The sequence below is a fragment of the Ursus arctos genome, unplaced genomic scaffold (assembly GCF_023065955.2).
Source record: "Ursus arctos isolate Adak ecotype North America unplaced genomic scaffold, UrsArc2.0 scaffold_12, whole genome shotgun sequence".
NCBI lineage: Eukaryota > Metazoa > Chordata > Mammalia > Carnivora > Ursidae > Ursus > Ursus arctos.
The window spans coordinates 30,707,288-30,987,475 of record NW_026622786.1 but is presented as its reverse complement, the minus strand read 5'-3'; the positions used below and the strand labels follow the sequence as shown (position 1 = coordinate 30,987,475).

At 39.4% G+C, this 280,188-nt stretch overlaps 1 protein-coding gene, 1 long non-coding RNA gene and 1 pseudogene across 4 annotated transcripts; 1 reads left to right on the top strand and 2 right to left on the bottom strand.

Annotated features, from left to right (window-relative positions):
- Positions 1 to 119,699: 119,699 nt before the first annotated feature.
- LOC113254310 (peptidyl-prolyl cis-trans isomerase G-like) lies at positions 119,700 to 140,667 on the top strand (annotated as a pseudogene).
- A 4,725-nt stretch (positions 140,668 to 145,392) lies between these two features.
- Positions 145,393 to 247,359, bottom strand: HFM1 (helicase for meiosis 1). Of its 2 annotated transcripts, XM_057310475.1 has the most exons (39): positions 247,282 to 247,359; positions 244,401 to 244,498; positions 240,041 to 240,153; positions 238,506 to 238,818; positions 232,288 to 232,553; positions 231,859 to 231,906; positions 223,601 to 223,671; positions 223,006 to 223,138; positions 221,985 to 222,136; positions 221,339 to 221,416; positions 220,967 to 221,125; positions 217,664 to 217,864; positions 217,495 to 217,583; positions 213,919 to 213,962; positions 213,710 to 213,811; positions 213,168 to 213,313; positions 212,151 to 212,245; positions 211,383 to 211,516; positions 210,536 to 210,583; positions 207,302 to 207,382; positions 200,026 to 200,117; positions 198,327 to 198,433; positions 198,180 to 198,227; positions 190,296 to 190,393; positions 190,082 to 190,213; positions 187,474 to 187,559; positions 187,160 to 187,243; positions 186,877 to 187,034; positions 185,323 to 185,426; positions 184,708 to 184,854; positions 164,372 to 164,452; positions 163,957 to 164,072; positions 161,039 to 161,118; positions 159,942 to 160,045; positions 153,708 to 153,953; positions 152,005 to 152,095; positions 147,299 to 147,401; positions 147,042 to 147,196; positions 145,393 to 145,945 (listed from the first exon to the last, which is right to left on the bottom strand). In XM_057310475.1, the coding sequence occupies exons 2-39, from the start codon at positions 244,469 to 244,471 to the stop codon at positions 145,876 to 145,878; spliced, it is 4,446 nt and encodes a 1,481-aa protein (XP_057166458.1). In that variant the 5' UTR covers positions 244,472 to 244,498; positions 247,282 to 247,359; the 3' UTR covers positions 145,393 to 145,875. The 2 variants fall into 2 exon arrangements, with proteins under 2 accessions (XP_057166458.1, XP_057166459.1); XM_057310476.1 differs by lacking the exon at positions 207,302 to 207,382.
- A 3,414-nt stretch (positions 247,360 to 250,773) lies between these two features.
- Positions 250,774 to 264,228, bottom strand: LOC130543399 (uncharacterized). 2 transcript variants are annotated; one of them, XR_008958713.1, is made up of 7 exons: positions 263,592 to 264,228; positions 263,092 to 263,210; positions 262,446 to 262,553; positions 258,983 to 259,061; positions 256,552 to 256,666; positions 252,063 to 252,195; positions 250,774 to 251,065 (listed from the first exon to the last, which is right to left on the bottom strand). It is a non-coding gene; the product is annotated as an uncharacterized LOC130543399 (long non-coding RNA). The 2 variants fall into 2 exon arrangements; XR_008958714.1 differs by having other exon boundaries at positions 252,063 to 252,142.
- Between the last annotated feature and the right edge of the window lie 15,960 nt (positions 264,229 to 280,188).

Below are 280,188 nucleotides of genomic sequence, written 5' to 3'. Positions count from 1 at the left end.
ATGTGGCAACTCAATTAGCAGAGCAGCCTACCCTAAAAGGTGCCCAGGGTTTGGCCCAATTTGATTTCTTTCAAATTTCAAGTGCAGGGAGGATATTCTCTCCCTGCATTACTCAATATGCCAGGAGTCTCCAAATTAAGGTTATATAAGAAACACTTGAGATACCGGTTAACCCTTCAATGAATCGGTAGGTCCCAAGAGAGTTCTGGAAAGCTCCCTTTTTAAGAAGCATCCACCCCAAGAGTCTGAGGACAGAGTTTCACACACTGTACTTTGAGAAACACTGACTTGGGCTGTTCTCTTTGCTTTTGAACTGAGCAAACAAGAAGTTGCTAATACGTTTGACATGAACCAAAAGCTGCCAAGAAATCTACAAGTCCTGTCTTAATAAATTCTTCAGCTTTTCTGAATCTCTGTTTTCAATTTAAAAGGAAAAAAAGTTTCATTAGTTTAGCAACTATTATAAACTGTGCTCCTCCAAACCCTCATGATGTTATTGGTATTCAGAGAAACACAGTGTAATTGTGCTTATTTGACAAGAATGAGGAACATTCTCTATCCTGTACTATATGACTATCAACAGCAGGAAATATAGATCCCCCAAAACAGATATTTACACTTGCTGCATTAGTTAATAATAATAGCTAACACTTTTTTTTAATAGCTAATGCTTTTGAGCGCTTACTAGGTACCAAATATTGTTCTAACTCAATGAATTTCATTACAACCTAGTAAGGCGAACGGAGGTTAGGTAATTTTCTCAAAGTCACACAGCTCTTTAGACTCTTTAAAATGTGAATTTTCCTTCCTTATTTACACAAATGGGTAAATAATAAAATGTAAATGTGTATATTTTTCTAGCCAATTGAGGGGGGATCCCTTTGGGTCATCTCATCTGCAGAATCATTAAAATTGGACGTTCTCCATTTACTACTGGACTTACAATTAATAAAAATACTTTGTACTATGAAAATTCTCCCGACATTGTATCACTACAAAAGCAGTTACCAATACATAAATAAATAAATAAATAAATAAATAAATAAACCCCACCCTCTGTTGTGAATATACATTACTGACTGACTTATGTGCAGACAAATCCTACAACAAGCAAATGGAACCACTTAGAACTCAACCATGATCTGGAACTTGTCTTAGTAATGAAGCTGTTTGTTTTATACTAGAATCAGGCAACTAAAATCTAGTACTATAGATATAGTAGTACAAGAAATAGTAGTAATTACATAGTAAAAGTAGTAATAGTTGATGAAACTACAAACAAAACAGATGTCAAAAAACTTAATAAGGGTAGGAAGCTTGAAAAAGGTAATACAAAAAGAAAAATACACGTAGGCAACTGGAAAAATCCAAGGACCAGTTATGTGGTACAATGCCAAAATATTTAAAGACATTAAAAGGAAATGGCAGTTGAGAATAAACATCAAGATGTAGAAAACAGTTTGACCCTGGGAGAAAATTCACAAAGCACATCTACTCACCATAATAAAATAATGCTCTAATAAATGCATCTGATCAAGAATCTTTTAAAAGAAAGAGAGAGAAGAAAGTTATTCCAGTGAATGGAATTACCCAATAAAAGATACAAAGTAAACTGTGGTCTCAAATGACCTAATCGAAAAGAAAATGCAATTTGATATTGAATAAAAGCAGGTAAGCCTCCACATTCTAATACTTCTTAATTCCAAGCAAAAAGAAAAAATAAAACCTGATTAATCTACTATCCTGGTAATAAAGTCAAGTTTTGGATTTATCTTAGGGCCTCACTAGTTCTAGACCCACCTCTGAGTACCAAGACTGTAAAGCAGCCTCATTTGTGGAACTGCAAATATTATAATGTTTGTCAATTGGGGTGGGGGTAGGAGGATGTTTGGCATGGAAAAAGATGAAGTTAATAGAAATCAAGTCTTATCTTTATTTTTGTCTCACGTTAACTCCAGCACAGAGCCTTAAACATAGCAAGTATGCAATAAACAATTTTGTTCAATTCAACCAATGTTCACCAATTGCTTACTCTATGCAAAGTGCTATACTAGGCACTGCAGCAAAAAGAAGAATAAGAGAGTTTGTTGTACATATTTCATAAATCATAGTTGAATGCATGAGGAGCTTTTACAGTCCAATAAAAGAACTAGACAAAAAATATAATCAACTCTCAATTTACCAGGGAATGGGGAAGATAAGGAAATAGATAATAAAGATTTCAAAATCATGGTTAAACAAAATCATGGTTAAAACAGAGCCTCATAGGGCTGCCTGGGTGGCTCAGTCAGCTAAGTGTCTGGCTCTTGATCTCAGGGTCCTGAGTTCAAGCCCTGTTTTGAGCTCCATACTGGGCATGGAGACTACTTAAAAATAAATAAATAAATAAATGAAAGCTTTTAAAAACAAAATCTTGTAAAACATGGTATAAAATAGGTTAAGTACATATATACTTTTTAATATTTAGTAAGAATTATGTTTAATATTTAGAAACACATTTCCTACTTTAACTCATCAGCATATCAGAAGTAGACCTTGAGAGTCTGTGAGAGTATGTAAGTTTGTTCACAGAATACATGTAGAGAAAGAAAACAGTGGGCCATGGAAACTTAAAAAAATATTTAAGAAATAAGTGGAGAAGTCCAAGAAAACAAGAAATGGAAGGACAGATCCAAAAAAGTAGATTCAGGCATGAGAATAACCCCACAGAAGCCAAAGAGGTATTGGTAACAGCTGACTACCATAACAAATAACCTCAATGGCTTCACATAGTCAAGTTTCATTCTTATTCAGGTCACACTCCACTGCAGTCAAGGAGAGGGGAGGCCCCAAAGCACGGAAGGTCCTTCCACCATTTGACTTGGCATCCCCTAAGATCTTAGAGTCTTCTATGAGATCCTCTGCAAAGAGACAGAAGGTATACATGGAGAAACGAGTGCAGTAAGTTGAAGTGGCCAAGCCCAGAAGTGGCACAAATCACTTCTCACTTTCACTTTTTACAAGCAGTTTAGTCACATGGTCCTTCCTAACGGCAGGCGGAGCCTAGGAAATGTAGTTAGGCAGTGTGCCCTGGAGGAAAAGGAAATGGGACTGGTGAACACAAAGCAGGGGCTCTGCACATCCTGAGTAAATGTAGCAAAAAGGTTATGAAAGATAAGTGGTGTCCACTGGGTATACAAGATCATTGGTGACCTTGGTAAGAGCAAGGTCAGTGGAGTGACTCAGCCGACTGCAGTGGGTTCAGGAGTGAAAGAAAAGGAACGAAGAGGAAATAGCAACTGAGCCACTGGACTCACAAGGCTGAGAGACTAATCTCAGGCTCTAGGTAAACGCACTGCTCAAGGATTCTTGGCAACTAACCAGCCAGCTTTCTCTTGGTTAGAAAAAAGCCCTCGCTAGGCCTTCATCAAATTTCCACACACATTAAATTTGAGAAATGCCTTTATTGTTTATTTTTTCTGCAGTGAAAGATTCCAGATGTTCCGGGATATTTGGTTGAGATCCATCCAAGGAAAAAGGGCATCTGCAATTTCAACCATTTCATGTGCTTTACTATAGAAAAATGAACATAAAATAGTAAGCCAATATATTCCATTATATGTATTGATATCCCTTGTAATCAATAATTAGGAGTTATAACTGTACAAATGTATTCCTTTAACTACATTCTAATAAGTAGAAACTAGACTTTGATATCTCCAATTTAATTGTAAATGAAATTAAATATCTTCAAAATGAAACTTAAAATTTTCTCTATCATACACTTAAGTTTTCTAAATATGTTGAAGAAGGAAAAGAACAGTAGTTACAACCTTTAAAAAACAGATTTAGGAAACATTTAGTCTGAAGTAAAAATACATTTCTAAAAATATGATACAATAATGTCACCTTTATTTTTCTTATCCATTTCTCTTTTTGTTCCAGGACATTAAATTTTTTCTTACAAACTCTGTCAGATTCATTCCTGATTGCCATACTTCACCCTTAACATAGAATGGCTTTGGTCTCCGGGTAGCTGATGAATTTAATCCTTTTCTACCTAGCCCTGAATGGTACACTGAAAATATAGAGTCATTCTCTTTTTTAATATTCATATGGTGCCTATAATACTCCAGGCATTGTACTGGGCCTCTTGGAAGATGTGAAGGTAAATAGAACACTCTTGACTCTCAAATGTCTTATGGTCAAATAGATTAAAAGTCACACGCTCAAAGTGCTGTTTGCATTTTAAAGTTGACAAAGAAAGAGGTCAGCTCATTGTTCAACTAGTGCCTCGTGTGGTAATGATAATGCCAAGAAGTCATTTTCCTCTAGGGTTTGGCTCTTAGCTTTGCAGTTTGAGACTCGATTAGACCAGAATTGATCAAGCTCAGAAGCATGAAATATAAAAGAGAAAGTGTATAAATCACATGTTAATATATTAATTTACAGGAAAATTTTGACTGCCAACCATAATAGAATACTCAGACAGATTGATCAACACATTCCCTCCCCTGTAGAGAAGGGTGCCAGGAACGCCAGATTACTTGCTCAATGAGCATGGAATGATATGAAAATGATCTTAACAGATGGTGTCATGAAACTTTGATAGCAAACTGCACTCTGCCATGAAGATGTACCTGTCAAGGGAACTTAAACTGTTAGTCTGTTCTCACCAGGAAAATAACTCTTTTTTTCCTTAAAAACATATAACAATATGTTAAAACAAAACAAAAGATGGAGGGGGTGCCTGGCTGGCTCAGTCAGTGGAACATGAAACTCTTGATCTCGGGGTTGTAAGTTCAAGCCCCATGTTGGGTGTAGAGATTACTTAAAAATAAAATCTTCAAAAAAGAAAAAGATGAGGTATTTTGTAATCCAAGTTTCATCAGTTCTATAACGCTTTCTCTTAATTATTGTAACATCTCTGAGATCAAAGTGTGTTTTACAAATCCTAGTTTGTAACTGGCATTTTTTTATTTCATAGGGGTTCATAAAATAATGGCATAATCTTAGAATAACTGACATTTTTAGAAACTCCTCCAATTCTGTTTTAGTAAGTTGACTTTCATAAACTTAGTTGCCCTAATATCATTACTGATTGCCTACGTTCAAAAACTATGTCAAGCTTTTGTCTTCCCAATTCATATTTGATCAGGCAGTTATAAATGAAGCTATATTCCCAAAAGATATAGAACATTGGAGGATAGTTCATACATAAGTTCTTTCTTTGCTACTAAAGTAAACCAGAAATAACCTTCAGGGGTTTTGTTACCACTGTTTACTGCAGGACCCTTAAACCCCTGCAAAGTTCCTTCAGGCATTCTCATGTGTACTCAAGAACAGGTCCTACCAACTATCCCATTCCCTGATATGACGAGCTATCTTCAGTGGCTACAGTGAGCCTTCCGCTGGAAATGACTGCCTCTCACATGGCACCACCATTTTTCACCAGACACCTCCATAGGCATAGCTGACAATCTGGAATACACGTGTTACTAAGGCAGCGCTGGGATTCTTAGTCTAAGCTTTCATTTCTATGGACGATTTTTTAAATATTTACCTAGTCTGTGTCAGGCCCTTTACTAGTCACTGCAGAGACTGTAGTGAAAACTCCACCAGCTCACTATGTACAGCTCTGGGGATTGTGTGCTGCACAGAGGAGACACTCAGCCAAGCAGTGAATGGAGGCTGAAATCCAGCCTGTTCTCCACTCACCAAATCATGTCCCTAGTACAGAGGCTGAATCTTTCTTCAGGAAAGGATGCCATTTTTCTTCCCACAAAACTGCCTTTTCGTGTGGAGCAATCCTTATGCCTGCGGGCCTGCATTGCCTATTTTTAATTCTTCCGCACAGAGCATCACCTTTTTAATTCCTCTGCCCAGAGAGTCCTTGTTCCTACTTCACACAAAGGGAATTGATAGGCTACTCGGTTCTACATACCCAGTCCCGGCTCTCAAGGAGCTTCCAGTCTACCGGAGGGAGATAAACAAAGAAAAAGACCATTGTGGTATGTGCAATAAATGTAAGACAGGAGTAAGCAGCCAGGAGGGGCTTGAAACAAGAAGGAGGAGGGCTTCCGCTAGTCTGGGGGATCAGAGAAGGCTCTGAGGCACCATCCTTCAGTTTCAGTTGAATATCCCTGTCTCAGAGAGGCTTTGCCCCATCCCCTTACTTCACCCACCTAGCACTCTTTGTTTTCCCTTTGTTATACTTGTCTTCCGCATTCAGTAAACCCCACCATGATGGAACAAATAGGGCCCCAAAATTCTATTTCATTAATTAGTAGTTCATATTATTATGAGATTAATGAAATGGCTGGAGTGAGCCTACATAGTTTGCAGGCAAGAGTTCCAGAGCTCTGGCTGCATGATTAAAATCCATCCTCATCTAGGCTAGAGTTTGGACCAATCTGCTGGTACTTGACTTCTCCAGCTTAAATATACTAGGAATGATTCTAGGTCCTATGACTAGCTGGGAATTCCAGAATCACAGTGCTGATTCCAGGAATCTCTCAGTTACTTGGCATCCATTTCACTTGCCTAATCCAGGAAGATTGGGTTGGGAGAATATCGGGAATGCAGAATCCCACTTCCTCCATTTCACCTTGCCTCTCTCCACCCCAATTTAAGAAATTTAGCCTACCTCATTTGAAATTGGGAACTGGGCAGAGGACAGGATTTATGCCCAGATGTGTTATACTTGGTTTTGCACTGTCAGGGAACATGTTTTTAACTCATAGTAGTAGCTTAATAAATATTTGCTGAACTGAACTGATGTTATATCTAACATGAGACCTACGAGACTTTTAAAAGCTAGCTTGGGGAAAAGAGTTGGAGGGAAAATATTCTATGCAGAAGGAGCATATGAAAAAAGCCTAAGAAGAGCAAGAGTGTGGTATGTTGGGGAATGACAAGTAATTCACATGGCTAGAATATAGCATATAAGTGGAGAATGGGGAATGCTAAGAATTGAAACTGGAAGGGAAAGCAGAAGTTCGTCGCAAAGGTCAAGAAACTTGGACTTTACCCTAAAGGCAATTAGGAAACCATTGATGAAGTTTGAAAGGAAATTATATGATCAGATTTGCATTTTAGAAATGTCTTTATTGAAGGGAGTATAAAACTTGAGGCAGAGGAAGAGTGGGATATTTTCAGGATAGAATCTGGTGCCTACGTATAACCATAGCACATGTTAAGGAAACTGCCCTGCCCTCAGCCCACATGGATAGTCCTCTGCAATTCTCCTTTGTACTTTGCAAGCCTGCTCCCTCTAACACTTGGCTGCAGTGACTGCACCATGGATGGGAAACTGATCCAAGGAAAACCAATTCATAGGCTGGCAAGTGACCTATGACATAGCGGCATAGAAAGTAGTAATCAAGATAGTGTGGCATTATGATAGACAAATAGATCAATGGAAGAGAATAGAGGGTCCAGGTATAGATCCACAAATACATGGTCAATTATTTTCAGCAAAGGAGACAAGGCAATGCAGTAGATAAAGAAGAGTCTTTTCAATAAATGATGCTGGAAAAAATGAGTATCTAATATGAAAAAAATTGAACTTTGATCCATATATAATGTTAATTATATATTTGAGTTAATATAAAAACTAACTCAAAACAAATTATAGACCTCATATAAAACCTAAACCGAAAAGCTAGGAAAAAAATCTTTGGGAGCTCTAATTAGGCAAAGATTTCTGAAATATGACACCAAAAACACTATTCATAAAAGAAAAAAAGATAAAGTGAATGTCATCAAAATTAACAATTTTTGCTCTTCAAAAGACTGTTAAGAGAATGAAAAGACAACCCACAGATGAAGAGAAATTTTTTGCAAGTTGCGTAATTGATAAAGGACTTATATTCATAATATATAAAGAATTCTCAAAACTCAGTAAGTAAATAAATAACCCAATAAGAAATGGAGAAAAGAGTTAACAGGTATTTCACCAAAAAAAGATACATTGATGTCAAATAAGCACAGGAAAAATGTTCATTAATCATTAGGGAAATGCAAATTAAAACCACAAATGAGATATCACTATACATCTGTGAGATGGCTAAAATGAACAAGACTGACCATGCTTAGTGTTGTCCAGAATGTATAGCAAGTAATGCTACGACACTGCTTGTGGAAATGTAAAATGGTACAACAGTCTTTAATAAACCTTGGTGGTTTCTTTAAGAAATAAAATATATGGGGTGTCTGGGTGTCTCAGTCAGCTAAGCGACAGATTCTTGGTTTCACCTCAGGTCCTGATCTCATGGGTTGTGGGACAGAGCCCCAAGTAGGGCTCTGCACTCAGCCGGGAGTCTGCTTAGGGATTCTCTCTCTTTCTCCCTCCCCGCATTTGTGCTTTCGCTCAAATAAATAAATAAATCTTAAAAAGAAAATGGAAGAAATATACATCTGCACAAAGACTTGTACAAGAATGTTCCTACCAGCTTTTTTTGTAAGAGCCTGAAACAGGAAACATGTATGAAGCTAGCCTCCAAATGCATAAAGCTAGCCTCCAAAAAGAATACTTAATGTATAATCCTCTTTATTTAAACTCTAGAAAATGTGAACTAATTTATAGTGACAGAAAGTGGATCTGTGGTTGCCTGTCGTGGAGGAGGAAAAAGAGACAAGAGTGGGGATAAGGGGTTACAAAGGGACACAAGGATATATCTGGAGGTGATGGTTATGTTCATTCTCTTGATTGTAGTGATGGCTTCAGAGGTGTAGTCAGATGTCAAGGCTTACCAAATTGTACAATTTAAATATGTTCAGTTTATTGCTTCCATAAAAGAGTTCCAATAAAGAGCCTTAATAAAGCTCTAATTTTCTAAGACAGAGATAATGGAATGAGTGAGTTCCTTGAAGGAATGGAATAGAAGTTTAAGATTAGACTTGGAGAGGGAGAGATAACACTCCCATTTGACACATTTCTACATGAGGTGTCAGGCAGATGAAATTATTTCTTTGACTAGATGTTGTCCAATTTCTCTGTAAAATTGGCAGCAAGCCTCTCTGTACTAAGTGACCTGAAGGAGGCAGGCAGAGGGCTTGAGGACAGTGGAACAGGTCTGAAACAGCTGCCACGGAGAGTGCGTGAGCCCAGACCTTAGCATTTGGACAGCATTGGGGTTTCCGCTGATATTAGAGAATAAGAATCTGCAGTGACCCCACTTCTGTATCATTATATAATTTTCTCTAGCACAAGGCAGCAGTACAAGTGAGGGAACAGTTCTCTCACTTCTCTGAACACATCTTTCAGAAACTTCTTTAATCTTTTGAGCACTCAGATTTCTATGGCAGCTGCTCCACTATTTTGCCAGGGATATCAAGACATTTTTCATTCATTCATTCACTCATCCAGTAAACATATATTGAGCCCTTTTTTTTAAAGATTTTATTTATTTATTTGACAGAGAGAGACAGCGAGAGAGGCAACACAAGCAAGGGGAGTGTGAGCGGGAGAAGCAGGCTTCCTGCAGAGCAGGAAGCCCAATGCGGGGCTTGATCCCAGGACCCTGAGATCATGACCTGAGCTGAAGGCAGACACTTAATGGCTGAGCCACCCAGGCGCCCCTATATTGAGCCTTTTGACTCAGGCATGAGGTGTCTAATAGCACTGAAGATACAGCAGTCTAAATATACATGGTCCCTGCTTTCAGGCTTCCGTCATCCTCCTCCCCCAGGCTCTACTCCTACCCCTTGCAGACCGCAGGGGACCAGACACTACCCAGGTATAGGCCACGATGGGACTCATATCAGCTACAGATCACTTGACCATCTGTAATCAGGGTGGCTCCATTGCACGTCCCCATTTTTAAACTGCACCCAATCATGTTCCTTCTTTCTAGGGTGAGTATTGTGAGCTGGGAGAAGTATGTGGCCAATATTGAATTGCTAGGCCCTATAACTAGAGAACACAAAGGTAAAAGGAAATGTACACTGATATCTAGTACACTGTCAGGAACAGCTTTAGGTATTTTCTTCACTTGTAATTCAATAAACCTTCACAATGACCTTCCATTAAAGATGAACGCCAACCTGCTATCTCACTTACTTTGGATAACAGATTATTACAAAATCTTTACATATTAAATAATGTGGCTCTACTGCATAAAATGAAAGTGAGACAGTAAATTAGTTCTTTACCTTCTTAACAGAGAAATATCAGGTACATAGTAGTCAAATACATGCAAGTGTGTATTTATTTACTGTGTATTTATACATATTGAACATTGAGTTAGGAATCCCTTTACAATGATTTGAGGGAAGATAGAGAAGTAAGAGCTGCTTTCTACTTTTGTAAATCTGTTTTGAGTAGAGCAAGAAACCTTATATGAGGCTATGATTTGGGGCCAGAATCCAGTGTATGGTGGTCACCTAGCTGACTGTCAATACTCTGTCTGTGAGACACTAAGAAGAGATAGCTGAACAGTAAAAGAAAAAAAGGTATAAAAAGATATATGCATGTTTTTCCTCTACTGCTGTGATCCAAAAAAATTAAAACTATGCACAGATGCATAAGGGATGTTTCTTTTAGTGAAAAGGGGAAAAATGAATCCCTAAGGGTTGGGAATAGAAATTGATGAATTTGGCAGTAGGCTTTGGAAAAGAACAGTGATAGCCAACCTGACTAATAAGAAAAAAATGTTGCAAAGAAGCACTAGGACCAAAAAAGCAACATTTTTTTTTAATTGTACAGGAAAACAAAACAGTCTTGTAATTGTCCCTCAGGGAGGCTTTCTTGTGACAATGAAATTTTCCAAAGGAACAAAATGGAAAAAGGGGACTCTGCCTACAACATCCCTAAAGAGATCAAATTAATCTCTCTTTATCCCTACGGTAATAATGAACTTTTTTTTATAGGAAAAGTAATCATGTCTCAGATATTTTCCTAAATCAGGTCAATGCACAGATTTTCCGTGTAGCCAACCATGATAAGGAATCTGGAGTAGATTCCAGGATGATCACCATTCATAATTAAGTGTAAAAGTCACAGCTAGCCAACTAGTAATATTTTGCCTGCAAATATACTTGGCAGAAGAAATTGCTGAAATGGTAACAGAAAATAAGAGATGATCCATGAGTTTACTGTGATTTGATCATCAACCCCCCCACACACCCACACCAAATGAAGAAGACGAGTGCTGGATTCATAATTTCCCTCAGCTTTTCAGAACCTTAACTATTGAGATAGGGAATTCTTAGAAGTTAATTGTTATAAGTATATTCTCAGTATTTTTGTTTAGATAAATAATCAGAGAACACTTACATAAATAACTCTAAATCATTCTTAAGACAGATTACTTTGTGAATTATTTATGGTGACTTGTGAAGAATTTCCCCTTCTCCCAAAGACAATTGGATCTGTCCCTCCTCACTTATTTATTGGTTTGCATCTAGAAGGACTGACCTGCAGCTTTTAGGCAACCTTCATGAAAATGGTTTTACTCAGCTGAGCTTTTGATAGGTACTTGGCACCCATGAATTTATGATTTTATTCTCTGTAAAGTGCCAGAGCATAGCATGTCTATGTTGCTGTGATAGTTAAGTTTGGGGCTGCATCACCATCAGACTGATTCAGTCAACAATTACCCATCATGTGCTACTGGATGCTGGGAATCACCCTGTTCCTGATACTGGGCATAATTCTATAAACAAGATCAATAAGGTCCCTGCCCTCATGAAGCTTTCATTCTAGTTTGTTGACTATAGCTCAACATAAGGAGTGGATCTGTAATAAATCACTCTGGGCCCTTCAAGCAAAGTATTCATCAGTAATCCTATGAATAAAATGGGATAAGAACTGTTAGGAAAGGAAAAAATGAAATTAGAGTATTAATCCCAAGACAGACCCCTGGCTTGGGAAGCCAAGGTTTGCTGAGGCAGACAGGCTCAGGGGAGGGAATGAAGGAAAACCTGTTGTTTCACAGGAATGGTGGGCAACTCAGTTGGGGCTCATTCAGATCCAGAATAAAACATACTTGGAGTGAGAGCAGGCTGTTGCTTATGTGCTATGATTTGAGATGAATTGGGAAAGCTGCCAGTTCAAAAATGTCTCTTCCACAGATGTCTGGAAAATGTGAATGTTTACTTCTCTTGGGAGAGGTGGTGGTTAAAAGCATGGACTTTGGAATCAGGCAGATTTATTTGTGAATTGCAGCTGTGCAACTTACTAATTATGTAACTTTGGAGAACTTTTCTCTTAGCCTCAGTTTTTTCATCTATAAGGTGGGCATAATCATGCCCCATCATGGAGTTTTTATAAGGCTTAAAAAAGTAATTACAAATCAAGCACCAGCACAGGTGCCCAGGAACAGGAAATATTCAATAAATGATAGATATTCTTAATATTATCCACTCATTCGATTCACTCATTCATTTGGTTAACATTTGTCGAACTCCCACTGTGTACCAGGTATTGTGCTGGTCATGAGGTAACAGGAAAGATAGTCATGAAAGCAACAGACCATAGTAAAATGTGAAAGGTTTCCTAAGAGACAGTAATACATTGAAACTTTTTTTCTCTTTCCCAAAGCACAGAAGGGAGGGAGGATATTTCAGGGAAATGGAACATAAAAGGTTCAGTAAATGAAAAATGTTTTAGATCATTTCTTCCTAGAAACAGATGTAGATGGTAGAAATTGGACCGTCAATATAAGAAGATACTTGCTCCTAAAAACACTGTGTTCCCTAGGCTTCTGTGGTACTTTGTTCCCCTGGTTTTTGGGCAATCCCACTCATGGGTCGGTCTCAGTCTCCTTTGTGGCACCTTTCTCCTCTACCATTATATTTTGGAGCTCCTTAAGATTGCCTGAGATGTTCTCTCACTCTGTATACTCCCCGTAGGCATCTCATCCATTACCAATAATATCCTAGGGATTTCAATTACCATCCAAATGATAACTCCCAAACTTTTATATTCATGTCAGATCTCTCTTATAAACTCCTTCTATTTCTGACTCATATTTCCAGTTATTTAGTGAATATCTTCACTTGGTTGTCTTAAGAACACCTCGAAATTAGAATACTCAGAACTAACTTACCTCTTTCCCAAAGTCCCTTCTGGCGTTCCCTATCTCAGTAAGTACACCGCTATCTACTCAAGTACTGTCAAACTTAAAAACTTGGCAGTCACTTCTGACTCCACCCTCTCCTTCAATCATCACATTTAATCAGTCATCAGGTCTATTCCTTCTGCCATCTTCAGTGTGGGTGTCTCAAGTCTATTTCACTATGTTCATTACAACCACCATAGTCTACCTAGACCTTCAGATTATCTTCCCACATTTAGCCTCCTCCATCCCCACCCAATCCAGTCTCTACACAGCAGCCAGAAAATGCAAATATATCTGTCATACCTTGCTTAAACACTTCAAAGTCTTCTCATTGCCCTTAGGATAAATTCCAAACTCTTAACCAAGCTCCAGTCATTCTGCAACTTTCATTTCTTGGGACACACTATCCAAGCTGTTGCTTTCCTCATAGGTTTTTCCCACTTGTTCCCTCTGCCTGGGATGCTTTGCTGTCCTCCTCTTTCACCTAATTGGTCTTAGTCATCCTCCATGTCTCACCTAATGGTCACTTCCTCCCTGAAACCTCTTAACCCCTCATTCTAAGTCTACCTCCCCCCTCACTCTGGTGTTTCAATATTATGGACACTCAGCAAGAACCTACTATGGGCCAGGTACTGGGTCTGGAGGCCAGGACATACATTAGTGAGGAAAAAGAGACATAATACCTTCCTCACAGAGCTCAGAGCCTTATGGGAGAGACAGAGATTACCAAACAATCACACATGTAAATATAAAACTGTACCTATGAAAAGGGCTATGAAACAGAAGTACATGATGCTATGAAAGGACTTGATGGGACAGGAAAACATTCCCAAGGAAGTGATTATTGATCAAGATGTGAAGGTTGAGGAGGAGTTGATAGTGAGCTGGAAGAAGGAAGTGAATTGCCTTCTGGAGGACGGCATACAATAGGCCCTGAGGCAGGAAGGATTTAGATGCATCTAAAATCAGAAAGAAGGCTACTGTAACTGGACAGCAAAGAGCAAAGGGATACCTATAAAATGACCTGAAGCAGAAGATGGGAACAGACTTTGCAAGGTGCCCAGGGCTATGCAAAGGATTTGGGTTCTTATTTATTTTTTATTTTTTTAAATATTTTTTTATTTATTTGAAAGAAAGAGAGAAAACAAGTGGGGGGGGAGTGGGAGGGGTAGAGGGAGAGAGAGAGAGAGAGAGAAGCAGAGTCCCTGCTGAGCAGAGAGCCCAACATGGGGCTCAATCCCAGGCCTGGGAGTTCATGAGCTGAGCCAAAGGCAGATGCTTAACTGACTGAGCCACCTATGCACCCTGGATTTGGGTTTTTAATGCTAAGAGCTAAGGGTAAGGGGGAAAGTTGAAGGGATGGGAAGAAAAATTATGATCCAATTTGCATTGTGAAAATATCACCGGGGATAATGTGTGGAGAACAAATAGGAAATAGGTGAGAATGGATGTTTCCAATAGTTAAATGGTGAGAAGGCTATTGCAGAGGTCTAGGTAAAAGATAATGTTAGCTTGGGTGAGGGAAGTAGAAATAGAAATGAAAAGAAATTAATGTCAGTTATTTTGGACATGAAATCAATAAGCTTTGGTATTGCATTATATTAGGAGGGGGATGCCTCCATACTCTTCTGGTTACCATGAAGAGGGATTTCCCTTAAAATTTCCTGGCTTCTTGACTCATCTCATATTCCTTCCACACAATGGATGAGTTTGGGAGAGTATGTTTGCAAGGCTCAGCCCTTCCTGCCTTCTCTTTAGGACTGGCCTATCTACAGGGAGCATGGGCTCTTGGTCTGCATAGGGTCAAGTTTTTTGATAAAGAGATTGTCCTTCTGAGAAGAGGGCTCCAGTGGTCTGGTGCTACCTGGGACAGGGTAGATAAATCTTCCTAAAGCTTGGATTCAGAGTTAAGAAACTCATTTTTGCCATGTACCTAAGTAACATTCTTCAACCTGGCCTTCATCAGTAGTAAAGCTGATCTCTGTCTTCATGACTCTTGACCTACTCTTTAATTTATTCAGATCTCAGATGGGGTTTGGGGGAGGGAGGAGACAATGAACAATGATGACTTCTCAATTTCTAGCTTATATGACTGCATAATTTATGTAATTTTCTTTCCTTCCGCCTTCCTTCCTTCTTTCCTCCCTCCCTCCCACCCTCCCTTCCTTCCCTCCCTCCCTCCCTCCTCTTTCCTTCCCTCCTCCATTTCTTTTTTTCAGATGGGATAGTCAGAACTCACAAATTCAAATTGTGGGGCATGTTGCATCTGAGATAACTTTAAAATGTGATGTGGAAAAGTCAAGTAAGCAATTATATACACAGGTCTGGGGTTTAAGGATGCAGCCTGGACTGAAGATCTGGGAGCTGTCAGCACACAGATCATGATCATGGGCATGGATGAGCTCACCTGGGGAGAGATTACAGAGAAGGGAAGGAAGTTAGGCCTGAGCTTCAATGAACTAAATAGTAAATATCCAGCTTGAGGTAGATGAGTCTGGGAATGTAGGCCAGTTTGTTGATACTGGAACAGCTCCAGAGGCCAGAGAGGAAGAATTTAGAAGATGAGCAATGGGGAAAGGGCAGAACAAAGGGCAAGAAAACACAGTGCCTTATGAAGATGATAATGCATAGAGATAGAAGACCAAAGGTGAGCTTATAGTTTGGGCATTGAACATAGGGCTCAGATTTAGTCTCAGAGCTTGTAACAATTTAATTATTTATCATGATTTGTATAATGCCTGGCTTCTCCTCCAGATAAAGGCTAAGAAAAGCTCTCATTTCTTGGTCGCTGCTGAACCCTCAGCCATATCCAACAGCACAATTCCTAGAAAAAAGTAGGGACTCAATATCCTTTGACTTTCTACCTCTATATTTATTGATAAAAAGACCTGAGAAAGAGAAGCCATCATGACAGCACTTCTTAGGGTAAGCACTAATTACAGGCACAAAGAGAGAGGGGGTGGTGAGAAGAAATACATGTTTTACTCACTGCATTCCATACTGACTAAATGTACATTCTTAACCATTATTAGCCAGAACTATCCTCCTTTGGTGTTATAATTATTTGATTGCATGGAATCCCTCATCAAATAATTTGAAAAAATCTTCAGGCTCCCCCAAATAGATCTGGCTCACAAAATCACACTTTCAACTATGTCAAAATATATACTAACACAGACTGGGAGGAAATGCAGTAACATGTTCGTGGTAGTATGAGAGTGATTTCTCCCCTGTAGATCTAAGTTCTAAATATCCTCGTTATTCTATTTGTTGTTGTTTTAAAGGAGTTTTTATATTTTGTGGATATTAATCCTTTGTTGATTGTATATTATAAATATTTTCTCACAGTTACTCCTTTAACTGTGTTTGTCCTTTAGTTTTTAACAGCTTTATGGAGGTATAATTTACATACCATAAAATTTACCCATGTTAAAAGTATACAATTGAATGGGTTTTAGTAAATTTATATAACTTTGCAAACATTACTGCATTCAAGTTTTATAACACTTTTCTTACTCTGGAAACTTACATTGTCTCCATTTATATCAACTTCTCTCACTCTCAGCCCCAGGAAACCACTGATCTACATTTTGAAATTTTTCCCTCTCCAAATTTTCATATACATGGTATCATACAACATACAGTCTTTTAAAAGTACATGGCTTCTTTCCTTTAGCACGGTGTTTGTGAGATTTACCCATGTTGTTAGATATATAAGTAACTGGTTCCTTTTTACTGCCAAGTTTTTACTTATCCATCGTGTGGATATACCATGGTTTGCTTATGCATTTACAGATTGATGGACATTTGAGTTATCCCCAATTTGTGACTATTATGAATAATGCTATTATGAAAAAAGTTTGGTGGAGACCTATGCTTTAATTTCTTTGGGGTAAATAGAGAGAAGTGGACTTTCTGGTTTATGTGGTAACTTTTCCTTTTCAAAGATTTATTTATTTATTTGAGAGAGAGAGAGCGCAAGCAGGAGGGGCAGAGGGAGAGGGAGAGCGAATCCCAGGCAGACACCGCGCTTAGCGTGGAGCCTGATACAGGGCTCAATCTCATCACCCTGTGATCACAACCTGAGTGGAAATCAAGAAGAGTGGGATGCTTAACTGGCTGCACCACCTAGAAGCCCCTATGCAGTAACTTTTAAAGAAACTGCTAAATTGTTCCTAAGTGGATCTAACAACAGGTGAGGGGTTCAGTTTCTTCAAATCCTTGCCATCACTTGCTATTGTCAGTCTGAGATTTTAGCCACTCTTTGAGCGTGTAATGAAATCTCACTGTAATTTTCATTTGCACTTACCTAATGACTAGTGATGCTGGGCATCCTTTCATGTGTTTATTGTCATCTGTACATCTTTTTGAATGAAGTGACTAAACAAATCTCTTACCCATGTCTTTTAATGGGTTGTTTGTCTTTATTGTTGGGTTGTAAGAGTATTTTAAATATATTCCAAATACAACTCCTTTATGAATACATGTCTTGCAAACATTTCCTCTCAGTATCTTTTAATTTTTAAAATGATATTCTTAGAACAAGCATATTTAATTTTGATAAAGTTAAACTTATCAATTTAAAATTTTTATTATTTGTGTTTTGTGTCATATCTAAGAAATCTTTGCTTACTCAAGATTACGAAGATATTTCTCATGTTTTCTAAAAGTTCCAGAGCTTTAGCTCTTACATTTAGATATATTATGTATTGCAAACCATTCTACTTTGAGCTTTTTTTTTTTTTTAAAGATTTTATTTATTTATTTGGCAGAGAGAGAGAGACAGCCAGCGAGAGAGGAACACAGCAGGGGGAGTGGGAGAGGGAGAAGCAGGCTCATAGCAGAGGAGCCCGATGTGGGACTCGATCCCTCAGCGCCGGGATCACGCCCTGAGCCGAAGGCAGACGCCCAACCGCTGTGCCACCCAGGCGCCCCCAAACCATTCTACTTTGAATTAAGTTTTGTGTATAAGTGAGGTAAGAGCAAAGGTTTTGTTTTGTTAATATAAAGATGTCCAATTATACTAGTACCAGTATTTGAAAAAAAAAATCCTTTCCCATTGACTTACCTTGGCACCTTGTCAAAAAAAAAAAAAATCAATTACCCTTATATCTATGTCTGGATTTTCTATCTTATTTCCTTGATCTATATGTCTATCCTTATGCCCAAACCATATTGTTTTGGTTACTATAGGTTTAAGGTATTTTCTGAAATAAGGTGTAAAAATCCTCCAACATGTTTCTTTTTCAAAATTTTGTGGCTATTCTAGGTTCTTTGCATTTTCAACATAAGATTTATTTTTTAATTTTTAAAAAGATTTATTTATTTTGAGAGACAGAGAGAAAATGAGTGAGGGGGAGGGGCACAGGGAGAGGGAGAAACAGACTCCCCGTTAAGCAGGGAGCCTATATGGGGCTCCATCCCAGGACCCTGGGATCATGACGTGAGCCGAAAGTAGATGCTTAACCGACAGAACCACCCAGGTGCCCCGCAACATAAGTTTTTTAAATTTTTTAAAAATATTTTATTTATTTATCTGAGAGACAGAGACAGTGAGAGAGGGAACCCAAGCAGGGGGGAATGGGAGAGGGAGAAGCAGGCTTCCTGCTGAGCAGGGAGCCCCACTTGGGGCTCGATTCCAGGACCCTGGGATCGTGACCTGAGTGGAAGGCAGACACTTAAAGACTGAGCCACCCACGTGCCCCTCAACATAAATTTCAGAATCAATTTCAATTTCTACAAAAACACACACACAAAACAAACACCTGCAGAGTTTTTGTTAAGTATTGCATTGAATCTGTAGATCAGTCCAGGAAGGATTGCCATCTTAACAATATTTAGTGTTCTAATTCTTGAACATAGTGTAGCTCTCCATCTATTTAGGTATCTATGTGCGTTATTTTTGTTAGCAGACAAAAATCAACGCACTTCTCCCCCTTCCCTCAAATAGCGTTCTTTTGTTCGTACCATATATTCTTAAATGAGAATTGATTTCTCCTAGAGCAACTAGTTACAGGTGAAGGTAACTGTCACAGGTGGGGGAGGGGCTGCTCTCAGAGAAGTACTCTAAGCTATTCAGAACATTGCTGACACTGGTAATTTACTACAGAAGAAAGAAGGATGAAAGTATGGTGAGTGGGCTGCAGAAATCAATCTGTCAAAATCATGCTCTGCTCTGCTTCTTTTCCACTTGTTTAAAATACTTATAAGAAAGGGTCACTTAATTTGTCCATCTTTGTCAATACTAAATACGCAATCTTATAGAAAATACTCAAATACTTAATAGTTTTTAGTTATTGAATAATCATTAGAAAATTCTGGAAGAATTGTTCATGATAGCATTTTCAATACATAAAGAATAATAGGTGAAAACATTGCTGGTTTTTAGAGATCATTAAGACTTTTCTTGTTGCATTTTATTGATAAATTACCTTGAAATGCATATTCTTATCTAAACCAATTTATGTACATTAAGGAATGTCACTCAAATATCAGTCCCAATATAAGCAAATTATAAATATAGTAAACATACTGAAAGACTTTTTAAATACTGATATCTGTTAATATATTTAAAATACTAGATGCATAGGGGCGCCTGGGTGGCACAGCGGTTAAGCGTCTGCCTTCGGCTCAGGGCGTGATCCCGGCGTTATGGGATCGAGCCCCACATCAGGCTCTTCCGCTAGGAGCCTGCTTCTTCCTCTCCCACTCCCCCTGCTTGTGTTCCCTCTCTCGCTGGCTGCCTCTATCTCTGTCAAATAAATAAATAAAATCTTTAAAAAAATACTAGATGTATAAAGTACTTTAATAAATGAAAAGGCAACAACAGCAAATCTTCCTTTATATGGAGTGAGAAAATATTTTTCTTTACTATTTTTCTATTTGAGGAAGCAAAACACATTTGCACTAAGATAGAATAAACTAAAAAAAAAAGAGCAAGCAGTAGCCTGCAGAAAATAAAATGTAACACTTGGTAGCTCCAATTACAGAACTGTAGAATAAGAAAGAAATAAATGAGATGCAACAAATATAAACACTTTATATCTCTTATATTCAATGCTTCATGTTATCAGCCTCAATTACAAAGAAAACATAAAAAGACTCTGCAGTAAAAAAAGGTAAAAGACGTAAAGCTAATCCAAATGCATTCTTAAATCTGTAAAATTTCCTCAAATATAAAAAAGGATATTTCTAGGTTTCTGGGTGGCTCAGCCATTTGAGTGTCCGATGCTTGGTTTCCACTTCGGTCAAGGTCTCTGGGGGTCGTGGGGTCCAGCCCTGTGTGGGGCTTCACACTCACCCTGGAGTCCGCTTAAGTTCTTTCCCTCTGCCCCTCCCCCTGCTTTCTCCCTCTCTCTCTCTTTCTCTCTCGCTCTCTCTCTCTCTCATAGATAAATAAATAAAATCTTTTAAAAAAAAGACACATTTCGGGGCGCCTGGGTGGCACAGCGGTTAAGCGTCTGCCTTTGGCTCAGGGCGTGATCCTGGCGTCGTGGGATCGAGCCCCACATCAGGCTCTTCCGCTATGAGCCTGTTTCTTCCTCTCCCACTCCCCCTGCTTGTGTTCCCTCTCTCGCTGGCTGTCTCTATCTCTGTCGAATGAATAAATAAAATCTTTAAAAAAAAAATTAAAAAAGACACATTTCTAAACAATCGACTATGATAATGCTACTTAGAGTAGAACATATTAGGATTCAAATATTCCTGCATATTTAATAATTTATTCAACATTAAAAGGTTTCATTAATGGCCCAGTGGTAACTAACAATTACAGGTCAAAAAGAAATGTTATACATAGAAAGGAGATAGACGATAGATATAGATAGATATAAACACACATAACACTTCAGCTAGAGATATTTTTTTCACTGTATTTTGTTTTTCTGAAGGGAACTACAGATCATTTTGCAGGCCTTTAATAATGTTTCTGAATGCATGAAAGAATTTATCTGTCCATTATTCATTTTGTAGATGACAGACTGGTGGTCCAGAAAAGTTAAATGACTGGCACTCATTCATTCATGCCTGCATGCATTTACTGAACAAATGATTTTTGAGCACCTACTATGTGCCAAGCCCTGAACTAAGAACTGGGAATTCAAGGGTAAACCGAAACCCACGAGGTACTTAATCTATGGAACTTATTATCTAGTGGGAGAAGATACAGTAATTACACAAATAAATTACAACTGTGGATAAGTGCCCCAAAAGATATATTTGTGGAGCTATGCATAGGTAGAAGAAAATGATGTCATCAGGTAGATCAAGGAAGATCCCCAAGGTGAAGTCCTATGAAATACTAGTTTGGAAGTCCCCTTTGCTCCATGAGTTTCAGAGTGAGGCCCTGGGGCTCCATGGAAAGAGCATGGTGTTTAGAACAAGACAGTTTAGGCTTTGAAGGCTCTCTACTACTTACCAGCTATGGGATTTAGAACAACTTATGTAACTTACCTTAGACTTAGTTTCCTCTTCTGCAACATGGGATTAATAAAATCCCTACTTTTCTGGCTTATTATAAAGATTAAGGGAGATGTTTGTTAAGAGTAAATGTTCAGTAAAATGTTGCTATTCTTAAAAACAAACACATAAACCTGTGTTAGAGCTTACATCCTAACTTCCCAAATAAGTGTCATTTCCATATCGAGCTTCCAATCCTTTCCTGGATTTGTCTTGCTTTTTCTTGAAATACAGCGACCAGCTTTAAGTATGTTCTGATAAATCAGCGATTGCGTAATGCAAACCTGTCATGACCCTCGAAGACCAGGACAAAGATCACGCGCTGTGCCTTTTCCTCTTGTATTACCTATGGTGCCCTTCAGTTATTTCTGTCCTATTGCAATTTTTTGTCCTCTTAAATAGAGGACAGAAATAAAGCATTATATAACACCATTTACAAATATCTAGAAAAATTTTTTTTACACACTTTGCAAAGAAAAACTTAGGGTTGTCAGCACATGAAATGTTAAATGTTGGAAAGGAGTGAATAAATACTGTTAATCGTGTTTTAAAATAATTTTTTCTTAATATGTCAAGAATCCCCATAAGGGATACTATGTTGAAAATTATCAACATGGTCATTTGAGTAATTTGCTAATCTAAACGATGCATCAGAAAAATGCAAGAGTATCTTCAATGCCTCAGAAAATCTATCATCATCCCCTTAACCCCATCCCACCAAATGGCACTACAGAGAGCAATTTCTGAGTCCTTCTGGCCACAACCCCTACATCTAATCAGTTACCAAAGCCTGGAGATAAAATCTATTAAATATTCCTTAGATTCAGCCCTTCTTATTTTTTTATTTATTTTTTATTTTTTTAGTTCTTCATCATCATTGAGCTGGAATAGCCACTTGATTACTAGTCTTACCCCATTCTATTCTAGTGAGATTACCTCACACAGCCTCCTGAGGAATTCAGCAAAACAATGTGATCACAAAATGTGGAGGTAGAGTGCTCCCCCCCAACTCTGAAAAGTGCCCTAATCCCTGAAACCTCTGAATGTCACACTACATGGCAGAGCAATGAACATTTTCAACCTCATGACAGGGAGTTTGTCCTGGAGTATCCATGTGGGCTCAATCCTATCACATCAGCCCTCAAAAATAGAGAACTTTCTCCAACTGGAGTCAGAGAGATATCGATTGGAAGAGAAAGAAGAGAGATATGGCCAAAGGGGAAGCCAGAGAGATATCAAGCAAGAGAAGGATTTGACATGCTGTTAATGGCTCTGAGAGTAGGCACCCAAGCCTCTAGGGGCTAAGGGTGCCCCCCTCCCCCATAACAACAGCAAGGAAATGGAGATCTTAGTCCCTTAACCATAAAGGGCTAAATTCTGGCCCATAACCTGAATGAGCTTGAGAACAGATTCTTCCCTGGAACCTCCAAGAAGAAACACAGCCCTGATGGCACCTTTATTTTAGCTCAATGAGACCTATGTTGGACTTCAAACTTTCAGGTGTCATTTTAAATTACGGTAATTTGCTGTGGTATCAATAGAGAACTAATGCACAAAAATTCACTGTTCAAGCTAACTAGTGGCTCCAGTCATACAAAGGGTAAAATCTAAGCTCCTTAGCATAGTGTAAAGATGTCAGCATTCTCTGTTCCCAACCTACCCATCACACACGTCCTGACCAGAAGCTACCTTCTCTGTGAAAACCTCATTGACACCCCTGGGCAGTTTATCTTTTATTCACTCAATAAATATTTATTTAGCACCTACTATGTGCCCTGTCCTAGGTGCTGTGAACAAGACATTAAAAGGCCAGGCACCTGACTGGCTCAGTTGGTAGAGCATGTGACACTTGATCTCGGAATTGTAAGTTCGAGCCCCACGTTAGGTGTAGAGATTACTTTAAAAAAGTAAAATCTTAAAAAAACAATAAAGCTTAAAAAAAAAGAAATAAAAGTTCAAGTTTTCATGGAGCTTCCACTCTAGTTGAGAGGAGGAGGGAAGAACATAGATAAGCAAACACATAATTAGTTCACGTTGTGATAAATGCTCTGAGGAAAATGAATAGATTGACATGATACAGTGTGTTTTGATGCTGAAACAACAACTTCAGACAGCCTGACCAGAAAAAGCTTTGAGGGCAGATCTGTAGGATGAGAATGAGCTGGCCATAGGGATGAGCTATGGGAGGGTAGTCCAGTCAGAGGAACCTCAGGTGAAAAGGTCCTGGAATTTAGCCTGTTCCAGGAAATAAAACAATGCCAGTGTAGTAGGAGAGCCTCGTTGGGGAGAACTGTGGACCAAGATGAGGCAGCTGATGGAGTGTAGACTGTAGAAGCATATGCAGAAAGGCAGGAAGAGCCATGTCAGCAGTCCAGTGGGAGAAGGAGGAGGCCTGGCTGAGAATGGAAGCCATGGAGAAGGAGTAAAGCAGACAGACTGGAAAGACATCCTGAAAGTGAGATCAAGAGCATTGCTGATAGATTAACTTGGAGGTTAAAATCAATCAAATATTCCTTAGATCCAGCCTTTCTTCTTAATTTCTTGATTCCTTGACTCCTTTCCCAGAGCCTCCTCCAAGTTTTTGGCTTAGATGGTTGGTGGTACCATCCACTAAGACAAGGAAGCCAGGGGGAGGAACAGGTTTGGGGCAAAAAAAAAAAAATCAATAGTTCTGTTTATACCAGTTAAATTTATGCCTGTGAGACATTAAAGAGGAAATATCAAATAGATTTTTGTATATGCCTGGAGCAAGGGAGAGGTCAAGGTTAGAAATGTGAAACTTGAAGTCATTGGCATGTGGATGGTATTTAGACTTAAGCACTCTTTTCCATGCTCTAATTGAACTTTGTAGAGACCTCTCTTTCAACAGTTATCATACCATCTTGTAATTGTCTTTGCATGAGTGTCTTCTCAAAGGGCTGTAAGCTTTGAGACAAGGAATTGTGTTGTGTGTCTGTATTCTCCTTTGTTATATGATAGTTCCCTCAATTGATAGATAGAAAAATAGATGATAGATAAATAGATTTTCTTGATTTTACAGAAAAGGATACTAGGATACAGGGAGGCAAGTAACTTGCCCAAGATCACATAGATAATAAGTGATAGAGGAGGGTTCCAAACTTAGCACACCAGCTCCTGGGACCCCAACTATTAACCAGTCAAGTATAACTGCTTCTCTAGGAATGTGGCATTGTTCAATAATGTTCAAAGCACAATGTAATCTGTTAGAACAAAATTATGAAAACACATCATTGCAATTTTATAATTCTCACAAATGGAACTCTATGCTCAGACCTATACTCAAAGGGCCCTGTGATGTGCAACTCCAAATATACTCCTCTTCATAGAAGAAAATGTGTGTGGTGTATTTCCCAGAATTGTGCCAAGTGATAGACCCCATAGTCTGTTAATTAACTATCCCTATACAGGTTTGGGTTTGAATAATCATTCAAAAGAACTTCATTTAGGGTCAAGATTCTTGGTATTTACCTGGCTTGGTTAAAGTTTTATATTCAAACTTGGCATTTTGTCATCATGTAAAAAAAATGGGCAATTTTTGGAACATATGTATTGGATATTCCTCAAATCCATGAGTGCACAGGAAAGGGAGAAATCAAGTAAAAGCAGAGGAGCACGCAGCACTAGTAAGCACTGTTTACTGTTTATTGAGCACTAAGTATGGATCAAGCACAGTGCTAAACATAGTTAGGCAAAAAATGGGAAGTAACTCACCCCAGGTTCACAGTTGTAACTATTAGACAGGATAACCCAGACCCATTATCTCTCCAGTATATCTCTAGTCAGTTGGTTAAAAGCACTTAGTACTAACCTTAAAGGATATCTCAGAAAGCAAAACACAAACTTAAATTCAGAAACTATTAGTATGTCTTCCTATAATATGAGTAAATTAGGCATACATATACAAACCTTTAAAAAGCACTTAATTCTTAAAAATCAAATAAATGGACTGTAAATGGTACTAGGTAAATTGATCATTCTTTTGGAAGAAGTAGATGTTCGCTTTGCCTATCATGAAAAAATCAATTCCATTTGACTTAATGATCAAAGTATATCTTTACGAAAGTAAAAAGTAGAAAAGATATGGGGGCACCCAACTGGCTCAGTCTTTAGGCCATGCAACTCTTGATCTCGGAGTCATGAGTCTGAGACCCACATTGTGTGTAGAGATTACATAATAACAGAAAAAAAGTAGAAAAGATAATTTTTAAAAACTATTAGAGATAATATGACCTTAAAGAAGAAGTAAAAGACATCATAAAAGAAAAGATTTACAAGACCAATTACATAAAATTAAATACTTAAACATTTGGAGAAAATTCTCTCTCTCTCTTCTATCTATCTATCTATCTATCTATCTATCTATCTATCTATCTATCATCTCCACACAACATGCACAGACACATACACCATACAATTATATCTATAGTATATAAAGAGCTCTGGAAAATCAATAAATAGGGTGCCTGGGGAGGAGGGGCTCAGTCGGTTAAGCAACTGCCTTTGGCTCAGGTCATGATCCCAGGGTCCTGGGATTGAGCCCCGCTTTAGGCTTCCTGCTCAGCAGGGAGGAGGTTCTGCTTCTTCTTCTGTTCCTCCTCCCTGCTCATGCTCTCTCTCTCTCTCTCTCTTTTTTCTCTCTCTCTCAAATAAAGAAAATCTTTAAAAAAAAAAGAAAATCAATAAAATAAAAACAAACAACCCAACTGAAAAATGGGTAGAGGACATGTGGCAGGAAGACTCTAAAATGGTCTCCAATAACCTTTATCTCCTGATATTTATATCCCTTGTGTGAACTCCTGAGTGTGGGCAGACCTCTGACTTGCTCTTAACCAGTAAAATACAGCAATGGTGATGAGATGTCACTTTTGTGATTAGGTTACATATGACTGTGACTTCCATCTTGCTAGCTGATGCCCTATATTGCTGCTTAGATTATACGCTTTGATGAGTCAGGCTGCCATGTTGGAGAGACCCACATGATAAGGAATTGAGAATGGCTTCTGGCCAATAGCCAACAGAACTGAGGCTCTCAGTCCAGCAGCCTTCAAGAAACTGAAATCCACCAACAACCTCATGAGCTTAGAAGTGGATCCTTCCTCAGATAAACCTTCAAATGAAACCATAGCCTGTGAGAAACCTTGAAAGATAGGACTCAGCTAAGACATGTCCAGATCCACAGAAACTGGAAGATGATAAATGTGTGGGTTCTAAGCCATTAAATTTGTGCTAATTTGTTATAAAGCAATAGATAACTCATATAGGATATAAACAGGCAATTTATAAAGGAAAAAATACAGATGATTCTTAAAATGCTTAATCTCACTAGTGATTAGGAAAACAATACAGAAAAATTACAAAGAGATATCAGGTTATGCCTATTAGGTTAGCAAAAATGTTAAAGACTGGTAATCTCCAATAAAAGCAAGAACAGGGGAAAAGAGCTCTCTCTTTTTTTTATATAATTTTTATTTTGTTATATTAGTCACCATACAGTGCATCCCCAGTTTTTGATGCAATGTTCCATGATTCATTATTTGGGAAAAGAGCTCTCTTATACAGTGTTGGAAGCGGTGTGAATTGGTACAATGTCCTTTTTGGAGAGCAAGTTGGCAGCACCTCTGAAAGGTTTAAATATATAGACTATTGACTTGGTTAAATCCATCTCTTGGAATCTATGCCACAGAAAGAATTGAGTTATATATGTCAATGTTCATTGCAACGTTTGATGTTATAGTAAAATATTGGAAATTATCTAAATCTCCATCAATGGGGTGGGTGATTGAATAAATTATGCCATACTCATACAATGGTAGTCAACAAAAATGGATCTGTGTGTAGTAACCTGGAAATGTATTCATGATTTATTAGTGGGTTAAAAATCAAGTTGCATAATAATCTGTTTAGTATGATCCCTTTTCTATGATACTGACATACACATATATATGTTCATATATACACATATATGTATGTGTATAGGAAAAGGTCTCGAAGGATACACACCAACTATTATCAGTGGTTACCCCTAGGAAGTAGGAACAAGGCAGATGAGAGAGGTGCTTTCACTTTGTACTTCCTTACTGTTTAGATTTTTTCAGGGAGCAGTTCATCCTTTTCATATAATATTTGTAATTCTTAAACCAGTGAAAATAAATAAAAGGAAATAAAAAACAAAATTAAAGCATTCTTTTCTTGTTGAAGGAGGAGAACTTTGATATTCTACTTTGTCATGTAACAAAAGAAGACTGAAAACAGAACCAGATGTCCCTCATTCAAGCATAGAAAAGGAAGCAAAAATAAGAGAACTGTTTAAGGAAGAAAGGCTTTAAAACAAAAGTAATCTCTTAGAATTTAATCTATACAACCGCATATGGCTTACATTTAAAAAAATCATTTTATAAATGTAAAGGAGAAACAGAAATAACTTGTTCATTTTACCACTAAGAACAAAAAATACATTTGATAGCCATGAACACTTTACCAAATAGAAAGTGTCCAAGAAAAGACAGATAAAACAAACAAAACAATGGAAAGTATTTCTCCAAGAGACCAAGATTATATGTGATTAAATGAGGAAACTTTTAGGTTGAACAATATGAAATTGCCATTTTTGTAAGTCAAAAATAGTAGACAATCAGTAGTTTTATATTGTTCAACCAAATACATAGGAGAGTTTTTGCATTAAACAAGTCTTTAGGAAAATAGCAAAAATAAAGAAAATTTTAAATCTCAGGGTTTTTTTTGCTATCACTTTTTATATACCGTAAAACTTTGTGGGACAAACCTGAGACCTCACTTTGTTTTCTAGACAGGGCAACTCACTTTTTTTATACCAAGTTATAAGCATAAATGTTAATATTTGAGGGGATCATTCAGATGTCCTTTGCGCCTAATGACTGTTTAAAGAAGAAAAAGAGGGGCACCTTGGTGGCTCAGTCCTTAAGCGTCTGCCTTCGGCTCAGGGCATGATCCTGGCGTTCTGGGATCAAGTCCCACATCAGGCTCCTCCGCTGGGGGCCTGCTTCTTCCTCTCCCACTCCCCCTACTTATGTTCCCTCTCTCGCTGGCTGTCTCTCTCTCTATCAAATAAATAAATAAAATCTTTAAAAATAAAGAAAGAAAGAAAGAAAGAAAGAAAGAAAGAAAGAAAGAAAGAAAGAAAGAAAGAAGAAAAAGAAAAAAAATTAAAAAGTTACTTTCCAAAAAAACCCCAAAACAACAACAAACAAACAAAAAGTTATTTTTCATGAAACTCTGGTCGTCAGAATGAAAAGACAAAGTGTAGACAAAGCTTTGCCACTGACAGCTAAACTTTGAAACAATCTCTAGATAGAAAGCAACAAAATTCAGATTGTTCCAAATCTAAATTAATTTTTTTTTAAGCAAAGGAAAATAAAACCCACTTAGCTATAGACAAATTGTTTCAACAGCTTATCCTGTAGATAATTTGTTCAGTGTAAACAACAGGGTATCAGAAGATAAAAGAAAAATAAAAGCAGGGAAAAGAGTTGAGTGGAGACCTGGCCTGGGCCCTGGGAACATAGGGATGAAATGACACAGTCCATGTCCTCTGCAAGCTTACAGTGACATAGGGATCTAGGCCATGTAAACGAATAAGAGCTACAAGTGTGGGGTGTCTACACTGCAGAAGAAGGAAGCTGTGACCAGACCATGGGCTGGGGTGGGGGTATCAGAAAAGTCCCAATCTTTGAATCGAGTCTTAAAGGAAGTGTAGACTTTAGTCAGGGGAACAAGGGAGAAGAAGGATGCCCTAGGATCAGGACGCACTGTGGCAGGGCACGTGGTAGGGTTGTTACTGGCCAATAAAGAGGCATTGGCTATATATGTGGCTATTGATCCCTTTTATCACAAGAACTGGGTCATGAAACCTTTCAAACACAAAAAAAGTTGAAAGAATGTTATAGTGAACACCCATGTACTGCCCCCAGATCCTACCATTAATATTTCTATGCTATTTTATCATATATCTATCCATAGGAATTTCTAAATGCTAAGAAAAAACAGTATGTGCTAATAAGGATATTTTTAGGCTATAATAAATGACCATTTTTTTCTGTAGTTCTTTCCAAAGTTGAACTTCTATTGGAATCAGAGGTTATAGGAATATAAATTTTTTGAGAAGACCTCAAATAAAGAAATTAAGGGTATATTTGTGGTATTAAATAACAAAGAAAAGTGCTATTATAGAAAAATATAATCCATATACTCTATAATGCTTTCATCTACCAAGAAAGTGCCTTTGTGTTATTTTTGCTTTTACGTATTTTTGTTGCAACTGTATAAGGGCTTATGCTGATTAGGAATACTAGGTTTGTGATTTAAATTACAGTTGGTGGTCTAAATTCCCCATTCAACTGATAATTGGATTTCCAGTTCCTAGATTTTTATGAAGGTTATGCCGTCAAGCATTTTTAGGATTTTTAAAGTTTTATACACTCTTTATGGTAATTTAAGTATGTTAGTAAGAATCTGTTATGAATATGTATTATAAATATGAAGAAAATGAGAAGATGTACTGAGAAATAATCTCTCTCTTATAAATGAATGCTTGGCTAATGCATATTCCAGGCGGGAAGGCTATAGGAAAGAGGCATTTCTGGGAATGTATGAGATCTAATTTGGAACCATGCCTTAATTCAATCGTTCTGAACTTCAGTGCACATTAAGAATTACCTGCAGAGCTTATAAAAATGCAGATCTGATTCGATCCCCCCAGTTCTAATCAGGAGGCCTAGGACAGGGTCCAGAATCTGCATTTCTGGCAAAGGATGCAGACAGTGCAAGAGCACACTTTCAGAGACTCTGTTGAACAAGTCCCAGGTGTGTGGCACTCGGGCTTGACCAAGCATATCTTAGTAGATCTGGTCCTCAACCATTTGGACAAAGTATAGTGACCATTTTTTTTTTTGAGCACTTATTATATGTTATTATTACTAATAGGAGGACAGGTTATTTGAACTAAGCCTCCTGCTAAAATCAACTAAAAATGCTGGATGAAATATGTTTTAAAATATCTTCTTAAAAGCATCTTAGCATTAGATAAGACGTCGTTGGGCCAAAATCTGGGTGAAGGTAGGAATCCCGGGTGTAGCTGAGAAACGAAGCTCCTTTTACTCTGAGAGTGTTTGCTGAAAAGGGAAAAAACTGAGGGGCGGTTTTCATCGTTTTGGCTTACGGGACACCCAAGCTAGGGAGTCTAATGGGAAGCCCTGCCCCAATAAAGGTGAGACTCTAGGCTAAGCTAGACTCTAGGGTAGGATAACCCAGAAGCACCTCCCTCACGCTCATGGCTAGAGTAAATAAGGAAAATTGCCCTGTTCTGAGGGGTTGGGAGAAGAAGAGGACCCTTCTGTGAAAACTTGTAGCCACAATCTGGTGTTTGCGCTGTTTTTTGGTTTTGGTTTTTAAAGATTTTATTTATTTATTGGTCAGAGAGAGCACAAGGAGGGGGAGAGGCAGGCAGAGGGAGAAGCATGCTTCCTGCTGAGCAAGGAGCCTGATGTGGGACTTGATCCAAGGTCCCAGGGATCATAACCTGAGCTAAAGGCAGGCACTTAACCCACTGAGCCACCCAGGCACCCGATCCCTACCCTCCTTTCTATTAGCAAGATGTTAGAGCAATTGCCCCAACAAGAAAGATAATCAATGTAACTCACCTGACTCTGATTTCTTGCTCAATTTCTTGCTCAGTAACCTGCTGATTAAAAAATTTATTTCCCATAAAGAGGGAAGCCTGGGTGTCTCAGGTTAAGTGTCTGACTCTTGATTTCGGTTCAGGTCATGATCTCAGAGTTGTGAGATTGAGCCCCCCTGTCGGGCTCTGTGCTGGGTATGGAACGTGTTTAAGATTATTTCTCTCTCCCTCTGCTCCTTCCCCCACTCTCTTTCCCTCTCTAAAAAGAAAAAAAAAATTCTCATAGAGCTATTTCCGTAGGCTCGTATTAGTAAATGAAGACAAAAATGTTGATAGTTATATAAATTGGCTTTCTTCTTTATATACCAGTCTTTTGAGTTCAGCGGTATGAGGCTGTCCCCGACACTGTTCCAGGGTGCATGGGCAAGAATGGAGTCTCTCAACCTGCAGGGCTGAAAACCATAACCTGCCTGTGGAGTCCTTTGTGAGTTATTGCTGTGCTGGCAAGTCTTGCCAGGAGGCCATCCAATCAAGCCCCCAACCCATTGCTTCCAAACAACTATAGGACATTTCTCCCCAAAGTTAGCACACTCAAAAGAAGCATTTAATTGTTTTCCACATAACCCCTGTAAGCCAAGAGCAGATCTGATTGGGTATGCCATTTCCAGAAAGAGCACTGTCCTAGGAGTCAGAAGTGGGTTTAAATTTCATGCCTGCTACTTACTAGCTTGTGAGCTATTTAAACAATTTCATCGTCTGTAAAATGGGATTGATAATATTTGCCTTGCAGTATAATCATGAAGATTAAATAGAATAATATATGAATATGTATAACGTTTACCATAATGCCTCGCATTTAATAATAAATATCAATAAATGTTAGCTTCCTTCCTTGCTTCCACTACATTCTTTCTTTTTTTTTGTTAAGTTTGTTTATTTATTTATTTATGTATGTATGTATGTATGTATGTATGTATGTAAGTAATCTCTACACTCAACGTGGGGCTTGAACTCATGCCCCTGAAACCAAGAGTCACACGCTTTTCTGACTGAGGCAGCCAGGGGCCCCAACTACTTACTTTCTTTCCTTCTTTGTGTGTGTGTAAGTTTACTTACTTATTTATTTATTTGTTTGTTTGTTTGTTTTTAGTAATCTTTACACCCAACGTGGGGCTTGAACTCACAACCCTGAGATCAAGAGTCGCATGCTCTTCCAACTGAGCTGCCAGGCTCCCCAACCTCTTTCTAATAAAATAAACACATTTGAGAATTTTTTTCCCCCTTGTCCTATCAAGTTTATATCTGGAAGGGCTGGTGGCTGGCCTGCTGCTGCTGATAATCACAGTAAGGAGAAGAGTAATGCGGAGAAATCAGTGCCAGCTTTAATCAAGGAAATTTGATTTTCTGGGAAAACGAAAGGAGGAAAGGAAACGCACAGAAGACTGAGAAGGAGTGGCTCTAGAAGTAGGAAGAAAAGCAGTGGAGAGTGATGTTCTGGAGACCAAAGGAAGAGGGAATTTCAAAAACAGAGTGATCAAGAGGTGGTAGAGATTAAAATAAAGACCGAGAACTTTCCATCTGACTTTGTAACTTGGAGGATCCTGCTGGCCTTAGTAACAGCCTTTCAGTGGAACTCAGAGGGAAACCAGTTTCCAACAGGTTGAGCAGAGAGAGGGAGAAAAGGAAGTGGAAGAGTTTGGACAAATGTTTCCAAGTTTAGCTATGAAGGAAAGGAAAGAAGGAAGGCAGTAGCTAAAGGAGGACATGGAATTGAGAAGGATTTTTGCTTAGATAGAGAGAGCTGCGGAAGTTAAAATATCGGATGGAGAGGAGACCACAGAGAGGGAAGGTACCAGATGCAGAGGGGGGGAACATAGTAGAGAAAGGGAAGTTTCTGGAGAGGCAGAAGAGACTGGGACCAGGGCTCAAGGGGAAAGAAGGTCTCCTATTTCATTGTAACAGAAAAGGAACGGTGCAGACACAGGTTCAATCATAGATTCGGAGCCAGGAAGTTGAGGGAGCACTCCTTGGATGGCTTCTGTTTTTTTCTGTGAATTAGGAATTTAAGTTGTCTCCAGAGAAGAAGGAGGAAGGGGGGGTGGGGGTTAGATGTTGAAGGGAAGTGGAGAAGGTAAGGAAAAAACCCTTTTGGAGTATGGAGGAGAAAACTGACTGGGGAAACAAAGCAAGACGGCAGAGCAGAGCTGAGGACCCATCTGAAATCGATTACTCTGAATTTACACCAACACCAATATGTAGGGCACTGTGGAGGGAATAACTGGCTTTTCCTGTCATGTTGCACAACAAGGTGCTTTAGGGTTGTGATGGGAAGAACCCTGATTTGTGGCAGTAGTGTAAATAATCCCACTATGACTGACTTCAAGCTATCAATGTGGTGTTACTGAACTCAGGCTTGGGAAGAGTTGCTTAGTGGCACACTCTTATCTATTATTCCCACCATACAGATACAATAGACGTATATAACCATAGGCACACAGAAAAGAGTAAAATGTAGTAGAATAATTAAAAAGTGACAAGTTTTGGGGCACCTGGGTGGCTCAGTCGTTAAGCGTCTGCCTTCAGCTCAGGGCGTGATCCCGGTGTTCCGGGATCAAGCCCCACATCAGGCTCCTCCGCTGGGGGCCTGCTTCTTCCTCTCCCGCTCCCCCTGCTTGTGTTACCTCTCTCGCTGGCTGTCTCTATCTCTGTCAAATAGATAAACAAAATCTTTTTTTAAAAAAAGTGACAAGTTTTGATTATTTAGTACCTTTGTTTTTATATAATTTTCTGTAAGTTTATGTAACTTGATTTTTTTTAAACTAGTTTTATTTTATTTATTTATTTTTTAAGATTTTATTTATTTATTCGACAGAGATAGAGACAGCCAGCGAGAGAGGGAACACAAGCAGGGGGAGTGGGAGAGGAAGAAGCAGGCTCATAGCGGAGGAGCCTGATGTGGGGCTCGATCCCATAACGCCGGGATCACGCCCTGAGCTGAAGGCAGACGCTTAACTGCTGTGCCACCCAGGCGCCCCGTAACTTGATTTTTAATAATAACTATTTTAACATCTGGCTTGCAAAATTCCTGAAAAAGTTACAATCAGCTCTTTAAGACAGCATGAGCTGCTTGGGCATAACACTGGTTGTAGAAAACCAAGTAGAAATGGACTGCACTAAGGGACTGGGTGGGGTTGGGGGAAGGAGGGAGCTGAGACGTAAGTGACAAGATTGTTTTCTTGGGCAAAGGAACTCTCCCCTTGGCCTAGCAGAGGAAGTCTGAGTTCACTGGGTAAAGGAGCTGGAAATGACTATAAAAAGCTTGACCCTGGGGAAGGGGTAATAGGTGTTAGATGGGACATGAATCAGGGTCAAACAATTCTATATTGGGGGTAGTTACCAAGTTTGTAACTATTTTGTGGCCATTTTCTCTCATTCTACTATAAATACTCAGGAAGGTCTGATGGAGTAGGTTGCCACAGAATGGGGGAGGGGCGCTGCTGGAGAAGAGGAGAGAGAGTGGCTGTGAGTCCAGGGGCAGGAAACCCGGGCCCCCTGGATCATGTCAGAAGAAAGTCACCTCTGCAAAGGCAAAACCAGCTGGGAGTCTTGTTGTTACAGGCAGTTTCCCTGAGCTGTGCTTTATAATAGGTTGGCAGGAAGAAACTTGGGGATGGAAGCTCTTTTTGGTTCTAAAATTACACTATCACAATGAATGCCCATACCTAAGTTTCTTCTTTCAAGTAGCTTATTAAATAAACTTAGATAGAAATCCTTTTTTTTTTTTTTGTCATTCTTTAAAGTTCTTTGCTTAAGATATGAGAATAAATCCGCTTCATTTCTGTCAGTACACTTCTCTGGCATGGCACACTCACTTTCCACAAAAGAGCTAACACATTAATGGCATCAGTTTGGCTTTTATAATCGTGACTGGGTATAATTCCGAATCATGTTTGGTGTGAGATACCTCAGGAGGCAGCATTTTCACTCTTTTCAGAGAAAATATTTTAGAGAGTGGCTGTATTGTCAACATCTCCCTGTTTGCAAAAATCCCACCTGCTCCGGCTGCAGTCACAATTACAGAGACATTCAGAGATTTAATATTATATTTGATCAGATTTCAGAAGCAGTAACAAGAACGGGAGGATCTAGGAGAAAAATAGGCAGATGTATTAACACTATAAAAAAAAAAAACAAAAGCCATGTGTTAGGGCAGCAGTTTCCAGAGCAGCAAAATTATGGGGGTGAGGGGTGGGGTGGGAGGAGGGAATAAGAAGTGGGAGGAAGGGCAAACATAGAGTTGCCAAGTCATGACATTAAAAAGAAATTACCAGTTGCTGCCATTATCATTTCTTAAAAGAAAGATATTTTAATACTAGATAAACAGTAAGAAAAGAAACTTTGAATAAAGAGAACACATTTAGTTTATGGAAAACTCAGCAAATTGTTTTTATTTTTTCTCAGTTAGGGCTTAGCAGTGAAAGTATCTCCATGAGCCATGGTAGGATACTCATATTCGAGGGTTTTTAAGAATTTAGTGATTCTCTCTTCCTTTTCATAAATCTTTTTCATAAGCTTTAATATTTTGTTACAAAAGGAAAGGAAGGAAAGAAAAGTACAAGAAATAAAGGGGCAGTGTGATGTTGGCAGTTTAAAAAGGCAGTTTTCTTTGAAAAGTAAAAAGAGCTATAGGCGTTTCCCATGGCTTGGATAGAAAGAAGAAGGGGGTGATTGGGAGGAAAGTTATGATTATATATAGTCTGGCATAATGGAGAGAACATGGTTTTCAGAACTGGGACAGGCCTAAACAAGGAAACATCTGAAAAAGAAATAAGGAAAACAATCCCATTCACGAAAGCATCAAAAACAATAAAATACTTAGGAATAAATTTAACCAAGGAAGTGAAAGACCTGTACACTGAAGAGTATAAGACTTTGACGAAAGAAATAGAAGACACAAATGGAAAGATATCTCGTGATCATAAATCAGAAGAATTAATATTGTTAAAATGCCTAGTTTACCCAAAGCTGTTTATAAATTCAATACAAGCCCTATCAAAATTCCATGTCAGTTTCACAGAAATAGAAAAGCAATTCTAAGATTTTTATGGAACCACAAAAGACCCCAAATAGCCAAAGCAATCTTGAGAAAGATGGAGGTATTGTATTTCCTGATTGCAAACTATGCTATAAAACTATAGTAATTAAAATGGTATAATACTGTCACAAAAATAGACACACTGACCAATGGAACATAATAGAGAGCCCAGAAATAAATTCCTACATATATGGTTCTAACATTTGACAAGAGAGCCAAGAATACTCAGTGGAAAAAGAATAGTCTCTTAACATAAATGGAAAAATCAGATAACCACATGTAGAAAAATGAAATTGGATCCCTATCTTATACCACTCACAAAAATTAACAGAATTGATTAAAAACTGAAGCATAAGATCTGATACTGTAAAACTTCTAGAAGACAACATCAGGAAGAAGCTCCTTGATATTAGTCTTGGCAATGATCTTTGGATATGACACCAAATCACAAGCAACAAATGCAAAAAAACAAGCGGGACTACATCAAACTAAAAAGCTTCTGCATAGCAGAGGAAACCATCAACAAAATAAAAAAGCAACCTATGGAATGGGAGAAAATATTTGCAAGCCATATATTGGGTAAGGGGTTAATATCCAAAATATATAAAGAACTCATTCAACTCAATAACAAAAAACAGATTTTTTAGATGGGCAGAGGAACCGAACAGACATTTTTCTGAAGAAGACATTCAAATGGCCAACAGCTACATGAAAAGGTGCTTAACATCATTAACTATCAAGGAAATGCAAATCAAAACCACAGTGAGATATTACTTCACACCCATTAGAATGGCTCTCATCAAGAAGACAAGAGATAACAAGTGTTCCTGAGGATGTAGAGATAAGGGATTCCTTGTGCACTGTTGGTGGGAATGAATTGGTTCAGCCACTATGGGAAATAGTATGGAGGTTCCTCAAAAAATTAAAAATACAACTACCGTATGATCCAGCAATCTTACTTCTGGGTATACATATCCAAAGGAAATAAAAACATGGTATTGAAAAGAAAAGATATCTGTGCTCTTATGTTTATTGAAGTATTATTCACAATTGCCAAGACATGGAAACAACCTAAGTGTCTATCAATAAATGAATGGACAAAGAAGAAATGGTTTATGAATATCTAATGGAATAGTATCCAGCCATGAGAGAGAAGGAAATCCTGCCATTTGCAACAACATGGATAGACCTTAGGATAAGTGAGGTAAATCAGACTGAGAAAGATAGATTCCACATTATGTCACTTATATATGGAATCTAAGCCAAACTCAGAATTAGGGAGTAGAATGGTGGTTACCAGGGGCTGGGGGTGGGGGATTGAGAAGATGTTATTCAAGGGTACAAACTTGCAACCTGTAGGTAAGTTCTGGAGATGTAATGCACAGCATAGTGATTACAGTCAAGAATACTGTTTTCGGGGGGCGCCTGGGTGGCACAGCAGTTAAGCGTCTGCCTTCAGCTCAGGGCGTGATCCCGGCGTTATGGGATCGAGCCCCACATCAGGCTCCTCCGCTATGAGCCTGCTTCTTCCTCTCCCACTCCCCCTGCCTATGTTCCTTCTCTCGCTTCTGTCTCTGTCTCTGTCGAATAAATAAATAAAATCTTAAAAAAAAAAAAAAGAATACTGTTTTGGTTGCTGTTACTAGTTGGATTTGTGAATGTTGTTTTAAGACATTTGTGTCTATGTTCCAGAGAAATGTGTGGTCTGTAAATTTTTTTCTTATATCTTTGTCCAGTTTTTGTATCAAGGATATGCTGGCTTCATAATGTATGTAGTATTCTCTCCTCTTATGTTTTCTGAGTTTGTATAAGATTCGTATTATTTCTTAAATGTTTGATAGCATTTCCAACAAAAATAAATTTTTGTTTTGACCTGTTGTAACTCTCTTACTGAGTTTTTTGTGTTTATTTAATGATTTTCTTGCTGTGACCTCTAATAGAAATGATTATCAGGATAATTCAGTTGACAAATTATAACGTATTTAATTATAAGACAAAAAATATTGTATGATAAGCTTCAAAGTTGCTAAGAGATTAGATCTTAATTGTTTTTTTTTTTTTAAAGATTTTATTTATTTATTTGACAGAGACAGCCAGCGAGAGAGGGAACACAAGCAGGGGGAGTGGGAGAGGAAGAAGCAGGCTCCCAGAGGAGGAGCCTGATGTGGGGCTCGATCCCATAACGCTGGGATCACGCCCTGAACCGAAGGCAGACGCTTAACCGCTGTGCCACCCAGGCGCCCCCTAGATCTTAATTGTTCTACCCACAAAAAAGAAATGATAATGTGTGTGATGTGATAGAGGCGTTAGCTGATGCTGCGGTGGCAACCAAATTGCAATATATGTGTATCGAACCAACATGTTCTATACCTTTAACTTAACACAGTTTATATGTCAGTTCTATTTTTAAAAATAATAATAATAAAGAACTGAGGTCTAGGTTCAAATCCCAGCCCTGCCACTTACAACCCAGGGACATGGGCAAATTACTGAACCTCTCCCAACCTCAGGTTTCTTCTTCTCAAAAGGAGAATAATGATACAGGTACATCCCAAGTGGTCATGCTGATTTGATGAAATAAAATATAAACGTAAAATATGACTCAGAAGATTGCCTAATGTTCAGTAATTGTTTGCTCTTTACTTCTATCAGCTTCCTATCTTTCCGCTTAAAAATAATGACAGAAACTGGTAACAATTTCTTTTTAATGTCTTGAACTTGACGTTATGGTGGTACCCTCACCTTTAGAAACACAAACATATACCCTTCCTCACTGACACCAATTTTTCTGGTCTGGGAACTTAAACAAGAATAGGTTGCACATAGTAAGTCCCCACGAAAAATTAGCTATTACAGTTTTTTATACCTTACTCTTTTCTTTTTTTGTTTTAAAATGGATTTCTCATGCTTGTAAATTGCTCTCGCACTCTCATTAATACTTGGCACTTTGCAAATCTGATCAGCATGAACCGCTCTGAGCCTCTGAGCATGCTCACAGTAACCAAGCAGGAGAGCACCCAGAAGCCAGGGCCCTCTCCTCGAGGCACCAGTTGCTTATCTAATGCTTTCCATCCCCATGGTGTTCAAGCTTGCCCCTGGCTACTTTGTGTTTCCATACCTCTACTGTTTTATTGCATTTTATTGCATTACGCAATGAATATAAGGTTGACTGTCAGTGAAGTCGAATGTAACACAGCAAAGTGGAGCATCTGTAGTTCATTTGTTTTATTAAGATTGTCAACAGAAATGTATTGTCTGGGTTGGATGCTGGAGTTATGTTAAAATACAAAAACAAGAAAGCCAGCTTCTGCCTTGGGGAAACTGTCCGTTTGGGGGAGGGGTGACAGCCACATGAACAATTAGACATTTAGAGCAGAGTGCTGTTGGGGGTCTTCATGGAAATGTGTTTGCTCCTGCTGCTAGAGAACAGGCGTGGGCGGGGGGAGATTGGAGAGCCAAGGTGGAGTATAGATGAGCCCCCCGGTGAGAGCTTAGGTCTGCCTCAGCCCCAGAGGCAGATGGAGCGGAAGGTGAGTATTCAAAGTGCAGGGACAGCACAAAAACACCATGGAAGCTAGAAGTGGCTTGTTACGTGTGAGTGTATATGTGTGAAGACATACAAGCAGGAGGAGAAAGAGTGTGTCTGGGTCACCGGCAGAGCCTGGAAGCCTGTGGGGGGTCCTGCGACAGCAACAGGGAGCCCTGGCGGAGGACCACAGCCGGGTCTGATTTGCCATCTCGGTGCTCTGTGCTCGGGCAGTTCCCAACTGCTGAAATGCCAGCTTACTCAGACCTAAGGATGTGGCCCCTGCCAGCTCAAGCCACCATCTCCTCTGACTCTCTCAGGCCACAGCAATTCCTGCTTCCTTAAAACTCTTGCAACATCCAGTGTATGAGCCTCATGGAAGTGAATACTCACGTGACCCTACCCTGTGGATTATTTCTATATGAAAATATTTCCTGACTCTCCTGCAAGATAGTGAGTTCCCTGAGCACAGGACCTACGTCTACCTCTTTCTGTCCTCCACAGAGGCCACAGGAGAGCTTTCCAACACTAATTGCCGTGTTTGTTGTTCAGCTGCTGCATCCCTGGCTTTGTGGAGCAGGACCAGGGTCAGATCCCCAAGTCCGATGCAGACGTGCTATATTTAGGGGAACTTCCGGCCTTCTAGGCCACAGGCAGGGAAACAGGATAATATTCTTGAATTTTTTTTTTCTAGGTTTGCAAGTTATCACATTCTCCTGTTTTCTTCCCAACTCTCTTGACTGTTCCTTCTCCATCCCCTTTGTCAGCCTCTCCTTAAGGATAGATGTTGGAAAGCCTCCTTCCTTTCTTTGAAATTCTGTCTCCTCAGAAGATTTCAATTCACTCCTGAAGCTTCAAGTTGTCATTTTTATACCCACAGCTCTCAGGTCAGAATTCAGGGCCAGCCCTTCTCTCTGACCCTGGCCACCACCAAGCCCCTCCCAGCTCCCCATGACTCCTCAACCAATCTCTGCTTGGGTGTCTCACAGACACCTCAAATCCAGGGTGCTTGAAACTGAACTCATGTTCATAGCTCCTACCCTGCAAACTAAACAAACAACAACAAAACAGACGAAAAGCCTGCCACTCCTCCAGTGTCCACTGCTTCATAAACGGCCCCAGGTACGCGGTTGCTCACGTCGAAAACCTGGGAGCTCTTCTGGCCTCCTTCGCCCCCAACTCCCACATCAAGTCAATCACCCATTGCCAGATCTTCCCTTACTTCTCCCTACTCCCACTTGTGGAAACCTAGCCTCTGCCTGGATTATTGCAAAGGGCTCCCTGGATACACTCCTGACCTGCGTACAATCTATTCTCTGTCCCACAGCTAGAAAAAACACTTAATATCATGGAGATCTGATTATGTGACTTCCTTACTTAATGCTCCTCAGGGGCTTCCCACTGCGCTTAGAGTGAGGCGAAACCCCTTGCAGACTTGCCCTCGTCTCCATATGCTGCCCTGCTCCTTACTCTTCTCCTCTCAGTCTGTATTCCCAGCTCTCCCGGACTTATTTCTGTGAGCATTCCATGCCCTCTCTCATCTCTAGGTCTCTGTGTCTGCTGGTCTCTCTTCTGGACCAGACCACCCGCTCACTCTCGCCCTGGCAAACAAATAAATTATGAGTCACTTGCTGCTGCTCTGCTTGGAGACGTGAATAAGGCAAGGAGGTGGTAGGATCTAGCGTACTGAATGGCCAGGTCTCAGCCTAGTCAAATTTCGTGTCTTCTATGTATTAAAGTTATCACTCTTGTCCTGCATTCCAGTGTACACAGACTTACTGGGTCTGTGATCGAGTGGGATAACTGAAGGGTATGTGCTAAGCCATCTTCTAGGTATAGTCTGGGGACCTATGTTGTACACCTATGTTGTACCTTTCTTTAGTGTGTGGATATTTTAACATATGAAATGATCACAAATGTTCCATTTGTTCTAGAGTATGTATCCCCGAGATGAGCTACAATGACAGGGAATTCATGGCCCAAGAAAATAAATATCACATGATTCATGTTTTTAAAAATGAGGGTTGCTCCTTAGGTCTATGCCATGTTGAAATGATTACCCCAAGATACTCATTAAGCCCGGGTGTCGATTTACTGGGCAGCAACTGTACTTCAATAACAATTGAACTGGAGTCCTGGAAGGCCATTAAAATGAAATGAATAGCCTAATCTCCTTTGCAAAATCAGCACAGGATTCTAATTTATGCTTATCAAAAAAAAATCATTTCTACCCAAATTAACCAATCAGTAATATAATGTTAAGGCAATTATATTAGACAGTGTTTCCAAGAGATTGAATTACATCAAATTAATTCCACGTTGGCTTAGATCTCCAAGCCAGGTATTTTCCGGAGGCCATGTGTTATGAATATTTGTGCCACATCTGGGTTTCTCTGGGCCAAAAGGGGTCCGTATAATCATAACATGCATTAAACATGTTTACATGAGCTGCAGTATAATGAACAATAGTAAACTATTTTAGAGTCATCAATTAGGAGAGGTTAAAGCAGCTAATCCCAGAGTCGGGAAAGGAAGAAATTCGACTGCCAGCAGTGAAACATGAAAAAAAACATTGCTAGGACAAGTGGTCAAGTATAAATGAATTAACGAATGAATATATGCAGCAGTCAACAATGTGTCCAGAATGCTTTTAAAAACCACACGCTTTCCTAGATCAGTAGCAGGGTCTCTTCACCGACATCACACCTCATGCACACACAGAAATCCAAATCAAAAATGATTTTTTTCTCAAGAGGCACAATTCCACATATTTGAGAATAATAATTTGGCCGCTTGATAGAAACAGGGAGAAGCTACCTCTGCCTTAAAAGGGGGGCAGTGAAGAACTGCGTGCCACCTTTCTCTTTTTGAGACAGAAGTTGCTGCTTTAACCATTTCATGCCAGATGTGTCCGTGGGCGATCCAGACTCTCTTTGGGTATTGGTGTCCTGAGGTCTGGCCCAATGTAATCCCTTCCCAGAAAGGAAAGAAGTTCATTACGTCAGTGCTTAACATGAGCTTGCTTCTTAGCTGGATGCTATCTAATTTAATCTCCCTCCAACAGCTTTATTGGTGGAGAGATATTCGAATCCCAATTTTGTCAGAGAGGAAACAGACCTGGAGAACCGAAAGGATTTGCCTAAAGTTTCACGGCTAATTTCAGCAGAGAACTCAGGCTCCTCAGGCCGTCCCAGCACAGGTTATGTCCCCGAGCTGCCTCTCCCGGCACAAAACCCATGCTGTAAGACACTCCTGTAGCAGACAATTCCATTGACAGAAGACCACGCCTAAATTAGCAGGCCATGGTCACAGCTTGGAGGGGCCACAACACGAGCTGCCAATCCCAACAAAGAAACTTCCCTTTCAAGGAAGATCGGGACTTGATTCCAGCAGACACTTACCGAGTACCTTCTATGACCAGATCCTGTGCTCTGTACTCGCACACACCTCTCAACTGTCACAACAAATCATTTTCCTGAGATGCATGAAGGTAACAGAAGCTTCATATTTAAAAAGAACCAAGTGTACCCTGTGGATAAAGAGGGGCACTTTTAGAATTTTCTGTGTATCTCCCATTCTTGGGAACAGGTGTGATTACTGTCTTAAAAGCAAGCTCTTTTGAATACCCAAATATCGGTTCATAGACATTTATTTTGTTCTTCCCTTTAATTAAGCTGGGTGTTTTTTAATCTTTAGTGTAACTAAGGATTAGGGTTCTATACCCATTTTAGAGATTTTTCAAGGATGATTTTGAGATGTGTGATGTTTTAGCCTCAGGCTGATGTCAGAACCTAGTCCCTGTTCCAGATATGACCCTGTGGTAGACTAGGACTGGGGAAGGTGCCGACAATTCTCCCGGTGTCCATGTTGATATCTCCCCGTTCTCTGGGGGCACCATGCCTCCTCTCTGCACTCTAACCCAATGGTCTAAATGGGAGTCACCCTGGCCCCAGTGATTGGTTCCAGGAATTGGACACATGATCTATATGATCCAAGCTGGAACATCACAGCTACTTCCCAGGACTTTTCAGTGAGGAGCTGTAGAGATTCACACATACTTTCTCCTTCCTGGTTGTGGCCCCCTGAGGGTGTGAGCTGGGAACTGCCAGTGCCTCCCGTGAAGAGACGGAGATCCAGTCTTCCCTCAGGCCAGCTTAGTCCTGCCTGTGCCATGATTTAGCTCTGTGAGTCAAGAGATTAATCCATTTTCTCAGACACCAATTGGGGTTTTGTCTCATGCAAACAGAGTTCCCACTGAAGACATCAGTGAAGTATTTTTTGTTTGTATATTTACCTAAAAGGTAGTATGCTGTAATAGAAGGCATGCTGGTTTTGAAATAACATTAGAAAGAATTTTGAATATTAGGAGGTATCGGGCACCTATCATTGACACGTGGTGTTGGGGTGGAGTGTGAGAGAGAATTGGCCCAGGACCAAACAGCTCATTTAGCTCAACTCAGGGACTGGTCAGCCTGCCACTCAGGCCCAGATGCAAGAATTCTCTTCACAACCAAGTGAAGTTGAACTGCTTCACACTGCCCATTCCCCTTTAAGTTGTGGGGACCCATCTTCCGTAAACCTTAGGCCCACAGACATGGCAGAGCCCTTGTCCTTCCAGGTAGTGAGCTGACCGTGAGCACAAGCATGGTGAGTGCCAGTCCTGAACACTGGCAGCAGTAAAGATAGAATTGCTCATAGGAAATAGTCCACTATCAACCCACAGGGGCAGGGATAAAGAGTAGGGACATTTAGAGCCCACAGAACTAGGTTTTAATTTAACTGTGCTGCTTACCAACTGAATTCTCGGAGTGCTGGGTTTTTATCTATAAAGTGAGAATAATCATACTTTAACCTTCAGTGCTTTTATGAGAATTAAATAAAAGAACTATGGAAAGCACATAGTTGATACTTAATATATGGTACTTGTACAGAGGATGATGATGGTAGGTGATGACAATAATAGTAACATTTTCACTAGAAAGTAGTCTCATGCTCTTTTTTCCCATAGACAAATACATCATGAGAAAGTGGTCCTTTTTCCTCACGGTCATATGATGAGTGGCTAACAAAGACAGGATTCAAATAACCAACTCATTTTAGGGATTTTCACATTTTTAAAAAAGATTTATTCATTTATTTGGGAGAGAGCTGGGGGAGGGTGGGGCAGAGGGAGAGGAAAAACTCAAGCAGACTCCCAGCTGAGTGTGGTCTGACATGGGGCTCCATCTCACCACCCTGAGATCAGACCCAAGTCGAAACCAAGGGTCAGACACTTTAACTGGCTGTGCCACCCAGGTTCCCCGGATTTGTACATTCTTATGAGCCAAAAAGTGTTTAAATGCTGAAAGTGCCTAGTTAGTTTGTGAATAAAGTGTGAATCACTATTATTTTGCTTTTTAAAAAAAAAATTCCGTTTACAAAATAAAATTTGATGGAAGTATGCTTTTACTATGTCCTAGACCCTCAATTTGGGGTGGGTCTTATTCTTAGATTATACTGGAAACAGACTTCTAAATTCTTCCTTCTTGATTTTGATTTTTTCAAAATGTTAAAGTTTTCTTCACATTTTTCAAAGGTGAAGCACTGTTTCCTATTTTAATGAAAAGAAAATGAAACTACTGCATTTCCCCAAAGAGAGGTCTTGAGGAAACACAGATCCCTGAGAGGATATTGTTAACTGCCTGCTTCATATAATTGAGGCCTCTTCTCAAACAGCTCTGCTGTTTAATTTCAGCTCTCACCAATAACCCTTTCCTCTTTTCGATCAAGTGTTTAATTTCCTTGAAAGATTTTCTCAGATTTCAACTATTATTGAGAGGATTTTCATTTCACCCTAACCCTTTAATGGCTAAATCTTGCATATCCATTACTTCAAAAAAGAGTATTTCTGTTCATCTAAGTAAATAGTTCATGGATTTGATCTTCTTTTCTTGCCTATTATTGCTGAAATGAGGAATTATTTGGAAACTTCTTTTGCTAAATGATTATCTTGTAAAAATCAAGTAAAATTTAGCATTTACAAAAACCAATCTTGGGCAACTCTCAATTATCTACAGCAATATAGACTAAGGCATAGATTACTAAAAACAGATAAACTTCCACACTTGATTTTGGCCATTCTGTTACGTTCTTCCAAGTAAAATGTGTGTTTAACCTTCAGTTCAGCTTTTTTTACAACCCTTAAAAACTTTCTAATTTTAGGAAAACATTAAATATTCATAAGGAGGTAACAGGAAGAAAGAAGAAAAGGGTGGCCAAGATAACACAGAAGTCTAGGGGTAAGAATTATTGCTATTAATATTTAAACATAAAGAAAATGATTCTTTTTAAAAACACATAAAAATAATAGTAACAAATCAATCCAGTGTGGCTTCTGCCAGATTCTTCCAAGGACTTTAATTGATCTCAACCCTAATCATAAACCATAGCTGGCTTTCAAATGTGCGTTAGGTCCTGTGTACTAAGGAATTTGGCTTTATCCAAAGAAAAGTTCCGATCTTTGCTCTCAGCTTTTGGGACGCACTCCATCATAGCTGGTAGGAGTGTCTTTGTTCAGGGCAGGGACTGTCTACACAAGAAAGACCAACAATGTACTTAGGGTCAGGGCTTTGGGTCATGTCGTGTCATTGGACCTGGAGACTGAGTTCACTCTTGCAGCAATCAATCAGCCATGCCAGCCATGCCTATGTAATGAAGCCCCGATGAAAACTGGTCACTGAAGCTCAGGGGAGCCTCCCAGGTTGGCAATTCCCTGTGAGCACTGTCATTCCCTGATGCTGCGAGAGTAACCCATCCTGACTCTCTGGGAAGGGGCATGGAGGCTTCAAATTTGAAGCCCTTTCAGACTCTGCCCTATATGTCTCTTCTTTTACTTGAGTTTTATCTGTATCCTGTCCCTGTAATTAAACTATGACCACTTTCTGTGAGTTCTGAGTCCTTAGAGCCAATTAAAGAACCTGACGGTGATTTGGGGACTCCCCAAACATGGAGTTGATGAAGGCAGTGTTGGGGACTATGCTTTCTTTCTTTTTTTTTTTTTAAAGATTTTATTTATTTATTTGACAGAGATAGAGACAGCCAGCGAGAGAGGGAACACAAGCAGGGGGAGTGGGAGAGGAAGAAGCAGGCTCACAGCGGAGGAGCCTGATGTGGGGCTCGATCCCATAACGCCGGGATCACGCCCTGAGCCGAAGGCAGACGCTTAACTGCTATGCCACCCAGGTGCCCCGGGGACTATGCTTTCAACCTTGAAAGTTTGTCTGACTGTGCGGTGTACCGCTTCAGTCCTCCCACAGCATGCTGTCACTGCTTCTATTATAGCATCCAATACCTTGTTTTTTGTTTGCTTTTTAAAAAAATATTCAATTATATAATGGCAATAAAAATGCTTACAAAGTAGAAAGGTGTGGTTGTTTTATTAGTAGCAGTAGTAGTGTAGTGATAATGGAGAAACTGAGGTTCAGTATAATGGAGAAACTGAGGTTCAGTATGATGAAGCAACTTGCCTAAAGTCACATAGTAAGTCGTAGAGCAGGGACTCACCAGAGGCGAGTCATTGTGGCTCCAGAGTCCAAGCCAGTCACCAGCACAACATTCTGCCGCAGCGTTTGTTGCAAAGAACAGAAACACGACACAGACCTGAAGTTTAAATCCTATCTCCTACAACAAACAAACAAACAAACAAGGAAATCATTAGTAGAAGTTCTCCTTCTCTCTCTCCTTTTACTTCTCTCTTTCTCCCCCACTCTGCCTCTGCTTTTGTCTGTGCCAGACATGGAAACAATAGGCGTACAGTATGGGGAAAATGTGGTAATAAATGGAGGAGAGACTTCAAAGGGAAAATCCGCTGGGCCTATAGCTAACTGGATTTGGAAGATAAAGAAGAAGGAAAGGTCCACAAAATCTTCAGAGTTTGGGAGGATGGTTAACTTGGAGGATGTTATTATCCATGATGGAGAGAGGCAATTTCAAGGGAAGATAATAAGGTAACTTTTTTTTTTTTACCTTATTAAGGTACAATTTACTTAGAAGAAAATTTACACATGTGAAGCACACAAATGGACTTTTGACAAGTGTATATCAAGATATCAAACACTTGTGGTTCCCCCCAAATTCCCATGTGCCCCTTCCTTTCCTCGTCATGCCTCACAACCACTATTTTGATTTCTGTTACTATAGATTGATTTTACCTGTTCCAGAATTTCACTTAAACAGAATTATACTTCTTCCTATGTTCTTTGTATCTGGTTTCTTTTGCTCAGTGGAATGGCTGTGGGACTCGTCCATGTTGTTGCGTGTATCAGCAACTTGTAGAGGTGGGGGATGGGGCAAATAGTATTCTATTGTATGAATATACCATCATTTGTTTATTCCTTTATCAGTTGATGAACATTTGCTTAGGTTTCTAATTTTGAGTAATTATAAATGAAGCTGCCATAAACATCTAGTATATGCTGTTGGAGAACAAGAATTTCCTGTTTCCTTCAAAGTCCTTCCGGCTGAACTGAGAATCAAATGGACATGAGACAGATTCACAGGAGAAAATCAAATTTAATAGCATACCTATGGAGAATCCGCACAGACATGGAAATTCCAAAGGCAGGCAAAGTGAGGTATGTATGTTATCCTGAACTAAGGAGAAAGGGGTAGGGGTCTGGGACTTCAAAGGGAAGGAATACAATTGACAGGAAGATGAAAAAGAGTAAATATTTGGTAAACAAATGTTTCTGAGTGGACCACTCAGAAATAATGGGATTTGAAGCACTTTGATTAGACAGGCCTTCCTAGGTTCCTCCCACCTCCAGTTACCTACTTCTTAGTATATACTTGGTTATATACTTCTTAGTAAAATGTACTTATCTATGGTAATAGCTCTCTTCCTGGAGCAGTTCCTCTATCTAAATTCTTTTTAGGCAATTGTAGGAGAGGTAAAGAGCTTTTCTTGAATCTGTTGGGTTTTGATGGCTTTTTAACTCAAAGTAATCTTCATGCCAAAGTGACCATCTTGGGACGGCCTGCCCTTGTCCCCTTTTATAGACAGATATTTTCATTTCTTATGGGTAAACACCTAAGCAGCAGAATTCCTGGCTCGGAGGTTTGGTGTGTGTTAGCTTTTCAAGACACTGCTGAGTGGTTTTTCTAAGTGGTTGCACCATTTTACACTTCACCCCGTGGTGCGTGAGTGTTGCTCTCTGTCCTGGCCAATCCACACGGGGGCCGGTCTTCTCGATTTTGTTTTGGTGAGTGTGAAATAGCATCTTACTGTGTGTGTTAAGTAGCTATTGAAGTATAACTTACATACCATAAAAATTCACCTATTGTAAGTGTACATACAGTTTAATCGTTTTTAGTAAATGTAGATACTTGTGTAAATATTACCACAAACCAGTTTAAGAATGTTTCTATTATCTAAAAAGTTTCCACACGTTCACTTGCAGTCAGTCTGCTCACATTCCTGGCCCAAGGGCATCAGTGATCTACTTTCTGTCTCTATAATTTACCTCTTCTGGCTATTTCATGTGAATGGAATCCTACGATAGGTAGTCTTTTGTATCTGGCTTCTTTCACTTACAACATTTTTGAGATTCATCAAAGTTGTAGTTTGTATGCCAAGAACTATGGTAGGTCTTGGGGTGCTTGGGTGGCCTGACTCCACTCAGGTCATGATCTCAGGGTCCTGGGATCGAGCCCCGGGTAGGGTTCCCTGCTCAGTGGGGAGTCCGCTTGTCTCTCTCCCTCTGCCGCCCCCCCACTCGAGCTCTCTCTCTCTAATAAATAAATAAAATCTTAAAAAAAAAAAAAAGAAAGAAAGAAAAGGAACCATGGAAGGTCTGAAACTTTACCCTGATTGCAAGCTAACAAGTTAGCCTGCCTCAATTTCATGACTGAAGACATGAGACTCCTGGATAAGGGAGAAAAGACTTCATTTCTTGCGGCCCAGCAGGCAGCATGGGCTTCACGATTGTGCTGATTCCCTCTGCCCTCCAAGTCCCACAGGTATGCTGCAAGTGGGGCCACATGGATGCACATGCAGTGGGTTTATATCAAAGATGAGGAATTCTAAGCTTAGGAAACCCCAACTTTTTGTAATGGGCTGCAAGCAAACCCACTCAACATTTGCCCGGAGAAAGACATCTTGATTAAACTGGACGTCAAACAAATTATCCCTCTGCTCCACAGTGAGGCACTAATCTCAATCTTCCACACCTGCTTGCTTAATAATCATCCGTGAAAAAATGGTCTGGAATGAAGACAATCAGTGCCTTAGACAGTGGAGAATTTTCTCTAAACAGTATTTCAGTAGTTTCTTTATTGTGAAATAATATTTCATTTAAGTGAAAGATTATACATGTAGAAAAAAGGAAAATTCTTTTGTATAGTACGACACCTTTTGTTTATCTCTTCCTCAGTTGTTAGATATCTAGATCATTTCCAGTTTGGGGCTATGATTCGCAAACATGCCTTTGTGTCACTATATGTTTTCATTTCTCTAGATTCTTAGGAGTGGAATTGCTGTATTGTATGGTAACTTAATGTTAAACTTTTTAAGAAACTGCCAAACTGTTTTCCAAATTGGCTGTGTCATTTTTATATTTCCATCAGCAAAGTATGAGTGTTCCGATTTCTGTACATCTTTCCCAACACTGAACATTCTTTGTCTTTTTGATAGAAGCCCTCCTATGGGATATGAAGTGTGTTGACTTTATCCCATTGTAGTTTTAATTTGCATTTCCCTAATAACTAATGCTGTTGAGCATTTTTTTCACGTGCTTATTACACATCTGCATATTTTTCTTAGTGAAATGTCTACTTAAATCTTTTTCTCATTTTATAATTGGATCATTTGTCTTATTATTGAGTTATAAATGTTCTTCATATATTCTGGCTGCAAGCTCTTGTCCATATATGTGATTTGCAAGTATCTTTTCCCAGTCTGTGTCTTGTCTTTCTTTTTCTTAATGGTGTCTTTTATTGTTGTTATTTGTTTTTTAAGTTTTATTGAGATATAATTTATATATCGTAAAGTTCACCTCTTTAAAGTGTACAATTCAATGGCCTTTAGTAATTTACAGGGTTGTGCGATATCACCATATTCTTATTTTAGAACATTTTCATCATCCTCAAAGGCAACATTATACTCATTAGCAGTTATTCTCCATTCTGTCCTCCCTGTAGCCTCTGGTAATCATGAATCTTTCTGTCTCTGAAGACTTGCCTACTCCGGTCATTTCCTGTAAAAGGGATTATACAATATGTGGTCTTTTGTGACTGGCTGCATTCACTTAGCATAATGGTTTGGAAGTTCACCTGTGTTGTAACATATATCAGTACTTCATTCTTTTTTATTAATGGTAATGTTGCATTGCATGGATAGATCACATTTTGTTTAGCCATTCATCCAGTTGATGGACATTTGGGTTGTTTCTTTTTGGCCATTATGAATAATGCTACTATGCACATCCATGTGCAGGTTTTAGTGTGGGCACATATTTTCATTTATCTTGGGTAGATATCTTAAACTAGAATTGCTGGGTCAGAAGACACTCTATGTTTGACATTTTGAAGAACTGCTGAACTGTTTTCCAAAGTGACTACACCATTTTACACTCCCACCAGCATTGTGTGAGGGTTCCAACTGTTCCACTGCCTTACCAATTCTTGCTATTATTTCTCTTTTTTAAATCATCGTCATTCTAGCAGATGTAAATTGGTATCTTACTGTGGCATTAATTTGCATTTTCCTAATGACTACTGATGCTGAGCCACTCTTCATGTGGGTATTCACCATTTGTGTATCTTTGGAGAAATGTCCATTCAAATGTCATGCTCATTTTCTAATTTCATTAATTTTTTATTGTTGAGTTATAAGAGTTGTTTCATATTCTAGATATAAGTGCTTTACCAGATTAATGGTGTTTTTTGAAGTGGCAAAGTTTTTCATTTTGGTGATTTTGCTTTTGGCATTGTATCTGAGAAAACTTTGCCTCATCCAAACTCAAAAGATTGTCTCCTATATTTTCTTCTAGAAGTTTTATAATTTTAACTATTAAACTTAGGTTTATGATCCTATATTGAGGTCTTTAAAATAATCTTTGTGTATTTGTAAAGTTCATTTTTCTATATATGGATATCCAATTGTAGGGAGGGGTATCCTGCATATGGATATCCAATTCCAGCAGTACGTATAGGAAGGGTTACAGTTTGCTCATTGAATTGTTGAAATTCAATTCACCACAAATGTGAGATTTATTTCTGGACTCTCAATTCTGTTCCATTGATCTCTATGCCTATCCTTGAGCCAATACTACCCTGTCTTGACTACTTAGACTACTGTGGCATTTCCATATAAACTTTAGGATCAATTTGACAATATATACAAAAAAGGCTGGGATTTTGATAGGGATGTATTGAATTTATAAATCAATTTGGGGAAAATTGTCACCTTAACAATATTGAGTCTTCCAATGCATGGACCTGAGGTGTCTTTCCATCTGTTTAGATCTTCTTTAATGTGTCTCATCTATGTATTGTCATTTTTAGCGTATGTCTTCCACGTTTAAATTACATTTATTGCTAGATATATTTTTATGTTGTTGTGAAGTTGTTTTCTTAATTTTATTTTTGGATTGCTTGATGCTCATACATAGAAATATAATTGGCTTTTGTGTATAGCTCTTGTATCTTGGGACCTAACTCAACCTGTTTATTAGTTCTAGTAGTTTGTTGTAGATTCTTTGGGATTTTCTACATACAACATTGTGTCATGTGAATGAAGACAGTTTTACCTATTTCTTTCCAACCTGAATGCATTCATTTATTTGCTTTACAGAGAGGTTAAGAGAAAACATCCTTGCCTAGTTCCTGATCTTAGAGGGAAAGTATTTCATCTTTCACTAAAAGTATAATGTTAGTTGTACGCAATTGCTCTTCAAGAACTTTCAGAAACACAGCAAAGTAGAGTCCTTGATGACAGAGTGCTTTGTGCCTCTGATTGGCTCGGCTGAAAGAAGAGACAGAGATAGGGATAGAGACAGAGACAGAGATGGGCTAGAGATGGAGATAGAGATAGAGATGATGGAGATATAGAATAGTAAAGGTGTGAACGATTCATCTGAATGACATCAGCCAAGCTGATTCTATCAATGGGTTGTAACCAAGAAGGCACAGAGGGCCAGGACAAGAAATGATAAAAATCAAGACAATGCCCTTGGCTTTCTGTCATCACAAAAATCCTTATCTCAAGACAAGAGTAAGTGCTATCTTAAACTGAGAGCTGGGAAAAAGAGGCTCCCTGAACTGGCATTATCTGTGTGGAAAATGCTGTTGGGAGGACTGGGACAGGATGTAGACATGCATTAAGGGAGGGCAAATCCCTTCAGTATGAAAGCAGAGCTTGAAATATTACATTAGCCAAGTGTACTGGCTGCCCTGTCCGTTAAATATTCATGCTAAAATCCCTGTCAATCAACAGGAACAACCTTGTCCCACTCAGACCTACTAAAGAGAAGCTGTGTAGGTTATTCAACAAATTATAAGGGAAAAGGGACTTGGCTTTTGTTGTCCACAATTTTGCCAAAGATGCTTTGGTATTGAAGATCAAAATGCTTCCTTTCTTACCTGTCTTTTGACAGACATGGTTGCATGACCTTGGAAGCGTAACCTAACCCGTCAGGGCCTCAATTTTCTCACCTGAAGGATGGAGATAATAATAGAGCTTAAGTCCTCAGGGAGCTATAGTGAGAACTGAATGAGATAATGTGGGTAAAGTATGCATATGAAACACTCAAGAAATGGTAGCTATTGTTGTCTCGAATTCAGGCAGAAATATATTCATTATTCAACTCATAACGTCTGTCAGTGCATCATCAGGAACTTTAGACCCCACCATGCCACATAACCCTAGTATAAATTGGAATGTAACAAAGAGTTAAATGTCCCCAAAGGGCTTTGGCTTGGCGAGAGGCTGACATAGGAAGCCACGCTTCCCACTGAGAGGTGGTTGCCTAACCGATGGGGCCAGGGTCCGGTGGTCTCTCAGCCAAGTCTCCTTTACAAAACTCCGCCCCCAGGGGTCTGTGTGACCTGAGTCTTTCCTTACTTTGCTTCTGTGGTGAAGGGCCCGCAGGGAATGTTAGCGGCTCCGGAAGCTGTGCTGTGTGAAGGAAGGCACACTGACCCAATTTCCTGTCCTGCCTTTCCCTCTTGTAAGCTGAGAGACTTTGCACATGTCAGGTCATTTCTGTCAATGTTAGTTTCCTGCTCTCCCCAAATAAGGGCAGATCAGATATTTATATGCAGATATGTGCCTTAGCATTTCAACATACAGTTTCCCTTTTGATTCCTGCAAGACTGTGGATCTCCCAAAGCAGGAATTCACTATCGATTCCCTGTGAGGAAACTGAGCCTAAAAAGTTTGAAGGACTTGTTCAAAATCATAGAGCTCCAGCCGGAGTCCTCCAGAGTGTTCCATCACCATGCCCTGGCTGCCTCGCTCACAGGGCAGCTCAGAGGGGGAAAGAAAATTACGGATATGAAAGTGCTTGGCACACTTTGGGGCTTGAAAGCCCCATGCCACATCCTCATCAGCCAGACCAGAACAGAAAGGTGGGAGTCTATTTATAGAGAGCTATGGTTTGGCTCTGGCCTGCTGTTCCGCCTGTATTTCAGAGAGAGGAATATCAACGTCACAAATGCTTAGTACACTGAGATTTCTTCACCGTATTGCATGGGAAAAGTATGCTTTCATTATCCCATCATCATCTTCATTATCATTAACAACACTGTTAATAACATTAAGCAGGCGCGCTGTGTCCCAGGGCCCTGTATAGTGCTTTCCATATAACATCCATTTATTCCCACCAGTGTCAAGTAAGGATTTAAAAAATCCTGAGGAGAGGGGCGCCTGGGTGGCGCAGTCGTTAAGTGTCTGCCTTAGGCTCAGGGCCTGATCCCAGAGTGCTGGGATCGAGCCCCACATCAGGCTCCTCTGCTGGGAGCCTGCTTCTTCCTCTCCCACTCCCCCTGCCTGTGTTCCCTCTCTCACTGGCTGTCTTTCTCTCTGTCAAATAAATAAATAAAATCTTTAAAAAACAAAACAAACAAACAAAAATCCTGAGGAGAAAGGTGCTATTATTATATACCCATTATGTAGAAGAAGAATGTGAGGAACAGAGTTTGAATATTTGACTATAATTCATGTATAGTAAATATGAATGGAGTTATATTTGAGTACTTGAATTTTGCAAGCATTTAAACATGTATTAATTTTTCATTTCCTTTTTTACAGCCAGTTTTTTTTTTTTAAAGTGTGAGACCTTTTTATACGTCCTTAGGAATTGTGCCTCTAATGCCTTGTTAATGTCCCTGTGGAAAGAAAACAAAATGAGGAGAGACATGGCTTTACATAACAATGAGAGCAGGAGAGGAGCTGGGGCAGATGGTTCTGCTGGCTCACTGTCATGCAAAACAGGACACCGCTAATGGAGGAGCTCCCAAATGGAATCCGTGGGGAAGCTTTAAAAAAATACAGATTCTTAGGCCAAGTTTCTCTGTGTGCTCAAGGCCTCATTCCCTGCCCCACCTCCCTCCTACTGGTCTGGCTCCTTTTGTGGAGTCTTCATCTTGTCCCTTTGTGTCCAGGGGAAGAAAGCTCAGGAGGAGAAGCTTCAGCCACTCTCCTTCCTTAAACTCCTTCATTCCTTCGCTCATCATCTTTGTTAGGTCTAATACAAACCCCCGCCCCATTTGGATACTGCCAAATGACAAAACAGAAACAGTTCAGTAATGAATTTGATGTTCTTCATTTAAGGGAAAACACCTCACAAACAGTGGAGCATTCTTTCAGAGAGATTTTGGGGCAAGAGGCAACCAGGAAACAGCATGATTGGCTAGGAGACAGAATTTCCTTATAAGGCTAGCAGGTTCTGTTTTCTAGGGTATGGTGAGCTAGCTAAAGTGGAGCTGGCTCTCTGATTGGAGTATGTTATGTTTCCTTGGCAGTGAGGTGTATCCTATAAATGGAGGCTGACTTAGGTTTAGATTTGTGACCTGGGCCAGACCACTGGGATGGCCTCCATTTTGTGGGATTCAATGTAGGAATTAGCTTTATCATTACCGAGTGCTATGCAAACGTAGCTTCAAATCACCCTTCTATCAAGATTGCTGCCCTCAGATCCCCGGACCAGAATTCCCGGGCCTTTAGAGTCTCTCCCCTCCTCTGACTTCACTCTGTCTCTAAAGTCAACGTGTCGTCGTCCCGTCCCCCCCCCCCCCCCCAGCTCACCCCTTGGCCTGGATTTCTCCCCGACTCAACTCCCCCGCCTCCCCATTGCCTCATCTGCTGCTCTCTCTTGACTGGCTCTCTACCTCTGACTACATTCTCGCTGGGGACCCGCCTTCTCTTGTTTCCAGCTGGACCTGGACCAAAACTGTGAGGCAGTGTCTCCGGTGGCGAAATCCTTCATATCAGGTGCAAATTATGGTCACCACCTGGAACAGCTGCCGTCAGAGCTTGCAGGCCTTACCAATATGTCTGTTAAGGGAATTCCTCAATGTTAGCAGATTTTGTCAAATTATCCCCCTCTGACATTATGAAATAAGTCCCTGAGGCATATAGGCACAGCAGCAGTGAGAAGTTTTGGTTGGACTGAGGAGTTTGGGGGTAGGTGGGAGGAAGGCAGAGGGAGCAGGAAAATGAAAGTAATATTTACTGCGCATTTAAATATCGAAGGAAACAGATTTCAATGTATTATGTCATGCATACTCATAACAAGTCTGTGAGAGAAATGTTGTTATTCCTGTTACATAAATAAAGATACTGTGACTTAAAGAATTTAACGACTTTGTCTCAAGTCAAACTATAAATAAGTAACTGAACCAGGACTAGAATCCACACTTTGGAATTGGCTCCAAAGCCCACTGCTCTGAGATCGTAATTCCTGAGACTCCTAGACTACTACTTCCTTCTAACTTTCTCAGATGATCCCATATGTCTAGAATCCCCCCCACTGAACTTTAAGGAGGCTAAACATTCCCTCTGCTGGGCTTTGCTTTAGAATTTCCTTGCTTTCTGGCTCCAGGAAGCCCAAGGAAAGACTTCTCTTTTTGAAGTACAGTTTCTCCATCAGGTGATTGTAATATTTGAGGCAAGGCAAAAGCATTTGCCTGGTTCATAAGGCACGAGTCCCTGAGAAGCCGCAGAGATCACGCGGTGCAAGGGAAAAGCTGGCGTGTGCCCACAGACGCCTGGGCTAGAGCTCATGTTCTGCCACCAACCGGCTCTGCTCAGCTTCAGCCCCTCTGAGCTTTAGGCCCCTGCAGTTGGCTGCAAAAGTCTTGGTTCGATCTACTTTGTAATGCTTCTAATTGGGCTTTTCGATTTTGTAAAGGTTGCATTTGACAGCAAAACCCATTTTTGTTCTCTAGGGAAGGCTCGTTGTGCAGAGCCTTTCATTTATCAGAAAAACTTCTTTTACACTCCAGAGTTGTCTGCCTTTAACCAAATGAAACTCATGGAGGAGACAGAAGATTTTAAATGAGAGGAAACGAAGGGTGAGTCAAACAGCAACACTAGACTGGGCTCTTGCTTTTAGCAGATAATCCCCAATAATCCACATAAAGCAAGAATAAAATGCCACAGTTATTAAATGCCCTGAAGTTCTTGCTTTAATCCCTCTTTCCTTAAAAAGTTATCTGCTCCATATGTACAAGCCACTTCCTACCACCCCCCCTCCCTCCACACCACCCCCACCCCAGAGCTGAGAGATTCATTTATTCAAGGATTTATTTAGTGTCAATCCACAGCCCATCTGCCTTGCACCAAAAAAAAAAAAAGAAAAAAAATTTAAAAAGCAAAATATGGTCCCTTTCTGTTCTTTCAACACAGGAATGAACACCCTTCCCCCACACTCCTCACTGACATGCCTCCTTTTTCAATTATTTTGTGTGTAAAGCAAAGAACATCTTTCTTCACCTATCCTTCCTAAGCTTACGAGGCTTTGTTCCTAGGCCCCTAAAATTCACTCCTCCAGAAACTCAAGTTTTTGAAGAGTGAGGTTGGACCCAAGTTGGCATTTTGTAAATCAAACTCTTTGAGAGCTTTTTACACCTGTAAAGTCCTTTCAAAAGTCTTTATGATTCTGGAGAAACACCTGGATGCAGGCTGCCAGAGGGGGGCCCAGGAAAGCTTATTTTCCCTTTCTTTTGGGGTATTTGCATGAATATTGGTCAGGAGTTTTGCAAAAAGATGATTAAAATCTGACAGCAACACTAAGTGGTGACTAAAACAAGAAAATGGATAAACGTTACAATGTGCTGAAGGTGAAGTGAATGCAGTTAGTGATTTTGAGAAAACAAGAGTCGGTTTCCACATTAGCTTCTCTCTCTGCTTTTTCTAAATCGACCAGAGGTAGCTTCTTGAAGCCACATGTTCTTTCCCGTGGCATCTGGAAACCTGGGGTACTGAATTCAGATAGTTGATCACGCACAAAGTGCTAAGCACCTGCTCTAAGAAACAGAACATGCTTCTCACACAGCATCCGTGGGGCGGAGGAAAAGCACTTCCCTCTCGCCGGACGTGGGTTAGAAGCAGTGATGGGGGAGGTTGAGGGCCTGCTGCTTTGTCAGGACCTAGAGATGCTCACAATACTTGTGCATTTTAAATAGGCTGCCCAAACTGAAATAAGACGTCGCTTTGATTCAGGGGAACTTACCCACCTAGGACCATTAGGGACTTTTCATTACTAAGGTTCCAAGAGAAAAAGTATTACGGACGCCTGAGAGTTGCTCTTATGTGAAAGCAGACGCAGTATCAGGACGGAGGCTGGGAAAGATGGAGGCTTGGGGCGGGTGAGCCTTTGGATATACAGGAGAGCACAGAATGGTCAGTATTTGGCCGGCTGGCCCAAGCGCCACCAACATCAGCAATTCCGAGGAGGCTGGTCTAAAATGCAGATGCCTCAGAGGGACTGACTCAGAGTCTCTGTGGGTGGGCCCAGGACTCCAGAGTTCCACTAACTTTTCAGGCATTTCTGATGCAGTTTGAAAGTCATTGCTTTAAAACCAGTGGAGGGGGTGCCTGGCTGGCTCAGTCACTAGAGCATGCAACTAACTCTGATCTCAGGGTGGTGGGTTTGAGCTCCACACGGGGTGTATAGAGATAACTTAAAAAACAATTTTTTAAATTATTAAACATTTTTAAAAAAATAATAAAACCAGTGGAGGCAATCTTACCCACTACAACTTGGAATTAGATAGAGATTATCACTCCTTGATTCTAATAAATGAATGTACTCTTAACTGTGGACTGTTTTATGTGGGTCCCTAGTTAGCACATAGACAAGATCATTGGGGCCCCCATTCAACCAGCAGAAAGTGGCCACATGGGGATCGCAGATTCTGACTAACCCTCTTCCATCCCTCTTTCCCCATCTCCTCTCACCCCTCTTCTCTCGTTTGTACACTATCAAGTAGTTCCTAGACTTTTTGGTTTTTGCCTATCAGTAAAATAGCAAAACAAACAAACAGAATGAGAAACATTCTGGTGATTAATATAGGGCTGTTTACTTTTTCTTTTGCCAAATAAAGACATTGAAACAGGGGTGCCTGGGTGGCTCAGTCATTAAGCGTCTACCTTCGGCTCAGGGCTTGATCCCAGAGTCTGGGATCGAGCCCCGCATCAGGCTCCCTGCTCCACTGGGAAGCCTGCTTCTTCCTCTCCCACTCCCCCTGCTTGTGTTCCCTCTCTTGCTGGCTGTCTCCACTCTGTCAAATAAATAAATAAAATCTTAAAAAAAAAAAAGACATTGAAACATAGCAACTATCATTGATTATCCCCATGCTTACATAAAATAAAGAGTATTTTAGCACTACTTTAGAAGAGGAGACATAGTATGTGATTTGGTTTATGAAAATCACTGTCATCATTATTTTTTTCTATGTTGCCATTTTCCAAGAACTGTGGAATGCTGACTTTAAGGCCATGCAACTTGACTCACTGGAATGGATTAAATGAAGGGACACTTGGCTGAGGAGAGAACTACCTTCTCGGCTTGGTAACAGGAAACGACATTTGAACAGGTGGGTTCTAGCTGGATCTTGAGTGTTAGGCATGCTTTTAACATTTCAGGGGCAGTTTCTAGAACTGAGATAGTAGAAGCCTAGGCATGGGAGTGTGGGATGCACTGGAAGACAGAAAATCCTCTGGGTCTCTCAGACTTAGATTGGAGAAGATGAGCTGAATACAGAAAGGATCTTACCAATTATCTTCACTGATCACCATATGCTGGGCACCATACTTTTATGTACCATCTAATTTTCATAAGCAATCCTTTAAGATGGAGTTCTACCTTACAAATATATAAACTGAAGCATAAAGAGACTGCAATCACATGGATCTGAACTATTTCCAGGTCTGACTCCAAAGTCCATGCTCTTTGCTTGTACCAACTTTCTCTCTTGACCTTGAGTGACAGGATAATTATGGTTGGCACTCACACCCAGTAAGTCCTATGTGCCAGGAACTGTACAAAGCACTTTACATCCATCAGCTCATTTACTCTTTACAATAAACTTATGAGGTGAGTACTCTTGTTACCATTTACAGATAAGGAACGGAAGCCCAGAGAATTTTAGCAAATAAGAGTCAGGTTTTAACCTAGGACTCTAACTTTGGAGCCCAGGCTCTTAATCACTCCGTGGGATTGCTTCGGTTGTGAAGTTTCTGAGCTGGGGTCACAGAATCCAGGTACCACATATACTAATATTTTTCCTGGGTGAAGCCAACAACAGATCAGAGAATTCTCCTTTCTTCCCTCAAGTCCTCAGTCTTTCCCTGGCTCCTCCCCTGCCCCAAAGGCACAACTGTGCTGCATTTGCACAATATACATTGGAACTCCTTGAGCTCGAGAAACTAGCTGTCTCCCCTACCGGAGTAGTGTCCTTGGCAATGACAAGGGCCCCCTAAGTTAGCTGGTGTAGATGGGTGGAACTGGTACGGGTGGGGCCAAAGGGAAGAAGATGAAAGCAAGTTCCATTGACAGGGACAAAAGATAGTTCTTGCAGTCCTAATGCCTGGGAAGATGCCCAGCTACATAACCTCTCGTCAACTGTTACGTTTTTAAAAAGCACCTCATATTGTTCTATGCACAAATGGGAAAACATTCAGTACACATTCACAGTTTTTAGTACAAATTCAACTAAACATTTATTGAGTACTTATTACATATCAAGCACAAGGAATATTGAAGGCCTGGGGGATTTTTTCCACACACAGTGACCAACCTGATCCAGTTTGTTTGGGATTGTCTTGGTTTTATAACCGAAGTCCTATGTCCCAGAAAACCCTCAATCCTGGGAAAACCAGGATGGTTGGTCACTCTAACTAATGACCTACACAGAGTCTCCGTCTTCAAAGAGCTCACCGTCCAGAGATGAGGTAAGAAAATACATAAAGCAATCATGATGATCCAAAGATTTAGGTGCAGTGTTTCATTCAGGAGGAAATGGCAGTTGGATATATTTACTGTGCCCATTAATTCTGTAATACAGAAGTAATTTTGGGGTGCTTGGCTGGCTCAGTGGAGCATGTGAATCTTGGATCTCTGGGTTGTGAGTTTGAGCCCCACGTTGGGTGTAGAAATTACTTAAAAATAAAATCTTAAAAAAAAAGAATTTCCATTCGTTATAAACTCTGAGCATTAGCTTATTAATAGATTGCACTGTGAAATGAAAATTATAACAAAATAATTCAAGTGAAGTTTTGTTTTTGTCTAAAATAAACTATCTTTTCTCCTGGAATGAATTCCCCTTTCACTCTGTTAGCGATCCAGTCTTCATGATTTTTTGCTTCCATAGTCTACTGAAAGGGGTGCCTGGCTGGCTCAGTTGGCAGACATGTGACTCTGGGTCTCAGGGTTGTGAGTTCAAACCCCATGTTGGGTGTGGAGATTACTTCAAAAATAAATAAAAATGAAAATAGTCTACTGAGTGTGTATAGGCATTGTCTCCACTAGTGCTGTCCAACAGAAATATAATACAAACCATGTATGTAATAGAAAATTTTCCAGTAGCCACATTAAAAGAAAGTAAAAAGAAACAGGTGAAATTAACCTTAATAATATAACATATTTAACCAACATATTAAAATATCCCTATTTTAATATGTGATCGACGTTTAAATTATTGAGGTTTTTTTTGTTTTTGTTTTTGTTTTTTTACTAAGTCTTCAAAATTCAGTCTAGCCATATCTCAGGGGCTTAGTAGCTAGAAGTGACTAGTAGTTATAGCAGTTAACAGCTTTGGGTGCCACAGGTCTACACAAAGCCAAGTACAGAAGAGACACAATTAGTTTGCTAATTCAAGTCAAAATTCTTTGCCTAAATTAATGGACAATTGGGAAGGAAAGTAGTTACTTCTGCATACATTTTTGACCCCTCCATAATTTGGACTCTTCTGCCACTTGTCCCTCTGTTCCAGCTGAGCTGAACACAACTACTGAGCACAGGAGCAGAAGCACATGTAAAGAAGAAGGCTGCAAGGGAGCTGTGCATTCTTTCTTCACCGTGGGAGCCCCCCTGAGCACACTGGGAAATGGCCATTGTCAGGCCTGGTTTCACAACATCCCCAGGTGTTTCCAGTTATCTCCAAGGGGTATCATGAAGTTTGCAAAACAAAATAGAATTTAAGTTCTTGGATATATAAAAAGCAATTATTGTATGTGCCTCATGGTATGTGCTTGATGGGAAGGGAGAATTGTGAAACCCAGCAATCAGTGAGCCGATGTTGTAATTCCCCAAAGGCTGCAAAACACAAACAAAAATAATGTGACAGAGATGATAAAGGCAGTAGGAAAAAGCGTGGAGCTGGGGTTTAGAAAGCCCGGTTCGCCCTCAGCATGCTTTGCCAAATGACTTATCTGTTCAATAATGCTGAATGAACAGTCCCCCTTTTTCTCTGTTGAAACTTTTTTACTCCCCCTGGCCTTTTGTTTGCTATAAGCATTTCTGCTATTTTGGCTCATTGACTCTCAAAATGACCGCACCCATACTCTTTTTTTTTCCCCCATTATTCGTTCATTTTGCAAACATTTACTAGGTCTTCCTATGTTTCAAGCATTGAGTTAAGCACTGGAGTTAGGGAAGGAATCACAAAAAATGCTCACGGTCTAGCGGGTGAGCTGGAGAAACAAACAGAATTGTGTGGAGTGATCATTTCTGGAAGTGAGTTCTGTACAAAGAGTGAAGGGAACCCAGCTACAGAGCTGCGAAGTCAGTTCCGTTCTGGGTCTGGCTAGGTCTGGATTAGCCCGAGTGGGGATGGCCTTTTACAGTGGTATTCCTTGACCGGGTTGGAAGGGAAGGGCAGAGATAGAGGAAGCCTCCTAAAGCAAACAGGCTGGGACAGGGAGCAAGTGCAAATGCATTGAACTTTTATGAATTAACAATGTCATTGTCAGTTAATAGCTCATCAGTTTGTGGTCAGACTGGGATTGCACTGGGAATTGGAAAGGCATCAGAAGCAGGCAGGGCAGGAATGACCCTGGAGAAAAAGAAACTCTTATTGCCTTTAACACATTTTTCTCCTGAGTTGGCCTTGACCTGCTGTTCAAAGTAATCTCAATGGTGCCCTTCACACCATTTCTTTCTTCCTTCAATTTATTCACCAAATAATGTTGAACGCCTACTCGATTTCAGGTGTAGGCTGGTGCTAACACTAGGAAAATGAATATGATGCAATCCCTTACCCTGGGGTGCAGGCGAGGGAATCACTCATAGGCACGTGTGTTAGGATTTGGTGCCTGCAGTGGCAAAGACAAACTTAGAAAATGGGGAAAGTCCCCTAACCAGTGCCTTTGAGTTCAGAAGCTAGAGAGCTGACAAAGGGAACATCACCCCACTGCTCCCCTGCATTCTCAGAAATATTCAAGAGGGCTTTTGACTTCCACAGGTCATGGGAATTGGGGAAGTGTATATGGCAGACACTATACAATTTTACCTGAATTTTGAGGGCCGAGGAGAGCCCCAGCTGACATCTGATCCTGGGAGGGAAGACATGACTGGAAGCAAGTGATCTCAATGTCCTCACTTTGGGGGCAATCGTGTCTGTGTGTATATGTGTGTGGGTGAGTGTGTGGGTATGTGCCCACACACACAGGTATGTGAGAGCTGGCTAAGCACTCTCAGAGTGACAAGGACCCACATAGTACAGCCTATTCCCTGACTCCTGAATCAGAGCTTCTGTTGGAACCAGATGGTCCTTAGACAACCATTTTTCTTTTTTCAAAATCCTTCCTTTAATGACTGAAAAGTCTGAAACATAGAGCAGTGCAATGTGTCCTCAAATGTTGTGATTGGACCCCACATTTCCTGACACCCTGTGTCCCTCTTTCCCTCATGCTGCCTTTCTGCCCAACTCTGTGAACAATGAGGGCAGCACAGCCACAGACATAGGAAGACTTTACCCAAGCCCACTTCGAGTAAATGTGGACAACACCGGCCCAAGCCCTCTGCTGGTCACTATGCCCTGAGCAATTACTTACAGCCCCACTTCTTTCTGGCTAGAGAGCCTAGTCTCTCTTCTTCGGGGCTGTGTCCCAGCACCTGGCAGTTAGGGGCTGCTCTATCACTCTTGATTGATTGAATGGATGGATGGGATGCAACTCCATCTAGTTCCAGTCATATAAACCCACACTAAAGCCTCAAGAAACTCTGGGGTCCTTCCCACCCTCAGCAGCCGCTGAAATAGTGGCGATGATGCCATGTACTCAGATGGCCCTCTGCTCTTTCCAAGCCCATTCACCTGCTTGGCCACATTCAATCTCAAGTATCCCTTCAGGGTGAGCATCTGCCTGGAGTAAAGGAAGCCCAAAAAATTGTGAACTTTTTCTTTGGTACCTCCATTCAGGCCCACAAAGCCTGAAAAACCAACAAATTGCTATATGTTACATAAACTCTGGGGGAATTGCATAATTTACCACAGATTAAGGTTGATTCTTCAATATATGGCATTAAGGGGGCTGCCCCTCCCACAGTTGTCTGTAGAACTGTAATTTATCCAGTTGGAATTTTCCTGGATACATTTAGCCCAAACTTAGGGGGGACTTGATGAGCACAAATGCAGGTTTCTTATAAGCTTTTTGGTCTGAAGGCAAAGAAATTTCAGGTCAACACAGGCTTGAGTTCATGCCATCCTCACATCTCACTAGAAGTCCCCAGAGGAGAAGGACCATGTCTATAACCAATTCTGCAATCCCAGGTCCTAGCATTTTCAGTGGATGGATGGATGGATGGATGGATGGATGGATAGATGGAAGGAAGGATGGGTGAAACTTTACAGAATCTTCCCACTTTAGAAAAGGTTTGAGTCCTCCCTTTTTTGCCATTCCAGTTGATTTCTTCACATGAAATCTTTGTAATGGGCAGACGAAAAGGAGTGCATTAGTTGACACAGAGAGTACTTCAAAAAGCCAGGCAGCATTGAATTCCCCCATAGGGAATTTCTCCACAGAGAGAAAGAACCTAGAGGAAAAGTAACGTTAAAAATATGCATTTTTGACTCTCGATCTCAGGGTCATGAGTTGGAGCCCCATGTTGGGTGTAGATTACTAAAACAAACAAACAAACTTTAAAAAAATCCGCGTCTATATTTTTGAGCAACAGGCACCTCATCTTACAATATTCTCACAAAAACACCGTGACAGAAAGAGCAACAATTTAGTGACTATTGCCCTATCTTGGTTATCTTGCTGAGGACTCTCCATGCATCATCTCATTTAAATTCACAACTTAATCAGGCCAATACTATTATTAGCTCCATTTTACGGTTGAGGAAGCGGAGGCTGAGACGTGAGACAGCAGGGGTGTGACAGTGGCAGGAAGTGAACTAACTCCAAAGCCTATGCTCTTAACTACTATGATTCACGGGAAGGCAGGTAATTTGATTTTGTTTCAGAGGGAGGAGAAACTGAGCTTAGAGAACGTGAGTCCCACTCAAGCCAGTAAGGGGAAGAGCCAGGACTGCAACAGAGGTTGGCCTGACTTTAAATCCTGTCCTCTTCTCAACGCTAAAAACTCCCTTCTCCTTGACATGTTCAGTGGCTCCAAGGCAGACCACCAAAAGCGGCTTTAGACGGACACAAAAGAACAATTTTTTTAAAAAAGATTTTACTTATTTATTTGAGAGAGAGAGAACGGGAGCAGGGTGGATTGGCAGAGGGAGAGGGAGAAGCAGACTCCCCACTGAGCAGGGAGCCAGACGCAGGGCTCAGTCCCAGGACCCGGGGATCATGACCTGAGCTGAAGGCAAATACTTAACCGACTGAGCTACCCAGGTGGCCCAGAAAGAACATTTTTTTCAAAAAGATTTATTTACTTATTTGAGAGACAGAGAGAGAGGGGGAGAGGACACGTGAGGAAAAGGGCAAAGAGAGAGAGAGAATCTCAAGCAGACTCCCCACAGGGAGGAGCCCCACACAGGGCTTGATCTCACACCCCTGAGATCACCACCTGAGCTGAAATCAAGAGTCGGAGGCTTAACCAGCTGAGCCACCAGGTGCCCCAAGAAAGAACGATTTTAACTAGAAATTTGGCAATGGTGTCTGATACACATTAAAAGAAATTTTAAAAAAAGAGAGAAAGAGAGATTTCTGTAAGTGTTGGACAGCACTGAGTTGCCCAACAGAAGAAAAGAATTAGGCCCCGGTGGCATGATTTTAAGAGTCACTCTTTTTTAAAAAAAGAAACTTATTTTATTGAACAAGCATTTCATGCTGTCTTGGTGTAACATTCAAATAGTACAAAAGGGGGTATAGTGAAAACCGAGTCTTCTCTCCCCTATCCCTCAATTACCTTGTTTCCCTTCCCAAGAGCTACTCACTGCTCCAGTGCTAGTGGTCTGTGTGTGAGGGATAAACTTGGCCTGTCCCCACCACCCAATCCCCCCATACACGGGAGAATAGGAGGATGGAGAAATTTCCACAGGGAAGGGAGAGAGAGGAAGAAGAGGATGGAGGCCATGGAATGAATGGCATCTGCCCCTCCTGGGCCCCTCTGGAAACAGGAAGTTAGAGGCCAAAGTGATACAACTAACCTTAAAAAAAAAAAAGTTAGACAGGAATAGTTAGACAGGAAGTTAGAGGCCAAAGTGATAAAACTAGTGAAACCCAGGAGCCCCGCCCCCTCCTCTGCTGCAGTAAAGCCCACCCAGCCTTGTTCTGTGACTGGGACTGGGAGCTTTGGGAACATCCAGAGTCCACTCCCCACTGGCGCTCTTCTGATTGGCTATGTGTCACCCCTATGGGACACAAGAGGGGGAAGAGGACCTCAGTCCACACTTTTATTATTATTTTATTTTATTTTTTAAGATTTTTGTTTATTTGACAGAGAGAGAGAACAGGAACACAAGCAGCAGGGCTGGGAGAGGGAGAAGCAGGCTCCCAGTCCAGCAGATCTCAGGACCCTGGGATCATGACCTGAGCCAAAGGCAGATGCTTAATGACTGAGCCACCCAGGCGTCCCTCAGTCCACACTTTGAAATGAAGAAAGCTGATTGAGCAATGGACATAAGTCTATGGCAATTTGACTACTGAGTGCTTGCTGTAGCATACGGTGCACATGGAGCTGCATGAACTACATTTCAGCCACACCTGAGAACTCCTCAAAGGGAAAGAGCTTTGGCTGGCCCAGTATTTGTCTTGAGGTGAATGGCTGGGTACAGGAAAAACGATGAAGAAGTCTTGCTCGGTGCCCAAATTGTATGTAGCTTAAAGGGGAGAAATGCCTGACCCCTATGGCTAGGGGCAGAAAATGTCCTATGAATGTCCTTGGTTACTGTTGTTTTTTTATCAACCTGGAGCAAGACCTCAAGATCATTCTATTCAAATCTCTGCCATTCATAGATGAAGAGGCTGCAGCTCGGCTGAGGGTGTAGTGACATGCCCAAGGTCACACAGTCAGTAACCATGTCACCTGCCTGGAGACCCACCCGGTTGGCAGGTGGAGGATCCATCCCACTTGGTCACAGCCTGGCCAGAGCCGTTCCCCACAACCTTGTTAGCGCTTGTCAGCATGGTCATTGTCTCTGAGTTCTAGGGCAGGAAAATCAGGTTTTTCAAGTCTAAAAACCCCACAACCTATTCTTCATTTCCCCAACAGTGCCTCAGAGGCCTCAGGAAATAGGCCTATGATAACCAAACTCTGCTGCGGTTGATTTGTAATCAAGAAGCTAATAATTTACAAAGGGGACTCAATTTACAAGGGGGACACAATCTATTCCAGAATTTCTTTACCTGGTAGTAGGCTTGCTTGTGAAATCAAAAACACAACAGGATAGGAGAGTTACATAGCAGGAAGAATAAACTTAGTAAAATTGATTCAATATCAGGGCTGGGAAAACGTTACTCCTTTTTTTGTACAGAGTTGCATCTTGGGTTTGAATTTTAGCTCTGACATTATTAGCTGTGTGACTTTGAACAAGTGGTTTAACCCTTCTGAGATTTCATCTCTCTGTAAGTCCAATGGGGATAACTACCAAGTATAGTCTCTTTCTCTTGGATGGTGTGGGAGGCACTGAGCTTTGGCTTCTCGAGTGCTGTTAGGTGGACTGTAATTCTTCACCAGTCTTTTGCTGGGTGAAAAAGGACAATGTAATGGGTTTTCATTGTGCTGAACTCATTGAAATATTTAATGTTAAAATGTCCTATATTTCATCAAATGATGGTGATGAGAGATCATCTCTTTAAAGAATGCTTTTTCTGAGCTATATAAGAAGTCAGTCTATTAATCTAGTTATTTGGGATTTGTGCCCGCATGGGCAGGAATGTTTGGATGAAGCAACTCCAGCGAAATAAAGAGGTATACCCTCTTTTGCATTCAGATCTTCTGTTTAGTTAGTGGTTTCAGTTAATTTAGGAATAAAAATGGAAATTTCCAAAATAGAAAATTGCATGTCCATGCTTCAGTCTCATACTTGTAATTTGTCTCAAGAGAGAATGTTAGCATTTGGTGGCATCCAGGTTTTTGTGGCATTTTCTTGCCCATCTGTCTACCACATCAACCTTGGCTGCCTTTCTTTGAATCCTTCAGAGCCCGGTGATTGGCTTATGTAAAACCTTTCATGGGAATGCAGATATTATGGCTGAATCAGGCTGAATCAGGAATTCTAGCTCCCGGTGGGAGGTTTATCCAGCAGGTAGAGATAGGAGGAGGGAACCTCAGAGCCAGGGCAATAGTGTCACTCTGCTTAAGGGCCAGTAACTTCTAGAACAAGCAGGAAGGATGGGTGAGGCTGCTGAGGAAGACTTCAGTCTGTGGCTTTATATGAAGAGAAAAAAAAAAGAGGAAAGAGAAAGTGAGAGGGAGGAAGGAGGGAAGGAAGGAAGGAAGGAAGGAAGGAAGGAAGGAAGGAAGGAAGGATGCAGGGAGGGAGGAAGGAAGGAATGATAAGCCAGGAAAGAGGGAGGGAGGTGAGGGAGGGAGATTTGGAGATTATTATCTGAGGCAGGCAAGCTCTTCAAATAAAAAAATCCATATGGCCCTCTGGAGAAAAAAAAAAAAAAAGCCAGCCAGACTTTGGGAGCTAGACTGTGAGGGACACCTGTTGTGTTGAGAGGCAGAGCTGCATCAATAGCAGCCCCGCAGGTGCCACTTCTGGTACACACAAGCTCTTTTTTGCTCTGAAAACAGATAGAGGGGAAGGGAGAAGGAAAAGGACCTGGGTGAACTAACTAAAGCCAAGGTTGGGTGAGATGAGGGGCACATCTGGCTTCTGCTTTAAGCCTCAGGTAACTGTAACTGGGGTGGGGACCCTCACCCCATCCCTCGTCCTGGTTAGACAGTGATCTGGTTCCGTTCTAAGCCAGCCAGCCAATGGTTTTCATCCCGTTCACAAACGTGCAATTTTTTTTTTTGTAACCTATAGTTGTAGACCGTAATTATTTTGATTCTTGTGAATCTTTCCATGTAAATCCAGGGAGGCTGAAAACCCAAGTAGGGCCTTTCTGGAAGCTTTCTGGGCTGCCCCCTCCTTGGAACAGTTGGGGAGGAATGTTATGCCAGAATAGCTGAGGGTGTTTGCAAACATGGCTCTGGGAAGATGAGCTAAAGGAGGAGGAGATATTTCTTTGCTGATTCTTCAAGGATCGAGGCCCATACTTTCATTCTGGAGGCAAGACTGTGGATGAACTCGAGAGAGACAGCTACATCCCTCACCCTCACGTGTCACAGCAACAGTCAGAAATTCTTGGTGATATTTGATGGTGGTGGTGATTGTGTTTGGGGTGGAGTAGGGGGTTTCAGCACTGACATATGGAGGATGCTGGCTTAGCTCCAGCTGTGTGCTCCAAGGACAGGAAAGGTCAGCCTATCATCATCTTTTTTTCTAGACTAGACTCCTAACTTGCCTTACTGCCTCGGTGTCACTGAGCCCAACTCTGCAGGCTCACAAGAGTTGATCGTGCGTGTCTCCTCCTGACTCTGCATCCAGTGGCATCGATTGGTAAGTTTGAAATTGGCCATGGTAGAAGATTTACACAACATGAATTGTCAACGGCCACAAATCAAGGCTTTTGTTTCTCCCCAACAGTCCCATCCATCAGCCCAGCAGAGCTGCTTTCACTTCCTGGTCCCTTCATTTCCTTCCCTCCACAGCTACGGTGGGCCATCGATAGATACAGCTGATGGCCGTCACCATCCAATGGTCCAATGTCTTCCATTGCTCTGAGAAAGACCACAACCTTATGATGCCAGTCTATGCCATTTGGCCCCCATAGGTCTCCCCTGCCTTTTCTCACATCATGCTTCATCTCTCCACATGTGCCCCATCATTCTTTCCAATGAAGCTTCAGTTTCTTACCAGAAGTTCTTGGTTCCATTGTGCCTGGAGCCCTTTGCTGACCACCAAGTATTCACAAACTTTCTCACATTTCCCAGCCCACTGGCAGTTGGGTGAAGCCCTGTGACCAGTTCTGCTGAGTGAGCTGTGAGTGGACATGACACCCAGCAGAAGAGTTAGGAGCCGAGGTGCCATCTTCCAGCTTTCTCTTCCAGAACTTCCATGGTGGAGGCCATATGTTGAGACAGCAGAACCACAAGCTGGAGTAACCTGGTTGCTGAGTCAGCACATGGAGGACAGCTGTCTTTGGAGAGCTGCCTGATTGTCTGTGCATGAGAGGGAAATAAACATTTTTCTGTGTAGCCACTGAGATTCAAGACAATTTTGTTACTGCAAAATAATCTAGTCAAACAGTTTCCAACCATTTGGGTCTCAGGACCCCTGTAAACTCTTAAAAATGACTGATGAACCCAGAGAGCTTTTGTTTATGTGGATTATATCTAGCAATATTTCCATATTAGAGGTTAAAACTGAGAAATTTTTAAAGTGTGCATATATTAATTCATTTTAAAATAACAATGGTGTAACTATTACATTAATATAAATAACATATTTTTATGAAAAACAGCTAGCTTCCAAAACAAACTAGTGAGAATGACAGTGTTTCACATTTTTGCAAATTTCTAGATTAATTGAAGACAGCTGGATTCTCATCTCTGCTCCTGCATTTAATCAGTTGCAATCCGCTTTGTTACTGTTGTTGAGGTACACGAAGAAACTCTGGCCTCAAGCAGATACCGTAGCTAAGAGAGGTGTATTTTAATGGCCTTTTCTGATGATTACAGATATTCTTTTTTGGATAATACATCAAAACTTGACAAGTAGTAGTTTCTTAAAAGTTAGTTACGATATGGAATCTGAAACTATATCAGTGAACTTTCCATACTCTGTTACATTAAATCCATTTGGCTATCTTGCACTTTGAATGGATCCTTTTCCCATGTATGACTTGGTAACCTTGTGCATTGGTCATTTGGAAAAGATTGGTTCACTGAGTTAAACAGATCTTCCAAATGTTGATGTATTTCATTATATGAAATGTATTAAAAATCACATTAATTGGTATCACCAACAATCTCATTGGAGTCTTTAAATAATAGGAAACTCTTAAGCTCATGGTAGTAGCTACAAGTTGCCTAAAATTCTAATTTTTGTTTGAAAGCTTGAATTTTATCTTTGGCAACAAAGACTGTCAGTTATTTTCCTTGAAGTGACAGGCTGGCTTTATTCATTCTCAAAAAAAGAGAAAAAAAAAAAAAAAGAGTTGCCAAGAACTCGTTTGAATAACCACAAACAATGGTTTCTGGTGTATGGTCACTAGGTTTTGTTTGTTTTGTTTTTTTCAGCAAAAACTGCATTTCATGATAAAAGCAGCTAGTTTCATTTACAATTCAAAAAAATCAAACATGCTTTTTCTCAAGGCAACCACCGCACCTCTATAACGTAAAAGTGCTTTATGCATACTTCCCATTTGTCACCCAGAATATTACAAAGATGTGCACTCAAGGGTAGTGATTTAATTAAAAAGGTAACTTTTACTGCTTAATCAAAGGCATTGCTAAGTGAAACTGGCTTCCCCTCCCCCACGAAGTGCAGGGAAAAAGAATACGGTGGTTGCAAGTAGAGTTGAGTGCCACTGCCTTGTTTAGGGCTGAGGCCCCAGAACTTTCACCCACCAGTGCTTTTAGATCATTGGTGCAAATGTCAATCCAGTGCAAAGGAGCAATGACATCCTGGTATAATTATGAACATAATTTTGACCTCATAGAACCTCTGAAAGGATCTCTGGTACCCACAGCAGCCTGAAGACCACATTTTGAGAGCCACCAATCTAGTCCACCCTCATTGATTCAATCATACGTTTCCTTCTGGCTGGGATGGAACCGCATCGCTACCTCTTTACTTGGCCATCACATCGTAGATGGGATTTTCAGGGTCATGACCAAGTTCTGGGGGTCCTTCCTTGATTTCCTGGATCTGTTCCCATTTTAACAATATCACAAACCTCATGTATATCTTCACTTAAAACAATACTAATTATACATTGACATTATCTTCCTCACTAGGTATTAAGCACCAGTAGAGTAGGGGGGATGGTGTCAGGGGCTCACGATTTCATTTTCAGTGTCTAGCATGGTGTCTACAAAACAGGGCTCAAATCCTAGTTGACTAAATGAATGTGGGGGGTCTGAAGCAGCCACGTGCAAAGGTCCATTGAGCTTAGATGGGGTCTCCTGTTCCTTAGAAGGATTCTGGGGCCTTGATTAAACTTTAGTTCACCCAGGTTTTCCTACAAACAAGTACCATATAAAAAAAGATAGCACGCTTGTGGCTGGTATCTAAATTATCTATGTTTAGTTCTTTCCTATTTCTGAAGATGTTGTGTGTATGTGTGTGTGTGTGTATGCATGAGAGAGAGAGAATGGGAACGGGTTTGGGTGAAAAGACATTAAAATTCTTTATTACCTCTATAATGGGGAAAAGCACCAATAATTTTGAAAATGTTATGCAAGCCTACTTTTTGTCTCATTCCAGGGAACCCTTACTAAGAGCTCTTAATAAGTAGGAGATTGATTTCCATACTATTATATTTGCTTCTCTGGTGAATGTTGTTAGCTCTTTGGGGGATAAGGACCGGGTCTTTTTCTCCTTCTCTTTCTCTCCATATTGCCCAGCCCAGCACCTGACATACAGGAAATATTTCATAAATGCTCATTAAATTGTCATGTGGTAAGAAGGCATTGTGGCAGGGAGAAGGAAAGGCAGGGAACTTGAGTTGGGAGTTGACCACCTAGGATTATACAGTTCTACCATCTTCCCTGTGCAATAGAGGCTTAGGCATAGCTGGCCCACCCAACAGGTACCAGCTCTGAGGCCCTCTCCTTTCTATTTTCTGTATCGAAGATTTCTAGGACCAAACTACTCAACCCAGCTGGAGACAGGTGGAGGCCACTCCCATGGTTCTCAACTCTGCACATTAACTCCTCCCAGGGAGCTTGTAAAATATACCATCTCTCTGGGAAGGGCAGCAGGCCTCAGTATTATAAAGAGCTCCCCGGGTGATTCTGATACTCAGGACACAGAACCACAGTGCTAGATAAGGAATGGGGGACATGGAACCTCGGTGCTAGACAAGGAGTGGGGAACACAGAACCACAGGGCTAGACAAGGAGTGGGGGACACGGAACCACAGGGCTAGACAAGGAGTGGGGGACACGGAACCACAGGGCTAGACAAGAAGTGGGGGACACAGAACCACTGTGCTAGACAAGGAGTTGGGGACTTGGGACTTGGGTGCTCTTGGGACTCCCCTACCACCATGGGAATCACTTGAAAACCAGGTAATGAGTCCCTAAGAAATGAACATAGATAGCTGCCAGTTGCCACGATAGCTGTCAGTGCTGGAGAAGAATGTACAGGACTGTAACCAGCTCCATGCCTGATTCCTGAGCCATGGGACCATCTCTGTGGTCCAGCCTTGTGCTGCTTGAGTGCTCCCTACAGAGTGCTGCAGCATGATCTCAAAATCTGTTGTTCACACCTTTCAGTGACTTGAACCAGAGGCAAGTGGAGTGGTATGGTGCCCTGGAAAGACAGGTGTGTGATTAAACTCTGCTTACAATGAAACTCCCGAAGGGGGTCACAGGCTGAGTACTGGGAACAGTGCTTAAGGCCTTGTTTATTGTTCAATTAGAGTTCAATAGCTCCACAAGCCCCTTCTCTCCCTTCTGCTCCCCGCCCTTCCACCCAATGGTTTCCTTCTAATAAGGTTCTTTAAGCTACTCTCTAATGGTGGGGTGGACACGCAACCCCGGTCCAGTTATGCCTCTAATGGTGTTTACACAAAGTAGCTCAGCTTGTTAGACCATTGAGCCGCAAAGACAGGCAGAGCATCTGCTTGGGGCTCTGTTAAATTAACCTTTAGTCAGTTTGCCCTCATTGATCCCGTGCTTCACTCCCAGGGTGTTCTAAGTATTTAAAAGCATGTAATGAAAGATCTGACTAGCCTGTAACCATAGTGGATGAAGAGAACTGTTGCAGTATTCCTTTTGAACTATCCCATTGAATTAAATATTTTTAGGAGATACTGGGCTGAGCACAAATTAATTCATTTGGGGTGAAATTAGCCTCTAAAACGTGGGCCAAAAATGTATAAACATGAAAGAACTTGTTTTATACTCAAGGAAGAGTTGCTGCGAGTCTGGCACCCCTTCACATGGGGAGAATGTTCGTAGGAGCCTCCATCAATGGGGCACATGGTGACCCCAAGGTCAACAAATGGAATTCACATAGCAGAGATGCGTAGACTTTAGAGAGCTGTCCCAGGCTGGGACTGGGCTCTAGCTCCGGCCAGAAGCTTGCCAGCCACAGGCCAGTGGAGTGGAAGAGGCCCAGGTTAACACCTCAGCTCTCCTACCTACTGGCTCTGTGACTTTGGTCAGTCTTAGAACCTCCTTAAGCTTCCATGTTCATATTTGCAAAATGGGGATGATGATAACACTCACCTTCCGGTTACGAGGATTAACAACGATAACACATGTCAAGTGCTTAGTATAGCACTTAGCCTGTAGTAACTATATAATAAATGTTAACAAAACAAAAAACAAAGCAAAACAAAACAAAATTCAATCAACCAAACAACAAAAACAGAACAAGAAACCCTGAAGAGTCATGTAAAAAGTTTTAGCTGCTTAAAACCACCATGGCCCTCTCCTTTCCACCCCTGCTTACAAGCATGCTAACTGCAGTGACCTCAGAGAAAACCATGTTTCAATAAATATATTATAAGGACCTAAAGTTCAAATGCCCATAGCAAATTCAGGACAAAACTACAAAGTCAAAACAGGCCCCACTCACGAGTGTCCATGAGTGCTCTTCTTCCTGAGCAAGGACTACATTTCCCAGCCTCCCTTGCAGTTAGATGTGGCCAGCTGATTGAATTCTGGACAGTGGAAGTGAGGTGGGCCACTTCCAGGCCTGGCCTGTTAAACCCTCCCAGGTACCATCTTTGCTCTGATTTTTCATTTTCATTTGTTGACCGAACGAAGAGGACACCAAGGACACCAAGAACTCAGAGGGAGAGGGAAGGTCCACCTGCTCCTACATTGTACTGTGACAGGAACAATAAATTCTCACTGTGCTAAGCTACTAATCCTTGTGGTAGTGGTTGAAGCAGTTGGACTGTTCTGATGAGTACGATGAGATTTTCAATGTTTTGCTGGTGTCTGCAGGGTGGGTGAGGTACCAGATAGGCAGTCAGCAGAGCCAGTCCTGGTCTGGGTTCTACCCCTCACTTCCTGATGGACCTAAATGGTCTCAGAGATCTGAGAGTCTAAGAAGAAGGTCAGTAATTTCTTCTTCTGTGATGATGACACAGCTGCCCTCTTTGCCTATGCAGAGACTTGGCTGGGAAAGAGGCTCTGCTAAGCCCTTGGAGGAAGATGCTAGCTGCCTTTCCCCTCCTTTTCCTGAAGGCTGACTCACGTGTAGGCTCCGCAGTTCAGCGCACTGCAAAGATTATTTGGTTCAGTCACTTAAACTAGTTCAATGCCTTTGGCCCAGTTAACTACCTTGTGCTTCAGTTTCCTCATCCATACAATAGGAATAATGATTCACCTACGAGAGAGTTCTGGTAAGAATTAGAAATAATTTTTAGGGGCACCTGGCTGGCTCAGTCAGTGGAGCATGAGACTCTTGATCTCGGGGTTGTGGGTTTGAGCCCCACATTGGGTATAGAGATTACTTAAAAATTTAAAAAATCTTTAAAAAGAAAAAAAGACCTAATTTTTATAAAACATTGCTCACAGTGACTGACACTAGTAGTCACACAATAAAAAACTATTGTTATTAAACTAGTGTGCTTAAATGTGGTGCATTCCGCACCCATTTGCAGAGTACTTGCTATGGCCAGTATCCCCTTGCTGGGGATGCAAAAGCAAATGGATGGATAAATCTCTGCCCTCAATGCATTTATGCCCTAGTCCTGGCATCCTCCAACCCCCTCTATGTCTCCTCCTCACCCCAAACACTCACAGGTAGGCATGGCAGTATGAAGTAGAAAACAAAGAAATGCACTTTCTGAGGGACAAATTCAAAGGGGTAGCTGGGCCAGACTGGTTTGTTCTCAGGTCGTTACATGGAGTCAAGTGTTCTTTCCTTAAGGAATGTTTCCTTCTGTTGGAAAAATTCCCTGCTTAGAGCCTGGGCAGAAGGAGTCACGTCTCAGAGGGCTCACTAGAAAAACCAGATTTTCAGCAGCAGTATAAGCCTGACTCCTTTGCCCTGAAGGAGACTGGGGAGAAGGGAGAGGTCAGAGTTTAGAATCATTGCTTTGTTCCTCTGGAATGGGGGTGAGGGAAACTGGAAGCTGTGCAAAATGTTAAGACAGGAGACAGATAATTCTATGTCCATGCATTGCTATTCTGAAGGTAAAATTTCCAATAGTCATTCCACACGCAATGTAACAAAGCCTTTAAGGACAGGCTTAAGAAGGATTAATTTACAAAGACCCAAGAGCCAGAAATCTAAAATAATCGTAAATGGAAAAAATGATGCTCAAAATCACAGAGTTTAAAAGCCAGAGAGAACTTCAAAGTTTCATCTAACTTAGATCGCCAGATGCTGATCCATGACGAAACCGTTACCGGTCTGTGATGAAATGAAAACAATTAGGACAATTTATTGTCTTTCCATACAATAAATGGTATTCTTTGTAAATGACTTCTCCTTTATTTTAAGATTATAGTCTTCCTAGTTTTTTTGGTTGTAATATTCTTTCTTTTACAGAATGATGATAGTATCTTAGATTGTAGTTTGTTTTTGTTTTTTTCTTTTGTCCACGGGTTTTAGAAAAACCTGAGCCATAAACATGAAATGGTAATTCTATGTTGGTCCCTAAGTTTTTAAAAAATTTTGTCGTTCCCCCCCAATCCAGTCTAGAAACCAGTCGTTAAACTCAACCACCACACGTGATACATGAGGAAACTGGTGCCTAAAAAGTGATGTAATTGCTCCAGGTTTTGAGAATACGTCTGAATACGGAAGCCTGTTTTGACAGATAGGACAAAAAAACAACTCTCTCAAAGCAAAATGAATCTGAAGATAGCATTTCTGTGGATGCTAATACAATTAGCCTAAAAAATATTACCGTAAAGTGGAGTAGTGAGAGAAACACTGAAATGAAAGCAGGGTCTTGAGTTCTAGTCCTTCTTGTGCCCCTCACAAGGTTTACATGTTAGGAAAGCCCCTTCCTTTGCCTCAGCCTCTGTTTCCCATCCATAGAATGAGGAGGTAGAGGCAAGACGATTTCCAAGACCATTTCCTGCATCAACATTCACTACTCTAATTGGAGACAGCATGGTTCAGTGGCAGAAGATTCAGACTCTAGAAGAGACTGTATGATTGATTTGCATCCTGACTGATACTCACTGACTGAGGGACCCTGGGTAAATTATTTAATCTTTCTGTGCCTTAGTTTCCTCATAAGTGGGGTGATGACAGTACTTAACTTCATAAGGGATAAATTAGATAACTATTGCAAAGCACTAAATGTAGGGTCTGATATCAATAAATACTAAATATTACTAGCAATAATCTGTGCTTTTTCTACATGAAATGCTTCAGCTTCCTCCCTTGGGAATATAATCGCTCTGCATAAATTGGACTACACCACAGGGCAGATCCCACTCTGAAAGGAAGAACAACTCAGGAGGCTGCCAAGAGGATTACAAATACTAAGATGTAATAATTAAGGGCAGGTGCCATTCAAAGCACTTCACATAGATTACCTCACTGAGTCCTAAAAACAAATCTCTGAGGTAAGTAGAACATGTTGGTTTCTCAGCCATAGTCCAACCCAAACCTCATTAAAAGCAATGCTCCATTTTGCCCTAAATTTTGAATCTCTTCCCTTCAGGGTCGAGGGGAAGGGCTGGAGTGGAGGGTGGGTAGAAGAGGGGGGGTTTGCTGGCGAATCATGGCTGGGAGAGAGGTACCTCTTATCCCAAGCAGCACGTGCTTAGCCAGAGCAGAGTGGGTCATGGGAAGGAGGAGGATTTCTTGGGGAGGGCGGTGGGAGCTGGAGAATGAGGCCAAGGGATTATAGAGGCCACATGGGAGGTAAGGGTGGGTGGAGAGCTGATAATGGAACGTACAGTGCTTCCTGTGTAAGTGGATAAGCCTCATTTAAAGGCTGGGGATGGAGTGGACACTGGGCAGAATTTATTGTTCTAGGAACAGATAAAACAAAATTTCAAAAGTCTCTCTCTGATACCACCCCAGGACATTATATTGTGTGGATGATCTCATGTTGCTTGCAGGATGACTCTAAATCTTCTCCTTTACAACGTATGAAACAAATGAGAACTATGATCCTACCTCTTCTATCCACAAAAGTAATACTATTAGGTCCAAATTTAGCAACTTGGTGTATGCCCATCTTGCCCTTTCTCCCTTTATAAGGGCAACTGCCCTCCCACAGTCCCCTCCTGCAGGAGTTAGGGCCTCAGGTGGGGGTTGAAACATGGGATGGCCTGGACTGGACCAAGGTGGGACGGCCACCGAAGGCAGCCAATCCAGGGGATGGATACACATCTGTGAAGTGGTCTCATCTGCGAAGCTCTGCCCAGGAAACCACTTCATGTAAGTTTGAAAGGGGAGGCACAGAGAGAGGCAGTTATGGGTGCAAGAGCTGGGGAGGAAAATGGAGAAAGGAGCTGACACATAAAGATACACAGGGCCAGCAAGAGTGGGAGTCACCCCAGCAACAGAGAAGGAGAATGGAGACCTTTGGCTCTTGTAACTGAAGAAGGGACAAAACCACTTGGATCCGAGGCCTGTCTTAGATCTTGAGCAGGAGCTGCTCTGTGGTTTCCATGAGCTTCTTTACCTAGTACCCCCATGTAATAGACATGTGAGTAACAACTCCCCAATTACTGGAAGTACCTTGAATTTCTATTCCTTACAACCAAAAGAACCTAACAAAGTATGAATCTTGGTCTTATGAACTGAAGCTGTGGATGTGTGTCGGGGGAGGATCTGATTGGATAACTAAAATTTACTAGGTTGCATGGGGCGGGGAGACTTTTCTAGGGGGTGCAGATAATCCAGGTATAGAGGCATGGAAGGTCAAGGTGGAAGGTGGGAAGATGGATGGGATGAGAGAGAAAGATGGGGGAGGATGGCAGTCCTTGGGGTTAGAATAGTAGGGTCCAGATTGTCAGCAGTCTGTCTGTCATGCTGTGGTTTGGAGAAGATCGTTAAGCAGGGTGGAGAATGGGGACATAATCAGATTCACTTCTCTGTTAGTTTCCTCCAGGTCATAAATGCAGTTAATACTGGTGAAGAAATACTGAGAAAAAGGAGGCCAAGAAAACATCACATCGGCTACACATTCTGGCTTCCCAGAGAAGTAGAATGTCAGTCAGGACAGTCATAGCTCTAGGGAAATTGAGGCCTTTAAAAAGATTATTTTGAATTCTAGATGATGCCATTTTGCTTTTCACAACACAATATTCCAGTCACAGAATTATCCCCTGGAACATTCTCCTACTTGAAGTTTCCACGGCTCGAATGAGAGACGTGTAAGAAATACTTTCCTATTGTCTGTCACACTTAAGTTCAAATGCTCATGTTTAATGAAGCACAGGCCCCTGCTCTAAAGCAGAGATCATTAATTGTGCAAGGACGAGAGTGACGTCGGCGTTAGTGTGATGATGGGAATCCCTTTGACTACACTATTTAAGTGATGGGACGTTGGTCCTTCACAAAGCATGGCATGAAAGACTTGAGGAGTATGTTGTAATCAAAATAATAATAAATTGGTATAAACTTTCTGGAAGACTATTTGACAATCTGTATCAGAAGCCTTATAAATACATACTTGGAAATCCCACCTCTAGGAAAAGCATCCTAATCAGATATGTTTCAAGAGGGATATCCAAGGATGTTTATCACAGCATTATTTATACTAGATTCAAACTAAAAACTTCTGAAAGTTCCAATTATAAGGAAGTTGTCAAGTAAATTATGGGAGAGCCATATGATAAATTATTAAGAAGTCATATGTGGTTTTCAAAGAATATTTAATGTCATGGAAAATTACTCATAGCCTTATTTGAGAAAAGAAATTATACACACACGCACACACATACACACACACATATACACAGACACGGATATATATACATATATTTATATATGAAGTTTTTTGTATGTATTTATATGTTCTTTTTAAATGCTTTAAAAGAAAACCTGGAAGAAAATACTCCAAATTGAAATATGCAATGATCAAAATGTTAATAGAATTTATCTTTTGGTAGTAGAATTATAAGTGCTTTAATATTTTCTTTTTCTATTAATTTTTTAAATTTTCATCACTGCACATGCATTATTAATATAATCAGGAAAGGTTTTACTTCAACCACACACACAAAATTATCATTTGAGCTAGCCATTTCTAGAGGGGATGATTACAGTCAGAAAACAAAGAATAGACACCAAAGCTTTCAGTACCCTAAACTTATTGACACAGTTACAGGGAAAAAGCACATGACCTGATTTGGGTCTCCATTATTTTTTCAGCTCACTCCTTGGGGGAACTGATAAAGGCAAACCAGATTCACTGACATCTTCCAGACTTAACATCATCCTCATATCATCATCATCATCATCACCACCACCGCTACCACCACTAAGTTATTGAGCATGTATCACGTACCAGGCACTGTTGGAAGGGTTTCCCCAATATTGTCAATTACCCTTCATTACAACTCTTAGAAATATGCACTGTTATTGCTCCTATTTTACTGATGAAGAAACCAAGCAACAGAGAAACTTGTTCAAGATCACACCATTCGGGGGCGCCTGGGTAGTGCAGTCGTTAAAGCGTCTGCCTTCGGCTCAGGGCGTGATCCTGGCGATCCGGGATCGAGTCCCACATCAGGCTCTTCCGCTATGAGCCTGCTTCTTCCTCTCCCACTCCCCCTGCTGTGTTCCCTCTCTCGCTGGCTTGTCTCTCTGTCACATAAATAAATAAAATCTTTAAAAAAAAAAAAAAAAAAAAAGATCACACCATTCGTAGGGGTGGAGATGGATTCAAACTCCAGGCAGTCTGATGTGCTGTAATGTAATGTCTTATGCCATATTGCTTCTCAGAAATCAACAAAGAATATTGGAATTTGGGGAACTGGAGGAGATCACAGAGCTTTTTTTTTTTTAAACAAAGGAACATTTTTTCAAATCTAACTCTATGTGTAATTCCGAAATCTAAAACAGATTTTTTTTTTAAAGTTTTTAGTTTTGCATTTGAGAGAGAGAGAACACGAGCAGCGGGGGAGAAGCAGAGGGAGAAGCAGACTACCTGCTGAGCTGGGAGCCCAACGTGGGGCTCAATCCCAGGACCCCGAGATCATGACCTAAGCCGAAGGCAGACACTTAATCGACTGAGCCACCCACGCGCCCTAAAACAGATTTTTAAAATGAAGAGTTACTCCTGGTATAGTTGAAAGAGAGCCTAGGGTCGCTTCTGTGTCTCTCCCTCATTTCCCATTGAGGTCACTATTGTTCCTCATCTTTGTAGGACTCTTCTGAGAAACTACTGCCCTAATCTAACTACTTCTACTAACAGATGAGAAGTCTGGGCCCAGAGCTTTTCAAAGACCTGCCAGTTACTATGTGTGTAAGCCAGTGCTTCTCTACTATCAACACCGAGTACACACTTACGTTATTTAGGACTCCTCTTGCTACAACTTTAATTTGCTTAGACAGAAAAGGGAATTTATTAGTTCAAATAATCAGGCAGTCCAAGAAGATTCTGGCTTCAGGTGTAGCTAGATCCAGGAGTCCAATATGACACAAGAGGCTCTGTCCCTTCCTGCATTTCTAGCTCTGCATCCCTGTGAATTGACTTCATCCTCAGGGGGCTCTCCACATTATATACCTATACCCTTACAGCTCTAGATGTGCAGGACCCCTGCATGATAAACTAGATAATCACTATCATCTGTGCATCTTTCTAGTCAAAACTTTGTTGAGCTTTATTTCTGTTGGTCAAAGAATGGTATGATAATTAGGCCTTTCATTCCCGATTTAAAAAACAGAAGAGAAATGAACACACAGTAACTGTGGTCCATAGCATGTACCATCACCCCCTGTCGGCTTGGTGGGAATGAGTTCCTTGTAGCCAGACAATCTGTCCCATTGATCTCTAGGTCAATCTTTTCACCAATACCACAACATGTTGACTAGCATAGCTTCATAGCACGTCTTGCACTCAGGTAGCGTAAGTCTCCTATTCGGTGGTGGCAGTCATCCTCCCCCCCCCTTCCTCTTCCTCCTTCTTCTATCAGATTTATTGACGTATAATTTACATATAGTAGAACTCGCCAAGTTGGGTGATTTGGTAACTTCTCACAAATATAGCTGTGTAATGACTACAATCATGGGATAGAAAAATTTCATCACCCCATCCATTCCATTATCCCCTTTTCTTCTTTTCTGTCTTCCTTTGAATTAATCAAGCATTTTTAATAATCTTATCTCCACTGCTGATTTATTTAGCCATACCTCTTTGAGTTTGTGTGTGTATATGTGCAATTACTATACAATTTATAATATCTGTTTTCAACTTACACAATATCACACTTTCAACTTATGTAGTTTATAATACATATTCATTTTCAACTAATTACAGTCTACCTTTGACTAACACACTACTTTACATATGGTGTGCGATTCTTACAAGAGTATATTTCTCTTTTCTTCTTCCCATCCTTTATACTACTTCTGTCATAGATAGTACTTCTATAAATATTAGTCATTTACGCTACTTTAAATAGGTGGTTGTCTTTTAAAGAGATTTTAAATTTAAGAAAAATGTTTTTTGTTTACTCACGTATTTGTCGTCCTTAATTCCTTTGTACAGATCCAAATTTCTATCTGGTATCACTTTCCTTTTGCCTGAAGGACTACTTTTAATATTCTTGTCCCCAGTGATGTGCTGGTCAAGTTGCTCTCTGCAAAATCAAAAAGAGCCCTGATGTAGTGTTTGCTCATTTCCACGACATAAATTCTCCTGTCGTTACCAATTTTAAGCTACCAACATTTTAACAATCAATATGCAAAAGTTCTACATCTTTAGCCATCAGTTTGTGTGAACTGGTGTGAACTGGCTTACGTTTGTGATGCTAATCTGCTGGTAGTGTGGCTTCCTAGGCCTTATTTTTCTGAAAAAAGTCTTTTTTCCCTTTCATTTTTGAAAAATGAATACACCCTTTCTGGGTGTATAATACTCGGTTGATGGTTTCTTGTTCCAGTACTTTATATTTATTTTTATGTTATTTATTTATTTTTTAAGGAAGCTCTAGGCCCAACGTAGGGCTTGAACTCCCAGCCTGAGATCAAAAGTCATGTGCTCCACCAACAGCCAGGCACCCCTTTGTCTCAGCACTTTACAGTTGTTGCTCCATTGTCTTCTGGCTTGCACTGCTTCTGATGAGACGTGTGCTGTAATTTTTATTTTCGTTCCTCTATGTCTAGTTTGTTTCTCCACCCTTCCTCCCACTCGACATCCCTGGCTGCTTTTAACATTTTATCACGGGTATTCAGCAATTTGATTATAATGTGTTTTGGTATAGTTTTCTTCCTGTTTCTATTGCTTGACCCTAACAGGGCCCTTAGACAAATAACATGGAGCTGGTGTGCTGGAATTGGCTGCCCTTCAGATCTCCGATACATCCTAGTGGCCAGGGCCCAATCAGGTCTGTGGCTGGAGGACCAGTCTTTGAATATTACTTGAATGTAATTTCTAGAGTTCCTCATTATTACTAATGATATTTTATATTTCTATAACAGTTTAAAATTGTAAAGATTTATGTATTTATTTATTTGAAAGAGAAAGGATGGGGGGAGGAGCAAAGGGAGAGAGAAACCCAAGCAGACTCCATGCTGAGCCCAGAGCCCGACGCAGGGCTCGATTTCAGGACCCTGAGATCATGACCTGAGCCGAAACCAAGAATCAGAAGCTCAACCAACTGTGCCCCCCAGGTGCCCTCAGCAGTTTAAAATTTTTAGAGAATTTAACCTACATTTTTTTAGCGTGTGGATTATTTCAAAGGCAGTAGTGTATCAGAAACACCTGAAGATCTTTCTAGTATAGAATCCTGGGTACCACCCAGGACTTTTAAAACACAATCTTTGGGAGAAGACACATTTTTAAAAAACTTTGAAAAACCACAACATGACCTGATTTATATTTCTTGTAAAAGTTCTGTGGTAGAGGTTTGGTTATTTTCTTATATATGCAGAATCTGAGGTTACCGAGACCAATGACTTACTTAAGGTTTCAGAGCCTATCAGCGGGGCTAGAATGTGGACCTGGATTTTTGGACTCTTGTCTTGGGGCTTCTTTGCATAACACCAGTTACCCCAATATTTTGAGGCACTAGGACCTCATTTTAACATAAAAATATTTTTAAGACTACGTAGCCCTACCACTCTATTTGTTGAGCTACAAAGAATATCTATGGGTTTGCACTTTACTAATCACAGCAGGGTCTACAAACACTTAAGTCATACATATGTGTGCAATAGGTATTAAGTATTTAGGCCACAAATTATGCTTAACACACATCATCTCTTTGATGATCTCTTGTAATAGCTCCAAATACCCTAGGGGTCTGCAACCCTGGGACAGAGGCCCACCGTATAATAGCCATTGAGTGGGTTATGGTTACAGTGGTTTAGGGTACTTGTAGGCAATCACTAGATTGCTATTGTTTTTAAATTAGTTGTTATTAGATTGTTGTTAGATTTAACAACAAAGGAAGTACCATTTATTTGTGTAATTTATGATAGGCATCATGATTTTTTAAAAATGTTAGTTTATTTAAGTGCAGTCAATGAACATATAGTGTATTATTAGTGTCAGAGGTAGAGTTCAGTGATTCATCAGTTGTACATAGTATCATGATTTTTTTTAACATCTAGGATTCTAAGAATTAGAGAATAAACAATTGCATCCAAAAGTAAATCAGGGACACTAGAATAAAATAATTGAAAGGATAAAGCTTATTTTAGCAGAAAGTCTCCATATCAAATTAGCTCTCGATAAATAATCTGGAAAAATGGATAAATCTCATTTCAGGGCTGGGAATGAGGCTGGCCCATGCCTCAGTTTTGCCTGTGCTCAGGAAGATGGAAGGAATTCCAGCAGGGCGCTCAGGGGTGTCCACTGTGCACCTCTGCTGCTGAGATGAGATGCAGAGTGTGGCCTCAATGGGGGTTCTCTTGATTTGTTTCTCTTGGCCCGTCTTCAGGCCAACAGTGATGATGCTGACTTCCCTGTTGAGAGTGTATGTGAGGAGAAGAGACAACAATGTTGATTAAAAGTAGCAATGGTTTAAGGAAACAAGGAGTCTGGAACTTTGCTACAGGAGAGCATCCTGGAGAAGCCTGGTGGGAGCAGGTTAGAGGCCAACTTGCAGTCCTCGCCCAGATGTGACAGGCGCTGGTCTCTGTGCACCTTGTCGGTCTGGAGAGTCTTCTTCCTAAGTTAATTATTCTACCTTTGTAGCAGGAAAAGCTTTTATCTTCTGTCTAAATTCACGTCTTTATCTGCCTCACAGAAGCTTTGCCTTCCCTAGGCCTTTGGCTCAGAGGTGTTGGCTGCCCTGTCTGCCTCTCTGTTAGATCTTCTTCTGACTCTTTTCAGGGCATTTTAATCAGTTGTGACTTTGAAATGGAGAGAGACATCACTGTGGTCACGCTCAGAGAACAATATGTAAATGAGTGGACTGGTTTTCTTGAGAGACAGGCACTTCTTCTGTGCCCACCTGCCTGGGTTTCCCTAGAAGCAGAACCTGAGCCAAAGGCTTCCATGCAGGTAGTTTATTTGGGGATGTGGTCCGAGGGCACAGGAACAGAGCAACAGGGAAGGAAGGAAAGCCAAATTAAGGATGTGCATTTGAGTTGGCCATGGCCTGGACAATAGGGCTTGATCCTGTGGAACTTTCTAAGGATGCATATGAAATGTGTCTCAGAATGTCCACGGATGATGAAGGAAGGAAACATTTATCAGTTCTCATCTGCCTCTGGTCAAGAATGGCCCCAGGGTGTGAACTCCCCTGCATTTTGAGCCATACACATGGGATTCTGTGTTATGGTGGGACATCAGAGAAGCCACAGGACAGGAAGTGAGAGGATGAGACCCAGCCTGAAGCAAGACACCGCCAGGCTGCTTGTGGATGAAGCTGATTAAAGCCCACATAGAACGAGCTGCTTCTTTAGTGGCTAGAGGAAGAGGCAGAGCTGCAGGGATTTGGAGTGGTATCCCAGTTATGTCCAACACACCAACCAACTTCAGCGATATAGCTCTGAGATTCCAGATGACTTCCACAGTCTCTTTGTTTCTAATTCATCGTAAGGGACAAATTGTCAGGAACTTTGATTTTGGACTCTTTTAGTCCTGAATTTGAGTCCTGGCTCTATCACTTGTAAGTTTTGTTCTCTTGAGCAAACCACTTGACTTCTTTGAGCCTTAGTTTATGAGCTGTAAAATCAAGACAGCGTATCTGCCTCATTCTCTCGTTGTGAAAATGTGCCGAGATAATGTGTGTTCTCAGGACACAACCTGGCCATGGCAAGAGCTCCAGAGATGGTAGCTCTTATTATTGATTATGATTTTGACATCATAACAGGAGTAGTTGTGAGGCATAAGGCAACATGATAAGAGTTATTAGGGGCCAGGACTGGTGACAGGATGAATCAGGCAGACCCCCAGCAGCATTGTGGGCTGGGGGTGGTGCATCTGTTTTTTAACAAGTCAGGGTACAGGCCCTGGGAGGGGGTGGGCTAAAGTCGGACAAGGCATCAGGACTTCCATTAAAGCAGCTGAGGTCCCAGAGGGAAACTAGAGTGTTACAGAGAGAAGAGAGGAGTTACACAATTTCAGGAACTGGGGGATTGCAGAAGGTTTCAGAGAAAGATTAGATGGTCTAGGGGGCACAGAGAGGCTTCCAGTCTGTCCCCATCCTCCTCCCCAGGCTTATAACAGCCAGACTAACCTCATGCCAACCTGGGACCTTCTGAGCTTACTGTTTGCCTGTATATGTGGTGGGGTTCAGGGGTTCAGAATGTGGGAAGGCTAGGCCTACAAGTTGAGGGTATTAGTGCCATCAGCTGGCCATGAGGGTGACTCTCAGTTCAGCTGCTGCTGAGCGGGAGGCCTCCGCCATAGAGGTACTGGCACATAACCCCTGACCCTGGCCTCAATCTGCCATTGCGGCCAGCTGATCCTTAGACCCAAGGTTAGCAAGGCTTCCTTGCTTTGGCCGCCTGACTATCCTGTCACTAACACGGAATCCTTCAAGGCTCAGACCCACCTCTCAGCCAGGACTAACGGCTCAGTGACCCTGGAGGGCGTAAACAAACCAGATATCTTAAACTTTAACTTCCAGTTTCTCTGTTAACTTCACTTTTGAGGAAAGAGCCATATCTTATTATAATGGACCAGGATTTTTGTCGAATCCCATGTCAGCAAATCCATTTCTACAAAAGTTCCATTTTAATCTATTTAATAATAACACCTTCCTTTATGTTGTTCAAAGAATTATCTCCGTTTCTCCAGGTTTTCATGAAGAAAACACACTGAATTGATGTTTCTGATCGAAATGAAGATGTCAGAAGCAAATTTAAATTAGACGTGGTTTTACATGTAGTTGTTACGTGTAACAACTGATGGGTAAGCATCCCTTTATTTTTCTTCAAAAGAAAAAAATCTGATAGAATGGTGCTTTGAAAATAGTTAACTGGCAGCGTGAGGGACTTGTGTAGAAAGTTGACGTGACAACTGAAAGTCAAGACTACACATGTTGTTTTCTAGGGAAAATAAAATCTCCAATTTAAAGAGACTGGGGTGCTGCTACTATTTCTTCAGATAAGATACATAATGACAGAAAAGATGGCTTTTCTTAGGGAGACATTAGACGTTAAGTTGGAGAACAATAAGTAGAAAAAGTTACTTTTTTTCCTTTCTCAAAAATTTTTCATCTTATTTCTTCATAATTTTATTATGCAGCAATTGATGTTGACCTTTTTTTACTTTTTTTAGGCAGAGAGAGAGAGAGGGCGCTTGTGAGTGCAAATGGGGGTGGGACGGGTTGTGGGATCAAGGCTGATGCGGGACTCGATCCTACGACCCTGAAATCATGACCTGAGCCCAAATTAAGTGTCCAACACTTAACTGCCGGAGCCACCCAGGCACCCCCTGTTGACATCTTTAACTATACGCTTGAGCATACGCATGGGGACGTTACCATGGTGTGTCCTCAGGAAACAGAAGACTTGCACCTCCCCATGGGCTTTTCACACGTGGCCCACTGCCATTTCCCTATTTGGCCCCCTGTCTCTGAGACTGGTCCTCAGTGTCCTGTATTCTGTCCTTGGCTCGATCCCTGTGCTATCCTCCCGCTCACTGTCCTTCTTTCCCTTCTCAATTTCCCAGATTTCTACCTGTTTACTATCTTTCAAAATTAATCACAGATTACAGAGTTAATGAGTAGCCTCAACTCCTAAAATGGGTTGCCCATGGATCAAGGTGGAAAACTGAGACAACCAGATCTCTGACATCAAGTGAATTTTGTACAGTTACAAGCTCTGGTCTAGCAGCTTTAGCTCTGGAACATTGTAATCAAAATGAGAAGCAAGAAAAAGTGTTCTAAGCAATGAGTAAAATAGCTGTCAGAGTCCACATAACTGTATTCCTTGGATTACATTTAACAAACTGTTATTATTTTCTATCTGCCAGACGCTGTCCTGGGTGGTAGGAATAGTGAGATGAATAATTTATCTCTCTCTCACCTTGCTCCAGAAAGGATCTGAGGTGGCTTGTAGCAGAAACATATAAAATAAAATGGCCAAATACAGGTTTCAAAACTCAGGGCAAGGGAAATATAAATTAAAATAGGTCAAGTCTAGAGGGTAAACGGGACACAGATATACAGCCAATGGCAGCCTTCATAATTGCTACACTTGAGCTGTGAATTTGACTCTAAGCACATGAGGTGGCCAAGGGGAAAGGGAAACATGGTCAGTTACACATTTCCCATTGTAGAAACAAAGAAATCGCACACTCAGGGGGAAAAAAATGACTAAGACATGCTTCCTAATGGCAAGGAATTTATAATCCAGCAGGACAGACAGATCTGTAGCAAACATCTGTAAAACAGGGCTGTATTATGAGGTCTGCATAAAGCGCTAAGGGAATAGAGAGAGGGGAGCAATTTGTTTGGCTTATGAGAGGGAGAAGATGCTACCTGAACAATGCCCCAAAAGAAGAAATGGACAAGGAGGAGGAGGGCACCTGAGACAGAGGGAAGGAGTACAATGACTGGTGATCAGCAGCCTCCAGCTAGGTTTGCATACAAATTGTTTTGAGTGCTTGTTAAAAGACTCAGAGTCAGTAGGACTGGGATCTTTCACAAGCACCCCAGAATGCTAATTCTGGTGCTCAGGGACCATACTTTGAGAAATACTAGAATTGATTCTTGAATGTGTAGGGTGGTGAAAGATGATGTTGGAAAAGCTGACTGGACCCACCTGGTGTGGGCTTCATACATCACAGTCAGAAACTCGAACTTTATGGGTAATGGGGAGCCTCTGGATGCCTTCAAGCCTAAGCAGGTGAATGACACTATCAGATTTGTGTGTGTGTATGTGTTTGTGTTTTCCTTTTCTTTTTCCCTATTTCAAATGCAGCAGCCAGAGGATGAAAGGCAGGAAGGAAGAGATTGAAAACAGGTAACCAGCAAGGAGTGTTGCATGGTCCAAATGGAAGAGGACAAGAATGTGTTTAGGCGTTGGCAGGGGAAATGGAGCAATGTGAGTGCTTTCTACAGTGAGCACGAACCTGTTATTTTACTATTAGTCACAGATTTACTTTTCTGGTTAATCTATGTCATTTTTCATGTCCCGCTGATTATTATTTTACTTTATTTTCTGCTCTCTGGCATCTGGCCTAAACCAACAAGAGGCCCAGTGAACTGGGGCGCAGGTCCTCGCTGAGCTCTGCCTGGTCGATGTGTGAGCAGGGGTGAGGGTGTGAAGGGCTGTGAGGGATATTCTTGGCATAGTGTAGGGAAGGCAACTTCTCTGATGGTGAAATCACACTGGAGGGTGACGGAGTGCATATGGATTTTTGTTTCTTTTAATTTACATACTTTTAAAAAGTTCTTATTTTATGGGGCACCTGGGTGGCTTAGTTGGTTAAGCACCCAACTTGTGATTTCAGCTCAGGTCCTGATTTCATGGGTCATAGGATCAAGCCCTACATCAGGCTCCACATTGGGTGGGGAGTCTGCTTGAGACTCTCTCCCTCTGTCCTCTTCCCACTCGTGCTCTCTCTCTCTCTTACATAAATAAATAAATCTTAAAAAAGAAACTTATTTTATAAAGACAAAATAGGGAAGACAGTACTGAATCCCTATAACCAATTACTGAAATTCTGCAATTTAAGATTTTGACAACATTTTTTCAGCTTTGTTGAGGTATAATAATTGACAAATAAAATTACACATATTTAAAGCGTACAACGTAATTTGACATACGTAGACTTTGTGACATGATTACCACAATCCAATTAATTACCACATTCATCCCTTACATAGTTACCTGTTCTATACGTGTGCTGAGAACACTTAAGGTCTATTGGCAACTTTCAAGTACACAACAGGGTGTCATTAATTATTATCACCATACTATACTTACACCCCCAGAGCTTGTACAGCTTGTAACTGAAGGCTTATACTCTGACCAGCATCTCTCGTCTCCTCCAACCACCAGCCGCAGCCCCTGGTAACCACCAATCTATTCTCTCTAGGAGTTCAATGTTTTTTTTCTCTCTCTCTTTTTTTTTTTAGATTCTACATGTAAGTGAGACCATATTGTATTTGTCTATTTTCATCTGGCTGATTTCACTTTGCATAAAGTCTTCTATTTTTATCCATGTTGTTGCAAATAGTAGGATTTCCTTCTTTCTCATGACTGACTAGTATTCCATTCTATATATAGACCACATCTTCTTTATAACTCATCTGTTGAAGGACACTTAGGTTGTTTCCACATCTTGGCTATTGTGAATAATGCTGCAGTAAACATGGGAATACGGATATCTCTTTGAGGTACTGATTTCATTTTCTTCAGATACATACCCAGAAGTGAGATTGCTGGATCATGTAGTAGTTCATTCTAGTTTGAATTACTATGATCTACTCCGGTAGATAATGTGGCAATTTCTGAGGAACCTCCATATTGTAATTCCTCCAGCTTTGTTCTTTCTCAGGATTGCTTTGGCTATTCAGGGGTCTCTTGTGGATATGAATATAAAATTTAGCATTTTTTCTCTATCTGTGAAAAATGTTAATGGAATTTTGATAAAGATTGCACCGAATCTGTAGATCACTTTAGGAAGTATGGACATTTAACAATATCAATTCTTCCAATTCATGAGCATTGGATATCTTTCCATTTGCTTGTGTCTTCCTCTATCTCTTTCATCAAATGTCATAGTTTTCAGTGTACAGGTCTTTCACCTCCTTGGTTAAACTTATTCCTGTGTTATTGTTTTGATACCATTGTAAATAGCATTGTTTTCTTCATTTCCTTGAATTTTCGTATTCCTTGAAGTCTTGCATTGCTGTCTTCACATCTGAAGAAATAGTTACCTTCTCTAGTCTTTATTGAATGGCTTTGGGGAAGAAATATCTTCTGTCAGTTCTACTAAGGGGCTGAGGCTTTCTCAGACCTTTTCTATGGATACACATGCTCCCTATTTCTTATTCCCTCTTAGGGGGATTTCTTAAGATTGTATGTTTCTCTTGCTTTCCCTAAAGTGGTGCTAAATGCTCAAGTTAGTGTTCTTTCTCCCAATCTTGCAGCATCAGGGCCAGCTTTTCTGCCTGTGCTCACTAGCTGTCTACAAAGGCTCATACTCACTGCTCTTGGAGTGAGAGAGCCAGCCACAGGGTGGGGTGTATGTGGGTGAGGCAAATGGAGTATTCAGGTACCCATGGGCCATCTGGGGGGGGGATCCTCAAGTGAAACATCCCCCAGCAGCTTGTGGGCAGACTTCCTGATGGATTCCACAAAGTGGTTAGTAAGATCCATGTCTTTCTGATGCCCTCTGAGAACCCCATCTGCTGTTCTCCCAGCCCCTCTCTGCTCCTGAGTTGTGCAGCATACCCCAGTATTCTGGATAGGGTGAAAAAAGAAGTGGGCCTTTTTGGCAGCATTCCACACAGCTGGGAAGCCAGATGCTCCTTCACACACTCTCAGATCCCCCTGTGAATGAAGCCACAGAATTAGAAGGTCTCCCTTGGCATTGGGCTGTATCTGTGCCTTGGGAGAGTGGTGACATGGATAAAGTGAAACCGTTTCTCTCATCCTCTCCTATGCATCCAACCTGATTGTTGTTTGCTCCAACAGTTTGCTGGAACTTCTCTGCTGGACTCTTGGACAGCCACAAACTCATTCTCATCTGTGGGTGATTGTCAAACTCGCTGTTTTGTGGGGAAAATATAGTAGAAAACTCCTATTCCACATTTTGCTGATGTCATTCCCATGTTTTTATTTGCTCTAAGAAAAAAGCTAATAACCTCCAGTTCAGTAGATTCTGCAAACACAATGTCTGCCCTTCAAAAATGGCAATAAATACCAGCACCTTGCATTGAGGGCTACAAAAACCAGTGTGCCTGAGGCTGGACAATGTTCCTGTGCAAAGACTTATTGTTTTGGAGTCTGCTCTCATGCATGCGTGGTGTTTGTGAGCAACAAGCCTATGGTCCAATCCATTATTTCATTCACGGTACAGGAACTACTGAGCACGGTCCCAGGACAAAGTGAAGTAAAGAACACTTGGCTAGGATCCACTGTTTAAACCTGTGGTAAGTGGAATAATGGCCTTCCCTAAGAGGTGCATGTCCTAATCCCCAGAACCAGTGACTATGAGATATCTTTTGCTAAGGTCACCACAACAAAGCACCACGAATTGGGTGGCTTGAACAGAAATTCATTCTTTCATAGTTCCAAAAGCCAGAAGTGCAAAATCAAGGTGTCAACAAGTTGGTTTCTTCTAAAGGCTGTGAGGGAGAGATCTGTTCCAGGCCTTTCTCCTTGGCTTGTAGGTGACTGACTCCTCCCTGTGTCTCTCCTTCTGTGGTGTCTGTGTCCAAATTTCCCCCTTTCGATACAGACACCAGTCATATTGAATTAAGGCCCACCCTAATGATCTAATCTTTTTTTTTTTTTTAAGATTTTATTTATTCATTCGACAGAGAGAGAGACAGCCAGCGAGAGAGGGAACACAAGCAGGGGGAGTGGGAGAGGAAGAAGCAGGCTCATAGCGGAAGAGCCTGATGTGGGGCTCGATCCCACAACGCCGGGATCACGCCCTGAGCTGAAGGCAGACGCTTAACCGCTGTGCCACCCAGGCGCCCCCCTAATGATCTAATCTTAACTGAATACATTTGCGATGACCCTATTTCCAAGTTAAGTTCACATTCTGGGGTTTACGACTTCAAAATATGAATTTGGACACAATTCAACCCATAACAAAAGACTTTGTGGATATGATTAAAGTTAAGGACTTTGAGATGAGGAGGGTATTCTGAATCATTCAGGTGGGCTCAACTTAATCACAAGTCCTTAAATGTGAAGAGACTTTCCCTCCTGTGGTCAGTGAGAAAGAGTCGTGATAAGCGTGCCCGGGTGGCTCAGTTGGTTGAGCGTCGGACTCTTGATTTCAGCTCAGGTTGTGATCTCAGGGTGGTGAGAGATCGAGCCCTGTGTCCGGCTCTGAGCTGAGTGTGGAGCCTGCTTAAGATTCTCTCACTCCCTCTGCCCCCCTCTCCCATGCTCTCTCGCTCTCCTCTGTAAAGTAAATAAATAAATCTTTAGAAAGAAAGCGTTCCGGTAACAGAAAAGAGGTCAGAGAGAGGCAACGCTGCTGGCTTGTCAAGAATGGTGGAAGATACTACAAGTCAAGAGATGCGGGTGGTCTCAGAAGCCAGAAAAGGCAAAGCAGTAGAGTCTTCCCTCCAGCCCCAGAAAGGAATTTGGCCCTGTGCGCACCTTGATCTTAGCCCAGTGAGACCAGTTGTCAGACTTCTTACCCGCAGAACTGTAAGACAGCACATTTGTGTTGTTTGTGGTGATTTGTTAAAACTAAGACAATTTCCTCCCAGCCGCAGCCCCTCAATTCACCAGGCCATGTCCCATCCCCCATATAGAATACTTCTCTCTGGGAGGCGCTCTCCACACAACTTCCCGCACCGCGACTACAGCCACTAATGAAAGCCCAGTCAGGCAAAGCGAGGGCTTCCCCACAGGGCACCTGGCCAGCCCGTGACCCACACTCCGTCGCACCCTCCCCAGCTTCTGAATGTGCCTTGACAACCACGTTCACGTGAGACCCTCCTACCTGGACCGAGCTGACTGGAGCGGATGGACGTGTGAGCCAAGCTGGGGCAGTCTCTCCCTGGATTTTGAGCCAAGAGACCCCAAGACCAAGGGTCTGGAGAGAAGGGCCGTGGATTCGCGCTGCGGAGGTTCCGGAAGGCTATGCTGTTTCACGTTAACCAGTCTGCAGGGGGTTCGTACGATTTGCCAAAGAGCCGGAGCGCTTACATTTGCTGATTCAGGAAATGCGCCCCGGAGAGGGGAAGGGGAGCGAGGAGCAGAAAAGGCCAGAGCAGGGGGTGGCTGAGAGCCCTGGCGTGGAGATGGCTGCCGCTCCTGGCGGAAAGGAGTCTCACAGGGCGCCTGGGTGGCTCAGTCAGCTAAGCCTCTCACACTTGATTTCGGCTCAGGTCCGCATCTCAGGGTGGTGAGTTGGAGCCCTGCGTCAGGCTCCGAGCTCGCCATGGGGTCCGCTGGAGAGCGTCTCGCCCTCTGCCCCTCCCCCCGTCGCACGTGCACGCTCCTCTCAAAAAAATAAAACGAGGCTCACAGAAGTTTCTGGGTTCATTGTTACAAGGAAGTGTTGTGAAATGGCTTCATGTTCTCTACAAAACCAGTAGCCAATTTCCGGAAGCCTTGTTTTCTTCTAGAAGAGCCAAGCGACACATCTCTTATTGTAGGTAGTTCTTGTACCACCTACATGTTCTCTCTTCACAGAAATGATTGCAAAACGTGCAACTGCCTCTCTGTGCTTTTGTTTTGTATTGTTTTGTTTGAACGTGTTTGATTTCCGAAAGCTGTTAAGACCTAGACTGGAAGCTTTCAGATGATCAGATCCTCTTGGTGTCACGATGCAAACGCGACTCTGTGCTTAAACAAGGCTCTAGTCTTCTCTTTGCATCTCTTCCATCAGGAACGGCTGCAGATAAAAGCAAATGTCTTAGAAGAGCAAGTGTGACATCTGGTTCGCTATCAGGAATAAATCTCTACCTGCCAAGCAAGACTGTAAGGCAATCTGGAACCAGTTACTACATAAACTTGTTTTATTTCAAAACCGTATCACCTGACTTACCTTCTATTTATTGCCTGCCTTGAATTCTTCCTCACTATCAAGGTGCTTCTAATAAAACACAGTTGGCCTGAGTTTTGAGGTGACTGGTGAGATGGAGTTTGTAAAAGGGACTTAAAGGGGAAGAGCACTCATTTCCTCCAGCTGGTGAGGTTGAAAAGTCACCGCAGAAACCAAGCCCCAGCTCTGAAGGGAAAGGAAGGGAGGAGAAGGGAAATCGGTGGTGCCCTGAGGCCAAACCCCTGTCCGAGGAGCTGCTTTCAGATGTGGCAAATACCCCGTGAATTTCTGCTGTGGCGTGTCAGGTGGAGTCACACGCCTGTGGGGCCACTGTGCGGTGTGGTGAAGGGCTCTCACATGGCAGATGCAGGAGAGCGGGCCTGTCCCCGAGGGACTTGCTCTCAACTGTGTCACACCCAGGCAGGGACTTTGCGAAAGCCCTCAGGTGACTGACGGGTGCTGACCAGAGAGCACCCTAGCTTTCACAGATGCTGGTGTCTTCCCAGGTGAGTACGTGGTACACAAAAACCCGGGTATGCCACCTGGCAGGATTCCAGACATCCTCCGTGCAAACGCAAAAGGACGCCCGTGATGTGGGGCGAATGCTTGTGTCATAGCCTTGACGTCGTGCGACACACCGTCACATGCTGGATCTCAGAGTGCCCTTCGCAGACGCCTGAAGAGCCTTCAGCATCGTGCAGAAGAGGATGTGAGGCTCCGTGTGCTGACTGAGCTCCTGGCAAGGGGAGGGGTGGGTCGCCAGCCCCGTCTCTCGACTCTCACGCAGGGCTCTCAAACCCGCACGGCCACGGGACCAGGGCAGGAACCGGAAACGGGAGGAGCTGGAGAGCACACGCCCCGCAGGGGCAGCTGCTGCTCAGCGGAAGCTGGGAGCCACCTCGCAGCAGCCCAGGCCCCCCGTTGCCAGAGCCTCCAGTTTTTGCTCCACAATATGATTTTTGTGTGTGAGATTCCAACCTATTCGAAACCTCTCGCTAAAAACTAAACGAAACAAAACAAAACAAAAAACCCCAAAAACTTGTCTCAAAGTCCTGTCTGGTTTCCCTGCCAGAGTGCCACTTCTGACGGCGGCTCACTTTACATTTATTGAGCACCTATTGTGTCAAGGAATTGTACGGAGGGCTGGGGGCAGGCACAGTCCCTATTTGAACAAAGCCAACCTGCTGGAGGAAGGTTTCTGTATTCACATGCTCTGAGTGTCTGCAGACTCAGCTTCTGTTCCTGTTCAAGGGCAGGCTGTGAGGGATTTAAAAATACCACACGGTTGCCCAACAATGTGCACGTACTTAATGCCCCTGATTGTGCATTACAGATGGTTAAGATGGTGAATTTTATGTATTGGTTACCACAATAAAAAAGTCATGCTGTTACATATATATGTAATGTTTATGCTTCACAAAGATAGTCTAAATGAGAGAATTTAAAGCCATCAAATCCTTCAACAAACACTTGAGCCCCTGCGGTGTATCAAACACCATCCTAAGTGCAGGCAATAGAAAGTTGAGGAAAACTCGCTCTTGTCTCCAAATGTAGCTTCTACCGAGAAATGACAGTGACACAGGGAGCAGCCTGGGTTTATGCAGTTAATAATAGCTGCTCTTTCTGGAACGCTAATTCCGTGCCAGGCTCTTGAGTGAGAGCTTGAGAAGCCCCGTCTACCTCATCTGAGCCTCCCTCTGCCTTGGGGGGCAGATACTACTATGACCTCATTTTACAGAAGAGGCAGCAGAGGCTCAGAGAGGTTCCGTTGCTTGCCCTAGGTCACACAGTGATAGCGATTAGAGAAATCGGTACACTTTACTCCAGACCTCCTAGCACAGAGATACCACAAGCCCTGGTGCAAGCAGCAGGCAGAGATTAGTGGGGGGCTCAGGACACGGGAGCGCTGAGGAGGCTGGGCCGAGGAGCTCTGGCCGCGGGAAGGCGCTGCAGCCCCGGTACAGGTAAGTGCACCGGTGTCCCCACACCAGAGGCTGGGGCAGCTTCACCGAGGTCATTCTCATAGTCCGTCCGAGCGGCTGTGGCAAAACACCACAGGCTGGTTGGCTTGTACCCAGCAGAATTGCACTGCTCGCATTTTGAAGGCTGGAAGTCTCAGACCAGCGTGCTCGCGCGGTGGAGGGGGCAGGGGGCTCCTCGGGACAGAGCTTGGAGGGTGCTAGATCCTGCAGAACACTAATCTTTTATAAGAGTATTAACCCCATTCGAGAAGGCTCCACCCTCATGGCTGAACCACCTCCCAAAGGCCCCTCCTGCTAATACCATCACCTTGAGGGTCAGGATTTGAACATATGATTTTGGGGGTGGGGGATACAAACATTCAGACCACTGCCATCATTAGTGCTGATTCCTAAAGGATGAGAGATGGACAAAAATGGAAGGACATTCTGGAGAAGGTTAAGGGCCGGGGAGAGGGGCCTGTCCATGTCCCTGAGCCCTCAATGCCCAGAGCTGTGACACAGTGAAGGACAACATCACACAACATAGGTGGACCTCTGAGGGGGCTGGACGCTGTGGCGGCTTGTGGGCCTCAGCAACCTCAGCAGCAGATGCCCCACCTGGAACTGGATGGGGGAAAATGTCAGGCACCCCCTGCAGCCGGGTGGGCTAAAGTTGGAGACTTGAAATTGTGGGCAAGCTGGCTTCTGAGGGCCACTGGGGGTTCTACCAAGCAGGGGGTGGAGACTAAGAAACATAAATGGATGCAGGTGCTGTGGTAGTGTCTTATGCAGATTCAGTCAACTGTAGGTTCAGGGGATGCGACACTCCAGCAGGGTGGCCCTGGGACACACTTCATTAAGAAACACTGAGTCCCCACTAATGCCAGGCTCTGTTGTAGATGTTGGGGATACAGCACAGAACAGGACAAGGCAAGGTACTCAACCTCATGGAGCTTATATTCCAGGTAGTGTTTGTTATCTGACTAGATACGCACAAGTAAATAAAAAGTATATAAGACAATTCCAGAGGGTGACAAGTATATAAAGAAAAGAGGGGAGGAGCATAAGGTGTGATGGCAGTTGATAGTCCAGATAGAGTAGTCAAGGAAGGCTTCTCTGAGCTAACACCTGAATGGGAAGATAGGGGTGGGCACCAGTGGGAGTGCAGAAGGCAGAGGGAAGGGTAGTGCAAAGTCCTGAGGCAGGTGCGAGCTTGGTTTCCTGCAGCTTTGAACACATGTGCTTACGGAAAGGAGGAATGTCAGTGCAGGGGGTGGGAAAGGCTGGGGAAAGAAGTAAGAGATGTGACTGGAGCGAGGCCAGATCATAGGGGACATTGCAAGCTCGGGACTATAAATACACATGTGTTGGGAATATGCGGGGGTTGCGGGGGGGGGGGCGGGGAGCAGCTTCAACACTGGTTCAAGAGAGGAAAAGGCTTCTGGACCAGCTGGGAAGGGGCCAGGGAAAACTCGCTTGGCTACAGGGTAAACTCCTATGAGGCTAGGTACAGTCCACGGTGCCATGGCCTAAGGCACCTGGGAAATTCAAGCTTGGTACAGTGTGGTCCTGTAAAGTGTTTTGTTTTGTTTTTTTTTAATTTAAAGATTTTATTTATTTATTTGACAGAGAGAGAAACAGCCAGTGAGAGAGGGAACACAGGCAGGGAGAGTGGGAGAGGAAGAAGCAGGCTCCCAGCGGAGGAACCTGATGTGGGACTCGATTCCAGGACTCTGGGATCCTGCCCTGAGCCGAAGGCAGACGCTTAATGACTGAGCCACCCAGGTGCCCCCATGTAAAGTGTTCTGATGCAGAGCAGAATATGGCTGTGGAAGTCCATGAGGACGTGTCCAGCCAAATCAGTCCCAACCAGCGGTGGAGGGGTTGGGGCTGGGGCAACACAGGAAAAGATGGCAGGCTGAAGGAAGGCTGTAGAGGCGGATGGTTTGCAGGGAAGATGGTGGAAGGCACCCGCACCAAGCGCCGCCCTAGGTGGAGCCCGGGAGGTAAGGCTGATTGGGGTGCCACCTGCTGGTAGTCTGACGTTACTGCTAGTCTCCTGGTCCAGGTTGGGTCAGCCTCAAACGGAGGCCAGGATTTTGTAACAGCATTTAGGATGGGATTCTTATTATTTAAGGTTTGACTGAGGCAGGAATACAATAGACGCTGAAGGAGCCACTGTGCAGAAATCTCAAAGTAGTATCACGAACAGGGCAAACAACTCTTAAATTCTTTAACCATAGTAGAAGACAAAGAATTTGCAGAGAATATTCAGAGTTGCCCTCAAATCCCATCCCTCCTAGGGTTGGTGAGAGGGGGTCTGTGGCTGCTCCTTGCGTCAAGCCTCGAGGGCCACTCTAAGGAGAGTACTTAGAGAGCTTGATACGTGTTTCCTGAATAGAGAGAGATACTGGACTGGGGTCGGCCCGTTGCCTAGAAGATCCAACAGGCTAGCGATGCGCTGGCTGGAAGCAGGAGTGAAGTGGCACATGAAGAAGTAATGGGTGTGGAGCGCGTGTGTGTGCCTGTGTGTGCACGTGCATGTGTGTTTCCAGAAGTGCAAAGAGAACGAGAGGGTTTTTGTTGTGGTGTGGTTGTTGTAGCTACTGCTTTCCAAGGAAACCACAGGTATCGATGAAACAGCTAGGTATGATGAACAAACATCACAAGATATGAAATACTATATTTCCCAATTTAAACATCTCGATTTTTATCTGATTATAAAAATAACACATACTAACCAAAACTCAAACAGTTCAGAAATATACACTAGGAGAGAATGAATTTCCCTTTCTATTTCCCACGCTGATCTTTAAGACCTTTTCCAGCATTAAAGCTTCTCGGGCTTTCTGGGGCAGGTTCTGTTTTGTGACCAGCAGGTGGCAGTGCACCACTGCTTTGGGGGGGGGGACTCAGAAAGAAGTGGATTTGAGATGCAAGTCCCACGTAGCAGAGAGCTTGGCAAAATGGTTTTAATCTGAAACAATCTTTAAGTGTTCTAAAATGATGTCAGAAAAAATTCCTAGTGATTTTTCTTTACATGTTTAGAGTGGCTCAGTTTGGGCCGTGGTGCCCTAGATGATTGCTCCTGGGCTCTGAGGTTTTGAAAGCGAGGAAAAAAGTTTATGAAACAAAAAGAATTTATTGGCTCATGTAATTGAAAAGCCCAGAGATTTGTTCTGAGGAGAGGGATATGTACTTCAGGTCCAGTTTGATCTGGTTTCACCCCATCATTAGGGCCTTGGGTCTGTTTTTCTGATCTTTTCTGTTATTCTTGGCCGCTTTGTCTTGGGGTTGCCTTCCCTCAAATTAGAAAACAGCCACAGTGGTTCCAGGCCTCATAGCTGCACATTTCACCTTCTGGAGCCTCCCTGAAATTGTTGCCTGGGTCTCAGTGGCCTGAGCTGAATCACTTGCTCAGTCTTAGAGCAAACACTGACCAGGGCATAGAGTTGAGTCGTTACTTTCCCCTAAGCTTCATACACGGGCTGTGTTGGGTGAGGGGCTTACCTGGATGATTAACAACTGTTAACATGGTGGCAGGGGCCAGGTGGTGGTGTTGGTGGATGTTTGCTGGCCACATGTGGAATGGCAGTGTGACTCTGGTGCCCTCGCTCTCTGGAAAGTCCTACTGCTCACCAAGTAACCAGGGAAAGGCTCAGGACTAAGCCTCCAGGTAGCTAACTGGACAATGTCCTCAATGCCTGCCCACCCCAATTCACTTCCCACCCAGCCAACCCCTGGATGGCTTCTCCAGATTACACACCTGATTGCACAGCTCCTCTGCTGAAAACTTTGCCGACGGCTCCCATTCTCCAAGCTCAGCTCCTTAACATGGCGCCCAAAGGCCCGCACTCCCTGGCCTCCGGTCTCTCCAGCCTCATCTGCCTCCACTATCTCTGGCACCTTAGCCTCTGCTTATTCATTCTTGTCACTATGATGGGCCCTTTTCATCTCCCTGAATTTACTCCTCTTACTTCTTCCGAAGTTAGCTGAATCACCAACTTCTTCAAAGCACCTTGTGCAGATAACCCCCGGCTGGTGTGGTGCTCTTGCCCTCGGCCACAGCACCCCGTGGCTACTCATGACGTGGCTCTCACTATATTGTACTGCAATGATCTTTGCCATGTGCCTCCCTCTACTACTCTGTGAGATTCTGGATGGCTTGGGGCTGTGGTAGGTGTTCAACAAGCAATTACAGAACTGCTGGGATTGCTATCAATCCTCCCTTCAGATGCACAGGAGGCCCACTTTCTGCTCTGCCTTTGGTCCTGGGAGGCAGATAGTGGTTTTTCCCCTGAAGAACAGAACTTCCTCAGTCAACTGTCTTTCTCCCCAGAAAACCCCACCATCCCATTGGCCTGAGTGATCTTCGAGGGTCCATTCCAGTCTTAAAGTATATGATTCTTCACTGGAGGAGCATGGGAGGAACAGAAGAGAGCTGGTCCCACTGCTCCAAAATGGTGGAGGCTCCAGCTTCCCTCTGTGGGAGGTCAGCTTGGATCACTAGGGACAGCCCCAGTTTGGGCTCTGAGTGAGTCATACAAGCTACCCATGGTCTGCAATCACCCCCTCTTCTCTCTCCTTGGAAAGATATTTTCACGTCTGCAGAAATTTCTGATGTTTTTTCTTCCCAGCTTCCTGGCTGGCCTGCCAGACTAGAGAGGTCCCAGTGTTCCTTAAATAAAGGGGGTCAACAAAGTTGGGCTATTTGGAATGATATTACCGTGACTGATAAGGGCAGCTCACATTCTTTCAGCCCTCATTTTGTTAGCTATCATTTTAAGTATAACATAGGGAATAAACCATTCATACAATATCCTATGAGGTAAGCACCACTATTGTCCCCATTTACAGACAAGGAAACTGAGGTATGGAAAAGTTAAGTATCTTGCCTAAGGTCATAAAGCCACCCAGTAACAGAGATAGTGTTCAAATGCAGGCGGTCTGGTCCCCCATACTCTCAACCACCACCCTATACTGCCAGTCTCAGCCATGCTGCGGAGGAAGGATGAGGGAGAGAGGCCGGTTTGGAAAGGGGCCCTGGAGCCAGTGGGACTCTCTCCATTGCTGCCACGACTGCTGGCCTCTAAAGACCAAACCTGGCTCAGTTCTACCACCCAGGAGTCTTTAAACCATCATAAATACTGATTATTATCAGTAAAATGCCTGCTATTAATCTATCACATTGCAGCTATCAGAACATCATAAGCCTTATTTCATTAGAGACTGACAATGGCTCTGGGGGGGGAGGTGTATTAACTCCATTCCACAGGAGGAGGGGGTGAGTCAGCACGGCTTAGTGACCACCCAAAGACCCAAACAGGTAGACAGAGAGCCGGGACCTGCTCCTGAGTCACCTGTCTGTGGACCCAGGGCCAACATCACAGAATCTCTTTCCTTATGGATGAGGGCCTCTCCATTTTGGGAAGAGTCTCCAATGAAAATGACTCTAGGGAGGCTTGTCCTTGTTCTCCATCCCCTAGTGCCCCCAGATAACACCCAGATATGTTGCCTCCCCAGTTCACAGCCCCCTGCTTAGAGGGCCAGACAAATCCTTGTCTAGGACAACTTTCCACCTCTGTCCACTCCCTGCCCACTGTCCTCCCTTTCTTCCAAATGGCACCTTTTCCTTTTGCCTAGAAGCTTTTGAGGTTTAATTGTTTCTGCCTCTGAGGTTGCTAACTAACCTCGGCTGGTGGCGAGGGCTTTTCTCCATGCTTCCCACGGGGTGAATCTTGTTGTTTCATAGTCATCATTCTCCCCTTCCCTTCAGAATCCTTGTTGGGCCTGTGGACTTTTAAGGACATTAGAGCCTGAAGTGCTGGCCCAGGCCAGATCCAGCCTCTGTCACCCTTTCCAAGGTCATCCAAGGACCCCTTAGGGACAGTGTTGAGGGGAAGTGTGAAGGTTGTGTTTTTGATCTTTTCATCAAGCAGATGTTGACTAAGTCCTACTATTCTGTCATTCAAACAGCCAAGACCCATGGCTGGCCCACTCCAGAAAAAAAAATTCCCATCTTTTTAGCAGAATCCCTGGGAGTCCCAGCAAATCAGCCTTCCAAGTGAATTCAATCATGCTCACTTGCTCACTTGGAGGAGAACCCTGGGTTGTTGCAGGAAGTCAAGGGAGTTGGGCCATGTGGAATGACATTATCATGACTGATAAGGACAGCTCACATTTTGTAAGAGCTCATTTAGCTAAGATATATTGATTGCAAGATATCATTTTAAGTATAATATGTGTACATATCCTTCAATAGTCACATCCTATGAGACAGGCATCATCATCATTCCCATTTTATAGACAAGGAAATTGAGGTATAGGAAGGTTCAGTATCTTGCCTAAGGCCATGTAACCAGTGTGAATAAGAGAAGGCAGGAGTTAAGGTCAATCCCTGCTCTATCCCCAGGCTCCCCAAGCAGGTGGACACATTCATCGGTTTGAATGTGCCTCTAAGTTCAGGGCATACCAGGAAAATAAGGCCTAGGCCTTGGCCTCTGTAAGTTCAACACCAATGGTAAAGACAGACATGTAAGTTATAGGACAAGGAAACAGGTGCCGAGAGAGGGGTCGGTAGGAAGCACGTGGGAGCAGAATGGGGAATTCACTGAGACAGAGGATATCATGGGCGGGAGGAGTCACTAGCGTGAGTTCAGAGCCATAGCACATCCTTCCCAGGGCACTGCACTATGACTCACAGCCCTGCTGGACCTCCTTTTGGCAGGGAGGTTGGCACATTCCCCCCACCCCCAAACAACTGGATTACTCCCGAGATTCCTAGTCTCTGGCCAAATACCCACTCGGTCCTTTTTGCAAAGAGTCAGGGGTGGGTGATGGGAAGACTGGTGAATTACCAGGGATGTCTCATGATAGCGTGAGTCCTGCTTTCTGGCTCTTTTAAAATGCATGCTGTGGTTTTCTGATATTTTCCATATGTCACAAAATTTACGAGTCTGATCTCACAGAGCAGCCAGAAAGCTCAGAGGCAATTGGTGATATATGTGGGCCGTCTGGCTCCTCTGAGAAAAAATTCAATTGTGTCTCTTAAAGTGATTTAATCCTAAATCTTAAGCTGGAATGAATAGAAAATGCAAATCTGTCTTCCTTATTTAAGGATTTTGCATTTTTGATAGTTTCAAAACAATCATGCAGAGGAAAAAAACATATTTTAGCAAATATATCTTGTTGGAAAGTGTAGATGCTTTGACAAATTAGAAAGTCAACCAAGTCACACAGTTCCTTGTCAACTCTTGCTTCCAGCTGGCAAGCATTTAAAATAATATTCCAAGGAGGTTTAACATTCATGATTACATTGTTTGATTATTGCACTTTCTAGATAATGGTTTTTCAAAATTGTATCTTGCAGCTAAAAATTAAATAGCGACTTCTGGGTATGCACGACATTCTTTAATAAAATGAGACCCAGTATAATATTCTCAGAGGCTGAGCAGTAATATAGGAGAGATTTACTGTAGTCCAAATGAGTGAGATCATTGATCCTATAGGATTCTTATTATTTTCTCAAGCTAAACTCCAGAGAATGCTGGGAACGGAGCCACAGCTCTATTCACATCTGCCAGGATCCTAGGTGGCCTTTTTTTCCCCACATGGATAGCTGAAGAATTCTTGGGGTCTTTTGGCTGCATGCTGGGAAAATGCCTCAGAAGAGAAAGCTGTGGACAAAGCTGTTTGTGTCCACTGTGAAAATGTACCTCTGATTTTGGGGCAGTGAAACTATTCTGTTTGATACTATAACGGTGGATAGATGTCATCATACATTTGCCCAAAGCTACAGAATGTACAACACCGAGGGTGAACTATAATATAAGCTATGGGTTTTGAGTGATGATAACGTCACGTAGGTTCATCAGTTATAACAAGTGTATCTCCCTGGTAGGGGATGTTGACAATGGGGAAGGCTAGCACATGTGGGGCAGGAGATATATCAGAACTGTCCAGACTTTCTAATTTTGCTGTGAACCTCGACTTGGGCTTAAAAAAAAAAAAGAACTCTGGGCAGCTCAATACACCATGCAGATCTTCCTGACAACACAGGCAGCCATGGCTCAGCCAGCTCTCCATTCTCAGACCCCTCCTTCCTGTTCCTGCCCCTAACCCTTGACATGGTTTCTTGACTGCACCTCAGGGTCTCGCTGTTCAGTCAATGGTTGTGGAGATTTCAATATGTACTAGGCACTGGCTTACACTTGGGATCAGGCCTTGATCGGGTTGCTCCTCAAGGACGCTGGCTCGGACCCAGCCTTAAAGTAGAGTCCACTTTGAATAGGCCCCAGGTAAGTCTGAATACAATATTGGGTCTGATGGGCCTTTCCATCTGGAATATCTATTTAATAAGAAAATCATTTACAGATATGCTACAAAATAGGGAGCTGGCTGGATTTCCAGGGGAAGAATGTCCTGGGTGATGGGTGCGTCCTGCATTCATATATCAGAACAAAGAGGATAGATGTGCCTAAGGATGAGATCCATGGCGTGTTGGTAACATGTTACTCACTGGGTTTGCCTACTTCTGACAGTCAGGCTGGGCTAGGTGAAGTGTGGTAACAGACTACTGTAAAATCTCAGTGGCTTAACACAATGAAATAATACAAGCTATTCATTCACACCAAGTCCAACGTGAATGTCACTGGTTCGGTGACTTGAAGTCATGAGTTGAGAGTTCCAGCTCCTGACATTGTGTGTTGCTCTGACATATCAGAGTCCTTTGTTCCAGGCACAGAGATGGGCAAGCGAGGGGCCATGAAAGACCTTGCTGGGCATTTTAGGGGCCAGGCCCCAAAGTGGCATACACACCTGGGGCCTGAGTGAACACCAACTGTCTCTGCCACACACAGTAAGGGAGCCATTCCATTGGGGACCATTTTAAAACTAAATAGTCGTTTTCCATTCATTCTAGGACTTTTCTATTCCATCTACCAGGCTTTTTTTTTTCTTTCTTATGTCTCCATAGTCATTAAACCAGAGACCCTTTGACATGGGTGTTCTAAATTGCCCATCTCCTACCCTGAGCTACAGGACAGCCCCATGTGTTAGAACAGGGAGCACATGGGGGACAGCTCTTTGCTTGTCAAGAAATGGATCTAATAATACAAGAAATGTAATGACATATGCAGCAAGAATCCTGTAAAGGGAACTAGTAAGAGAGACAAATTCACCCTCTTATTCTCGGGATTCATAAATAAGCCCAGAATATGTGGCTTATCCTGAATTGTAGGTCAGTCTTAAGCTTTAAAAACATCATTCTCTTCCTGACTCGAGATATATGGTTAGATCTAAAGCACTTGATAGTTTTCTGATCATTATCTGCAGATATTTGTCACTGAACATCTGTTGTCCAAACTCATCCTAGACAAAGTTACAATAATAAATTCCATTAAGCTTAGAGAAAATGCAAATTTCCCCCTTTGTTACTTTAGGTAATCACATCTTCATTCAAAAGGGTTTTCCCATTAGAGGATCTCAAAGCAGAGACTACAGTGTGTGTTTTCACACACGTGCATTCTGGCATCTGCCAAAATCAAAATCCTGTTCATTTTGGTAGTGTGAAGTGTGCTACAATGATAGAGCTTCTGTATTTATACTTGGGGCTTCAAGATGGTACTCCCTGCAACCTCACCCACTTCCCCCAAAACCAGGAAATAAGGTTGTTCTTTGAGAGCCAAACAATATGATCGACATCAGAGAGAAGTGAAGCCACTTGAAGGAGGGCCCCCACTAGCAATGCAGGCAAGTGCGACACAGACAAAGGAGTACTACGTCCATTAGAAGAGCAGCTAGTCAACCCTGGAAGCCTAGAGAAAGGAGAGAGTCAAGGGCATATGCTGATGGCAGAAGCTAAGGGGCTTGAATGCCAGTGCAGAGGGATTGGGACAGGATCCCAAAGTGACGAAGTAGGTGCATTTGTCTTCAGTGCCTTTTTTATTTTACCCTTTTAACCAATTCAACTACTTTTAGGGCCCCTTTTCCCTCACTTTCTCCAGACAGCAAATATTATACTCATGTCTTCTAAAAACCAATATTTTCAGAGGCAGTAGGAAGTCATGGAAAGGAATCTTACCCTATAGAGGTCGTGGTTCTGGAACATTCTTAATTATTGATTCTTAACTTTATTGTATATATCAGATATGTTCAAACATAAGATGAAGTGTTATTGTTTTCTCCCCCCCCGACACACTATTCCGTGGTAAAGAGGAAGCAGCCTTATATTTAAATTCTCAAAAAGGCTCTTGTGAGGCTGCTCTCTCAATTACTTTCTTGTGCATAGCAAAGTGCTATTTGGGAAAGATTCATCCAGGTTAAAGGGGGTCTAACTCATTAAACTGAGTGACTGGGCCCCATTTACAAAGGCAAGTGTGATGTGAAGATGAACGCAGAGAGTTGAGGCCAGTTGAGTTCTAATCTTCAAGCCCCAACTAGTTCTAGATCCATTGGTCAGATGGAAGCATCAGTCTATATTCATTTGATTTCATATTCAAGTCATTTAGCCCTTCTTGCTCTGATTCCTTTACCTTTCTTCTACTCCCAAGCAATTCTGATCATGACTTAGAGTGTACCTTCAGGAAAAGAACATATTAGTCATGGAGGCTTTTGGACATTTGGGTGCTGATGATGGTCACTTGGCATTGCTGATTAGGGCCCTGGCAAAGTGCCTTTACTCTTCAGTCTCACTACTTGGCCAATGAGTCTCTACCCCCACCCCCAAAATGGATCTGTTCTTGGTGGGTTGTTAATGTTCTGAGTCTGCACGGCTGAAGTCCAGAACAGCCCTTGGACAATCCACAAAGGTAGTGATGGGCACAATCCACAAAGCCTTCCTGGCAGATGGACTGCTGACTTTGTTTCTCAAGAAAACTTGTTGAGTTGGGTGGGTGAAAGAGAGCCCTTGATTTGGTCAGATGATGAGCATTTTCCATGTCAGATGGCAAGCTTTCAATCCTCATCCCTGAACAGCCCTAGGGTGCTTCTCTTTTGTGTGATGAGAAGGAATTTTGCGAGTAATACCCACAATTTCTATGTTACTGGCAATTTTGGAGGCAACAAACTCCTCAGTTCCTATTCGCAATTCGCAAACAAGAAGTCACAGTATACTCAACACAAAGTGTAAGAGCTGAACCAATGTGAGCTGTGTCCTCAAGATATGAAAACGAAGACTGGGGCCAGTAGGTTGGCAACCAGTACTTTGTCTTTTTTGGTGGAAAGCCCCCTTCCCTAGCTCCTTAGGGCATCTGTGTGTTGGCAAGCCCACCTGTATGTAAGCATGCACACGTGAGCACACTGCTATGAAATGAAGCTTTGGTGGGCATTTGAGTCTGTTGCCATTTTTTTTCTCTAACAATTCTATTCTAGACATGGTAAGTTAGCTTTTTCTAACTGAGGGAGACTTGTTTAGAACATGGATTTTATTTTACTATTTATTTATTTATTTATTTATTTATTTATTTATTTAGAGATGGGGGAAGGGCACAGTGAGAAAGAGAGTCCTAAGCAGGCTCCATGCTCAGCACAGGCCTCGATCTCATGACCCTGAGATCATGACCTGAGCCAAAATCAAGAGTTGGATGCTTAACTGACTGAGCCACCCAGGCGCTCCTAGAACATGGATTTTTAAAAACTGAAAACATCAGGAGCCACCGCCTACATAGAACTTGGGGAATGAGAAAGCTTCCCTGGCAGTTTTGCATGGTAGGAAAGCAGAGGTCTGACCATTTGTCATAGAAAAACTAAGTGGATAATTCTGAATGGACTGCTTCTAATTCCCTAAGACATGCTCACATGGCACCCTGTCCTTTCTTTTATATCTTTTTACCATAGTTGCAATTAATCAATTATGGAATTATTGGGTTGATGTCTACATTTTTGCCACATCTCAAGTTCCAGGAAGACAGGGACAGTGTCTGGCTTTTTTCCCTCTGAAAACTCAGCCCCTACTACAGTGTCTTGCACATGGAAGAGGGTTAGTAAATATTAGATGAATAGATAATACACCATCCAATGGACTGTGTCTTTCATCTTTGAACCATGAATGCCTGGCAGAGTGGCTGGCATAGCAAGAACTCAGGCATCAGTTGTGGAAGGAGAAACGGAAGGAAGGAGAGAAGGAAGGAAGAAGAGGTCATCTCCATCCCATGAACTCAGTGCAATTGGACTTGAGGTTTCCTGATTAATATCATCAACGGGAAAATCCCCTTCTGTTAGCAAAAGATATGAAAAATAAACAGAATGCCATCTAATTTAATTTGAGCTGCAAAGAAAGTGACTAACGAGGCATTTCTGTATTTGGGTAGGAGGAAGACACTCTAAGTGCTACCTGGAAATGGCTTTAGTTACTTTGGTGACTGTTATAGTCTTGTGAGAATAATCTCTTCTTAATAAGGACAATTACTTAGATTTATTACTCCTCTGTGGTCTTGTTAAAGATCTAAGAAGAATCCTATTTAAATGGAAAGAACAATAGGAGCTTTTTAACAGGGAGCAAGTTTTAATTAAAGCCCAAGCATCAGATTGGTGTCTCTGTGGCTGGGTGGAAAAAGTGGGTTAAAAAAAAAAAAGAAGAAGAAGAAGAAATAAACAATGGCATCTACTCTACCTACTTTTGAAGAAAAAAGTCAATTTTGAATGAAAAGCCTCAAAAGGGTATGTGTTTTCAAATTACACAAAACTTCCCTTTTTTGAGGATGGCCTCTTGGAATCACGTCCTCTTCTTTCACTTAATGGAATATCCTTTAGAGTTGAGATAATGAGCTCGATTACATGCTGGGTGCCCAATCCAAGAAGCAGAGCTGGGATGACTGATGGCCATCACTGCAATAATACACAGTGGTATTTAAAAAGTACTTTAGAATGTTCCTAGGGAGGAACGGGACCCAGAGTGCTCCCAAAGAAATGCGTTGTTGCAGAGAGTCCCATCCCACAAGTAGAGAAGCTCAGGGTTCTTCCTGTTTAAGAATAACAAGAGCTGTTTGGAAACCCCAAAAACTCTGGCCCTCAGGAAATGTCGTTAAAAAGAACAAATATTCTATTAGTTAACAAAAACGAATAGAATGAAGCAAAAAAAAAAGTCTGATAACCCATCAGATGGGTAGTCTGATAAGCCAACGGGTGTATGCTGAGCAGACAGACAGTTTTTGTCTGATGTGGCTAATGTTTCCATGTTGGAGGAGTGCATATAAATGCAGCTGTCTGCTGTTTGGAGCGTTATTCTGCTTTAAATAGATAACCAACAGCAGTCATTTAGATGCATTTTGGGTGACGACGGCACCTGGGAACTCACGTCATCTAACCTAAGCCAGAAGTATTTCCACATTAAATTATATTATTGAAAACAATGAAGGAGTAAGCATGGGGTGGGGTGGGGGTAGGGAGGCTCTTTCTCTGCTTGTGGGGTATGTTCTGATTTTATGTCACCCTAGTGGTCAACAAATGTCATACCAAGAACAGATGAGCACTAAATGAATCTCTTCTTGTGATGATTATAACAAGACTGTAAAATGGAAAACAGTAAATATAACTCATCCTTATTAAGACTCTCTAGTATTTGTTTCCAGCTAGAGCTCCTAACAAGAGAGTAAACAATACTTGGTCTCTTGTGATTGCTAATTAAAATGCAATAAATTATGGAATCAATTTAAATTCTGGATCAGCTCTACGGTGGGTTCAACAAACCTCCTAAATTTTATTTTCCCCTTGGGGTCTCTTTTCCAGAACCTTGAGGTAGGGGCGTGTGTGTGCATGGTCTCTCTTTTGTTTGATTTTTAATTGCTCTTGTGGCTCTTTCAGGGAAAGATGCCCAATAGCAGGACAGATTCCAGGATCTTGGCATGTTTTCCCTGCTTCTGAGTTACATCCTTGCTTTTGGCTTACTGCGTGGTTAATGATAAGACTTGGGCTACTGCCAGAGTTGTTTAGTAGCAGTGGCCTTGGCAAGATACCTGGAATATCCAAACAGCTCTGGTTCCCCACGGTCTTGTCCGGGCCAAGAACAATGGGGTCTAGGTGGTATCCTTATGTAGCTAATGCACGAAGGCCAAGTGTCAGCAAGACCCAGCAGGAGAGGAGGCTGGTGTCTCCTGAGAGAGGAATATATAGATATAGATATAGATACATAGATACAGTTCTATAGATACAGTATCGTGAGAAATATTTCCACATTAATTTATATTATTGGATACAATAAAGGAGTAAGAATATACAGATATACTTATATCATACAACTATACCCTTTCTATATATTCCTCTCTTTGTATCTATAGTTATACAGATATATAGTATATATAAAGTATATTATATATTATAACTACATATTATAAATAACTATATATTATGGATAGTTAATCATTTTGAATTATTAGCAATAATTACTAATAACATATAACATACATTATCTATATATCTACCTACACCTATATCTCCATATACAGATATATAGTTTCATTTTGAGGCTCTTTTAAATTTAGTGGACTCTGCAAAAAAGCAAAATATTCTAAGGAAGATTCCCTCTGAAAAGCAAAGTTACTTTGGCCAGACGTGGCAGTAGCTCTTTTAAACAGTCAGAGAGAAGACAGGAACAACTTGCTGTGACTTATAATTCTAATCCCAGACACTGGCAGGGTTGCCCAAAGGGAGACCCTTGGAAGTCTTTGTTGACTGCTCGTGATTTGCATCAGCAGGGCGGGGGCAGGGACAGTGTGAAGAGGAGCATATGTGTCTGTCCCAGCCAGAATACAGTTCAACCGGAGCTGCCCTCTGAGCCGAGCCCAAGACACAGAGCACCTGCTCTTCCCCTTTGTAGATGTGCTAGTTCTTCTCTGCGTCCTTCAGACTAACAGCACTAGCAGTTTCATCTTCTGCCTCCGGAGAAGCAAGTCTGACATAGTGAGAGACGTGCCACCTACGGACTGTTCCTCAACTGTAACTCCAGAGAATTAATTTCTATCCGATTTGAATATGTGAAGTGCTCACACCCCCTCCTTCCAGCAGTACTTCACAAACTCTCATTGGTTATTTACAAGGCAAAGGACATTTTCACCTTATACATAGACCGTATGATCTCTTTGAAAGTCAACATGATGTAGGGGAATAAACATGGACTGTAAAGTAAGACAAAGCTGGGTTCAAACCTGTTCGTCTCTTGTTAACTGCATATTCTTCAGCAAGCTATTCTGCCTCATATATAAAATAGGGTTAGTAATGCCTGCCTTGGAGGCACCTGGCTGGCTCAGTTGGTAGAGCATGCAGCTCTTATTCTCAGGGTTGTGAGTTCAAGACCCACAATGAGCATGGAGCCTATTTAAAATTCAAAAAACGAAAAAATTAAAATAAGTGAATAAATAATGCCTACCTAACCAGGGCTATTATAGAAGTTAAGCAAGTTCTTACATATAAAATGCCTGTAATAGCTAGTAGACACTCAATATGTGTTAATTAAAACAATTAAAAAATTTTTTTTCTATTCTGTTAGCTTTATTTTTTTTTATGATTTATTTATTTATTTTAGAGAGAGAAAGAGTGCATGGTGGGGAGGTGCAAAGGGAGAGGCAGAGAGAGTCTTAAGCAGACTCTGAACTGAGCATGGAGCCTGACACAGGGCTTGATCTTACTACCCTGAGATCATGATCTGAACCGAAACCAAGAGTCGGACACTTAATGGACTGAGCCACCCAGGTACCCCTATTCTGCTAGCTTTATATCCATTTATCATTTCATATATTTTAAAACCCCTAAATATAACCTGCTCATGCCTACTGCCCCAGGTTATTTTCTTAAATGAATACATGACAAGATACTTTAAACAGCAAAAGGATGTTTTGCTTTTTTTCTGGGAGAACACACATACATATGTACACAGAGTACACACACACACACATACACAGACACACACAGCACATGCACACACAGATGCAGAGGCAGATAGATGACTTTCCAAAGTACTTCAGATTTTGGGTTCTCATCATAATTAAGAAGGAAACATGTCCAAGGTGAGAAAACACACTGAAGCAGTTAATGCACAATGCATCATGGGAGACATATTCTTCCCTGATCTTTAAAAAAATATGTTCTGAAGAGCCCAGCAGAAGCAGGGTACAGGCCCAGCTGCCTGCTGGTCAGTATGACCATATTCTGTGCACTTGTGTTGGAAGAAAATTTAAAAACCAGAACCCAGCCATCACTAGCTCTGATCCAACTATGTGGTAGCTGTTAATGAACATATAACAGTGATTAGTTTCATTCAGCCCTGGAATGTCTCACAGGAGTACTATTGGCAGAGGTCAAACAATAACTAAATAGACTGCATCTTTAGAAAGAATACCCAGCCACAAAAGAGGTTTTTTCTCTCTCCTAGGTATAGCAACCAGAGAAGAAAAAGAAATAGAGGGCATTTAAATTGTTAGGAACAAGTAAAACTGTCACTATTTGCAGATAACATGAGAAAACCCTAAAGACTCCCTAAAGACTCCACCAAAAAATTATTAGAACTAATAAGTGAATTCAGAAAAGTTGCAGGACACAAAATTAATATACAGAACTTGGTTGTGATTCTATACACTAATAACAAACTAGCAGAAAGAGAAATTAAGAAAACAATCCCATTAGATGCAATCCAATTGCATCCAAAAAAAAAAGATATCTAGGAATAAATTTAACCTAGGAAGTGGAAGAGTTGTATTCTGAAAACTGTGACACCAATGAGAGAAATTGAAGATGACACAAATAAATGGGAAGATATACTATGCTCAAGAATTAGAAGAATTAATATTGTTTAAATGTCCATACCATCCAAAACTATCTATAGACTCAGTGCAATCCTTATCAAAATACCTATTGCCCATCTTCATAGAACTAGAATAAATAATCGTAAAACTTGTATGGAACCACAAAAGACCTCAAATAGCCAAAGCAATCCTGAGAAAGAAGAACAAAGCCAGAGGTATCATAATCCGAGATTTCAAGATACATTACAAAGCTATAGTCATCAAAATAGTGTGGTACTGGTGCAAAAATAGACACACAGATCAATGGAACAGAATAGAGAGCCCAGAAAGAAACCCATGTTTATATGGACAATTATTCTACAACAAAGGAGGCAAGAATATACAATGGGGGGAAAGACAGCCTCTTCAATAAATGGTGCTGGAAAACCTGGACAGCTACATGTAAAAGAATGAAACTTAGACCCGTTTCTTACAAAAATAAACTCAAAACGGATCAAAGACTTGACTATAAGACCTGAAACCATAAAATTCCTTAAAAAAAAAAAAAAACATAGACAGTAGTCTCTTTGATATTAGCCTCAGCAATATTTTTTTAGATCTGTCTCCTCAGGCAAATGCAATAAAAGCAAAAATAAATGCCTGGGACGACATCAAACTAAAAAGCTTTTGCACAATGAAGGAAACAATCAACAAACAAAAAGGCAACTTACTGAATGGAGGAAAATATTTGCAAATAATATATCCAATAAGGGATTAATTTATATAAAACATATAAAGAATTCATACAATTCAACACCAACAAAACTCAAAGAATGTGATTTCAAAATGGGCGGAGGATTTGAATAAGACATTTTTCTGAAGAAGACATGCGGGTGGCCCTCAGTCACACAAAAAGATACTCGACATCACTAACCGTCAGGGAAATGGAAATCAGAACCACAAGGAGTTGCCACCTCACACCTGTCAAAGTGGCTATTATCAAAAACACAAGAAATAACAAATATTGGCTAGGATACGGAGAAAAGGAAACCATTATACACTACTGGTGGGAATATAAACGGGTGTAACCACTATGGAAAGCAGTATGGAGGTTCCTCAAAAAATTAAAAATAGAACTACCATGTGATCTACTAATTCCACTATTAGATATTTACTGAGAGAAAACAAAAACATGAATTGGAAAAGATATATGCACTCCCGTGTTACCCGTAGTATCATTTACATAACCAAGATACAGAAACAACCCAAGTGTCCATCAATAGATAAATGGGTAAAGTAAATGTGGTACACACACGCAGAATATTACTCAGCCATCAAAAAGAATGAAATCTTGCCATTTGCAACAACATGGATGGACCTAGAAGACAGATCAAAGATATTATGCTAAGTGAAATAGAGAAAGACAAATACCATATGATTTCACTCATATGTGGAATCTAAAAAAGAAAAAACAAAACAAAAACAGGCTCATAAATACAGAGAATAAACTGGTGGTTGGCCGAAGGGAAGTGGGTAAGGGGACTAAGAAGTACAAACTTCCAGTTATAAAATAATAGGTCATGGGGAAGAAAAGCATGGCATAGAGAATACAGTCAATAACACTGCAATAATATGTTTGCTGACAGATCACGACTACCCTTATCGTGGGCGGCATTTTCTAATGTATATAAACGGCGAATCACTGCGTTATATACCTAAAACTAATATATTGCATGTCTACCACACTCCAATTAAAAATGCCTATGTACATACATACATACATACAGGGGTTTCTTTGCTCTTTTTTGGAGAGAGGTCTCTCAGATTCTTTGGGTCCTTTCTTTCTCTTACAGCTCATAATCTGTAAACAAACCCTGTTGCCTCTGCCTTAAAAATACATCCTGGATTTGACCGCTTCCCACCATCTCCATCATCACGCAGGGGTCCAGGCCTCCTCCGCCTCGCCAGCATTCTGCAGTAGCCACCTCCTCGCTTGCTCTCCTGCAGGCCACTCCTCGCACAGCTGCCTGCGCGACCCCTAAAACCAGGACGCGCCACGTCACTCCTTGGCTCAAAACCCTCCAGGGACTTCCACCGCAGGCACAGTAGAGCCCTGTCCCGGCAGAGGCCCGCCCGCCCGGCCTGATCCGCTTCCCAGCGCGCCCCCTCTGACCTCCTCTCCTGCTTCCCGCCCCGCGCTCCCCCAGCCCGGCCTCCCCGCTCTCCTCCGGGTGCCAGCCTCGAGCTGCCCCCCTCAGCCTGCGGCACTTCGCCTTTCCTTCCTCCGCTCAGACCTCCAAGAGGCCCTGCCCCGGCGGGCCCCTCTCAGCGCCACCCAGACTCCTGTTCTTGCTTGCTTTCTCTTTCTTACTGCCTCACATACGCATCTTCCACGTACTGTAGCTCTGTTTTATTTTATCCTGCTTGTTGTCTGTCTCCTCCCACTTCCGTTCACTCCTGAGTCCCCACTGCCCCAAACAGAGCCTGGTGCACAGTCATTTCATAAGTGAACACTGCAGGCTCTGCGACTGGGTCCTCGGGAGAGCACGGAAGAGTGAGGCAGGACTGGAAAGCACGCATCATGGAACTGGGCTTCGGAGGAAGAGAAGACACGGGAGCCTAACAGACCAAACAGGCTGTTCGGGGCCATCACAACAGCACACAGCCAGGCGCCCTGCGGCCACTTGGGAATATTACTGAATTAATGAACACACTTGCTTCAAACCGGAGAAATCTGAGAAAGGATGGGGGCGAAAGCAGTCAGAATCCGCCCATCACCCGAGGTTACCCAGAAGCCTGTCACCTGGAGGCCCCCTTGCTAGGTCACCTTTTCTTTACTATTTAAATGAAAACACTTAAGTCTTGTGGGGCAAATGCTCTGGGAAGTCTAGGGTCCTCCCCAAAGGATCTGGGTAAATCGCTGGGGCCTGCATTCTCTGAGTTACCCTCTCACTGACTCCGTCTGACATATGCCAGAGTCCAACTTGGGCTTCTCTCCCCCCTCATCCTGTGGAGACCACAACCCTATAAACCCTGATAATACAATGTATACAGCAGACTCATCCTAAGACTAGGTATTATGCAACAATACAACACATTAAACAATTAATTTGAAAATTAGTTATCTCAGTTCCTAAAAGTTCCTCAGCTCCCCACCGCCCCAGGATTTCTCACTGGCCTGCTTTTCTCCTCAGGCCACACAGATGCAGGCAGGATGAGCTTGGCCCATCAAGGTAACTCTCCCCTTTGGGTCTGGCAGAAAATTCCCTGGAATACCTTCACCTGCGAAGTCAGGGTCACTGAGACTAGGTCTCAGAAAGCTGTTTTCCATTTCAATTAAGTATGTGTGATTTGAATTTTAGAATAGGAACATGGTTTGGAGTCATCTCAACTGAATGTTTTATGAACACAATTTCCGGCTCGCAAATAGTTAGAAAACTGACTCCTTTTCACCCAAGTGTGGGGTGGGAAATTAAGAACCATTTAAATGGGTCTCACCTTCCCCAATTGCTAATAATTCAGACCACAAGCCCCACTCACACCCCACGTTAATCAGCCACTGTGGATTTAGGGGAGGAAATAAGAGAAGGACAGGCGCAGGGGTGGGAGTGCTTCAGCTATGTGTATTTAGTAGGCAGTGGCATGTAGGAAGGAATTAAGACAGCAAAAAAATCTGCTTTACCCTTCACTTCAGTCAAACTTTTTAGGAATCAAGTTACAAATCACCACTTACCCCGGAGGAGAGCAGAGGGCGGGCTTTACTTCAGTAGAATTAGCTGGCCTCCCAGCCTGCCTCTGGACAATCATCAGCCTAGGACTGGCACGGGGGCACCGGGTGCCGCTGGCTGATTGCAAATCAACAACACCTACTCGACTTTGGATTCCCTGCGGCAGTGGTTCTCAGAGTGTGATCCCTAGACCGGCAACATCAGCATGAGCTTTACCTGGGAACTGATCAGATGTAAATTCTCAAGTCACACCCCAGATCCACTGACTCAGAAACTTTGGGAGTGGGGCTCAGGAATGTGTTTTCATAGGCCCTCCACTAGTGATACTGATGGACGCTGCAGGCTGAGAACCACTGACCTGATGACCCCCTGCCCCCAGGTCTTCCTGAAGTTAATGTTGGGCATTCTGTATCGTTTCTATGCAATGTCAGACCTCCAAATCTGGAGAGATCTGCTCAAGCATTTCCATGTAATGGGAAAACAGTTAAAAAGAAACTTAATTTTATTTATACAGATAGGCAAGCAGGAAAGGCACAGAGAGAAGGCTGGATGGTGCTGCTTTAAATCAGTAGGCTCAGGGACGCCTGGGTGTCTCAGTCGGTTAAGCATCTGCCTTCAGCTCAGGTCATGATCCCAGGGGCCTGGGATCAAGCCCCACATTGGGCTCCTTGCTCATCGGGGAGCCTGTTTCTCCCTCTACCTGCCATTCCCTGGCTTGTGCCCCCTCTCTCTGACAAATAAATAAAATCCTTAAATTACTAGGGACAGCCATGGCCTGGATATCTGTGTCTTCAGGGGTGAGATGCTGGAAAGTTCAGCTGTCTCCTAGCCAGCAGCCGACACACAAGTAAGTAAAGAAGGCCCCTGAACAGTGTACTGAGCTGTCGCAAGGACCCTGGGGTCCTCTCAGCGCTGACTCACTCTGCCATGTACTCTGTGCAAGCCTGACAGTTGTGCCTCAGTCCCGGATTCTGTGCTAACAGCCCTTCATTTCACAACAACCCTATAGTGGGTATTTATTTTCCATTTTATGAACAAGGAAACAGAGGATCATTGTCAAGTTCACACAGGTAGTAAGTGGTGGAGCTGAAATTCACTCCAGAATGTGGGACTCCAAAACCCCTGCCCTCACCTGCAAAACCCCACCTCCTCTGCTGAGAAGTGATGAGTGGGATTTACAGGTAAGCTCACAGTGAGCGGGAGCAGGAAATGCTAAGGCCAGGGAGGAGCCCGAAAGTCACAGCCAGACCGCCCTGTGTAGCTCAGCAGCCCCTGTAGCCGCTACTGGGTGGTACCTAGGAGCAATAATTCACTTACACAAAGGAAAGGTTGGTATATATGTTCACTCAAATCCAAATGGTAGGGAGGTAAGCAGTTATTTTATAAAGGCTGAATTGCAATGAGGTTGCACAGAATGGGTTAAAATAAAAATATCACTTAATTATTTTGGAAGACTTACCTTTGCAGAAAAGCCCGTAATTTACTGATGGCGTTTGCTAGATAAATGAAATATTACCGCAATATACTTTCGTTCAAATGCATGGTGAGTTTTTTGAAGAATGGTTTAGTTTTGAACTCTGGACAGGCGAGGAGTGTAGCCATTCCTTGTGTCTCACCTTATGAACTCGAGCGATGATGCAGGCAGCCCAGAGCATTTCTTCTGCGGTTTGGGCAGTCAGCACCCTCCCAGGAATGCACTTTAAACTAGAAAGTTTGACCAAAGCCAAGCAAGCGTAAGCACTTTGTTATTACTATTATTGTTTCAATAACCATCTTTGGCAAATTTACCCGTCTTGTCTTCTTGAAAAAAAGAATGTAATTCTTTTTCCCTGGTAACAGGAGTAACTTTTGAAAATAATGCCTTACAATACACAGAATGATGCTACAGATAGGCAATGCTCAAACTGGCAATTAATTAGTACCTGCACCCCCCCCCCCCCGCCTGTTTCTCATAAGTGTATTAGCTCTGCCCTTGCAAGGAGGGGTAGTGGCATTCACATGAAACACTGGGGAAGTCAAAGCTTTCCTATTCTGAGGATGGAAAGAACATTAATTATTACTTTGAATCCTATTGGGTGAAGTGGAGTTTTTTTTTTTTCTTTCCTTCCCCAAACACAACAGGAGAATTATTTCCTAATAAAACTTCCACTAGGCCAGACAGTGTTGATGGAACATAATTTTTAATATGCAGTGGCCTGGAATCTGACAGATACTGGCAGAGTGGGTGCCCCTGTTTTAAAAAGCTGAATGTGGCTGACAGTAATATCACTGCTTCCTTATGTCTATTATAGTCAGTGCAAGGTTAGACAAATACATTCCCACCAGCACAAAATAGCAACCTTCCAAAATGTATGTCAGTGGTGTATTTACAGCCAAATCCAGAAGGAGCTTGTACTTCTTATGCTGTTCCCATTAATGAGACAAATGTCAGCATCCATAAGCTATTTTTTTGTTCCTGCTTATCAAATCTTTCAAAAAATTGATAACTAGTCTTTATAGATTGTGAAAGTCAGATATAACTCTGAATGTATTACTTTACTGGACCCCTTGGGGTAAACTTATCACCTGGAAACCATTTTACATGGACGATTTGACTTTCATGTGGCGTGTCATAATGCACCCTAGATGGAAATCTAAAATAAAATATCTGGACTACAACCTTCCTCTTGGTAGAATTTATGATTCCCTCAGTACAATAATTTTGAAAATTGTATCCCTTAAGCTACAAGGCTTGATATATTATTAACTGCTTGAATTGAAGAAGCTTTCCAATAGGCTTACGTGCTATCTAGAGGCACGGATTAATTTCTATGGAACTGCAAGCTTATCTCAAACTGTTTTTCAGCAGTCTAAACTGCCAGCTTCATCTTCTTCCTAGGACAGAACAGAGTGTCCGTCTCATCTCTGGCGTCTCCAGGATGTGCTGCTTTTAGAAGAGCTCCTCCAGAAGATGGGGACCATGGACCCACCAGAGAATTGGTTGTGTTCAGTCAATCTCTCCCCAGGGATACTGACATCCACTTGGGGCTCTTATCTTTCTCTTTCTCGGGGCATTTTCTGGTTTTAATTCTAGTCTGGCCAAACTGAACTGGTGAACAGAGAATGCTGGTAGGAGGGAGTCTGGAGGGCACTGTGTTCATGGATTTAGAGAACAGCTTTTCTTCTTTAACTTGAAGGGGCTTGTGTTGATGGAGGAGACTGTTCAACTGTCCTCTGCTTGGCTTTACTGCTTGACTTCTCTTTCCCCAGTCTCTTCAATGCTGGGCCTTGAAAGGCAGCAATGACCACGAGAACCACTAGACTGTCCGAGGGCAGAGAGGGCCAGGAATCTTTCTGCAGGGCTCATTCTAATAAGACTCATTGTCCCTTCAGCCATGCCAAAGTTGAGTTGGGAATGTATTTAATGTATGTTTTACAGTCAACTCTGTATATTGTGAAGATATGACTAATTGTCCTGATATAAGGACATCTTCCACAGACACTATTTCCAGGAACACCAAAGTGTAGGGCTGGAGAGCACATTGCCATAGAAACCAATGTGGCCTGTGGCTGTAGGTACTAGGAAAACATGGAAGTGTTTAGGATCAGTCATTCCACAAGAAGACTCGAAATTCCCTGAAATTTTACAGCTCATGTGTGAAAGAAACAGATTGAGGTTTTCCCCAATTTGACAACAATCCCAAAACCTTACATGACATTACCTGTAGCAAGCTGCAGAAATGAAATAAACTTAAAAAAACTATCATTAATAAAAAAACCACATTTTATCACCCATATTAGAGGATAGACTAAAGAGGTAGTCAGTTGTAGAGGGAAAATGTGGAGGTGTGTAGTCAGCAAATCGATCCAAGTATGTTAGTTTTGTGGCTTTTGTGATTTTGTAATTTGTTGTGATTTTTTTTTAAGTTTATAATTTTGTTGTGATTTTTTTTCTCAACCTAAATAAATGTCAGTAATTTTGTATTTTTTTAAAGAGGGCCCTCCAAATTGTATAAGCTTCAGGCCTCATGATACCTGGATCCACCCCCAGGGTGGTTTAATCACACTTCTCTGATAACCCAATGCCAAACTTTGGATAATACAATCATCTTCTGTGTGTATAATTTGATCAATTACCTAGGACTAAGCATTTAGAATTTAGAGTTCTAAAATCTTTCTTAAAACTAAAGCATCATATATATTTCCACAAATCATTTTAAGAGAATATATTGAATACATCAGCAAATTGACATTGGAATTCTTTTTTCAAGTTAGTGTAATAGAGTTCTCTGAAGGCTCTAAAGTTCTCTATGAAACACAAATATTTATGGCGACTTTCTAAATTTCCTTTTTTCCTTGCTAGCTATTCAATTATTTATTAGTCATCTTTAATCATCTCTGTTAGATAGTGTGTATATACCAAGGATTTTATTCAGCTAGTAAATGTTCATGTGTTGGGTTTAAAACTACATTGAGAATTTGCCACCTGGGCGCCTGGGTGGCTCAGTCGGTTAAGCATCTGCCTTTGGCTCAGGTCATGATCTCAGGGTCCGGGGATTGAGTCCCACATCGGGCTCCCTGCTCAGTGAGGAGTCTGCTTCTCCCTCTACCCCTCCCTCTGCTGCTTGTGCTCTCTCTCTCAAATAAATAAAATCTTAAAAAAAAAAAAGTGACCTGACTTATTGAATAAGTAACTCAATGATCAGATACTCGATCAGTAGGAATCAAGTCTGTTACTTAAAGATACTATTTTTTATGAGAAGATCTAAAGTTATCACTTCAGTGATCATCATTTACAGGAAAATGTTCTCGAGAGAGAGCTGTGGGCTGGTTGGCAAGGTGAAGGTAGTGTGTGTATGTCTATGGCCTTCCTGGCAGCCAATATACAGCAGCAGTTTCTAAACAAGCTCTGTGTTGCAGGTGGGAAAGGAGCCAACAAGCACCCTGATTGATGCAGGGCCAAAATTGGCGATATTTGAGAGAAACCCATCGACTTCCTCCAGGCAGCGTGGGGGACACTTGCCTGGGAACAGTGCAGATGAATCCAGGATGTGTCTCTTGCCAGCCTTGAACTCCAAGCCACAGGCCAGGGGGCCAGGAACAACGGTGGGCACTTGGGAAATTTGTGGGACTTTCTGGGCTATGGGAATTTCCCCACTCATCTTTCAGGCAGGCTGTTAGAAAGCTTCTTCAAATATAAAAACCGGAGCCTCCTTTGGCCCTTCAAAAAAAGGTCGACCCTGTGGCGGACGATGAAAATTAGAGAAAGTGCCACACAGTCTCTTGGCTGGGAGACTCCTGGGCACACATCCCTCTTCGTTAGCCGTAAGGAACACTCAAGTTTGCAGTTGGTAACTTTGCCTGTCACGGAGCCTTTGCATTTGTAGAGCATTTAGCTTATTGACCTAGATGTTCTCATGTTTAGGAATAAAGAAAGTAGTTTAATTAATTCACAATAAAAATCATCCATTTCATAGAAGATAAAACTCATATAACCCAAACAGAATTGAATGTGTGATATGATGCAGTCATCAGCATGCAGCAGCCTTAAAAATTACAATATCTGACCTTAATATGTGTGAATCTATCAGGATTCCATTGTCGACATGTATATTTTTCAATATTCTTCTCTGAGCTGAAATCATGTCATTTATATGCAAATGACCACATCTTCAGCAGCTGCTGCTTCTCCGTTGAAGCCGAGGGACTTATTTGCACTTAATAAAGCCTCATAAATAGGTTTTGCCTCTAAAAGGGTGGGGGAGCAGGAAACCCATCGTAGCCTTTTACAGTTACAAGCTTCTTTTCGATTTGAAAGCTAGCGGCCACCCCTAACAGGATGGTTCTCAGTTGCCAAAGAAACACGGGATCCTCGCCCAGCCACTTCTCCCCCTTCCCTCCTTAGAAAACAAGAGTTCCTGTCCTTCACGGGGCCTTCTTCAGTTGAAGCTGGAGGCAACGTCCCATCTCCAGCAGGGGTTGGGATTTAATCCAAACTCAGTGCAAGGAGGGCTGCCCTGTGAGCAGAACCTCTGGCCAAGTGGTAGGAGCAGGTTCCCAGCTCTGGGAAGAACCCCTCAGGCCCTTCAGGCTGTTTTGTCTGAGGGGAGGAGGAGCTGGGGAACTTCTGGGCAAGCAGAGAGGAATTTTTCCTTTTATGAGTTACCAGTTTCCCTTTTAAAACACTCCACATAGGGGCACCTGCGTGGTTCAGTATGTTAAGCATCCGACTCTTAGCTCAGCTCAGGCCTTGATCTCAGAGTTGTGAGTTCAAGTCCCACAATGGAGTGCCCAGTGTGGAGCCTACTTGAAAATAAACCCCAAAAAACAAAAACCACTCTACATAGAGAAGGGGCAACATTGAGGATTGTTTGTACACTCTGATGGCCCAATCAAATAGCATTAAGACAGCATTAAACACACCTTCATTCGTGTGAGTAGTCCACAGCCTCTCCCCCCTCCCCCCATCTTCCTAGCTGGCCATTCTTTTTCAACAGAATTGGATGACAAAGGAAGACGGTATGAATCTACCCATTTTCTTTTAATGCCTCTATAAAACCACCCAGGCTACTATTTTGGGGTCAACAGAAACATTTCATTTACCGCTGAAGACCATTTAAGACATACCAAAAAAAAAGAAGAAGAATATTATAGGGTAATTGTCTCCTGCTGTTAGATGCTAAGACAAACCTGAGGCCCTTATGAAAAATAAATAATGATAGGAAGCAGGGTCATTTATTTTTAAAGCACTGTGTTGCTGATTTGGTAATAATGACCTATTATCCTTGTCAGAGTAATAAACTGTTCCTGGAGCTTCATTTCTGGTGTGTGAGCAACTGGCATAGTAGAGATGATTACACTGTCTGATAAATGTGTATAATCATCAAAGACACTGGTTGACAATACTATCATTACATTGTCACCAGCTTGGCAGAGAGACAAACATCCCTACCACATCAACTTATCAGAGATGTTTATAACTGCAACAACATCCAAGCGTGGTATTAGTGCAGATAACTGAAATCACACACCCTCAAAACCTAGCCACTGGGAGCAACGTGTGGCCAGGGAGGAGTTGGAAGGGGGGATATTTGGCCCTTGAATCAGGAGTCCTGGGCTCCCCTCTCTAAACCTCAGTGTATTTTATTTTATTTATTTTATTTTATTTTATTTTATTTTATTTTATTTTATTTTATTTGACAGAGAGAGACAGCGAGAGAGGGAACACAGCAAGGGGAGTGGGAGAGGGAGAAGCAGGCTTCCCACCAAGCAGGGAGCCCGATGCGGGCTCAATCCCAGGACCCTGGGATCATGACCTGAGCCAAAGGCAGACGCTTAACGGCTGAGCCACCGAGGCGCCCAGTGTCTTTTATTTTAAAAATAGATATATCTGTCCTCTCCCTCTCACAATTATACTGAGTATCAACATTTTAAAAGATATAAATTACAAAGTAATAATGACAGATTTCATCTTTTTTGTACAAGGTTGCTCTTGATATATTTAAGATTTTATATTGGTTTACTTTTTAAAAAAATATGATGAAATACATTTAATATAATTAAATTATATACAATAATATATAATAATTATATAATAAATATATTTAATATTACCATCTTAACCTTTTTTTTTAAAAGAGAAAGATATAGAATGGTGGTAGGGAGTGCCAAGAGAGAGGGAGAGAGAAAATGTTCAGCAGGCTCCATGCCCAGCACAGAGCAAAATTAGATGTTTAACCAACTTAACTAACTAGGCCATCCAGTGGCCCCCATCTAAATAATTTTTACTTATTTTATTTTTATTATTTATTTATTTATTTATTTATTTATTTATTTATTTATAAAAAATGGGTTTGGTCCCCAAAGTGAGAAACAGGAAGACATTTTGTCTCCAAGAGGAAAACTTTCTATTTTATTTAATTTATTTTAATTTATTTTATTTTATTTTAAGATTTTATTTATTTGACAGAGAAAGACACAGCAAGAGAGGGAACACAAGCAGGGGGAGTGGGAGAGGGAGAAGCAGGCTTCCCGCTGAGCAGGGAGCCTGATGCGGGGCTCAACCTCAAGACCCTGGGATCATGACCTGAGCCGAAGGCAGACGCTGAACGACTGAGCCACTCAGATGCCCCTAAACCATTTTTAAGAAAAAAACATCAGGGATGCCTGGGTGGCCAAGTCACTTAAATGTCTGACTTTGGTTCAGATCATGGTCTCAGGGTCCTGGGAGTGAGCCCTGCCTCAGGCTCCCTGCTCAGCAAGGAGTCCACTTGTCCCTCTCCCTCTGTCCCTTCTTATCCATACCCCCCCATCTTGTGCTTCCTCTCTTTCTCTCTCAAACAAATAGATAAATAATATATATATATATTTTAAAAAGAGTACAATTCACTGTTAGGTATATTTATATTGCTGTGCAGCCATCACCACCATCCACCTCTAGAACTCTTTTCATCTTGCAAACCCGAAACTTTGTACCCATTAGATAATAACTCCCCATTCCCCTTTATCCCTTCGGACCCTGGAAATAATCATTCTACTTTTTGTGTCTATGAATTTGACTACTCTGGGTACCTCATGTGTGGAGTCACACAGTGTTTGTCCTTTTGTGTCTGGCTTATTTCACCTACCATAATGTCCTCAACGTTCATCCACACTGCAGCATGTATCAGAATTTCCTTCCTTTTTAAGGCTGAATAATGTTCCATTGTATGTATATATCACATTTTAACCCATTCATCCACTGATAGATACCTGGGTTCCTTCTATTTTTGGCTATTGTGAATAATACTGCTACGAACATGGATAAACAAGTATCTCCTTGAAATTCTGCTTTAATTTTTTAAAGATTTTATTTATTTATTTGACACACACACACACACACAGAGAGAGAGAGAGAGAGCAAGCACAAGCAGGGGAAGCAGGAGAGGGAGAAGCAGATTCCCTGCTGAGCAGGGAGCCCAATGTGGGGCTTCATCCCAGGACCCTGGGATCATGACCCGAGCCAAAGGCAAACGCTTAACCAATTGAGCCACCCAGGTCCCCCAAACCTTTACATACATTTTTTAAGGTTTTATTTTTAAGTAATTTCTACATCCAGTGTGGGGCTCGAACTCACAACCCCAAGATCAAGAGTTGCATACTCTACCAACTGAGCCAGCCAAGCACCCCATGAATAAAACCTTTAAAAAAATAATATGGGCTGCTTAAACATGTACCCTATACACTGCTTACAGAGTTTGATATTAGACTAAAGTAAAAGACTAGAATTTTGTGGATAAATTCCATATTGTTCCATATTTAGTCTGTTGTTTGGGCATATGAGAATCATTTGAATCCTAATCTTTTGAATCCTAGCATTCTTACACTAAACAGCATGCTGCAGATGTTAGCATAAAAGTCATTAGTGAAAATGTTGAACAATTTAAGACTGAGGGGCCAACCTCTAAGTTATTCCTCCTGGAAACATTCCTCTGGAGTTATGACATTTCTTAAGTAGCACTGTTAGGATTATTCAACAAGTTAAAATCTTCCTACCTGGAACAGCCAGCGCACAGTTCTTTCATAGGGGTATCATGAGATCCCTGGTGAGGCTGAAACCCCAATACTCTTCGTCTATAAAACTCCCCTGGTTTCCAGGATATACATACCCCTTTAGAAAGAGGAAAATGCATTTAGGTTGGCATGACCTTACCAAACTTCAACTATTCCTAGAGATCACTAAAAAAATTATACTGGAAACTGGTAAAAAGCATCTTTAATATAATTAGTCCTAGGTTTATTGGCTACTTATTCACAATATTTATTCTTTCTTCACAATTTCTTAAAGACTTCTGATGTAATTTCAGTTATTTAGTCTATAAAAACAATAATGATACAGCAAATAGCCACTGTGCATCAAGTATCTATTATGTGCCAGGTACTGGTTAAAGTGCTTTATGTTGAATTGTTCCCCTGCCCTATGAAGTAGACTATTATCCCAATTTTACAGGGGAAGAAACTGAAATTTGGAGCTGTTAAGTAACTTGCTAGGAGAATAAAGTAGATGCTAAGTGTATCTGACTTCGAAGCCTATTTTCTCAATCTATTATATTACCTTTCCTTGGGATGCAATGGTTCAGATGTGGAATCTTGGACAAGCTGGGGCTGCAATCCTTTTTCCTAACATTTGTTCCATCCTTTCCAGTCAATCTTCCAGTTTTCTTACCCAGAAAAAAAACAAAGGTAGTAAAGTAGGAGTGGAGAAGTTCTTTTCCCCTCTGCGGCTATATGCTAACTTAGCATCTTTGTTTTCAAGCCGGGGCTTTTCCCGGACCAGAACTCCTCTTGCTCTAGATTTTAAATTTTCTTTAGCATTTAGTCTTCCTCGAAGACTTGAGCTACTCCAAGACCTTGGGTATGTGTCATCCTGTTCACTGTTCACCCACGTCCATCAGAAAACTTGGTACCCAACCAAAAGCTTGCTACCTCGCTGGATTCCTCCTGCTTTTCTTCCTCGCTGGAACGATTGCAATGGTCAGAATCAAAATGTGCACTTACTCATTTTCACGTTTGCCTTTCTTCTAATAGAGTCACTATCATGTCATCAGTTAACAGGCCTTTCCATTGGCCCCATCAGAACTGTGCACATAGAGAAAGGCACGCTTGCAACACACAACCTGCCCATGCTCTGACTGCATCTGGCAGTAACGCTTTGCTACGTGTTGTATGTGATACACATGTTTCCTCTCGCAAACTCTCCCCACATCCTCAAGAATTTGCTGGGGTGGCACACTCTGAACATCAAGAAAAAAACAAATCTGACGTGACTCTGTCATATAGAAAACTTTCCAAGTGACAGCCAAGGAAGTTCTGACGTGGAGAAGGGACTTGGAGTAAGCCTGCCATGCGCAACAGTGGGGATGCTGCCATTTCTTCAGCTTTACCTTCCTCAGTTAAAAGTAGGGAGAGTAAGCGTGGGATAATAGGATAATGCTCCTTAATGGATGTAAGTGCTCCTTGGCACAGTGGCGGTTCATAGTATCATTTTAAAATTTCTCTGCCCCATGTAAGATTTTGATCAGCTGCTCAAATCTCCTTCCCATTCTACCCTATTAGCCCAAGGGCATATCCAGTCTGGTGACTCCCAGTGAAGACACTTAACCACTTTCTAAAGGCTTTGTGAACATTTTCCTCATCCTCTAAGCGGTTCATGCCGATTTAATTTTGAGTACAGAACAGAGACCACGTTGATTAAAAGACATTGTTTATAGTTGAAAATATCTTTTTTTTTTAAAAAAAAGATTTTATTTATTTATGTGACAGAGAGACAGCCAGTGAGAGAGGGAACACAGCAGGGGAGTGGAAGAGGAAGAAGCAGGATCCTAGCGGAGGAGCCCGATGTGGGACTCGATCCGGCAACGCCAGGATCACGCCCTGAGCCGAAGGCAGACGCTTAATGACTGCGCTACCCAGGTGCCCCATATAGTTGAAAATATCTTTTTAGAAAATATCTTTGGGGTTTAAAATCCTAGGAGAGGGGAATTAACTCATGACAGAACTGATTTCTTCCCACATTTAGGAAGCCCCTCACTAACTCTCCATCTCTCTAAAGGCCTCAGGGTAAATAGGAGCAAAGTGAACTTGTGATGAATAAAAGGCAAAGTGAGAGCTGCTGCGGTGGTGCTTCCCTGGTTTATGTCATAGCTCTGTCTTGGGTTATAGGTACGGTTTGGGAAAGTCATTTCAATCCAACTAAAATGACATCAGTGTAGCTCGGTGCCATGAGCCCAAAGGTGGCATATTATTTTCTCTTGACGCTATAACAAATTACCACAAACTCTGGCTTAAAACAACACAAAGTTATTACTTACATGTCTGGAGGTCAGAAGTCCAAAAATCAGTGTCATTGGGCTAAAATCAAGGTTTCTTGATTTTTAAATGCAGGGCTACATCTCTTCTGGAGGCTGTAGGGGAGAATCCATTTTCTTGACTTTTCCAGAAGCTGCCTGCATTCCTTGACTTGAGGCCCTTTTCTCCAACATTGAAGCTAGCAGTGTCACGTCTTCAAATCTGTCTCCCTTTCTCTCTGTCTCTCTGGCCTTTGCTTCCATCCTTTCATCTCCTTCTCTGACTCTCTTGCTTACTTCTTTCATTTACAACAACACCTATGAGTACACTGGGCCCATCTGGATGATCCAGGATACTCTCCCCATCCCAAGATCCTTAACTTCATATGTTCAAGGTCCCTTTTGCCATGTAATTTGACATATTCACAAATACGGGAGATTAAAACATGAATACCTTTGGGGGCCTTATTTTGCCTACCACAGGTGTACATTATGCATTCTCTCCTCAGTCGTAGGGCCCAGATATTATCAGTCCCAGTCTATATCTGGCAGTCAGTACTCCAAATGGAACAAGCCAGCATATTCAAGGAAGCTGAAGTTAATCAAATAAAAAGCAGGTATCAGCATGCACTTTATCACATCACCCAGAGAATCAAAACAGTAGGATAGTAAATTTGACTTCTTGTCATGTTGAATTCTTCTTTCAGTGCTACGTTATCAGAAAGAGGCAGTATTGTTATAATGTAATTTATATAGTGCCTTCCCCTGAGTGATGAACAGAATATTCTTCAGGATCCTCAGAGAATTAGTCTATCTCTTTTTATATTATTTTTATAATATGCAGCAATATTATGTCTGTGTGCAAGAAATAAATCAGACTCACTAAATTTAAGGATGTTCACTTAAAGAAATTCCTTTTGGAGTTCCTTTTTTTCCCCCTTTCATTTGAAAACCTTCTTTGGGTAGTACAGAGCCATCGACCCACATTAGATTAATTAGGTCAATTAGCCTTTATGTAGTAATTGCCACTCAGATGGCTTTGAATAATTCCCTTTTAATAAAGATATGCCTTGAAAAGAGATTATAACTTAAATTCCTGCCACACAGTAGAATTAAGAAAACATGCATTTATCAATTCTTTCTGCAATATGGCTTTGGGTATAGCAATGATATTGGGTAGAAAAAGCTTAAGGACTTTACCTTGATGAGTTGATTATTCACATTCACACATTGTTAAAAGCCACATGTGTATTTTCCATTTGGACAGGCTGTTGGTAACCCTGAATGCTGAGCCTAATTCAGGGCAACTCCGTCTCTTCTTCCAAACTGTCAATATTAATTTCCACATTTTCAAACTCACACTGGCCCTAGCATGTAATGTTGGACTCTGACTGGCGATCTGGACTATCTGAAATTTTTTGCTCTTTGCTTCTCTCCTTCAACATCATCCTCATATCTTATCTTAATATGACAATAGCTACCACTTAGTATTTTCTAGGTACCAGACATTTCACGTTCATTATTGCTACTTGTTACTTAGAGTTAACTAACAAATATTTGTTGAAATATTTGCTCTAGATCCTGGAGATACAGCCCGGTGGATAGCCTTATCTCTGTGTAATACTTAGGAAACAGAGACAAAAAAGTTTAGTGACTAGCCTAAGGCCCTGCAGCACAGGCGTTTGGACAAGGCCCCCAGTCAGTCTGGCTCCACAGCCCAGCTCTGCCCACTCCACCAGGCTGGAATTGCTGTCTGATTTGGAGGCCATGTTTGAAAACAAATTCGACTGTTGCCAATGAGGTCAGAACACTCAAAAACATAATAAAAGGCACTTTAAGAATGAGGTTGAAAAAATAGACAACTCACAATACTTAGAACATAGATCCAGCTGTCAGTAATTAAAGGCTTTAATTCTTTTAACTTCACGATTCTGATGCCTGTACAAGGGCAAATAAGCTGATGTACTCCATAAGTGAATCTGTGTAAATGGAACGAGGAGTCGTTCTAGTTGCATTCTTTCTGCGTTCTCTTGGTGTAGTTCACTCAGTCTCCGATACATAGGTCGGACCAAGTCAGTGCTAAGTCATTGACTGTGTAATGACATTAACATGGTTTGTCGTCTCTCATCTCCCACTGAATGGAAAGGACTCTGTGAGTAAATTAATTCTATTGATGAGATCTGGACATTTGGATGGCCTGGAATATGGAGAGATACTTTTGTTCCTGTTTGGTTTTTGTTTTCTTTCTTTCTTTTTTTTTTTTTTAAGATTTTATTTATTTGACAGAGAGAGACACAGCCAGCTAGAGAGGGAACACAAGCAGGGGAAGCGGGAGAGGAAGACGCAGACTCCCAGCAGAGGAGCCTGATGTGGGGCTCGATCCCAGAACGCTGGGATCATACCCTGAGCTGAAGGCAGACGCTTAATGACTGAGCCACCCAGGCGCCCCCGGTTTTTGTTTTAAGATTCATTTATTCATTTGAGAGGGACAGGGGGAAAGAGCACGGAGGAGCAGAGGGAGAGGGAGAAAGAAACTCCAAGCCGACTCCACGCTGAGCCCAGAGCCCCGAGCGGTGCTACAGCTCACGTCCCTGAGATGGTGACTTGAGCTGAAACCAAGAGTCCGAGGTTTAACCGACTTCACCACCCAGGCGCCCCTGCTGGTTTGTTTTACAAGTGTTTTAAGCTTTAAAACCTTGTGAGAATCAGACAGTTTCATATTAGTAATGTAAATATGGCATTTCTGGAAGGCAATTTGACAATTTGTTTCAATAATTTAAACGTGCATTTCTCATGAAAGTCAAATAGATAAAGATATATGTATAAGAATGCTAATTGCAACATTAGTCATTAAAAAAACTGGAAAAAATCTAAATATACATCAGTAGGGTAGTCATTAAATAAGTTGTGCAGATCCATGCACATACTACATTAAAAATGATTTATATCAACCAATTTATATTGTACTGTTAAATGAAAATAAGATTAAAAAGCAGATTATAATCCTGAAAGTGTGTGTGTGTGTGTGTGTGTGTGTGTGTGTTATCTGGATGGCTATACTCCAAAATACGCACTGTGATTATTACTAAGTAGTGGGATTGAGGGTGATTTTAAATTCTTTGTACTTCTGTATTATGTGAAATGTCTTCTTTTACCCCCATTTCCTACTTAGAACACTCAAACCGCCCCCCACTGACAGCTATGCTAATGCATTTGATGTAAATCTTTAGTTTGTAGTCCTACAAAAATTTTTTTTGTTTTTTTATACAGATATTTTAAATTTACTTAGATGGTATCACATTCTGTTTCTTACATTTTCTACCTAATACTATGTGTTTTAAATCTACGTTGCTACATGTACAAGTCTACTGCATGTAACTGCTGAGTTATTGTTATAACATAGCTATTGTAAATAAGCACATGCTTTCATAATCAGAAAAAATCTAGTAAAGCTCTTTTTATTGTGAAGAAAGAAAGAAAGAAAACAATCTTTCTTCTAAAATAAAAGTGTAAAGCCATAAATTGTTTTACATAATTTTGCCACAGAAATATCCCAATGTAGAAATATTTATTACACTGGCGATTCTATTTTACTAAACACCTCTACTTTATAAAAGTGCTTGGACACATGGAACTCTTTTAAAATACAGAAAATTTAAAGAGAAAAGAGAATATTTCTTTCTATGAAGTCTCTGAAATGCTTGACTTATTTTAGGAGGCAAAAATTTCAAAAGACAAAGTTATTTTGAAACTGAAAAGTAGTGAAATGAACTCATTACAGTGTGTTCTCACTATATATTAAAAATGAAATTAAAATCATTTAAAATAAAAGAAATATGACATTGTAATGCAAACAGAAATTGAGGAAAATCCCAAAAGGATAGGAAATAGTTGGTTGATGGACAGCACAGGAAAATGAAAAGACAATCAGAAGAAGTAATAAAGCCTATTGGGAAAAACCTGAAATTTATATATTGAAAGTTCATAATTTTTAACATAAAAATCTAATAATAACTGCTAATCCCTTTTCTTTCTTTAAACTTTAATTTAAGTATAAAAATAGAACTTCAAGGGTAACTTTATTCAGTCATATTTTTTATAAGAGATATCAAATACTCTCAATAAAGGTTTGTGTTTAACTTTCAAACTTTTCTTCAAAACAATATATTCCTAGATGAGAGGTTTGAAAAAAATCACATATAACTATATATTACGGGGAAAAAATACCAAGATGAGAGTCATATTCCAAGCAGATATGACTGAAGTACTGTGATCCCAGAAAAGGTCACAAAACACTTTTCTTTCTTATTTAGGCTAGTTTTAACTGATAGCAACAGAGAAGCTTTATAACACAGCACTGACAGACAACTCCAAGTTGCCCTTAATAAGAGGATTTTGTTAAAAGCAGTCCTCCTTTTTTTCCTCTCTCTCTTTCCAAAATATTGGGTTTTGGAATGAAGTCATTGATCTAGGAAAGATAAATAGCCTTTAGGGGAGGCAGGTCAGAAAAGCAGATTAAAGTACAAAAGCTTAAGTGTGAAAACTAAAAATAATGACCTGAAGTTTCAGAGCCAAACAGGAAGAAAAGATGTCTGCTCATGTTGGTAGGTGACCTGCACAGGGGAAGGGCCTCACCCAATGATCAGATAATCTGTGGAAAAGGTCATAGTAGTCTTGCTTCTCTGGAAACTATAGTTAAACTGGAGACAGACACCAGAGGATGTGTCTTGGCTAAGAGCCCTCTTGAATTTGCCTTAAATTCTCCAAAAGAAAAACTCTAAAGGTTAGGGGAAAACATAGATTTTGATTATTTGATGTAACTTTAAAGATGTAGTATTTCAGTATTTCATTCTAGACAGAATGGCATAATGATTATGCAAAGGGTTCTCCAATCACATAAAGTTCAAGCTTTGCAACCTTTGTCAATATATTTACATCCTCATGTATAAAATATATATACATAATGGGAGTATTTACCTTATAGGACTAATGAAAGGATTAACTATGCCATCCCTAAGGCTTAGGGCAAGGTCCAGCATATAGTACATATTCAATAATGTTAGCTAGTACTAGTGTTAGGTATGATAGGAATTTTTTTTTTTTTAAAAAGTATGTTTACCATTTGAGCATTTATCTGATGACTGAGATCCAGATCTGAGTTTCTACACTAATTGATGTTAGTATGTTTTATGGTTTTTGATAGACCATTGAATCTGAAGATGTTAGTTCATACTGATAATATTAGGAAAGGAGACTTCTTTCACAAACTATCACTATTGATAACATAATGGGTCCAAATTTTAGTTTATAAGCTCAAGTATGCAAGAAATGTTTTAATTTCTATTTCAAGTCCCCACTCCACTAGATGTTGGAAAAACAATCTCAGTCAATGCAGTTTCCGCTCTCGTTATATTGGGATTGCATGTATGTTCTGAGGGACTATCACCTGTTGTCAGTTGTCATCGTTTCTATGCTACTGTCCCGTGAGACACACCTCCTGGTCCTGAATGGCAGTCCACAAAGTTTATAGCTGTGTCCTCCTTGTGTTGGACACTAGTTTCTGTGACTTTTGGGAGGCTGAGAAAAAGAATGGGGCACCAAAATGCCCTGCCTTGTGACTGTAGTAGCCTCTGATGCATGGGAAATGCTTCTGCTGCTCTGCATGCTCTCCTGGGGCACAGAGGCTACCTCAGTCTCCCTTTTTAGCTCTAACTTACCACACCACCCTCTTGACCCTATTGCTCCTGTGTCATTGGCATGGGGGAGTGAGGGAGAATTCTGGAATGTTGCCACCTTATCAAAGTATAATGGAAAAGTGACATTCCTTCTGCTCTTGCATTTCTTAAATTATGCAGAGAGGAGTGTTCTCTTTTCCCCTAAACCTTACAACACCTGACTTAACAATAAATCCAAGAGAGAGCTGAGCCCAAGTTTTTTCTCAGGTACCCAGCATCTGAGTTCTCTTCTTTTCCTCTGACTTCTCTCCTTTTCCCTAAGTCTAGAGAATCTTGTCTTGAGGACAGGAAAAATCAGGTATTTTTCCAATTCTTTTGTCTCAGGTCTGGACCTTAGATTTGAGATGTTAAAAATCGAGGATTTGATAACACTTCCTTGAGGAACACTTACTTTATAGTCTAGCTGTCTCAATGAAGGAGGCAACAGGAAAAAAAAGAAAAACAACAAAATAAAAACAACCAACAACATCGGTTAATACCTCAAAATACACCAAAGTAGGGAGGGATGTATGTTTTATCATTTCCATCTAAAACGACATTTTAAATACTTCAACTTTCCATAATGAATAAAAAAGTCTTCCACCTAAAATATTTTTCTTAGTTACAAACATGGGTTACTTTATATGCTGCTAAGTGCTTGATTTTGTAATTCCTTTCAGCCCAAATTGTAACATTAATGACATACCTTATATGCATGTAAATGATCCTAACTCCAGTCGGCTAGATGCGGATGATTCAGTTTGTTAGTCCCTTTATCCCCTTGTTTTCTCCTTCCAGAATCTGTCAGTCTGTCCCCTCCGTGATCTTTTGCTCCTCTCCAAATTTACTCCATCCTCTAACTTCACTTTTTCAATAATCCACTATCCAAAAGAATGTGTAGCTTTCCTTTTCATAAATTTGACTATGTCTGCATGTTACCTCCTTAAGAAGTCCAAACACTATAAATCTTATGTGGAGTCTAGAAATACTTGCTGATAATAAAATTTGATGGTGATGATTTTAACTTTTAAAAACCTTGGGGTACTGGTGTGGCTCAGTCAGTTAAGTATCCAACTCTTCATCTTGGCTCAGGTCTTGATTTCAGGGCCATGAGTTCATGCCTTGCATTGTTCTCCACACTGGGCATGGAGCCTACTTAAAAACAAAAAACAAAAAACAGGGTTGCCTTGGTGGCTCAGTCAGTTAAGCGTCTGCATTTGGCTCAGGTCATGATCCCAGGGTCCTGGGATTGAGCCCCATGTTGGGCTCTCTGCTCAGCTGGGAGCCTGCTTCTCCTTCTCCCTCTCCCGCTGCCTGCCACTCTGCCTGCTTGTGTGCGCTTTCTCTCTCTCTCTCTCTGTCAAATAAATAAATAAATAAATAAATAAATAAATAAATAAAATCTTTAAAACAAACAAACAAAAAAACCTTGATAACTTGAAAAGTCCTATATTTTTCTAAGACTAGTTTATGACACAAGAGGTAGTAAAAAAACAGCTGTTCAATCACTATATTCAATGAAAGAACAGTAAGATATTTGGTCATTTTCAGACACTAATGCATAGCAAGCCATTCTAATCTACATACACCATACACTACAATACTTAGTGTCCAATATTTCAAAACTACAAGTATAGCAACAGCTATGGGTAAAATTGTGTTTAAAATTGAACTATTTTGGTTTATAGCTAGAAAAGAATTCCTTAATACATTTAAGGAAGAAGAGAGCGAAGTACATTTTACATTTATGACGAAAGATAGAAAGTTTACAAAAGTTTACAAAATTTTAATCAAAATTAACTCAGAAGCCATTATATTATAAGAGTTTTCAGTTTTGCAGCATTGTCAAAGATTTTATGGTTTGGATGGTGACTTCAGTGAAGAAAATGAAGGAGAAGGGGAATCTGTTAATGGAGGATATTTTGAAGATGAGAGTTTCTCTGTTAAACACAACAGAGAATCTCTCTTATCAGTGACAAGGGGAAGAATACAAAAGGTTCATAGTTCTTCATAACCACAAAACCAGCTCCTCATTTAGATGGGTATCATGTTGTTTCTGGGCAAGTGAATTCTGTTCAGGAAGTTGTGGGAGAGAGAAAAACCAGAAAACAGATGCGGTGAGCAACCCATTTGCTGAGATAGATACTCAGTGTGGAGAGCTAATTCCCAAACTAGAGCTAAGAATAAAAAGCATAAATCCTCCTCCTCCTCATCCAGTGACTCATACAGCTCAAAGATTCTCCGTCCTAGTCTAATTCTGAAAGTACTTCTGAAGAGAACTTTTATTTCATTTTATTTTTAGATTTTTTAAAAAGATTTTATTTTAATGGGAGAGAGAGACAGCATGAGCAAGAGCAGGTGGGGGGAGGGGCAGAGGGAGAGGGATAGAGAGAATCTCAAGCTGACTCTGCACTGAGTGTAGAGCCCTACATGGGGCTCAAACTCACAATCCCAAGATCATGACCTGAGATGAAGCCAAGTCTGATGCTTAACCGGCTAAGCAATCCAGGTGCCCCTGAAGAGAAATTTTAAAAAGGAAAAAGAAACCTAAGAAAAAATTCCCAAACACATACACACGAAAGAAAAGAAAAGCACATTTGGTGAAAGTGAGGCTGAAAATCTTAAAGCATAACAAAAGTGTAATGTCCATCCAGAAGAGTTCCCTCCTATACCTGAAAATAGATTCCTAGTTAGAAAAAGTGTTCCTAAAGCTGATGACAAAGAAAGGGAAAACAGAGAGAGAGAGAGAGAGAGAGATCTACCTAACTTCCACACTGCTTCATACTACAGGAGACTTTCAGTTATTAGGTCTAGCAACGAAATTAAAGGAATAGGACCAAGGATTATTGAACTCCCTCTAGATTCAGATCAAGGGATCATTTCAGACATAGTAAGGCTGCTTCACATTGGAGGCAAGAGATTCAGAAAGCCCAAAGAAGGAGGGTATCCAGTGGTGAAAGGTGAATCAAAGGAGCTTGAGAGTAAGTTAAACAAAAGAAACGGAAACAAAATCAAAGAAGTCCAGCTAGAGTAAAAGAGAAAAATATAACTGATCATAGGTATGTGTCCAAGAGTCCAAACAGAAAAAGTGAAGAGGAAAAGAAAGCTAAAGACCATTAATCTAACAGTAAAGAGAGAGACAGCAGAAGAAATTCCGAATAAAAGATGATAAATACAATAAAAACAAGGTGAAGAAAGGGGCCAAATCTAAAAGTGGGAGTAAGAGCAAAAAGAAGTCGAAGAGTTAAGAAAAGCATAATACAAAAATAAATACAATACAAAGCATAATGGGATAAAGAAAAGAAGTCAAGGAGTAAAGAAAGGGATCATAAGAATGTTAAAGTCTGAGTCTCAAGGAAAGGATCAGGAAAGGGGTAAAATTAAAGAGAAATTTAAATAGAATCAAAGAGCAATGAGCATGATCATAATAAAAGTAAGGAAAAGAATAGATACACAGTGTAGAAGGGAATGGGGTACAACCCAAGGCAGTTACAATGGTCCTCATTCATCACAGTTGCTCCTCTGTTCTCACTCATCCTGCAGCCTCAGTCCCCATCCCAGTACCTCACTCTCATCTAGAAGTAATTGAGCTCACAGAAAAATACAGAGGAGATAAGGTGCCCAGCAGGATTCTGAAAAAGGAAAAAAAGAAGAGCTTTTCTTCTCTCTTTTTCCATAGTTGAGGGGAGGTTGAAATATAATAAAATGGTCCCTTTTTTCAACAAAAATTTAATTTTGCCAGCTACAAGAAGACTTGTAAACTGGATGCCACTTCTCAATAATTTAAGAAACATGTGACCCGGAGAATCACCTCAATTTTGTCACCCATAAAGTGAGGTTCTTTTATCTGACCCCAACATCAAAGGGATACTATATGAAATATTTATACAATATTTTTTAAGTGCTTGTGATTCTCAGGGGGGAAACTGGTATATGGGGTGAGACTATAAAATAAAGCATCCAAAAATGAAAAAAAAAAAAGGCATTTACAATGGTAGAACAAGAGAAAGAAGCAGACTCAGGGGCAGGAGCAGAAGGATATGATCTAGAAGCCATGACAGAACTGACAGCAGAAGAAATGAGTACCAGAGATACAGAGAACAGGAGTACAAGAGGAAAAGGCCAGAAAGCAGACAGAAAAGCAACATCAAGAAACAAAGTTAGGAGGGGAAGAAGGGGAGATTCCCAGAGCTCAGAGAGAGAAGAAAGTCAAAGTAGAAACAATGAAAAATAAAGAAACCAAGAAAGTTCACCCTGGAAAGAAAATGCTCAAGGTCAGAAAAGAATATGCTCTTAAGAGTTCAAATAATAACAGGGGGGAAAGGCTGACAGAGATCAAAGTCTATTCTCAAAATGAAAACAAAGTAGGACAATGAATTAAAGTTCTCCACATAAGGATCATGAGAAGTCCACATCCTTGGTGGAAAAGGAAAACCAAAAATCAAAGGGTCAAGAAAATGACCATGTACATGATAAAAATTTAAAAGTTTGGTCATAAAAAATTTTTTGATTATGAATCCAGCCCTAGAAAAAATGAAGACAAAAGTGGATGAGTGAGTTGTGGAAAGCTCATTTCCATTTTGTCTCAAATTTTCAGTTGTAGAGACTTACTGATGAATCTCCTTTATGTTGCTTTCCTCTTTTCATTTTTTTGGGATTGTTTTATGTTTGTCCTTTTTTTTTTTTTAATGTGAACTTCACTTAGTTGATCTTTTGATAACTTGCAACTTGAAAAATTTGTACTGCTAAAGTTTTAATAAACTTGAAATGAAAAAATATTGTAGTCAAATTTGTTTAGATTAAAAAATTTTAAGTTCTAATTGGTAAAAGGCTTACATTTGCAAACTAATCAATATAGAAACAAACAAAACCCAAAATGATGACTTTATCGTGTGTACTTTCTAAAGGATTGAAGTTAACTACTGTCATAAGGATGTGCTTCAATGGGCAAAAAGTTGGCTGAATTTTCATTCCTTTTTTGATAAAAAAAATTATAATTACAATGTATGTGAGTGCAGGTTTATACACATTTTTCTAAATTTTTCAGAATACTACAGGGTTTGGGTTTTTTTTTCATCTGTTTTGCTGAAGTATGTATGAAATTTTAAGGCATATGTTAGTTTAGGGAAAGGTTTCCGAATTGAAATGTAAAAATAAGCAAGACAAAGATTGCTCTTTTGAATTATCGGCTCTTATTATGTTAATTAAAACAAAACTCTATAGAGCATCTAAGTGCCTCTCAAGCTACATAAAAAAATACCCAGTTGATGCATGGGAATTATAAAGATAATTTACACAGTTGGTGAAGAAAACAACCTATACTGAAAGGCAATTAAACAAGAGCGAAATCACCATATTACATTTAAAATAGGAAATATATGTGCAGAAAACCAAGTAATCATCATTACTCTTATACTTGTCTTCTGGAATGGATTCTCTTAAAAATTCTGATACCGCTTCCTTTCCTTTCCTTTCCACCTTAAAAAAAGTGCTTCTCACTCTTTAACATGCATGTAATCAGCCGGGGATCTTGATAAAATACAGATTCTGACTCAGAAGTTCTGGAGTGAGGCCTGAGAACATCTAACCTCAGCTCCTAAAGAATGCCTTATATTACTGGTCTCTGGATCGCTTACTGAATGGCAAGGCCTTTAACTCCTGGCAGCCGGGAATTGACATGCTAAAAGATAAGAAGAGCCAGGGTTTTATTTTCTTTTTGTTTTGTTTGTTCCACTAACCAAAACCCATGATGAAATTCTTAGCTTACTTACTTAATTCTGAGCTTAGCTTGGTTTACTTCTCTTTGCCCTAAATTTCTCCTCACTGGTATCTTCTCTACTCCCACAAAAGTAGTTCTTAAATATAGACACCTATTATGATCTAAGAGGCCACAGGTAAGTGTTAGCCATGTAATCCCTAGGCTACGGGTCCTCAAGGAGTGGTTCCCTACTATCCTTGATGAGGGTGTTTTCTAGAAATTGGGTCATGATAAAGAGATATTTTGTGTGACTTTACTAGGGATCCAAGGAGTAAACTGTGCTAAAACCAAAAAGAGTGAATAATTCAGCAATCATTTCTGTTTGGCTTTAGAATGCATTATAATACAATATGCAAAAGATTTATTTTCTAATTACATTTTACTTACAGTAATATTAAAATGGATTGATATGCTCTGACCATAAAACAACTAAGAGTGCTGATGAAGAGGGGACAGAGATACAGCAATCTACCTGAAAGCATAAGGAAGTATATATAGGAGGGAGGTCTACGAGAAAATTTTTTCTATGGATGATACATCTATGGGAAGTCAAAGAGTTCATTTGTCAAGTCCTATGCAACTTACTGCAATTCAAATATGATTTGCAAGGAAAGATTTTCCTTGACTTACACTTATGATGAGGTTATATCCTAATAAACCCATTGTAAGTTGAAAATACCATTAAGCCAAAAATGCATTTAATACACCCAACCTAGTCAATATCATAGCTTAGCCTACCCTACCTTAAACATGCTCGGAACAATTACATTAGCCTATAGTTGGGCAAAATCATGTCACATAAAGCCTATTTTATAATCAAGTGTTGACTATTTCAGGTACTTTATTGAATACTGTAAAGTAAAAAACAGATTGGCTGTATGGGTACAGAATGGTTGTCAGTGTAAAAGGGTTGTCTACCTCATGGTCCCCTGGCTGACTGGTAGGTGCAGCTCCCTGCTGCTGCCCAGCATCACAACAGAGCAGCCTATGCATATTACTAGCCTGGAAAAAGAAATTCATGATCAAAGTATGGTTTCCATTGAATGTATAAAACTTTCACACCATCGTAAAGTTGAAAAACTTTAAGTCCAAGCATTGTAAGTTGGGGACAGTCTGTATTGTACTGTTTCATCCCTTCCAGTGGGTTAAAATACTGCTAAAAATAGTTTTTTTTTAGTATGAACAACTACCATTTATGAGCACATATTATGCATCAGTCCCTAAACTAAGAGCTTTCCTTGCAGTGGCTTATTCAATTCTCGCTCCATATCCATGAGGTAAGTGCCATTATGCCAACATTAGAGGTGGGAAAAATACAGCCTATTAAGGACACTTTATTTTATTTTTAAGATTTTACTTATGCATTTGAGAGAGAGAGAGAGAACATAAGCAGGGGAAGAGGGAGAGGGAGAAGTAGACTCCCCACTGAGCAGGGAGCTCAAGGCAGGGCTCAATCCCAGGACCCTGAGATCATGACCTGAGCTAAAGGCAGAAGTTTAACCATCTGAGTCACCCAGGCGCCCTATTAAGGATCTTTTTAATTGAAAAAAAAAAAAAACTGTTGAAAAAATTGAACCTAACAAAGATTTCTGTGGAAAGCTTTGTTGTATGGTCATTTAAATATATTTAAAATTTAAGTTACAGAATGGAAACTGTAGGGTCATTCACTCATGGAAAGACTATCCAGTGACTGGATTCCTTTAAGTGGTCAGTCCACTCGCTAAGGACTACTACACATAATTTTCCAGGTAAACACTTTTACAAAGTAAGGCATGTCTATGATAAAACTGTTAATTTGCCATTTGTTCTGATCACTTAGGAAACGAATATACTCACGTGTTTCCAAAATTGGCCTGAAAAAGAGTAACCTGGAATCTTGTTAGAACTACAGAATTCCCACTCCCCTCTGCTTGGCAATTCTGAATCAGTAGCCCTTAGGTAAGGTCTAGGAATTTTTATATTTAATATATTATCCACATGTTTCTTATGATCAGGCAAGTTTGGGAAACATTTGTCTGCTGAGTAAAGCTCAGATTTCTTAGCATCTAAAATCCTCCACAGTCTGGCCTTAAGTTACATTTCAAACATCTCCTACAGGAGCACCTGGGTGGCTCAGCTGGCTAAGAATCTGCTTTCAGCTCAGGTCCTGATCTCAGGGTCCTGGATCAAGCTTCAGTTGGCGAAGTGTCTGCTTTCAGCTCACATCTTGATTTTGGGGTCCTGGATCAAGGCCCATGTCAGGCTCCCTGCTCAGTGGGGAGTCTACTTCTCCCTCTCCCTTTGCCCCTCTCTGCCCCCCACTTGTATGCTCTCTCTCAAATAAATAAAACCTTAAAAACAAAAAACAAAAAAACAAATATCTCCTACAACATTAACCTATGTTTAAAATTATTTATTCATTATGTCCTGAATAGATACTTTCCTCCTTTGGAGCTTTGCTCAACTCTTCCCTCTGCTGGAATGTCCTTCTCTCATATTTGTTCATCAAAATTGTATTCATCTTTCAAGGCTCAGCTCAAATTTTAACTTCTCTATAAAGGCTTCCCTGACTCCATGGTCAGGATTATGTTCTCTCTTCTATTAACTACCAGAGCTCTTTAAACCTCTACTGCAGTGATTCTCAAGGTGTGATCTCTGGACCAGCAATATCAGCATTACTTGGGCACTTGTTAGAAATGCACATTCTCAGGCCCCACCCAAGACCTACTGAGTCAGAAACCCTGGGTATGGTGCCCAGCAATCTGTTTACAAACAAGCCCACTAGATGACCACAATGCATCCTGAAGCTTGAGAACCACTTCTCTAATGTATTCTATATTTTATTATTGCATTATTATATATCTTAGTTTCTCTACCAGAATGTAAAGTAGGCTCCACGAGAGCAAAAACAGTGTTTTTATCATTTGCCACCTTTGCAGTACCAAGTATAGTGCTTTTTGCTTAGCAGATCATAATAAGTCTTGCTGAATTAAATTGCTATTTCTTTAGTGTCAAAGTCTATGTATGCAAGATGAGCAGATTGTAGTGCACCAATTTTTCATTTTAATGGAGTTTAATAACCTTGATTGATTCAGATGCAGAAACATGCCAATTGTAAAGATGACTAAAATAAAGGAACTGGTTGCCCTTATTTTTCAACACATAATAAAGCTTCTTAGTTTTGCTTTAAGCTTTTTCTCCATGCTTAATATATATGATGCTTCATAAATGTCTACCAATGACAACAATGACAATCTCATCTGGAAGTTTCTCTTCTTTACTTCTCTTGTCTCTAAGGCTTTTATGCCTAAAGAAAAATTCCTAAAATTTCTTAAGTGGGTTTCAACTTCACATGTATCTATAAATAAAATAATAAACACTGCTTAGACTGCCTATATACTACTTATCAATAAATATAAATTTGAGAACAAATTCATGGGAAAATAACATGAAATAGTGTTTGCCATAGTAAAAGTCAATGTAACAAGGTTTTAGAATTCACCACACTGGAAAACAAGCCAAAGGAAAACAATAATCTATATTGATTAATGTTTTATTTATTAATATTTGAAGTTATATAACAGGTTCAGACAGCCACTGGATTCTTAAAAATCTTTAGTAAAACAAAACAATATTGGTGAATAATCCATATAATAAATCGATTCAGTGACCTAGCATTATTTTGCTTTCATAGAGTATCTTTCTTCTTAATGTAACGATGATATTCTTATTGGTTCCTGTCAAAATCCAATCGAGATGCATTTAATAACCAAAAATTTCTAAGTGCAACTTAATTTTCAGCTTACTGAAACAAACCCACTGTAAAAGTGCTTTTCATGAAGTTACAATAGGAAAATAAATCAATCTAAGAATTTGGTGCAAATAAGCCAACAAAATTGATCAAATCCAAAAGAAAAAAATTTGAACAATTATCAACAACTTTCAAAAAATAAAACGCATGCTTTGTAATTGGGTGTCTATATACCTTGTCTTATTAATATGAGATGATTTTTTTTGGTTTGTTTTAGAAAATATCATCAAATATTCCCAGAAAAGACTTCATTTCATCAGCTTCATCATCAGGATGATACCTACTGGGGGGAAAAGCAAGTACAGAAATATATATAGATTGCTGAGAGATTAATGTATCAAATGAACTTCAATATGCATAACCTAGTAAGAAGTCTGTGGGGCAAAATCAGACTTCATAAACTGTGAGAAGTAGGGATCAAGTCTCAGGTATTTCCTTCAGGTTTTTAAAAGTAATGTCATTTAATCAGTGTGTGAACAAGTCTATAAACTTTGACTATTCAAGAGGGAGAGAGAAACTGCTACAGTTACCCCTAGAAGTGACCAGCTGAGGGGGAACGAGTAGACTTAATGTGACTTTTCACTGAACCTATAGAATTGTAACAGAACTGGTTGGCTAAGGGGCGCCTGGGTGGCTCAGTTGTTAAGTGGCTGCCTTTGGCTCAGGGCCTGATCCCAGGGTTCTGGGATCGAGCCCCGCATCGGGTTCCCTCCTCTGCTGGGAGCCTGTTTCTTCCTCTCCCACTCCCCCTGCTTGTGTACCCTCTCTTGCTGGCTGTCTCTCTATCAAATAAATAAATAAAATCTTAAAAAAAAAAAAAAAGAACTGGTTGGCTAAAATACAACTTGAACGTCTAAAAAATTAGCCAGTCTCATTTGGATTTAAGTGATTTTCCACTTTATATTATCAACAAATTGTATTCAAATCAGTGAAACAAAGTTTACCAATACAGTATGTTTTAATTAAAAGTATTGAACAAATGTTCCCCAAAATTGAGATACTTAATATATGAACTATCTTAAGGAGTTTAGGTCACCAGGGGTCTAAATATTCAATGTTTTTAAGTAAATAAAATGTTTAGATGCTGATCTTTAAAATAAACCAAGGAAAGCAGTGCCCATGTGGCTCACTCTTGATTTCAACTCAGGTCATGATCTCAGGGTCATGAGATGGAGCCCCACATTGGGCTCCAAGCTGGGCATGGAACCTGCTTGAGATTCTCTCTCTTTCTCTACTTCTGCCCATCCCCTCCACTCTCTCTCATTCTCTATCCCTATAAAAAAATAAAATAAAAACAAACCAAGGAAAAAAGAATGCTGAATTTCTTCATAGAAAGTTTTTATTGGTTTAGTCTTTCAATGTCTTAAAAGAATTTTTACCTGAAATCAATGTCCTCTTTACATTCACTGTTTCTAATAAAGAAATCCACTTTCTTAACAAAATGTGAAGAATTTGGTATTTTTTTAGAGTGAGTAAAGCACAGTTTTTCAATTTCTGGTGACAGACTTTGTTGTTTTCTTTCTTGTAAATGGACCTATATTTTGAGGTTAACAGAAGAAAAAGGCAATCATTGAAAGTTTAACTATTCAGACAGAATTTAAAAGAAAAACAATGAAGTGCTTCTTATAATACTTGCATTTCCAGCTTGTTGAGGTAATTTCTTCATGGATGATGTATCAAACTTGAACACAGGAGAATTTGATAAATAAATATCTGGCTTCTCATGTGATGGAACAAAACTAAAAATCAAAATTAATTATTTGTAAAATATGGGAAATAAGAGAAACAAACCATTCTAATTTAGATCCACAGGGAATTTAGATCTTTAGGGAATATGATTAAAGTGTATCATATTTATTACCAAAAAAATTATGCTGTTTCTTAGGCTCATGGAAAATTTGCTGTAGCTCCTTTCCTTTAGACAAAACACCAATTTCTACATTCCAAATTAGATAAGAATACTATTTTTAAAAGCCTACAGAAATAATCATTCAATAATTTTCTTTAAAATTGGGTGTTATGCTTAATTTTCTATTACCTAGCATTCTGTAAATCTTTTCTAAATCCTACTTTGCTTAACTTTTAATCTCCTTTCCCTATTCTGGTCTCACTGTGGAAAAATACCTTGACTTATCTTCCTATGTAAAACTACACTAGAATTCACCTTCAATCTTCTGTATTAAATTCATTCATTAAAAAACATTTATTATTTACTACTGCATGCCAGATATTGTACTAGGAGATAGGTATAGAGGTAAACAAATCCTCAGGGAGTTATCATCTAGTAGAGAAGCAGAAAATGAGTAAATAATAAATATACATAATTATAGATCTTGAAGTGATATGAAAGAAATTAACTGAGTAATATTACAGAAAATAGTGTGGAGACACAAACCCGCTTAAAAAAGGTGGTCAAGAAAAATGTCTCTCTGAGGAGGTGACAATCTAAGTTGACACTCACAGGCTAAAATATGACAGCCATGTAGGGAGTAAAAAGCAGTGGCTACAGGTAGTAGAGAAGTGCATGTATTGATTGGATTGAATCTTTTTGTCTTTGATTAAAGGCAAGGAATTAAAATAGTAAAAAGGGGTATAAAATGAAAAGCATGACTCCATTCCACTCCAAATCCTCAGGTCCTACAGGCCTTCTTTCCAGTATCAACTTCTGGCACAATTTTTTCTTAAGAGGCTTCTTCATAAGGATTCCTTTTTAACTCCACTTATCTTCTGTTCATTACTTTTAAACTCTCCCTATATTATTTATAGTTTCTAAAGGTATGGCTCACAAAACTGTCTGTGTGCTTTGTTATATTCCTACTTGTATCTTCCTACTTCCTACCTAATTTTTTTTGCTTCTGAACACCCACAGATTTGTTCTACTTTGATGCTTCTAATCTGTTTATTCTGTATGACTCAGAGTTAGAATCAATGAATGGAAATAGTAAGAAGACAAATTTTAGGCAGATATTCTTAAAAGCTACTGAATGGTCTGAGAAATCCAAACATGGAACAAGCATGTTGGAGTGAATGAGCTCCTGGTCACTAGAGCTGTTTTGGTAGAGATGGCACGAATACCTGCCAGTGATGTTGGATGGTGATTCAAGTATTTGGTGGTGGGAAGACTAAATGATGCTTAAATTAAGCACCCTTCAGCTCTGGAATTCTCTGAAATCTGTGATTCTGTCATGCTGATAATCAGTAAAATGACTAAATAATAACAAAAATACCAAAAGACATCACAAATTTCTTATATTTTAAACTAGGAGAAATAAATAATCCTTAAGTAAATTAGACTCTGAACAAAAAGTTGTCAGTATTTCTTCTGAGGAAAGTTTTGGCTGTGGCTGTAATTCCTCTCCATGACTTCTAATCAAGTCCAATATCCAGATGCACTCTGCATTTCTGCAAAAATACTTCAAGTTGTACATTAAAAAAAATTTTTTTTTTTACTTTTTTTTTTTTTAATAGGTTCCATGCTCAATGTGGGGCTTGAAGTCACAACCCTGAGATCAAGAGTTGCATGCTCTACCAACTGAGCCAAACAGGCACCTTAAGTTGAACATTTTTTAAATTATGATTTTCTTTTCCAAATGTCTATGTGTCCTATATTCTCAGCTAACATCGTCATCTACCCACTTGCCATGTATTTTTCCCTCTTCCTCAACAACTGTATCCTATTAACTGCTAAATCTGGTATGTGCTATGAAATGTTTCAAAAATCCAACTCTACCTCTTAGTTTCCATCACCTCTGCTCCAGTTTAGGTCTTACCATAGCCTGCCTCTCGTACTGGCCACCATGCCTCTCATGGTCCCACCTTCAGGAACTCATTCTATATATCATATCATATCACTATATATCATCTACAAATCCTAGAATAATTTTTGTCTTATCAAGTTGTTTATCCTGTGCTTAAGTATCTTGGAAAATTTCCTACTGCTTACATGCATGTTAAAAACTAGGCTACAGCTGGAGGGGGGCTATAGACTATATCACATTTTATTTTATTTTATTTACTTATTTTAAAGTTTTTATTTATTTTTGCAAGAGAACGAGTGAGCACCAGTGGGGGGAGGGCCAAAGGGAGAAGCAGACTCCCTGTTGAGCAGTGAGCCCAATGTGGGACTCAATCCCATGACTCTGCAATCATGACCTGAGCTGAAGGCAGATGTTTAACTGATTGAGCCACCCAGGTGCCCAATTGTATTACATTTAAAAAAAATTAGTTCTTAAAATTTAAAAGTCAGGAGATGTTACATCAAATTTTGGATTCCTAGCTTTTTTTTTTTTTAAATCAGAATATTTGACAACACTAGACACTTATTTCCTACACAGCAACAACTGGCTGGAGCTGAGTAGTGGTTGATCCTTTTATTTATTTTTATTTTACTTTTTATTATTGAAGTATAATTGACATATAATGTTTTATTAACTTCAGGTGTACAACTTTTTGATCCAACAATTTTATACATTACTCAATGCTCACCACAATAAGTGTAGTCACCATCTGTCACCATACAGTGTCATTACAATATTATTGACCATATTCCCCATGCTGTAATTTTCATCTCTGTGACTTACTTATTTTATAAGTGGAAGTTTGTACATCCTAATACCCTGTATCTGTTTTGCCACCCGCCCCTCCTCTGGTAACCATCAGTTTGTTCTCTGTATTTAAGAGTCTGTTTTTGTGTTTGTTTGCTCATTTGCTTTGCTTTTTTAGATTTCACATCTAAGTGAAATCATATGTCTGACTTATTTCACTTAGCATAATACCCTCTAGATCCATCTATGTTGTCGCAAATGGCAAGATTTCATTCTCTTTTATGGCTGAGTAGTATTATAGATATGCACATATCTCACATCTTCTTTAGTCATTCATCTATTGCTACCCACAACTTGGATTGCTTCCATATCTGGGCTACTGCAAGTAATGCTGCAAAAACAGAGGGGTGCATATATCTTTTCAAATTAGTGTTTTTGTTTTCTTTGGATAAATACCCAGTAGTGGAATTACTAGATTGTAGAGTAGTTCTACTTCTAATTTTTTGAGGAAACTCCGTACTGATTTCCACAGTGGTTGTACCAATTTACATTCCCACCCACAGTGTATGAGTGTTCCCTTTTCTCTACATCCTCACTAACACTTATTATTTCTTGTCTTTTTGATACTAGCCATTCTGACTTGCATGAAGTAATATCTCATGGATTTGATTTGCATTTCCCTGATAATTAGTGATGTTGAGCATCTTTTCATGCGTCCGTTGGCCATCTGTATGTCTTCTTTGGAAAAATGTTTATTTGGGCCCTCTGTTCATTTTTTATTCAAATTGGATTTTTGGTGTGTGTTCTATAAATTTTTATATATTTCGGATATTAACCCCTTATTGGATATATTATTTGCAAATAGCTTCTCCCATTCAGTAAGCTTCTTTTTGTTTTGTTCATGGTGTCCTTTCCTGTGCAAAAGCTTTTTATTTTGGTCTAGTCCCAAACAGTTTATTTTTGTATTTGTTTCCCTTGCCTCAGGAGACATATCCATAAACATGTTGCTAAAATCAATGTCAAAGAGATTACTACCTATATGTTCTTTTAGGAGTTTTATGGTTTCAAGTCTTATACTTAAGTCTTTAAACCATTTTGAGTTTATTTCTGTATATGGTGTAAAAAAGTGGTCCAGTGTCTATTTTTGTGCCAGTACCATACTATTTTGATTATTATAGCTTTGTAGTATATCTTGAAATTTGGAATTGTGATATCTCCATAGTTGTGCCTTTTATATGGGACACTCTTCAGTTGGCTTTGGCCCACCAAATCCTGAAGGCAGTTTAAGTTTATAACCCTACCTACTGGATATGGTAAAGTTGTCTATATACAGCATTCGAGGCTCTTCAGAATCAAACCTCAGCTCTCAGCCTTAATGCTGTGGCCATATTGATGCTTTACTGACCCTTGAGCATGAGATGCCTTTTCAAGCCTTGTACCTTTACACATGCTTCTTCTACCTGGAACGCCTTATTCTCCTCTTTTCTACCTGTCAAACTCCTATTCAGTTTTCAAGTCTTTTGAAAAGTAAAAATTCCTGGGCTCCAGCCCCAGATACCATGATTTGGTAAGTCTAGTGTAGGGCCCAGGAATGTGCATTTTTAATACATTTTAATACTTTTGAAGTAGGTGGTCTATCAATAGCACTTTGAGAAACACAACTCTGAAAGTAAGAAGGTTCAGGTTGGCTAATATCTTACAGCTTCTTTGACATCTAATAATTTAATCCCCATCTTCAATTATGTGTCAAGAGGATATAAGGTTGTAAAATATTCCAAACCAAAATTCTAAAACTTGCCTTTTTGCCGTTTCTCCTTGGAATTTGCTCTTTGACTCTTGGAGGAATAGCTTACTTCCCCCCGTACTTGAACTCAAAGTGTTTCCAAATCCTATGTAAAGAGATAACATTTGAAATTAAATGCCAGGAAACAGATGAATGGATCTTTTCAGAAGTTCTACAAGCGCTCTCTCCAACAGATATGATCTGATTAAAGAAGGAATGAATAAGTCTTCTCATTAATCAAATTTAATTTACACAGAGAAATAAGGGAACAAAGCTAAAGGATTAAAACTATAAACACATAGGTTAGCTTATTAGTCACTATACTAAAAGGTCCCCAAACCACTTTTACTTACTTATTTTAACTCATGTAAATGATCAAGTTTAATTTCATTCAATATTTTCAATATTTTCAATGGTTTGCATACAATTAAGTTCATTTAAAGTGCTCCATACATGGCATTTATGTAGACTGATTTTCTCAAAGTTATGCCCTCACATGATTGATTAGGCTACCTCAAAGACTCAATACAAACTGCCTTTTAAATTGCAATATACAATGACTTTTAACTTTGAAGTAGGGACTAGTAGCTGTCCATTGATACGGGAAGTTGTGCCTACTGACTCTACATCATTGATTTTCCTGGCCTATTTTGTGAAGGTGGTCAAATCCTATTCCTTCTGGAAGGAATAACAGCTCTTTAGGTATTTCTTAGAATCTTGAAACAATAATATTTCAACTTCTAATTGCTTCCCTTAAAAATATTTTTTTAAAAGAGCATTGGGGTAGGATACATTAAGAGGTAACTATAATTCTGAGGGACTGATTTCCTCCTGTCAGCCATCATGGGAGAGAGTACCTCCATTTTGCTGTCTTCTCATATAATTACTAAGATTTTCATTTTCTGTTTTAGTGACATAGAGTAAATCTGCCAGTAATTTAGAAAACTAAGTCTCATTATTTTGGGGTTGTAAATGACTTAAATACAATATCTAGTACAGAAGAAACTAATCCTTTCCTATTATTTGTTTATTTATGCCTGAAAAAAATCAATATGTCTACTAGAAATTAAAGGTGTCTTTCATTTTCATGGATAGCAGATGAACACTTTCAAAAATGGACTAATTTTAGGGGCACCTGGGTGGCTCAGTCAATTGGGCGTCCAACTCTTGATTTTGGCTCGGCTCATGATCTCAGGGTCATGAGATCAAGCCCTGTGTGGGGCTCTGTGCTCAGTGCAGAGTCGGCTTGTCCCTCTCCCTCTGCTCCTCTCTCGCTCACGCACACGCATGCTCCCTTTCTCAAATAAATAAATAAATAAAATCTTTTTTAAAAAATGGAATAATTTTGTCCTTCACAAACATTAGCAAATTATGTGTGATCACATAATTGAAAGCTGGATAATCTGTTTTATGAAGGAAAATTCAATAAACGGTTTTAATTTAAATAGAGTTTTTAACAAAATAGGGGAGCAATAGAATAGGAAAAGCTCATCTGTTATATCATTATCACGGAATAACCTTGACCTCTGTCCTTAGGAGGAAATGTGACTTATGGAAGGGTCACATTTTTCAGTTTTGCTAAAAATCATAATCTTAACAAACTAAAGCTAATTAAGCAAACACATAAAAAAGGCAAAGAAAATTAGTCCCAGAAACTGAACTGAAACATATTCAAAGAATTTCTCATGAAATTATTTCATGCTAAAAGACAATTTTACCTGAAGTTTTTGTCTTCTCAGTACTGGCTGAAAAACTGGCAACTTCTAATAAGTTCTCATCATCAAAATCATCCCAAACTTCATCTCCCAATTCAAAGTTCACATTCAAAACTTCTGAGAATGGAGCATTACTTTTATCCACATCTGTCAAATTCTGGTTTCCAGATGCATTAAGATGTCTGTTGAACAGCACTGTTTGAGGGGCTTTCTCATCTGAAGTTGTAGGATAGTTCCATCTAGAGAAATCTGTCATGTTTATGTATAAAAGAGTATAGGTACTTTTTAAATCATTAACATCGTTTTCCATTGTAGATCAAATACCTTTTCAACTACTAAACTGAAGTTTGAATAGTGGTTTTCAAAAGTATTGGGTCAAGCATTGTTGAATATTGTTTTCAACCAATTCTATTTACTGTATTACATATACTGATAGTTGCATTAAATTTAATTTTCAATGGATTCTTTTAGAGAGAATTAATTTTCCCTCTTAATTCCCATATGAGAATAACCCTAATCTAAAATGAATTTTATAATTTCTAAAATGGTCTTCCTTCTTCCTTCTCTTCTTCCTTCAAGTGAATTTTGAATACTATTATGAAATATGTTCTTCCAAAATATATTTTAATTTTTTCTTCTGCTAAAAAATCCTCAGTGTTAGCATTGTTTATAGCCTGAGTTTAGGGCCAGACTACCTGGGTGAAAATGCTACTTCTCTCACTTACTAGTTGTACGATCTTAGACAAGTAATTTAAAGTCTCAGCCTCGTTTTCTCCTCTGCAAAATGGGAAAAATAATAGTATCTATTTCATAAGAATGTTACAGGGAATAAATGCCTTTAGTTTTGTAGTTTTCCATAGTCGTGTGCTAATAAATGTTTAATCACTGCTTCTCTAGAAAATGTATGCATATATATACTTACATTTATTATATGTATTTATTATAGGTAAAGAATATGTAGCACAAAATTTACAAATAATAAAATATATGCTTAATTATAAATTCCATATATCTGATTTTCACTGAACGTTTTCATTCAGTTTTGCAAAACTCTTGTATCTGTAGCCAACATATGGTTGCAATTAACAAATGAATATAGTTCTCACATGAATGCTGCTTGACATTGTTGACTGTAACAACTAAGATGAAAGTAAAATAACAGAGAAAGATGTTGGGATTTGACTCATTCATTCATTGAATTAGGCAACTCCTTTGCTAAATTAGACAATAGTTTTCAAATACTAGAAGAATATTCCCTCATCTTTTTGTGCTATTCACAATGTAATAGCTACAGACACAACACACTGTTAAATTTAATCTGCACTATTAACATTTTGTCCATCACTTTCATACGTCTAAGCAATAAATCAAGTCCTAATATGCAGTGTCTGCTTATTTCCATGGTATAAATATTCCAATTATGATTAATTTCAAACTACCAATGTGACATCTCTGAATGCAGAGTTGAGAAGAAACGCATAGTAGCACACCATTATATAGTATTTCCACCATTTAGATACAAATAAAAAGGCAAATAATCTCAAGAACACAGATAACAGTAATATGTAGCAGAATAATTAGGAAGTGATTAGTTTTGAATATTTATAGTCTTTGTTTTTAATTATTTAATTTAAAGTTTATATAATTAAACTTTTAATAATGGCTGAAAGATTCCCAAGAATTTAATAATCATCTCTTACAAGCCAGCACAAGCCTGCTCTAGTGCACCACCGAGTTTCCTTCATTTTAAATATTCTCTGTACTTTTCTTCACCTAGCCAAATCCTACTTTATCCTTCAATCGTACCAAAACTCCAGTTCACATTATTCTACTTTTGTTCATGGATATATACACACACAATATATACTAAAAATAGAACCACATACAAAGTGTAATGGGAATGCAAAGGGAACAGGATCTAAACCTACAATGGAAGTCAGAGTGGACACCTCTAAGAAGGTAAAATGGTAAGAAGGTAACCTTGGAATTTGAGCTTGGTAGAGCTGTGACTGTGGAGCAGGGCAAGAGGGAAGGCAAGATACTCCATGAGGGGAGGACAGCATGTGAAAAACATGGCAGTATGGGAGACCAGAGAATGTTTGGAGAACTATATGTTTTCAGGATTTCTGCAGCACAAACTAGGAGAAGAAGGGCCCATTGAGCCTACACAGGAAGTTAAGTGCCAGATTATGTTGATGATTGTTTTCCATGTTAAGGAATTCACTTTTTCTTCCCTTATAGGCAATGGATAACTACTGAAGATATTTTAGCAAGAGGTTTACATAATCAGAGATACCTGTTAGATTCCCCGGAATAGTTATGGATGGGATGATAATGAGACTGGAAGAAAAGAGAAAAGTAAGACAGCTATTGCAATAAATGAGAGACAATGAATGTCTGAGCTAGAGTATCAGCAGAAGGGACAGAGAAGAAGAACAGTTATGAGAGATGTTTAGGAGGCAAAACAGATAGGACCTGGCGATTACTTGCATGTAAGTTAAGATATTTAGGATGACTCTTTTCCTGCCTTTAGCAGCTTGAAAAAGAAGAGGGTTCATTCACTGACCTAAGGAGAAAAGAAAAGGAGCAGTGTGAGCTACAGAGAAGATAGAAAGAGTTCAGATAATGATACGTTAGCTTTTAGGTGGATATATCCAGAAATGTGACTGTATAGATGGGTCAGGGGCTAGACAGAAAGAAACAGATGGTAAATGCAAATGTAGAAATCATCTGAATATAGTTAGTAATTGTAGACATGGACTTGGGTGACATTGTAAAAGAAAAGTTTATGAAGTGAGAAGAATAAAGAAGAAAAAAAAGAATCATTTGCAACATGAACAGGAAAAAAAGCCCAAGCAATTCAAGAAGTAGTAGGATAACCAACAGAATGGTTTAATTGAAACCAAAGGAGAGATTTCCAAAAGGAGGGAAATAGCAGATGTGTCAAATACTACAAAGGTCAAAGAAAAGTTGAAAAGTTGAAAAGAGTTCACTGAATTCAGCACTTAGAAGATCACTAAATGGTCTAAGCAAAAGCAGTTTCAAAGGAGTGGAGAACCAAATTTATTGAATGAAAAAAGTGATAGGAGGTAAGGAAGTGAGCACAGTGAGTATAAATTGCCCTTGAAGAATTGTTGTTTTGATGGGAAAGCAAGACATTAAAGTGTATAAAGACTCTGGTGATTCTGTTCTTTTCCTGACATACTTCCCTTCCTTTAATAGGAGTATCTTTCCTTTCCTTTGGGGAAACTGCCTCCACCCATTCCATGTGATCTTGGTGAGGATGTCATTCATGGTACCCTGGTCCCCAGAGCTAGAGCAGAGGAACGCATGACCCAATCCCCAGGCTACAGGGTTTGATGGAAGGATGAATACAAGACTCAACTGAGGCCATTTAGAATGAACTGTGCTCTGCCGAAGTTAACAGGGAAGACTGTTTTTCTACTGAGGCTGTTCAACTAGGAAGATGTGAGTTAGGGGCTACCTGCATGTGAAAAAGCCTGTTGAAAAAAATGAAGCCAATTAGTAACAGGCCATACCTAAAAGACTGAGAGAAAGCCAGAGGCATGACTGAAATTATTTGAGTGCCTGGATCTAGCAAGATTAAAGCCAGATGCATGTCTGGACTTACAAGTTTACATGAATGGTCTCCTTTTTTTGTGTGATTAAGTCATTTGGGTAGAATTTCTGTCACTTACAACCAGAATGGTCATGACTAGCTTGATGAGGATAGGGAGCTAACGAAGAAGAACTTGAACATTATGTTGAAGAGAAAAAGGAGAGATTGAAAATATGGAAAAGAGGAGAAGGGTAACTGGTGTCCTAAAGCCCCAAGGGAGGCAGGATTAGAAACATTAAAACTACGGGTGGAGAGACGAACCTTGAATAAAAGAAAAGAGAATTCTTCTTTAAAAATAAACAGAATTAAGGATGGATGCAGAGACAGAAATATATAGTTGCAGGGTAGAAAGTTGAAAGAATTCATATAGGTTCGATTTTTAATTCTCCACTGATAACTAAAAGTCAATTCCATTTTATAGAAATGGCATTGAACTGGGAATCAGGAGATATAGAATCTATTTCTGGCCCTGCCATTAATTAGATATGTGATTTTGGGCTAGTCATTTAATCTCTCAGAGTCTTGGTTTCTTTCAGTATAAAATGAGAAATTACGCAAAGGTCCCTTACAATTTAAATTTTATGATTCAACATACTTTCTCATATAATTTCTGATATTTTTCTTTTTTCTTTCTTGAAATCAGAATACAGATGATAAAAATTGGCATGTTTTTCTTAAACCATTCTCTAGAGCAATATTTGAATACAAATAAAATATGTTTTGCCACCAAAAACTAATGTGTGAAAAGTATAATGAGTATACTCAATTACTACTAATAATAGTACCAGATACTATGTTAAGACCTTTATGTATATTATCTCATTTAATAGTAAAATCCCTAAAACATAAGCAGATGAGGGAATTGAGATAAAGTAGGTAGATACATTACAAAAGGTGACACAACTACTAAATGGCAGAGCTAGAATTTGAACCTAGACAAATTATTCTAAGCACTCTTTTTTATTAGTAACCTCCCAGCCCAACATGGTCTCAAACTCATAACCCCAAGATCAACAGTCACATGCTCTACTAACTGAGCCAGCTAGGCACACAGCCCAAACAGATTATTCTAGATCCTGTGAATTTAACTACTATACTACACAGCTTCATCTTAAAAAAAAAAAAAAAACTGGCCCATTTTCAGTAAAACAGGGATACAATTATCATTGGGGGTTAAAGTATCTAGATGAGACTTTAATATCATAATATAAACTGGATTTGGAATAGGGGCTAGGAAAGAAATAAAGTAGGAAAACTATGCAAAGACAGCATGAAAGGGGGTGCCTGGGTGGCTCCGTCGGTTAAGTATCTGCCTTCAGCTCAGGTGATGATCCCAGGGTCCTGGGATAGAACCCCGCATAGGGCTCCCGGCTCAGTAGGGAGCCTGCTTCTCTCTCCCCTCCCCACTTGTGCTCTCTCTCTTGCTATCTCTGTTTCTCTCTCAAATAATTAAAATCTTAAAAAAAAAAAAAAGATAGCATGAAAGTAAGCAGAGGAATAAACTGTGGTATGTAGAAGGGCAGGGAACAGAGCAGCCGAAAAAGGAGTAAGTTAGAGGGCTGTAGGTTGAAGAGACATAAAAATTAAGGAGTTGACAATCTAACACTTCTCTTCACGTTGTAAATATCAGACTTTGAGCAAGATGGATAAATGCTCTGATACTCTAAGTGAGATTAGGGGACTTTTCTTGTTCTTACTTGGGCTAAGAGGTGGCGGGCACTCCAGCCCTTGCCTACTTAAGATCTTAAATTATGGCCAGAGGAAACATAAAGTGACAGAATGAAAGAAAGAGTGTCAATAGGTGTTAAGGCCACACACATGAAATTATTTGTAGGAAATCCCAAGTTTATCATTTCTACATACAGCAACAGAAACAAACAATTCTATGGCCAGGATTATTTCTTACACATTTTAACAGACAGGCTATTAATGGCATGACCCATACAAATAATGCTATTAATAACAGAATCCAAAGTAATGATGAACTGGTCCCAGTGTTGAAGAATTATATGCTTTATCTCATTAATTTAATGATTGACACAAATAAAGAGCAAATCTAGATTACATATAAGCTATATACCACAAATTAGATTATATTCTCATATGATCAGAGAAATTATAAGAATCATAGGTTTAGAAAGTGGAGAGGTATTAAAGGTCACCTAATTTAATCCCCTAATTTTAAAGATAAGACTAAGACCTAAAGAAGTTAAATAATTTTTTCAAGATCACACAGCTCTTTTGTAAAACTGGACTAAGTTTATAAACATAAAATTATTTTAAATAATTTTTAAGACATATAAAAGTAACAGTTCAGCATTTAAATACTTTGTGTATCTTGAGATCCCTTATTTTGTCAGCTTTTCCTCATACCATCTTTAAATAAAAATAGTCAACACCATGTAGGGAAGAGACTTAAAAAAAAAAATCTATGACAAACATAGGAAGTCCATCTGAAATAACAGACCTAAAAATTTGAAATTGGTCCAATAACCCAAGAGAAAAATCTTGCAGGTTAATAATCATAGTAATTTCAGATGTTGGTTTTTCAATCACATTGTCATTCTGAAGTAATGATAAACCATTTCTCTTTCAAGGCAATATCAATGGTAATTCACCTTTGTTTTGATATTCTGATGGTTCTTGTTGAACTTCTGCACAGATTTCATGCTGATCCCTCTGCTCCATTATAGACAATTCAGGTATGTTTAAGCACTCTGATCTTTATAAAGATAAATAAAACCATAAAATGTCAAATATTAAAATTAATCTGAATTTGAAAACCGCTTAGTCATATAAATAAAAAAGAAATGGTTCATCTTCTCAGCACTTCTATGACAAACCACATTAGCCTGGGTAGTAAAGGGTAAAAAAATAGGTGTTTATTGGAAGCAAGACACTTAATCATCTTTACATGACCCAAATATGTAGATATCTGCTATCTGTGTAGAGCCTTAAAATCTATTGCTAATGCTACTTTCAATTAGATAACAAAAGCTAGGATCTCTTGAAGTAGTGTTGGCATCTGTTCTGATTGGTCAATGGCTGTTCTGTACTGTTTGTTAAGTATATTAAATGTCATCCCTGCATATAGAATACCTTTATCTGGAAGGGAAATGACATATACTATTGCCTTCTAGGCATCATGATATAGGAAAAGAATGCTGAGTTATCATCTAGGGCCTTCTGTTTAATAACTAGGAATATGAGCTTTGGTTATTTTATCTATAAAATGGGATAGAAAAACCTCATTTTATGAGCCAGGCTGTGGTTAAGGTCAAAAGAGATAATACACAAATGTGCAGTTTTTTAAATGTAAATTATTTTATAAATATGAAGTGTTATTAATACAGAGTGGGCCCCTAAATGGAAAAGATTAAACTTTACACAGCAACATGATTTTTCTTTTTAAAGTATACTTTTGTCACCTGTTAAAATTAGAAGGCAGGGAAAGCCTGAGGGCATGACATATAGGATGGGTAGTTTCCCAGGAATGAGATGATTCAATGAATGTTAAGGTATTCTATAACTGTAGAGTTATAGAATAAATTTAGATAACCAAACTCTTATGATGTCATTACTTCATTATGGAACTAAATGATTACTATGATTTGAATGTAGCCAGTGTTCACCTTTCTCTGAATAAATGATTATTTGGAGGAGCAAAGAGTTTATGATGACTATTCTACCTTGGATATTACCGTTATATTTGTACCTTGATATACTGGGAAGAGAAGGCTTTGGAGTAAAACCAAATTCTTTAAGGTCCACACTTTGAGATTTATTCATTTGCATCTATTAATGAAAAAAAAGTTCAACGGTCAATTTCACAGCAATACTTTTTAACAAATAAGCCAAACAGCAAAATTCCTGCTGGTACGTAAAGTCCAAAAATTAATTGATTATGAGAAACTCAGGCGAGTTCTCAAACCAAATCTCCTTCTCAGGCACTTCCTAATGTTGATATTCTTCATGGTTCTTTACTAGGCCTTCTTCTCTTCTCCCTCTACATATTTTCAAAGACCTCATTTACTTCTATGGCTTCAATTATCATCTACAAGTGAATGACTCATAAATCTATATTTCTATTTCAGCTCCTTTTCCTGATTTTCAGAGTTAATCCGACTGTCTGTAGAACACCTTTACCTAGATATCTTGCAGGCTTCTAAATTCAATATTTCCCAGATTGAATTTATTGTGTATTTACTTCTCCGAACTTGGTTTTCCTTTGGAGTTTCCACCCTAGTGAGGCCTCACTTTTTTCCTAGTTGCTCAATCCAGAAAGCTGGTCATCATCTTTACTCTTTTACTTCACCCTTCATAAGCAACTAAGTACCAGGGTAGTTGATTCTATATCTGAAAAATGTCTTAAACCTAGCCACTTCTTACTACTGCTGCTGCTACTACATTAAACTAGACCATCATCTTGCCTAGATTATTGCAAAAACCACCTAATGAGCCCTTAAGTTCCTTTTCTATCATCTTCTAATCCATTCTCTACATTGCATCCAGAGTGAACTTTAGAAAATGCAATTCTGATCATGTCACTGATTAAAGCCCTTCAGTGGCTTCCCAATACTTTCAGGATAAAGTCCAAATCCTTAAAATAGCGAAAAGGCCTTCATTATCTAGCTCTTACTAAACTCTTCAGCCTCATCTCTCTCTACTCCCTTCCTTGTGATTAAACTCCAGACACATTATATAACTTCAGTGTTTTAAAAGATCTCTCTCTTTCTCAGCTCTGGACCACACTTCATTTTTTCTATGTCTGGAATACTTTTCTATCCCTCTCTACCACCACTCTGGTGCCTACCTCTCCATACCTGGCTTACGCCTAGATATTCTTCAAGTCTCAGTCATGTTTATTTGGAATCCTTTCCTGGCCTATCAAATGTGGACTCTTCTATCCAAGTTCAAGTTATCTTACACCTCCGTCACAGAATCCTCTATCACACTACATTGAAAAAAACCTATTTAATTATTTGTATCTTTATCCAACTATAAGCTCTATGAGGATTGGGACTAAAACTGTCTTATTCACTGCTGTATCTTAGCACTTATCACAGTACTTAGCATATTGTAGGTGCTCAATGAATATGGAAGGGAGACACTCAGCTGGCTCAGTTGGAAGACCGTGAGACTTTTGATCTCAGGGTTGTGGGTTTGAGCCCTATATTGGGTGTACAGATTAATAAAAGTAATAACATTCTTTTTTTAAGAGATGGGGGAGGAGCACCTGGATGGCTCAGTCAGTTGGGTATCTGCCTTCGGCTCAGGTCATGATCCCAGGGTTCTGGGATTGAGCCCCACATCCGGCTCCCTGCTCCACGGGTAACCTGCTTCTCCCTCTCCCTCTACCTGCCGCTCCCCCTGCTTGTGCTCTCTCTCTCTCAAATAAATAAATAAAACCTTTAAAAAAGGGAAAAGTAGGAGAGAGAGAGAAAGGGAGGGAAGGAGCACAGGGCAAGGGAGAGAGAGAATCTTAAGCAGCCTCCACACCCAGCGTGAAGCCTGACATGGGACTCCATATCACAACCCTGAGATCATGACCTTAGCCAAAATCAAGAGTTGGACGCTTAACTGATTAAGCCACCCAGGCGCCCCAATTAAATAAACTTAAAAATGAATATGGAAGGAAAGAGGGAATAATACAGAATGGAGAAGGAAAGGAGGAAGGAAGGATGAAAGAAAGGAAGGAAGGGGGAGAGAGGAAAAACTTGGGCTACTAAAAAATTACGATCTCAGAGAAGGTGGTACTGTTTCAAACTGCACGCCTCTCCCTGTTTCCCAGTATTCCCTTTGTTTTAGCCTCATGACTTAAAATCTTCTTTCTTACTAAAGTCCTAGAAAAGAAGCAGACACTTTGCTATTTTTTTGCCTCTTTTCCATGGCCTGATCAATTATTTTGCCCTGGGTATGATGACGTAGGCTTAGAATAAGTCTGTTAGTGACCAGCCCATCAACCAGTAGGAACAATCATTCTTTCTTTCATGACTTGGAAAGGAGGCTCTTGCTCAGCACTTGTCTAGGAACATGAATCAAAATCAACTTCAGACATTCCATAACACTCCAGCACAGACAGAACCAGGAAAGGGCAAGCGTTTCTAGTTTTAATTGCCACACCAAGCCAAACTACATATCCCTCTCCATTTCCTTATTCTTTGGTCTAAAAAAAAAAAAAAAAGGCTAATAAGGGGCTGTAGAAATATGTCCCAAAAGTAGATTTACAGATTAATTAAGAACTAACAATATCTTGGGGCACCTGGGTAGCTCAGTCGGTTAAGTGGCTGCCTTTAGCTCGGTTGTGATTCCAGAGTCCTGGGACTGAGCCCCATGTAGGGCTCCCTGCTCTGCAGGGAGTCTGCTTCTCCCTCTCCCATTGCTCCTCCCCCTGCTTGTGCTCTCTCTCTAGCTATCTCTCTCTCTCAAATAAATAAATAAAATATTTAAAGAAAAAAAGAACTACAATATCTTTTCCTTTAGAAACAATATTTTGAAAAATGGCCATACTCCTAGGCAAGCCTTCAAATAACTAAAGTACACTTCAGATACCTACCTAATTGACACACAGAATAAAGGAATATTCACATACATTAAATTACAGAACAAGGGCTAAATGTTATTAAAACTAACCTTGAGACGTTTAACTGGAGGAAGTGATGAAACAGCATTCCTGCTTCTTAAATCGGATAGATATGAAGAGATTGTTGGCTCTTTAATTTCTGACTTTTGTGCAACTCCAGTTTTACCTATGAAAAGAAATTTTCGATTCTTTAGGTTAAACTTTAGGTAGTGTTCACGTAAAGCCAAATTTCTTCATAATTAAAAAAATTTTTAATTTAAATTCAGTTCAGTTAACATATAGTATGATTAGTTTCAGGGGTAGATCTTCATAATTTCTAACTTAATTTTTTTTCATGTTACCCACAAAGAAAGAAAATTATTTGAGTTATAAACGCAAAATATAAATATCATATATAGGTAATTAGGATGTCATTACTATTCTCAATTTTTAAAACCTGAAATAAATTTCTTTTATGGAACTTACAGCAGTCATGTCCACATGTATGTTTATTTTTACAGTGATGATTACATTCTCGGTTCCCAGGTTTTTTGCAAGCAGTCATTCCTAAATTAATATAAGAAAAACAAACCTATTTTTTTTTTACTACAGTTTATTTCCTTTTCAGACAACACAAAAAGGTTATGACTTTCACAACTTCCTCAAATGTTAGCCTATTTAATATGTAATTTTTAAAATGATATTTCTGACAACAGCTAGTCCCTTCTGGGCTATTAGCCCAGTCCCAGCTCTTCACAAGGAGCATTGACCCACCTATAAGCTTCTCTTCATCTCCCTGACATAAATAGAGCCAAATACCACAGAATATCAGTAACTCTTATCTTGAATGAGGTAAGAATAAGAAACTTCTCTGCTGCTTTATACTTATACTTAAGAAGAACCTGGAAAGGGGGCGCCTGGGTGGCACAGCAGTTAAGCATCTGCCTTCAGCTCAGGGTGTGATCCCAGCGTTATGGGATCGAGCCCCACATCAGGCTCCTCCGCTATGAGCCTGCTTCTTCCTCTCCCACTCCCCCTACTTGTGTTCCCTCTCTCGCTGGCTGTCTCTATCCTGTCGAATAAATAAATAAAATCTTTAAAAAAAGAAGAACCTGGAAAGAAGCAAACATTACAGCATTTTGATGGTATCGGTCATAGCTTCTAGTACTTAAGACACCATACATATTTAATAAACGTTAGAACTATGTGTTTTAGGGGTGTAAGAAATTTGCTATATGACTTCACAGGAAAAAGAGATTGCTTCTAGCTTGACCCCCCAAGCTAGAATATCCAAATACAAAATTTATTCTTCATTCATATTTTAAGTAGACTTTTTCTTGATCTTAGTAACATGGGGAAGGGAGAGACATCTGAACTGACAGACATGAGAAGGGGACCAGGGGAAGATGGTCCAGGTAGGGGGCATAATACTCAAAGACAGCAAACCATAGACTACAGAAATAGAAATAAGTTGATTTTTGCTGGAGCATAGATTTTAAGTAAACTAGAAATGTTGGAGATAGTGAAGAGCCTTGAAAACCTTTATAACCTTTTTTGGTCCTTTACTCTTCATTTTCAGTGCTGTTGCTCAGTCAACTCTTTTCAAGACATGGCACATTTAGATAATAATAATATTTGTACAGCACCTGGAATGAATGGATAAGGCTGCTCACCCTCTGAGGCAACTGGCTAGATGCCTTAAGGGCCAAGCATATCAATGTATTGGGTAGTGATAAAATAATGAAACACCCCTGGCTGCTGGAAGCTGACAGGCTGAACCACGGTGTTCCCAAGTGAATATAAACAACTTTGGCAGAATATAAACAATACTCAGATAAGGTCATTCTATGACAGTAGTAAAGATCGAAATGAGACTACTGTGTTATTATTTCTGAAACTTGAGGGAAGGACACTCAAGAACGACAAAAATAACTAAACATCCCCCTCTTCTGGCTAACACAAATGACTACTACTTCCTTAATCCTCCCATCTCTAAGATATACCAAAATATCCAATACTTCACTTTTTTAAAGTATCCAATCTAGAATTGACCTCTGTTCTCCCTAAACCCTGCTAAGAATCACCAGCACAAGCTAAAATCCTATAAGCAAGCTCCTCCCAACCCCCTGAGATAACCCGCAGCTCTGCCAGAGCTGTGGTCTTTTGCTGTAGCAAGTTCAAAAATACTTAACTTTCTTAAAATATGGGTGTGCTCCTAGTGGTCTTTAGATGAAAGGTTTCAACATTATATTTTGCAAGGTATGCCATGGGTTACTGGTTAGAAGTTTTGCCCCAGTTCATAATTTCATCTCTCAGTTACTTGGTCTCCTTGTCAAGTCCTACCATGCTACAATTTATTCAACATGCTGTTGTTTGATTAGTCCTCCTAAAGTTCAACTCTGGTCAGGTCATTTGCCCACTTAGAAATGTTATTTACTTCCTGTGCCAGCAAATTAATTCCATATTTAAAGTCCTCCACAATGTAATTCTAGCCTCCCTTTCTGGTACCCATGTTAACCCTAATCCATCAAAACACATTTGCTTGCCATCATTCAAATAGTCTTGACTTTCCAAGATTGTACCTTTGATGTTACCTCTTGTCTTAGAAGCCACTCGATTCTTTGTCTATTAGAAGCTTATCAACTTTCAAGGGCAACTTAAATGGTACCTCTATCATGGAGATCTATCCTTATCACCCCAGCTGAAGTGATTTCTCTCTCCTTTGAGCCCCTATGGCATTTTCTTTGTTCCTTTACTCAACTGCATGCTGCCTTATATATTCACATGAGAACACATGGTGAAATACAGAGCATCTTAAACTAAAATAAGAAAACATGAGTTTTAATATGGGCTCTTATCTACAAAAAAAACAGATTAGAAATAATACCTGTTTTGTTCACCTCACAGAGATGAAAAGATAAAATGAAATTAAGTATGTGAAAGCATTTTTAAATGAAGTGATAAACTAATATATTAGAGCATGTATTATTTTTACTATTATTACTTAATTAAGGATTATACAAGTAACTATAAAATTAAAATTGTTTAGAGTGCTACGAAGGAGAGGAGCACAATGCTATATGATAATTGGAGGCACTGTCCTAGTCAGGAATGTCTTGGAAGGCTTTCCTAGGAAGCAACAACTGAGTTCAGGACTAAAGAAAGAACGGGAATTAAGAAGGCAAAGAGACAGGAGAAAGAGTACGTCAGGCAGAGAGGATGGCATATGCAAAAGCTCTATGACAAGGGAAAGCATGGCATATTGGAGAAATTGAAAGGAGGTCAGTGTGGCTGATGCTCAGCAAGTAAGAGAGAGCACACAGGATGAGATTAGTGGAGAAAGGTCAGGCTATATTTGTAGGAGAATGGCTCTACCATGGTACCCTGACAATTCCATGTCTCTATATAGGCCATATCCAAGATTTAACTATTTACAGAATGCCCTCTGATCCTCTTTGGGACAGGTCAAGATAGGCAGTCTTGTGAGGAGGTGCTAAAAGCCATTTCTCATCTGCCTCCTTAGCTTGCAAGAGGCTTCCTACCTGACATGAGACTGCCATGAAGCTGTTTCTCACCTGCCTCTGGTTCCAGTAAGGCACTGGACTTTCCACCTTGCCTCTTCCAAGGTACAGATGCAGGCTATAAAACCACTTAATTGCAGCCTATAGCTGATGCCTCAAAAACAAAGCAACCCACCATTTGTGTTATCCTGTGGGATTAGTAATGTCAGCAACTGATCAGTGTTATCCTGTGGGATTAGTAATGCCAGCAACAGATAACATGCTGATCTTGTTTTGCTGTCTACGTAAGTAATAAACTGTCTAGATCCATTTAGGTTAGGTCTCTTGTGTCCTCACCTCCTTACCTATGGAGGCAAGATTACCTAGCAGCTGCCATCCCACTGCTGCTTAGGAACTGACTGACCACATAACAGTATGGAACCTAGTAGGGATGTTAATGATTTGTATCTTTTATTCTAAGACCTAGGGGGAGACACTACAGTGATTTAATCAAGGAAGGAACATAATTAAATTTGCATTTTGAAAAAGGCTACCATAGAAGTCTAGGCAAAAAAATGATGGTAACTCAATCTAGAGTGATGATAGTAATAGAGTCAGAGACTGGGCTGATTTGAGAGCTATACAGAAAGTAAAAGTATCTTTAATACTGAATCCAGTGAAGTGCTTTCCTTTCTTGAGCAGCTATACTGTTTTCCCTCAAGTTTTACTGCCTTTCTTTTAGTCTAGCAATATCTATCTTAAATTTAAGTGTATTCGATATTTCAGAGACAAAAATAAATACATGGAGACACCAACTATTTATTCCCCCCTCATAGAGACCCCCTTTCTTAAGCCCTCCATCCTCCTGCTAACGTAATGTAGGCCTGTCCTACAGTCATCATCCTGAACTTCCTTTCATTAAGCTTCTTGAGTGAATCCACTATCCTTGGATTCTTTGACTTTTTCTTTCTTGGTTCTGTAACTGCTTTGTTATATGGTGCTCATCCTCAAGCAACTGCCTCAGAAAAGATGTGTGTGGGTTCAACTTTCTAAATCCTTGAATGTATTAAGATTACTTTCACACTTAATAGTTTGGCTGGGTATAGAATACACGGTTGAAAATAATTTTCCCCTGGACTTTTAAGTCTGTTGTCTTCTACCATCCAGTGCTGCCGATAAAGATTAACAAAATTTCAATTCTTGTTCCTTGGAAGCATTTATGATTTTCTCTTTATCCATGATGTTCTGAAATGTTGCAATTATTCCTCCTTTATAGATATTCTTTCATTCATCCTAACTAGCACTGAGTAAGCCTTTTTGATGTGTAGATCTATATCTCCAAGTATAGAAAATTTTCTTAAATTATTTCTTCTGATTTGTTTGTTCTCTCTCTCTGGAACATTTATTAGTCCATCAGACTCCTAGATTTCCCTTTATCTCTTATATTTTCTGTCTCTTTGTCTAATTCCAGAGAATCCAGACTATCCAGATAAGAAATAGCAAATCTGAGATTCTAACTAAGGTAGTCTAATTCCAGAGCCTGATCTCTCAACCACCCTGCCTCCCTAGTTATACTAGCTACCTTAATTCCCCCCCAGATAATGCATTTAATTTATTTAGGGAAGAAATCAAAGGATTTGGGGATGGGAAGACGAGAAGGAAACGCATTGTGGGTTGTCGTTTTTTGCAGTAAGGGATAAGGAATTGCTTTGTTCCTTAATCCAGGAACTCCTAATAGATGCATTTCTAAACATCACCACAAGATGGTGTACAATGACTATACACATTCATTCCCAGCGGTTGAAAACTAACTACCATCTGGAAGTCAAACTTCAGAGATTCTGGAGACTCCCACAAATTTCAAGGCAGAGTTGGCAAGTCTTCCTGGGAAAGAAGACTGTATACAAGTTCGTTTATAGAATATTAGCATATGGATATTAATTACCTAAGTGACAAAAACTTTTTATTTGTTAGAAATTGTACTTATAAGTGCTCCCCCATCCCCACTGCACTTCTCATATCCTGAGACCTGTCTGAATTTGTCTTATTAACAAATGTAAGCTTACAGAGATTGATAATTGGGAAAATTAAGTTCTCAAAGAAAATTGACCTAAGCTGTACTCTTGGGTATAATTTAAAGTTAATAGATCTCATATTCCCATCACTATAATAATCTGAAATGCATATGTTTTCATAGTTTTGTCACGTATAGATTTGCATGTTTTTAAAGCCCCCAATTCTAAGTATTTAAAGTAAAATAAATTTATTAATGTCAACTAGAATTGTACTTAGGGAAAACATTTAAGATTACTTTAACAGGGTCCGTAATGGCTGGTGGGGCAAGGGTTAGCTGCTTTAAAAAAAAATTTAAGAAAAATTGATAACAGTAGGCACATAATCCCTGAAACAGCCTCGCATCCTAATTATAAATTTAAATAATTGGTCTCTGCATAAGCTACTGGAGTTAATATTCCTTTTTTTTTTTTTTTAAGATTTATTTCTTTATTTTAGAGGGAGGGGAGAGGGAGAGGGAAAGTGAGAATCTCCAGCAGGCTCCCTGCTGAGGTGGGGAGACCGACTCTAGGGCTAGATACCACAACCCCAAGATCACAACCGGAGACCAGATCAAGAGTTGGATGCTTAACTGACTGAGCCACCCAGGCACCCCTGGGGTTAATATTTCTAAAAGAATATTGCTTTGACTTTTGCAGTTCCTGATTTATGTTAATCAGATTTATGCACTTTGTGACTTTACTTTTTAAATAAGAGAGCATCTCCTTTTAATTTTTAGTCAAATTTTTTATCATTTTGTTATTTATTTATCAAGAAAAAGGTAACACTAATGAATTGGAGTCCTTGGTTTTGCAATTTAATGCATTTATACACCAAAAAAGTATAAAGTAAAGCAAACTGCATTTTCACTAGTATTTAAATCTGCACACTTCCACAGTGCTCAGGCATTTGTTTTATCCTTTCATTTTTCAAACGTATTAAATTTTCAACTCAGAATGGCATAGCAAATGCAAATGAATTTACTAATGTCAAATCAATTTTCTTCAAATTAAACAAAGTCCATACTTTTTACTGAGAGTCTATTTAAAGGATCAAAAGTTTAAATACCTAAGCCTTATATTTTAAGAATAGATCTGAAAAAATTTAAATATTTTATAACCAAAAAAGTGTATTTTCCAGATTGTCATATCTTAAAAATAGCAAAAATATTTTCCCTTAAATTTTAAAAAAATGTTATCAATTGGACTATATAGATGAGAAACTATTACTAAAAGAATGTTTTCAAACACAGGAAGCATAAAAATAATTTTTAGTTATGTTATGTAAATTAATGTGCATATTTTATTTTTATATATGGCCCCATAATTTGACATAATACTAAAATATGTGCTGAACTTGCAACACATTTAGAAACAATTATTTATAGCAACTATAGTCTCTAAATTGAATATCAGTTTGTATCATTTTATAACATGGTCTGACAGGTGGTCAGAAAAATTGAAATTTGGATTGTTTTGAAAAAGCCCAAATTTTGTTGTCACAAACTTAGTAGGGTAAATCTATGACCCCCTTCATTGTATCACTTATTGAGAAAGGGGCAAATAGGATATGTATGTTATGTTTAAAGGTATAATTGTGTATCTTTATTTGGGGATATATGAATTTGCATATAAATATGAACTGAATTATATAATTGGAATGTTCATAAGATTTGGGATGGTTGAAAAATACAGATTCAAAGGGGTACATGCATCCCAATGTTTACAGTAGCATTATCAAGTATAGCCAAAATCTGGAAAGTGCCCCAATGTCCATCAACTGATGAATAAAGAAGATGCAGTGTGTGTGTGTGTGTGTGTGTGTGTGTGTGTGTGTATACACACAATGGAATATCACTCAGCCATCAAAAAGAGTGAAATCTTGTCATTTGCAACGATGTGGATGGAGCTAGAGTGTATTATGCTAAGAGAAATAAGTCAGCCAGAGAAAGACAAATACCATATGATTTTACTCATGTGTGGAATTTAAGAAACAAAAGAGATGAACATATGAGAAGGGGGAAAAAGAGAGAGAGGGAAAAAAACCATAAGAGACTCTTAACGATAGAGAACTGAGGTTTGATGGAGGGAGGTGGGTGGGCTCTATGGGTGATGGGTATTAAGGAGGGCAATTGTTATGATGAGCACTGAGTGTTGTATGTAAGTGACGAATCATTGAATTCTACTCCTGAAACCAATATTGCACTGTATGTTAAGTAACTGGAATTTAAATAAGAATTTGAAAAAAAAAGATCTGGGATGGTTGTATGTGTATGTACGTGAAGTGTGTGTGTGTGTGTGTGTGTGCGCAATAAAATATTATTTGTCTGATAGGAAGCATTTTTTACCTGTTTTCACAGGATTGTGCAAAAGATGTAGGGAACTTTTGCACTTATAAAAGGCTCATGCTAGCAGGAATACAGTAAACATTCCAACTTCTCATTACAATTTTAAGTAACAAACAATTTAAGCTACTTTAAACAAAAACAGCTGGTTAAGTAGGGAAAATGTGTTACATGAACATAGATATGTCACAGAATCCAAAGCAGCAATTCAGCGAGGCATCAGAAGGGACTGAAACCAAGAAATGGGAAGTCATCAGAATCTTAGCTCTGGCATTCTCACCTTTGCACCTCTCTGTACCTCTGCTTTGGTTTTCTCTTCCAAAGCCCAGCTGTCTGTGATCCTTTCTGCATGTGGTAAAGGATGGCCAGCTAATGGCTCTGAGTTTACATTAGCTTCGTGCAGCTCTCATTCTAAATTGTCTTTCTTAAACTGATTTCTGATGCTACTATAAATGACATTTTAAAAACTATGATTTTTATCTCTTTTTTGTTTGCTGAAATATAGTAATACTGTTGTTTTTCAAAATTTTTAGTTGAAATATAATTCATTCCATCAAGTCTACCCCTTTAAAGTGTACAGTTTGGTACGTTTTTAGTATATTCCCAAGGTTGTGTAATCATCACCGCATCTAATTCCAGAACACTATCACCTTAAAAAAAAATCACATACTTACTAGTAGTTACTCCTTATTTCTTCCTACCCTCAGCCTCTGCAACTACTAATCTACTTTCTAGCTCTATAAATTTGCCTATTCTACACTTTCCATACAAATGGAATCTAAATATCTGACCTCTTGTGAATCACTTCTCTCATTAGCATAATGTTTTCAGGGTTCATCCATGTATCAGTAGTTTATTCTTCTTTATGGCTGAATGTTCCATTATATGGTTATACTACATTTTACTTATCTATCCCATCAGTTGGTGAAGATTTCAGTTGTTTCTATTTTTTGGCTATTATGAATGATGATGCTATAAACATTCACATACTAGTTTTTGTATGTTTTCAATTCTTTTGGATATAAACACAGAAAAGGAACTGCTGGGTCACACAGTAATTCTATGTTTAACTTCTTGAGGAACTGGCAAACTGTTTTCCAAAGCAGCTGTACAATTTCACATTCTCACAGCAGTGCTATGATGGTTTCAATGTCTCCACATCCTCATCAACACTTACTATTGTTCATCTTTTTAACTAAAGAGGGTGGGAAGTAGTATCACACCATGGTTTTGATTTGCATTTCCATCTTGACTAATGATGTTGAGCATACTTTTCATGTGTGTATTGGTCATTTGTAGCTCTTCCTTGCAAAAATGTCTATTCATATCCTTTGACCAGTTTGAATTTGGTTCCTTGCTTTTTTATTGTTGAGTTGTAAAACGTCTTTATATATGGCAGATACTAGTTCTTTATCAGATATGTGATCTGCAAATATTTTCTCTCATTCTTTAGGTTGTCTTTCTACTTTTTTGATAGTGTTATTTGAAGCACAAAGGTTTTTAATCTTTTTTTTTTTTTAAAGACTTTATTTGTCAGAGAGAGCGAGCACATGAGCAGGGGGAGCGGCAGACAGAGGGAGAAGCAGGCTCCTTTCTGAACAAGGAGCCCAATGTGGGACTCGATCCTAGGATCCCAGGATCATGACCTGAGCCAAAGGCAGACGCTTAACCAACTGAGCCACCCAGGCACCCCCAGAACTTTTTAATCTTGAAGAAGTCCAATTCATCATTTTTTTAGTTTCTTGAGCTTTAGGTGTCATACCTAAGAAACAATTGCCTTAATCCAAGGTCATGAAGATATAAAACCATGTTTTCTTCTAAGAGTATTATAGTTTTACTTTTAGGTCTTTAACCCATTTTGAGTTAATTTTTACATATGGTATGAAGTATTTATGGTATATAGTAGTACCATATATGGTAAGAATTATTAATTATGATATAATTAATTCAACTGATTATCCAGTTGTCCAGCCCTATTTTTTGAAAGGCTATTCTTTCCCCCATTGAATTGTTTTGACATCTTTGTCCCAAATCAATTGACCACAATGTATGAGTTTATTTCTGTACTCTCAAATATATTCCGTTGATCTATATGGCTATTATTATGCCAGTACCACATTGCCTTGACTACCATGGCTTTGTAGTAAACTTTGAAATCAGGAATTGTGAGTCCTCTATCTTCGTTCTTTTTTTTCCCCCCAAGACTGATTGGCTAACTCAGATCCCTTACATTCCCATATGAATATTTATTTATTTATTTATTTATATTCAATTAGCCAACATATAGTACATCATTAGTTTCAGATATAGTGTTCAATAATTCATCAGTTGCTTATAACACCCAGTGCTCATCACACCACGTGCCCTCCTTAATGCTCATCACCCAATTACCCTATCCCCCCAACCACCTCCCCTCCAGCAACCCTCAATTTGTTTCCTACAGTTAAGAGTTTCTCATGGCTTTTCTCCCTAATGACTTCCTACTCAGTTTTCCCTCCCTTCCCCTATGATCCTCTGCATTCTTTCTTATATTCCACATATGAGTGAAACCATATAATTGTCTTCCTCTGATTGACCTATTTTGCTGAGCATAATACCCTCCAGCTCCATCCACGTTGATGTATATGGTAAGTATTCATCCTTTCTGATGGCTGAGTAATAGTCCGTTGTGTGTGTGTATATATATATATATATATGTATGTGTGTGTGTGTATGTGTGTGTGTGTGTGTGTGTATATATATATATATATATATATATATATGCACACCACTTCTTCTTTATCCATTCATCTGTCAATGGACACCTCAGTTCTTTCCACAGTTTAGCTATTGTGGACATTATTGCTATGAACACTGGGGTGCAGGTGCCCCTTTGGATCACTACATTTGTATCTTTGGGGGTCGTAGGGTAGCTCTATTTTCAGCTTTTCGAGGAAACTCCATACTCTTTTCCACAGTGGTTGTACCAGCTTGCATTCCCACCAACAGTGTAAGAGAACAGTTTCCCTTTCTATGCACCCTCACCAAAATTTGTTCTTCCCTGTCTTGTTAATTCTAACCATTCTGACCAGTGTGAGGTGGTATCTCATTGTGGTTTTGATTTGTATTTCCCTGATGCCAAGAGATGTGGCGCATTTTTTCATGTGTCTGTTGGCCATTTGTATGTCTTCTTTGGAGATATATCTGTTCATGTCTTCTGCCCATTTCTCAACTGGATTATTTGGTTTTTGGGCATTGAGTTTGATAAGTTCTTTATAGATCTTGGATACTAGTCCTTTATGTGATAGGTCATTTGCAAATATCTTCTCCCATTTCATAGGTTTCCCTTTAGTTTTGTTGACTGTTTCCTTTGCTGTGCAGAAGCTTTTTATCTTGATGAAGTCCCAATAGTTCATTTTTGATTTTGTTTCCCTTGCCTTTGGAGACATGTCTAGCAAGAAGTTGCTGTGGCTGAGGCTGAAGAGATTGCTGCCTGTGTTCTCCTCTAGGATCTTGATGGATTCCTGTCTCACATTTAGGTCTTCATCCATTTTGAATTTATCTTTGTGTACAGTGCAAGAAAATGGTCCAGTTTCATTCCTTTGCATGTGGCTGTCCAATTTTCCCAACACCATTTATTGAAGAGACTGTCCTTTTTCCATTGGATATTCTTTCCTGCTTTGTCGAAGATTAGTTGACCATAGAGTTGAGGGTCCATTTCTGGGTTCTCTATTCTGTTCCATTATCTATGTGTCTGTGTTTGTGCCAGTACCATACTATCTTGATGATTACAGCTTTGTAATATAGGTTGAAGTCTGGCATTGTGATGCCACCAGCTTTGCTTTTCTTTTTCAACATTCCCCTGGCTATTTGGAGTCTTTTCTGGTTCCATACAAATTTTAGGATTATTTGTTCCAGCTCTGTGAAAAAAGTTGATGGTATTTTGATAGGGATTGCTCTGAATATATAGATTGCTCTTGGTAGCATAGACGTTTTCACAATATTTGGTCTTCCAATTCATGAGCATGGAATATTTTTTCATTTCTTTGTGTCTCTCAATTTCTTTCATAAGTGTTTTCCAATTTTTAGAGTACAGGTCCTTTACCTCTTTGGTTAGGTTTATTCCTAGGTATCTTATAGTTTTTGGTGCAATTGTAAAAGGGATTGATTCCTTAATTTGTCTTTCTTCTGCTTCATTGTTAGTGCATAGAAATGCAACTGATTTCTGTACATCGATTTTATATCCTGCCATGTTGCTGAATCCCTATATGAGTTCTAGCAATTTTGGGGTGGAGTCTTTTGGGTTTTCCACATAAAGTATCATGTCATTTATAAAGAGTGAGAATTTGACTTCTTTTTTTGCCAGTTTGAATGCCTTTTATTTCTTTTTGTTATCTGATTGCTGAGGCTAGTACTATATGTTGAACAACAATGGTGAGAGTGGGCATCCCTGTCGTGTTCCTGACCTTAGGGGAAAGCTCTCAGTTTTCCCCCATTGAAAATGTTAATTGTTGCAGGCTTTTTGTATGTGGCTTTTATGATATTGAAGTATGTTCACTCTATCCCTACACTGTGGAGAATTTTAATCAAGAAAGGATATTGTATTCTGTCAAACGTTTTTTTCTGCATCAATTGAGAAGATCATATAGTTCTTGTCCTTTCTTTTATTAATATGATGTATCATGCTGATTGATTTGTGAATGTTGAAACATCCTTGCAGTGCAGAAATAAATCCCACTTGGTCATGATGAATAATCCTTTTAATATACTATTGGATCCTAATGGCTAGTATCTTGGTGAGAATTTTTGCATCCACGTTCATCAGGGATGTTGGTATGTAATTCTTTTTGGTGGGCTCTTTGTCTGGTTTTGGGATCAAGGTAATGCTGGCCTAAAAAAAAAAAAAAAAAGGTAACACAGGTCTCATGGAACAAGTTTGGAAGTTTTCCATCCCTTTCTATTTTTTTGAAACAGCTTCAGAAGAATAGGTAGTAGTTCTTCTTTAAATGTTTGGTAGAAATCCCCTCGGAAGCCATCTGGCCCTGGACTCTTGTTTGTTGGGAGATTTTTGATTACTGCTTCAATTTCCTTGCTGGTTATGGGTCTGTTCAGGTTTTCTATTTCTTCCTGTTTTAGTTTTGGTAGTTTATAAATTTCAGGAATGCATCCATTTCTCCCAGATTGCCTAATTTATTGGCATATAGTTGCTTGTAATATGTTCTTAAAATTGTATTTCCTTGGTGTTGGTCATGATCTCTCTTCTTTCATTCATGATTTTATTAATTTGGGTCCTTTTTTCTTTTTGATAAGTCTGGCTAGGGGTTTTTTGATCTTATTAATTCTTTCAAAGAGCCAGCTTCTAGTTTCATTGATCTGTTCTACTGTTCTTTTGGTTTCTATTTCATTGATTTCTACTCTATTATTTTTCTTCTTCTGCCCGGTTTAGGTTTTATTTGCTGTTCTTTCTCCAGCTCCTTTAGGTATAAGGTTAGCTTATATGTTTGAGGCTTTTCTAATTTTTTGAGAAAGGCTTGTATTATTATGTACTTCCCTCTTAGGACTGCCTTTGCTGTATCCCAAAGGTTTTGAAAGGTTGTGTTTTCATTTTCACTTGTTTCCATGAATTTTTTAAATTCTTTAATTTCCTGGATGACCAATTCATTCTTTAGTAGGATGCTCTTTTAACCTCCAAATGTTTGAATTCCTGCCAAATTTCCTCTTGTGATTGAGTTCAAGTTTCAAAGCACTGTGGTCTGAAAATATGCAGGGAATGATCCCAATTTTTTGGTACCAGTTGAGACCTGATTTGTGACCCAGTGTGTGATCTATTCTGGAGAATGTTTCATGTGCGCTCAAGAAGAATGAGTATTCTGTTGTTTTAAGATGGGATGCACTGTATATATCTGTGAAGTCCATCTGGTCCAGTGCGTCTTTCAAAGCCCTTGTTTCCTTGTTGATCTTCTGCTTAGATGATCTGTCCAGTGCTGTGAGTGGGATGTTGAAGTCCCCTACTATTACTGTATTATTATTAATGTATTTCCTTAATTTGGTTATTAATTGGTTTATATAATTGGCTGCTCCCAAGGTAGGAGCATAAATGTTCATAATTATTAGATCTTTTTGTTGGCTGGACACTTTAAGTATGATATAGTGTCCCTTTTCATCCCTTACTACAGTCTTTGGTTTAATATCTGATTTGTCTGATATGAGGATCGCTACCCCAGCTTTCTTTTGATGTCCATTAGCATGATAAATGGTTCTTCATGTCCTCACTTTCAGTCTGGAGGTGTCCTTAGGTCTAAAGTGAGTCTCTTGTAGAAAGCATATGGACAGGTCTTGCTTTTTATCCAATCTGATACCCTGTATCTTTTGATTGGAGCATGTAGCCCATTTACATTCAGAGTAACTACTGAAAAATATGAATTTAGTGCCATTGTATTAGCTGTAAAGTCCCTGTTTCTGTAAATTGTCTCTGTTTCTTTCTGGTCTATGTTATTTTTGGGCTCCCTCTTCACTTCAAGGATCCCCTTTAATATTTCGTGCAGGGCTGGTTTAGTGATCACAAATTCTTTTAGTTTCTGTTTGTCTTGGAAGCTCTTTATCTCTCCTTCCATTCTGAATGACAGCCTTGCTGGATAAAGTATTCTTAGCTGCATGTTTTTCTCATTTAGTACCCTGAATATATCATGCCAACACTTTCTGGCCTGCCAGGTCTCTGTGGATAGGCCTGCCACCCTAATGTTCCTACCCCTGTAGGTTGAGAACCTCTTGTCTTGAGCTGCTTTCAGGACTTTCTCTTTATCTCTGAAATTTGCAAGCTTCACTTGCAAAACATGTCAGGGCGTTGATCTATTTTTATTGATTTTGACGGGGGTCCTCTCTACCTCCTGGACTTGAATGCCTGTTTCCTTCCTCAGATTAGAGAAGTTCTCAGCTATTTGATTTGCTCAAATATAACTTCTGTCCCTTTCTCTCTCTTTCTTCTTCCTCTGGAACCCCAATAATTCTAATATTGTTTTGCTTTATGGTATCACTGATTTCTCAAAGCCTCCCATCATGGTCAATTAGTTGTTTTTCTCTTTTTTCTTCAGCTTCTTTCCTTTCCATCAACTTGTCTTCTAAGTCACTGACTCTTCTGCCTCATTTACCCTAGCTATTAGAGCATACAATTTAGACTGCATCTCAGTTAAAGCATTTTTAATTTTGGCCTGATTAGATTTTGTATCTGCACTAAGAAATTCTCTAATGTCTTTTATGCTTTTTTTAAGCACAGCTAGTAACTTTATAATTGTTATCCTGAATTCCAGCTCTGACATTTTACTTATATCCATATCGATTAGATCTGTGGCAAAGAGTATTACCTCTGGTCCTTTCTTTTGTTGTAAATTCCTCCTCCTAGTCATTTTTCCCAGAGAAGAATGGATGAATGAGAGAACAAAATCAAAAATATCAAACACAACCCAAGCAAAATATACACTAGACAAAACTGAAGAGTTCAGAAACCAAAAAAGAAAAGAAAAAACTAAAAAGGGGGGAGAGAGAATATAATCTCCCAGGTGGACAAAACAGGGTGATCCATTTGGTCCTGGGTGTATTTTGGTCTGGTTTGTTAGAAGACACTAAATCCCAAAATTGTAAAGAAAGCAAAACTGATATATATACAAAAATAAAATTGAACACAGTGAAAGGAAGCAAAAAATGAAGAATATACCTGTAATATGTAAATATAAAAATGAAAGTTAAAAAAAGACTTGAAAACTAAGAGTTGATAAAATAAGAAACTATTTGAAAAGCAAAAAAAGAAAAGAAAAAGAAAATTATAAACTGAAAGACAAATGACTCATAAGAAAAAACCCTTGAATTCTATATACTATTTTCCACTACTGCTGGAGTTTTGCAGTCCTTCGTGCTCTGTAAACTTGGTGTTGGCCTGTTGTTCCAGTTGATCTTCTGGGGGAAGAGACTGCTGCACTGATTCTCAGGTGTGTTTGCCTGGGTGGAGTTGCACTGCCCCTTGCCAGGGGGCCAGGCTCAGTGTAAGCTGCTTCTGGTTACTCAATGTGGCTTTTGTTCCCTGAAGGCTTCCTACACCTCTTTAAAAGATGAATATAAAAGTGGCTGGGCCCTGCTCTCCAGCCCCAGAGCTGAAAGATTGCAGCTTCCTCTCTTCAGTAAACTCTCAGGGATAAGCAGTCTTGCACTTTTGTGTGTGCTAAACTCTGTAGACTCCTGCGATGCACATCTGCACTGATCCACCCAGAGGGAGGCAGAGGGTCACTGCATTTCTGCCCTTTTGTGCTGTGGTTTATGGTTTATGGCAAAGAGAGCTGAGAGCCCCCTCCTGGGCTCACTGACTGTAACCAGTTTCTCCACTCCAATGTTTGGGAACGCTGCTGGCTCAGGTGCCCCCATTCTTTCTGTGACCCTGAGGATCCTGAGACCACACTGTCCCACCTAGAATAATGCCCCACTTTGCTACCTGAGCACCTATCAGGCAGGGACGTCTCTCACTGAGGCAGACTTCTAAAGGTTCTGATTTTGCGCTCTGGGGCTACATCACTTCCCTATAGCTGGCTCCCTCCCCCCACCATTTATCTTCTGATACTCCCTTCAGATTTACTTCTCTGGACCTCCTACACTGCAAAAAGGGGTGGCTCTTCTATTTGTAGAATTCCAGCAATTCTTTTCTTACATCTCAGGTTGAATTCGTAGGTGTTCAGAATGGTAAGATAGTTATCTAGCTAAATTCAAGGGACCAGATGAAACAAGGTCCCCTACTCTTCCATCATCTTGCCTCCCTCCTCCCACATGAATTTTAAAATCAGCTTGTGAATTTCTGCCAAAAGCAGAGCTAGGATTTTGAAAGAGATTGCATTGAGTCTGTGGATTGATTTGGAAAATGTTGCCACCTTAACAATATTAAGACTTCCAATCCATGGACGTAGGATATCTTTCCATTTATTTAGGTCTTTTTTAATTTCTCTCAGTGGTGTTTTGTAGTTTCCTGTGTTCACATCTTGCACTAATTTTATTAATGTATTCTTAAATATTCTATTCTTTTTAGTGCTATTGTAGTTTTGTTATATTTACTCTGTATCCAGTGATATTTCTAAATTTATATATTAATTCTAACAGTGTGTCTATGGAGTCTTTTGGATTTTCTAGGTATATAATAATCTTTCTTTCTTTAGATTTTTAATTATTTATTTGACAGAGACAGAGAGAGACAGAGAGAATGAGCATAAGCAGGGGGAAAGGTAGGCAGAGGGAGAGGGAGAAGCAGGCTTCCCGCTGAGCAAGGAGCCTGATGTGGAACTCAATCCCAGGACCCTGGGATTATGACCTGAGCAGAAGGCAGACACTTAACTGACTGAGCTACCCAGGCATCCCTATAATCATGTTGTTTTCAAGTAATGACAGCTTATTTCTTTCTTCCCAATCCTTATCACTGACTAGTGCTTCTAGCACAATGTTAAATAGATACAGTAATAGAGAACATTCTTGTATCATTCTCCATCTAAATAGGAAAGTTTTTAAATTATTTCACCACTATGCATGACATTTGTTATATATATATACACACACACACACACACACACATATATATATATATATATTTTTTTTTTTTTTTAATAAAAAATGAGCATTGAATTTTTGTCAAACTTCTTTGGCCTCTATCAAGAGGATCACATGGTTTTCTTCCTTTTTTCCCTCCCCGTTAATGTAGTGAAATACATTGATCCATCTTTGAATGCTAAGGCACTCTTGCATACATGGACTAAGCCATACTTAATTGTACTGTGGTGTGCTTTTTAAATATATGGCTGCATTCTCCTTGCTAATATTTTGTTATTAATTTCTGGATCTATTTCCATGAGATACTTTGGTGAATAATTTCCCTTTCTTTTAATGTCCTTGTCAGGTTTTGAAATCAAGCTCCTCATGTTGGCTCTGTTCAAAAAAACTTAAAGCATTAGAAACTATTCTTTCTTTTTCTATTCTCTGAGAAAGTTGGGTAGGTTTGATATTATTTTTTCCTAAATGTTTGATGAAATTCACCAGTGAAATCACCTGACCCTGAGGATTTCTTTGTGGAAAGATTTTTAATTGCTTCAATTTCATTACTAGTACCAGACTATTAAAATTTTCTATTTTTTCTGTCAGTAAGTTTTGCTTCTCAAGGATTTTTTCATTTTTACCCAAATTATGGCTAATTTATTGGTATAAAATTATTCACAATATCTTTATCTTTTTGATGTCTGTAGTGGTATCCTCTTTTTCATTCCTAATACTGTTAATTTGTATTTATCTCTTTATCACTCTTGATAAGGGCTTCTTAAATTTATTCATCCTTTCAAAGAACCAAATCTTAGCTTTGTTGATTTTTCTGTTGTACATTTACATTCTATATTTCATTCACTTCTGCTTTTCTCTTTATTATTTCTGTCCTTCTATATTCCTTATATTTGATGTACTATAGTCCTGAGGTAAGAGCATTTTTGCATTTTAATTCTACATATATTTAAAACTCTACAAGTCATTTCAATTACTGTTTTATAACAGTCAATTTCTATTTAGCCATTTATTTGCCCTTTCTACTGTTTTTCATTCCCTCCAGCATTTCTGCGCTTTCATCTAAGGTGATTTTCCTTTAAGGAACTCCCTTTAGGATCTCTTTTACTGCAGACCAATAAATTTAGTAATAGTGATGGAGTGCTCCAGTTTTGTTTTGTTCTGTTTTTCTTCAAAATGTTTCTATTTCACCTTTATTTTTAAAGGTATTTTTCACTGGGCACAGAAATCTAGGTTAGGAACATTTTGAAGCATTTTGAAGTGATTGGTCCATTATCTTCTATCATCATAGTTGATAAATCAGCTGTCAGGCTCACTGTTGCTCCTCTGAAGGTAATACGTAGTTTTTCTGTGTCTGCTTTTAAGATTTTCAGCAGTTTTGCTATAATGTGCCCAGGTGTGGTTTTCTGTGCATTTATCCCATAGGGTTTGCTAAAATTCTGAATCTATGAGTTGATGTCTTTCATTATTTTGGAATGTTCTCAGCCACTGTCTCTGATTATTGCATTTGTCCCATTCTTTTTCTTCTCTTCTTCAGAGATTTTAATTATGCATATTTTAGAACTTTTGAGTATTATGCTTTTTTGTGTTCTTTTCATTCTCTTATCTCTGGGCTTTAATTTGAATATTTTCCCTTGATATGTCTAACAGTTCACAGATTCTGAGTTTGGCTATATCCAATTCATTATTAAGCCTACCAATAAGTTTTTCACTTCAGATAATGTATTTTTCAATTCAAGAAAGTCCATTTAAATCTCTGTATGGATTATAATTTTCTGGTGAAATTTCCCAGCATTTCATACATTTATTTTTTTCCTTTATTTTCTTGAAAATATTAATCATGGTCATTTTATAATCTTTAAATGCCAGCTCTCTTATTCAAATCATCTACAGATCTGGTTCACTTTCTTTATATTGTTAATTATAAGTCATATGGCCTTGCCTCTTTGACGGTCTCATCATTTTTTATTGTATGGCAGACATTTTGTCTGTAGATTTCAGATTATATTATATGCCACCAGAAAAGATTTCCTTTTTCCTCTGTCAGGCAAACAAGGTGAGTGACTGATCATATAAACTGCTTTTGAGAGCATGGCATACTCAGGCTTTTAACTAAGAGCCTACAGGTCCTTGACTCCTCAGCCCTGAAACGGTTCTCCCTCTGGAATTTTAGTTCCTTTAGTCTGCTTTCACAGATGTCCTAAAAATAATAGCATTTATAACTTAGGTAGGCTTTATAGTTGTTACTGTGGATGCACTGGCTTGCCATAAGCCACTGCATCCTACCCAGAAATGGGAGCTCTTCTTTGCTCTTTTTTTCTTTTTTAAGACTTTATTTATTTATTTGAGAGAAAGAGCACATGAGAGATACGAACAGGGAGATGGGCAGAGGGAGAGAGAAAAGCAGACTCCTGATTGAGCAGGGAGCCTGACATGGGGCTGAATTCCAGGATGCCAGGATCATGACCTGAGCCAAAGGCAGATGCTTAACCAACTGAGCCACTCAGGCACCCTCTTCTGTGTTCTTTAAAGAGGAGATGAATGTTCATGGATTCACGGAATCATTCTATATGTGCTCTTCCTGCCTTCTTTCACTGCAGTTACTGTTCATCATAACTACCAATTCAGAAAGCATAACTGTCTAGGATACTTTGGACACTTAGGACACTGTTTTCACATTCCTCAGTACCTATTAGTTGCTCCCCTTACTTATAAGGTAATTAGTAATTTGAATATTAACTGAGTTTTGGATGATATTAGTTACTATTAGCTTTTTATGTGTAAGAGTAATACATTTATGTTTTTTCTTAAATCCTTACCATTTACAAATATATACTGAAACATTTATAAAGGATATAATATGACATCCAATTTTCTTCAAAATATAGAAGGGGAAAACTGAAGAGAGGTATAGATGAAACAATATAAGCCATGAGTTGATCATTGTTTATGGTAGGTAATGAGTACATAAGGGTTCGTCATGTACTACGTCTACTTTTGTCTATGTTTGAAATATTCCATAATTAAAAAATTTTAATTTAACTGTCGCCCAGTTTTTCTCATCAAATCTATAAAATCTTATACATCATTTGTTCTTCTCCAACAATGGCCATAAGAATAGAGTGGGTATGAAAAAGGAGCACTATATATCAAAAAGTTAGTCAAATAATTTGTGCTCCAAATATCACCCCAGTTTGGCAAATATTAATTATAAGAAAGAATTCCTACTATATATTATTAATGTAATTATTATGAAGCTTAAACATCTAACTCCCAAGTATCCACATCTGAATGAAGCAGTACTGTAACACTGATACTCCTCCCTCCCCATAACTTTGCTTTAATGCAATACAGGAATAAATACAGCTATTTACCTATATTGGGTCCTGCTATCGTAGATCTGTTTGAATGTTTAGAATGGGAAATCTCAGTTTCTGATTTTTTTTGCATAATTATTTGATTTCCAAGCCTCTTGGGTCCTAAGTAAAAGACTGTAAATTTCTGCTGAATATCAAGTCCAACTGGAAAAAGGAAAAAAGTATACAAGTACTTAAGTCATATAAATCTAGCCATGAGATCATTTATTTGTTTTTATATCTCTCATATTTCTATACCCTTTGAAATGAAAGTGCTAACAAAGTCCAGGAAATAAAAATGTAAAAAAAGCAAGAGTTAAAAATATAACAAATTAAAATTTATAATCTATCATAAAAATAAAAACCAATGTTCCTACAACAATTGAAATTTTATTATCTTGGAAAATAGAATACCTATAAATGAACAGATACAATTTTAATTTTGTTATCTTAGTCCATGCTATTTTTTACATATCTAAATACATGAAACTTCCTTTAAAATTATTCATATTATTTAAATAAATTATTTCTACACAATATCATTTAAATTGTTTTTCTGTTTCAGCATGAAGGAAATTTTTAAATGCTATCATATTCCTTACATTTATGTGTTCATTACTTCAATGAACTTACCATATTCAGAACTAATTAGATTTATGCAAAGATCTTCAGATTTAAAAGCTCTCTTCACATCAATCTTTTTAGTCCAATTTCCAGCTTTTAGCAAAACAGAATCCCTGAAAAATAACATATCATTTAAATAGTGACCCAAATACTAAATGAAATAATATATTAATCATCAAGGGTGGATTGACCCGTAGGTAGGTCCTATCTGGTAGTAAACTGAAGTCAGTACTGAAAACTACTTGCTGCAAATTCTGAGGAGACAGAAATGGAGAGTCAGTGGAGCTACCACAACAATAATTTCTAACTACATATTGACCAAACAGCTGATTCCAAGTTGCATTGCCTCATTTCATGGCCACCTGAATATATAGCTGATATCAACAACCCATGAGCTTGCCCCTAAATCACTATCACTTTTAAATGGCTATATATAGGTTACACGAATTCTTGAGAACTTGAATATCTTTAAAATTCATATAAAATAGTCTGTATCCAATAACATCACAAACCAGCAACCAATTTTGTGATTGAACTTATTTTAGCTTTATATAGTCCAGACTGTCTTCAGACTTGTCACAGAGAACAAAGATTTGTACAATGACATATTCTCTATAAATATGTCATAGTTAGCTGCAGTAAAGTATGTTAGACAGTGAAAGGGATGTTCAATTAGGCACTGTAGTCCCTTTAGGAACCTTGCATAGACTATTTTGGGAAGGTATCTTCCAGTGCTCTGGCAACAATGAGGAGATTCCCATTTCAGAGTCACTGCTAATCCTGAACTTACAAGTAAAGTAATATGATTAGGAGCATAGGCTCTGGAGTAAGACTGTTTGGGTTTAAATCTAGACTTTGCTATAAACTACCTATATGACCTTAGATAAATTAAACTCTTGGTCTCAATTTCCTCCTCTATTAAATTTAGATAATGATAGACTCTGTCTATACAAAGATAGAACAATTAATTACCTGGAACCTACTAAGAACTCAAAAAATATTAGCTATACCTATAACTGCTAATCTTAAGAGTTTGCCTATGGCATCCTGGGAGAAGATAACAGTATCAGAAAAAAGACTGATGTCATAGAATGGCATGCCAGAGAACTAGGTGTAAGGGAAGGTACCTCCTTTATACATTTGATCTGGTTGCCAGATCCTACAATGGAGCTATAGTAGTTTGTTGGATTTTAATTTAAAATATTAGATATATCTTGAAGGAGCAGGAGGAAGATAATGAAAGAGTAGTAAGGTTGTGAATGACTGGAGAAAAGCAACAAAACAAGAAAGTTTAACAACAGTGAGCTATAGCTACTCCTAAAGGTCATTTACTCACTTGTTTCGGACCATGGTGAGAGATTTCACACTTTGTTCATTTGAGTACTAACAACAGACCCAATGTTAATACCTTCTTTAACAGACAAGTAAAGAAACTACCCCATTACAGTGTAAGGAAAATGTAATTTAATTAATCCCACAGTGATTTTATTACTCTTTCTCAGCAGAATTTTTCTTTTATAGTATATGCTTCGAAATAAAATTAAATGGAAATTGTATACTTACATAATTCTGTGCTTAAAAACCAGCTGATTATCTGCATCACCTATGATTAAGGTAACATAGTGAGAATCTGGTGCTGTTCTTTTAGTTTGTAGCTGTTCAAAGTTTCTTAATATAATGGTCACTAATATTTCCGCCATGGTATCACTATATCTTGCAATCTTTAAAAAAAAAGGACAGGCATAAAAAGTGTTAAAAATAACCTTCCTCCTCATATTCAGCTCCAAGTCAGCTATGGGTAGCTCTATTCCTAAAAAGACAATGAAAATACCTAAAAAATATTTACCTGTTCCACTTCAAGTTCATATTTTGGTAGATACATCACTGTTTCTTTTATTTGCGTTCCAAAAGGGGGGTGTCTATTTAAAATCTAAAAACATTTATATCATTATATTCTTACCACAGGACTAGAAGTTCTTTTAGTAAATTACTTTTTAGTGTCAATAGTTTTAATAATGCTTATTACCCCAAATGTTAAGTTAAAATACTTATGACTATGAGAAGGAAAACAATTTTTTAGAAGAAATAAAGATATAAAAGGTAGGCTTTAAAATTTAGGTAAAATTCAGATAACATTAGGAATAAATGAATATTAGATACCAGTTCAAGTTCCCTTGCGTCTGTTTCTTCTATTTTTTTAAAGGAGGTCAAACCTGCATTTACCATTGCATTTGACAATGTTATACCTGTGGAAAATTAATCAAATAGCAGTTTTTAAAGGATCCACTTTAAACTAAATCTATACTTAACCTTTCAATGACATTAGTAAAAAAATTTCTTAAAAATCCAGATTAATAACTAATTTTTTAAGTTTTAAAAAAAAGTTTTCAGTTGGATTATTTGGGCTGTGGCATTTATTCAATTGTTTGTATTTATTTTTTCAGACTGAAATAAAACATGTATTTGCTTTATAGAAGAAAGAGGAACTCTTTGGTCTACATGATGATTCAATTCTTATTTTTATCATATGTCACCCATAGAGAAAGTACCAAGCAATTCCTACTGTTATATTACACTCATATTTGAAAAAAAGACAACGTGATTTATGGATGGGAATATTGCTTCATAAAGCTATGGCTCTCTGAGCATTTCTATCCTAGAACTAGAATTCTATGTTTTTATACTGAAATCAGATAATTTTACTCTTCTGTCTAAAATTTCCAATTCCTTCCCATTGCATTTAAAATAAAGTGACAATTTCCTACCATGACCAAACTCCCTTACCTACCTGACTTGACCACAGCCTACTTGTCCCATTTAATTTCCTACCATTCTCCTCTTGTTGACTACTCTCTAGTCACATTTGCTTTAATTTTGTTCTTCAAATACATCAAGCTCACTTCCATCTTTGCACCTTCTCTGTTTTTTTTATGTTTTAAGAAACTGGAATTTAAAATTCTTACACTCACAAATGAATTCAACCAATCCCCAAAATTGGACATACTGTCAGAAGTATAAAATTCCAAATTTTAACCATCTTGCCTAAAGCACATATATTACTGGTGGGATATTACACTATTTCTTTTTCCATACCTTTAACTATCCTTGGGAATTTCTCTTATTCATTCTTAAGATACAACTCTTAGTATTAATAATTCCTTCATATTCATTTTCCCTCAAAACTTTTCCTGAATTTTACTTTTTTATAAACATTGTTGAAAATCAATTTGTATTCATTATTTTTTTTCCTGATGTTCAGGAAGAACTTAGATTTGCTTTTTTATTTAGATTCTCCCATTTGTCTAGTGTATGAATTTTGCTGGGCAATTTTCGCTTCTTTCTCTTCAGCCATACTAACTGTAAAAAACACATTAGTGTTTGACAATTTGGAAGGGATAGAATGTAAATGATGCCTGACTGACAATATTCTAGAAAGTCAGATTCTGACTGTTTTTTTCAAAATATAACGAAAATTTTCATAATAATAATTTAACCTAATTTCAAAATTTCTGTAAGTTTATTTCCTAAATGGAGCCTCCTTCTCACATTAGAACTCATCTTTGTGAGATGGGTGCAGCATCTGGTTTGCTAGGACTTCAGTAGAGAGGTGAGCCTTAATATCAAGAACCCCTCCTCTAATTTGACCTTACTTTCACCAGCTAATCCCCATCTTTACCCCAGTTCCCAGGACTGGTCAATCCTCTGCTATCCCACTGATTTCAAACTTCAAGGAAATAAAAAAGCACTTCCTCACAAAATAGTTGGAGATCTTTGTTCTAAGGAATAATGAGAAAATCCCTAATAACCCATTACATAATTTTTTTAATGTCCCCAAGATGCATATAAAATTATAAAGCTAACAAAGCTGTCAGTCATGGAATAACAACCCTCTTCTTAGAGAGAAGGAGTAGGATCACAAAATCAAAGGCAACAAACTGGAAAACTCTGAAGTACTTAGTTATACCCCAGTCTTTGTAACTGGCACCCTTTAGAGTTTTTCAGTACAAAACTTGAGCTAGATCTCAATAGATAGGAAATAAATAGGCACAATCTTCTGTCTACAGAATCTCTATGAAGATCAGTGAAAATATTGTCCTGTTACTGAAAAAAAAGAGAAAAAGTTAAGATACAAATAAGTGACATAATTCTCTGTAATGAATTAAGAATGGCCAGGATTGCTTGCTCTGTACCTTGTCATTGAGACCAAAACAAAATAATCATAAAAGTGGAAGAAAGAGCAACATATAGTTACCTAATTACTAAAATAAAATTTCACTCTTGGTTCAAGAACAAATTTAAAAATAGGAGAATTCACTTTTATTAGGGGGTGCCTGAGTGGCCCAGTCAGTTAAGCATCTGCCTTTGGCTCAGGTCATGGTCTCAAGGTCCTGGGATAGAGCCCCACATCAGGGCTCCTTGCTCAGCAGGGAGTCTGCTTCTCCCTCTCCCTCTGATCATCCTCCTTGCTTGTACTCTCTCTCTCTCTCTCTCATCTCTCTCCTCCAACCCTCAAATAAATTTTTTAAAAATCTTAAAAAAAAAAAGAGCATTCATTTTTATTAGGTTTCCCAAATGATTTCAAATAGAATCCTTTAAGCAGGAGAAAACGAAAATCAGATTTTCAAGAGAAGTAAAGTTCAGTACCTTATTCAGGCCTACAAACACAATTTTTCTCAAAGTCATAACACCATAGAATAATTTTCCTAACAATGAAAAACAAAATAAACTGCAGACATTGACAAATTGCCTGCCTGTATTCAGTACCTACCAATTTTTTCCAGCTGTTTGGATATATGTAGAGAGTTTTCCCAAAGTTTGCATCTAAAACATTTAGCTAAAATCAAGCTGTTCAATAGTACAGCAAACTTCTTTTCTTGAACAGCCACAAAATCTGACAACCCTAAAAAAAAGTTTCCAATGTTAAATCTAGTATACTAGTTTACTGGGAAAAATATTGAAAATCCATTAATCCTATAACGTACATCTTGTAATTCGTGAACCGTTTCTGAAAATCTTCGCGGTATCTTGTGTCAAAGCAAAGTCTTGTATGGGAATGCATCCTAGCTGAGCCTGAATAAGACTGAAGGAAAGAAGAAATTTCATGATTTCCTTTTAAAAACTATTAGCTCATAGTATTTGACATCACTGAAGCATCTCTTCTTAAAATTCCTCTCTGCCTTGATTTCTGTGACACTAGATGATTCTATACCTTGCATCATTATTGTTACAAGTCATTGTTAGCTTCTTTCCAACCTCTAAAAGACCCCTTCTTATTTCTCTACTCTTCTTCATTCCTTCAACCTCTCTTTCTCTCGAAAATCTCATTTCTTCTCAAGACTTTCATTATAATCTCTAGATTGATAAATTTCAAATGCTTACAGGGCACTCTCACTTAGACTATTTCTTTAACCTCGACACATCTAAAATTGTTGTCATATTCTCATCCAATAGAGTTCTTTTAGCTCTACATATATAAGTTATTATAGAAAAGCAAGGCACTCTGTGTAATACACAAATATTTATTAAGTGCCTATAAGTGACAAGTAGAGTGTTAGGTCTGAAGATTCTGTTCAACATATGAAGGTCGGTAACATATTAGTTGATTATTAGAAACTAGCAGTTGCTTGGCTACAAAATTTGAGGAGTGGGTGGGAAGATGGGAGAAAAGGAACTAACGTACATTGTGCCTACTATATCCCATTTTGACTGTTTACTTTTCTCACCAGACAAATGATGTGCAACTCACCCTATGGATCTAACTAAAATTATCAGACTTATATTAATTTCTTGAAGGTCTCTTGATAAGTCAGGTAGACAAAGAGAGAATAATAGTTATATTTCATGGTTTAGTTTTAGCAAACAATATGTGAAAATAGAAGGTTGTAACCAACTCACTTCTCAGAATGGGTGCATATAGCTGAAACCATAGACTATTTGATTCTTTTGGCTATAGTATATCTTCTGAAAGTTATTTTATATTATTTATTAAGAAATCATTGTAAAGAATAATCTAAAATTTGTATGGAACCGCAAAAGACCCCAAATAGCCAAAGAAATCTTGAAAAAGAAGAACAAAATTGAAGATATCACCATCCCAGATTTCAAGATATATTACAAAGCTATAGTAATCAAAACAGTACGGTACTGGCACAAAAAGCAGACATATAAATCAATGGAAGAGAATAGAGAGCCCAGAAATAAACCCATGATAACATGGTCAATTAATCTTTGACAAAGGAAGCAAGAATATGCAATGGGAAAAGGACAGTCTCTTCAACAAACGTTGTTGGGGAAACTGGACAGACACATGCAAAAGAATAAAACTGGACCACTTTCTTACACCATACACAAAAATAAACTCAAAATGGATTAAGGACCTAAATGTGAGACTTGAAACCATCAAAATCCTAGAAGAGAACACAAGCAATAATTTCTCTGACATTTTTCTAGATAAGTCTCCTAAGGCAAGGGAAACAAAAGCAGAAACAGCTATTGGGACTACATCAAAATTAAAAGTTTCTTCACAGCAAAGAAAGCAATCAACAAAACAAAAAGACAACCTACTGAGAGGGAGAAGATAATTGCAAATGATATATCTGATAAGGAGTTAATATCCAAAATATATAAAGAACTTATACAACTCAACACCAAAAAACAAATAATCCAATTTAAAAATGGGCGGAAGACATGAACAGACATTTCTACAAAGAAGACATACAGATGGCCAACAGACATATGAAAAGATGCTCCACATCAGTAATCACAGGGACATGCAAATCAAAACCACAGTGAAATACCACCTCACATGTGTCAGAACATCTAAAATCAAAAACACAAGAAACAAGTGTTGGTGAGGATATGGAGGAAAAGGAACCCTTGTACACTGCTGATGGAAATGCAAACTGGTGCAACCAGGAGAGATCTTAAATGGCTCAACCAAAGATGATAATAATTAGTAATAACCATTTCTTGAATACTTACTATGCTCCAGGGACTACATTAGATGCTTTGCATACCTATGACAGAAATTGCTAGCTGACTGTCCCATTATGTGTTCTTACCTATACACGAAGATTATATTTCTCAGTCAACTTTGTAGCTAGATGCAGCCCTTTACTAAGATTAGTTAGCAAACTAATAAAAATGATACAAGAACTTTCCAAAAGACTTTTGTATCCTGGCCAACTTAGTAAAGGAAGGATTTTTCAGAATAGATCTGTGCGTAAAGAATAGAAATCCCTCAAATGAATCCCACCTCAGGTACCACATCTTAATCTAGACAAAAGTAGCTATTTGGTTTTGTTTTTAAATAGATCCATTTTCTTTTTCATCATTTTAATTAAAGACTATAAACAAGAACAACAACAACAAAAGAAATCCTGCAAATGAAGGAAAGTTAAAGGTGTACTATGAAGCTGTACAACTCTTCTGAGAGAAGAGTTATTCTGAAGCTATTTTTTCTGCCTAAACAAAAAATAAGAATACCCAAAGAAACACCTGAGACAAAGGATCAAGATAGCACACGGAGCCTTCTATATACTTACTCTTCTTCAAATTCCATGAAAGGATGGACATATGTATATGTGTGTTTATATATGTATGTCTCCATCCATAAAACTACAGGAAAGCAAGAAAGTATGCCACTGATAGACCAGAAAATTTAATGTTAGAAATAAAATCTATGAAGAGGAGCAAACCTATGAGAAAAATAAAACTGGAGGAAATTATCCACAACACATGCAGAAGAATCAATAGACATAATATTGTAATACCTGGCAACAGATGGTAACTACATTTATCATGGTGAGCATCACGAATTGTTGAATCACTATGTTGTACACCCAAAACTAACATAACATTGTATGTCAACTATACTTCAATTTAAAAAAAAAACTCTTTCCTTAAAAAAAAAATCAACAGATTAAGAAGGAGAGAGAGTGATGAGATATTTGTCTGAGCAATTTACTGAAATGCTGTATTCTGAGCAAGTACATTAGTCCACCCCTGCCACTCTCTCTCATTTGTGGAAAATATTAGGCAGTTGTAGTATGTACTAAGAGGCTAACACAGGATTGTAGACATTGGAGCCAGAGAGGCAGGTCAGTTTTCTAGGTAGTAACAAACACCCAGGAGAGGTAAGGAGGCTTTATTCTTCTCTTTTTTAGATTTTACTTATTTATTTATTTACTTATTTGAGAGAGAGAGTGGGGGGTGATGAGGAGCAGAGGGAGAGGGACAAACGGACTCTATGTGGGAGAGAAAGTATAAAATGTGGAGAAGAGAGTCAGAAGTCCCACATTCAGCTAGAAGGAGTTCCAGAAAGAGTGAACAGAGGGAATAAAAGAGAAATAATTAACTTATAGAAGAAAGCTTCCCAGAGCTCAAGAAAGATACAAGTCTACATATTACGAGAGTCCCCAGAGTGCTGTGCAAAATAAAGAATAAAGATACACACGAGACCGTCATGCTGAAATTTCCTAACACAGATAAAGAAAAAAATTATTTTAATATTCTGAAGAGAAAAAAAAAGTTATTAACAAAAGAATGAAAACAAATTGGGTCACCAAAAATGGATGCAAGAAGAACAGTACCAAAGAAATTTCTGAAGAATAATTTAGCCAAACTCATTCAAATGAAAGAGCAAATTATATTTTAGGCTTATAAAGAATCCGAAAGACTCAGTAAATTACTTGAGAATGTACCCAGCAGAATAAGCTATATATGTAACAAAAAGGCAGAAATTTTAAAAAGCAGTAAGTAAGCAAAGAAATCAGTGAAAAAAATTAGGTAAGTCTATAATTTTTAATGCACACTTAAGATATTTTCAAATTAACAACTGGAACTAAAATCCCAAAGATCTGAATAAACATGGGAGAGAACAAGAAGTAGGAGGGAAGTGAAAATGTGAAAAGGTTTTGACTCATACAGGGAAGTTTAAAATGTTCATTTTCTACAGATATTGGTAGAAAAATACAAATCTACACATGCAATATAGAATTTTAAAGGAAGAGCTAGCTAGAAGAACAAAAACAAAGAAAAATTGATATATCCAAAAAGAGGCAGAAGAGACAAAAGAAAAAAATTAGTGCGAAAAAAGAAAGAAACAAGCAATGATAATGTTAAGAAAACATACAATAACAGTAAGTCTAAACATATCAGTAATTATAATAAATGTAAATAGACTGAATTCCTCAAAAGAATTCTGAGACTGGATAAAAAAACAGTAACAAAATCTAGCTATATGTTATATATACAAATTATATGTAAAATAAAACAATATGAAAACATTAAGAATAAAAAAGATATACAAAATAAAACTAGTAATATTAATATTAGACAAAATAGAATTAAAACCAAAAAGCATTCAATAGGACAGTTAGTTGACTCATCTACCCAGCTCCTTTCCATCTAGCAGCAGAGAGGACAAGATAGGACAAGAAAGGCAACATGGACATGTGAGCCTATTGGTCTGTAGTACCTAAAATATGTCTAACTATAAGGTTAAGTACAACTTCTTTTTTTTTAAAGATTTATTTATTTATTTATTTGAGGGGGGTATGGGGAAAGAAAGAGAGAGAGCGAGCATGAGCAAGGGGAGGGGCAGAAGGAGACAGAATCTCTCTCCTAACTTATACCATATAAAAAATTAACTCCAGTTGCCTTATAAGAAACCCCCAGGTAAAAATAAAACGGTTTTCAAGTATTAGAAAAAATGACAGGAGATGTCCTATAATCTTAGGATATGTGGCAGAGACTGCTTTGCCTACCCAACATTCACTCTCTTTCCTTCTTAATAGTAGAACCCCAATTTTAATCTAGGCATACTATCACCAAGATATTTCCCAGTCTCCTTTGCACTTAGGAGGAGTCATTAGGTGCAAAATGTTGTCAGGATTTCCAAGAAGTCTACTAAAAGAGAGAAAATACTCAAATGTAACAGCTGAAGCCCTGGCAGTCATTTTGGACAATAAGGTGACATTGAAATAGAAGTTACGTGGGATGGCAGAACCGAAAGATAGAAACCCAAGTACTGATGATACCATGAAGCCACCATATCTACCTCAGACTATCCACTTTGAGCTATCTCTTCTGTGAAAGAAAAGTAGCCTGTCTTCTTTAAGGTATTGTTAATTTATTTTATTATACAGTTTTACATAGTTGAACCTAAACCTAAGAAATACAGGATGGGAAAAAACTTCCTAAAAGACATAAAACCTAGAACTCATAAGGATAAGATTAACATGTATGATTTTATAACTATTTAAAACTTCTGCATAAAACCAGATAATACATATATTTCCTCCTAATAATCAGGGATTTGCAAATTTTTAAATATAATTTTCACCCATTAGATTGACCAAAGTTTAAAGATACAAAACAAATATTAGTATGTGTGGAAACAGTCACTCTTTGTATACTATGAGTGGGAACTGTAAATTAGAGACTTTTCAAAGGCAATTTGGCATCATATATTAAATCTTCTCATATATATATATATATATATATATATATACACTTTCACCCAGAAATCTTTGAAAAATATGATAGAAACCCAAGGAAGCTCATTTCAGCACTATTTGTAGTAGTAAAAATTTGTAAGCCATCTAATTCTTCATCAACAAAGGGGTGGTTAAAAATTATACTCATATTTATAGAATACATTGCTATTAAAGTATACGTTGTCATTAAAATAAATAAGGTTGACGTGTATATGTACTGATATAGAATCTTTTTATTTAACTTTATTTTATTATGTTCAATTAGCCAACATATAGTACATCATTAGTTTTTGGTCTAGTGTTAAACGATTCATTAGTCGTGTTTAACACCCAGTGTTCATCATGACAAGGGCCCTCCTTGTCAGCTGGTTACCTCATCCCCCCACCCCCTTTCCTTCTATAACCCTCAGTTGGTTTCCCAGAGTCCAGAGTCTCTCATGGTTTGTCTCCCTCCCTGATTTCTTCCCATTCAGTTTTCCCTCCCTTCCCCTATGGTCCTCATGGCATCACAAGAACAATAATTATGATTTTTTTTGTAGTAGACATTACATATGTTTATTAGCACACATATTTGTGCTAAATAAATAGGAAATTGGAAGGATGCACAGCAAACTACTGATAATAACTACTTCTGGGGAAGAAAGATGGGGAAGTCAAGACAAACCTTACCTTTTGATTTATAAATTTTTGACTCTTTAAAAATTAATCCATGCCTTACTTATATAATAACAAGAAACAAATGAAGAAAAAAAATCACTGATTTGAAAATACATCTTATGAGTTCATTGAAAAATACCAGTTAAAACAAACAGAGCTAAGGCTGAGTACAAAAGATCTGGGAATTAAAGTTATAAAAAATTTAAAAATAGCCTTAAATTAAAGGTCAGAAACTTGGAAGGATGAAAGTTTAAAATTAAGATTAACACCTACTTAAAAAAACAAAAAACCAGATCTGAAATTCAGCACTGTAACAGGGATATAAGAGACATATGAAAGTGACAACTATGAGACATCATCACCTACCAAAAAACTGTACATTTTGGATTAAGAAAAGACCCCACATAGTTATCTCTTCCTGGTCACACTTAAGTAGATGCAGAAAGGTGGGAAATTATAATAGGAAACTAAACTACAATATTTATAAAAATTACAAAATCATCAATTCTAAAATATGACAGCCCCAATCAAAAGAATGTATGACTCAATTTAAGGGAAGGTAAATGGAAGCATTCAAGCTGCAAATAAAGTGTTCCTAAGAAGATGCTTGTGGGAAAATACTTTGATTTCATTTGACCCAAGAGTGGATGCAACAAGGTATATTGGGAAAAAAACACTGAGAGAAGCAACAGACCTAGGTTTTAGTTCTAGCTCAGTCTCTAGCATGGCAATACAATCTTGGGAAAGTCACAGCTTATCTGGGCATCGCTTACTTCATTTGTAAAATGAAAGGACTAGACTATATGGTCTCTAAGGGTATTTGAATTTCTAGAAAAATATAGCTTAGAAACAGAACATTAACTTCTGTTGTCCAAGCTATAGATCTGCTTGTTGAGCAATATACAACTGTGAAAAGTTTGTTTCTGAGACTTCAAGGCATGTGGGAGATAAAATTCAATGGAATATAAGGAAGTATACCAGAGAGAGTGACCTCCTCTAGCTAAGGAGGAAAAACAAATTCTTTGGATAACGGGTTTTATTGAAGCACATAAAAAAGTCATTTCACATGAAATCACATCATCTAAATCAAACAGTTTAACATTAAGACCTAAATACTCAGAAAATCAACCACTAGGCAAGCAGGAAAGAATATCATTATATTTGTGACTGCAAACTGTAAAAGTCACAATTTACAATGTAGTCTTAGTTTACTCTTCTAATTACTATTCCTCTATACAAACTTCCCATTCTCAGTAGAATAGACATTCCACTGTCATATATGCATTCTCACTCATGTTTTTACTTTTACTATTTGTCTCTCTCCCTCAATGCCGCTATCATTCAATATACATTTATTATATGTGTTTTCATACTGTCCATCATCTTTATACACATGGTTCTCATTCAAGCTAACTTGAAAGCTCCTGATGATGACAAACTTAACCTCCTTTTCTATCATTACCTTGCTTCAGCAGAACACACTCTCAAAAAATCTTGACCTAAAAAATTCACAAATCATCTATTTTAATTGAAGTCTGAGCGTTTTCGGACATTAATTTCATATCTATATTGACACCTTATTTTTATGTAAATGTGTTCTTTTTTGTATTAAGGAAAACAAATTTAAAATATGTTTTAAAACTAAAAAAATTTTTCATAAATATGAATCACAAATGGTAGTATTTTAAGACATTTAACAATTATCTTTACCAATTTACTTTCATTTCTCTTGTTTTAATTCTTCCTTCCATTGGAAATCTATAAATAAAAACACAGGGCAAAACTTTAATTATTACCACTTATTTTAACTAAATAGAACCTTTAAAAAATTATTTAAAACATATTTAATTTCCTTACCTGATAGTTACCCGATTTGGATCTTTGTTCAAAGTATTCAGTGTTTTCTTTTCATTTATCCTTAACTGCACATCTACAAATTCCTTGCAGCTGGCTATCATTGTGACCTATAAAATTTCATCATTTGCCCATTTACTTATGTCCCTTCTTTACGTCTTTCCGCTCATCTTTTTTCTATTTACTTATTTTCCATGCTGCCTTGGGATAGCACAGCTTTATCATTTAAAATGTGTTAACAGAATTAAAGATTCGCTTTATACATTTTGCTTCTTTGAAATGTGAATGAATGAAGGACACATTCTTGTCACATGCCAGACATTATGCTGGACACCAATAAGATCACAAAGATTAATAAAATAAAATTTAAAATATTCAGTCCTGTGCCCACCACACTGTAAGCACTCAATAAATGTAGCTGTCATTTCTACTACTATTATATTATTATTCACCCTTCTGTAGTTTGCAATCATTATCCTGATTGAGATTAATTTTGTAATGGAAAGAATGCTTTAGATATTAAGAAATTTGTATTACAGATCCTACTTCTGTCAGATGACTTTGAGCAAAGTACTCTTTGTGCTTCGGTTTCTCACATCTGTAACATGAAATTAACATCTGTTCTAATCCTCTTACACACTTACTGAACTCAAAATAAGATTAGTTAATGTTAATATTAGGGTTTTCTCCTCTTGATTTCCCTTAGTTAAGAATAATATTTACATAAAAATACATGCATTCTAGTTTTCATCAGTTTTTGTGCAATTTTTGTATAATCTCATTACAAAAATCAACTTAGATATTTTAAATAAAAATTAATGGTTAAATTTGAGAATAAGAATAAATATCTTGTTGCATATTCATGTACCCTATAAAGGGAGAAAGGACCAATACAGTTCTCAGGTGTCAACAACATGACTATCGCTCTATTTACTGCTGTAGTTGTAAAGTTGCCCTCACTGCTGATATCTTAGCATAACCTTGTTTTCACTCCCACTTCTCCACAATCACTGCTTTTTTCTGGTCCATTACCAATACTATCTTATTTCTACTATTATTCTGACGCAAAAGCTTTAGGGAAGAATTGCAAGTACGTGGCACACATGTCCAACATTGTCCATCACTCACAGCAGACTTGCCTAATATATCCTGCCACATCATCCTGGTCTTTCTCAACAAAGTACACTTGGTAGCCACCACCAAGGTAATTGGCATTATCACTTAAGTTGAAAGGTAGTTGCTATCCCACTTTGGGTATGTATATGAATTTTCTTAGCCCTGATACAGAGATACGATTGAAAATATACTGTAAAGAGTAATATTCCATATCTCATGATCAACGGTATATAAGGAGATATATAAGCACTACTAGAAATGCGTTCTTGGGGCGCCTGGGTGGCACAGTCGTTAAGCGGCTGCCTTCGGCTCAGGGCGTGATCCCCGCGTTCTGGGATCGAGCCCCACATCAGGCCTCTCTGATAGAAGCCTGCTTCTTCCTCTCCCACACCCCCTGCTTGTGTTCCCTCTCTCGCTGGCTTGTCTCTGTCAACATAAATAAATAAAATCTTTAAAAAAAAAAAAGAAATGCGTTCTTGTCTGCTTACTCATTCTTAAATTGCATGAGATATGCAAAGTAGTTGTTTCTGCAATATTATTTTTACTACATCATTACGTATTTATTTTCTAGTGACAACTAATTTACCAGATCTAATAAAGTCTCTTTTCCACTGATGGTACAAAATTTCTTCACTGTCTCAAATGTGATGTAATACCAAGCCATCAATCTTCCTGCCTCTGTGGAAAAAGATGAAAAAAGAAACATTCACCCCATCAGTTGAAACAACTTGCTTTTTCAGCAGTTTAACAAACATTCCTTAACATCTATTCTGTGTCTGTAACAGCATCAAGTACAAAAGACACACCAGAAAATCTAGAAGACACAGTTTCTAGAATTTATAGGTTGGCTAGGGAGATAACTACATGCAAAATAGCCAGACTAGAGGACAAAATCCAGTTAATGATAATATTTGCATATACAAGGGGCACCTGGGTGGTTCAGCTGGTTAAGCATCTGACTCTTGATTTCGGTTCAGGTCATGATCTCAGGGTTGTGAGGTGAAGCCCGGTGTTGGGCTTGGTGCTCAGCCTGAGTCTGCTTGAGATTCTCTCTCCATCTCCCTCTGCCCCTGCCTACCCTGTGCACACATACTCTCTCTCTCTCTAAAATAAACAAATCCTTAAAAAATATATTTACATACACAAGCTTAAGTACAGAGAAAATTAAACCTAAGAGAATGGTCAGTGTGGGATGTCTTAGTAGAGATAACGGGGCTTGAGCAGGATTTAAAAATAAATAATACGCCTTGGCAGAAAAGAAAAGCTGTCATGACCAGAGTAAAAAAAAAAAAAAAAATCAAGACTTATTTATCAAAACAGTAAAGTTAAAGACTATCTTTAGGGCTGTGTAGGTGGCTCAGTCAGTTAAGCATCTGACTCTCATGAGACTGAGCCCCACGTTGGGCTTGTGCTGGGCATGGAGCCTGCTTAAGATTCCCTCTCTCCCTCCCCTGCCACTCTCTAAAAAAAAAATTTTTTTTTAAAAAGACTATCTTTAGAATACTTTAATGAGAGATATGGCTTGATAGTGACTATGAGTTCAGCTCAAACTGACCTGCTTCAAGTTACTGCTCCAACACTTAGTAAGTAGGTGATCATATGCAGGTTATTTTACCAGTTTCTTAATGTAATTTGGGGAAAATAGAAGTATATATGTCATATGTTTGTTGTGAAGATTAAATGCAATATCATATGTATAGTACTTAGCACAGTGCCTAACATTAAATAAATGTTGCTACTTTTATTACGAAAACACAATGAATAAAAGACTATGAGGGCCTGAAAGAGCCTTGAAATATTAACAAAGGAGTTTAGATTTTGGATTTGATTTGTAAAATAACAGAGGACCACTTAAAATTCTTGAGCAATATTTAATTAAATTGAAGTTTGAAAATAAATTGTTTTGGAAATAGAACACTGAGTTGGCTGGAAGTAGCAGTATGGGTAGAGCAGGGGTAAGTAAATGATGAAATGAAATTCATTTGAAAAGTTACTGGTGTCAATTACAAGTTGTCAAAAACATTACAAAGAATTTCAAGCCTTATGAACACACAGAGGAAATAGCTGGGAAGAAAAAATTGCATATTGCTTCTCAAGCAAAGGTCTAACACTTATATATGTACTACAGGTTTTACTGAAGAAGGGAAGAACTGGACATTCCATCAGACATATAGGCATCAAGGACATGGAAGAGTAGACAGAACTAAGAATCAGGAAGAAAAGTAGTCAGGGAAGCTTAAAAGCCACATTATCAATTAGGATCCTGGTGGATATGTTCAACCAAAACATGGTTGATTCAGTGGTTCATAAAAGGGAGCTTCTGAGAGCCATGTGTGAGATATACAGAATATGGTTACCATGGGAACTAGTATGTTAACCTTTACGATATATTTAAAGATGCTCCTCTTATCCTAGATGTTTATAAATTAATATAAGGTTTCTCCCTGCTAGAGAAAATGAAAGTTTGAGAGAAGACTTGATACTTGCTGGATTATTAGAAAGGATGAAAGATTCCCAGGCAAGGTATAAAAATAACTTAGAAAGGAAGGCATGAAGAAATTGAGTCAAAGTAGAAGGATTGGAAAATATTTAAAAAGATTTGCAAGTGAAGGTGGAAATAAAGATGCAACTTTTAATCAATATGGTGTTGAATGATGAATATTCTTATAATAGCAAATTCAGGATATTTCGAAATGAAGGCCATAGGATTGGGGGGTGGGGTAAAAGTAGAGGCCATGAGACCCCTCTCACATCTCTTACTACCAGAAGTGACTGACTGATGGCTCCAGCTACTATGTTCTGAATCTATCACTATGTTTACATCAAGATCATACTTCTTATGAGATGCTCCAAACCAATACTAAGCACGGCAGGAATATTAAGGTAGATCTATAAGACAAGAACTCCTTGGATAGGGAACTTTGAACTTAAAGATTCTCCATCAGCTTTGCTGAATGGCCTTAGGACTGCATTTTAGGTTAAAATTCTCTTTCCTTCTTCGAAGCAAACAACTAAATAATTCATGCAACCTCATAACAAGAACACTAATCTCAATAATTATCCTAATAAAAATATTAGCACAGCTTAAAAGATGTTATATTTCTCATAAAGTTATACCTACATACATAAACACATGCATGCATACATACGTAAACACTTTGTGTTGTTGTTTTTTAATAGCTTAATGGTGTAATAAGAGTTGAGGCTGCTGAGTTATGAACACAAAGGACAATATGTTTAGAGACTGGACATTGGGTAATATGTACTTTCAAGGCAGAGTACATGGCCAACCTGGGCCCAGAGGAAGACCAGGTAAAAGGGCATCATGTGCAGTACTGTATTATTCTGAGAATTCAGCTACTTTCAGCTAGATTTGTGTATTATATGTTAAGCTGCTATGATGGTTAATTTTAGGTGTCAACTTAACTGTCAACTGGCCATAGAGTACCTCTATATTGGGTCAAATATTATTCTGGATGTGTCTGTGGGGATGTTTTTGGATGAGATTAACATTTGAATTGGTAGACTGAATAAAGCAGATTGCCTTTTTTTTTTTTTTTAATATTTTATTTTTAAGTAATCTCCAAATCCAATATGGGGCTCCAACCTACAACCCCAAGATCAAGAGTTGCAAGTTCCAACTGAGCCAGCCAGGTGCCCTGCGGATTGCCTTTCCTAATGTGGGTGATCTTCATCCAATCAGCTGAAGGCTTAAATAGAACAAGAAGACTGACCCTCTGGTGTAAGAAGGAATTCCTCTGCCTGACTCCTTTAAGCTGGGACGCAGGTCTTTTCTTGACTTTGTATACTTGAACTGAAACACTGGCTCTCCTTGGGTCTCAAGACTACCAGCTTTAGACTGGAATTTATACCATCAATTCTTCTGGTTCTCATGTCTTCACACTCAGACCAGAACTACACCATTGGCTCTATAGACCTCTATCTTACTGACTGCAGATCTTGGGACTTCTAAGCCTCCATACGTATGTGAGCCAACTACTTATAATAAATTTTATCTATCTATCTATCTATCTATCTATCTATCATCTACTGACTTTCTCTGGTGGGTGTGTGTGTATATGTATATATTATATATATATGTAATATATAAATAAATAATATGTATGTATATGTATAGCCTGGACATGGAATGACAGAGGAATTAAAGAGAAACCAAAGATATCAAATATTTCATAATCTTAAGCTTGGCAAAATGGTTATGCTGTTGGGAATGATAGGCAAATATAGAGACAGATATATTTTTTTAACCTTGGACAAAAGAGAGCAACAACTCTCATGGTTCATCCCCCTTCTGTTTACCCCCCCTTCACTTAGCATAATCTCCTCCAGTCCCGTCCATGTTGCTGCAAATGTTGTGTAATCATTCTTTCTGATGGCTGAGTAATATTCCATTGTATATATGGACATCTTCTTAATCCAGTCATCTGTTGAAGGGCATCTTGGCTCCTTCCACGATTTAGCTATTGTGGACAATGCTGCTATGAACATTGGGGTGCATATGGCCCTTCTCTTCACTACATCTGTATCTTTGGGGTAAATACCCAGTAGTGCAATTGCTGGATCATAGGGTAGCTCAATTTTTAACTTTTTAAGGGACCTCCACACTGTTTCCTAAAGTGGCTGTAACAACTTGCATTCCCACCAACAGTGTAAGAGGGATCCCCTTTCTCCACATCCTCTCCAACATTTGCTGTTTCCTGCCTTGTCCATTTTTGCCATTCTAACTGGTGTAAGGTGGTATCTCAAGGTGGTTTTGATTTGAATTTCCCTGATGGCTAATGATTTTGAACATTTTTTCATGTGTCTGTTAGCCACTTCTGTGTCTTCATTGGAAAAGTGTCTGTTCATATCTTCTGCCCATTTATTGATTTGATTATTTGTTTCACATGTATTGAGTTTGAGAAGTTCTTTGTAGATCTTGGATACAAGTCTTTTATCTGTAGTGTCATTTGCAAACTGTGGACTCTGGGAAACAAACTGAGGGCTTCAGAGGGAAAGGGGGTGGGGGATTGGGATAGGCCGGTGATGGGTATTAAGGAGGGCACATATTGCATGGTGCACTGGGTGTTATATGCAAGTAATGAATCATGGAACATTGCATCAAGAACTGGGGATGTACTGTATGGCGACTAATATAACAAAATAAATATTATTTTTTAAAAAATTTAAAAAAAGAGAGCAACAACTCATGTTTATGGTAAAAATTTTTTGCATTGGTTATCCCATTTGATCATCACAACAACCCAATAATGTAAGTAGGACACATAATATATTCTTGTTTTGCAGATGGAATAAACTAAGGTTCAGTGAGCATCAGGTCACAGCTAGCAAGTGGTAGAATCAGGAGTGAAATCCAAGTTTTGGAACCCCAATTTTATGTTCATTCCATTTCACAGTATTCCAAGTCAAATTAACTGTCACATGCTTCTGGATGTCAAATTAACTGTCACATGCTTCTGGATGTCAAGTTTCATGTTATTCATGTAAGTAAAGACTTCCAACAGAAAATTGAGCACTGGGGCACCTGGGTGGCTCAGTCAGTTAAGCATCCCACTCTTGATTTCAGCTCAGGTCATGATCTCAGTTTCCTGGGATCGAGCCCTGCATGGGCTCTGTGTTCTGTACAGAGTGTGCTTGTCCCTCTCCCTCCCCCTTCTTGTTTTTGCTCTCACTCTTGTACTCTTGCTCTCTCTCAAATAAATAAATAAATAAATAAATAAATAAATAAATAAATAAAATCTTCTAAAAAAATAAAATAAATCTTAAAAAAAAAGGAAAAAGACAATTGAGCACCAAATTCTATAAAGAAGGTAAGGGACCAGAATCAAAATTACAGTTTTGAATTCATTTATGTAATGACTGTAGCTGAAGCTTGAAGGTAAATCATGTTTTTAAGAAAATAATCATAAACTGGGAATGAAGGTCCAAGGTCTGCAACTTTAAGAAACCCATAGTAAAGCAAAATGGTCAGCAAGGAGAGACTGAATAAAGCAGAGGAAAACTAAAAGATTACTAAGAAGAGGAAAATTAGTCAGGTAGTATTCAATGATGATGGAGAAGAATCATTATAGATCATTTATTTGATATATTCAAGAGTAGAAGGAATGGTATCCATGTATTCAAGAAGTTCCACAGGGAAGGAACAATAGTGGGAATTAGATTCTTGAGAGTAAAAGTACCTAAAGAACAGATGAAGTTACATTGATGATTCTTATGTCCCCTCTAATGAGACACCCTAGAATACACAGAAGATAATTTTCACAAACAAAATTATGTTTATCAGAAGAACCATGGGAAAAGGAAAAAACAGTTATAAATCTAGGGCTGAGAGTAAGGGCAATAAATTGCTTTAAAAACTTAACCTTATATAAATAGATGAAAAGAACCAATCAGAGATCAAGAGCACAATAAGCGAATTTAAAAATATAAGTGAAATAAGTCAAGCAGAGAAAGACAATTATCATATGGTTTCACTCATTTATGGAACATAAGAAGTAGGAAGAATGGTAGGAGAAGAAAGGGAAGAAGAAAGGGGGGTAAACAGAAGGGGGAATGAACCATGAGAGACTATGGACTCTGGGAAACAAACTGAGGGCTTCAGAGGGGAGGGGGTGGGGGAATGGGATAGGCTGGTGATGGGTATTAAGGAGGGCACATATTGCATGGTGCACTGGGTGCTATACGCAAGTAATGAATCATGGAACTTTACATCAAAAACTAGGGAAGTACTGTATGGTGACTAACATAATAAAAAAATATTATTATAATTTAAAAAATAAAAAAATTAAAATATACTTGATGGAAAAATAGGCCAAATGAAGCAGAGGAACGAATTAACAACCTGGAAGACATAATAAAATGTAACCAAGCTGAGCAAAGGAGAGGAATGAAAATTATGCAAGTTGAGAATAGTCTTAGGGAACTCAGTAATTCCATCAAGTGTAATAACATTTGCATTATAGGGATCTGAGAAGAAAAGGAGAAAAGGGGGTAGAAATTTATTTGGAGAAATAATAGCTGAAAACTTCCCTAATCTGGGGAATGAAACAGATATCTAGATCCAGGAGACATAGAGATCCTCCCAAAAATTCAGCCTTAGGAGGTCCATACCAAGACACACAGTAATTAAAATGGAAAAACAAAACAACAACAACAACAAAAAACAGAGATAAAGAAAAAAATTTAAAACCTTATATTAAATACAAGTAAAAACATGATACAAAGTCATACATTTCTAAACTATGGTTGCAAATGTATAAAAAATGCATTAAAAAATGGAAGGATACATGTCAAATGCTAACAGTAGGATTCTGATTTTTTAAAAACTTTCCTATATCTCCCAACTTCTATTAAGGATTAATTTGAAATAACGAAGTCAATATTTTCCCCAAGAAACTTCTAATCATGAGTGCTAAAAACTACAAACCATTCTTTGTCTCTTCTATTATATTCTAAATAGAATGAAAAAGACAGAGAAAGAGAGAGAGAAAAGGAGCCTAAGTAACCATGTGGATAACCAATGTTTGAATAATTGAGAACTGACAAAAGGGTATCTACAAGAACTATAAGAGGTTTGAAGTGACCCAAAGATTTCAATATTTCAATTCTCTACCAAAAGTCACCAGAATCAGTAAAGACAAAGTGCCTGTCAAAAAGAAGGTCTATAATTTTATAAATAGGACTCTTACATAAATATATCATGCTAATAATGATGATACCCTGTTGAGATAACTGAGATCACAATTTAATTTTAGTATCATCTAAATCTTAGTGGGACATATTTTAAAATTTAGTCTTAGTCTTAAGCAATTGTTAAATTTAATAACTGATGGAAAAATTACCAGTTGGTTTGAAATTAATATCTTCATCCATCCTTATCAAGTCCAGAGATGATAAATCATTCAGATTCTTCAAACATAACTCTGTTCAATAATAAGAAACATATTTTTATTTTAGCAAGATAAGGGAGCAGCACAAAACAGAATTTATAATCAAATATGCTAAAGTTCTGTTTCTGTATATTTGCTGTGGGAAAAACTGTAGTGGCTACCTAAGTGTAAGGAAAAACTCATTAAATAAAAAGACATTTAATAAGCTAAAAAGATTTTCTAATAGTAACAATATAAATTATCAAAATAAGTGATGAAATAACATTTACAACTTGAAACTTTTAATTTTAAGTGAGGAAATTTGCATTTCCTCATTTAGTTCTCATAATAACACAACAACGTAGGTACTAATATTATTTCATATACAAGTTAGGAAACAAAGAAATAAAGAAGCTAGTTACTTGAACCATCCTGCTATCTGACTTGCAAAGTGGCATGGTTTTCTTTTCCTTTGTTTGTATATATCTTTGATAAAAGTTTTTTAAAAAGTATGAAGAGTCAAAAAGAGCTACAAAGATTGTTCAAAAAACTCCAGTCTTTTCCCTCCTCTGAGTATGCCACACTCTTGAGGCAACCACTTGTGACTATTTCAGCTGATGCTTTTAGTACTTATTTCAGCATCTCTAACATGCTACTATTGCTACCTGGAAGGAACCTCTGAACAGGAAGCAATGCAAGTTCAACTTTCACTGACTGATGAAGATCAGAGCAATTGTAGTAGCCTGCTGCCCACAGTGCTCCCATTGTTCCATGCTAGAAAGCCCGGAAGATTGGAGGTAATTCAGTGCACGGAGTGGGAATGCTACAACTTGCTCAATCTTAAATAGAGTAGCCACTCACAAAAACATAGCCCTTAAAAGGCAAAATTCTTTGAGAAATACTTCAGTTTAAGCAACATTGCTTAGGCAGCTTGAAAAAGTTTTAAGTATTTGGTTAAGTAAGGCTTTTGAAGTCTTTGCTAATTTTCTTAATTACCCACTATTAACATGCAATAAGTTAATCAGTCAAAGAAGAATACTTACTGTATTATATACTGAGCACTATTCTAAGCTTTAGGTTTACAGCAGTAGCAAGACAAGGTTCCTTCTCTAAAGAACTTATATTTTATGGAAGAAAACAATCAGTACAGAATTTAATGATAAATAATAAAGTTTCAAAATAAAGCTGAGAGAAAGGACCCAGAAAATAAGAATTTTTAAGACTTTAACTTAAGTTTTTATGTATTTCTGATATAAAGCTATTATATAATATCTGATATAGTAAGGATATATTCATCCTAATTTTCAACATAAGCGTATCACCTTTCCAACAAAAGGAAAACAGCAATAATATCATGGAAATTGTTTTACCATCCTTTTTGAAGAGGTAGATTTAATTAAGGTAGTCCAGGAAGGCCTCTCTGAGGAGTTGATATTTGATCAAAGATCTGAATGAAATGAAGGTGGAGACCACAAGTAAAATATGTGAGAAGTGTTCCAGGAATAAGGAACAGAGTGGAAGGATCTGATGTGGAAACAAGCTTGGTGTGTTTAAGGAACAGCAAGAGATCCAATTTAGAAACAGTAGAATGAAAGAGGGGGAAAGTGACAAGAGATGAAGCCAGAGGAATAGACAGGGAGATATCAAGGAGGATTTGTGGGCTCTTGTGAAAGTTTGCATTTTTTTCTAAGAGTGATGAGGGAACTACTGGAGGATCCTTAGCAAGAAAGTATAACCAAATTTAGGAATGCTAAGGATCCTTCCTAAGAGATTTAAGGCAGAACTCCAGGGATACCAAAATATTATATTCAGTTATATAATAAACTTGGCTATTCTTTATAGGCAAAACTTAGCTACCCTATAATGACTAAAGATAAGGTAAATATGAACTATGGTTCTGCTAATTTAACAAAAGTTAAATCATTACAATTATCAGAATATAGCAAGACTATATTGGACTATCTTGGACTATCTGATTTCTTGTGTGTATTTGGCCATTATGATCAAAATATATGTTTTGAAAACTCCATTACAAAATTGGTCTGTAAACAAAGGATAATACTACTATTTTACAGATCTGTTTCTCAATAGCAGTGTTATGAATCTATGCTATTGCTTATCACCTGTTTCAACAATATATTTATACTTTAATCAAGACAATTTTACTGCTTCATCTTTATCTCTGCATTTTAATATGCCATATGTATATATCCAAGTAGAGAATAAATTAAAATTGGTTAAATATTTTCAGATCTACACCAAGTGAAGGTCTAGACCAGGAGTGCTGCTCTGTAGAGGGACGTCTACTCCTTGATTTTTTTTTCCCCCTTAAAGTTATCTTTGTACCCAATGTGAGGCTCTGGGGCTCAAACTCAGAACCCCAAGATCAAGAGTTGTATGCTCTACCAATTGAGACAGTGAGTTACCCCAAAATTGGCTAAATATTTTTAGTGGATCTAAAATTTTTTTCTTTCACTGAAAGGCAATCTCAATAAAAAGAAGAGCTGACAATTTCTAATCCTAATAAATGCTCAACAATTTTTTCATATTTGAAAAGACAGGTAATGAAGTATTAATTAATTAAAAAATTATGCTGGGATTTGATGGGAATACATCATTAGCACAGATTAGGATAAGAAGCCCATAATCAAGGTAGGCTTATATATTCAATTAAAATTAAACTAGAAAAATGAAGCGTTGTATACTATAGGCAATATTTTCAAAGACGAGGGTCATTTTTACAATAAAAACAAAGTTAACATAAAGGAAGATACTCTGATAGAATTATAAATTCATTAATTTGGAAAAAAAAGTACATGTGCTAAACTTTATTTGCATGTGAAAAAGAAATACTGCATACATTTTTTTCTGGAAACAAGTTTACTTTTTTTTTTTTTTAAGATTTTATTTATTTATTTGACACAGAGAGAGAGAGAGAGAGCGCAAATAGGCAGAGCGGTAGACAGAGGGAGAGTTAGAAGCAAGCTCCCTACCGAGCAGAGAGCCCAATGTGGAGCTCTGTCCCAGAACCCTGGGATCATGACCTGGGCCAAAGGCAGAGGCTTAACTGACTGAGCCACCCAGACACCCCACAAGTTTACTTTTTAAAAAAATAATTTACCAAAGAGTATTCTTACTTTCCACACTAACTGACCTTTTTCATTAAAATTTACAAAATATAATTTTTTACAAGGAAATGCATCAAACCTTGTAATTTTGCTTCAATTCCATCTTTGTTCAATCCAGATGCAAAACCTGTAAAAGTTATGAAAATTCATAAAAAATTAAAATAGAAAGGACTTAACTCATCTTTATAGGCTCAGTTTATACCTGAGTTAACTAGAATAGAGTACTCTAACTTAATCTCAAATAGGGGGAAAAATAGCTTAATGAGTTAAAACAAGGCTTAACTATCTATAGAAAATAACCACTGCTGTAAAATCCTTTCAACATCAATTGGCTATCTTTTGCTTTTTTATTGTATAGCCATGACCATGCATACTGTATTTTTTCCCCTCAGGTATCTAAAGTTTTGAACCTGTGTGTATTAGAATAGTACTGCAACAAATCAGGTTTTAATTTGATATTCAGCAATTCCAAGTATTTTTACTTTATAACCTGCACCATATGAAAGAACCTTCTAGAAGCAACATAACCACACGTGTGTTAGCTCTAGAAGCAGGATGCAAATTCCAGCAGCAACAGCAGTACTATACACTTTGATTTGAACACTAGTTCAGACAAAATTCAAGAATTTTTTTTACTTTAACTTTTTAAAAATAATTTTAGGCATTTTTATTATTTTTATTCAAGTTAATTTTTTCCTAAAAGGTCTATATTTAATGGTGCTGATTTCAAACCTTATTAAAAGACTAGAAGTAAAATAAATAAAGATTTCTCACATTTGTCTACTCTTGCCTCTAATGTATTTCTGAATGTTATTTTTTATTTCTGTTACCTATTAGTGTCTGTAATCTATTCTGTGACTTAATAGCATAAATATACTCAACTGGCTTGAAAAAATTTACTACTTTTTCAAATCAAAGTAACAAACCATAATGAGATGGATTTTTCAAAGCTCTGATATAAAGCAAAGTTGATCGTATCCATTCCAAAGCAATATTCACATCTGTGATGGTATGTAACACTATCTCTGCATTTAAATGTTCAATAAGATGTCTGTGTAAACTAATAGAAAAAAAAAAACCTTTGCATTAGTAATACGTATTTCAACGCCATAACCTTACCTTTTTAAACTGCAACAATATTTTGAATAATTCAGTAATTGAATATAACTGAATATGCTCATTGCTATATTAATAATAATTCATGAACGATAACTTAATTTTCAAAGACATAAGAAAAAACCATAAAAAATCAGTTCAACTGTTAAAAAATTATAGATTTTTCTCTGTCCCGTGGCTCCAGAAGATATTATTACTTAAAAAGAGTGGAGAGTGAATATTCTCTCATAGTATTACAATCATATACTTCACTGAAAGGTCCCAGATTGCCTATCTCTCTATTATTAAACAAATTTTAAAGATGTAAAGAGATGTGAAAATTATAGTCTTATTACTAATTTGGCCTTTTATAACAAGGATACATGCTACCACATGCTAAGAAACTACTGAATAAAAATATTATGCCACCCTCTTTTTTAACTATTGAGTTTCTTAAAAGGACACAAACTTTCTACTTAGATTATTGAAAAGTTTCAAGACAATGGCCTTAGAAAATCTCCTAATCAAATTTCCTTTTAATATGCAAAAAGGAAAAATATAAGTGGTATTAATATCTTTTAGAATATTTTCTGTATTACCTGCTTTCTACAGTGTCACTACAAGCTAACATCTGAATATACTTCTCTTTTGTACTTAATCGAGTCATAATAACTGCAGTAGCTGTAGTGTCAAACTGGAAAAAAAAAAAAAACACACACACACACACACACACACAGAGAAATGTAGTAAAAAAGAGTACATGTTGGTACCAGTCCTCTTCAAGAACTCATGAATTTCATTTTATATTAAGCAGTCCCTGTCTTAAACAACAAAAGCCTTAAAAATGCCTCTGAATTTGAATGTTCACTGAAAATTTAATTTAGAACCTTCCAAGAGTAGAGGTGTAAAAATATTATTTTGGTTTCAATGCAACATAATTTTAGTAATAGTAAAATCAAAACAAACTTAGGCAACTGGATAAAAGTTATAAGATTTGGTATAGTAACATAATCTAATTGATCTTATAAAAACTATGATTTATATAACATAATATTTTGACATTCTTTGAAAAGATATTCTTCCTAAATGTTCCCTTACTAACTATACGAATGACTTCTTTAAGTATTTGCCTAAAGAGTAGGACATGTTTCGTAATGTACATGGGCTAATTTTTAATTGTCACAATACCTGGGGACCACTATTGACATTTTGTGCTAAGACTCGGTGATGCTACACATTCTGCAATGTATGACAGTCCTAAACAATGAAAAACTGTCCCATCTAAAATGCGAATAACATCCCCATTCAGAACAAAAAACAAAAATCAAAAAACCCTCAAAACCAAAAACAAAAAAACCTTTTGACAGTATATACACATTCATCAACCCAACCATCAGCCAAGAGAAACTCAGGGAATAGAGGCAGCATGTCTCCTTCGGTGAGACTTGTTTTACTTCTAGGTCTCCATTAAAGTAGACTTTCCGTTGCACTTATTTTTAAACCTAATTTGAATATGAAATGTTAATCTAAATGTTTAACAAAAAGTACACAAAAAAGAGTTTTTGCTTTTTACCTTATTTTAAAACAAGTTACAAAAATAAAATATTGTCACTTACTTGAGGTCGACCAGCTCTACCAATCATCTGTAGAATATCTGTTTCACTGTACTCCTCAAACATTCCTCCAGCATAATGCATTGTAGATTTTATAACTACTAGGTGAGCAGGCAAATTTACTCCCATAGCTAAAGTACTGGTAGTAACTGCATCAGATTAAGAAATAATACTTTCAAGCCATATAACTTTATTGCTTCAGGTAGACATCTTCTTATAAAATATATATTCTTATACGTAAAAACTCACACATAGAGAATTTAGGAAAAACAAAGAGGAAAAGAACATTACAATGTGAAACAATAACACATCTTAAAACCAAAAACTATTAAATTCTTACTTTTCAGGTAGCACTGTGTTCAGTAGCATGATAAAGAACTAAAACTGCCAGAGTTTACTGCAGCACGTATATGCATGGGTAATTACATAATTTTAGATTCTTGGAAGAAAAACAGAAATAAGCCAGAATACTTGAACTTTTTCTTTTTTTTTCTCTTAGTTTTCCGAAATATCTTATAATAGCCACAAGAATGTGTTTTACTTACAAAGAACTGGTAGATCTCCAACAGTGAAAGCTCCTTCAACTACTTTTCTATCTGACAGCTCCATACCAGCATGATGATAAGCAACACCATGTATTAAGATATCTATAATAGAAATATATAACCTGTTATATGCTGTTAATTTTTCATCCATAATTGACTCCTTTTATGTGTAGCTGAAAATTCTATTCAAAAATAATCTCTAAACTTACCTCTCAGTTTTGAATCTCTTATGGAATATGCACACTTCTGTAACCTATTTTAAAAATACCATAAAATTATTAAGAGTAATTCCCATTAACATAAAAACTCTTAGTTTAGTAATTATTTTGAAGCTACAGATATTAGAACATTTTCACAATATCATTGTTTGAAAATCACCTTTAAGAAGTAGACAATATCTAACTTTCATATTCAGAAGTCCTTAAATTTACAACTCAGCAAAAGAAGAAACAATTTAAAAATGGGCAAAGGATCTGAATAAACATTTTTCCAGTAAAGTTATACAAATGGCCAACAATACATGAAAAGATGCTCCACATCACTAATCATCAGGGATAAATGAAAGTCAAAACTACAATGAGATATCACCTCACACCTGTTGAATGGCTAGTATCAAAATGACAGGAGATAACAAATGCTGGTGAGGATGTAGAGAAAAGAAAGCCCTTGTGCACTGCTGGTGGGAACAGTAAACTGATACGGCCACTATGGAAAACAATATGAAGGTTCCTCAAAAAATTAAAAATAGAACTACCACATCATCCAGCAATTCCACTTCTGGATTATATCTAAAGGAAACAAAATCAGTATCTCAAAAAGGTACCTGTACTCCTATGTTGATTGCAAAATTATTCAGAATAGCCAACATATAGACACGACTTAAGTGTCTGAGACAGATGAATGGATAAAGAACATTTGATACACACACACACGCACACATACACATAATGGAATATTACTGAGTCTTAAGTAAGAAGGAAATTCTGCCTTTTTCAACAACATGGATGAAGTTAGCGGGCATTGTGCTAAGTGAAATTAGCCAAAATGGTAATAATATGGTAATACAGACAGTTGATTCTCATATTATCCCACCCTGCTTAAGAAATTGAAACTGAGAGAAGTAATGTGCCAAGTGGAACACAGCTAGTAAAGTGGCAGCACTGCAATCCAAATCATGGTCTCTAACTTTATGCTGTTTCTTTTTTTTTTTTTTTTTTTTAAGATTTATTTATTTATTTGAGAGAGAGAGAGTAGTGAGGGTGGGGGGCAGAAGGAGAAAGGGAGAACCTAAGCAGACTCGGAGCCTGACAGGGGGCTCCATCCCACAGCCACGAGATCATGATCTGAGCCAAAACCAAGGGTCAGTTGCTCAACAGCCTGTGCCACCCAGGAGCCTCTCATGTTGTTTCTAATACCAGCATTTCATTCCTGGAAAAAACAAGCATAAGAAAGGGGGATAAGGGGGCGGGGGAGGAGAGACAAAGGGTGAAGAAAGAATTGAAAGACAAGAGAAATTTTCCTTGAGTAACTAGGTAAAGAGTGGGAAGTGAGAAAAGGAGAAATATGATATATGCTTCTGTATAAGAAAATAATTAAAACAAAATTAGCTAATTTGGGTGCAGCAGACAACAGGAGAAAAGCGAAAGGATGGAATGGAAACTAATTTTAAGGGTGAATACAGGTTAGCTACTTCAGTTATTTACTCTTATAGATAGGTTCAGGTTCAAAATGCTAATTATTAAGTATTCATCTTGGGAGGTTATATAGTCATTCTATATGAATGATGCCACTATTACACAAAGAATTCTACAAGTTTTTAAAAATTTCCTTCAGAGTTAGTTTTTGAGCAAGAAAATAAGCCTCACTGCTTGACAAACACATTTGTTTCTGACTAAAAGTCACATGGCCCAGCTAGTTTATTCACCCAGGTAGAAGGTTCCAAATTACTCATCCCTACTTACAATCTCTTTACCCAATAGCTACACTTTCTTAAAAAAATTCCATTTTACATTTATACTGCTACTAGTTTTATAATGACCTGGTCAATTGGGTTTTGAAACCCCATCTTTGCTAAAAACATTTAGAAAATTAATAATCAAGAATGTTAAAAAACCAAGTGCAGCTGGTATGGAAACTATCGATTGTGATTTGATTATAAAAAAGGTTTTGCCAGCAAAATGATCTAATGGATGCATACATTCTCCCAATATTCTTGATCACTGCCCATAAGTAACCAAGAAGTTTTCTGGATTAAAACCAAAGGCTCAGGGGCGCCTGGGTGGCACAGCGGTTGAGCGTCTGCCTTCGGCTCAGGGCATGATCCTGGCGTTATGGGATCGAGCCCCACATCAGGCTCCTCTGCTGTGAGCCTGCTTCTTCCTCTCCCACTCCCCCTGCTTGTGTTCCCTCTCTCACTGGCTGTCTCTATCTCTGTTGAATAAATAAATAAAATATTTAAAAAAAAAAAAAAAAACCAAAGGCTCAGACCAGGTGATTAAAATAAAAAACTGTTTAAAAAGGCTTGGGAAACATTCTCATTATGAGAATACTACCAATTAAGTTCCTGAAGTTAACTAAGAAATTCCAAAATATAGGAATATTTTGTTATTTTCATGCATGATACAACAGAAGAAGTATTTAATAAAAAGCTAAAGAAACCAGAGTACAAAATAGCTGAGCATGTTAGACAAATTTAGAAACCTTAGTAACAGAATCTGGGGCTTGATGGGCAAAAAGAAGTCTTATAGGAGTTGCTAGAACACGAGTGGTCAAAGGGGAATGAGGTAAGCATCAGTCTCTTTTTCTGGTCTACACCAACTCAAAATGGCATCCCATTCCTTTTCACTCAATATATCCAAAATATAATCATGGTTCTTTCTCTCAAACCAACTCCTCTTCCAGTATTCCCCCATCTTAATTATACAGCACTCCCTGGTTGCTCATGGCAGAAACCTATCACTGGCACCTCCCTCACCTTCTTCCATAACTTTCTGCAATCAATTTCCAAGACCTGTTTATTCCTACTTCTAATTATATCTCAAATGTATCATTTTATCTCCATCAACACCGCCACCTCCTTAGTTCAAATCACCACTAATTTCTAATAGTTTGAGACGCTCATACATAAGCAATTGGCGATGTCGGTTAGGCATGGACTATAAACTAGAGTTCAGAATGGAGCTATAAATTTAGGAACTCATAGACACATATACGAGCATACATATATTCTTTGAACCCATGTGATAGATACAAATACCAGAAGTGTGGGATTAGAAAGAATGAACCCTGGATAGAACCTCTAGAATGCCAACATTTCAGAGTTGGGTAGAAGAGGTGAAAAGAGGACTGAGGGTGAGCAGCCAGCAAAGTAGGAAGAAACTTGGTAGAGGATGATCGCAGCAGCACAGAGTCCAGGTTTTGAAATAAGGTGGAGGGATCAAATGTATTAGAGGCTCCTGAGAGGGCAATAGCAAGATTAGCCTCAGGGAAAAATTACAAGAGATGCCAAACTCAAAGTGAGTAAAAAAAATGAAGACAGCAATATGAATAATCTTCGAAGAAACCTGGCTATGAAATAAAGAAGACAGGATCATAGTGTCACTAAGATTCACTCTCTCACTTAATCTTCCAAATTACTATTATCCTTAATTTATAGATGAGGAAACTGAGGCTTAGAGAGGCTGAGTAACTTGAAAAGGTGAAGAAACGAACCCAGTTTTCTCATCTCATCTAGATAATCCCTAAATGTCTTCCTATCTCCAATAACAAAAAAAGAAAAAATATACCTCTGTTTCTGTTCCACAGCCATAATAAATTTAGCATCTTTCACAAGAACAGAAGCAGCCTGTTGCACACCTTTCCTTGTTGCACAAAACTAAAAATAAATGAATTCTTGGATTAATTATATTAAAAACTGAACATTATACTCAAAAATAAGCAACTAACAATCCATACCACAAGTGTGGGTTTCTGATCAGAGTACGTTTGTATAACACTGGCAATTTTGTAGTTGAGGGTTAAATCAAACTTAAATTCGGTTTGGTTACTTCTGCAGGGAAATCCAAGAACCACTTTCCGAAGTTTCACTGGCCTATGTCTTTCATCCATTTTCAGACATACCGCAGGTCTTTCACCATCTGAAAGCCATTCTGCAATCTTTAAATAACAGAAACATACATTAAAAGTTTTTTTTAGTCAAGTTTCATGTCTAAACATAACATAATAATAGACCACTTTTAAAGACAAGGTATAAAAATAATTAAGCTGTCTTTTTCAGTATTACATAATCCAGTGACACCATCCTATTCATATATTGGTAAATATTATTGGTAGCAGTATTTTAAGATTATTCACACTTTTCAACATTGTAAACTCCCAATTAATTATTATTTTGTTTTATTTTCCTTCCCAAGAGTCCAAAATAAAATTAAAATTGATTTTGGCAGAGAAACTGAATTTCTCACTATCATTATAAGCTTCCTATTTTTCAGACCTTTGCCTAGATATGCATGACAGATCTTTTGAGTTGTGCTAAATAATAGCAAAAGAGTAGCAAAGTAATGACTGGCTGAGATTGGCAAGCGTTGAAAAAAAAATTTTTTTTTAGATTTTATTTATTTATTTATTTGAGAGAGAGAGAGAGATAGCCAGCGAGAGAGGGAACACAAGCAGGGGGAGTGGGAGAGGAAGAAGCAGGCTTCCAGCGGAGGAGCCCGATGCGGGGCTCAATCCCAGGACTCCAGGATCACGATCTGAGCTGAAGGCAGACGCTTAATGACTGGGCCACCCGGGCACCCCAAGGGTTGATAATTTTTAAACAAAGAGCAAATAAATACTTGAGAGATGGCAGTGCCCAAAGCACATTTTAGACTCAATGCTGGAGTCATTTGTTAATTTCTGAAGCTATGGTGAGCAATCCTTATCTTCATATAACCTGGTTAGTAATTAGGCTTCATGCCTGCTCTGAAACTGACCATTTCTTTGACAGGAAGATGGAATAATGAGTTTTTAGTTGCAGGAGAAGGAAATATTAAAACATTTTCAAGGCTATCCTGTGTGCAAATAAGTCAAACAAGAAATTTAATTTGAAAGAAGCAGAAAGTCAAGAGTAAAGACCTTAATTTGGAGAAAATTGAGGAAGAAGATTTGTACAAAGGGACAGGAAAGTAGCATTCACCAGATGTAGTGATTATCTCAAAGGACAAAAGAATTTCAAGAATTACAGAGTACTGATATTTAATGACTGCTTACAAATCAATGAGAAAATTTTATCATCCCAATGTGAAAAAAGGGTAAAGAACATGACCTGGCAAGGTACAAAAAAAGAACTTAAAGTGATTGATATATTAAAAATATTTACCTCAGTAAAAATCAAAGCAGTACAAAATTTTAAAATAAAGTATATTTTAAACAAGAAATTTAACAGCTATTTATTTTTAAAGATTTTACTTATTTATTTGAGAGAAAGTGTGCACGGGGGAGGGGTAGAGGGAAGAAGGGAAGCAGACTCCCTGCTGAGCAGGGAGCCTGGATCCCAGGACCCAGGGATCATGACTTGAGCCAAAGACAGACACTTAACCAACTGAGCCACCCAGGGACCCCGACAACTATTTAAATGTAATAATAACAATAATTTATTATAATACCCAGTGCTAGAATACAGAGAAATGGCTGATGGTGGAGGTATAAATGACTACACCATTTATTGAAAGCACTGTTTCCTTAGCGTTTTATATATCCTTTGACTCAGTTATTCCACTCTAAAAGTTCATCATAGAGAAATAATCATGATGTTTTCAAAGATATACTAACTTCAGCACCGTTTACAACAGCAAAAATGGAAATAACCTTCCATCATTAAAGCATTAGACCAATAAATTATAATAAAACCCAAAAAAATGTATTAAAGAATATCTAATGACATGGAAATGTCTGTAGGTGACATGCAAGTCACAAAAGAGCACACATAGTATGATTCCACCTATATGTCTGGAAAGACAAACACTGGGTTTCTGCTGATTACATATACTTAAAATTTTTCTCTATTATTTTTGAATATGAACAAAACAGGTTGTTAACATAAGAACTGGAAAATGAATAATTTTGCCAAACTAAAGATAAATCAGGCAAAATTTTCCATTGGATTAAACAATATGGGAACTATTTGTGAAATTTCTAAGTAGCAGAAAAGGGGCGCCCGCGTGACACAGCGGTTAAGCATCTGCCTTCGGCTCAGGGCGTGATCCCGGCATTATGGGATCGAGCCCCACATCAGGCTCCTCCGCTATGAGCCTGCTTCTTCCTCTCCCACTCCCCCTGCTTGTGTTCTCTCTCTCGCTGGCTGTCTCTATCTCTGTCAAATAAATAAATAAAATCTTTAAAAATAAATAAATAAATAAATAGCAGGAAAAAAAGTCATACTGGGTAGGCTGAGAAGTAATTGGAGTGAGGAACAATTAAACCATACTATTTTTCAAGAAGTTTGCCCAAATATTAAAAAAAAAATTAGGACATATACTCATTATAGCAAGTATAATACTGTATACAATTATTTCTTTACCTGTGTAGCCCATTAACCAAGAGATCCTCCTCAAGGGCAGGGTCTATATGTTTTCACTTCTGTATCTATTATTAGTGCTTACCATAATGGCAGTCACATAGATGTGAAAAGGTGGGTGGTAATCACCTAAGCAATTATTTTCATTCTCCACCATACTTTGCTATACAACTAGAGTCAGGTGATTATAACAACCATAACAAATTGTTAGTCATTAATAGGTATCTGAAACCCATAAAAATCAAGACTTTTAGATACTAGTAAACAACAGACTTGTACCAAAAATGTTTCATTAAACCAAATCAACCAAGTACAAGGCCTAGTACTGCCATACCTATGAGATCTAACAATAACTTTCTACAACATACTTTCCTACTAAATTGGTTACGAGATTTACAGGAAAAAAACCTCACTTTCCTCTAAGATTAAAATGACAAAATATTTCACTAGTCATAAAAAAATCTGATAGACTAAAATTTTTTTTTTTTTAAGATTTTATTTATTTATTTGACAGAGAGAGAGACAGCTAGCGAGAGAGGGAACACAAGCAGGGGGAGTGGTAGAGGAAGAAGCAGGCTCCCAGCAGTGGAGCCTGATGTGGGGCTCGATCCCAGAACGCCGGGATCACACCCTGGGCCAGAGGCAGACACTTAACGACTGAGCCACCCAGGCGCCCCAGATAGACTAACATTCTAACTTACATCCTCAGCATTTGGAATTGTTGCAGATACAGCTACAAATCTCAATGGAATAATTGTGCTGCTATTTTCAGAAGTAGGAGATAAAGACTGTACAGTTTTCATTCTGCTGACTACAACTTCAAGAGTTGGTCCACGATTTTCATCTTTTACAACATGTACCTAAGAAAGAAATCAAGAAAAAAATGATTAGCTATAAGAATAAAAAACTAATCAATTAAAATCCATAATAATATTAACACACTTAAGAAAATAAGCCTTTCCACTTGAAGGGATAAAACAAACAATAGTTTGGTTGAAAATGTCTTGTTTCTTTCTATCCATTCTAATCATCAATTTATATTTATCTCTGAAAATGAGTAAAGTGTTCACTACCTCATCAATGAGAAAGAGTCTAACCAGCTGGACCAAAGAGTTGTCTCTCCATTTTCTAGTCATGCTATCCCATTTTTCCTAAAGAAACAATGTAAGTGGTTTAATATGATAAGAAATTATAATAAATATTAAGATATCAATAAAAATCTTAACATTAAACAAACAATGGGCAATATTTTAATATGTCTTAAAAGTATCCTGAAAAAGATTTAAAGATTAAAAACATTTTAAAGGATCCTGATAGTTTTACAAGTGCTTAAAAAATTAAACCCCCATTTATTTTTAAGTTTAACCAAAAATATTCAAAATTACAGCCTAATTACTTTTTTAAGGCCTACCAAGGTCCTCCTTCTGCAATACATAATATTTGGATAAAAGAATACAAGCAAAAAGTATGATTACAAATTATCCTCAATAACAAATTGCCTATTCATATCTTTTGCCTATTTTTCCCATTTGGTAATTTATCTTTTACTTACTGATTAGTGTTCTTTATATAACCTAAACATTAGTACTTCTTATGTTTGTTTTTTACATTGCAAATATATTCTTCTACTTTGTGTTTTCTTTTAACTTTTATTCTTGGTGAAGAGAAACATATTTCTAATAAACCAAGGAAATATTATTGAGTATAAATAACACCTACTGGAGTTGTCATAATAATATGGGCATGCTGAATCTCAAATAGGTCATCCATTACTGTATCTCCAGTGAGTTCTTTACAATTCAGTCCTATTGGTCCAAATTTTTCTTTCCAATCATCAAAACGCTGACTACACAGGGCCTTTATTGGTGCCACTATAACAATATAAGATATTTATTTTGAATGTCAGTGCAATTTTAAAATTACTTTCACAAACATTGGCTAATAAAATTAAGATGAAACTATACAACTAGGTGCTGCCTAATATTTATAAATTGAAAGAGTTAAAAATAAAAGCATATTATTTAGAGATATAATCACCGGACTAAACTAAAAATAGAAAAAGAAGTAATTGTTCAGGGAATTGTAACTAAGAGTGGAGAAAGGTAAGGCAGGAGATTATTGCTCTTCATTATAAGCCTTTTTGTGGTAATTTATTTTTTTTAACCATGTACATAAATTACTTAGATGAAAAATTTCAAATATATATATATATATACCTAAGAAAGGACAGTAAAGGTTCCTATGGAAATTTGTCAGAATTACAAAATGTTTGAATTTATTGTTCTTACTGTCCGTTAAAAAATAAACATGTAAAGTTCAAATTCTCAATTCAAATATTACTTTTCATTTACAACTCTGGGAAAATGTGCTTGGAATTTAATGTAACAGACAAGAGCAAATGTGATACGTCTTCATTAAAAATGTATGGAGAGGGGCGCCTGGGTGGCGCAGTCGTTGGGCGTCTGCCTTCGGCTCAGGGCGTGATCCCGGAGTTCTGGGATGGAGCCCCACATCAGGCTCCTCCGCTAGGAGCCTGCTTCTTTCTCTCCCACTCCCCCTGCTTGTGTTCCCTCTCTCGCTGGCTGTCTCTCTATGTCAAATAAATAAATAAAATCTTTAAAAAAAAAAATGTATGGAGAACCAAATATTAATTCCTATGGCTTGAACTTAATTTTTTACTTTTGCCTCACTGGTTTTTCATTATTATAATTAATTACTCTTACAATATATAAATACTTACTGTAAACAATTTTAATGTTTGACCATGGCAATGGGACTTCCATTAATAATCTTGTTATAGCCAGTTCAAACACTACAGTTTTCCCAGAACCAGTTGGAGCACAAATCACAAAATTCCTATCTGTGTAAAGAAGCTAAAAAATAAAACTTAATCAATCATGGAATATATAGAATTTTTCATTCACACTCTCAATTTGTTAGAAAATATGTAAGAAAGACTCTCTTGAATAATAATTCAAATTATTTTTCCCCTAAACTATTAAAATTCTAACCTTTCTCTAGATCCACAACCCTCAAAAAAACCCACCACTATCAATAATTTATTATTTTATTTGAGAAAGTAGTATGTTAGACCTAGACGAAAATAATTTCTTTAGCTTCCAGAGAGATTTTATAAATCTAATGTATATATACAAACCCACCTATGAAAGTCACATGCACTCAATTACCAAGCATTTTTTGAGTTCCTATAAGGTACCAGTCACTGAGCATGGCATTGGAAACATAAAAACGAATGTGATCTAGTCCTTGCCCTTAGAGAACGAACAATAAAATAAAAAGAGGCAGATAAGTAAAAATCACAATAAAATACTTACATCATCAAAGGCTTTGGACTGTACATAGTTGAAATATGGGAATTCCTTGAAAATACTTCTAAATATTGCCGCTTAGAACAGCATTAAGGAGTCAAATATTTCAGAATTTTAAGAATTGGTTACTTTTAATTAATTAATTTTTTGGTTACTTTTAATTTAAAAATTCAATTAATCAATATTTACTTTGATAATATTTAATGATGAGGCTTTAACATCACAAGAAAGGAATTAATAGATATAGAGGGAGGGACCAACGTGGCAACATAAGAGGCTCCTGAACTTTCCCTCCTCCCACAGATGCACCAAATATATAGCTACACATGGAGCAATTCTGAGAAAAATCCAGAAATTAGTTAAGTGACTCCTACACATTGGGTGAATGAAAATACCCACAATGAAATGCGTAGGCAAGTCTGAGACAACTCTTACCCTAAATCCCATCCTTGGTACAGCACCATACAATTGGAAAGGAACTCCAAACTCCCAGCTTCTCCCTGAGGAGCAAAGAGTTTGGACCACATATCTAGATCCCTGACCTTTAAGGCTCCCACCCACAGGATAAGCCCCCACCTTTGTAAGCCAACAGAGTTTACATTCATGAGACCCACAGGACTAATGAAAACAAATGAGCAGTTCTTAAATGGGCACAGGAACGCCCCCCCCCCCCCGACTTCCTCTACAGATATACACATTCAGGGTCACTGCAGAGGAAGCAGCAAGTGTTCATCTCCAGTTTCTACCTGGAAAGGATTTCACTGCATACTTTCTCAGCTGCTACCTCAGGTTCTGGTTTCTAATCAGCCTTCACCTAGCTGCTAATTACAACCCTCCCCTTTGGGACACTGATACATTTAAGCACAACTACTAGAAGCCACTAAGAGCAAAGACAGTGGGTTGGGCAATCAGAAAGGTTTGAAAGGCAACTAGGAGCTTGGGCTAGGTTAATTGATGAGGCTCAAAACTGGGAGAGGTAGATATTTTATCCAATGTGTAGAAACCAGAACAGAGGGTTAAGGAAAATGAGGAAATGGGAATATGTTCCAAACAAAAGAACAAGATAAATCTCCAATTAGTTATTTACCCAATAAAAATGCTCACCAAGGTCAGGAAAGCAATGCATAAACAAAAGTAAGAATTTCAACAAAGTGATAAAAGATATAAAAAAGTACCAAACAGAAATCCTAGGGATTCAACATCAGACAGATCAAACAGAAGAAAGAATCAATGAACTCAAAGATGCAGCAATGGAATTAATCCAATCAGAGGAGCAAAATGAAAAAAGAATGAAAAAAAATGAAGATAGCTTAAGGGACTTATTTTATACTGATACCAAAGCCAGGTAAGGATATTACAAGAAAAGAAAATTATAGGCCAATATCCCTAATGAACATAGATGCAAAAATCCTCTACAAAACATTAACAAACCAAATTCAACAGTATATTAAAAGAGTCACACACCCATGGTCAAATGGAATTTATTTCTGGAATACAAAGATGGTTCAAAATCCACAAATCAATCAACATGATACTCCCACATTAAAAAGTTAAAGATTTGGGGTGCCTAGCTGGCTCAGTCAGTACAGCATGAGACTCCTGATCTTAGGGTTGTAAGTTCAAGCCCCACATTGGGCATAGAGCTTACTTAAAAAAAAAAAAGTTAAAGATAAAAATCATATGATCATCTCAATAGATGCAGAAAAAGCATTTGACAAATACAGTATCTTTTCATGATAAAAACTCTCCAGAAACTGGCTAAAGAAGGAATGTACCTCAATATAATAAAGACCATATATGACAAGCCCACAGCTAACATCATGTTCAATGGCAAAAAGCTGAAAGCTTTTGTTTAAGATCAGCAAAGAGACAAGGATGCCCACTTTCACCACTTTTATTCAACATAGGAGTGGAAATACTAACTAGAGCAATTAGGCAAGAAAGAGATATAAAAGGTATCCAAATTGAAAAGGAAGAAGTAAAACAGTCTCTATTCACAGATGACATCATATTATATAGAAAACCCTAAAGACTCCACCAAAAAACTGTTAGAAGTAATAAACAAATTCAGTAAAGTTGCAGGATACAAAATCAATATACAAAAATCAGTTACATTTCCATACACAAACAACCAAATCAAAGAGAGAAATGAAGAAAACAATCTTATTTACAATAGCATCAAAAAATAAAATACTAAGGAATAAAGTTAACCATCCCGTTTACAATAGCATCAAAAATAAATTACTAATGAATACATTTAACCAATAACTATAAGACACTGATGAAAGAAACTGAAGACACAAATAAATGGAAAGATATTCCATATTCAAGGATTCAAGAACTGATATTGCTAAACTGTAAACTGCCAAAGCAATCTACAGATTCAATTCAATCCTTACCAAAATTCCAACTGCATTTTTCAGAGAAATATAAAAAAAATCCTAAAATTCATATGGAGTTACACAAGACCCCAAATATCCAAAGCAATCTTGAGAAAGAAGAACAAAGCCAGAAGCATCATACTTTCTGATTTCAAACTGTGTTAAGAAGCCACAGTAATCAAAAAATGGATGGTATCGGCATAAAAACTAGACACCTAGATCAAAGAGACAGAATAGATAGCCTAGAAAAAAATCTGTGCATATATGGTAAATAAATTTTCAACAAAGGAGCCAAGAACTAGGAAAAGATAACCTCTTCAATAAAAGGTACTGGGAAAACTGGATATCCACATGCAAAAGAATGAAACTGGATCCCTTACACTATATACAAAAATCAACTCAAAGTGGTTCAAACACTTGAACGTTAAGACCTGAAATCCTAAAACTCTTAGAAGAAAACATAGGGAATAAACTCCTCTACACTAGTCTTGGCATTTTTTTTAGATTTAAAACCAAAGGCAAAGGCAACAAATGCAAAAATAAACAAGTGTACTACTTCAAACTAAAAAGCTGCACAGCGGAGGAAACAATCAACAAAGTGAAAAAGCAACCTATGGAATAGGAGGAAATATTCGTAAACCACATATATGATAAGGGGTTAATATTCAAAATATACAAGGAACTCATACAGCTCAATTGCAAAAAACAAATAACCCAATTTAAAAATAGGCAAAGGATCTGAATAGACATTTTTCCAAAGAAGACACAAATGGCCAACAGCACATGAAAAGGTGCTCAACATCACTAATCATCAGGGAAATGAAAATTAAAACCACAATGAGATATCACCTCACACCTGTTAGGATGTCATTTACCAAAAAGACAAAAGATAAATGCTAGTGAGGATGTGGAAAAAAGGGAATCCTTGTACGCCGTAGGTAGGAATGAAGGGGTACATCCATTATGGAAAACAGTATGGAGGTTCCTTCAAAAATTAAAAATAGAACTATCTTATGATCCAGCAATTTCACTTCTGGGTATATATTCAATGTGGGGCTTGAACTCACAACCCTGAGATCAAGACCTGAGCTGAAATCAAGAGTCAGACATTTAACAGACTGAGCCACTCAGGTGCCCCCACAGTACATATTCAAAGGAAACAAAATCAGTATCTCAAATAGATCACTGTATTCCCATGTTCACTACAGCATTATTCACAATAACCAAGGTATAGAAATAATCTTAAGTGTCTGTCAAGAGACAAATGGATAAAGAAAATGTGATATATAGATATATATATGTATATATATCTATATATCACACACACACACACACACACGCACACACACACGCATACATACACAATGAAATATTATTCAGCCTTAAAAAGGAAGGGAATTCTGCCTTTTTTGACAAATTGGATGAAACTGAAAGCCATTATGCAAAATGAATTAAGCCAGAAAGAGAAAGACAAATACTGCATAGTATTACTTATAAGTGGACTCAAAAAAAACACAAAAGGTCAAACTCATAAAAACAGAGTAGAATGATGGTTGACAGGGGCTGGGGACATGGGAGAAATAGACGAGGTTGGTAAGAAGGTATAAACTTTCAGCTGTAAGATTAATAAGGTCTGAGGATCTAATGTATGACCTGGTGACTAGAGTTGATAGCACTGTATTATATAACTGAAAAAAAAAGGTAAACATGGAAGGTGATGGAGGGTGGAAACTAACCTGATGGGGGCAACCTATTATAATGCATATGTATGTCAAATTATCACATCATACATGTGATAAAATTTTATTTGTCAATTATACCTCAATAAAGCCAGGAGGGGGGAGAAATTAACAGAAATTACTTCAGTCCCCAAGAACAGTCCATATTCTGAAAAGAATTTGTAAAGTCCCTATACAGAAACAAGGTTTATATAAGGGTTATAATTTGACAATTAAATCTGATGGAAAAGATGCAGAAAGTTGCGTATGTGACAGTATATCAAAATTACCTGTATAGTTTATCTTTTGCAGAGTGGTGTTTTCTTATTCATGTTGACTAGGCCATTTGATTTTTATATCTCCTTTAAAGTTCCCAATTTCACTTTTTAACTTTTCACTTTTAACTGTTTTAACTTTTAAAATTTGATTGTGTTTCATTAGCTGATATGTGTTTCTGGTCACCTAATCCTGAACCCCTTTGTTTTCAATAATTTGGTCATACTAAGTTGTGGATTTAATTGCAATTATCAGCATATTGGTTCTATAAGAACTTAAACAGTCCTTCCTCTGTAAGAATGCTCAAAAACATTAAGAGATGTGAAGAATAAACTGTCCCCTCTCCAAGGTGAGAGTCTATTGTCAGTTTGGGAGATATCTATACTTAAAATGGTGTTCTTCTCAGTCTGAGTCACATCTACCAACTACCTCTATTAAACACTATATGCAAACTACATTACTGGATTTAGAAAGCTGTGGAAAGCTATAAAGAAGAAAGTGAGTTCTTACAATGGAGGCTGTTATAATCTATTAGGAAACATAAAACAATATATCTGAGAATACAAATACATAATTATTTAAGCAATTATATTTTTATGAACATATACAAAAATTGATGGACTGTAGTAAGGGATCTCATTAAAAGGTTAAATGAGACCATATTACTTCTCTGCTCAAATTGCCCGCTTTCTCTCAAAGCATATGAATGACTACAAGGCCCTACATGATTTTGCCTCTCCCCTCCATCTTTGTGATTCTGACCTCAGGTCCTACTCTTGCCTCTGATTAATCTCATCCAGCTATATTGGACTCTTCTGTTCTTCAGAAAAACCAGCCATGTTCCTGCTATAAGGCCTTCCCTCTGCCTAGACTGCTTCCCTCCTTATTTCCTTGGCTCTTTCACTTTCTTCAATTGCTTACATCTCTCCTTCTCAAGAAGACCTACCCAAATTATTCTACTTAATTCTAATCTTGAGCCCTCAATTCCAGCATTCCCAGTTTAAACTCCTTTACTCTGTTCTACTTTTTCATTTTCCGTATTACTCATTTCCTTCTAACATACTATATGACTTATTTATACACTGTTACAATTGTTCAGATCTGTCTTCTTCCCTACCCCCATCCCAAGAATGTTAACTCTTCAAGGGCAAGGATTCATTCATTATCTGTTTTCTTAACTGACATATCCCAAATACCTAGAACAGTGCCCAGCACACAGTAAGCACTCAACTAATATAGGTTTGCATTTATCAAATCAAGCAGATAATACACAAATCTTCATTTTACTTTCAGTTATGCAGAGTATCAGAATATTTGTGCCAAAACAAAAGTGTGATTTTGAGTTTGTCAATCCATCAATCTTTTGAAAGAATCTCATTTTTCCTTCAAAATATGTCTCTTCCTATAAAATATTTATTTGTAACAAGCCCACAAGTGGGCCATCATGCTGGTTTTTCTCTCATTAGGTAGTTCCATATCAATTTACATTCACAAAAATGAATCTTTGATTCAGAGTAGTTGTAGAATTAGTTTTCCAGCTCATGAGAAAACTCAACTACTAACATCATTTATCATCACTATAAACACTTGATATCAAATTTTTCCTTTTGTTCAACACTCAGCAGTGTCACTGCAATTATATGTTATAACAGGTAGGAAAATGTCTGCAGCATTGAAAATAAGATTTCTATAGCAAAATCAATCTGACCAAGCTTCTACTGTCCTGAGGATTCAAATACAATAAAATATTATAAAAGAATTAGAAAATAAGTTGTGTCCAAGTAATTCCAAAACTCTCAAATTATCATAAAAAGCATTTAGCCTTCCGCTTTATTTTTTTTTAAACCAAAGGCCTTTTTTTTTTTTTTAAGATTTTATTTATTTATTTGACAGAGAGACAGCCAGTGAGAGAGGGAACACAGCAGGGGAGTGGGAGAGGAAGAAGCAGGCTCCCAGCTGAGGAGCCCGATGCGGGACTTGATCCCAGAACGCCGGGATCACACCCTGAGCAGAAGACAGACGCTTAACGACTGCACCACCCAGGCGCCCCATAGCCTTCCACTTTAAATACACACTTAGAAATAATAAAAAGTAGCAGTTCTGTGAGTTTGACAGCAAAGGAACTTTTTGAACAACAAATCAATGTACCATAAGACTAGGTGATATTCTTAACTAAAAGACCTAAACAATAGAACTATTTCAGCAAAGCTAATATAGCATGAAAATCTTGAAAACTCTTCAAAAGTTACTGTAATATTATGGCCAGTTCCAGTAAGGGATAAGAAGACTTTCCCCTCATACAGATAATGAAACTAGCTTTTAACTGTTTAAGCTAACCTATTTCTTATGTTCCAACCTTATTTAATCATAGCAAGAAAGCATAGCAGGATTGAGACACCATGCTGAACAGAAGCACTAAAAGCTGACTATATCTGAAGTTATGATATCATCATGTATAACCTTCTATTGTTTCCTCCCCCCATTCTAACTTAGTTCAGTTGTCTGCATTGGAGGCAACTTTTCATGATTGGTCAGGCAAATATTTCCTAACCATACCTCAGAATGGTCTCAGTCCCCTGAGTACCCAGGATTAGAATAATTCTCCCCTAGATTCCTCCAGCTCAGGAGGAATTCATTTTCTGTTTTGACAAAGAGACAATAACTTTTATGGAGTCTAGAGCCTTCTCCAGCTTTGAGTCATTAATTCCATATTCCTAAAGCATGCTTTTGATGACATAACTTTACTTGCTCAAAATACTGCATGGTTTCTCCTCATTGCTTAATAAATTAAAAAGCAAAAACAGGGGCGCCTGGGTGGCACAGCGGTTGAGCGTCTGCCTTCGGCTCAGGGCGTGATCCCGGTGTTATGGGATCGAGCCCCACATCAGGCTCCTCCGCTGGGAGCCTGCTTCTTCCTCTCCCACTCCCCCTGCTTGTGTTCCCTCTCTCGCTGGCTGTCTCTATCTCTATCGAATAAATAAATAAAATCTTAAAAAAAAAAAAAAAGCAAAAACAAAAACAAAACCTCTTGACCTTGGTATCCATGGCATTAAATACCCTGATCCTAAAATACCTATCAATCATTATGTCCTACAGCTCCTGTAATCATAGCTTTTATTTCAGACAAACTGGAATGCTTGATCTTTCTAACATATTCCACACTATTTTACCCTCATCCTAGCTCATGGTTACTCTTTTGCCAGAACAACTTCCTTTACCTGCCTTTCAGTGTACTTAGAGATAGAAAGATAAATAAGGGATGGCCCTTCCCTTCAAGGAGTTCATAGGTCATAGGGAAATGGTCACATAATAGAGCTGCTGGATTATAATAAAAAATAAGTACACTGTTTATAGACATATATGAGGTCTCAGAAAATTAAAGAGGATGTTACCTCCAGAACACACATACGTACTCAAAATATTTATATTGGAAATGCCCAGACATGTAAATCAGATCATAGGTATAAACTGCAAATTTCATTTAAAAAATACTAGATTTATAAAACTATCCCCAATCCACAGAATGTCCCATTCTCATTTATTTCCCCTACCCATGTCTTTCCAATATGCTATCCTTACCCAAAGTGTAAGAAATTATCTGTATCTAAGTAAATATGCTCAGAATTCAGCCAATAATACAAAACTCATTTCTATACTTATCTTGTCACAAACTGGTAACAAGAGGTTCACAAACTGGCACCAGTCTGCAGACCACACTTTGAGCAGCACTGACTAACACACACATACTGGGTCACTCACATGACCCAAAAGATTCACTTTTCCCTCTTTTTCTTTGTCAATAAAATAAACATAGATACAATGAAATAACATGCTTACGAATTATGATTTCAAATATAAAGCTGCTGTAGTAAAATAAATTAAAGGATACGGATTTCTGTGACAGCCTTCAAGGAATCTAAATCATTTTCTATTACCCCTAAAAAAAAATTCTACATATTTATATAGGTATTTTTAATTTCTTCCATATAAGCAGCTTCAATTAAACTAGCATAACTTTTAATTAAGAGCACAGTTAAATATTAGATCATAGTTTATTTCATTTTTTATGTTTTTAAGTAGGTTCCACGCCCAACACAGGGCTTGAACTCACAACCCTGACATCAAGAGTCACATGCTGTACCAACTGAGCCAGCCAGGCACCCTAGATCATAGTTTAAAAAATGCAGTATGATCGGGGAATGCAGAAACTGCACACAGATAATCTACTCAAATTTATTATTTTTTTATTCTTTCTTATGCTGAGAAACACAGACAAGTTTGTTCTGTTATAAAATCAACTGAAAAAGCAAGGAATTACCTTGAACTTCATGAGGCTGGGATGCAAGTGAAAAAGTTGGTGCTTTGAATATGTCTTCTCTGATTTCAGAAGCAGAAAAAGTACTGCTTGCTGTAAATAGGTTAATGTCTGAATATTGATGTTTCTGCTTACTACTGCTACATTTCCATGGCTCCCCTTTGTTCATTTCTGTTGGGGCAATTTTCATTGAGCCAATAGGATAGTCTAAGTTTGTACTGTCATTAGAATTAACATCCTCATGTATATTGTCAGATATTTTAAATAATCTGAAAAAAAAAATAAAACAAAACATGTTTGCACTTGTAACAGCTGCTTAGAATGGGAAAAACTAGCATAAAATTCGACCCTTTAAAAATGTCCACAGACTGTGTTTTATTCAAACATAAAACTTAAGCATTCCCCTAAAATACAACTTGATAAATTTACCACTGAATTATGTCTTTTCACTTTTCAGAAACTCAAAGTCATTTGTAGAAGCCAACCTCCAAGACAGCCCCAATGATACCTGTCTCCTGCTATTCACACCCTTTTCAAATTAGGACTTTGAGTCAGAACAGAATTACATGACCAGCAGAGTATTGCAGAAGTACAAGTGTATGACTTCCAAGGGGAGGTCATAAAAGATACTGTCACTTCTGCTTGGTCTCTTGGATCATTCACACTCAGAAGAGCTAGCCACTACATCATGAGAATACACAAGCAACTGTATGGAGAGGCCCATGTAGATAGGTATTGTGGCTTCTTGTCAGTAACAGCATCGACTTCCCAAATATTATTCAATAATCATTTTAGTATAAGAAATACTAAATAAGTATAGATGTCAAGAGGATTTTCAAAATCCTCTCCTCTCCATTACTTAGGCATTCATCTACAGTGGCTTTCTCCTTCAAACAATCTCATTCACCTATTCTCTGATCTTAAACACTGTCCTCCTCTCAAGAACTGCTCTCAAATCAATCATTCCGATATATCATAACAGCCTCTTATCCTTTTAGCTTGCTTACACAAGCTACCAATGAGGTCAAAAAACAAATTTACCATAATGAACCTCTTTATTTTCTCCCAAACTATCTTCCCTTCTCTTTTCTCGTCTACCTTTAATGGACTTAGATCCCATGGCCTATCTTTTTGACTACTCTTTTACTGATATTCTACACTCCTATTCCTCTTTATCCTTTTAACATACTCATCTTGCAAAACCTCAATCCTAGTTGAATCTATCTACTTTTTAAAATAATTGGAGCTGGGCAGGGGAACACTAATGGAAAAAGCAGTTAGGTAGATGATACACTCTAAACAATAAAACTGAGAGTCATCATCAGCAAGATTGCAGATACAAGATAAATATACCAAAATCAATTGCGGATGTCTATATACTTGCAATGTACAATCTGAAAAAAAAAATTTAATTCCATTTATAAAAACATCAAAAAGAATAAAATACTTAAAAATAAACAAAATAAGTTTGACTTGTTCACTGAAATTCTCACAAGATCATTGAAAGAAATTAAAGAAAATCTAAACAAATGGTAAGATATCCCATGTTCATAGACTAGAAGACTTAATGTTATTAAGATGGCAATACTCCTCAAGTTGATCTACAGATTCGACACCATCCCCATCAAAATCCCAGCTGGCTTCTTTTTTTTTTTTCCAGCTGGCTTCTTTGCAGAAATTTACCAGTTTATCATAACATTCATATGAAAATGCAAAGAACCCAGAGAAGCCAAAAAAAAAAAAAAAAAAAATCTTGAAAAACGGAACAAAGTTGGAGGACTCACACAGCCCAATTTGAACTCTACAACAAAGTTAGAGCAATTAAGACAGTGTGGGATATGTACTTATGGCATAAGGGCAGACATATTGGTCAATGGAATAGAACTGAAAGTCCAGAAATAAAACTTTTATTTAGTAGATAGTTTCCTAGTTAGTATAATAGGAAATATACATTTGGTCTTTGTTCCCAGTTCCTGGCACAGAGCTCCTAAAACCCTTGGAATTTCCTGTGTGATAGTAAGGCTTGTGTAAAGATTGTGATAAAAAGCATCTTTTGTGGGGTGCCTGGGTGGCTCAATCATTAAGGATCTGCCTTCGGCTCAGGGCGTGATCCCAGGGTCCTGGGATCGACCCACGCATCGGGCTCCTTGCTCCACTGGGAGCCTGCTTCTTCCTCTCTCACTCCCCCTGCTTGTGTTCCCTCTCTTGCTGGCTGTCTCTCTCTCTGTCAAATAAATAAATAAATTATTTAAAAAAAAAAAAGCATCTTTTGTTATTCATGACAAAACTTTCAATCACACCTGAGTTTATGCTAATGAAGTGATGCTTACAGGACCCCTAGATAGCTTCAGGATGGGGGTTAACTGTCAGAAAAAACCCTAGTTAGAGAAGGTTGAACTTTCAGCCTGTGACATCCAAGGAAGAAAGAGGAATGGAGATTGAGTTCAATAACTGATGACCAATTATTTAATCAATCATGCCTACCTAATGAAACTACCATGAAGGAAAACCCCTATATAATGGGAGTTCAGAGAGTTTCAAACGTGCATAGGGGTGCCTGGGTGACTCAGTCTGTTAAGCATCGACTCTTGATTTCGGCTCAGGTCATGATCTCAGGATTCTGGGATCAAGCCCCGTGTCATGCTCTGCACTCAGCATGGAGTCTGCTTGTCCCTCTCCCTCTGCTCCTCCCCTACCTCATGCACTCTCTCTCTCTAAAATAAATAAATATACAAAATCCTTAAAAAAATAGATCACAGACCTAAATGTAAGAGCTAAAACTATAAAAATCTTATAAGAAATGCATTCGTAAATCTTTCTACAACCTTGGATTAAGCAATGATTTCTTGGATATGACACCAAAAGCTCAAGCAACAAAAGAAAAATTAGATAAACTGGACCTCATCAAAATTTAAAACTTTTGTGCTGCTAAGGACATTATCAAAAAAGTGAAAAACAACACAGAGAATGGGAGAAATATTGGCAAATCATACAACTGATAAGAGACTTTTATCCTAAATATATAAAGAACTCTTACAACTCAACAATAAAAGATGGAAAACCCAATTAAAAAACAGGCAAAGGATTTGAATAGATGTTATTCCAAAGGTAATACACAACTAGCCAAAAAATCACATGAAAAGATGCCCAATATCATAAGTCATTAGGGAAATGCTAATCAATGAGATGCCACTTCATACCACACTGGGATGGCCACAATAAAAAAGATGAACAATAACAACTGCTGACAAAGATGTAGAGAAAGTGGAACCCTCACATATTGCTTGTAGGATTATGAAGTGGTGCAGTTATTTTGGAAAATAATTTGGCAGTTTCTCAAAAAAGTTAAGTATACAGTTACCATATGACCCAGCAATTCCAATTCTAGGCATAAATTCAAACAATTAAAAAAAATATATTCACACAAAAACCTGTACATGAATGTTCACAGCAACATTATTAATAAGAGCCAAGAAATGGAAACACTTCAAATGCCCAACAATTGATAGATGGATAAACAAAATGTATTGTCCACTCAATGGAATGTTATTTGACCATAAAAAGAAAGATGTATTGATACATGACATAATATGGATAAACCTTGAAAACATTACACTAAGTGAAAGAAGATAGACACAAGAGGCCAGACATTGTACGATTCCACTTATATGAAAGTCTAGAATAGGTAAATCCATAGAAACAGAAAGATTAGTGGTTGCCAGGGGCTGGGGAGAGGGGAGGAAAATGAGGAGAGGAGTTGGAAAGGCGAGTGATCAAAAATGAATACAGAGTTTCTTTTGGGGAGATGAAAATGTTTTAAAATTAGATAGTACTGATGATTACACAACTCTGTGAATATTCTAAAAACCAATGAATTGTATACTTCAGAAGAGTGAATTTTATATGTGAGTTATATCTCTTTTTTTAAGATTTAATTTATTTACTTATTTGAGAGAGTGAGTGTGAACTGGGGAGGGACAAGGAGGGGGAAGAGGGAGAGAATTTCAAGTAAACTCCATGCTGAGCAAGGAGCCCCATGCAGGGCTCAATCTCACGACCCTGAAATCATGACCTGAGCCAGAACAAAGAGTTGGATGCTAACCGACTGAGCCACCCGGGCGCCCTGAGTAATATCTTAATAGTACTGTTATAAAGAAATTCATAGACATCAACCTCAACTGGGCTTTAGAGTGCCCAACAATCCTACCATTATTCTAACTGGATTACTTTCCCATTTTCTATAATCTCTTCCACTCTTCTCATACTTGCTCAATACCTTCACTTTCCCCCTCAAACTCCACATATGACCTCACTTCTAATGTCACAGAGGAAAAAAAAAAAAACTATCAATTAGATCTCTGCTGAATCTTTAAACCCATACATCCAGTTCTCTATTTGGACATTATAGGTACTCAAACTCAACATGTCCAAATCTGTACTCATTACCTTCCCCAAAACCTGTTCTTCCTTTATAGTTTTCTGCATCATGAAAGGACACTACCATCCTTCATCATTCTGGATCAAGTCAGAAAACTAGAAATCAGGTGTCATATCTAATAATCCTTTAGGTCCTATGGGATTCTATCTCCTAAATCACTCTGAACTCTCTCATTCCTGCTACCACAGTCAACATCGGTCTCCCATTCTCTCTCACCTAGATTAATAAAAAAAAAACCTTCTAAGTGACCTTTCATAACATATTTTAGCTCCCTTCTAATTCATCACACTGATGCCAAAATAGACTCTAGAATTTAAAAAAAAATCTAATTTTACTCCTCTACTTAAAATGCAGAACCTTAGAACACTAGCTCTCAAACTTTAGTGTGCATAACAATCATCTAGAAAAATTGTTAAAAATGACAATTCCTGGGTCCCCTCCCCACCTTTATCTAGGCTGTGATTCAACAGGCCTAAGGTAGAACCCAGGAATCCAAATTTCTAACTAGTACTCCATGTGATTCTGTTACAGTGGGTCCACAGGTCACAGTTTAAGAAACAGTGCCTTAAGAAAAAGCACAAAGTTTATCATGGCCTACATGTTTCTGAATGACTTGACCTCTCCAAACCTTACCTCTCTGCATTCTCTCTGATTTTACACAAAAGGAAATTTTCTAAGAATAAGCCAAGCTCTGTGCTGCTTTAGGTCTTTTGCACATACCATTCCTTCCACCTGGAGCATTCTCCTTTATTTGCCCTTAGTTTAATTCTATTCCTCCTTAAGGTTAAGTTTTTTGTCTTTTTAAAAAAGATTTTATTTATTTATTTGAGAGAGAGAGAGTGAGAGAGAGAAAGCACGAGAGGGCAGAGGGTCAGAGGGAGAAGCCGACTCCCCGCTGAGCAGGGAGCCTGATGCAGGACTCGATCCTGAGACTCTGGGATCATGACCTGAGCAGAAGGGAGACAATTAACCGATTGAGCCACCCAGGTGCCCCAAGGTTAAGTTTAAGTACCACTTCTTCAGGAAAGCCTTCCTTAATGCTCCAGAACAGATTAGGTCCCCATGTGATATGCTGTCACAGCAATTCTCAAAGGATGGTTGAGACTTTCAGAGAGTTCATGGGATCAAAACAATTTTCATAATATTACACTAAAGCATTGTTTGCATTTTAAATTTTTTCAGTTTTGATTTCTAATATGGTTAAATATTGATAGGCATAACCCACATACACAAAAACTATTGGGAATCCTCAATAATTTTTAAGTGTAAAGGATCCTGACAATAAAAAGTTTGAGACCTTCGCTCTAACTGTATACTTCATCAAAATAATTGTTGTACTATAAAGTGTTTTTTTTTTTAAAGACTTTATTTATTTACTTGACAGAGAGACAACCAGCAAGAGAGGAAACACAAGCAGGGGGAGTGGGAGAGGAAGAAGCAGGCTCCCAGCAGAGCAGGGAGCCAGATGCGGGGCTCGATCCCAGGACTCTGGAATCACACCCTGAGCCGAAGGCAGAAGCTTAACGACTGAGCCACCCAGGAGCCCCATAAAGTATTTAATCAATTATTTTAGTTATTTGTCTTTCCCCCATTAAGCTATAGCTCTCTGAAGGCAAGAACCTATGACTAGAATCCCAGACTTAATAGAGCATCTGGTATATAGCAAACCCTATTTGTTGTTGATGTTTTTCTCATTTAGATTCTATCATACTTCATACATTTGGACATACCATAAATACTCAACTTTATCATTAAATATTCTGTATTTCATTTAATTAATTACCTTTTCCGGAAGGCTGGTGTGCTCTCTCCTTTGTCTTCTGCAAAATTAACTAATTTTGTATTATCTGGAACACTTTTCTCAGGCGCTATCTCAGTGCCAATCTGATTTTTGTATTTCTGAGAAGAACCATATGTCAGCTTGCCAGGAACATGTGATAAGTCGTTGTTACCTGCTACTCCTAAATTAAGATCACCTGCTTCATATTCATTTGAGGAAAAGGCAAACTGGAATTTTTGTGTTGGTGAAATATAATTTGTGTTTTCATTAGTTATCTTTAAATCTGATGGTAATATTTTTGGCCTCTCTTCCTGACCTACAAAAATGGAATATATTAATTAATATATGTTCTCCATGAAAATAAATTTTCAAAATGACCATAAAAAAATGTAATAAAAATTTTCAAAACAGTTTACTAGGTAAACATGAAAGTTATTCATACAGTAATAAGATAATCTGTAATACCATATATGGTTTGAACTATAGGTGATTGGTACTGCTATCGTACATTACATCACTGAAGGGCACTCAAATTAATTAAGAATTATTGAGATTTGAAATTTATATAAAACCTACATTATAAAATAGGTTTAATTTCTGACCCACAAAAATCACCATAATTATACCTCTTAAGTATTTTATCTATAAAAATGATATAATTATACAATTAGGAGGATTTGAAAATTTATATAACCAATTTACACACAGAAATACAATGACCAATCATATAAAATGTTACTGAATTTGATTCAGTATTAAAATACATGATACAATGTTTTTAACTTTGTAATATTGCTTCTAAAATCAAAATAAAGTAATGCTTTCATCAGGGTGACAAAATTTTAAAGGTTTCTTTGCAGAGACTTTACAAGCATCTTTGAGAGGTTGGAAGAAATCTGGAGGACTTGTTAGGGCTTAAATTTGCTTTACCATCTATGTATATATATAGTATACATAAGCTTGTGTATTCTATATATTATTTGGTACATACGAGAATATAAATAATGTATATTTTCATGTATAAAATATATACAAATTACAAAGTTTAATAAGATAACATACATGAACTACCACTAAATTTAAAAATCAAAATTTTATCAACAATATCACATAAGATCACATATATTGTTTCAATGTGCTTGTCTTTAACTTTATAAAAATGGTACCAAACTATATTATAATGTTCTGCATCTTGTTTTTTTCAGGAATGTGGTTTCCTAAGCCAGAGGATCCTACCTTAGTAAAAGGCAAGACAAAAACTAAATGGCAATGACAATTTTAATAATAAGAGGAAACAAATTCATACAACAATAGAACGTGTTTGTGATAGTTTATAGTATGCATATGTACGTATATGTATGTATGGAGAGGAAAAATGTTTTCGATTTTAAGATTTGGTGAGCACTATTTTGAATATAATAAGTCTATCATTTTATTCCATTAAAATAAAGGAATTAATACTTCAATGTGTTACTAGATTTTTTACATTGACATGAGCTGCACAGGTTTAACTTCATAGCAAATATGTGATAGTTTACCTAACAGTTTATGACTTTTTATTTCCTCCTCTAATGCCTGAGTATCTGGAATTTCTGAAATCAACGGAGCAGGTGGGAGAAACCAATCCAGTGATTTTTCATTGTCTGGATAGCTATATAAAATATAAAAGTGTGAACATATATGTTAAGAAAGTTACATCAGAACTATTCATTAATTAAACATTACTCAATTACAGACTCTTAAACATCCTATAAATTAATTTTCTATGGTGACTTTGATGTATCTCTATACACAACAGTGTTCTCAATCTTTTTTCCCTTGTGTGTCATAGGATTAATGACACTGCTATGTGAGATATTCTACGTAAATAATGGCTATAACTCTGTCTCTTTTTCTCCAATTCAAATGCTTGTGACAAGAACCTTAAATCTGCTCCAATATAAAAAAGAAAGTAGTAATTCATTCTGAAACGTTAGCATCTTTACTATCACAAGTAACAAATTACTTATGACACACCTCACAACTAATCATGGGTCATCAGTGTGTAAATGACACCACTACTGGTATTCTAGAGTATTCCTAAAACATTATTACAAATTAATGTCCTAACACAAATACTCTTGATTCAGAACCACCTACAAACCACAGAAAATCCAAGAAACGGTTGAAACTGACAATCACTTTGTAAACTGACAATCACTTTGTAAACTTACAGTAGTTGAGAATTTTGCCACCCTGTTGGCATTATGAACTACTCCTCCTTATCTTTCAGCTGTGATCCTATTAACATACAATGTTTTAATATTCCCTTTTCAATAAAAGTTGATTTGCCTTTCATTAGAACAAAAAGATAAGTATTAGATGGCAGGAAATAAACTTGAGAAGAACGCCACATATACGGTCTATGTCAAGCGGCAAGGATTTTATGATTTGTTTTTTAATCTCTTCCTTTAGGATTTTATATTCTCAAAAGCGAAAGACCCAGTCTTTTACTTCACTGCCTTCTGTAGCACATAAAACATAGCTACTACAGCTACATTTTCCAAATCAAAAATCTACAAAACATTATCTGACAATGTTTGACAGACTGTCTGATAATAGGCCAAAGCATTTGAAATTTAGGACTGTCAGAGGGTCCCCAAGATCACCCCCAAAGCTGATGATTCCCTGGGCTGATTCAAAAGACTCAACATATAGTCCTATTCCTGACTATGAGGCGAAGTCCAGGGGAAACCAGGCACAAGCTTCCAAAGATCCTCTCCCAGTACAGTAACACAGGACATTTTTAATTCCCTCAGCAACAAGCTTTAACAACATGTGTGAATTGTTGCCAATGAGGGAGCTCATTAGAGACTCAATGCCCAGGATTTTTACTGGGGACTAATCATGTGGGCATCCCCTGCCTAGTACATACCTAAATTCTAGATTCCCAGAAGAAAAGTAGATATTCAGCATAAACCATATTATCTATATAAACAGTTTAGGCAGTGGGTCATTCCTATCAGTCAATGGTGGGAACTTTCCTAAAGTTCTCACTCCAGCTAAGGGCCCTTCTTACAAGCAGGGTCTTTCCAAGGACAGCAGTTTAGGCCTGATATATTAACTCTTTTCTTTCTACACAGAGACTATTTCAGAAAATCTAAGAAAGATACAAAAAGCACATATCTAATTCTACTATTCAGCATCCCCATAAAATCAAATCTCCCTTATAATTTCCCGATTTTCCAGAGGTGTCATCATTCTCTCATCCATCCAGAATTTAAATTATAGCATAGTCTTTTACCTACTATATCCAGACATATACCAGGTCTTACAGCATCTTCTTTATAATGCGTCCTGAATTCATCTCCTTGTATTTCCACTGTCACTATTGCAATCAAAGTTCTAATCGATTTATGTCTGGTTAAGAAAAATAGTGTCTTAACTGGCCTCACTGCCTCTGGCTTTCTCTAACATATTTTACACACTCCTATCACATTAATTTAGAATTGTTTTCATCATAATTATATTCCATTTAAAATACTTCAGTGGATTCCAAACAATGCCAAATGTCCAAATGGCCTTAGGCTACCTTACAGTTTTAACTCTCCTACACTACTTACCTTACAGTCCAGGCCAAAGTGAACTACTTGCATACCAAATAGATAATACATTCTGTCTCTCCTCATCTTTGTTCAAAAATATTTCCTTTACTCTGACTGCCACTGTACATGACCCTATCCTGTATCTACCTATAGAAGTTCCACTGTTTCATTCCTTCATTAATCTATTCAACAATTATTCACTGAGAACTATTTTCCAGGAACTGTTATAGGCACTAGAGCTTACGTTCATTCAAAATCAAGCTTAAATCCTTCCCTCTGTTTTTTTTTTAAACATTTTATTTATTTATTTGACAGAGATAGAGACAGCCAGCAAGAGAGGGAACACAAGCAGGGGGAGTGGGAGAGGAAGAAGCAGGCTCATAGCGGAAGAGCCTGATGTGGGGCTCGATCCCAGAACGCCAGGATCACGCCCTGAGCCGAAGAAGATGCTCAACCGCTGTGCCACCCAGGCACCCCGAAATCCTTCCCTCTTCTTAAGTACTATTTGAAACTATAATATTTATCACAGTCCTCTTGTATTATGTGTCTGTGTGTAGATAAGATATATATATAATATATAGATAACAGAAAGATTGATGATGGATAGATCAGTCTGATACCATTTCCAGATCATAAACACATAAGCGTTTGTTTCTAGTTCCATTCACATTGATAATACTTAGCACAGTGCTTTACATAATTAAACATATTAGTCAATAAATGTTTGTTGATTCAGTTCTACGGCTTTTAACACATACAAAGTCACGTCCAAGATCCTTATTCTGGCACTTAATATCCACCACAATCTATCCTCAGTTTACTTGTCTAACTTTATGTCCCACTGTTTCTCCTTTATGAATCTTCTATTCCAGGAAACGTCTCTATACACTATCTCCTAAAAGTACGGCGAATTGTCCCACCTCCATTCCTTTTTCTTTTTGTTAAACTCTGCCTTCAAATGGTCTCTTCCTCTCTGCTTATTAGAACTATCAAATCCTTCAAAGTCTCCTGAAGTCTCTCCCCACTACCATAAAGCCTAACCTGATTAGTCTGTACCAGGTCTCCTCCAAATCTGAAATTTCATTGCATGAATGCATGCTTATCATTTCCTTCACAGCTTTTTTTGACTCTGTCATGTTAGAAAGGCAACCATATGTTGCATTTGCCCAGGCCAGTCTTGATTAACACATGTTGTACAAATTGGATGCGCTCTTTCACTCTCAAAGTATCCAAGTCTCGATGATGAATTACATACTTACATTATTTATTAATGACCTTTACATATGTGTGCTTAATCTCCTCAAATAGATTTTAAGTTCTTTTGAAGTAAAAGTCTGTTTCATCCTTCTTATATCCCTTTCTGCATTCAATCAATATTTGAATTAATATTTGAATGAATGAAAATATTAATGAAACAATAAACACTTTACTCAATGTTTCCTTTTTTTAAAAAGGATAATACAGTGTCGCCTGCTAGCTCAGTCAGTGGAGCATGCAACTCTTGATCCTGGACTTGTGAGTTCGAACCCCACATTGGGTATAGAGGTTACTTAAAAATAAAAACTTCAAAAAAAATAATACAATAGAATTCATAGAAAACTTAGAATTGAGAACAATTTACATGTGAAAATCCATAAAAACCTGTATTTAACAGACTATTCTCTGTTCTTATTTTCTTTGGTGCCACAACTTTATTTCCACCCCTACTTCCTGCCTACAATGAATCTGCCCATCACACTTGGCCTTTGGCACATTACCCATTCTGTTCCCAAAATGTGCCATCACTCCTTGTCTGCGGCTACTGTTTGGCCATTACTTCAAGTCTTTACCTTGGCCAAAAATAATTTGAACAAACCGTTAATGCAAATAAATGAAAGCCAAATAGGCAAGAGTCTACTCTATTTTTTAAGTCACAACATTTAAGATGTTAAACTTCAGTTACTCCCTTATATCTGAATCCCATGTTTACCAGATATATACCTGAAACATCATTTTGTTGATCCCTCATTTTTTTTTTAAAGATTTTATTTATTTATTTGACAGAGATAGAGACAGCCAGCGAGAGAGGGAACACAAGCAGAGGGAGTGGGAGAGGAAGAAGCAGGCTCATAGCAGAGGAGCCTGATGTGGGGCTCGATCCCATCACGCCGGGATCACGCCCTGAGCCGAAGGCAGACACTTAACCGCTGTGCCACCCAGGCGCCCCGATCCCTCATTTTTATCTGTATATTTCTAGAGAGAAAATGAAAACTCCTTAAAAATCGAAAATCTCTAAAACAATATACTATGTTATCATTCTTTATGGCAGACTTACTTTTCAGCTTCATCCCGTTTTTCAAAAAACAAAGTATCCAAAGAAAACAAGGAATCATTTGATTTCAGCATTGTTAAAGACTGGATTGTGTCATAAATCTACCAAAATAGAGAAAAAGTAGTTTATATTTTATTCATAAGCTGTAGAAAAATATTTCTGTATACATAAACTATAATCATTAATTTCCCAGAATAACCACGGACTATCTTTCCAGCTGCATCTTCTGCAGCTTCCTCCTAAGTGCCTCAATATTCAAATACATTATTCTCTGTTCTCCTCTAATTCATGCATATTCACATCTGTACCCCTCTATTCATATTCCACCAACGCCTAGAATGTGTTTTCTCCCATTTCTTCTCTACCTGGCAGATCCCTACACATCCTTCATGTATAGGTCAAATGTCATTTCTTCTTCAAAGCCTTCTCTGAGTTTGTCCTGTTCTCCAAGGCAAAAATAATCACTCCTTTTGGGCTCTTAATACTTTGTTCATACCATTATTTTTAATTTAGGGATAACGCATTTTATCGTGAATATAGGCGTTTCTAACAATATGCCAAAAACATATACAGAGGTTTGCTTCAAAATAAATGGAGAGAGGTAAAGGGGTATTGACGAAAAATGATTGGCAATGAGTTGATAATTCCTAAAGCTATATAATAGGTACATGGAGTTCAGTATAACATTCTGTCAATTTTGTATATATGTTTGAACTTTTCCTTCCAAAATAAAAAAATTTGCAAATTTAACATATGTATGTTTACATTCATATTACATAACATGTATATAGAAATACATTCCTTTTTAAAGACAATTTTTACATTCATAGATGGTATCTAAATATAAAGGATAAAAACATTCAGCATTTGCCATATGGTAATATAATAAAATTCTAGGGCTGAACAAATCCTCAAGTTTGACAGGAGACTTAAGAACCATTTCTAGACACATACATCGTTCCATTTACATTGCCATCCTTTCCCCTGCTTATCAACATTACATCTCATTTTTTTCTAAATTCTGAAACATGACAGAAAATTCTATACAACAAAACATGAAATAGATGCACAAATCATAAAATATAAATCACATTTCTATTTATTCTGTGATAGTTACTACATTGCAAATCTTTCCTAAGGATAGAAACTAAAATCAAAACAACTGTATGAGTGCCATCTTGTGGAGAAATCCATACTATCAAGTGAGATTATGTCCCTTCAATTTTGAGTCCTCCCTGATGTGGGGATGAGATACACGTGGGAGTATGTGGAGGAGGGAAGAATGTTTCCACATGCACCCCTTGACAACTGGTAAGAGGGCTAAATCTATGTAGATCTTAGGACTGTTCTTAGTTATCTAGAACGTTGTAGGATTTTTCATTGTTTTAGTCGAGTGTTCCTCCCATCTGTTTAACTTAATTGCTCTCTCTCTTTTTTTTTTAATCACTTAGTCACCAACAAAGAGTCAAATTGAAACATATTAGCATGGTTCTTTTAATGTCTACAACAATTGACTATATTAACAATAGAAACCTAAGATAACAGGGTGGGTGACAGAAGGGAGTCATTCAGAAATATGCTAAAGGAGTCTTTAACATCTTTAAGTAAACAATTTCAGAATTTGAAAATAATTACCTGATAAAGTATAAATGAAAATGCTAAACATGTTGCTATACTATCCAAAAAGTAACAAATAGGGGCACCTGGGTGGCTCAGTAGGCTAAGCCTCTGACTGTTGATATGGAGTCATGATCTCAGGGTCGTGAGATGGAGGGTGGTGCTCCCACTCAGCGAGGAGTGGGCTTGAGAGTCTCTCTCTCCCTCTGCCCCTCCCCCACTCCCCTCGTTCACAGGCACGCGCTCTCTCTCAAAATAAATAAATCTTTTTTAAAAAAGTAACAAATAAAATGTTCCCTTTCTCATCTTAGGAAAACTATATAATTTTAAGCAACAAAAAAGTTTTCAAAATTAAAACTTATTGGATCACTTTTATATGGCTTTGCTACCTCAGAATTTACGTAGAAAACAGACATACTTTCTTCTCTGTTGAGATGGCCTGAGCTTTATCTAATTATCTTAGTGACAATGTAGCATTTTCTTATCTTCTATAATGCTTATTGTATTATTTTTTTCTGACCTATTAGTCATTCCTTACGACTTGTACTCTCAAAAATAAACTTATTTCAAAAGTGCAGAAACTCAGATATAAAAGTATTGCTTTGCCAGAAATCGGTAGTGAGTGGAAGCCGAGACCAACATTCACCCCAATAACGAACCATCACAAAGACCGCAGGGAATTTGACAACGTAAGAGAATAAAGAAGAAAACAAATTACCCCTAGTCTCTGAGCCTCGGCCACGGACGGGTCCCTACAGTCGGGGGGGGGAGGGGGCGATTTCCATCACCTCCCCTGGGGTTCCCAAGGGGCAAGCCGGGAACCGAATCAGGGCCTGAGGCAAAAATACCCTCCAGATTCCTGGGGAATACCCTAATTCCAAGCAAACCCACCCCACACTCCCAGGCGCCAGGGAGAAGCCTTCAGGACCCGCGTGTGGCCCAAGCGTCGAGCGCTGGAGCCGGTCGCTCCTCCCCCGACACCTCGTTCCCACCTCTGGAACAAGGTGGCTACAGGACACAAGCACGCCCACCTGCAATCGCTCAGGGGGCCCCCACACACCTAGAAATAAACACAGCGGGTCGGGAGCCGCCAACACAAAACCCGAGTCAGCCGGCTCGGTCAGGCCCGCGGGCGCGCCGTCCTCCCGGCAGCCCCACCCGCGCGAGCGGCCGCTCCGCCCGAGCGCCTCAGGCCTTGCCCGGCTTCTGACGGAACGCCGCGAGGACCCGCGCGGCTCCCGCCCGGGGCGGGCTGGCCTCAACTCACCGCGCCCGACCGCGCCTCGACCGCCGCTCGGCGCCGAAGGTCAACCACCTCCCGGACGGTCGCCTGTCCCAACCTCCTCGCGGGATCCCCGGTCCCTACTTCCCCCCACGAGACGTCCGGCCCGGCCCCGCTCCTCACCCGGCATCGGAACTCCTAGTTCTCGGAGCCGAGCACCTATTCACTGGCCCCTTCGAGGACCCCCAGCCTGGCTAAGCGAGCTCCAAGCGATGGATCGGCGGGGTCTCTGACCTCTCTCTTCCCGCTTCACCTTTTTCCTTCAGAAGTTGCTAATTAGCTTTGAATGTATTGCTCTCCCAGTATACTGTGGCCTATTCTCATTAAATAAAGCCCTTAACCCCTCCCCCCATGTGGGACTGGATCCCACGACCCTGAGACCATGACCTGAGCCAAAGTTGGACGCTTGACCCACTGAGCCACCCAGGTGCCCTGCCTGGTAACTTCTACCCTACTTGCCCTCTCTATGAATTTGCCTATTCCTGGTAACTCATGTTTGTGGAATCATACAGTATTTGTCCTTTCTGGCTTAGTTCATTCAGCATGTCCTCAAAGTTCATCGTTTGTAGCATATATCTGAATTTCATTCTTTTTTAAAGTTGAATATTCCATTGTGTGTACGTAGTACCTTTTGTTCATCCATTCCTCTGTGGATAGACATTTGTGTTGTTTCCACATTTTGGCTATTGTGTAATAAACATTGGGGTACACATACCTGTTTGAATCCCGGCTTTCAGTTCTTTAGGTATATACCTAGGAGTGCAATTGCTGAGTCATACAGTAATTCTAAGTTAAACCTTTTGAAAACCACCAGTTTTTTACAGCTGCTGTATAATTTTGCACTCCCACTAATAATGCAAAAGGGCCCAAATTTCTCTACATCCTTGCCAGCACATTATCTCCCATTTTTAAAAAATTATAGCCATCCTATCGGATGTGGAGTAATAGCTCATTGTGGTTTTGGTTTTCATTTACCTAAAGATTAATGATATCTTTTAATGTGTTTAATGGCCATTTTGAACACCTTCTTTGGAGAAATATCTATTCAAGTCCTGTGCCACTTTGTTGTTACGTATCTTTTTATTATTGAACTGCAGGAATTTTTAAAAATGTATTATGGATATTTGTCCCTTATCAGACAAAAGATTTGCAAATACTTTCTCCCATTTAGTAGGTTGTCTTTTTGTTTTCTTAATAATATCCTTTGATGCACAAAAATTCTACACCAGGTTTTTTTCTTTTGCTGTCTGTGCTTCTGGTGTTATACCCATGAAGTCATTGCCAAATCCTATGCCATAAAGATTTTCTGCAATGTTTTCTTCTAAGAGTTTTATAGCTTTAGCTCTTAAGTTTAGGTCTTTGATCCATTTTGGTCCAATGGAACAACAAGTTTTATTCCTTTGGATTAGGGTTACTGGAGGGAGTCATTTCAAATAAAAGAGTTGGGGGGGGGGGCATAGTTTCCAGAAAGACTGGAAGAACTTGAAAGACAATAGGTGTTCATGACACAAGAACAAAATATATTCCTGAAATGCAACCGATGCCATGGGTTCTGGCTCAAAAATTCAACATAGCCAAACTTTTTTCTACTTTGTAACCTCCACTCTGTTTAAACTCTGATCCAGAGGAGTTGATTTTGAAAAGTTAGTGTTCATGGCTCTAGAGCAGGTGGAACGAAGAAATGTTTCAGGACTATTTTTCTGACAGCCAGAAATGTGTTGTTGTATTGTCAGACCTCGAAAAGAAGAGGTAAAGAAATCATTTAGGAGAATCTGAAAATCGTAGAATTAATGTCTGAGAAAAGGAAAGAAGGAAAGAAGGGAAGGGAAGGGAAGAGAAGGGAAGGGAAGGGAAAAGAAGAGTAGGGAAGGGAAGGGAAAGGAAAGAAAGGAAACAAACGTAGTCCAGTATGTTGAGATCCTTGGGAAGAAAGAAAACTTTAGGAAGTCATGCAAAATTCTGTGGAGGAGAGTCCAATGCTATCTATGCATTTAGTAAGTACATAAGTAGGAAAAGGATAAATGAATGAAGACCAAATCAATGGATAATTGTTCTTTAGGGAAACATTTATTAAGTCTCAGTGTAACCAAGAAAATAGTAAATATAAATTGATTAGAAAGTAATTCCTTGGGCACCTGGGTGGCTCAGTTGGTTAAGCAGTCCTGGGATCCTGGTATGAGTCCCGTATTGGGCTCCCTGCTCTGCAGGGAGTCTGCTTCTCCCTCTGCCCCTCCTCTCACTAGTTGTCTCAATCTCTTTCTCTCTCAAGTAAATAAATAAAATCTTTTTTAAAATTTTAAAAAATTTTTTAAAAGAAAGTAATTCCTTGAGTTCCAGCTGCTAAAGAGTATGTTTAATGATGATGTACAAGACCCTAGTACCCATATTTCAGATTTTTCAGGCAGAAATTGACTCGTCCAGCTAAAATGAATTTAAAATATCTTCTGTTCTCCAAAGCCAAGACTGTTGATTCAAATGGGACTGTCAAGCAGCGTGCTCCAATTGGACCCTGAACCAAAGCATCGCACTAACACGGTCAGCCAGAGAGTATTATTACAAAGAATGGAAGCCTTCCATAGAAATCGGCTGATAAAGATTCAGTATTCAACAATTGTTCCTCATGTAATTGCATTGTAGTGTCTGAAATATGGTAACATAATCCCTGAAGTAAGAAGCGAACATCCCAGCATAGAAACTTTGGGACAATGAGCAGTATTCCACACTGGAATAGAATGATTTCCTAATTAAAAATTAATACCAGTTTCTTCAGGAGGAGTAAGTGGAAAATGGTAACCAGTGTATAGTCTCTATGAGTACTTGTATTTAAATTTGTATAATAAACTGTACATACTTTTTCTTGCAGTATGTACTAGGTTTAATCTTCTGCCATTATGAAGTCCCGGTTAAATAGGAATTAACACATTCCTTCAAGTGGTTAGTATCCAAATATGGTAGACTTTACCTGACTGTTATAATCAAGTTTCTGGCATCCAGAATCTTACATTATCTTAATGAAACATGGGCTACATTATACCTGCAAAAAGATTATTTGAAGGAATTTTTAAGAGCCATTGTAACATTTTTAAAGATATTTAAATGTCAGGAATCAGAGTATAAAACAGATTTTAAAAACAGGCATTCTTTGTTTTTGTTTTTTAAGTTTTTGTTTTGAAGTAGTCTCTATGCCCAACGTGGGGCTGAAACTCACAACCCCAAGATCAAGAGTTGTGCACTCTTCTGATTGAGTCAGCCAGACCCCCCTCTTTGTTTTGCTTTTTATCTAAAGGCAAAAAAAATAATAATAATTGGCAGGATCTTGCAGTAATGTGATCAAAGATTAATTGATATTGTTTATATGTTGTTTAGAAATAAGATAGTTTCTAGAGGTGATATGATTTTGTAGTTAATAAAGAGATTTGCAATGATGCAAGTAATCAGTTAAGATACTGGACAGATTAGGGTATAGATGGATTTAAAGAAATAAGAAACACCATAAAGAAACAGGAATAATGCATCTGCCTAGAATGCCTTCCAAGAAGGGCGTGTGCTGGGGAAATTGGTAAGAGTTGCTATAGCAGCTACACATAATTATTCATTTGTGACATATGTCGAGTTATGATGCATCGAAACACGGGTTAATCTCATGTTTAAATATGTCGAAGCATTGAGAAACCACAGTGCACATAATAGCATATATTTTCACATTTTGGATGATCCCTGGAACAAAGTGGAGAGTGCTGTATCCATGTCTGCCCAGAATCTGAAGCCACTGCAAAGAGAAATAGACGAATCAATTTTCTCACAACAGCTACCACCATTAATAAACACCAGAGAAGGAAAGAAACTAAATCTAAAGATATTCTCTAGAAATTCTGGCTGTAAATGGCTCCTGCCAGTTCTGGGAACACACGGTAGGTTTCCGGAGGAAGAGTAGGCATGTTGAAGTGCACAAGGAACAGAAGTAGCTCAGTGCTGAGGTTAGGGCCCCCCTCAGCCCCAATGCTGGGCACTCTAAGGAAGACTCTTTCCCATGGAGGGAGCCACAAACTCAGCAAGCAGCAGCAAGAGTAGCCGCAGGGACTCGGCTGTGGAGGACAGGCAGCTAAGAAATGCTCAGGGTCTGGCCCCCACTAAGCTTTCCAGAGTGACAGGTTCCGCCCTGGGAGAGATCTGCTGGCCTCAGAACAACACATTGCCCAGGCAGAGGCAGTGATATGAGCAGCAGAACTGTGACCATAGCTACAGGGGCAACTCTAAAGTAGAAACTGTGAAATCAGCCAAGACAGTGAGCCTGGCTTAAGAAAAGTATATGCTATTTGTGAGAGCTAATAAGACTGACTGCAAAAGCCAGGAGAGTTTATAAAGCTCTGCCCTCCAATTGTCATCTGGAGACTGTTGGGTGGGGGGGTTGTCAGAGAGGCTGGATTCCAACAAAGAGGGGACACAGTTTCAGAGCAATGTGTTTTGTTGTCTTTGGTGGGGGAAGAATCACATACATTGTAACCTTGCTTTATCTAATTCGGATTAGTGACCTGTCAAAACACCAGTGTCACAACAAACTTTACATAGCACTCCAGTTTACAAACATCTATTCATTTAATTGATGGGAGGGAAAGTCTGAGAATTAATACAAATGGTGTGTGTGCATGCCTGAGTGAATGGGTAAGAGAATAGATGCATTGCATGTGTGTGTTATGGGGAGGGGAGGAGAACCAAGTAGACGGAAAATAAATTATATATTTAAGTGGAAGGAATATTATCCTTACCCTAGTCAATAGAGACATGTGGGTTGAAACAAGTCCAAGTGAAACCATTCTGGCCAGGAACACACCCCAAAAGGTGAAGGCTGTGGATTTAAGAAAATACTTGGAGGCTAGGAAGGAAATTAAAACCTTCAGCCTAGGAAACACAAAGTAAGATAAAAGAGTGATAAATATGAAAGTGAAATGAGCTGATCATACTGTTAGAAATTTTTCAGATATCTGTGGAATAAAACAGTTGTCAAATTGTTAAGTTCTCATTGAACATTAGGAACTTTATTCACCTATTTTATGTATTTCCTGATTAACAGAACACTTAAAACATGCTCTAATGGGGGAAAAAATTACAGAATTAACAAAAGAACTCCTGCCAAACCCCACAGCCTGTGTTCACACTTTCTATTCCATCCACATGTGTAGGAATGGGCAAGTAATCAGTAGGAAATTTCTTTTTCCAGCAAGATGCTTCATATCACAAGTCATTTGGGGAAGTTTCGACTAAATAGGTTATTTTGTAGTCCATGACCTATAATAGTGAAGAATTAGAAATTATTTTTTTCCAAAAAAAAAGAAAATTGTTTTTTCCTAGATAAAAATACTGTTTACACAATTTAGGTGAAATTTTCCCCAAATCAGGAAATATCTTAGAAATTAGTATTTGATATCTAACATGCTGAAGTAATTTTGCCTGGATTTTCCTATACCTGGTCCCAGGCTCTTTCTACAAACCATACTATTTCCTGTGAACAGCAATTGCTGATTTTTCTTGACGTTGTTGTTGTTGTTGTATAAATGTTGCAATTAGAAAATGTGTATTTTTAAAATCTCTGGCTTTGAACAAATTCCCATTTTATTTGCAACATCTTTTGTAAACTAGAGCAGACTTGAAGTATAAAGAAGATATATCTTTCCTCAGACTTCATTCCCAAATGGCATCTTTCTCAACATATTCAGATATACAAATCACATAAAATATAGGTTTATAGCAATGCATCTTCTAAACAGCTCTGAAATTTTTAAATTTTTAATTTCTCCCAAGCTAACATCTGAGCTGCCATATGTTTTGAATTTTTCCAACTCAGAGAGATTACATAGCAAGTCACAAACTTGCATGATCTAAAGCACATGACTGGAAAATCTCTAACATCAGAAGTTAGGGGTCATTGATCCACACGCAAATGGAAAAATGTACAAACCTCCAAACACAAATCTGATACAAAACTAAACTATTCTTTTCAAGTCACGAAAGAGTTTTTAAGCCTCAGTCATTTTTAAGCAGAATGTCTCAGTTGATTTATATTTCCCTTACTTGAGAATGTTTCTCAATTTTACCTGTGCTTTCATTTCTGGATGCTAAAAATGGATAAAAATCATAGGCCAAATAAATAATTCCAGCTCCCTCATTATACTGAGAAATCTACAATGACTGCTTTGCTTAAGATCAAAATGGTAGTCGTTCACTGGCAGACCCAGAGAACTCATATTTCCCTATGGAATATTCCCTAGGAATACACAGGCTCTGTTCAAGTATTTGAGGGACTCTTGTAGTGGAATAATTTGTTCACAATTTTCTAAGCATGGTTTCATTGGGCAGAACCAGGACCACAGAATTAGGGTAGAAAAGTGATATAGAGAAAAGGCCTTTCCATTTTTTATTAAATGTGTTGATAAATGACTTATATATAGTAAACTACATCCATTTAAAATACACAATTCAATGAGTTACAACAGTTGCATACATCTGTGAAATCACCATCTTAATTAAAATACAGAACATTCCAAAACCCCCAAGATTCCTCCCCATTATAGCCAATCTCTCCCTCCGCCTTTGGCCACAGGCAATCACTGATATGATTTTTATCACTCTATAGTAGTTCATATTTTAGATAAATGGCATCATATATCATGTACTTTTTAATGTCTGGTTTCTTTTACTCAGCCTAATGATTTTCAGATTCATCCTTACTGTTTTGTTTACGAGTAGTTCATTATTTTTATGTGCTGAATAGCATTCCGATGTATGGATGTACCACATCTCCTGATCCATTCACCAGCTGATGAACATTTTGGTTGATTCCACTTTTAGATTACTGTGAATAAAGCTGCTATGAACAGTTATGTAAAAGTTTTTATGTGGACATGTGTTTTCATTTCTCGAGTTACACGTAAAAGTAGAATTAATAGATTGTATGTAGATTTACGTTTAACTTTAATTTTTTAAAATATTTTTTATTATGTTAGTCACTATACAGTACATCCCTAGTTTTTGATGTAAAGTTCCATGATTCATTACTTGCGTATAACACCCGGTGAGCCATACAATACATGCCCTCCTTAATACCTACCACCAGCCTGTCCCATTCCCTCACCTCCCTCCCCTCTGAAGCCCTCAGTTTGTTTCCCAGAGTCCATAGTCTCTCATGGTTCATTCCCCCTTCTGTTTACCCCCCCTTTCTTTATCCCTTTCTTCTCCTACCAAACTTCCTACTTCTTATGTTCCATAAATGAGTGAAACCATATGATAATTGTCTTTCTCTGCTTGACTTATTTCGCTTAGCATTATCTCCTCCAGTCTTGTCCATGTTGCAGCAAATGTTGAGAAATCATTCTTTTTGATGGCTGAGTAATATTCCATTGTATATATGGACCACATCTTCTTAATTCAGTCATCTGTTGCAGGGCATCTTGGCTCCTTCCACGATTTAGCTATTGTGGACAATGCTGCTATGTTGAACTTTTTAAGAAAGTTCCATATGGTGTTCTGAAGTAGCTGTATCATTTTATGTTCCCACCAGTAGTGTATAAGAGTTCCAGTTCATTTACATCTTCACCAACACTTGTTATTGTTAGTCTTTTTAATTTTACCCCTTGTAATGGGTGTAATGGTACCTTGCTATGGTTTTAATTTGCATTTCCCTGGTGACTACTAAGGTTGAGTGTCTTTTCATGTACACAAAATATCTTCCATGAGGTGTTACTGAGGTGTTTATCTTATCATTGAGTCGAGGAGGTCTGTATCTATTCTAAATACCAGTCAGTCCCTTTGTCAGATATCTGATAGAGAATATTTTCTCCCATTCTGTGGCTTGCTTTTTTGTTTTCTTAATAGTGTCTTTCAAAGAGAAAATATTTCATGTTGCTAAAGTTCAATTTATTAATTTTTTTCTTTTATGATTCATGCTTTTTTAAGAAATCTTTGCCCACTCTAAGTCAGATAGTTTTACAGTTTTAGGTTTAGGCCTCTGATACATTTGACTTAATATGGAGAATTGTGTGAGGTATGAGTTGATGTTTTGTTTTTTTTTTCTCCCATGGATATCCAGGTTTTCCAGCAATGTTTGTTGATTTTCCTTTCCCCGTTGAATTGCTTTGGCAATGTTGCTGAAAATTGTTGATCATATATGTGTGTGGTTCTATTTCTGGATTCTCTAATTCCATTAATGTATTTATCTATATTTTACCTTGTCTATATATTATTTTCAGTGCATCTTTATATTTAAAGTGCATCTCTTATAGTTAGCAGATGGTTAAGTCTGTTTAAGCCATTTGGACAATCTTTGTTTCTTCATTGGAGTGTTTAGTAAATTTACATTTAATGTAATTATTGTTATAGTTGGATTTATGTCTACTATTTTATTAATAGTCTGTTGTCATCTCAATTTTTTGTTTCTCTGTGCTTCCTTTCCTGCCTTCTTATGGATTATTTTAATGTTTTTGAGATGTTCATTTTAACTTGTCTCTTGGTTTTTTAACTATACCTCTTAATTTTTTTAGTGGTTGCTTTAGCTGTTACAATATACATTACACTTTTCACAGTTCACTTAGAGTTAACATAACACCCTGCAGCTATATAGGTCCATTTACTCCTATCCCTACCATTCTTTATGTTATGATTCTGTTCTACGTATTACTTCTGCATATATTTTAAACCTCTCAAAACAACGATCTAATTTTTGCTTTTATTTTTTATTTTTAAAAATTTATTTATTTATTTATTTATTTATTTATGAGAGTGAGCATGCAAGTGGGGGGAGGGGCAGAGGGGAGGGAAGGAGAGAGAATCTCAAGCAGACTCTGCCCTGAGTGTGGAGCCCCATGAGGGGCTCCATCTTATGACCCCGAGATCATGACCTGAGCCAAAACTTAAGAGTCAGATGCTTAACTGACTGAGCCACACAGGTGCCCCTAATTTTTGCTTTTGAAAGTCACATATAGTTTATTTTTTTAAATGATTTTTAATAGACTTTTTTTTTTTTTTTAAGAGAGAGAGAACGTACAGACAAACAGGGCATGAGGCAAAGGGAGAGGGAGGGAGAGAATCTTAGGCAGGCTCCATGCCCAGTGTGGAACAATGCAGGGCTTGATCTCACAACCCTGAGATCTTGACCTGAGCCAAAATCAAGAGTTGAATGCTTAACCAACTGAGCCACCCAGGTGCCTCTAAATTCATATATAATTTAAAGAAATTAACATAAAAATAGTTTTGTACATTCACCTGTATATTGAGCTTTTCTTATTCTCCTCATTTCTTCCTAAAGAGCCAAATTTTCCTCTGGTATCATTTTCTTTCAACTTGCAGATACTCTTTCAGCATTCCTTGCATTACAGGTCTGTTGGGGACAAGTTCTCTTAGATTTCTGTATCTGAAAATAGCTTTGTTCTACCTTTATTTTTCAAGAATTTTTAAAAAGATTTTATTTATTTATTTGACAGAGAGAGAGCACAAGCAGGGGGAGCAGCAGAGGGATAGGGAGAAGCAGGCTCTCTGCTGAGCAGGGAGCCTGATGCAAGACTTGATCCCAGGTCCCTGGGATCATGACCTGAGCCAAAGGTAGATGCTTAACTGACTGAGCCACCCAGGTGCCCCAAGAATATTTTCAATGGATACAGAATTCTGGGTCGGCACATTTTTCTTTCAGCACTTTGAAGATGTTATTGCATTAAATATGGCCGCCATGGTGTCTGATGGTAAGTTTGTAATCATTTGAATCATCTTTCTCTTGTCTGTAACATGGCATTTTTTTCTGGCATTAAGATTTTTTCCTTATCTTTGGTTTTTTGCAGTTTGACCATGATGTCCTGAGACTTAGATTTCTTCAAACTTATCTTGTTTAGGGTTCACCAAACTCCTTGAATCTATAAATTCATGTCTTTCTTCATACTTGAGCAGTCTTCTATTATTATTTCTTCAAATATATTTTTCTGCCCCATTACTTACCTCCTCTACTTCTGAATTCCAATTAATGTATATCAGAACTTTTGTTTTTGTTCCACAGGTCCCTGAGATTCTGTTCAGTCTTTCTCAATCTTTTTTTTTTTCCTCTCTCTCTTCTTCAGATCTAATAATTTCAGTTGACTTATCTTCTAGTTTACTAACTCTTCTGTCATCTCCATTCTGATATATCTGTTGTGGTGGTTAATTTTATGTGTCGACTTGACTGGGCCAAGGGATGCTCAGATAACTGGTAAAAGTCATTCTAGTGTCTGTGAGAGTGTTTATGGAAGAGATTAGCATTTGATTCAGTAGTCTGAGTAAAGAAGAGCCTCCCTCACCAAAGTGGTCAGGCATCATTCATTCCACTGAAGGTCCAAATAGAACAAAAGGAGAAGGAAGGAAGGAAGGAAGGAAGGAAGGAAGGAAGGAAGGAAGGGAGGGAGGAAGGAAGGAAGGAAGGAAATTCTCATCAAAGAAATATAAGACTAAAAAGAAACAGAGAAATTTTAGAGCTGAAAAATATAATAACTTAAATAAAAAACTCAATGGATGGTCTAAACAGCAAAATGAATGAAAAAGAGAAAGAATCTGTGACCTGGAAGATAGAATACTAGAATTATGCAATCAGAACAACAGAGAGAACATACACTTAAAAAAAGAAAGAAAGAAAGAAAGAAAGAAAGAAAGAAAGAAAGAAAGAAAGAAAGGAAGGAAGGAAGAAAGAAGAAAGAGCCTAAGGAGCCTGGGGAATTATAATAGACCTTGTATTTACGTCATCAGAATACCAGAAAGAGAGGTGAAAGTAGGCATAGATGAAAAAGTAATCAAAGAAATACTGGCTGAAATATTCTCAAATTTAGCAAAAGACAGAAACCTACATATTCCAGAAGTCAAGAAAATCCCAAATAGGATAAATCCCCTCCAAAACACATCATGATTGAACTTCCGAAAACTAAAGACAAAGAAAAAAAATCTTAAAGGCAGCCAGAAAGGAACATTATATAATCAATAGATGGAAAACAATTTGAATGACAGATTTCTCATGGAGGCCAAAAATAAGTATCATCAAATATTTCAGGTGCTGAAAGAAAAGAACTAGAAGCTTGTAATTCTGTATCTAATAAGAATCTCCTTAAGATGGCAGTAGATATGGTAGGAGAAGCAAGATGTAGCAATTTGTTTGTGAAGTGTATTCTGGTGGCTGTGACACCTCCTTTCTCTACTATTGCCCTAGTTACCTCAGGATCCCTGCCCTGAATTCTCTAGCCAGAGAGATGGCAGATTTTCTAAGGAAGTTTTAGCCACCTCTATACCACCTGCCTCCACTGTGACCGCATGGGCCTTGGAATAAAGCATCAAAAATATGGAGAACGTTTATTCCGGTTATAAGATTAGCACATTCTGGTAATTGTAGCTAATAATACTGTATTGTATAGTTGAATGTTGCTTAAAAAGTACATCTTAAATATTCTCACCACACACACACACACACACACACACATAAAAATGGTAGTCATGTGACAGGTTGGAGTGTTAGCTAATGCCATGGTAGTAATCACTTTGCAATATATAAATGTATCAAATCAACATGTCCTACAACTTAAACTTATACAATGTTATATGTCAATTGTATCTCAAAAAATCAGGGAATAAACAAATGAATGAGTTAATGAATGAAAAATTTGTTCTAGTTACATGGTCCAAGTTTTACCTCCAAAATCTTTCTGCCTTTGTTCAGTCTCCAGAATCCTCAGGTAGTCTTGCTTTTCTGTATCCTGTCCAGTTTTACACTGTTATTTGTGAGAGGATTAATTCGTTAGATACTCAACTTGCCCATACCAGAAGCAAACCAGGACTTACCATTTTAAATCTTGCATTTGACTAAAATATTGGGCCCAGATATGTTATTTCCTTGCATACACTAAGACTTATTTAAAACTTTCTTAGGATATAGTTAATGACAACCCAAAACCGGATAGTGAGACTATTTTTCTGTAGTTACTCCATGTACTCTAAATCACAAAAAATCTCACTTTCTGTACTAACACTCTTACACCTTTGCTATGTTACTATGAAGTTTCAAAACAAAATTTTCATGATGATTGCATTAGAGAGTTATTCTAAAAAGGAACCAGATAATAACGGAGATCTTTCAAAAACGCCAAGTGTCTTACCATGAACTTTCAAAAAGTGGGGGATACTTGTACTTGAATGTTGCTGAGGGAGTAGATGTGAAAGGTTCTCCCGGACACAAACATCAGCAGATCCACCGGGAAAGGCACCTTCCTCAGCATGCGGAACACGGACTACCTCCTACCCCCAGAAACCTTCTCCTTCCCCCCGCTCAGGACAACCCACGACAGCTGGGAGTTACCCCAGTTCTCCTTTCTCCCATCCCCGATATCTAAGCCGTCAGCAAATCCTGTGAGCTCCATCTTCAAGATGTACCCAGAATAGGACTAACCACTCCTTCCAAGGCCACCTGTCTGGTCCACACTGGAGCCCATCTCTTGCCTGAGTTTCTGGAAAAGTGTCATCATTGACCTCCCTTGCCCATCCTCAACCCTCTGTCATCTGTTCTCAACACTGCAGCCAGGATGGCCCAGTGAAACAGGGTCCCATGGGGTCACAGCCCTGCCATGGCTTTCTGTCACACTCTGTCACCTCCCTGAGGTCATGTCCTAAGCCGTCTCCTGTGGCCATAGGGCCTTCTTGCTGCTCCTGCGTACACCTGGTATGCTCCTGCCCACAGCCTTTGCACATGCTTTCCCTTCTGTTTAGAACGCTCTTGATGTGATATCACTCACCTTCTTTAGATCTTGACTCAAGTATCACCCTCCTAGTGAAGTACCACCTGGCCCCTATGTGAATAGCAAACACCAGCCCCACCTCCTCTTCAGCACCCCCAGCCCTGTCTCCTGCTTTATATTTCCATAGCACTTAGAATCTCCAGTCCATCTCAGCAAGGAAGAAACTGAGGCATAAACTGATGGCTTCACCACCGACCCCCCCCCCCAATTTCGTGCTCCAAATCCCCAGGGGAAAAGGTGCCCCAGGACTCTTCCACAGCCGGGATGCCCGGGACAAGGGGTCCACCCACCTCCTGCATCCTGAACACCATTAGGAAAGGGAGCCATATGAGGAATCCACCTGCACACGAAACCTGAAACCAGACACCTTCCTTGATGACAGGTGAGCACAAACGCTTCCTCCCCTTGCCTGAGGTGCTCATCCGAGAAAGCTGAGCAGAGATGCTTCCCAGGGTCCAAATCTCCCTCTGGCCAAGGTCCTAGGAAACAGACATCTGATCCAACCACCCTGCCAGGCTTGCACCCACTCAGCGAGTCCTAAGACCCAGAGATTTCTCTCCACTCCAGCTCAATTCTTCTCACAGAGAAGCAAACTCCAGCCTCACAAACGTGCCCATCATTAGCTCTGGAATTCCCTGGGTTGTGTCTACACTGGCCCACACAGGGATCCCATAGAGACCACTCCGCAAATGCCCTAGGGTTGCAAGCCACTTTCAAGCTGCCCTTAGAAAGGCAGAAACTGGCCCAATTAGGCACACCAGCCAAGTGACTCGATGTGCTGCAAACTCGGACAACATCCTCCCTGAACACCAACGCTTCCGAGTCCAAGCTTCCAACCTTTGCTCACTGGGCACTGAGCACCATGTCAGCATGAACACTGCTCTTTCAATTCACTGGCCTCCCAGGCCTTCCAATCAGAAACCAAGCTCCAGACACCACACTATTTTCCCTTCAGAGAGAGATGTCAAATGATGGAATAAAACATTCCCTGTGCAAAGCACACTTCTATCCACATAGAATTCCTTGGTCTTTCTCATTTGGGCAGCCCTGCAAGACCCACACCAATGAGAGATACCACGAGTTCAATTATCACGTATATATTTGACCTTGTGTTGTTCAATATTTTTATCTCAAAGTCAATGTCTCTATTGCTTTGTTAAAATAATGATAATGATAATAATTAATAATAATGATAATGATGATGATGACATGGTCACCTAAGGGTCTGGATCTCCATAGCCAGACAACATGGCTCTGGTCCAGATAAGGATGAAGACACAACCTCAGCCCATGAAGCAAACCCCACACCCTCAGGGATCCCGACACGCCTCACGGGTGAAGAGTTCCTTTGCTACACAGAGTTGTCTGAGTCCAAAGGATACAGGCAACCCCCAGCATTCATTCTGTTTTCTTCATCAATTCCCCAGCTCAAGTTGCAAGTGACTCACCAGGTCAAGCTTCCAGAGTGTAGGATGGGCCTCCGGGTAAGCAACGCCCATCCACGCCCCCGCCCCGGGGAGGCTGACAGGAGGCTCCATTTCCTTTGGGAGCACAATGTGCCACTCCCCGAGCTCCTAAAGAACCTACACTCCTTCTCCCTTTCTCCCTCTCACAAAGGCCACCAAACCCTGTGACAGCTCTGAGGCTGTTTTACTTTAACAAATAATTTCTAATATCGGAATGTGGCTCGCAGAAGAGAAAAACGTGAACACTCACAAAGGATTCCTTTAATATTTCAGAAGACTTTTCCCATTGTTTAATTAAACCACGAAATAAAAATGCACAGATAGCCCCTTCCACTAGCAGGTCCGATTCACTTCACTGATCGAAAGTAGAGCAGGAAATAAAAGAGTAACAGATGTTCTAAGGACCCGTCATGTCCATCACCTCAGGTTTGAAACTTCACACGCTTGCAAGGAAAGAAGCACCACCAAACGTCTCAGCCTGGCAACTCCGACAGTCTGAATCGGAGTGTCAGGGACAGACAATGAGGCTGTTGCTGTTTGGTGAGGCCGGTGGCCCTGAAGAAGGGGCTTGGCCAGCTCTCCACCTGTGCCTCACCTGTCCTCAGCCAGGAACCTGCTTGCAGCCCTCACCTGTCACAACTGTCACATGGGAGACTCACAGACACCCCTGGAGCCCGCCCTGCCCACACCCTGCTGCAGAATGCACTCAGATCTCCTCTGGGACCCCTGTCACCTCTACCCAGACCTGGAACTCCCCTGTCTGCTGCTCCAGGAGTCCCCCTCTTCTTCCAAAATTACACTGGCCCAAGGCTTTCCTGAGAAAGAGAGAAGGCTACCTAATGAATGGTTCACACCTTCTTTCCCCTTCTATCATATTTCTCTCCACTTGCCTTCCTACCTGTGCAAACTGTTAAGTGATGTATCCATGGAACGTGAACGTGCTCTGAGATCTCAATCTTTCATTGCAGCCTTCTCAGGCCTCCTTGTGCAATAACATACCATATCCCTAGAACAGGGAGTTTTAAAATTATTATTTACAGAATAATACAGCCCAAATCACCTTGTTTTTAGTTGCTCTTCATTAGGCAGAACAGTTTCTGTGTAAGAAGCCTTTCCATAAAGATCATCTTCCAGCAATTTCTTTCTTTTTTTAATTTTTTATTATGTTATGTTAGTCACCATACACTATGTCCTTAGTTTTGATGTAGTGTTCCATGATTCATTGTTTGTGTATAACACCCAGGACTCCATGCAATACGTGCCCTCCTTAATACCCATCACCGGCCTATCCCAATCCCCCACCCCCCTCTCCTCTGAAGCCCTCAGTTTGTTCTCCAGAGTCCACAGTCTTTCATGGTTCAATCCCCCTTCTGTTTACCCCCCATTCATTCTTCCCTTCCTTCTCCTACTGATCTCCCTGCTATTTCTTATGTTCCATAAATGAGTGAAACCGTATGATAATTGCCTTTCTCTGCTTGACTTATTTCACCTTCCAGTAATCTCATAAGGAGGAAACAGAAACTCTGTGGGATAACCTGACTCACCCAGTGTCAGGCAAGCAGTTCCAGAACTCAGCCCAGGGCTCCTGACGCTGAGCCCCTTGAAGTCACCAGCATGCCTCTATCCAAAGGAATTCCCAAAGACTCTCCTTCTGACTCCACCACTGAAGAAATGACAGAGAGAATATGGCACCTCAAAATATTGAGATGATACATCCAGTAAAGGTAGATAGTCAAGCTCAACTTTTAAACAGGAAAAGGCTGCTTTGAATAATTTTGAATTTTCCCTCGACCCAATTGTAAGAGTAAACCACCCCTTCCCTTTCTAATAAGAGTGTTTCTAGGAAACAGCTGTTCAAAATACATTCATAAGCAATAAATGAACAGAGAAAATGGGATCCCCTGCAAAGTTCTCCCTGCTCAGAAACTAAGTACCTCTTTCACCAAATCCAGAACGCTGACAAGTACTACTTAAGTTTTACTTCATGACTCAACTAGAGCAAAGAGAAAAGCCCAGGAGATGGTGGCTTAATGAGAGGTTTTACCTCCAGTCCTGACGTGGAGATGACATTTCGCCAAATGGACCTGCCGCTCTCTCTGAACGCCGGCGTCCTGTGTCAAGCGGCCTCACTGACTCAGACGCAGACGTTCAAAACCTCGGGTCTCGTGGAGCCAGAGCAGAGAAGTGCCGTCAGCCGGGGAGAAGGCGGCACTTCGAACCTAAAGCCTGTACACCTGCTGCGGTTGCTGGGGGAAGGGGAAACACAGACTTGTCTTTTAGTAGTCATTATCTTCACAGCCCATTGCCACCAACCCGGGGGACAGGGCGCACAATGCTGAAGTCGGGTAACGGCTCTGGGGCTTCTTACCGCCACACGTGTGCCTGAGGGAACAGGGAACGCCCTACTGAACTCGCAGTACTGCTCAAGATCCATTACTTGCACTGTGTCGGGGGACAGGGGGCACCCCACTGAAGTTGGGGACTGTGTGGCCCTTACTCTCACTCTTGCTGGGGAACATGGGAAACCCTGAAATGTCTGTGACCCATCCCACAAGAGCTCTGCTGAGCGGGCGCCCCGGAGTTCCTGGGTCTGGGGCATACAGCCAGTTCACAGAGACTGGGCAGAAGAGACTTTCAAGGGAAAAAGAAAACTCACCTGAGTCCCCATGATAAACTCTCTCCACACGCCCTTCCAGGACCCCGCCTCCCACCCCCAGCGCCCCCTACTCCCGGACCCCCACCCCGGCACACAGCACGCACTGACTCAGCCAGGAACTCCACAGGTCAACTCTCTCAGAGCTCCCCTTCCTTGGCTCCCGGTCTGCGTCCTCGGGGTGCTCTGCGTCCTCGGGGTGCTCCGGCTCCGCCACAGAGACGTAGCTCCACCCCCACGCAGTGACTGGTTGGGGAGTGTGGTGCTTCCAGCCCCTTGAATGCCGGGCAACTCGCCCCCATGACCCGCAACTATGGGAGCACAGGGGGTCCAGGAGGCGCCTCCTTGGCTCAACGCCCTGCACAGGAGTGAGTGAGATCGTGGGCAGGGCCCCAAACACACACACACACATACACACACACACACACAGCCCCTTCTGCGGACCCCTCTAGCTACAGACCACCCTCAGAGCCCTGCCCCTTCCCTTCTGCACTCAACCCCCCCCCCTCCAGTGGTGTGCCTGGTTCCTGGCAAGGTCAGCTGCTCTCAGACTGTTCCAGCCTTGGGCTTTAGGAAACGCAATGCTTTCATGCATTTCCAAGGCAATTTTAAGCCCAAAAAGGAATGCTCCAAGTGGGAATAGCTTTGCCTTCTTGTCTCACCCATGGAGTGGATAGTGCTTCTCAGACCTTCAAAGCATCCTTCTAGGATGAGCCCATTTGTGCTGGAATCTATATATACATGCTTGGTTCTGCAGGGAAGGGGTCAGGATGAAGAACAGCCACCCTTCTGTGCTGTTCCAGTTGTGAACCAGGAACATTTATTTTTCACTTAAAAAGAAAACATAGTGTTACTGTCGACACTACATGAATGAACCTTTTAAAACATTTTAGAGAGAAAGGAAGAGAGTTTTATTCAAACCCAAGTCAGGACAGCTGTCTGGGAGACACAATCTTCACAAAGAAGGGAGTGCTCTGGGGAAGGAACATTTGGGGCAGGGTTATATATTTGTTCTGTTTTGTGTTACGTACAGAGTTACACATCATGATGAGGAAGAACATTCCAGAAAGTGACAGACTTTTTCTTATGTTTTCAGTATGTACAAGTCAGTATGACTTTAATCTTATGGGAGCCAGAGAGGGTCTTTTGTGCTCTTACCTTGATGTTGGCAATGGCATTTTTTGGTTATCTTTTTCTTTTTGAAGAAGATGGACAGTATGTGCTAGGGGCAGAAATAGGGCCCATGCTTTGAGGTTTTACCCAGTCATTTTGAGCTGGGTAAAATGTTAAAGGATAGCTTCCCTGGGATCAAGGAATCAAGGCTCACAGATGGTATGAGATAAAAATTACTCTTATCCTTATCATCACTACCAAATGGAGGAACTTGAGATGAAAGCACCTTTCACATAGTACAAAGAAATCAAAAGGACCCCTATAGAAGGTTACCTGTTCCGTGGTCAACACAGGCACTAGAGGCATTCACGGTCTCTGGACTCCTCCCCTTGTCCTGCCCAAATCTCTGAAGCATAGAGATCATTTATAGTCAGAATTTTAGAACTGCCAGACATCTTAGAGATGTCCGGCACCATTCCCTTGGACTACAGAATACAACAGAGTAGCTCACTGTCATAACACGAAAGTGCCCCTGGATGCACTAAGTTCTTTCTCTGCAAATTTTGGCTCTTGGAAATCATAATCCTAACATAGAAACACTATGATGGTTGGGAAGTAAATAATCGGAGGTAAGGGAATATTTTAGCAATCTTTAGAAGCACTGTCTCTTAGAAGAGGCTGAATGTTTTTAAATACTATCTCCGACCTCACAGCACACTCTGAACAGACCAGAGCCTCCATCAATTAAAAACGATAGCTCTTTCAGTAACTTTAATATCAGAAAAATATTATAGTATCTCTATTCCTAGGGATCTTTAAGTCTCTTACTCAAAGGTCCTCCACTGAGATAATTATCTTCATGATCATGATGGGCAGAGGTTAAAAGGGCTGCCGAATTTGTTCCAGTTGGCCACACAACAACAAAATCCTAATACTTCCTAGGTTTCCAGATCGAGAAGACCAGAAGTAAGAGGGAAATGGTACCCTGTATGGAAGAACAAGGGATTTGGAGTCAGTTTGGAGATCCCACTTAGGTTTCTGACACTAAAATCCTCTGTAATTCACATAGTCTCTGAGCCCTTGTCTAACCATCTAGAAAATGGGACTCATTCTATCTACATCTTAGTTTAGAAGTTTAAGAGGGAGAATGCTACACAGAGCCAGTATGGTGTCTCCCAAGAGCAGGTGCTTAGGAAGCCATAATTACCATTGGGGCTATTTCTTTTCCAGAAAAAAGAACACATGTTGAAACCATTTTTCTAGAAAGATGACTCACAAGATGATTTTCAAACCTTAAGGAAGGTCAAGAAGCTGCTATTGTGTCGTATTTCTCTCAGAACTCATGTTGTTAGACTGGTGGGGGACAATAGCACCATATCACTAGGAGTGGGAGCTTCCCATTTCCATATGGCTATGTTGACCCCGTTGACTCAGGGCCACCAGAAAGGACAGCTGGACACCCCTTCCCCCAAAGCGCGTGTTGGCACTCATCCCCCAAGCATATGGCCCAGTGATACACATCTGAAGAGTCTCATGACTAAGGTTTTATTAGATGGTAATAAATGACCTTTTCCCAACAATAGCTAGCCCTCTCAAGGTCCTGGAAACCTTGCTTCCAAAATTGCTTAGAGTCTTACGCTAACCCTAACGCCCTCCCAACTCGAGGGTATATAATGGGCCACTCCTCATGACCCCGGTGCAGCTCTTTCTGCCCACGGGTCCTGTCCCCCTGCTTTAATAACCCACCTTTTTGCACCAAATGATGAGGGAGCAGAAGGCAAGCTGAGGACAAAGCAGGAACTGACACCCCACAACCCCCCTCCACCATGGAATGTACGTGACATTAGGGTACTGGTTTCCGCTGGCTCCGAGTCGGAGGTCCCGCAGCCAGAAGTGGCTAGACCACGGATGTGGAGGGAATCCCATTAGATCCATCAGGAGGAAACCTCACACAGGAGTCTTAAGATTGGCAGCCATGCTAGTCACTTAGGTGGCTGTCCCATGCCCAAGACAGGCGACTTTGTATAAGGACAGCAGTAAAGAGAGGGCATCAAGTTTCTGGGTCTTATTACCATCCCGGCCAGGGTACTCACTTCCAGCCAAAAGGCAGGCTTTCTCCTTCCCATAGAGTAGCCATGGGCTAGAGGATTGCAGCCTGACCTATCGACATGAAAGGGTTCCAATAAGACCATACTCCCTGAAGAGTCCCTGGAAGGAGAGTAAAAGTAGAGGAGAGAAAGTACTCACCAATTTTGCACCAAAGCTCAGAGTCTGGATGAAAAGACTCACAGCCCCACGTTCGGACACCATATGATGAGGTTGTGGAATACAGGTGAGGTTCAGTGGGGTGGAGTCCAGAGCCAACGACCAAGAAAGAATTCAAAATTGGTACAAAATTGGTGGTTTATTAAAGTACGGGGACTGAACCCGTGAGCAGAAAGAGCTGCAGCACCAGGGTTGTGAGGGGATGGCTGATTATATCCTGCGGGGTTGGAGGAGCTTGTAAGGAAAAAGGGAGGTTGAGAAAGTACTTTCATATGTTAAAGAAGATTGAGATACTGGAGGCCTTGCTCCAGTCAAGTTGTTTTTTCCTCTAGCAAGGCATTAACATTAAAATAGTTGAGAGCTTCCTGGAAGAATGTCACACAAGTCCCGCCCAGAAGTGGGGGTGGGGGGATGTTGTAGGGTGCGAACTTGTGCCTTGTGTGCAGCCAGACTTCTGTTCCCTCATCACAGGCCACTGACAGGTAGTTAAAACAAGTGGGGAAATGTTCCTCCAGGAACTCAGCTGCCTCAATATTGATACTTTGCTAAGGGCAAAAGGCAACATCGGCTTGACATGAGCCCGACCACCAGGATCCTGTAAGTCTTCTTCAACATATAAAAATCCCTTTAGAAACTTCCTTTATCTCCATCACTCCCCAAGATACATGTTAGCAATCATCCTCTGAACATATGGCGCAATGATACACATATGAAGGGTCTCATGACTTAAGGTTTCACTAAACAGTAGTAAATGACCCATCAAGGTCCTTGAAAACCTTGCTTCCAAATTCCTAAGAGACTTACACTATCCCTAACCCCATCCCGACTTGAAAGTATAGAATCAGTCACTCCTCACAATCTCAATGCAGCTCTTTCTGCCCATGAGTCCTGTTCCTGTGCTTTAATAAAATCACCTTTTTTGCACCAAAGACATCTCAAGAATTATGTTTGCTCCTGGACCCCAACATTTTGTTGCGGAAAAATAAGAATCAGGCTGGCGAGAGACCAAGTGACACTCAGAGAAGTAGGAGAACTCGCATTTATTTTGCACCAGTGGACCCAGATGAGCTCGTGCTCCAAATTCTGGGCCCCGGGCAATGGGGTTATAGGGCTCTTATAGGGGAGTGCAGGCAGTCAGGCTCCAAGGGCTATGCTGACTGCTGGTAGGTGGGTTGAAACTGGGGGAGTGGGGGTTGCTTCAGGCGGGAACAGAAGCACAGGGAGCCTGTGGCTGGAAGCCCTTTTACAGAGGCAGGAAGGGCTGCTTACCGCTTGCTCCCAGTAGGGTTTCTGGTTATCTCTAGATTCTTGTTAGTAACTTTCTGTCTTCCAGGGCCTCCTGGACTGGGCCTGCTCTGGTCAATTTTCCTCTTCAATCTGAGCAGATTTAGTTCCCATGGTACATCAGTTTTTTTATGCCATTCTCCATAAAAAGGGCTCTTGGAAGGGATGGCTGGCTCTAGGAGCCGAAACAGTGACTGCAGGAGCCAGGATAATCCTGAAATATCAGAAAATGAGTAAGTACCAATCATGGAAATCCACCAAGTTGGAATTATGTCAAGGGAAACAGGAGACAACACGAAGAGCCACAGCAGGACTAAACTGAGCAACTACACAGCCTACTGCTGGAATACAACCAAGGCCTATAATAACCACCCAGGGTTCACGGTGGTAAAAATAACTTATTACATAGACTTTTTTTTTTTTGTAATGAGTAGAAAACAATGCACAAGAATTCCAAATGCTTGATGGAGACACTCAGCCACCCATCACAGAGGTGGAGCTAAATGCACAAAACATCTGACCTTTCCTCCTCAACACCGTCAAGGTCACTGAAACAAGGCACATCTCAGAAACTGTCAGAGCCAAGAATAGCCTGAAGAAACGTGATGACCACCTGTCATGTGCTGCCCCACATGGGACCCTGGAGCAGCAAAGGCAGAACAGAGGGAAGCCGGACACAATCTGAACTTCAGTTAGTAATAAGTTATCAATCTTGGTTCATTAACTGTGATGATTCTGGAAAAAATAGAAACAGAATAGAGATTCAAAGTCGAATAAGAGTGGGGCGCCTGGGTGGCTCAACAGGTTAAGCGTCGGACTCTTGATCTCAGCTAAGGTCTTGATCTGAGGGTCCTGAGTTTAAACCCTGCGTTGCCAATTTTACTTCAAATAACATTTTTAAAAATTCTAAAAATCAAATAAGAGAACACTGGAAGCCTAGAGGAAATGGGTAATTTCTAAATAAAAATGCAAATAAACAAAATGGACCTTGATATAAGGAAGACAGAAACAGACCAAGGAGCATGAAAGGTCACGGTAAGGCTTAGAAATATCCCATTGGAAAAAGTCCCAGAAACAGATGGGTTCATAGTAAACACCTGAGTGTTCTCATGATCTTATCAAAGCTTGATGTATTTATAGAGTTCATCGAATGGAGGATTCCAGTGAAATGTGCTGCCGATTCAACCGTGACTTTCTGAACAAAAGAAAAAAAATGGTTGATGAGTTTACTTCCATTCAAAAAAGAAAAGTTAATTTTTAAACAGTTCAGGTTTGGTGTAAAGAATCTAATTAAACGTAAATCACGTTGCCGTTTTTAACACACCTACTTCTCCATGTGCACCCGCCTGTCAACACAGAATGGAGAGGACCTCGCATTGGGCCCAGGGTGGCCAGGCCACGGGCCCCACGCGCACCTGCTCCAGCCCCACGCACACTTACAGCCAGATGTTCTCGGTGCTTCTCCTCTCCGAGAAGCAGAATCTGTGAAAAGCACTATGGCGTATGGCCATGGTTATGAAGGGCCAAAGCCCCCACGAAGGGACATTTGTGTAAGATACGTCCTGCTGAAATGCTACAGGAGAAAGCAAAAATAAACCGAGAAAATCGGACACCTAGGGTTCTGCGCTTGCCTTGGATGACACATCTCTGGGGAACCTGCCATGGATCTCCCTCCTGCGGCCTGAGGACCGTCTCTCTACTTTGTTCGCACAACCCCAAATGGTCTGGAAGCCGTGGGCATCCCAACCACCCACTCACAGTTTAGCTGTGGCCAGTTCACCCACTCAGGAAAGGTCTGGAGAATCTCTGAAATTTAGAGTTCTGAGTATCTAGTGTCATCATTTGGAAATTCCAACTGAAATGCAGCCCACCACTCCTGTCCCTTGGTAGGAAAATGGAAAGATGACAAAAAGCGAATTTAGAAGGTAAATGTACAGAAGTCAGTGGATATCGGGACGATGGTGTGAATATTTGTGTTCCCCCCAAATTCATGTGTTGGAATCCTCACGAAAAATGGGATGGTGTTAGAAGAGGTGATTGGGTCATGAGGGTGAGGTCTCCTTGTAAACGAGACTCCAGTGCCTTCCCTCCAAGTGAGGGTAAAACAAGCAGTCTGCTGTCAGAGACACCCTCATCTCAGACATGCACCCTCCAGAACTGTGAGAAATAGATTTCTATTGTTTATAAGCCACCTGGTCTGTGATATTTTGATAGCAGCCTCGATAGACTGAGGTGATCAGCAATGATGTATAGGACAATGGGGATGTGAAATGAAAAAAAAAATCACAGTACAAAAATGAAGGTTCTTAAGTATAAATCTAACAACACAAAACCTGAAAACACAGAGGAAAGAAATCAAACAACAGATAAATAAATGTGCTTTTTGCCTCTGTGCATCCGAGAGAGCAGGGTGGGTCACCAGCAGCTCGGGGCCATGCGAGGAAATTTGGCCAGGCTTCCCTTCTTCTGCCTCTGCTCAAACCCAACATCCGCACCTCCCACCTCCGAAAGCCCAAGAATAGACAGACCCCATCCCCCTGCACCTCCTCTGGGCCCCTCTCCCAGCCAGCAGCCAGTTCTTGTCACCTCAGTAGGAGAGGTAACCCCAGGAATGCACAGAAAGAGGTCACAGCACCACCTCATCTGTGTCTGCCAAGAGCAAGCTGGCCCTTTAAGGGGGTGAGGGCAGAACAGGGTGTGGAGCTAGCACCCCCCTTCTCTGAGGGGCCTGGATGGAGCCAGAGAGCAGGGAGGGAAGTGGTGGGCCAGGAAGTGGGGGCTGGGCAGTGGATTGTTGAGGAGGGGAGAGGAGGGGAGGGGAGGGGAGGGGAGGGGAAGGGAGGGGAGGGTCAGGATGTCATCCAGTCAGGATGTCTGTGCAGGGTCTCCATTCTCAGAGAAACTGCAGCTGGCCAAGTTAGGGTTCTAGATCAAACCCGGTGGCTGCAAAGCGTAGGAGCGAAGAAAAGGCCCTGAGGTCCTCACGGGATCCGTGCAGTGGGGACCTGCCTCTCACTGTGACCAACTCCCACAGGACCACTTCCTTGCCAGGCATCCAGGCTCTGCTGGTCCCAAGAAAGGTCACAGGCCAAAGCGGGGCTGGGCCCAGAGCTCCGTGTGTTTCCTGGGAAGGTGGAGGGGGTGCCACCCCCCACGGCAGCCCAGGGCCCAGTAGTCACAACTGCTGCAATCTGAGCGTGGGGGAGCTGGCAGGTGGGGCTCACAGAGACCCAGACCTCCTGTGGCAGGTAGGCAGGTGGCTACCCTCCCTGGACTACATGCGTCCGTAGCAGCACAGCCTCTGGGAGGCCGGCGCCAGGGCCCTCCTGCTCTTCCTCCAGGACCACTGACTGCCAGGGATCCACTGGGTCCTAGGTCAGCCACGCAATGGCCTCTGGACACTAGACTCTGAGGCTCCTCATGGGGAACCAGCGCAGTCCTGGCTCGGCAGCAGACCGGTTCTGTGGGCCCCTATCCAGTTCTAGGACAGAGAGCATGGCGGGAGGGGGTGGGAAGGGCTCAGGCAGCATGTTCAGGACTCTCCCTGGAAGCAGCCTCCCTTCCTCCTCCAGGAAGCTCTCCCGACGTCCTCACCCAGAGTCCAAGCAACGACTGTGCTTGCAACCTTCTATCTTTCCCCCCATGTGCCAGCCCACCCTCAGCCCAGGACCCCTGAGTCCCTTCAGGACCCTCAGCAATCCCCCACCTCCCTGCCCAGTGCTCACAGCAGCCTGAAACAGGGTACAAGTGCTGACAGGTGCTGAGGACAGAGAAAATCCCTGGTTGCTGCTCCACGCACTCCCATCAGCTACACAGACTGGGCAAACACCACACACACACACACACACACACGCACGCTTGCACGCACCCTGCGAGACGCTGCTGGGAATGGCACCTTTGGGCTGAGGGCAGCAGACCTGGACCTCTCCATGGAGCCACAGGAGGTCCCCACCTCCCAAAGGAAAGGATTTCCTAGGTGGGACCAGGAACCACCACCAAGCGGACCACACGTACCTCACCCTCTGTGTCTGCCCTGATCCCTGGAGAGCCAACCCATGGCTAACAAACCACCACCCGGGGGCTCTAAATAACCCGGCTGGTGATGTGGGTCTACAGAGGAGTGCTGGGTGCCTGCGGCCCCAATGACACACTCCAGGACGATCGCCTAGAGGTTCTGACAGTGACTGCCTGGGAGAAGGAGGTGGCCTCCACCAAGGACAAAATACTCAGCTTTAAGCTTTGAGTTATACTTTTGCGACAACAATCTTGAAACCTGGGCTCCCTTTTTCAATTTTTTTTCTGGGCTTCCTTTTGAGAGACACCCAGGGGAGGCGGAGGGAAGCCCAGCAATGGCAGGGAGATCCGGGAAGGATCCCAGGAAGGATCCGGTCCCATCCTCCGCCGGCAGTGGGGAACCCGAGACCGCCCGCTGGAGCTTCTCCCCACCCAGGGGGCAGGAGCCATCAGGCCAGTGGGAAGGGGGCGCTCTGATTCTCACCAGGGCACCACAAAGGGGGAAACGTGGACTGGGCTCAGTGGCCATAGGTGCCAGCATGCCACCCATGGGAACCAGGAGGGGCCAGGCACTCCACAGTGGCCACCAGAGCAGTAGCCCACAGACCATGGAGGGCCCTGAGGACAGCACAAGCACCAGACCCTCCCCACAGACACCCTCAGAGAAGCCGGGATGAGACACGCGGCAGCTGCAGACACTGCTGTAGTTTGCACTATAACATGACCACTGACCTCACAGGGGCTGCTACCCCAAAACAAAAAGAAACCCGCCAGAGAGAATAAAGCTACTTGTTTTGACGCATTTGAGACACAGCATGTCAAATTAAACCCCCTACAGACACCAAAAAAGCTCAAAGCACTGACGAAGGCCCCCATACTAGCCCCCAACTCTCACCCGAAGCCCACATCCTGGGCAGGCCAGACAGGTGGGTGACCCCAGCCCCGCCCCCCAACCCCTGCCGCGGGCTGTGCATGCACCTGGCAGTCCCTGTTGTGCACACTGTAGAGGGACAGGAAGAACGCCACTGGAGAGGGCACGTTCTGGGAGAAGCTTCCTGAGGCCAGGAGAGGACACCCATGGAGGGTCCTCCGAGGCCCAGCTCCAGGAAGCATGAGGTCCCTGTGGGAGCTTCACTCCCTTCCAGCCAGAGGCCACCCCTGCCTCATCTGTGCTGCCTGCCTTCTCGCCTCTTGCTGGATCCAAACCTGTTCTCAGGACAAAACCCAGCACCTGCTCCTGCGGCCTCCCGGGCTAATGATCCCATAGAACTCACTTCCACCGAGACAGGCGTCCTTTACGGGGTAAGCTGCGATGGTGGGTTTAAGGCTACAGGGTGACTGTTGTGTCCTCGTCCCACAGAGGGAACTGGCGCCTCCGGGAACCACACTTGTGCCACTGGCGGAGGGGAGGCAGCTCCCCGCCCCACCTGACTCCTCCCTGAGCAACAGACCCACGGGCCCTCCCACAAGGATGTGGCCCAGGGCTCCAACACAATGGGTCCCAGTCAGCCCCACCGCTTCCCAGGGGGAGGAAGTGGCCCCTCCAGTTCCCCAGGTCCTATCTCATCTGCCCCCTCCGCTTCTCTTCCTAAGGCCTGGCAGTTCCCTCCACTTTGCTCCCTCTCTGCTTCTCCCACCCACTCCAAGAAAATAGCCACCCTCTGGACACCACCACTGGCCTCCCGGTGGGTCCTCCCCATCCCCTCGTACCACCAAAATCTATCCTCCAAACACAAACCAGATCTTGTTGCACCCTGATTCACATGCTCCGTGTCAAGTGTGCCCAGCATCTCCTCCCTCACCTCCCCACCCCTCCCAAATCCCCACCCACACCCCACCCCGCTCTCTCAGTCCAACTTCCTCTCATCCTTTCTGCTGCCAGTCCACACCTGGCCAGTCTCCTCTGGGCCCCCTCCTACAACCTGACATGGGTGACAATTTACTCCAAATGGGCCCTGTGTCTGTTTAGTTGTCTGTGGCGCTCACCGGGATCCTGAGCACAGCAGAGACCCAAACTACATTTTCACAGAAGGTGTTTAAAAATCAGCAAACCACAGAGCACCTCCAGAGGCAGGAGATGAGGATCTTGGGCGGTTCAGTCCCAGAGAATCTGGGTCCCTCTGAGCCTCTTTGGGGCCCTACTGCCCCCAACACACCTGACAACTGGGGAACTCTCCACAGGTCCAGGGCAGAAGCTTCAAACCTCCCACCCCATCCAGGACCAGATGATGAGGAGGGACGGCGGGTTTGGCCCAGGATACCCCACCTACCACACACCCCCACACGCACACACGAACACATTCACACACAGGCACACGCGCCCCTTGGCTACCGACCTGGGCGAAAGCTTGAAGGCGAGGTAGGTAGGTCAGGCTGGTCAGCAGCAGAAAGACGGGCACAGCCACAAGGGTGCTGCTGTCCGGCTGCCCCCGAGGTGAGAACAGGGAGCCTGTGGGCAGGAAGGGCCAAGGGTTGTGAGCCTCCCTGGCACCAGGACGTTCTTCCAAATCCACATGGTGAAGCCCCGCAGGAGTGCCCTGGGCCACAGTGGAAATTTTCTCATAGGCCACAGGGGTTGTGTCACGCCTGCTAAATGAGTCACCCACCCCTGGGTCTCACCTCCTCCATCCACAAGGTCATCGGGGTCAGTCACCCTTCCTAACAGGTCACAAGGGTCAGCCCAGCCCTCCTCAGGGAGGCGAGACCATGTCCAGGCTCCAGAGATGGAAGCAGAGTCCTGGCGTGCCGTCCCGGGCCACACTCACTCCTAGTGACAGACAATTACTACAGGTCCCAAGAAGCCCAACGCTTGGCAGGTGTTTGTTTCCTCCTCAAAAATCTCAGGTCCCCAGGGGAGGGTGGTCAACTGGGGCATGACCGCCTCAGGGAGGGGGTTCCAGGAGGGTGAAGGGGGGACAGTGTGATGCAGAGGGCCTCTCCTCGGGAGGGCTCTGGGGAGAGGAGAAGCACGCAGACTGGCTCCATTCACTCCACTGGCCCTCACAGCGCAGTTCCTCCATCATGTCATCCTCCGGGGTGGCCTTCTGGACCCATAGCCGGGCCTCATAGCGGGAACCGGGGTCCAGTTTGACAGCTTCGAGGATGAGCCAGGTCCCCCCGACAATGTGATCCCTGTGCCGGGCCTGCTCTGGGGTGCCGAAGGTGAGACAGGGTCCGTTGGCCCTCTAGATCACACACACACACACACACACACACACACACAAAACCGTACCCACGCACGCCACACAGGCCCATGAGCACACGCTTACACTCCTCTACCCCGGTGCACACTGATGCAGGTGCACACACAAACATGCTCGCTACACTCACACACTCCTCTACACGGGCATACCTGTGCACACTCACATATACAAGCATACGTACTCATGCACCACCGGCACATTCGCATACAAACACACGTGGGCACAGTCACGCTCCTGGCTCTGATCACGCCCCTCCTCGTTAGTCCAAGCTGACATCTTCCCCTGTGGGAGGACCGGTGGCCCTGAGCTGCTGCTCCTAGGAGAGAAAGGCCCCTGGAGGACTCAGCCCAGCATTACCTCCCAGGCCTCTTCCTGCTTCTTGAAGGCCAGCTCGCAGCTGAGGCTGGAGGTCAGGGGCTCCACGACAGGACTTACGCTCCAGGTCAGGAGACCTCAGTCAGAGCTGACATTGCTCTGTAAGCCAGAGGGAGGGTCCAACTTCAGGGAAACACAGTGAGGCTACATATGATGTGTGGTCAGCACGCCCAGAACTGGGTGGTCTGAAAGATGCTGGGGGACAGGAGGGCGTGGTGAAGGCCCTCCCTGGAGGTCTCTGTCTCCTCCCTGGTGCCGTCTCCCAGGGAGGCTGCAGGTGGGGCAAGATGACAATGAGTTCCTCCAGCCCCTGCAGCTAGACAGGGCTTTTGGAATGTTGCCTGCCTCTTTATTCACAAGCCCACGTGACCATTCACAAGCCCACATGACCTGCACCTAACGCGCGCTTGGCGGGCACGTGACCCCCCCTACCGCCCACGTGACTTGACGCTGCAGCCCACGTGGTACTAATTAGGATCATTCCCTCTATCGACACTAGAGGGCTCTCGCTATGGGACTGCTGGTGGGGCGAGCACGTGACACGCCCGGGGGAGGCACGTGATCCGACCCCCCCACCCACGTGACCCTCCCCCGGCTGACCCAGGTGGTCCATATTACGCTCAGTAGTCCTCCCGGACATACACGGAGCCGGCTACGGTACTTCCACTAGGGCGCACGGGACCCGAGGGCAGGGGAAGCACATGACGGCTCCGCCGTCAAAGTGACCCGCTCCCAGCCGCCCCAGGTGCTGCTAATTAGGCTCATTAGCCCTCCCGGCCCTAGAGGGCGCCAGCTACGGCACCTTCATTCTTTTAATAAGAGCTACACCTCTTCTAACAAACAAAGTGTTTGCTTATTTATAACTAACAATTTGAATTTGGAAAGGAAGGGACAAAAAATTTTAAAGATCTAGATTTAGAAATCTTGGCTATTTAAAGATAAGTGAGAAATGGGAATAAAATTCTGAAATTGTAGTGCACCTTGGTAGTTTCAAAACAATTGTTACTTTCAGAATTTAAGGATATTTTACAACAAATGGTATATATAACTCTGATATAAACAAAGTTCATATGTATGTTGTTTTAATAATATATGTAAAATAATTGTATTGGTTCTATTTTATTACCTCTATGTTTTCTGCCTACCAAGATCCATTTTTCCTATCTTCACACAAAGTTATAACTGGGCTTATTTAGCTAGGGACAACATTGGTGACTCCCACTTGTAGTTAAGTGTAGCCACATGACTGAGCTCCTGCCAATGAAATGTGATGCAAGTGGAGTGTGATACACTCTCCTATCAGCTAGAACCCACAGTGACCCAGTTTTGACCATGCAGATGGCAACAATGCCTCAGGATGACAGCGCAATATGGTGGGTAGGACTCGGGTCCCTAAATGATCACAACCAGAAGGCTGTCAACCTGCAACACTCAAAGCAGACTGTTATGTGCCAGAGGAGTAAATGTTTACCTTCTTTAAGAAAATGAATTGTTAGATGTCTTTGTTTCAATAGGTCAGCCTTTCCCTAATTAATATGCCCTGGGTTTGTTTTCAAATCTTCTGGGTAATAGTATAGGTAGGGAGAACAGTCTAAGTAGCAGATTCTGCAATTGCTCTGCCCCCTTCCCTTTTATACAAGGCACCAGAAGAAAGAACACCTGTCATTCCAAGGTGAGACTCCTTCCAGGCAGCTGTGTCTGCTGACTAGGCAGTAGAACAATGTAGCCAGAAGTTATTGTCTACGGAAACTTGACCAAGGTCAACATAAGAAATAACAGACATGCTTCAGTCCCAGAAGCTCTCTTAAATAGGAGAGTTAAAATTAACCATCTTAAAATAACTCACATTCTTCCCCTCCTGGCCTCCTTCTTTGTCCCTGGCACAAACCTGCCCAACCTCTCCCCAGACTTCTGCCAAAGTAAAGCTAAGAGGCCCAGGAGCATCATTTTCAACAACCCCAGAAGTTGCTGCTCACACAAGAATTTAACTACTGTTTCCTATAAGTGTTTTTCCCTATTATAATATTATTACCATGAAGTTCAGGCCCCAATGCCTGGGACATTAAGAGATGGCTTTAAGGGGCACCTGGGTGGCTCAGTGGGTTAAGCGCCTGCCTTCGGCTCGGGCCATGATCCCAGAGTTCTGGGATTGAGCCCCGCATTGGACTCCCTGCTCAGCGGGGAGTCTGCTTCTCCCTCTGCTCCTCACCCCGCTCGTGCTGTCTCTCACTGTCTCTGTCTCTCTCACAAATTAATAAATAAAATCTTAAGGGAAAAAAAGGGGGGAGGGATGGCTGTAAGTTTCATCTCTCCTTGTGAGAATTGAACTCTTCTTGATTAAATTTGTACCATGTTCTCGGCTTAGCTTACTCTTGAGAACAAAAGCCTACAAAATATTCCATAGTACTGCCTGCTTTGTCTCCCTGTGTTGTCACTCTCATCTTAAAAACCCACAGTCCTGTACAATATCTTACTGACTAAACTCCCAGAGTCTGTTTCAAATACTTAACTTTGATACATACCTTCCTCCAATGCAATAGCGTCTCCATCTTAATTTTCCCTCTAATTAATATCTCTCTGACAACGACCTCTTTCTCTCACATCATGAAAGGATATTTCTTTTTCCAATTTTATTTTTATATCTTTGAATGAAATAGGATTCCTGACTAAGATGCCATGTTGTAACTCTTCCTGTTAGAAGTCCCATTCCCCAGCAGCTCCTTTCTGAGCATTTCTATAGTGACCTTGTAATCTGTCTTGGGCACCAGGTCTCAGAAATGCCTGCAGGATAACTAAAATAGTTTCCTCTTCCTTAGCACAGAGCATCCTACACTTCCCAGCCGCACTATATTTTATAGGACAAAGTGAGTAATTCTCATTCTGTAATTAGAAGGAATCTCAGGGCCAAGACAGTTAAAAAGAAAGTATGCCCTCTCTGCAGTCTTTGTCTTTGCTCCTTGGTTGGCCAGATGGAGAGGGTCCAGGAGGAACTCAAGACCTTAGAGGAAAGCAGAGCCAGTAGACAGAAGGAGCCTGGGTCCCTGAAACATCACCTGCCAAACATCTTATTAGACTAATGGAGCAAGAAATAAACTTTTGTTGTTTTAAGCCACTGAGATTTGGGAGCGTGGACGGGGGAGAAACATTGTTATTATGTCATAGCAGAACCTATCCTAATACACCAAGTAATTTTGCCTCAGTTATACCTGAATATCCTCTAATTGAGACTTTAAAATCAAAGTAATTATGTGAAAATAAATCACACAATACATAGAATTAAAGTACTTTTAATAAAATATTTAACTTCAGCAATTTCTACCACTAATTTTTCTTAGTAGGTTGCTGTTCAGATTGAGACCACCAATATTTTCTCAGTAAAGAGAAAAAGAGATTAGGATGTTTTTAATTCTTTAAGTAAATGTTTTAATTGAACTGTAACATACATACATACAGAGAAATACAAAATTCCTAAGTATACAGCTTTATGCTTTTTACAAAGTGAACACCTGTATTACCGACCCCTGATCAAGAAATTAAATAATTCTCTCCCTCCAAATGTAACTTCTGTAGATTAGTGTTGCCTGTATCCGAACTTCATATAAATTGAGTCATATAATATACATTCTTATGTGACTGACTTCTTTTGCCCAATATTAGGTTAATGAGAATCACCCATGTTGTTGCATATAGATATGTTGACTTTTACGGCTGTCTAGTGTTCCATTTTAAGAATA

Bases quoted from the DNA above. Each gene is read 5' to 3' on its own strand.
- HFM1 (XM_057310475.1), bottom strand. From the start codon at position 244,471: ATGCTGAAATCAAATGATTCCTTGTTTTCTTTGGATACTTTGTTTTTT. The intron at 211,517-212,150 runs GTAATACAGAAA...TTTTTCTATTAG, and splicing joins AGTGACACTGTAGAAAGCAG to TTTACACAGACATCTTATTG. The intron at 198,228-198,326 runs GTAAGGAAATTA...TTTTATTTATAG, and splicing joins CCAAATCGGGTAACTATCAG to ATTTCCAATGGAAGGAAGAA.